Source organism: Drosophila erecta, unplaced genomic scaffold, assembly GCF_003286155.1.
Source record: "Drosophila erecta strain 14021-0224.00,06,07 unplaced genomic scaffold, DereRS2 tig00000092-arrow-pilon, whole genome shotgun sequence".
NCBI lineage: Eukaryota > Metazoa > Arthropoda > Insecta > Diptera > Drosophilidae > Drosophila > Drosophila erecta.
Window position 1 is genome coordinate 209,048 of NW_020825207.1, and position 225,461 is coordinate 434,508.

The 225,461-nt window shown below is 43.9% G+C and overlaps 24 protein-coding genes and 3 non-coding genes across 46 annotated transcripts; 16 read left to right on the forward strand and 11 right to left on the reverse strand.

Moving 5' to 3' along the window:
• The first annotated feature begins 7,771 nt into the window (after window positions 1–7,771).
• Window positions 7,772–18,853, forward strand: LOC6548415 (protein jim lovell). Its single transcript, XM_026980763.1, has 4 exons — window positions 7,772–8,069; window positions 9,579–11,790; window positions 14,435–14,566; window positions 16,996–18,853. The coding sequence occupies exons 2-4, from the start codon at window positions 9,615–9,617 to the stop codon at window positions 17,820–17,822; spliced, it is 3,135 nt and encodes a 1,044-aa protein (XP_026836564.1). The 5' UTR covers window positions 7,772–8,069; window positions 9,579–9,614; the 3' UTR covers window positions 17,823–18,853.
• Window positions 18,854–20,897: 2,044 nt separating this feature from the next.
• On the forward strand, window positions 20,898–34,921 carry LOC6548462 (protein goliath). 2 transcript variants are annotated; one of them, XM_026980671.1, is made up of 9 exons: window positions 20,898–21,459; window positions 29,547–29,661; window positions 29,746–30,382; window positions 30,445–30,577; window positions 31,742–31,859; window positions 31,917–32,068; window positions 32,124–32,220; window positions 33,910–34,266; window positions 34,331–34,921. In XM_026980671.1, exons 3-9 carry the CDS (start codon window positions 29,821–29,823, stop codon window positions 34,760–34,762), a joined length of 1,851 nt encoding a protein of 616 aa, XP_026836472.1. In that variant the 5' UTR covers window positions 20,898–21,459; window positions 29,547–29,661; window positions 29,746–29,820; the 3' UTR covers window positions 34,763–34,921. The 2 variants fall into 2 exon arrangements, with proteins under 2 accessions (XP_026836472.1, XP_026836473.1); XM_026980672.1 differs by lacking the exon at window positions 29,547–29,661.
• Window positions 30,639–30,710, reverse strand: Trnaa-cgc. The gene has a single exon. It is a non-coding gene; the product is annotated as a tRNA-Ala (tRNA).
• On the reverse strand, window positions 30,907–30,978 carry Trnaa-cgc. The gene has a single exon. It is a non-coding gene; the product is annotated as a tRNA-Ala (tRNA).
• On the reverse strand, window positions 31,448–31,519 carry Trnaa-cgc. The gene has a single exon. It is a non-coding gene; the product is annotated as a tRNA-Ala (tRNA).
• Window positions 34,922–71,309: 36,388 nt separating the features above from the next.
• LOC6548461 (protein gooseberry) lies at window positions 71,310–74,036 on the reverse strand. Its single transcript, XM_001976684.3, has 2 exons — window positions 73,779–74,036; window positions 71,310–72,719 (listed from the first exon to the last, which is right to left on the reverse strand). The coding sequence occupies exons 1-2, from the start codon at window positions 73,831–73,833 to the stop codon at window positions 71,491–71,493; spliced, it is 1,284 nt and encodes a 427-aa protein (XP_001976720.1). The 5' UTR covers window positions 73,834–74,036; the 3' UTR covers window positions 71,310–71,490.
• A 9,859-nt stretch (window positions 74,037–83,895) lies between these two features.
• Window positions 83,896–96,018, forward strand: LOC6548459 (protein gooseberry-neuro). Of its 2 annotated transcripts, XR_003407907.1 has the most exons (6): window positions 83,896–84,532; window positions 84,707–85,020; window positions 88,180–88,291; window positions 94,533–95,138; window positions 95,214–95,606; window positions 95,685–95,887. XR_003407907.1 is itself a non-coding variant. In XM_001976682.3 (5 exons), the coding sequence occupies exons 1-5, from the start codon at window positions 84,475–84,477 to the stop codon at window positions 95,483–95,485; spliced, it is 1,362 nt and encodes a 453-aa protein (XP_001976718.1). In that variant the 5' UTR covers window positions 83,896–84,474; the 3' UTR covers window positions 95,486–96,018. The 2 variants fall into 2 exon arrangements, 1 of the variants encoding a protein (XP_001976718.1); XM_001976682.3 differs by having other exon boundaries at window positions 95,214–96,018.
• A 7-nt stretch (window positions 96,019–96,025) lies between these two features.
• Window positions 96,026–104,186, reverse strand: LOC6548457 (neuropeptide-like 1). 2 transcript variants are annotated; one of them, XM_015157226.2, is made up of 5 exons: window positions 103,882–104,186; window positions 99,732–99,851; window positions 98,913–99,594; window positions 98,475–98,740; window positions 96,026–97,397 (listed from the first exon to the last, which is right to left on the reverse strand). In XM_015157226.2, the coding sequence occupies exons 1-5, from the start codon at window positions 103,951–103,953 to the stop codon at window positions 97,071–97,073; spliced, it is 1,467 nt and encodes a 488-aa protein (XP_015012712.1). In that variant the 5' UTR covers window positions 103,954–104,186; the 3' UTR covers window positions 96,026–97,070. The 2 variants fall into 2 exon arrangements, with proteins under 2 accessions (XP_015012712.1, XP_001976716.1); XM_001976680.3 differs by lacking the exon at window positions 98,475–98,740.
• Window positions 104,187–106,924: 2,738 nt separating this feature from the next.
• LOC6548456 (protein unzipped) lies at window positions 106,925–128,578 on the reverse strand. Of its 2 annotated transcripts, none has more exons than XM_001976679.3 (5): window positions 128,430–128,578; window positions 127,885–127,974; window positions 108,065–108,846; window positions 107,659–108,008; window positions 106,925–107,604 (listed from the first exon to the last, which is right to left on the reverse strand). In XM_001976679.3, exons 3-5 carry the CDS (start codon window positions 108,816–108,818, stop codon window positions 107,197–107,199), a joined length of 1,512 nt encoding a protein of 503 aa, XP_001976715.2. In that variant the 5' UTR covers window positions 108,819–108,846; window positions 127,885–127,974; window positions 128,430–128,578; the 3' UTR covers window positions 106,925–107,196. The 2 variants fall into 2 exon arrangements, with proteins under 2 accessions (XP_001976715.2, XP_026836505.1); XM_026980704.1 differs by lacking the exon at window positions 128,430–128,578 and adding an exon at window positions 128,294–128,392.
• A 548-nt stretch (window positions 128,579–129,126) lies between these two features.
• LOC6548454 (myosin heavy chain, non-muscle) lies at window positions 129,127–150,434 on the forward strand. Of its 3 annotated transcripts, none has more exons than XM_026980438.1 (14): window positions 129,127–129,253; window positions 130,042–130,300; window positions 134,794–135,009; window positions 138,690–138,846; window positions 141,052–141,173; window positions 142,861–142,884; window positions 143,246–143,269; window positions 143,895–143,987; window positions 144,048–146,787; window positions 146,875–147,179; window positions 147,276–147,806; window positions 147,869–149,164; window positions 149,221–149,384; window positions 149,923–150,434. In XM_026980438.1, the coding sequence occupies exons 2-14, from the start codon at window positions 130,169–130,171 to the stop codon at window positions 150,059–150,061; spliced, it is 5,943 nt and encodes a 1,980-aa protein (XP_026836239.1). In that variant the 5' UTR covers window positions 129,127–129,253; window positions 130,042–130,168; the 3' UTR covers window positions 150,062–150,434. The 3 variants fall into 3 exon arrangements, with proteins under 3 accessions (XP_026836239.1, XP_026836240.1, XP_015011499.1); XM_026980439.1 differs by lacking the exon at window positions 149,923–150,434 and adding an exon at window positions 149,497–149,885; XM_015156013.2 differs by lacking the exon at window positions 143,246–143,269.
• A 279-nt stretch (window positions 150,435–150,713) lies between these two features.
• Window positions 150,714–157,050, reverse strand: LOC6548453 (scavenger receptor class B member 1). 2 transcript variants are annotated; one of them, XM_001976676.3, is made up of 7 exons: window positions 155,601–157,050; window positions 154,294–154,575; window positions 154,142–154,233; window positions 153,858–154,085; window positions 153,510–153,782; window positions 151,319–151,907; window positions 150,714–151,254 (listed from the first exon to the last, which is right to left on the reverse strand). In XM_001976676.3, the coding sequence occupies exons 2-7, from the start codon at window positions 154,547–154,549 to the stop codon at window positions 150,902–150,904; spliced, it is 1,791 nt and encodes a 596-aa protein (XP_001976712.1). In that variant the 5' UTR covers window positions 154,550–154,575; window positions 155,601–157,050; the 3' UTR covers window positions 150,714–150,901. The 2 variants fall into 2 exon arrangements, with proteins under 2 accessions (XP_001976712.1, XP_026836241.1); XM_026980440.1 differs by lacking the exon at window positions 155,601–157,050 and adding an exon at window positions 154,904–155,081.
• Window positions 157,051–157,102: 52 nt separating this feature from the next.
• Window positions 157,103–166,305, forward strand: LOC6548452 (lysosome membrane protein 2). 4 transcript variants are annotated; one of them, XM_026980442.1, is made up of 7 exons: window positions 157,103–157,144; window positions 163,063–163,191; window positions 163,925–164,177; window positions 164,239–164,412; window positions 164,472–165,043; window positions 165,102–165,223; window positions 165,280–166,305. In XM_026980442.1, exons 2-7 carry the CDS (start codon window positions 163,131–163,133, stop codon window positions 165,658–165,660), a joined length of 1,563 nt encoding a protein of 520 aa, XP_026836243.1. In that variant the 5' UTR covers window positions 157,103–157,144; window positions 163,063–163,130; the 3' UTR covers window positions 165,661–166,305. The 4 variants fall into 4 exon arrangements, with proteins under 4 accessions (XP_026836243.1, XP_001976711.1, XP_015011502.1 ...); XM_001976675.3 differs by lacking the exon at window positions 157,103–157,144 and adding an exon at window positions 158,016–158,152; XM_015156016.2 differs by lacking the exon at window positions 157,103–157,144 and adding an exon at window positions 159,541–159,744.
• Window positions 166,306–166,346: 41 nt separating this feature from the next.
• Window positions 166,347–169,568, forward strand: LOC6548451 (scavenger receptor class B member 1). Its single transcript, XM_001976674.3, has 4 exons — window positions 166,347–168,350; window positions 168,412–168,814; window positions 168,877–169,127; window positions 169,194–169,568. The coding sequence occupies exons 1-4, from the start codon at window positions 167,739–167,741 to the stop codon at window positions 169,443–169,445; spliced, it is 1,518 nt and encodes a 505-aa protein (XP_001976710.1). The 5' UTR covers window positions 166,347–167,738; the 3' UTR covers window positions 169,446–169,568.
• Window positions 169,569–171,141: 1,573 nt separating this feature from the next.
• Window positions 171,142–172,180, forward strand: LOC6548450 (ejaculatory bulb-specific protein 3). Its single transcript, XM_001976673.3, has 2 exons — window positions 171,142–171,236; window positions 171,700–172,180. Exon 2 carries the CDS (start codon window positions 171,713–171,715, stop codon window positions 172,076–172,078), a length of 366 nt encoding a protein of 121 aa, XP_001976709.1. The 5' UTR covers window positions 171,142–171,236; window positions 171,700–171,712; the 3' UTR covers window positions 172,079–172,180.
• Window positions 172,160–173,464, reverse strand: LOC6548449 (m-AAA protease-interacting protein 1, mitochondrial). Its single transcript, XM_001976672.3, has 3 exons — window positions 172,830–173,464; window positions 172,482–172,777; window positions 172,160–172,422 (listed from the first exon to the last, which is right to left on the reverse strand). Exons 1-3 carry the CDS (start codon window positions 173,193–173,195, stop codon window positions 172,281–172,283), a joined length of 804 nt encoding a protein of 267 aa, XP_001976708.1. The 5' UTR covers window positions 173,196–173,464; the 3' UTR covers window positions 172,160–172,280.
• A 6-nt stretch (window positions 173,465–173,470) lies between these two features.
• LOC6548621 (60S ribosomal protein L19) lies at window positions 173,471–174,585 on the forward strand. The gene is made up of 3 exons (XM_001976671.3): window positions 173,471–173,576; window positions 173,812–173,918; window positions 173,982–174,585. Exons 1-3 carry the CDS (start codon window positions 173,572–173,574, stop codon window positions 174,479–174,481), a joined length of 612 nt encoding a protein of 203 aa, XP_001976707.1. The 5' UTR covers window positions 173,471–173,571; the 3' UTR covers window positions 174,482–174,585.
• A 1,221-nt stretch (window positions 174,586–175,806) lies between these two features.
• On the forward strand, window positions 175,807–178,325 carry LOC6548620 (cyclic GMP-AMP synthase; the record flags this gene model as incomplete). The annotated part of the gene is made up of 3 exons (XM_026980113.1): window positions 175,807–176,694; window positions 176,760–176,958; window positions 177,020–178,325. Coding segments are annotated over 3 exons (1,197 nt in total), but the record flags the coding sequence as incomplete, so codon positions are not given.
• On the forward strand, window positions 178,301–183,192 carry LOC6548619 (dentin sialophosphoprotein). The gene is made up of 3 exons (XM_001976669.3): window positions 178,301–178,379; window positions 181,303–181,444; window positions 181,546–183,192. The coding sequence occupies exons 1-3, from the start codon at window positions 178,339–178,341 to the stop codon at window positions 182,206–182,208; spliced, it is 846 nt and encodes a 281-aa protein (XP_001976705.1). The 5' UTR covers window positions 178,301–178,338; the 3' UTR covers window positions 182,209–183,192.
• A 4,788-nt stretch (window positions 183,193–187,980) lies between these two features.
• LOC6548617 lies at window positions 187,981–194,723 on the reverse strand. 2 transcript variants are annotated; one of them, XM_026979961.1, is made up of 9 exons: window positions 194,660–194,723; window positions 193,771–194,592; window positions 193,301–193,576; window positions 192,312–193,242; window positions 191,641–192,196; window positions 191,157–191,579; window positions 190,906–191,100; window positions 190,162–190,847; window positions 187,981–190,109 (listed from the first exon to the last, which is right to left on the reverse strand). In XM_026979961.1, the coding sequence occupies exons 3-9, from the start codon at window positions 193,532–193,534 to the stop codon at window positions 189,889–189,891; spliced, it is 3,246 nt and encodes a 1,081-aa protein (XP_026835762.1). In that variant the 5' UTR covers window positions 193,535–193,576; window positions 193,771–194,592; window positions 194,660–194,723; the 3' UTR covers window positions 187,981–189,888. The 2 variants fall into 2 exon arrangements, with proteins under 2 accessions (XP_026835762.1, XP_001976703.2); XM_001976667.3 differs by having other exon boundaries at window positions 193,771–194,722.
• Window positions 194,724–194,761: 38 nt separating this feature from the next.
• LOC6548616 (dnaJ homolog subfamily C member 21) lies at window positions 194,762–196,606 on the forward strand. Its single transcript, XM_001976666.3, has 2 exons — window positions 194,762–195,421; window positions 195,483–196,606. Exons 1-2 carry the CDS (start codon window positions 194,816–194,818, stop codon window positions 196,494–196,496), a joined length of 1,620 nt encoding a protein of 539 aa, XP_001976702.1. The 5' UTR covers window positions 194,762–194,815; the 3' UTR covers window positions 196,497–196,606.
• Window positions 196,529–198,018, reverse strand: LOC6548615 (LHFPL tetraspan subfamily member 2 protein). The gene is made up of 3 exons (XM_001976665.3): window positions 197,001–198,018; window positions 196,833–196,946; window positions 196,529–196,782 (listed from the first exon to the last, which is right to left on the reverse strand). Exons 1-3 carry the CDS (start codon window positions 197,401–197,403, stop codon window positions 196,640–196,642), a joined length of 660 nt encoding a protein of 219 aa, XP_001976701.1. The 5' UTR covers window positions 197,404–198,018; the 3' UTR covers window positions 196,529–196,639.
• Window positions 198,004–199,713, forward strand: LOC6548614 (wnt inhibitory factor 1). Of its 2 annotated transcripts, XM_026979962.1 has the most exons (6): window positions 198,004–198,084; window positions 198,164–198,250; window positions 198,346–198,522; window positions 198,774–199,182; window positions 199,264–199,374; window positions 199,432–199,541. In XM_026979962.1, coding segments are annotated over exons 2-6 (801 nt in total). In that variant the 5' UTR covers window positions 198,004–198,084; window positions 198,164–198,249; the 3' UTR covers window positions 199,535–199,541. The 2 variants fall into 2 exon arrangements, with proteins under 2 accessions (XP_026835763.1, XP_026835764.1); XM_026979963.1 differs by having other exon boundaries at window positions 198,010–198,250; window positions 198,346–199,182; window positions 199,432–199,713.
• Window positions 199,714–200,918: 1,205 nt separating this feature from the next.
• On the forward strand, window positions 200,919–202,739 carry LOC6548613 (troponin C-akin-1 protein). Its single transcript, XM_001976663.3, has 3 exons — window positions 200,919–201,124; window positions 201,928–202,247; window positions 202,315–202,739. Exons 1-3 carry the CDS (start codon window positions 201,110–201,112, stop codon window positions 202,481–202,483), a joined length of 504 nt encoding a protein of 167 aa, XP_001976699.1. The 5' UTR covers window positions 200,919–201,109; the 3' UTR covers window positions 202,484–202,739.
• A 94-nt stretch (window positions 202,740–202,833) lies between these two features.
• Window positions 202,834–203,668, forward strand: LOC6548584 (putative gamma-glutamylcyclotransferase CG2811). 2 transcript variants are annotated; one of them, XM_001976662.3, is made up of 3 exons: window positions 202,834–203,295; window positions 203,355–203,462; window positions 203,514–203,668. In XM_001976662.3, exons 1-3 carry the CDS (start codon window positions 202,973–202,975, stop codon window positions 203,554–203,556), a joined length of 474 nt encoding a protein of 157 aa, XP_001976698.1. In that variant the 5' UTR covers window positions 202,834–202,972; the 3' UTR covers window positions 203,557–203,668. The 2 variants fall into 2 exon arrangements, with proteins under 2 accessions (XP_001976698.1, XP_026836062.1); XM_026980261.1 differs by having other exon boundaries at window positions 203,396–203,462.
• A 6-nt stretch (window positions 203,669–203,674) lies between these two features.
• On the reverse strand, window positions 203,675–205,019 carry LOC6548583 (protein CDV3 homolog). Of its 4 annotated transcripts, none has more exons than XM_015157223.2 (4): window positions 204,697–205,019; window positions 204,528–204,610; window positions 204,154–204,397; window positions 203,675–204,098 (listed from the first exon to the last, which is right to left on the reverse strand). In XM_015157223.2, exons 1-4 carry the CDS (start codon window positions 204,907–204,909, stop codon window positions 203,841–203,843), a joined length of 798 nt encoding a protein of 265 aa, XP_015012709.1. In that variant the 5' UTR covers window positions 204,910–205,019; the 3' UTR covers window positions 203,675–203,840. The 4 variants fall into 4 exon arrangements, with proteins under 4 accessions (XP_015012709.1, XP_026836061.1, XP_001976697.1 ...); XM_026980260.1 differs by having other exon boundaries at window positions 203,686–204,095; XM_001976661.3 differs by having other exon boundaries at window positions 203,686–204,098; window positions 204,154–204,415.
• Window positions 205,020–205,877: 858 nt separating this feature from the next.
• Window positions 205,878–214,738, forward strand: LOC6548582 (putative fatty acyl-CoA reductase CG5065). Of its 4 annotated transcripts, XM_015156018.2 has the most exons (8): window positions 205,878–206,079; window positions 208,570–208,853; window positions 208,922–209,347; window positions 213,544–213,742; window positions 213,795–214,034; window positions 214,103–214,234; window positions 214,292–214,417; window positions 214,477–214,738. In XM_015156018.2, the coding sequence occupies exons 2-8, from the start codon at window positions 208,574–208,576 to the stop codon at window positions 214,592–214,594; spliced, it is 1,521 nt and encodes a 506-aa protein (XP_015011504.1). In that variant the 5' UTR covers window positions 205,878–206,079; window positions 208,570–208,573; the 3' UTR covers window positions 214,595–214,738. The 4 variants fall into 4 exon arrangements, with proteins under 4 accessions (XP_015011504.1, XP_015011505.1, XP_015011506.1 ...); XM_015156019.2 differs by lacking the exons at window positions 213,544–213,742; window positions 213,795–214,034; window positions 214,103–214,234; window positions 214,292–214,417; window positions 214,477–214,738 and adding exons at window positions 212,343–212,781; window positions 212,841–212,972; window positions 213,036–213,164; window positions 213,219–213,449; XM_015156020.2 differs by lacking the exons at window positions 213,544–213,742; window positions 213,795–214,034; window positions 214,103–214,234; window positions 214,292–214,417; window positions 214,477–214,738 and adding exons at window positions 210,824–211,262; window positions 211,317–211,448; window positions 211,516–211,644; window positions 211,717–212,285.
• Window positions 214,739–217,777: 3,039 nt separating this feature from the next.
• On the forward strand, window positions 217,778–224,574 carry LOC6548581 (transient receptor potential cation channel protein painless). The gene is made up of 4 exons (XM_001976659.3): window positions 217,778–217,834; window positions 221,427–221,654; window positions 221,715–223,721; window positions 223,781–224,574. The coding sequence occupies exons 2-4, from the start codon at window positions 221,436–221,438 to the stop codon at window positions 224,312–224,314; spliced, it is 2,760 nt and encodes a 919-aa protein (XP_001976695.1). The 5' UTR covers window positions 217,778–217,834; window positions 221,427–221,435; the 3' UTR covers window positions 224,315–224,574.
• The last annotated feature ends 887 nt before the right edge of the window (window positions 224,575–225,461 follow it).

Sequence of the window (225,461 nt, forward strand, 5' to 3'; positions counted from 1 at the left end):
CCAAGGGAAGGCCCGGAACACGGAACTATGTGCCCAACTTAATGAGGCAGTGCTCAAGTCACGGCCTGGTCAACTTTCTTAAAGAAAAGACTAAAATTTAAATTAGCCCAGGCAGCAGTTTTGTTGTCTTCAGCCCACATCCACCACGAAATATATGCTCATGTGTAAGCATATAGTAGGGTTGAATTGGGCGAGCTGGCCGAAATAAGAAACTAACTGGAATTATAATTTAAGCGTGAGAAAAACTCATTGAATTGTGTGAAAAAATCTAAAAATTTCCTTTTGTAATTCTTAAATGTGTTCACCTTTGAGTTCGCATCGAGTTGCACACTCAACTGGACTAGTAATCGGTGAATAATGTGGGACAATGGGAATGTGTAGTTGCTGTGTAAGTAATGAACGGGTCTAAACGCGTGAAAGCGTTTGGTCTAATGCTTGTGAGCGCATGAACTATTTCTGAGTTCTATCTATTTAAAGAAAAGTCTAAAGGAATTATTATTTTTCATATCTTAAGACATAATTCGTGGTTTCATTAATCATATGAATGTTTTGAACATAAATTTCCCCCAACCAAGCGTTCAAACACGGACAACACAAAAGAAAAACTTAAAAAATTCCCGCTAATAATTTGGTGTACTTCAGTATGGTGGTTATGTTGTGTTATACAGTCTTTGGTCAGACGACATTTCTTTAAATGCCAAATTATAATATTAAATACTCGCAACTTTAAAATTGAATATCAATACTCCCAATACAATAAGCACGGCCTATCGAACGAGCTGTAGGAAACTAGAACGAAGCCCTCGAGGCAAGTAGCCCAGATCCAAACCCCATTGGAGGAGCGGGCACATAATATGATGTATATATATACACAAACATTCGACATCTTAAGCTATTCTGATATATAAGTGGTGTCGCCATGTACCGATTGCGGAGAACCGTCAGCGAAAACGACAAACTTCCCGCGTGGGCGTTGAGCAAGAAAAAAAATACTGTCAGTGGAAAAACTTTGCCACATACGCGGGAAAGAGATAAATGACGTTGAGGACGGTGAGAAAATTTGCCGAGGCGGGAAACGCAAAAAGCCACGAGAAAGTGTATGCGTGTGGGCAGCGCCAGTCGCCAGTTAATGGATAAGAAACTGTGTTGAAGAACGATGGAGAGGGGAAGATGGGCTACCAACGCACTTACCCCCCAAGTCCCCTAGCCCACTATTAAGTTCGAGACCCCTTGCGGTGTCCTGTAAACACTGATATAAGTATGGTAGGAAAGGTCCTTAGTTTTCCTCCATAACGAGCGTTCATTTTCTTTTCTTCTTGGGCCCGACTTTCACTTTTCAGTTCTTTATCGCCTCATAATGAACTCTTTAAGGAGTATTTGGGAGGAAATTATCCAGAGAGTTCAACGACGGAGTTGGGTAGCATAAACAACTGTACAGGGTAGTTTATTAGCCCGATAATATTGGGCAAGAAAAATATAAAATAATAATGAAAAACTTTAACTTTATAATAACAAGTCAGCATGTCAAGTGTTAAAATTAAGAGACAGAGAACCAACTCACTACTGAAAGTGGTTAGAGATGATGTCGAGTGGAATACCCAGTGCTAGAGTCTCTTTTATTTTTATAATTTTTAGGACAAAGCAAAGACGAAGCCCCCTGACTTAACTTATAAAATGTCGCAGAATTCAAAATATTCTCAGTTGAAGAAATTAATGAAAGTATCTAGCAGTTTTGGAGCTGGAAAGCCACCACCAAGCCCAGAAGGTCCACATATCCATTGGCCCACCCCATAAAAAACTTTATTTGTTCCTATGCCCAGGAAGTTATTTAAAAAACTCGGCTATTGTCTTTGAGCTCAAATTTCAACTTACAAACAAGGAAGACGGTCATGACAGTTCCTGGTGGGGGTTTGGGGAACTGCCAGGCGATGGAAATGGGCAGCCCGATGGGCATGGTCATGGCAACGGTTTTCGTTTCTCAAGTACACTTTGTCCAGGGATAAAGCTAGGAGCAAGACAGCTGCTCCGGGGACGAAAAATGCTTTGGTAAACAATATTAATGAATAAACGTAAAGCAGCGCAGGAAATAACTCCAGATATGCCAACTGTCTAGCAACATTTCTCAGCGTACACGATAAAGAAGGCAGTGCAGAGATGTAAGAGTAATGATCAAAATTATGATTATCATAAAATGTTAAAGTAAAATTATCTGAGGTGCTTGAGCGATACTCTAAAGCAAAGTGTACTTTAAAAAAAGGACTTTTTTGTTATACGTACATTTTCTCTGTTTTGCCCGTTTTTAATTTCATCCTTTAGACTGTTTCGGTCGCGTTAAATGTATCCTAGACAGCCTTTCGGAGAGGCTGACATTGTCAACAGTTGCAAAATGAAAATGGCGTTGACGGCTGGCGCAGTGAGCGGCTTTTTAATTTGATTTTTTTTTGTTTCGCTCTCTTCCTAATGTTGTTGATGCTGGTTATGCATGTTCTTATTGCCTGCCTTTTGTGTGAGCCCTATAGATGGTAGTGGTGCGTCCACTTGGCCAGCGCCGGCAAGGAGTCGAGCCAACTTTTCTATCCTTGTTGAGCTGGACGTCAGCAGCTTCTTCCTGTGGGTCTAGCTATGTGTATGTCCCTGGGTTGCATCAGTTGCGGTGCAGTCACTGCCCCTCCGCCCCACCAGGAGGCCAACTCACTTCTTCGGCGAATCGGTCGCTTGTTGCTCTTGACTCCTCGGCGTATTTCTCGGAAAAACTTTTCTCGAATTCGCCATCCCTTTCCTTTGCTAAACGTGCCTCTGCCTGTGTCCCGTAAGCCCTCCTTTGCCGTCTTCTTTTTATTTTCCTTTAATCATATTTAATTTTTTTAGCTTTTTCATTCCCGGGCTCGAGTTTTTTCCTAAAGTTTGTCTTCTTTGCCTGCTGTTTCTGGCGACTTTTCTCGCTGCTGCAGAGCAACCTTCTGCCGATTTCTGGGCGCCTGTTCCGCCACTGGACTTGGCCGGCCAACCAGCTGTCTGTCTCTTGACTCTGTTCTTGGCCGCGTTGTTGCGCCTCGTGTAATGGTCAAGACGTATTTACACTTGCATTGATTTTTCGTTTTCTTCTTCCGATTTCTCCACCACTATCCGCTGAGATACTTTAGAGCTATGTTTTAATTTTAAGTAAGTTTCTTAAATTTTATTAAAAACGCATTAGTTTAGACGAATATATTATTGAATTCAAAAATGTATGAAATCAATGATGGTCCAACCTTATAGCGTTGGTGAGAACAAGAGAAAGAAAATGGATCATCCTTAAGATGGTATTAGAAAATCGCTTTAATAGAAAGGGGAAATCAACTGAAATATTAAGACGGTCCGTGGCCACCTGATATCTCGTTAGCATGCATCAATAATGATCCAATCCCAAGAGCATCCCTTCTTCCCGTTCGCGAAAGAGAAGTTACTTGTAGATAACTGCTATCAAAACACGCTCCACCGAGCCCCTGCCAACAGACAGTAGACGTCGGCCAACTTGTGAGCTCTTAATTAGTAAATGCTGGCCATTATGGCGGATCCTGCCCCTCATGCTCCTCCTGCCTCTACCCACTACAGAACATCTCGAGTAGCAAACAGACCGGAAAGCTCCAGCCCCGTCCCCACTCGTATATAACCCATACAAAGAGAATTCCATACATTTCATAATTATCAGGCGAGTCAAGAACCCCTTTATCACAAACAGGCGCACCTACAAGCGTTCTTCCACCCACAATACCCTTGACAACCCCTCTATGTGCTTGGGAAGCCAAAGGATAACGAAGGAGAGGAAAACAAGAGTGAGAAGGGGGACTTCTACGCTGCTCCCTCCGCTGCGTTCACCCAGGCGCTCTCATTTTCGCGAGCGTGAAAAATTGAGCAGCGAAGGAAAATACGGAAAAAAGGAAAATATAGCTGCGTCCTGGGCCGAAGACATGCGCACGTGTGCCGCGGAAACCGCGCGGAAGGGGTGGGAGAAAGGAAAACCAGATAGGGCAATGAAAATGTACACTTCCACTCGGCTTCTGCAGCAGCCCCACGCAGGCAGAGCGGCAGAAGCCTCTGCCGCGAGCAGACCGCGACAGACACGCGCTGCATATGCCGATTCGAGAAACGCTGCTCGCTCAAATCGCATATCGGAATAGCGGGGAACATAATTTGCATAATTTTCAAATAAATCCCTTCAATTCGCATCCGAGAGGTGCATCCGGCGGGGACTGAAACTATAACTATTGCCACCCTTGATCGGTCCTTTTTTCTCTTTTTGTTGTAAGGTGTAAAAAATGTGAAAACGTATCCTTTATTTGCCCTTTGTCTGAATTGGAATTTGCATATGAATTGGGAAACTTTCGTGCACTGAATTCCTCGCATTTGCATAATCGATGCGCGCATGCGTGCAGTTTTGGATTTAGGTTAGCTATTCGATATGATTTTCTACCCCTCGGGGTGACTTGCGATCAACTGGGTAGGTTAACGACATATTGTCGGTTCACTTTAACGTGATCCAATATCCATAAATGTGCTTGATGTATTTGCGTAGCACCACTCCGATAATGTGCCTTATACCCACAGCATGTAGATATGGAAATATGCCTTTCCGAAACAAAATATAAAAGTAAAATATTATAACATAATCAAGAAGAATAGAACAGGAGAAAAGCGGAACAGGAGAGACACAACCGAGGTGCATAGACTAAAGGTGGGCACCACAGCAACGGATCTCCCTGCTCCTCGGGCTCCACCAAGAACTTCAAGGGAAGAGAACGACAAAAAGTAAAAATCGAAGAAAGACAATTAAAATTTATGGCGAAAACAAAGCGCTGCGAACAAAGCGCAGGCAAACAAATCATAAAATGTAAATGAGCTACCAGAAGGAAAACAAAAGTCAAGGCAAACGAAGCGGTAGGAATAGGCTGGCTTTTTTAGGCAGTACACACTCGTATACTAGATCGACTTTATTTGGCTGGCAGACGTGTAGCAAGCCAACATTTTTAACAGTATTGCTATCGAAACAATTGGTGAGGTAGCGTTCATGAATGCCCCTGGTGTCGCCTAGCACGGTTGCCCCTCAATGTTTCTCATACGTCAGAGCCGCTCCTAGGTTCCCAGCCAATGCCTGACTTCGACTGCCAACACACGGCTGACCTCTCCTAATCCATTTGAGCACATATGTGGGCGTGTGTACATAGGCGTCTACTGTGTGCAGTAGCCTGACCCATGTTCTTTTGCATTGGGTGAGCGAGAGATTTGCGCTAACAAATCGAAATGTTGCAAAAACGTGCTCATATGGCCCACACACAATAGCAGAGGCACACATGCTGACATACACATCCACCCTCATCCTTCCGTTCGGAATTTCCCGCAACCGCTTTTCCGATTTCCACCAAAATCGCGCTCACCTAAGGGTTGGTTTTTCCGAACTTCGCGATGTACATACAAACATTTTTTGTTTTTTATTTCTCTTTCGCACACATGCCCGAGAGCGAGAGACATATGTACACACACACACACACACACACACACTGCGTGTGCTATGTGTGTAATGTGTTGTGTATATGATTTTTTTGTTGTGCCTCTGCGCCAACGCCGAGCTCCTGCGCTCCACCCCCCGAGCTCCTATGTAAAGGCAGCCTGCATGCATGGCATGGCACGGAATAGATAACATATTAAAAACTGAGCACATGCGACAAGGACAGCACCAGCAGTCCTGGCTGCGCTGCCTCGGAGTAGCAGGGCAGCGACGCAACGTCGCCGCTGGAAAAGCTTTCCCGGGGCAGATGAGCAGAAGAGTTGTACATGTGTGGGGTGCACACACAAACACACCCCCACGCTAGTCCTAGTCTCGCTTGTTGTCTCGTGCGCTCTCTGTCGGAACTGTCGTCCGTCTCGCTCGAAGCTCTCTCCCTCTTGCTCACTGGGCCACTTTCCCCATTCGTTCGACTTCGACAGCGGCAGCGGGAAAACTCAACTTGCAGCTTTTCAAATTTCCATAAGCTGGCAAAAAAGGGATATGTTGCCGTCGACGCCAGCGCCGGCTGCGACGTCAGCTTTTCGGGGGGCTGTTAAAAAATGTTACACTCCCGCGCAGTCGGCGGCTCCAATGTGTGACAACTGTGGGCCGTGAGTGAGTGAACTCCGGGTGGGGTGGGTGTCCTTCCAGCTCTTCTTGTTGCGATTCCCCTGTTGTCTGGTGGTGACTATTACTCTTTACGGGCATTCAGAGCCTCCACATGAACACGAGTGCGTCTATGTGTATGTGTGCACGAAGGGAACTCGGCGTGCGTGTGCTCTTTTTGCTCCCTTCGTGTCCTTTTGGATCGTCCAGTCTCATTCGGCTCATGCTCGGCTTCGGCTACGCATGAGTATGCAAATGTATTTCGTGTACACATATACATAATAAATTTTTTTCGGTGTACGTGACGTGCGAGGACATCCTCTAACGCCCCCATCGCCCCGCTTAGCTGCTGTTGTGATAAGGGAAAATATATATTTTATGTGATGAAGGAGTAAGTACGACGCTTCGCTGCCGACGCTGCTGCCTCTGCCGACCGAACATCGTCCTGCCGAACGGAGCGCCGCATCCTCATGTGATTCCTGTTTCGCAGAGTCCGACCGTTTGTGGCCCGCTGCTCATACGTGTGCGTGTACGTGGGCGGCCGTGGCCCACGCGAGCAGGGGGCGTGGCAAGTGGGTGGCTGTGGGGAGCAGCGCGTGTGTGCCGTCGCTGCCGCCGCCGCCGCCTCTGCTGGCGCTTCTGTTAGCTGCGACGTAGTTGCTGTGTTTTTTCAGGCCCGGCCGACATCATTTGAATTAGTCGCTTCGTGACGTTTGAACGGTTCGAAACATACACGCGACACCCACATACGCTCTTCCGTTAACCGCTACCCGTTAACCGTTACGATGTTCAGCGGCCTTCTACAACGCCGCCGCTAATAATTTACCATATCAGTTCGATCGAAAAGTATGTTTAGAAAGTACATGCTCTTACGTGAAATTAAATGTATCGATTATCGCGTGATTCAAGAATACTTTTAAAGTATATAGAATAGAATATTTTATACGTCTTTTTGTTATGATACTTTATTAATTTATTGATCTCATTTTTTTTTAATTTCCGTTACATTTTCAAATCTCTCCGAACTAGTTTCTTTAAAAAAAAAAATAATTTATTCCAAATGATCGCAATCAAACGGCAATTAGAAGGTCTTGTCAATCGTGTCCAAGCCTCTATCTTTTCTTGATTTTAAGTCTTGTGTGTCCATTTAACTACAAAAGTTTTAACTTAAAGGCCTTCTAAGACATTATTGTAACAAGTACGTTTCATGTGGAAACTTTCGATATTTTTATTGTATTACGGCCAATGCGACCATCAAAAAACATGGTATTTAAAACATTTCAAATGAAACCCAAAATCAGTTCTTTGAAATTGCCATTAAATTTAGAGGACGGCGGGTAAGGCAATATAAACATTGTAATAGGCCACAAATTGACCTGTCAGCAGCCATTTAGGGAACAAAGTACCTATCCATTCGTGATCTACCTGTTCGGCTGGTCTGCACTTATTTATTTGCTTTGTGTGTGTGTCAACATACACGATCACGCACCTGATTATCACCTGCTGTTGACCAAAGGGAAATCCTTCGTCCCGCAGAGTGAGAGCAATGCGAGAGCGAATCTTAGCCGATCCTGCCCACCCCAACTCACACATGCACGCATAGTGTGTTGTATGGTGTGTGGTGAACGTTGATTGAGGGTTGCATGTGTGCGGGGTGTGTGTTGCGGGTCCTTCGCTCATAGGTGAACACCGTTACCAACTTGCTGTGCATTTATTTGCATAGATATAGCTCAGTGTGTTGCAAACCCTCGACAGGAACGTGTAGCACTAAAGCCGCGCGAGTCAGGTCTTGTCAAAAAAAAAAGTGACAACGCAAATATCTTGCACAGAACTAAATTGTGAACAGTGTAAAAGGATTATAGTGGACCCTTTCAGCTCAGTTTTACTAAATAACAAAAGTGCAAGCCAATCAAAAAAATCGTAAGAGTCATTTGAAATGGTATGTTGGGTTAAAAAATTACATTTTGTAAAGATAATGGTTCCTAGTGCCATGTAACCTTTGTCAACTCACTATTGCCAATTATTCATGGCGTTATTATGGCAACTGGAAAAAGTATTTTCTTACTACAAAATCGTTTTTGTATAATTGTTTTTGGACATAGCGTACATTTGTAAAATCGCCATTTCCATTTTATTGAAAGTGAGGTGTGAAAATTTGTGATTGCCAGAAAATAAAGGAATCCCAATGAAATATAGAAGACAAATCAAAAATTACCTTTTTCAGGTTGGCAAAAAATTTAAGTTTTAAAAAAGGAAAGTGTTACATCAATGTGGGATCCTTAGTCACTTTTAACTGACTTACTTTACCATTAATTAAAAAACTTGATTTGTCTTCTCTGCGTTCCACTAACTTGCTTTTACCTGTCGCCACTCTAAAGCAAAATAAATAAATAAAAATGTTGTCTCAGCTGCCACAAACCGCAAATGAGTTACGAGCTGAAAAAAGGAGCAAACCAGAACCGAGAAAGGAACGAGGTAAACGCCTAGCAGCTCGCTGCTAATTGCACATTGTTGCATTCAAGCGTGGTTATCCTTTGGCTCTGGCTCGGTCCCAGCAGAACGATCTGGCGTGGAGAAGCATGTGTTAATATGCGGTTTCAAGCTCCATCCACCCACCTCTTCTACTCAGCCGACGCTTCCGAAAGGTAGACGGACGAGCCAAAGATGCAGCAACTACGGCAAATAAAAATGTTTATTTTGCTTGCGCTCCTACCAAAGTTTTTTAATTTTGTCTAAGGAAGTCAGTGTGAGGTGGACTCTGAAATTTTGAAGGCGGAGGTAGTCAGGCAGCTGGTGACTGTTTTAAAAATTCACACACGCAGCGTGCGATGCTTTTGGGTAGATGGGGTGCGAATCCAAGCCAGACAGTCGCTGAATTAATTAGATGCCTCGCACTGGATGTGGCAATAGTCCATGAATAAAACGGTGGCAGATCCACGCAAACAATCAGAGTTTTGCTGTGGTAAGTTGTACGGAACACTTTTTTATAGCCCAAAATATAAATCGAAACAGTTAACTTGGCTCAAAAAATGTGATCTTCTAAAAGAAAGTTTCTGAATAAGCTCCCATATTACCAGATCCATTCCACTGTGAGTTGCCGCGAGCACGGTTAAACATAGCAAAACAAAATTCGAGGCAGGGAGAAAGAGCCATTATCACACATCACACATCTGCATGTGATATCCTAGAGGATATGCGACACGACACGTAGCAACTGTGATTGCTACACCTTCATGCTCCTTTTTGCCATCCACTGTCTCCACAGCTGGAAAAATGATATATGCCGCGACTCATTAACATATTATCACATTGTACACACTTCAAATGTGCCTTACAGCATATGTCATGAATACGAATACATTACGCCTGGCATTATCCTTAAGCTTTGTTTATTCGTCCCTCGCCTAAAACGTTCTCTCTTTCCTCTTTCCGCATGTTCTTTTCCCAGAGAATTGAAGCACGCTGCACGTGACTGGAACGGGGCATGTTAAAGGACGCCAACCAGGAGTTGATTAAACATCGCCAATCGACGAAGCTCTCCATGACCGACTTCGCTCGTCAGGCGGCGCCTGTACAGCTGCCCCTGCCGCGCGAATTGCCGCTTCCTATGTCAGTGCCGCTACCGCTTTTAGCCAAGACTCCGACCAGCGATCACGCCCCCATGCACTCTACGCCCCCGACGACCCCGCTTACGCCACCACCTCTGCCCTTGAACATGAGTCAATCGGCATCGGCGGTAACAGAAGTGGCTACTCCATCAGAGCACAGTCTGCCTGCTACACCACCCTCAGCAGGCGCACCAGCTGCAGCGTCGGATCACTACAGTCTGCGCTGGAACAACCACCAGAACCACATCCTGCGGGCATTCGATGCACTGCTGCAGACCAAGACGCTGGTGGACGTGACCCTGGTCTGCGCGGAGACTTCGATCCGTGCTCACAAAATGGTGCTCTCCGCCTGTTCGCCCTTTTTCCAGCGCGTCTTTGCGGAGACTCCCTGCAAGCACCCCGTAATCGTGCTCAAGGATTTCCGGGGCTGGGTAGTGCAGGCCATTGTAGACTTTATGTACCGCGGAGAGATCAGCGTGCCCCAGCAGCGCCTCCAGACCCTCATCCAGGCCGGTGAATCGCTTCAGGTCCGAGGCTTGGTAGAGAGCTCTGTCCCAGAACACACACCCACGCCGGCCGCCTCCCCCGATGATTTCGGAATGTTGGACACATCCATAATGTCCTCTAGCTTTGAGGACGAGTGTCCGACGATGGTCCGACCCGCTGCGGGTGGAAAGCTTATGATGCCGTCCGCCCGACTGTTTGGCAACGCTTCAAACGCCATGGCTGCGCTAGCTCTGCGACGGAAACGAGAGCAGGATTGCGACCGCGACTTGGAGAGCGATCAGGAGCTGGGAGGCAGTTCACCTATGCCGCGACGTAAGCAAGCACGACCGCGGCGCCGCTCCGGCGATGTGCCGCACGACTTTACCCTAAACAAGACCGATGCAGAATCTCTGCAAACTGTGATCAAGCACGAGCTTCTGGAGCGAGCGGAAAGAGATCAGGACGAGACTCATGATCGAGATCTCGGTCAAAGTGAGGTTGAAAAAAATAGTTCGTCGGCAGAAGAATCGTTGGCCGAACAGGCTAAGGAGCAGCAGTCCATGAAACAAGAAGGACCCGATCAGCCACGCGGCCTCAACGAGAGCCACCATCAGCTGGAGCTTGACGACGATGATGACGACGATCAGGATCATGAAGAAGAAGAGGAGCAAGACATTGAAGAGCTTATTCACACGACCAACGAGCTGAGGCGTAAGGCTGCAGCAGCTGCTGCTAATGCGGCCGCCATGTCTCCCAACCCTTCCCCCTGCCTCAGTGACGGGCCCGAGGACCTCTGCACCACAAAGAAAGCCAAGGAGGGCATTTCTAGCGCCCCTAGTTCGTCAGACTGTGAGTCCAATAACAACAACAGCAGCAAGCTTCAGGACAACAACCAGCGCATAATGCTGTCTCTGAAGGACATCCGCCAACTAAACGCTAATCCGAACCCCACGGCCATCCACACGCCTACTAGCTGTTCGGGAGGCAACAACGGACTGCTGAGTTTTCCACCGCCGGGACTTCGACCACCTGGACTTCCAGACAGCCCGCCCTGCCACATGGAGGCGCTAGAGGCACAAATGCACGCAGCTGCGGCTGCTGCCGTGGCGGCTGCTGGATCTGGTGAGCACCCCTTCCATCATATGGAGCACCAGATGGAGATGTCTTTGGCGGCTGCAGCGGCAGCTGCTGCGATGCATCAGCGTGAGCCACGGGATCCCCGTGATGGGCGCGACCACAACGCATTTGCGAGCAATTTGCTGGGGCCGATGGGGATGCCCCCGTTCGGAGGACATAACGGAGGTCATCCGGGCAACAGTGGTCCAGGAAACGGATGTCCTGGACAGGCTGCGCACGAAAGACTCGAGGAGAGTATGAATCGACTGAGCAAGGAGCTTGGCAAGGAGTTTGGAAAGGACTTTGGGAAGGAGTTCGGAAAGGAGTTTGGCCCGGCATCGCCGATGAGTCTGCAGGGTCCCTTCAATGCACCGGATGGACCTCCGCATCCGCCATCACCACTGCCCTTTCCTGGCATGTCCTCTGCGATGACGCTGACTCCACCACACAGTGAGTAATTCGTTTGAATCTAATTTTGTTTAACTTTAGCCAATTGGGCCCGGAGGTCACTGGGTTATCTGCCTGAATAAATGTATATGCCCAGCGGAAGCTTTAATAACAGAAACCCATTTCAATCTGGTCACGTGCAAAAGGCTTCCCTCCCCAAAAAACTCTGACGGAGAGTCTCTTCGACATGTCTGCTCTTTTTGCCACTCTGAAATGCAACATGTGGTCTAAGCGCGACATCAAAGTGCCGTCAAGTGACGAGTATCCTTAGAGAAGTGCTCTTGCATTGCCACGCAAGACTGTTTCAAAAGCCCCTAAGCCCATTATGGCTCCTCAGGCTCCTCTTGCTGCTAATATGACCTGTTAAGAACTCCATACCGAGCATGACACCGCTGAAACGGTGCAATGCTTTAAGCGTTTCTGAAAGAAGCATACCTATCACTCCGCTGCTTCATTTTTTTAGTAATTAAGTCATAAAAAGTTTCCGCTGTTGACAGCTCGTAAGAAATATGGAAAGGCAATCGTATAAGCTCCCAATAATTTGACAGTACGGCGGCTCCCAGTCCGTTCTCTACTGACAACGTCTGGGGAGCTGGGGAAGGGGAAATGGCAATACCTTTGCGGTTAAGTCCCAGGAGGAACTGCAGTCGAAGTAAATTCAATTGCATTTTATATGATTTTTACATTCACGTCACTCGGAGTCAAGCGAAACAAACACAAGTTAAGGTGCAAAGGTTAAAAATAAGGACGGGGTTAAGGGTGGGGTTAGCTGCCGCCGTTGCGTGCAGAAAGCGCAAGAAATTTATGTTGTGTTTCTCCAACATGTGATTTTCGGAGCGGGTTGAGTTTAAACTGTCAGCAAACGTTTAGCCAAATGACTTTTAAGTTGCTTGGCTGCCGAGCAGAGGACAGCACTTCTCCACATCGGAATATTCGCTGTCTGCTTTATGCCCTTTCTGGTAATGTGTTGTGTTTAAAGTATGCCAAAGCGCGCCCAACTTAAACCTTTTGGCAAACAACTTTGGCAGCGTCGCCGGCATAAATAAAAATACGTGGCGACGTCTCGTGGTTGGGCTTTCCGTACCTTGGTCTAGTCCTTCCACACGACTTTTGCATATAAGTCGCGCGATATTCATATTAATAATATCCGTTTGGGGAGGCTCATGCCAAGCAGGAGCAGAACCCAAGGACCAGGACCAGGACCTTCACCTGGGGAGACAGGGGCGACTGAATGCAGGCGAGACGCGAGCACACAGGATATAAAATAAATTAAGGCACAAAAATATGAAAAATTGTACGAAAACGCCAAGTGGAAGTCAGGCAGGAAGCGCAATACCTTTTAATGCGACAAAAATTTCAGCCAACATATCAGAAAAACGAATAAAAGAAAGGGAACGGGTGAGTACAGCGCACCAAAGGCGCGTCGTATTCGAGCAAATCGCTAACTACTGCATAAACAGGCTGCAGGCAATGAGAAAGCCGGCGAAGGATAGCTAAGCCACAGAACTCCAATGTCTTCTTGCCAGACCAGTAGTCGCCTACACAACACCCTGTAGTGTGAATAGTCTAATTTGAGCGGTTATAATTTAAAGTTTCAGACATGAAAAAATATCGAATTGAGGGGCAAACATTTAATGGATATTCAATTGGTTTTTGCTAATTTGGTATCTGTTTTTTGGCACTGTTCCTTTGTTTTTTCGTACTTTTCCAAGTATCTTCACGAATTTTGTTCTACGCAACATGGCTAAAATGTATTTACGAGTATATATTAACATTACATATATCTCGTCCGCCAGACAGTCGTGCCAGAGATTTACCACCGTTTGCCTTTCGTATGAAGAATGTGATTTATTTTTTTAAGCTTGAACATATTTGGCGTGAAAATCATTGAACTAATAGCTTGTGACGTGTGGGATGGGCTGTGAAGTCTATCTGCTTGAGATCATTCCGGATTTCAAAAGGAAATCCACAAATTCTGCACGCCGTCAAAAAAGTTTGAAGTAAAAACCCACATTACGTATACGCCGCGTGTTGTAATGTCTACTTCAGAAAACAGAGTCAAACAATGTGCGCTCGTTATTTGTGTCATTATGCTGCAGATACAACACATCCTCAGAAACAGAAACGGATACGTCCCCTTATTCATATGCTTAAGCATTGTTTTCGCCCCCTTCTGTCTGTATGTTAGCTCGTCTGCTATGTGGCGCTTGTTTGCATCTTGAAATCCGCGGCGCGACTTATAAAATCAGTCAGCACAATGTCAATATTATGCGTTACCTCCCAGCTGGGTGAGGAGTCTTTTGCGGAATCATTCCTCAGGTATACTCATTCTTCTCCTTGGCTCATCAGCTTACCAATTGTTTCACTCATGTGGAGAAGTGCACTCCAAGCGTAAAATATTAATAGAATAACGATGTGCCATTGTTTACTATCCGTAGAATCCGTTTGTCGGAGTGTGCTTGCTTCTATTGTCTTGGCGGCTAATCAGCTTCAGTGAGCTGGATAATGTGTCGCTTATGCTTAAATTACCCAATGCAGTGACTGTTGTATAAAACGAGTGCACTTTGCCATACTCCTACATATATACAGTTACTATTTTTGCCACAGTGAAAAAATCAATATTTACTGATAATATTTTTGCCGGCAGTGTTTGGCCTCGACTCCCCACTCGGACTCTTTCCACCCGGAATCGATCCTGGCAAGCTGTATAACCCGCTAATGGAAATGAGCGACCCAAGGGACATGCCTGGCGGACCGCCTCCGTTTCTTAAAAAGAAAAGTAAGTAAAGTATCCCATAAAATAATTGAACAGAACAAACTTTCGCCAAGCCGAGCAAACAACTAATTAACCCGAAAGACAACGCGAGCCCCAGTCAACGGCCAACACCTCCCTACCGCTCGAAAAGTTTGAAATCATTTCGGCATGATTGGCGTCGATCACGTTGAGGCAGTCGAGCTTGTAGGCCGGGCCGATCTGTTCCGTGTCTGGCTGCAATACTTCACACCTGACTGATTGATCTCGCGCTGGGGTAGCAGAGTTCATGCCCAGTCTTCTACCTTTGTACCTCTTGCATTTGATCTGCTGCACTTTTGATCACGTAGTTGCGCTGTAGGTACACAGAAAACACTTCGGTTAGGTATCGATTGAGGGTAATTGAAGAGCAAATAGAAAGGGTCATAGGCAGTTTTGTGAACGCAAAGCCAAAGTCTGGCTGATTATATTCTCCCAATTTAGCTACGAAGGCAAATAGCTTTGGATTTCGTTATGAACACTTGCGCACTTCCTTTCGAAAAGTTACGCTTATAAGACGAGTGCACATTAAGCCGCATTCTATGCCTCCCATGCCTCGGACCGTTCCAGATGCGATCCGCTGATCACTCGTGCGATCATGTGAGGCGGCAAATTTGTTTCTGCGGTTTTCCTGTGCGCCGATGCAATCGTTGAATCGTTCGAGAAATGGATTGTTTGTTTCTCTTTCCTTTTCCTGAGTGGGGCAATATGTGCACCTATGCAAAACGTAAGCGTCGCTTTTTCTGATTGACAAATGGAAGAGGCGAGGAAGTAATTTCGATACACAGCCCCAAGTTTCTATCGCTTTTTACTCAGCTCACCTGCGAATGCTGCTACGAAACCTCAAACGAGGTAATACTTTTTTTCGTGCACAATAAATGTGTTTGTGAGGCAGGAAATCAATATATTTCTTTATTTCTATAAATGTAGTTCTCAAATCAATTATGGCCAAGCTGCCAACTGATTGACAAATAAGACGTGAAGGAATATGTAAGTTAGGTATGCAGATAGCTTATTTAAGCAACATATATGCTCTTTGCTTTGACAGTGAATTTGACAGCCAACCGCCGTGGATGGGTTAAGTGCATGGTTATGACCATATACAATTTTCAGGCCCCAGATTTGTGAGAGGAAAGTAAAATAACTATAAATCAGAAAATATCTGAGTCAACATTTAATTGCTTAATTTTCTGCTCTTCAAGAACCTATTAATTGAACCCATCAAGGAAGGAATAACAATGGCAGAGTCGTGATCATATGTTAGGCACGTCAGGTTGAAGAACATCCAGAGCAGATTTGTTAAGTGTTATCTAATCTAGATCTTCAGGCGTGCTGAATGACGTCGATTTACAAACTCAATTTCAACAATGTAAGCCGGCAAATAAAACGCAAATTTGGCGTATAGCACGATATTCTTTATTGCAAGTCTGCAAAACCTGTTTCTCGACTGATACCAATCGGGAGCCGCGGAGCTATACACTCACAATGCGATGCGATCCACTCGTGGTCTTTGGCCCGCAATCGTGTGGGTGTGATTTAATGATTTGTTCACATTCATTTGTTCATTCGTCGATTGTTTTGAGCCAGTCTGGGAAACGTGATTTCCGATTTGTACCAAATTTAAATTTCGTTTATGTGAAATCCCGGCTTGACTAACATTTCTGTCTAATGGAACTTCATTAGGTCGGCTTCATAAACTTGCTAGTTGCAGTTCGTTTTCGGTATTTTCGATTTCGCCGGAATCAAAGGGTCACCTTGCTCGAGACCCAGCAGCAGCAGACCAGCCAGGCAAATAGTCAGCCTCCCAAACACCGGAAAATGTATATGATCGAGCCGAAGCAACCAGTAAATTAGGGCTTGGAATGAATTCAATATTTACTTGCCCACATGGTCGTCCTAAAAATACCCTCACTACCGCTTTTTCAAGAAACTAAAGGACTTTGTGGAAAGATACCTGTGCATTTGTTGGACTTTTTGCCGGTGCGAGACGATATCTATGGATCTAAATTGAGTTTTAGCGGCGCATGTGACGCCACAGTCCCTGCTTACTTTTAATTTGCATATAGAGAAGAGACGACCAAAGCCGGCAGGTCAGAATGGGAACCTCCACAGCGATCTTATTTCTTTGGATGTGCCGAATGATAGCTCGCCTCAAGAATAGGTGCCACACAAAGACATGTATCAAGGTGTGTACGGGCTCAACGCAAGCTGCATTGCTCTGTAAATCCCAGACAATGGATAACTTTACAGAAAACTTGTCTAGGCAGTATATGAGGGCAAGAGATTGAAACATTAGCAGATATAAGCCAAGCGATAGGTTGGGCTTGTGGCGCCCATGTGTTGCCTTTTCTTATCCCCGTCCTATGACGCTATGCTATGAGAAGCATTTACTTTATCCACATGATTCTTTTTTGCAGTGCCCCGACCAAAGGGACAGCACTCAGCCCCACGCGGCGGTCCTCCGCGCTCGTGGACTAACACAGAGCTTACGGAGGCACTTCAGCACGTTTGGAACAAAAAGATGACCACGTCGCAGGCGTCACGGATTTTCGGTATCCCCTACAATTCACTACTTATGTATGTCCGGGGAAAATACGGAAAGAGCTTAAAGCTGGAGCAGCTGCGCAAGGACTGCATCAGCGGACCACCGATAGAAATGCTGCAAATGGGCATCGGCGGAGGCAGCGGTGGCTCCACTAAGAATGAGAAGAGCAAGGAGCGCAAGGAAAAGGACAAGGACAAGAACCCCATGAGCAACAACGGTTCGGGTGGGTCTGCCAATGCCCAGGGCGGAGGACCGACCTCCGGCAACGGGTCAATGCAGCATCCCGGTGAACTGGGCCCTATGGGACAGTTAGACCTGGATCTGGGACTTCCCCTGGGTCCCCCTGGAGGACCCCGTAGTAACAGTTCAGAGCCCGATCTACTGAGTGCCCCAAATGCCCTATTCAATCCCTTCAACCCACAGGGTTTCTACCCGGATTTTTCGGGCGGCTTCCCCGGCCTCCCTCTGAGCATGTTGAACCTTTTGCCACCGGCAGAGCGCCACCATGCAGCTGCCGCTATGCACCATCTTGGCGTGAGCATGGATGAGGACTGCAAGTCTGTGGGGTCCAAGCAGTCCTCCTCCGTGGATGAAGACTACTCGGGTCCTGGAATGCCGCTCTCTCTGGAGCACCGCCGGGAGATAAGCGCGACGGGCCCACCACTGACGCCATCAAACGGTGGGGCCGGGCAAGATTGAAACTTGTGGCGGGATTGGGCAGCCGGGGCTGCCAACGCCAATCCAATGTACTTCCCTGCTTTTGAGCTGGACCAGGAAAAAAAACCGACCCCGCCGTCCCTGCCTTCGCGACCCGCCCTTTACCAAATGGCCTGCCGTGAGCTCAGCTTCAAGCCAGACCGGTTCATGGCGAGAAGAAAGCTAAAACGCTTCCGGGCCAAGCGCCAGCTTCAAGCGCAGATTGACACTCCAACAGCAGCCGTTCCTGCGCCTTGTCCCGTCAGCAACGCGCTGCCCCCGCTAAGGACTTGAAAGTGAACATGAATGCAATACGTCTTCTATTAGTTGATGATTATTTTAGTTAAGTAGCCCCAAAGGAATATATTTAATGAGGATTACGTGTTTTTTTCTTTAAGCAAAGAAATTGTGTATAATTTGCTGGTGCTTTTAGTTCCTATTCCCAATCATTTATTTATATTTTGCACATAATTTTAATTAAGTAAATATGACAAAGCTTACAAAGCATTTGAGGCAATACGTGAAACAACATTTTCAACACCCTGTATTAATATATAATTTTAGTGTGGAATGAATTATAATCAAAATAAAAAAAAATTATAGGAGAAGAAGAAGTGTAAATAGGAGGAGATCCAAGCTAACAAAAACATTCTATCTGCCAGTTTGGAAGCAAGTTGCGGGCAACCCCAATACAATTAGAAGTATCGACAGATACATAGCCGATGACTGTACCAAATTTTTGATGTTATTTAACAAAACAAATTGGAAAAATTTGTAGTATAATTAAGTGTTCTCGTAGGCAATTCGTATTTGTATAGAAAACAATTCTACCAATATTCCTCACTCATAGTTGTGCACATTCCCCTTACCAAACATGCAAGTTCGTAGTTATTCGTAGAAGCCGCTTTGTAAATCTCAGCAAACCTAATAGAATCCTGCAGATTTATCCGTTTTGTAATCTCATTTGTATAGAAAGCAACAACCAACCTAGAAAGAGGCATAAAAGAGACACGTTCCCGCGCATAGTGTTAATACTTTTTAAGCTCAAAATATTTTAATATTAAATATTTCAACAGAAACGTATGTAAGTAAAATAAAATTAAAACATATACATTACAATAAATAGTACAAGTTATTAAACAAAATGTTTCTTTTAAAAGCAGTATTAAACGGAAAACCAACGCAATATTTTGAATTGGCCAAGAAGTGGTTTTTATTAGTATTACGCTTGCATATAAAAGGGTGCAGAGTTAGTTCTTGTTTCGCTTACGTTTTGTTATGGTGTGTCTGTATGATAACTCCGAAATCGTGAGAAATATTTTTTTCTTTCTGTTTGATGCATCATAAGCCAATTGATATAACATAATATTTTCTGTGATTTCTTTACACTCTCATATTTAATAAACAAAACTATTTACATAAGGCACTAAATTTACATGAGCTATTTTACATGTGTGTAAAATACATATCTTTCACCACTAGGTGGTGCAATGTGTTGTGCTTTTTATTGAGCGCAAGCAAAAGATGGAGCTCTACAATTTGGCTTGTGTCAATAGGTAATGCATTTAGAAGTAATCAATAAATACAGCTTACAATAGTTAGCCTGCTTGCCCATGTGGGCTGAATTAATAGCTGTTCCCCGTGTGTAATACTGCAGGACATTCAGCATTACCGCCTAACGTCTATCCCCTTAATATATTTTATTTTGTAATTTGTATTTATTCAGAATTCCTTACTAACTCGCATTGATATAAGTTGTCACGTGCTGAAATATTTTTTCTTTCAGCTGCTGAGTCAGATTGCTAGGCGGGCAATCTAAAACATATGGGTCAGAGTCTGCTCGGTGCAAACTTTATCTTTATCGCGCTGATTATTCGGCTAATGCATCACCAATCACGGTATAGATGCTGCTTCTCTATACTTTCGGTCATTGAACTTGCGCGGCAGTCAAAACAGATTATTCACTCTCGACCACTGGCGCTAAACCAAATGCTTATTCATAGTATATGCCTTAAGATGCCTTTTGGGCGTAGCTTTAGTGTATTTTATTAGGCCCAAATCACATATTTATTTTATGTAAGTGTCGCAAGACGGAGTTTCGAAATGGCTTGACAGTCTGTGCACATTTTAAAGATACCAAAAGCCTTATCGGCAATGAATACGGTCATGTACACGTGCAGGGAACGGTTTGTTTTGATTTCGACATGAAGTCACCGAAATTGAATTTCTGCCAAAAATTATGTTTTGTGTTTCACGGTAAGGGCCCAGGCAATTAGTAGCAATCAAATGGCACCAACTGCCAATAATCACCACAATAATTAACTAATCTAAAAGCCTTTGTCGTCGAGATAGTCACATTGACGAATCAGGCAAATAGCCATGTGACAAGCTCGTCGCCACAACACTAGACCGGGCCATCGAGCTCTAAAAATAACATTCTAAGCCTTTAGTTCCAAAGAAAAAAGCAGTAAAATACCTGGTGATTTCGAAAGTCTGGGCATGCAATATATCAGTGAACTGTTCTATAAGACTCACAAATCTCTATAAAAATGATTCACAAAGGATGTAAAGGGTGTAATCTTTTCGGTAACCCAGACTCGCTGACAACTCCCATTGTGTAATATTTTTATTTTTAACTTAAAAAGACAATATATAGCGATTAAAAGGCATTGAAAAAAAAAGTTGATGTTAAAAAACAATATATAAATGTATATTTGTGTAGAAATGGGTTTGGATTAGGATGTTCCATATTTTTTTTAATTTTCATTATAGTGCTTTTAAGTTATGATTTGCACGAAAAATTTAGGAATTTTTGCAGTTCGTACATTTCTTATTGAGCCATTTTCATTTTGCTTCTTTATTTACCTCTCTGGTGATAGCAGAGTCACAAACCATAACAAGTTTTTATCTATTCGTTTCAGTTTCGAACTCGAATTGAATTTCAGTTTCAATTTCGAATGATTTAAAATTCTCTTTCTCAGCGAAATTGTTCCGTTTCCACTGTGTTCCACTGAGGTGAAGGTGAAACGGCCGGAATCTGACGTCTTAACAGCAGGCAGCGCTCCAATTTTTATTCAGCGCTGAATCAGTCTTTTTCCGTGCTTGCATCGAATCGGATATCCGACTGCTATATTGGCGCTCCGAGTGGCGCGTATCTGCGGATCTGTTCTAATTGCATTTTCGGCTCGTTAGTCAGTTGTTTAGTGAATATATAATTGTGCAGGAACTAGCTGCAGTGAGCCTTACAAAGAGATATCTACAGAAAACTGCGCTTCAGCCAGTGTCTTGCAGATACAGGGACAGTCTAATAAAAGAATACACATACCTGAATACATATATTTCACTCGCGTTCGCGAAACAAAAGCAAAATATATAAAGTAGCTACAACAAAAATTATTACGAAAATGCGCCAAGAAAATTAAAAAGTGCAGATATATTTCAATCGTGCTATAGCGAAGAAGGTATCTGCTGTTTATTTATGTTTTTCGTGTGTGAGGGGCTAAAAACAGCTGTTGAGGAAACAAAAGCATCAACCAGTTCGGATACTTCGAGTGTTGAATACTTTTCGTAAGCAGAAGCAAGCGTCAACAATACTGAGCTCTTCTGTAAAAAGTTTTTTCCTTCCACAATTTATCTTAAGGTGAGTTTATTTATTTAATAACTCAGTTGTCAATCGACGATGACAAAAAAAGTTGTTTTTCCTTGTTTGTAAGACCATACTGCTTAAAAAGAGTTGTGCAATACACCTTCAAGATTTTCGAAAAGTCAATGTCTGCCAACTTGAACCAATGCTAATTATAATTTGTATTTATCTAAAATTGATCAAAGAGCAACTGATAATTTATGCAACAGGTTAGATTTCCTATTTCCTTAGGCTTAATTTCAATTTGACGCCAGATTAATCTTTTCTTTCGTGAAACCGCAGGTCTAGTTCTCAAAACTTTGTCCACTCATAACACGCAATGAAATGAATCGGAAACTGCATTTTAATACAGCATGGCATATGAGTGTATTTGCCAACGGAAACAAAGAACCTGGGAAAAATCAATAGAACGAACGCCCAGCGTTCTCAGAGCATGTTTTCCCTCTCCACAGGTACTAACTCGAATTACTCCTCTGCGATCCAGGATCCAAAACCGACTGCCTACTTTAAGAGGATGCTAATATGTTTGGGACTGAAATATTGCTGTTTACTACTCCTTTGTACTGCTTATGTTGTACTGCAAAAGTCATTGTCAGATGTTTTCAACCTTTAAATAGTAACGAAAACAAATCTTCGCGGTGGTTAGACAGAAGACCAGCGCATGCGCGTTCTCTTTTTATCCGCAGTTTCAACCAAAATTCAAGCTCCCATGTAGCCGATAATTGTTGTAGTTACTCATATTGTTTGTTTGTTTTTTTGTCTCCGGTCTATTGTTAATGTATTTCCAGCTACAAACTTTTCGCTTGTATGTATGTGGTATGGAGGGATACCACTGAGAGGCAATTGAAAAGCGAGTGGAAAACGAGTTTCTCATTTCAAAGAACTGCGATTGCAATAACTGAAGAAGATTGTCACAATAGCTGGGGCATATAGACACTTTCGTTTCAAATGCCAATTTAGGTTACTGGTCTACAACCGCTGAATGCATAAAGAGGATAGACTTGACGTCTTCAACAGCCTCTTTAATTGGGTCACTTCGAAATAATGCTATTGACCAACATCTGGAGTGGATGTTTTCATCATAGAGGAAACGAAACATACTCAAGGGTGGAAGACTTTGTTGAGCAAGGGATTTGCATTGCAAAAGTCGATACGTACATGAAGCGAGATAAAGTAAAGAGGCAGAGCTTCCTGGCTGCATTCCAGATACCACCTTATCAGTCTCCATCGCAGCATCTTCGATATGGACCAATACTAAAACAGTTGTTTTGTAGTTAAAGATGTCGTTCTTGTTTGGCTTGCAAGGCGATGCACTCTCATGGAAATTATATGAATATCTAAAGATATTTTATATTCACCAGACGAACCCCTCCCCTTGCCCTGTCCTTCCATATATTTTGTCGTCTTTGTATAAAAAAATTTATACTATTTTATTCGTTAATATATGTTCGTGCGCAAAACGTGGCGTTGTGCATTTTTTATTTAAAAGGACGAAGAACACCTTTATTTATATCCAAATACTCTGTAAAACTAGATGAATCAGCTATTTAACGTGGACTTTCGACGTTTCCCGATGTACTGCAGCGGTCAAGTGGACGACACATGTCCCGGTGCATGCTGATTGGATTTTTACATTGCTTTCTATTAACTCTAGCCAGATAAACATTCCTAACAAATTCAAAATAAATTCAGATTTAGAAACGAAACTCGGACAGAGCATTTTCATCTGATTCATCGAAAATTCGGAAAATACAGTCCATTTATTTGTAGGCACGCATTTATAGGAGTTAGGTTTGGATGCATAAAACCTCAAGTTGCCTATGAAAATTTCATGGTGGGTTATATTGTTGTCTTATAATCACTGCTTCAACTACGCATTTCAAAACATCAAAGATAGTGTCGTGCAAAGGCATTCAGGCACGCGCCAAACAGTGCGAAAATATACTCGAATGTTTACTAAATAAATATCAAACCGGCTGAGGACGGATTTGGCACCCGCTCTCTTAGGAAGCAGTAGTAGCCGGCGGCGAAATTAACTGCTGCAGACAACAACGTTGTCACGTTCTTGTTATTTATGGTCAAGAAATACAGCTTGGCCGAGCATGAGTGTTCTCAGAGCGATAAATAAGTTAAGCTGCGGCCGGTTCATTCCAGTTAACTTTAAACGAGCGCTAAGTGTTGATTGCATTAGCTAAATAACAAAATGCAGAAGGAATCGTCTTGAAACATGAGTTAATTGTGTTTTCCCATTGTGCGTTGAATGTTCCTTGGCTGCGAATATTCCTTTTCTTTAGCATTCATGCATTATATAGATTTATGGCCACTGTTAAATCGCTTTTATGAAAACACTAACATTGGTTAAAAAGCGAATATTTATTATGGCTTGCAAAACATATTTTAATATGGCGTTTAAATGAAATGAAAGCTCAAATCAGTAAAATCAGTAAGATCGCGAAGTCTCGTGGAGAGTACAAGAAAGATATAGGCCGGATATGGAGAGAAAGTCAGCATGGGAAAATGTATCTCACTTAGACGTAATTACCTTGCCCACTACATACGTAAGTATGTATGCAAATATCAGGTGATTTAATAATCTCTGCAGTCTTAAGTATTTTTATAAGGCGACTCCCCCATGAGCTTAAACACTTTCTCTATCATTAAGAGCAATGCGTCTTTGTTTGTATACACCCTTCTACACTTAGATATTAGATGCAATTAGAATCACGACAGCACATAGCCAGCCTGGGGATCAAAGCTAAGAGGGAAAGCGAGCTTGGACGGAGATCAACGAAATGAAAATGGGAACGCCAGTACGAATAAAAAGCGAGAAACGAAAGCGTCAAGCATTCAAGTGCTCCAAGCGACAAGTTATCTCTGCACAGTTATCTCACTCAACTCACTTAACAGCGTTAAAAACTCTCATCTGCTTACATCATTTCTATGACAACTGCAGGACAGTAAAAATTGCTACTAGTTCAGATCCAGATGTTCCAGATCTGTCAAGCTCTCGCCTGAAATAAGTCAATGCGAGTGAATGTGGCAAATGTTCGAATGACCAGTTTTACGTCACCTTACTTATCAGACAAATTGGAAACGCGTGCTAGAAAACTCTTAGCTGCGGGGAATTAATTAAATATCAAGTGCCGTTAGCGGGCGAGAGGCACTTCCTAACCGTGTGTGCCAAGACCTTTGTCTAGCGAAGTTGTTGTTGGCCAGTGACTCGATCTGAAGCCAGTTGTCCCCGCATTTACACAGCTGAGGCCAGTTCAGACTTGCTTCATTACGAGTGTGCTGAAATCTAACGTGTGGGGAATATAATCGTTTCATCGTCCCTCTGGGTTCTTATTTCAGTCAACGCTTTCGGAGATTCAGAAAGCAATAGCGAATCAAGTGTCCAATGATCATCAGTTTCGCTGGTCAACAGCGCTATAAGTCCTTAAGCTGTACCTCTAAGATCTGTAAATTATTAAAACGCACGGCTGTTTGACAACTGGAACAGAGTACGTTTAATCACATAGCAAACATGACCGAGATACTATTTTCTGCTTCGTAATTGCCAATCTATATCTTAATATCTTTATCAATCATATCTTTCAATTATATCTTTGAATCTTATAAATGATCATTCCGATCATTACACCCAGTCAATAAAATCTTCCACCGTGGACTGGGCCTGACTCCAAGCATGACTCACTCAACCCCAGCCCCGAACATAGACTCCAGGAGGGCGTTCTTTCGGAGCCCCATTCCCAATCACGGCGCTGCAGGAGATGCATTTGCATGCAAAGACGTACAATAATATCTCCTCGTGGGCCGTTCTCTGTGCTCGGCGCTGTCTGTGCCGGATCCTGACTTCCCAGGGCGACGTTAATTAGGGCGACAATGCCTGCGCGGGACCGGGATTGCAGTCCCGCCTTTATATGTACGTGGTAGTGGTCCGTGACAACTGCGTCTTTTGGTGGGAGCAAAGCAATTACCCTGTCATTCCCTGGCCCTAGTTCAGCACGTTGCTTTTCCCTGCAGAGGGCACTAGTACCCAAAATTAAAATTGTATTTTATTTTGAATATTTATACTTCGATCGATTGCAAGAGACTGCCCACAATTTCTACTGGGAACTAGTAGTGGCAATCGATTGGCGAGGGCAGAACCAGGAAGTTGAGGAGATCGATAGTTGGACCTACTCACCTTGCTTATTAATTGCGGGCAACACTTCTATTTGCATCCGAGAATGGGCATAGCAAAGCTGAATAAAAATATTATTCCGCTTTGTCTGACATAATGAAATGTGAATTGATTAAAAAGTTTCAAACACAAATCGCAAATCGCAGAATGGTGCGAGCCTAAAGGAAAAGGAAATAACTTTGCGAGGAGGAGACAGCGATAAGACGTGTGCGTGGAATTTGATATGGCTAAAAATGTGATCCAATAAAAACCAATTCTTCCCACTAATTGGATAAAACTGCGACTTGTTTGATGCCAGACGAGATGGTACAGTGACGGAATAGTGTCCAAATGGGGCTTCATACTGACGATGAATAAATACCTCCCCGTACTATACAAATCAATATTGTTTAGCAATCTCGGCACGCAAATCGCAAATCGCAAGCCGCCAGCACGTTGCCATGGCCAAAATGGGTGGGGTTGGAGGGGGTTTGCTCTGAAGGGGACCGCTCACTAATTACCAAGCGCTAAATGCTAAATATTCTGACGCGTGCTCCTGTCGTCTTATGACGGTGATAAGGGGAATACGGTGGATACCCAGTGGATTGTGGGGAAATCACGTGTTTGCAACAAGTGTTGAGATAATGAAATTTGTGGTAAGCCACTCATTGTGTTAAACTTGGAAACTGGAGTTAAATAGATATTAAATGGAAAAGCAAAATTCGAAAATCCCGTACAAGGGGAATAGGCGGTCGAAAAGTCAATAACTGTGCGATGCTTGAGCAAGAATGAGTCACTTACTAGCATTCCGTTGAAGACACTGAGGCCTAACAACCTCAACAACCAGTCTGATAACTCAACCTTGAATTTGATGCCACCATGGGTCTTGTTTATTTTCTCGCAGTGGACAATTTTGAAGATCAATACCTGTTTGAAAAAAGGTGTTTATGGCATGCGACAGAATGGCACGTGCCTCTTTCTCCATTCTAAATCAGGATTCTGTATTCAAGTCTACGCCTTTGCGATCTGCTACTTCGTGCTACCATCCTACTATAATGGAAAGGGGAAACGATATAATATTTATTTTCGATCGGAGCGCCAAACAACGAAAGTTGGCTGGCTAAACAATTACACTCAGTGCCAGCTGAGAAATAGCGGAAATCACGTTTTTACACTGCTGACGTTCGAGTGGCTAATGAATGGAATGAATGGGCGGGCACATGGAAAAGCCGATCCAAGCCTGCTTCCGACCGCCAGCGAAGGGGTTCATGGGGTGTGGCGGGCCGCTAGTGGGTGGACAGCACGTGGAAGGTGTGTAAAGATTTATGACGTCGTTGCCGGCGCTGGCTTACACATGTTCCTTCCCCCTCTCCGACTGGCCCAGTCGGGGATACGACAAACACTAGGCGAATAACAACTCGGCAGTGCACCGCAGCGGTATTTGTACCCTCCGCCAGCGACCCCGCGCCAAAAACGTGACTGGGGAACACGGTCCCAAGTACCGGGTGTTAATATTTTTATGGCCGTGTCTTGTGGTCTACCTGCACTCTGGATCTACTCTGGATCTTCCAGCGCTTCTAGCACTGCCAGAAGCATTTTACTGTGTGTCTCCTAGAGGTTTTTTCGGGCTCGACGGTTAAGTTCTTGATGCGGCATGACTGTTATTGGTTTTGTCGCCGAGTCAAAAATGTAAGTGCATTATAAATATTTACAAGGCTGCACCTCATTTTGGTGCCCGTTTCGACGAGTCCTTTTTGGCCGCAACTCAAGGTAACCAAGCGGCCGACAACGTAAAAAGCTGCAAGCGTTTCGAGTGCAAGAGGAGTACTTTAGCTGAAGTCCCCAACTAAAAATGGCGTTCATTCCCACATCATTGCTTTAATTAACCCAAGTAAATTTTAAAGCGCCCTTGTTCCAAATATCTGGCCCTGAAATGACTTTGCAGATAAGCTCCTATGCGAATCGCTTGGCCCAAAACAAATACTATTTGCGACCATTTAGGATTCTCCTCATACAATCGCATTGACAACGACAATAATGATGACTTGGAATTGGCACAAAGGTAGTAGAGCTCTGATGAATGGCTGCAAGGTAATTTGCGGCGAGAGTGACATTAAAATGCACTTGCCAAATCAAAACGAGCATTGAAAAATTGGGCACCCGGCCAATAGCTCCCCATGCGGCCCTTCCCAGGGCAGAACCAATTGAAAGCGAGAATGGGGGACTTTAATGGTTACAATTTTTGCAGCTGCCAAGTAATTATAAACTTTTCAGAGAAGTGTCCCATCCCTTAGAGATGGGCACAATATTAGGAAATTCGATCGGTTGTGTCGGCTTTGAACTTTTCTTAAAAACAAAAGGGGACCATTACAAATTCAGCGTCTGCAACCTTGCAAAAAAAGGGAGCATTACCAGATCCATTTAAAATCATGTAAAATGCATTTCTTAGCGGCTGGCCTTCAACATTCGAGTCAAAATAATATTTACAACTTGTGATACAATTTTTATACACATATATAAAAAATATTCAGTTTTGAGTTAAGCAATGTGCTGCGGCAATATTTTTAGAAGCGTATAAATAGGGCAGGGTGTTTTATAATAAACTATTGTTAGAAGACAGGATGTTGAAAAAAGTCAAATACTACACTATGTACACAATGTTAAACTCCTTCATAAGTGCAAAGACAGTAACATGACATTCGACTTTAACCTTCCTTCGAAGATTAAACGCCTGTAAACATGTGCCGCAGTATGTTTTAAATTGGTCTCTTGCTCAGATGTTGCAATATGCGATATCGAGTGCAAGGTGGGAGTTTGTCGTGGGGATTGTCGTTGAAAGTGAAACTAGTTACCTTTGAAACTGTATGAGAAACTATGTGATTATCCACCTCATGTGTATCTGCACGCATTTCATTCGTTCTTGTTCTGTACGCAACCATACATCCAAAAACAATATTGAGCTGGATCAATTAGGGACAAATCAATGGAGGACTGTGCGCAAGAGCAGTATCTCTGTCATCTAAATGCACCTATCAGTTTAAAGTATAAAATCATCCAAACATAAATTTGTGAGAGTTCATTTTTGAGACTTTTGCAGTTTCTGTCGTCGAGGAAGCAAGGCTTAAAGCACACATATTTAAATACATACCAATCAGATACTCTGCTGTATTTATACACGAGAAGCAAACAAGAAAATATAACTAAATTATTATTGTTCGAGGCACGTTTTTGCAAATCACGTTTTGCTAAGAGGTACCAAGCTAAATATAAAATATTCATATCGGCAGTTCTTATATTCGTTTATGGAAATAAACCAGTTTTACTATTTATATAAAGGTATTTTGTCGAAAGACAGCTTGAATAAATGTTTTACCCGTTGTCGTAAAAAAGCTTATGAATATAAATCTATAGGTTAAAGTCTGTCCAATCGGAGCTAAAATACTCTACCTAACAAGCAAAACCACCTGTGAATCATTCTCAATAGAGATAGTAGTCGATAATTGTACTTCAATGGCTTACATGTTCCATTTTGCGCTGGCAAATTGCCAAAACGAATATATGCGAGCTTATAAAAAATAGGCAAAACGGAAGTGCAATTGCCGCAACATGCTCTATTAATTTTTTTATTGTAAAATACGCATTGTAAAAATAATATTTGGTTGGTTATTCAGGGGTAACTCGGTCAAAACAGGCTGTACAGCCAATCTTTTGTTTTGCTGACTATCTTAACTAACGAACGCCCGGTGTTTTGATGATGTTATTTTTTAAGCCACTTTTCGGATTTTTCATTCAAATTTGTGAAAAAATATTTTTTCGAGTCCCAATCAATTAGGAACTTTATTTTAAGTTTAACAAGTTTTAACATTGCATATTTGGACCACTGTTTGATTTCATTTGACAATAAAACACTTTTTTTTTGCAGAACATAAGTCAAATAGACTTGACTTGACGTGACTTAGACAAATAACTAAAATGACTGTGCATACCTCATAATGAGCTTAGCTGTTAAAGTATTAAAAAAGGACCTCATATGTACGGTTAGTATAAATAGCGCCGCTTATTGCCGGGTTGCTTCAGATCTCCAATAATTAGCTAAACCTAATTCGCCTTTCTCGTTTCAGTTGCCGTACCACAACGCTAAGAGGCAAATGCGACATTTTGATTAAAATAGAAAACAGCTGATACACTCCTGCGTCATGTATTTACGGAAAACGCTCCTGCTCGCCTGCCTTGTTTTGCTGTTCGGAGGACTCCCGCCTTTCACTTCTCCCGCAACGACCACTACCTTAGTGGCGGCCATGTCCATCGCAAATCAGGACTTGGAGCGCTACTTTAGACCAGGCAACGGCACGCACAGCTTCACCGGCATCGAAGATCGCATTGCTGTGGACGTCTATAACTACGCCTTCCTTAACTGGTCGTATGTAGAGCACGGCAACATGCTGTGCAACATGGAATTCGCCCAGGAGCAGGCCCGTTACGGGGAGGGCAAGGTGTTGAACGTTACGGGACGTTTGGTCCACATCAGCGCTACGGACAACTTTAGTGACGATTACGCGTGCACACCATACATCCGTGGAACCCTGGGAGCTCCCACTCCAGATAAGGGGGAGACCTGGATCGCTTTGGTCCGACGGGGACGCTGCACCTTCGAGGAAAAAGTTAAACATGTATACCAGCAAAATGCTGCCGGTGTTATTATCTACAACGACAAGCAAGTAATGCAGTTGGAGAAGATGCAGATCAAGGGCAAAACAAGTGAGCTTCAGCCGTAGTATTCAAACAATCAGCCTGCTCATTAAAGTAAACTTTTTTCCCAGGAAACATAGCCGCAGTGATAACTTATCAGAACATTGGCCAAGACCTGGCTATGACTCTTGATAAGGGCTATAACGTAACTATTTCGATTATCGAGGGACGACGAGGTGTTCGCACCGTCAGCAGCTTAAATAGGTGAGCTCCATCCCTTCACCTTGAAAGTAAAAAAGGATTTAAAAAGAATTTTCCCTGATCATGGAGACGCCGGGGTTTGAACCCGGGACTTCTCACATGCGAAGCGAGCGCTCTACCACTGAGCTACGTCCCCATAGAACCGCAAGAATATCAGTTTAATCCTTCAAACAGGCTAGTAACTTAGTTTTTATTTAAAATGTCACAATTATTCAATGCAATACATTTGGATACAAATAGCAATACATTTGATTTGAAGAAATCATTTAAATCCAACCAACTTTTAAAACTTCCTGTTTCAAAAAAATTAAAATAGAAAATGACAGATGTGCTGGAGACGCCGGGGTTTGAACCCGGGACTTCTCACATGCGAAGCGAGCGCTCTACCACTGAGCTACGTCCCCTTGCGCACTTCTTGTGACCGATTCTCAACTAGAATCGGAACCTCTTTCATCTTTGAGCTAAAACTGCTTAATATAACGTCGGTAAGGCAGTGTTTTCAATTTGCTTTGTCAAATCATACAAACTGTTCTAAAATTTAACATAATGTTATTACAAAACTGTAATGTTACTATTATATTACGTGGTTTCTGACTTGATGTGAATTTTTCAAATGAAACTCACATTCAAGATCATTTTAAGATTTAAGTGTATTATGGTTGGCTGTTACTAAAATCCCAGTTCCTAACTAAATTCGCCTTTAATTTAACCGTATACCAACAAAGTTTAATTTGAAATATATAAAGCAATAAAGAACAAAACAAAATACATATTGCACAGAAAAAAAAATTTCGGTTGCCTTGAATACAAATTTTTAAAAATTATCCAAATTTTGCATTTAAAAAAAACTCTCGTTCAGCTTGCATGAACAGCTGGAGACGCCGGGGTTTGAACCCGGGACTTCTCACATGCGAAGCGAGCGCTCTACCACTGAGCTACGTCCCCTTGGTCAACATTAGAGCCGAATGCAGCACTAGTGACTGGCCAAGGAAAAACTGCTTTACCACACTTGCGTCGGTAAAGCAGATCCTTTTTCTGAATCCATGTTTCGGAAATTGGTAAAAATTTCTGTCTTAAGCTTCAGTCTTAGCTTGGGTATATTCGCGTCAACTTGAAGTTAATGAACTTAAGCTAAATAATTGACTGTTTTTTCTGTTTATATTTTAGAACATCAGTGCTGTTTGTGTCGATATCATTTATTGTTTTGATGATTATATCTCTGGTGTGGCTCATCTTCTACTATATCCAGAGGTTCCGTTATATGCAGGCAAAGGACCAACAATCGGTAAGACTTCTCTTGATAAACAAATGCATAAATACATCCATTCTTTGGCCGATGTAGCGCAATCTTTGTTCTGTTACCAAGAAGGCTATCATGAAGATTCCAACGAAAACCGGAAAAATCAGCGATGAAAAGGACTTGGATAGCGACTGCTGTGCTATATGCATCGAGGCCTATAAACCCACGGACACCATACGGATATTGCCGTGCAAGTAAGGATCCACTCCTTCAAGCTATCAAAAAAACATTTTTTCTTCTTAATTTTAGGCACGAGTTCCATAAAAACTGCATAGATCCGTGGCTCATAGAGCATCGAACCTGTCCCATGTGTAAGCTCGACGTCCTGAAGTTCTATGGATATGTGGTGGGTGACCAAATCTATCAAACCCCCAGTCCGCAGCATACAGCGCCAATCGCCTCCATAGAGGAGGTGCCCGTCATTGTGGTGGCCGTGCCGCAGGGGCCGCAGCCCCTGCAGCAGCTCCAGGCCAGCAACATGAGTAGTTTCGCTCCTAGTCACTATCTCCCGCGTAGTCGTAGTCCTAGCAGTAGTGTCCAGCAGCAGCTACCGCCACTTGCGTATCAACCCCACCCGCAGCAGGCGGCAGCGGAGCGCGGCAGACGCAACTCCGCTCCCGCCACAATGCCGCACGCTATCACTGCCAGTCACCAGGTGACCGACGTCTAAAATATCGCCAACTACCCACGAATAAGGCTTAGGTACAAAGTTCAGCTTACTCTGTACATAAAAACGCGTGTATTCAATAGTCAGCTTTAGATATACCACCAGACCAATTTTCATATTCCTTTAGTGAGGCCCTTGCATCGGAATTTGTATAGTGAAATTGACGCAAACCCGCCCGTGGAGTCCAGGGTTCTTTTCAGCCCTATTCAAATTTTTTATTATTTTAAAATGTAAGACTCTATACGTAGTCAATGTGAATTTTGGTACAGACTAGTTTTATAAGTTTTGCAATGTGCAGCCTATGTTTTATAATCCCAATAATCGCAGATCAAGCGATTGACTGGTTTTAACATGATTACTGAGATAAACGAATTCCTCGTTTTATTTAATTAAAAGTGCTGATACCGATTAAGGGTAACAAAAAAGTATATGGATATAGTCACTCATGTGTAAATGAACTCATTTAAGAGCAGTGTACTTAAAAAAGCTGATACGAAGACTTCCATTTTAGTTTTTTACAAAACCCCACGCACATTTATATATATTTAAGCAACAATATAAAATACCGCTAGAAGTTCAACTTGAAAACGGAATCATGAATACTCTTAAATCGCATAGGGTTTAAGCATATGTTCTAAGCATAAGTTCTATATAAGACTTACAATTGTCGATAAGAGTAGGCATTGAAAATTACTTGCGAGTATGTACTACAATAACTATGCCTACTTCAAATTCAATACCAATACAATTATAAACAATGACTATATCTTATAGCTGTAGAAAAAGTAATGGTAAATGCAATAAATATAGCAAGATGAGCGACTGTGTTGCTAGCTACACAAATCGCACTCAGCGCACATTATGAACTAATGACTACTGTAATATTAAAGGTGCCAAAGTATTTGCTTTTAGTTATTCAAATTAAATAAAGAATGAAACAACTTTATTTACCTAAATTACTATTGCTTACTTCGTTTCCTCTCATTTATTGTTCAATAATTTGTATAGCTTATAAATAAATTATTAATAATTGTTTTAAAACCTTTTTTAGATGTGCCATTATACCTTTTGAGTTTTGAATGGAATCCCCGAGTAGTTTTGTTTTTAGATTCATGTTTCTTGAATTTGTTATTTGCTTTACCATCAACTTCGAAACAAGACCATGCTGATCGGCAAAGGTATCCGAAAGGTAATCATACATTATCTGTGCTAGACACCTTCAACATATTATGGACTCAAACATTTTAAAGAACAACCCGAATAAACATATTGAATTTTGAGAATTTACCTAATGAGCCGCGTTTTTAATATAAAACGCTCCTTACTTCTTAGAGCCGAACCAAAACAAGATGGTTTTTTATCTTACAGTTTTTAGGCAGCGAGGAAAGTATTCTGGAATATCAGCCTGATCCCCCGCAGGGTCTGGCAGTTGTGGAGGCACGGGACGAGTCTGCGGAACCTGTGGCTGGATCGGCGCAAACCAGGCCAAGTGCTTTGGCGGATCTTATTCGAAGCCGCGACTTTGTAGTAGACTTTCCGCGAGTATTTGTCCTCGACAGCGGCAGTGTTGTTGGAGCTCGCGAAATGCTGTTCCCGACTCGGTTACCGGAACGTTCTCAGAGTTCCCTATCGCTTAGACAAGCCCGTGATTGGATGAGCCTGATGAGCAACAAGCTCGAGGAGCAGCAGGGACTGCGCCGCATGCGCAAGGATGAAATGCAGCAGGTAATCAAGTGAAAAATGATTTAATTCCCCCCGAGGGCCGTACTCAAATACTATTTCCATAAAGCAACTTCTTAGTGCGCGGGAGTCGGCACGCCACCGGCGATCGCGATCAGCGGATGGTCGCTACTCAACTGGATGCTTTGGGGGTCGCCAGCGCCAGCCCTCTGTACCGGTATCTAGCCAAGTTCAGCCGCAGCTCCATAGCGAAGTCGTCCAGCTGCAGCGCTCCAATTCCTCGCAGGCCTTGCAGCAGTTGACAGACGCCGCCCACGCCCAGTCACGGCAGCGACAGCGTGAAAGCTTCGACTTCGCCAGGACTCGGCGACGATTCATGAGGCGCGAGAGCGATGAAATATCCTTGCGATCACTTCCTAGGCGAGGAGGAGCCCCGGCGCCACGTCGGCAGTTGCATCGGGAGAGAGAGTCAGATGACAGTAGACACACTGACCAAATAACCATTCAGGTAAATGGAAAAGGTGTGGATCTTAACGAGTGATTAAACTGCAAACGCTTATTTGATGAACAAATTGTATTAAATGTAATGTATCTATTTTAGTAACTGTAAAAAATTGTTTATTTGATATATAAATATATAAAATATATATGGAAAGTTGCCACCTCGTTGCACTTCTAATAAAAGGCAGAATTAAAAGAATTCAAGCTTTGTTCTTTTCGATTGTTATCCATTTTGAAAAAATAAAAAAAGCTTTCGGCTGCACATTTTACACTACACTTGGCTTAAAGCAAGTGACCAAAAATGTTTGTCAAATTTTCGCATAAAAAAATATATCGTCACAAAATTTATATATTTTTTTAAATAAAGCCGGTTCTCTAAAGTTCTTTTAGTCCTCGATTGGCGAGCTCTGAACAAATTCCATTAAGCATTTGCGCGTGTGCCTTAGGTGTAGTTTAGAAATGCAAAAAATGGTCTGATCCCAGCCAACTGATATGTTGTTGAAGCTCGAGGTGACCAGGGCAGACATCCAGGCAGCAAACTGAGAATGGATCCAAAATTTGATCCCACCGAAGGCGAGGAGCAAAAGCAAGAGAAATAGAGTACAAGTTATGAGGAAGCCGATCGGTTGAAGTTGCCGCGGCCAGAGACAGCTAATAAGAATTCATCATGTGCCGCACCAGTAAGCAGCAGGGGCAGCATTCTGCCAAGGGAGGCAGGTCCAGGCGTTGGCTGCACGCGCCGTAATTGCAACGCAACAGGAGGGCCGCTAAAGCCTGGACCAGGAGCAGATGCAGGGCGACCCAGGCTTAGAGCCACTCGATGTTTATAAACTCAAAGTCTGTAATCACGTTTGGGCTTGCATCAGTGGCTTGCCTGGCTTTCCTGCCCAACTGTTGCAGCTTTATCACCTGACGGGGCTTCGCTTTTTGGACTTCGCTCATCTCCATAGTCATACTCGGCTGGTTTTAAGATCGCGATCGATGACAGCACGTACGGCCTGGCTCACTCTTCCGAGATTGGAGGCACGGCCGCGTTGTGTTTTTTCTGAGCTTTGGGCAAGAGAGGCGTTCTCGTGGTGGGCGTTACACTAAGCATTCATGATAAAATTATTATATTGTTGTAGGGCGGGTAAAAGAAAAAAATATAGCGGACAGCGAGTTTTTTCCCAGACAGAGTATGTCCAAAAAGAAATAAAAAAAACTTAACATTTAAATAACGTTAAAAAAAACAGAGGTCGTTAGCAATAAATGCTGCCCATTATTAGTTCTATTGTTGCATAAATGCTACGTAGAGCTAAAAGTGTCACGGTGAGCAGTCATACTGCACATAGCCTTTATTCTTATATTCAAGTTCAAATCAACATCATAAATTAAACCTGGTCGCCAAATGCTTTTCTGATGTATGATGTAGAAATTCAAAAAAATTAAGAAATGTCCCAAGACTGAAGTTCAAAACTTCATAACTCAACTTATCTTGATCGGATTTTGAAGTGGCATACCTCTAAATGTTTCTGGCGCAATTCTCTAAAAATCTGCATTCAAATTTAGAAATATATTTTTTTTCAATTTTTTTGTCATTTTTCTGATGTATTGTTGTCGTAATTAAGAAATGTCCCAAGACTGAAGTTCAAAACTTCATAACTCAACTTATCTTGATCGGATTTTGAAGTGGCATACCTCTAAATGTTTCTGGCGCAATTCTCTAAAAATATGCATTCAAATTTAGAAATATATTTTTTTTCAATTTTCTTGTCAATTTTCTGATGTGATACAGGTATAGGAATTCACTAAAATTAAAAAAATGCCCTAAGGCTGAAGTTCTAAACTCCATAGCTCAACTTATTTTGATCGGATTTTGAAGTGGCATACCTCTAAATGTTTCTGGCGCAATTCTCTAAAAATCTGCATTCAAATTTAGAAATATATTTTTTTTCAATTTTCTTGTCAATTTTCTGATGTGATACAGGTATAGGAATTCACTAAAATTAAAAAAATGCCCTAAGGCTGAAGTTCTAAACTCCATAGCTCAACTTATTTTGATCGGATTTTGAAGTGGCATACCTCTAAATGTTTCTGGCGCAATTCTCTAAAAATCTGCATTCAAATTTAGAAATATATTTTTTTTCAATTTTTTTGTCATTTTTCTGATGTATTATGTTGTCGTAATTCAGAAATGTCCCAAGACTTAAGTTCAAAACGTCATAACTCAACTTATCATGATCGGATTTTGAAGTGGCATACCTCTAAATGTTTCTGGCGCAATTCTCTAAAAATCTGCATTCAAATTTAGAAATATATTTTTTTTCAATTTTTTTGTCATTTTTCTGATGTATTATGTTGTCGTAATTCAGAAATGTCCCAGGACTTAAGTTCAAAACTCCATAACTCAACTTATCTTGATCGGATTTTGAAGTGGCATACCTCTAAATGTTTCTGGCGCAATTCTCTAAAAATCTGCATTCAAATTTAGAAATATATTTTTTTTCAATTTTTTTGTCATTTTTCTGATGTATTATGTTGTCGTAATTCAGAAATGTCCCAAGACTGAAGTTCAAAACTTCATAACTCAACTTATCTTGATCGGATTTTGAAGTGGCATACCTCTAAATGTTTCTGGCGCAATTCTCTAAAAATCTGCATTCAAATTTAGAAATATATTTTTTTTCAATTTTTTTGTCATTTTTCTGATGTATTATGTTGTCGTAATTCAGAAATGTCCCAAGACTGAAGTTCAAAACTTCATAACTCAACTTATCTTGATCGGATTTTGAAGTGGCATACCTCTAAATGTTTCTGGCGCAATTCTCTAAAATTCTGCATTCAAATTTAGAAATATATTTTTTTTCAATTTTCTTGTCAATTTTCTGATGTGATACAGGTATAGGAATTCACTAAAATTAAAAAAATGCCCTAAGGCTGAAGTTCTAAACTCCATAGCTCAACTTATTTTGATCGGATTTTGAAGTGGCATACCTCTAAATTTTTCTGGCGCAATTCTCTAAAAATCTGCATTCAAATTTAGAAATATATTTTTTTTCAATTTTTTTGTCATTTTTCTGATGTATTATGTTGTCGTAATTCAGAAATGTGCCAAGACTGAAGTTCAAAACTTCATAACTCAACTTATCTTGATCGGATTTTGAAGTGGCATACCTCTAAATTTTTCTGGCGCAATTCTCTAAAAATCTGCATTCAAATTTAGAAATATATTTTTTTTCAATTTTTTTGTCATTTTTCTGATGTATTATGTTGTCGTAATTAAGAAATGTCCCAAGACTGAAGTTCAAAACTTCATAACTCAACTTATCTTGATCGGATTTTGAAGTGGCATACCTCTAAATATTTCTGGCGCAATTCTCTAAAAATCTGCATTCAAATTTAGAAATATATTTTTTTTCAATTTTTTTGTCATTTTTCTGATGTATTATGTTGTCGTAATTCAGAAATGTGCCAAGACTGAAGTTCAAAACTTCATAACTCAACTTATCTTGATCGGATTTTGAAGTGGCATACCTCTAAATGTTTCTGGCGCAATTCTCTAAAAATCTGCATTCAAATTTAGAAATATATTTTTTTTCAATTTTCTTGTCAATTTTCTGATGTGATACAGGTATAGGAATTCACTAAAATTAAAAAAGTGCCCTAAGGCTGAAGTTCTAAACTCCATAGCTCAACTTATTTTGATCGGATTTTGAAGTGGCATACCTCTAAATTTTTCTGGCGCAATTCTCTAAAAATCTGCATTCAAATTTAGAAATATATTTTTTTTCAATTTTTTTTGTTATTTTTCTGATGTATTATGTTGTCGTAATTCAGAAATGTGCCAAGACTGAAGTTCAAAACTTCATAACTCAACTTATCTTGATCGGATTTTGAAGTGGCATACCTCTAAATGTTTCTGGCGCAATTCTCTAAAAATCTGCATTCAAATTTAGAAATATATTTTTTTTTCAATTTTTTTGTCATTGTTCTGATGTATTATGTTGTCGTAATTCAGAAATGTCCCAGGACTTAAGTTCAAAACTCCATAACTCAACTTATCTTGATCGGATTTTGAAGTGGCATACCTCTAAATGTTTCTGGCGCAATTCTCTAAAAATCTGCATTCAAATTTAGAAATATATTTTTGTTCAATTTTTTTGTTATTTTTCTGATGTGATACAGGTATAGGAATTCACTAAAATTAAAAAAATGCCCTAAGGCTGAAGTTCTAAACTCCATAGCTCAACTTATTTTGATCGGATTTTGAAGTGGCATACCTCTAAATGTTTCTGGCGCAATTCTCTAAAAATCTGCATTCAAATTTAGAAATATATTTTTTTTCAATTTTTTTGTCATTTTTCTGATGTATTATGTTGTCGTAATTCAGAAATGTGCCAAGACTGAAGTTCAAAACTTCATAACTCAACTTATCTTGATCGGATTTTGAAGTGGCATACCTCTAAATGTTTCTGGCGCAATTCTCTAAAAATCTGCATTCAAATTTAGAAATATATTTTTTTTCAATTTTTTTGTTATTTTTCTGATGTATTATGTTGTCGTAATTCAGAAATGTGCCAAGACTGAAGTTCAAAACTTCATAACTCAACTTATCTTGATCGGATTTTGAAGTGGCATACCTCTAAATGTTTCTGGCGCAATTCTCTAAAAATCTGCATTCAAATTTAGAAATATATTTTTTTTCAATTTTTTTGTCATTTTTCTGATGTATTATGTTGTCGTAATTAAGAAATGTCCCAAGACTGAAGTTCAAAACTTCATAACTCAACTTATCTTGATCGGATTTTGAAGTGGCATACCTCTAAATGTTTCTGGCGCAATTCTCTAAAAATCTGCATTCAAATTTAGAAATATATTTTTTTTCAATTTTTTTGTCATTTTTCTGATGTATTATGTTGTCGTAATTCAGAAATGTCCCTAGACTGAAGTTCAAAACTTCATAACTCAACTTATCTTGATCGGATTTTGAAGTGGCATACCTCTAAATGTTTCTGGCGCAATTCTCTAAAATTCTGCATTCAAATTTAGAAATATATTTTTTTTCAATTTTCTTGTCAATTTTCTGATGTGATACAGGTATAGGAATTCACTAAAATTAAAAAAATGCCCTAAGGCTGAAGTTCTAAACTCCATAGCTCAACTTATTTTGATCGGATTTTGAAGTGGCATACCTCTAAATTTTTCTGGCGCAATTCTCTAAAAATCTGCATTCAAATTTAGAAATATATTTTTTTTCAATTTTTTTGTCATTTTTCTGATGTATTATGTTGTCGTAATTCAGAAATGTGCCAAGACTGAAGTTCAAAACTTCATAACTCAACTTATCTTGATCGGATTTTGAAGTGGCATACCTCTAAATGTTTCTGGCGCAATTCTCTAAAAAACTGCATTCAAATTTAGAAATATATTTTTTTTCAATTTTCTTGTCAATTTTCTGATGTGATACAGGTATAGGAATTCACTAAAATTAAAAAAGTGCCCTAAGGCTGAAGTTCTAAACTCCATAGCTCAACTTATTTTGATCGGATTTTGAAGTGGCATACCTCTAAATGTTTCTGGCGCAATTCTCTAAAAATCTGCATTCAAATTTAGAAATATATTTTTTTTCAATTTTTTTGTCATTTTTCTGATGTATTATGTTGTCGTAATTCAGAAATGTGCCAAGACTGAAGTTCAAAACTTCATAACTCAACTTATCTTGATCGGATTTTGAAGTGGCATACCTCTAAATGTTTCTGGCGCAATTCTCTAAAAATCTGCATTCAAATTTAGAAATATATTTTTTTTCAATTTTTTTGTTATTTTTCTGATGTATTATGTTGTCGTAATTCAGAAATGTGCCAAGACTGAAGTTCAAAACTTCATAACTCAACTTATCTTGATCGGATTTTGAAGTGGCATACCTCTAAATGTTTCTGGCGCAATTCTCTAAAAATCTGCATTCAAATTTAGAAATATATTTTTTTTCAATTTTTTTGTCATTTTTCTTATGTATTATGTTGTCGTAATTAAGAAATGTCCCAAGACTGAAGTTCAAAACTTCATAACTCAACTTATCTTGATCGGATTTTGAAGTGGCATACCTCTAAATGTTTCTGGCGCAATTCTCTAAAAATCTGCATTCAAATTTAGAAATATATTTTTTTTCAATTTTTTTGTCATTTTTCTGATGTATTATGTTGTCGTAATTCAGAAATGTCCCTAGACTGAAGTTCAAAACTTCATAACTCAACTTATCTTGATCGGATTTTGAAGTGGCATACCTCTAAATGTTTCTGGCGCAATTCTCTAAAATTCTGCATTCAAATTTAGAAATATATTTTTTTTCAATTTTCTTGTCAATTTTCTGATGTGATACAGGTATAGGAATTCACTAAAATTAAAAAAATGCCCTAAGGCTGAAGTTCTAAACTCCATAGCTCAACTTATTTTGATCGGATTTTGAAGTGGCATACCTCTAAATTTTTCTGGCGCAATTCTCTAAAAATCTGCATTCAAATTTAGAAATATATTTTTTTTCAATTTTTTTGTCATTTTTCTGATGTATTATGTTGTCGTAATTCAGAAATGTGCCAAGACTGAAGTTCAAAACTTCATAACTCAACTTATCTTGATCGGATTTTGAAGTGGCATACCTCTAAATGTTTCTGGCGCAATTCTCTAAAAAACTGCATTCAAATTTAGAAATATATTTTTTTTCAATTTTCTTGTCAATTTTCTGATGTGATACAGGTATAGGAATTCACTAAAATTAAAAAAGTGCCCTAAGGCTGAAGTTCTAAACTCCATAGCTCAACTTATTTTGATCGGATTTTGAAGTGGCATACCTCTAAATGTTTCTGGCGCAATTCTCTAAAAATCTGCATTCAAATTTAGAAATATATTTTTTTTCAATTTTTTTGTCATTTTTCTGATGTATTATGTTGTCGTAATTCAGAAATGTGCCAAGACTGAAGTTCAAAACTTCATAACTCAACTTATCTTGATCGGATTTTGAAGTGGCATACCTCTAAATGTTTCTGGCGCAATTCTCTAAAAATCTGCATTCAAATTTAGAAATATATTTTTTTTCAATTTTTTTGTTATTTTTCTGATGTATTATGTTGTCGTAATTCAGAAATGTGCCAAGACTGAAGTTCAAAACTTCATAACTCAACTTATCTTGATCGGATTTTGAAGTGGCATACCTCTAAATGTTTCTGGCGCAATTCTCTAAAAATCTGCATTCAAATTTAGAAATATATTTTTTTTCAATTTTTTTGTCATTTTTCTTATGTATTATGTTGTCGTAATTAAGAAATGTCCCAAGACTGAAGTTCAAAACTTCATAACTCAACTTATCTTGATCGGATTTTGAAGTGGCATACCTCTAAATGTTTCTGGCGCAATTCTCTAAAAATCTGCATTCAAATTTAGAAATATATTTTTTTTCAATTTTTTTGTCATTTTTCTGATGTATTATGTTGTCGTAATTCAGAAATGTGCCAAGACTGAAGTTCAAAACTTCATAACTCAACTTATCTTGATCGGATTTTGAAGTGGCATACCTCTAAATGTTTCTGGCGCAATTCTCTAAAAATCTGCATTCAAATTTGGAAATATATTTTTTTTCAATTTTTTTGTTATTTTTCTGATGTATTATGTTGTCGTAATTAAGAAATGTCCCAAGACTGAAGTTCAAAACTTCATAACTCAACTTATCTTGATCGGATTTTGAAGTGGCATACCTCTAAATGTTTCTGGCGCAATTCTCTAAAAATCTGCATTAAAATTTAGAAATATATTTTTTTTCAATTTTCTTGTCAATTTTCTGATGTGATACAGGTATAGGAATTCACTAAAATTAAAAAAATGCCCTAAGGCTGAAGTTCTAAACTCCATAGCTCAACTTATTTTGATCGGATTTTGAAGTGGCATACCTCTAAATTTTTCTGGCGCAATTCTCTAAAAATCTGTATTCAAATTTAGAAATATATTTTTTTTCAATTTTTTTGTCATTTTTCTGATGTATTATGTTGTCGTAATTAAGAAATGTCCCAAGACTGAAGTTCAAAACTTCATAACTCAACTTATCTTGATCGGATTTTGAAGTGGCATACCTCTAAATGTTTCTGGCGCAATTCTCTAAAAATCTGCATTCAAATTTAGAAATATATTTTTTTTCAATTTTTTTGTCATTTTTCTGATGTATTATGTTGTCGTAATTAAGAAATGTCCCAAGACTGAAGTTCAAAACTTCATAACTCAACTTATCTTGATCGGATTTTGAAGTGGCATACCTCTAAATATTTCTGGCGCAATTCTCTAAAAATCTGCATTCAAATTTAGAAATATATTTTTTTTCAATTTTTTTGTCATTTTTCTGATGTATTATGTTGTCGTAATTCAGAAATGTGCCAAGACTGAAGTTCAAAACTTCATAACTCAACTTATCTTGATCGGATTTTGAAGTGGCATACCTCTAAATGTTTCTGGCGCAATTCTCTAAAAAACTGCATTCAAATTTAGAAATATATTTTTTTTCAATTTTCTTGTCAATTTTCTGATGTGATACAGGTATAGGAATTCACTAAAATTAAAAAAGTGCCCTAAGGCTGAAGTTCTAAACTCCATAGCTCAACTTATTTTGATCGGATTTTGAAGTGGCATACCTCTAAATTTTTCTGGCGCAATTCTCTAAAAATCTGCATTCAAATTTAGAAATATATTTTTTTTCAATTTTTTTGTCATTTTTCTGATGTATTATGTTGTCGTAATTCAGAAATGTGCCAAGACTGAAGTTCAAAACTTCATAACTCAACTTATCTTGATCGGATTTTGAAGTGGCATACCTCTAAATGTTTCTGGCGCAATTCTCTAAAAATCTGCATTCAAATTTAGAAATATATTTTTTTTCAATTTTTTTGTCATTTTTCTGATGTATTATGTTGTCGTAATTCAGAAATGTGCCAAGACTGAAGTTCAAAACTTCATAACTCAACTTATCTTGATCGGATTTTGAAGTGGCATACCTCTAAATGTTTCTGGCGCAATTCTCTAAAAATCTGCATTCAAATTTAGAAATATATTTTTTTTCAATTTTTTTGTCATTTTTCTTATGTATTATGTTGTCGTAATTAAGAAATGTCCCAAGACTGAAGTTCAAAACTTCCTAACTCAACTTATCTTGATCGGATTTTGAAGTGGCATACCTCTAAATGTTTCTGGCGCAATTCTCTAAAAATCTGCATTCAAATTTAGAAATATATTTTTTTTCAATTTTTTTGTCATTTTTCTGATGTATTATGTTGTCGTAATTCAGAAATGTGCCAAGACTGAAGTTCAAAACTTCATAACTCAACTTATCTTGATCGGATTTTGAAGTGGCATACCTCTAAATGTTTCTGGCGCAATTCTCTAAAAATCTGCATTCAAATTTGGAAATATATTTTTTTTCAATTTTTTTGTTATTTTTCTGATGTATTATGTTGTCGTAATTAAGAAATGTCCCAAGACTGAAGTTCAAAACTTCATAACTCAACTTATCTTGATCGGATTTTGAAGTGGCATACCTCTAAATGTTTCTGGCGCAATTCTCTAAAAATCTGCATTAAAATTTAGAAATATATTTTTTTTCAATTTTCTTGTCAATTTTCTGATGTGATACAGGTATAGGAATTCACTAAAATTAAAAAAATGCCCTAAGGCTGAAGTTCTAAACTCCATAGCTCAACTTATTTTGATCGGATTTTGAAGTGGCATACCTCTAAATTTTTCTGGCGCAATTCTCTAAAAATCTGCATTCAAATTTAGAAATATATTTTTTTTCAATTTTTTTGTCATTTTTCTGATGTATTATGTTGTCGTAATTAAGAAATGTCCCAAGACTGAAGTTCAAAACTTCATAACTCAACTTATCTTGATCGGATTTTGAAGTGGCATACCTCTAAATGTTTCTGGCGCAATTCTCTAAAAATCTGCATTCAAATTTAGAAATATATTTTTTTTCAATTTTTTTGTCATTTTTCTGATGTATTATGTTGTCGTAATTAAGAAATGTCCCAAGACTGAAGTTCAAAACTTCATAACTCAACTTATCTTGATCGGATTTTGAAGTGGCATACCTCTAAATATTTCTGGCGCAATTCTCTAAAAATCTGCATTCAAATTTAGAAATATATTTTTTTTCAATTTTTTTGTCATTTTTCTGATGTATTATGTTGTCGTAATTCAGAAATGTGCCAAGACTGAAGTTCAAAACTTCATAACTCAACTTATCTTGATCGGATTTTGAAGTGGCATACCTCTAAATGTTTCTGGCGCAATTCTCTAAAAAACTGCATTCAAATTTAGAAATATATTTTTTTTCAATTTTCTTGTCAATTTTCTGATGTGATACAGGTATAGGAATTCACTAAAATTAAAAAAGTGCCCTAAGGCTGAAGTTCTAAACTCCATAGCTCAACTTATTTTGATCGGATTTTGAAGTGGCATACCTCTAAATTTTTCTGGCGCAATTCTCTAAAAATCTGCATTCAAATTTAGAAATATATTTTTTTTCAATTTTTTTGTCATTTTTCTGATGTATTATGTTGTCGTAATTCAGAAATGTGCCAAGACTGAAGTTCAAAACTTCATAACTCAACTTATCTTGATCGGATTTTGAAGTGGCATACCTCTAAATGTTTCTGGCGCAATTCTCTAAAAATCTGCATTCAAATTTAGAAATATATTTTTTTTCAATTTTTTTGTCATTTTTCTGATGTATTATGTTGTCGTAATTAAGAAATGTCCCAAGACTGAAGTTCAAAACTTCATAACTCAACTTATCTTGATCGGATTTTGAAGTGGCATACCTCTAAATATTTCTGGCGCAATTCTCTAAAAATCTGCATTCAAATTTAGAAATATATTTTTTTTCAATTTTTTTGTCATTTTTCTGATGTATTATGTTGTCGTAATTCAGAAATGTGCCAAGACTGAAGTTCAAAACTTCATAACTCAACTTATCTTGATCGGATTTTGAAGTGGCATACCTCTAAATGTTTCTGGCGCAATTCTCTAAAAAACTGCATTCAAATTTAGAAATATATTTTTTTTCAATTTTCTTGTCAATTTTCTGATGTGATACAGGTATAGGAATTCACTAAAATTAAAAAAGTGCCCTAAGGCTGAAGTTCTAAACTCCATAGCTCAACTTATTTTGATCGGATTTTGAAGTGGCATACCTCTAAATTTTTCTGGCGCAATTCTCTAAAAATCTGCATTCAAATTTAGAAATATATTTTTTTTCAATTTTTTTGTCATTTTTCTGATGTATTATGTTGTCGTAATTCAGAAATGTGCCAAGACTGAAGTTCAAAACTTCATAACTCAACTTATCTTGATCGGATTTTGAAGTGGCATACCTCTAAATGTTTCTGGCGCAATTCTCTAAAAATCTGCATTCAAATTTAGAAATATATTTTTTTTCAATTTTTTTGTCATTTTTCTGATGTATTATGTTGTCGTAATTCAGAAATGTGCCAAGACTGAAGTTCAAAACTTCATAACTCAACTTATCTTGATCGGATTTTGAAGTGGCATACCTCTAAATGTTTCTGGCGCAATTCTCTAAAAATCTGCATTCAAATTTAGAAATATATTTTTTTTCAATTTTCTTGTCAATTTTCTGATGTATTATGTTGTCGTAATTCAGAAATGTGCCAAGACTGAAGTTCAAAACTTCATAACTCAACTTATCTTGATCGGATTTTGAAGTGGCATACCTCTAAATGTTTCTGGCGCAATTCTCTAAAAATCTGCATTCAAATTTAGAAATATATTTTTTTTCAATTTTCTTGTCAATTTTCTGATGTGATACAGGTATAGGAATTCACTAAAATTAAAAAAGTGCCCTAAGGCTGAAGTTCTAAACTCCATAGCTCAACTTATTTTGATCGGATTTTGAAGTGGCATACCTCTAAATTTTTCTGGCGCAATTCTCTAAAAATCTGCATTCAAATTTAGAAATATATTTTTTTTCAATTTTTTTTGTTATTTTTCTGATGTATTATGTTGTCGTAATTCAGAAATGTGCCAAGACTGAAGTTCAAAACTTCATAACTCAACTTATCTTGATCGGATTTTGAAGTGGCATACCTCTAAATGTTTCTGGCGCAATTCTCTAAAAATCTGCATTCAAATTTAGAAATATATTTTTTTTTCAATTTTTTTGTCATTGTTCTGATGTATTATGTTGTCGTAATTCAGAAATGTCCCAGGACTTAAGTTCAAAACTCCATAACTCAACTTATCTTGATCGGATTTTGAAGTGGCATACCTCTAAATGTTTCTGGCGCAATTCTCTAAAAATCTGCATTCAAATTTAGAAATATATTTTTGTTCAATTTTTTTGTTATTTTTCTGATGTGATACAGGTATAGGAATTCACTAAAATTAAAAAAATGCCCTAAGGCTGAAGTTCTAAACTCCATAGCTCAACTTATTTTGATCGGATTTTGAAGTGGCATACCTCTAAATGTTTCTGGCGCAATTCTCTAAAAATCTGCATTCAAATTTAGAAATATATTTTTTTTCAATTTTTTTGTCATTTTTCTGATGTATTATGTTGTCGTAATTCAGAAATGTGCCAAGACTGAAGTTCAAAACTTCATAACTCAACTTATCTTGATCGGATTTTGAAGTGGCATACCTCTAAATGTTTCTGGCGCAATTCTCTAAAAATCTGCATTCAAATTTAGAAATATATTTTTTTTCAATTTTTTTGTCATTTTTCTGATGTATTATGTTGTCGTAATTCAGAAATGTGCCAAGACTGAAGTTCAAAACTTCATAACTCAACTTATCTTGATCGGATTTTGAAGTGGCATACCTCTAAATGTTTCTGGCGCAATTCTCTAAAAATCTGCATTCAAATTTAGAAATATATTTTTTTTCAATTTTCTTGTCAATTTTCTGATGTATTATGTTGTCGTAATTCAGAAATGTGCCAAGACTGAAGTTCAAAACTTCATAACTCAACTTATCTTGATCGGATTTTGAAGTGGCATACCTCTAAATGTTTCTGGCGCAATTCTCTAAAAATCTGCATTCAAATTTAGAAATATATTTTTTTTCAATTTTCTTGTCAATTTTCTGATGTGATACAGGTATAGGAATTCACTAAAATTAAAAAAGTGCCCTAAGGCTGAAGTTCTAAACTCCATAGCTCAACTTATTTTGATCGGATTTTGAAGTGGCATACCTCTAAATTTTTCTGGCGCAATTCTCTAAAAATCTGCATTCAAATTTAGAAATATATTTTTTTTCAATTTTTTTTGTTATTTTTCTGATGTATTATGTTGTCGTAATTCAGAAATGTGCCAAGACTGAAGTTCAAAACTTCATAACTCAACTTATCTTGATCGGATTTTGAAGTGGCATACCTCTAAATGTTTCTGGCGCAATTCTCTAAAAATCTGCATTCAAATTTAGAAATATATTTTTTTTTCAATTTTTTTGTCATTGTTCTGATGTATTATGTTGTCGTAATTCAGAAATGTCCCAGGACTTAAGTTCAAAACTCCATAACTCAACTTATCTTGATCGGATTTTGAAGTGGCATACCTCTAAATGTTTCTGGCGCAATTCTCTAAAAATCTGCATTCAAATTTAGAAATATATTTTTGTTCAATTTTTTTGTTATTTTTCTGATGTGATACAGGTATAGGAATTCACTAAAATTAAAAAAATGCCCTAAGGCTGAAGTTCTAAACTCCATAGCTCAACTTATTTTGATCGGATTTTGAAGTGGCATACCTCTAAATGTTTCTGGCGCAATTCTCTAAAAATCTGCATTCAAATTTAGAAATATATTTTTTTTCAATTTTTTTGTCATTTTTCTGATGTATTATGTTGTCGTAATTCAGAAATGTGCCAAGACTGAAGTTCAAAACTTCATAACTCAACTTATCTTGATCGGATTTTGAAGTGGCATACCTCTAAATGTTTCTGGCGCAATTCTCTAAAAATCTGCATTCAAATTTAGAAATATATTTTTTTTCAATTTTTTTGTTATTTTTCTGATGTATTATGTTGTCGTAATTCAGAAATGTGCCAAGACTGAAGTTCAAAACTTCATAACTCAACTTATCTTGATCGGATTTTGAAGTGGCATACCTCTAAATGTTTCTGGCGCAATTCTCTAAAAATCTGCATTCAAATTTAGAAATATATTTTTTTTCAATTTTTTTGTCATTTTTCTGATGTATTATGTTGTCGTAATTAAGAAATGTCCCAAGACTGAAGTTCAAAACTTCATAACTCAACTTATCTTGATCGGATTTTGAAGTGGCATACCTCTAAATGTTTCTGGCGCAATTCTCTAAAAATCTGCATTCAAATTTAGAAATATATTTTTTTTCAATTTTTTTGTCATTTTTCTGATGTATTATGTTGTCGTAATTCAGAAATGTCCCTAGACTGAAGTTCAAAACTTCATAACTCAACTTATCTTGATCGGATTTTGAAGTGGCATACCTCTAAATGTTTCTGGCGCAATTCTCTAAAATTCTGCATTCAAATTTAGAAATATATTTTTTTTCAATTTTCTTGTCAATTTTCTGATGTGATACAGGTATAGGAATTCACTAAAATTAAAAAAATGCCCTAAGGCTGAAGTTCTAAACTCCATAGCTCAACTTATTTTGATCGGATTTTGAAGTGGCATACCTCTAAATTTTTCTGGCGCAATTCTCTAAAAATCTGCATTCAAATTTAGAAATATATTTTTTTTCAATTTTTTTGTCATTTTTCTGATGTATTATGTTGTCGTAATTCAGAAATGTGCCAAGACTGAAGTTCAAAACTTCATAACTCAACTTATCTTGATCGGATTTTGAAGTGGCATACCTCTAAATGTTTCTGGCGCAATTCTCTAAAAAACTGCATTCAAATTTAGAAATATATTTTTTTTCAATTTTCTTGTCAATTTTCTGATGTGATACAGGTATAGGAATTCACTAAAATTAAAAAAGTGCCCTAAGGCTGAAGTTCTAAACTCCATAGCTCAACTTATTTTGATCGGATTTTGAAGTGGCATACCTCTAAATGTTTCTGGCGCAATTCTCTAAAAATCTGCATTCAAATTTAGAAATATATTTTTTTTCAATTTTTTTGTCATTTTTCTGATGTATTATGTTGTCGTAATTCAGAAATGTGCCAAGACTGAAGTTCAAAACTTCATAACTCAACTTATCTTGATCGGATTTTGAAGTGGCATACCTCTAAATGTTTCTGGCGCAATTCTCTAAAAATCTGCATTCAAATTTAGAAATATATTTTTTTTCAATTTTTTTGTTATTTTTCTGATGTATTATGTTGTCGTAATTCAGAAATGTGCCAAGACTGAAGTTCAAAACTTCATAACTCAACTTATCTTGATCGGATTTTGAAGTGGCATACCTCTAAATGTTTCTGGCGCAATTCTCTAAAAATCTGCATTCAAATTTAGAAATATATTTTTTTTCAATTTTTTTGTCATTTTTCTTATGTATTATGTTGTCGTAATTAAGAAATGTCCCAAGACTGAAGTTCAAAACTTCATAACTCAACTTATCTTGATCGGATTTTGAAGTGGCATACCTCTAAATGTTTCTGGCGCAATTCTCTAAAAATCTGCATTCAAATTTAGAAATATATTTTTTTTCAATTTTTTTGTCATTTTTCTGATGTATTATGTTGTCGTAATTCAGAAATGTGCCAAGACTGAAGTTCAAAACTTCATAACTCAACTTATCTTGATCGGATTTTGAAGTGGCATACCTCTAAATGTTTCTGGCGCAATTCTCTAAAAATCTGCATTCAAATTTGGAAATATATTTTTTTTCAATTTTTTTGTTATTTTTCTGATGTATTATGTTGTCGTAATTAAGAAATGTCCCAAGACTGAAGTTCAAAACTTCATAACTCAACTTATCTTGATCGGATTTTGAAGTGGCATACCTCTAAATGTTTCTGGCGCAATTCTCTAAAAATCTGCATTAAAATTTAGAAATATATTTTTTTTCAATTTTCTTGTCAATTTTCTGATGTGATACAGGTATAGGAATTCACTAAAATTAAAAAAATGCCCTAAGGCTGAAGTTCTAAACTCCATAGCTCAACTTATTTTGATCGGATTTTGAAGTGGCATACCTCTAAATTTTTCTGGCGCAATTCTCTAAAAATCTGCATTCAAATTTAGAAATATATTTTTTTTCAATTTTTTTGTCATTTTTCTGATGTATTATGTTGTCGTAATTAAGAAATGTCCCAAGACTGAAGTTCAAAACTTCATAACTCAACTTATCTTGATCGGATTTTGAAGTGGCATACCTCTAAATGTTTCTGGCGCAATTCTCTAAAAATCTGCATTCAAATTTAGAAATATATTTTTTTTCAATTTTTTTGTCATTTTTCTGATGTATTATGTTGTCGTAATTAAGAAATGTCCCAAGACTGAAGTTCAAAACTTCATAACTCAACTTATCTTGATCGGATTTTGAAGTGGCATACCTCTAAATATTTCTGGCGCAATTCTCTAAAAATCTGCATTCAAATTTAGAAATATATTTTTTTTCAATTTTTTTGTCATTTTTCTGATGTATTATGTTGTCGTAATTCAGAAATGTGCCAAGACTGAAGTTCAAAACTTCATAACTCAACTTATCTTGATCGGATTTTGAAGTGGCATACCTCTAAATGTTTCTGGCGCAATTCTCTAAAAAACTGCATTCAAATTTAGAAATATATTTTTTTTCAATTTTCTTGTCAATTTTCTGATGTGATACAGGTATAGGAATTCACTAAAATTAAAAAAGTGCCCTAAGGCTGAAGTTCTAAACTCCATAGCTCAACTTATTTTGATCGGATTTTGAAGTGGCATACCTCTAAATTTTTCTGGCGCAATTCTCTAAAAATCTGCATTCAAATTTAGAAATATATTTTTTTTCAATTTTTTTGTCATTTTTCTGATGTATTATGTTGTCGTAATTCAGAAATGTGCCAAGACTGAAGTTCAAAACTTCATAACTCAACTTATCTTGATCGGATTTTGAAGTGGCATACCTCTAAATGTTTCTGGCGCAATTCTCTAAAAATCTGCATTCAAATTTAGAAATATATTTTTTTTCAATTTTTTTGTCATTTTTCTGATGTATTATGTTGTCGTAATTCAGAAATGTGCCAAGACTGAAGTTCAAAACTTCATAACTCAACTTATCTTGATCGGATTTTGAAGTGGCATACCTCTAAATGTTTCTGGCGCAATTCTCTAAAAATCTGCATTCAAATTTAGAAATATATTTTTTTTCAATTTTTTTGTCATTTTTCTTATGTATTATGTTGTCGTAATTAAGAAATGTCCCAAGACTGAAGTTCAAAACTTCCTAACTCAACTTATCTTGATCGGATTTTGAAGTGGCATACCTCTAAATGTTTCTGGCGCAATTCTCTAAAAATCTGCATTCAAATTTAGAAATATATTTTTTTTCAATTTTTTTGTCATTTTTCTGATGTATTATGTTGTCGTAATTCAGAAATGTGCCAAGACTGAAGTTCAAAACTTCATAACTCAACTTATCTTGATCGGATTTTGAAGTGGCATACCTCTAAATGTTTCTGGCGCAATTCTCTAAAAATCTGCATTCAAATTTGGAAATATATTTTTTTTCAATTTTTTTGTTATTTTTCTGATGTATTATGTTGTCGTAATTAAGAAATGTCCCAAGACTGAAGTTCAAAACTTCATAACTCAACTTATCTTGATCGGATTTTGAAGTGGCATACCTCTAAATGTTTCTGGCGCAATTCTCTAAAAATCTGCATTAAAATTTAGAAATATATTTTTTTTCAATTTTCTTGTCAATTTTCTGATGTGATACAGGTATAGGAATTCACTAAAATTAAAAAAATGCCCTAAGGCTGAAGTTCTAAACTCCATAGCTCAACTTATTTTGATCGGATTTTGAAGTGGCATACCTCTAAATTTTTCTGGCGCAATTCTCTAAAAATCTGCATTCAAATTTAGAAATATATTTTTTTTCAATTTTTTTGTCATTTTTCTGATGTATTATGTTGTCGTAATTAAGAAATGTCCCAAGACTGAAGTTCAAAACTTCATAACTCAACTTATCTTGATCGGATTTTGAAGTGGCATACCTCTAAATGTTTCTGGCGCAATTCTCTAAAAATCTGCATTCAAATTTAGAAATATATTTTTTTTCAATTTTTTTGTCATTTTTCTGATGTATTATGTTGTCGTAATTAAGAAATGTCCCAAGACTGAAGTTCAAAACTTCATAACTCAACTTATCTTGATCGGATTTTGAAGTGGCATACCTCTAAATATTTCTGGCGCAATTCTCTAAAAATCTGCATTCAAATTTAGAAATATATTTTTTTTCAATTTTTTTGTCATTTTTCTGATGTATTATGTTGTCGTAATTCAGAAATGTGCCAAGACTGAAGTTCAAAACTTCATAACTCAACTTATCTTGATCGGATTTTGAAGTGGCATACCTCTAAATGTTTCTGGCGCAATTCTCTAAAAAACTGCATTCAAATTTAGAAATATATTTTTTTTCAATTTTCTTGTCAATTTTCTGATGTGATACAGGTATAGGAATTCACTAAAATTAAAAAAGTGCCCTAAGGCTGAAGTTCTAAACTCCATAGCTCAACTTATTTTGATCGGATTTTGAAGTGGCATACCTCTAAATTTTTCTGGCGCAATTCTCTAAAAATCTGCATTCAAATTTAGAAATATATTTTTTTTCAATTTTTTTGTCATTTTTCTGATGTATTATGTTGTCGTAATTCAGAAATGTGCCAAGACTGAAGTTCAAAACTTCATAACTCAACTTATCTTGATCGGATTTTGAAGTGGCATACCTCTAAATGTTTCTGGCGCAATTCTCTAAAAATCTGCATTCAAATTTAGAAATATATTTTTTTTCAATTTTTTTGTCATTTTTCTGATGTATTATGTTGTCGTAATTCAGAAATGTGCCAAGACTGAAGTTCAAAACTTCATAACTCAACTTATCTTGATCGGATTTTGAAGTGGCATACCTCTAAATGTTTCTGGCGCAATTCTCTAAAAATCTGCATTCAAATTTAGAAATATATTTTTTTTCAATTTTCTTGTCAATTTTCTGATGTATTATGTTGTCGTAATTCAGAAATGTGCCAAGACTGAAGTTCAAAACTTCATAACTCAACTTATCTTGATCGGATTTTGAAGTGGCATACCTCTAAATGTTTCTGGCGCAATTCTCTAAAAATCTGCATTCAAATTTAGAAATATATTTTTTTTCAATTTTCTTGTCAATTTTCTGATGTGATACAGGTATAGGAATTCACTAAAATTAAAAAAGTGCCCTAAGGCTGAAGTTCTAAACTCCATAGCTCAACTTATTTTGATCGGATTTTGAAGTGGCATACCTCTAAATTTTTCTGGCGCAATTCTCTAAAAATCTGCATTCAAATTTAGAAATATATTTTTTTTCAATTTTTTTGTCATTTTTCTGATGTATTATGTTGTCGTAATTCAGAAATGTGCCAAGACTGAAGTTCAAAACTTCATAACTCAACTTATCTTGATCGGATTTTGAAGTGGCATACCTCTAAATGTTTCTGGCGCAATTCTCTAAAAATCTGCATTCAAATTTAGAAATATATTTTTTTTCAATTTTTTTGTTATTTTTCTGATGTATTATGTTGTCGTAATTAAGAAATGTCCCAAGACTGAAGTTCAAAACTTCATAACTCAACTTATCTTGATCGGATTTTGAAGTGGCATACCTCTAAATGTTTCTGGCGCAATTCTCTAAAAATCTGCATTCAAATTTAGAAATATATTTTTGTTCAATTTTTTTGTTATTTTTCTGATGTGATACAGGTATAGGAATTCACTAAAATTAAAAAAATGCCCTAAGGCTGAAGTTCAAAACTTCATAACTCAACTTATCTTGATCGGATTTTGAAGTGGCATACCTCTAAATGTTTCTGGCGCAATTCTCTAAAAAACTGCATTCAAATTTAGAAATATATTTTTTTTTCAATTTTCTTGTCATTTTTCTGATGTATTATGTTGTCGTAATTCAGATATGTCCCAAGACTGAAGTTCAAAACTTCATAACTCAACTTATCTTGATCGGATTTTGAAGTGGCATACCTCTAAATGTTTCTGGCGCAATTCTCTAAAAATCTGCATTCAAATTTAGAAATATATTTTTTTTTCAATTTTCTTGTCAATTTTCTGATGTGATACAGGTATAGGAATTCACTAAAATTAAAAAAGTGCCCTAAGGCTGAAGTTCTAAACTCCATAGCTCAACTTATTTTGATCGGATTTTGAAGTGGCATACCTCTAAATTTTTCTGGCGCAATTCTCTAAAAATCTGCATTCAAATTTAGAAATATATTTTTTTTCAATTTTTTTGTCATTTTTCTGATGTATTATGTTGTCGTAATTCAGAAATGTGCCAAGACTGAAGTTCAAAACTTCATAACTCAACTTATCTTGATCGGATTTTGAAGTGGCATACCTCTAAATGTTTCTGGCGCAATTCTCTAAAAATCTGCATTCAAATTTAGAAATATATTTTTTTTCAATTTTTTTGTTATTTTTCTGATGTATTATGTTGTCGTAATTAAGAAATGTCCCAAGACTGAAGTTCAAAACTTCATAACTCAACTTATCTTGATCGGATTTTGAAGTGGCATACCTCTAAATGTTTCTGGCGCAATTCTCTAAAAAACTGCATTCAAATTTAGAAATATATTTTTTTTCAATTTTCTTGTCATTTTTCTGATGTATTATGTTGTCGTAATTCAGATATGTCCCAAGACTGAAGTTCAAAACTTCATAACTCAACTTATCTTGATCGGATTTTGAAGTGGCATACCTCTAAATGTTTCTGGCGCAATTCTCTAAAAATCTGCATTCAAATTTAGAAATATATTTTTTTTTCAATTTTCTTGTCAATTTTCTGATGTGATACAGGTATAGGAATTCACTAAAATTAAAAAAGTGCCCTAAGGCTGAAGTTCTAAACTCCATAGCTCAACTTATTTTGATCGGATTTTGAAGTGGCATACCTCTAAATTTTTCTGGCGCAATTCTCTAAAAATCTGCATTCAAATTTAGAAATATATTTTTTTTCAATTTTTTTGTCATTTTTCTGATGTATTATGTTGTCGTAATTCAGAAATGTGCCAAGACTGAAGTTCAAAACTTCATAACTCAACTTATCTTGATCGGATTTTGAAGTGGCATACCTCTAAATGTTTCTGGCGCAATTCTCTAAAAATCTGCATTCAAATTTAGAAATATATTTTTTTTCAATTTTTTTGTTATTTTTCTGATGTATTATGTTGTCGTAATTAAGAAATGTCCCAAGACTGAAGTTCAAAACTTCATAACTCAACTTATCTTGATCGGATTTTGAAGTGGCATACCTCTAAATGTTTCTGGCGCAATTCTCTAAAAATCTGCATTCAAATTTAGAAATATATTTTTTTTCAATTTTCTTGTCAATTTTCTGATGTGATACAGGTATAGGAATTCACTAAAATTAAAAAAATGCCCTAAGGCTGAAGTTCAAAACTTCATAACTCAACTTATCTTGATCGGATTTTGAAGTGGCATACCTCTAAATGTTTCTGGCGCAATTCTCTAAAAAACTGCATTCAAATTTAGAAATATATTTTTTTTCAATTTTCTTGTCATTTTTCTGATGTATTATGTTGTCGTAATTCAGATATGTCCCAAGACTGAAGTTCAAAACTTCATAACTCAACTTATCTTGATCGGATTTTGAAGTGGCATACCTCTAAATGTTTCTGGCGCAATTCTCTAAAAATCTGCATTCAAATTTAGAAATATATTTTTTTTTCAATTTTCTTGTCAATTTTCTGATGTGATACAGGTATAGGAATTCACTAAAATTAAAAAAGTGCCCTAAGGCTGAAGTTCTAAACTCCATAGCTCAACTTATTTTGATCGGATTTTGAAGTGGCATACCTCTAAATTTTTCTGGCGCAATTCTCTAAAAATCTGCATTCAAATTTAGAAATATATTTTTTTTCAATTTTTTTGTCATTTTTCTGATGTATTATGTTGTCGTAATTCAGAAATGTGCCAAGACTGAAGTTCAAAACTTCATAACTCAACTTATCTTGATCGGATTTTGAAGTGGCATACCTCTAAATGTTTCTGGCGCAATTCTCTAAAAATCTGCATTCAAATTTAGAAATATATTTTTTTTCAATTTTTTTGTTATTTTTCTGATGTATTATGTTGTCGTAATTAAGAAATGTCCCAAGACTGAAGTTCAAAACTTCATAACTCAACTTATCTTGATCGGATTTTGAAGTGGCATACCTCTAAATGTTTCTGGCGCAATTCTCTAAAAATCTGCATTCAAATTTAGAAATATATTTTTTTTCAATTTTCTTGTCAATTTTCTGATGTGATACAGGTATAGGAATTCACTAAAATTAAAAAAATGCCCTAAGGCTGAAGTTCTAAACTCCATAGCTCAACTTATTTTGATCGGATTTTGAAGTGGCATACCTCTAAATTTTTCTGGCGCAATTCTCTAAAAATCTGCATTCAAATTTAGAAATATATTTTTTTTCAATTTTTTTGTCATTTTTCTGATGTATTATGTTGTCGTAATTAAGAAATGTCCCAGGACTTAAGTTCAAAACTCCATAACTCAACTTATCTTGATCGGAATTTGAAGTGGCATACCTCTAAATGTTTCTGGCGCAATTCTCTAAAAATCTGCATTCAAATTTAGAAATATATTTTTGTTCAATTTTTTTGTTATTTTTCTGATGTGATACAGGTATAGGAATTCACTAAAATTAAAAAAATGCCCTAAGGCTGAAGTTCTAAACTCCATAGCTCAACTTATTTTGATCGGATTTTGAAGTGGCATACCTCTAAATTTTTCTGGCGCAATTCTCTAAAAATCTGCATTCAAATTTAGAAATATATTTTTTTTCAATTTTTTTGTCATTTTTCTGATGTATTATGTTGTCGTAATTCAGAAATGTCCCAAGACTGAAGTTCAAAACTTCATAACTCAACTTATCTTGATCGGATTTTGAAGTGGCATACCTCTAAATGTTTCTGGCGCAATTCTCTAAAATTCTGCATTCAAATTTAGAAATATATTTTTTTTCAATTTTTTTGTCATTTTTCTGATGTGATACAGGTATAGGAATTCACTAAAATTAAAAAAATGACCCAAGGCTGAAGTTCTAAACTCCATAGCTCAACTTATTTTGATCGGATTTTGAAGTGGCATACCTATAAATTTTTCTGGCGCAATTCTCTAAAAATCTGCATTCAAATTTAGAAATATATTTTTTTTTCAATTTTTTTGTCATTTTTCTGATGTATTATGTTGTCGTAATTCAGAAATGTCTTAAGACTGAAGTTCAAAACTTCATAACTCAACTTATCTTGATCGGATTTTGAAGTGGCATACCTCTAAATGTTTCTGGCGCAATTCTCTAAAAATCTGCATTCAAATTTAGAAATATATTTTTTTTCAATTTTTTTGTCATTTTTCTGATGTATTATGTTGTCGTAATTCAGAAATGTCCCAAGACTGAAGTTCAAAACTTCATAACTCAACTTATCTTGATCGGATTTTGAAGTGGCATACCTCTAAATGTTTCTGGCGCAATTCTCTAAAAATCTGCATTCAAATTTAGAAATATATTTTTTTTCAATTTTTTTGTTATTTTTCTGATGTATTATGTTGTCGTAATTAAGAAATGTCCCAAGACTGAAGTTCAAAACTTCATAACTCAACTTATCTTGATCGGATTTTGAAGTGGCATACCTCTAAATGTTTCTGGCGCAATTCTCTAAAAATCTGCATTCAAATTTAGAAATATATTTTTTTTCAATTTTCTTGTCAATTTTCTGATGTGATACAGGTATAGGAATTCACTAAAATTAAAAAAATGCCCTAAGGCTGAAGTTCTAAACTCCATAGCTCAACTTATTTTGATCGGATTTTGAAGTGGCATACCTCTAAATTTTTCTGGCGCAATTCTCTAAAAATCTGCATTCAAATTTAGAAATATATTTTTTTTCAATTTTTTTGTCATTTTTCTGATGTATTATGTTGTCGTAATTCAGAAATGTCCCAGGACTTAAGTTCAAAACTCCATAACTCAACTTATCTTGATCGGAATTTGAAGTGGCATACCTCTAAATGTTTCTGGCGCAATTCTCTAAAAATCTGCATTCAAATTTAGAAATATATTTTTGTTCAATTTTTTTGTTATTTTTCTGATGTGATACAGGTATAGGAATTCACTAAAATTAAAAAAATGCCCTAAGGCTGAAGTTCTAAACTCCATAGCTCAACTTATTTTGATCGGATTTTGAAGTGGCATACCTCTAAATTTTTCTGGCGCAATTCTCTAAAAATCTGCATTCAAATTTAGAAATATATTTTTTTTTCAATTTTTTTGTCATTTTTCTGATGTATTATGTTGTCGTAATTCAGAAATGTCCCAAGACTGAAGTTCAAAACTTCATAACTCAACTTATCTTGATCGGATTTTGAAGTGGCATACCTCTAAATGTTTCTGGCGCAATTCTCTAAAATTCTGCATTCAAATTTAGAAATATATTTTTTTTCAATTTTTTTGTCATTTTTCTGATGTATTATGTTGTCGTAATTCAGAAATGTCCCAAGACTGAAGTTCAAAACTTCATAACTCAACTTATCTTGATCGGATTTTGAAGTGGCATACCTCTAAATGTTTCTGGCGCAATTCTCTAAAATTCTGCATTCAAATTTAGAAATATATTTTTTTTCAATTTTCTTGTCAATTTTCTGATGTGATACAGGTATAGGAATTCACTAAAATTAAAAAAATGTCCCAAGACTGAAGTTCAAAACTTCATAACTCAACTTATCTTGATCGGATTTTGAAGTGGCATACCTCTAAATGCAATTCTCTAAAAATCTGCATTCAAATTTAGAAATATATTTTTTTTCAATTTTCTTGTCAATTTTCTGATGTGATACAGGTATAGGAATTCACTAAAATTAAAAAAGTGCCCTAAGGCTGAAGTTCTAAACTCCATAGCTCAACTTATCTTGATCGGATTTTGAAGTGGCATACCTCTAAATGTTTCTGGCGCAATTCTCTAAAAATCTGCATTCAAATTTAGAAATATATTTTTTTTCAATTTTTTTGTCATTTTTCTGATGTATTATGTTGTCGTAATTCAGAAATGTCCCAGGATTTAAGTTCAAAACTCCATAACTCAACTTATCTTGATCGGATTTTGAAGTGGAATACCTCTAAATGTTTCTGGCGCAATTCTCTAAAAAACTGCATTCAAATTTAGAAATATATTTTTTTTCAATTTTTTTGTCATTTTTCTGATGTATTATGTTGTCGTAATTCAGAAATGTCCCAAGACTGAAGTTCAAAACTTCATAACTCAACTTATCATGATCGGATTTTGAAGTGGCATACCTCTAAGTGTTTCTGGCGCAATTCTCTAAAAATCTGCATTCAAATTTAGAAATATATTTTTTTTCAATTTTTTTGTCATTTTTCTGATGTATTATGTTGTCGTAATTAAGAAATGTCCCAAGACTGAAGTTCAAAACTTCATAACTCAACTTATCTTGATCGGATTTTGAAGTGGCATACCTCTAAATGTTTCTGGCGCAATTCTCTAAAAATCTGCATTCAAATTTAGAAATATATTTTTTTTCAATTTTTTTGTCATTTTTCTGATGTATTATGTTGTCGTAATTAAGAAATGTCCCAAGACTGAAGTTCAAAACTTCATAACTCAACTTATCTTGATCGGATTTTGAAGTGGCATACCTCTAAATGTTTCTGGCGCAATTCTCTAAAAATCTGCATTCAAATTTAGAAATATATTTTTTTTCAATTTTCTTGTCAATTTTCTGATGTGATACAGGTATAGGAATTCACTAAAATTAAAAAAATGCCCTAAGGCTGAAGTTCTAAACTCCATAGCTCAACTTATTTTGATCGGATTTTGAAGTGGCATACCTCTAAATGTTTCTGGCGCAATTCTCTAAAAATCTGCATTCAAATTTAGAAATATATTTTTTTTCAATTTTTTTGTTATTTTTCTGATGTATTATGTTGTCGTAATTCAGAAATGTGCCAAGACTGAAGTTCAAAACTTCATAACTCAACTTATCTTGATCGGATTTTGAAGTGGCATACCTCTAAATGTTTCTGGCGCAATTCTCTAAAAATCTGCATTCAAATTTAGAAATATATTTTTTTTCAATTTTTTTGTTATTTTTCTGATGTATTATGTTGTCGTAATTCAGAAATGTGCCAAGACTGAAGTTCAAAACTTCATAACTCAACTTATCTTGATCGGATTTTGAAGTGGCATACCTCTAAATGTTTCTGGCGCAATTCTCTAAAAATCTGCATTCAAATTTAGAAATATATTTTTTTTCAATTTTTTTGTCATTTTTCTGATGTATTATGTTGTCGTAATTAAGAAATGTCCCAGGACTTAAGTTCAAAACTCCATAACTCAACTTATCTTGATCGGATTTTGAAGTGGCATACCTCTAAATGTTTCTGGCGCAATTCTCTAAAAATCTGCATTCAAATTTAGAAATATATTTTTTTTCAATTTTTTTGTTATTTTTCTGATGTATTATGTTGTCGTAATTCAGAAATGTCCCAGGACTTAAGTTCAAAACTCCATAACTCAACTTATCTTGATCGGATTTTGAAGTGGCATACCTCTAAATGTTTCTGGCGCAATTCTCTAAAAAACTGCATTCAAATTTAGAAATATATTTTTTTTCAATTTTTCTGTCATTTTTCTGATGTATTATGTTGTCGTAATTCAGAAATGTGCCAAGACTGAAGTTCAAAACTTCATAACTCAACTTATCTTGATCGGATTTTGAAGTGGCATACCTCTAAATGTTTCTGTCGCAATTCTCTAAAATTCTGCATTCAAATTTAGAAATATATTTTTTTTCAATTTTTTTGTTATTTTTCTGATGTATTATGTTGTCGTAATTCAGAAATGTCCCAAGACTGAAGTTCAAAACTTCATAACTCAACTTATCTTGATCGGATTTTGAAGTGGCATACCTCTAAATGTTTCTGGCGCAATTCTCTAAAATTCTGCATTCAAATTTAGAAATATATTTTTTTTCAATTTTTTTGTTATTTTTCTGATGTATTATGTTGTCGTAATTCAGAAATGTCCCAAGACTGAAGTTCAAAACTTCATAACTCAACTTATCTTGATCGGATTTTGAAGTGGCATACCTCTAAATGTTTCTGGCGCAATTCTCTAAAATTCTGCATTTAAATTTAGAAATTTATTTTTTTTTCAATTTTCTTGTCAATTTTCTGATGTGATACAGGTATAGGAATTCACTAAAATTAAAAAAATGCCCTAAGGCTGAAGTTCTAAACTCCATAGCTCAACTTATTTTGATCGGATTTTGAAGTGGCATACCTCTAAATGTTTCTGTCGCAATTCTCTAAAATTCTGCATTCAAATTTAGAAATATATTTTTTTTCAATTTTTTTGTTATTTTTCTGATGTATTATGTTGTCGTAATTCAGAAATGTCCCAAGACTGAAGTTCAAAACTTCATAACTCAACTTATCTTGATCGGATTTTGAAGTGGCATACCTCTAAATGTTTCTGGCGCAATTCTCTAAAAATCTGCATTCAAATTTAGAAATATATTTTTTTTCAATTTTTTTGTCATTTTTCTGATGTATTATGTTGTCGTAATTAAGAAATGTCCCAGGACTTAAGTTCAAAACTCCATAACTCAACTTATCTTGATCGGATTTTGAAGTGGCATACCTCTAAATGTTTCTGGCGCAATTCTCTAAAAATCTGCATTCAAATTTAGAAATATATATTTTTTCAATTTTTTTGTTATTTTTCTGATGTATTATGTTGTCGTAATTCAGAAATGTCCCAGGACTTAAGTTCAAAACTCCATAACTCAACTTATCTTGATCGGATTTTGAAGTGGCATACCTCTAAATGTTTCTGGCGCAATTCTCTAAAAAACTGCATTCAAATTTAGAAATATATTTTTTTTTCAATTTTTCTGTCATTTTTCTGATGTATTATGTTGTCGTAATTCAGAAATGTGCCAAGACTGAAGTTCAAAACTTCATAACTCAACTTATCTTGATCGGATTTTGAAGTGGCATACCTCTAAATGTTTCTGTCGCAATTCTCTAAAATTCTGCATTCAAATTTAGAAATATATTTTTTTTCAATTTTTTTGTTATTTTTCTGATGTATTATGTTGTCGTAATTCAGAAATGTCCCAAGACTGAAGTTCAAAACTTCATAACTCAACTTATCTTGATCGGATTTTGAAGTGGCATACCTCTAAATGTTTCTGGCGCAATTCTCTAAAATTCTGCATTTAAATTTAGAAATTTATTTTTTTTTCAATTTTCTTGTCAATTTTCTGATGTGATACAGGTATAGGAATTCACTAAAATTAAAAAAATGCCCTAAGGCTGAAGTTCTAAACTCCATAGCTCAACTTATTTTGATCGGATTTTGAAGTGGCATACCTCTAAATGTTTCTGGCGCAATTCTCTAAAAATCTGCATTCAAATTTAGAAATATATTTTTTTTCAATTTTTTTGTTATTTTTCTGATGTATTATGTTGTCGTAATTCAGAAATGTCCCAAGACTGAAGTTCAAAACTTCATAACTCAACTTATCTTGATCGGATTTTGAAGTGGCATACCTCTAAATGTTTCTGGCGCAATTCTCTAAAAATCTGCATTCAGATTTAGAAAATTTGTTGAATTAAATTTATTGTTATTATACCCGCCACTCGTAGAGTAAAAGGGTATACTAGATTCGTTGAAATTTACATACTAACAGGCAGAAGGAAACTATTCTGCAGCTGAAATGTTGCCCGGCCACTCCTACGCGCTCAAACCGACCAAAACTATCACGCCTACACCTTAAAAACATTTGTTTTTTTTTCATTTTATTATTTCTTCCCCAATTTCTACCGATATTCCAGAAAATGTTGAAATTTCTCGTTTGCACTTCCACTAGCTGAGTAGCGGGTAGTCGGGGATCTCGACTATAGCATTCTATCTTGTTTTTAGAATGGGAGTAACACTGTAAAAGAAATTAATTCTATTTTGAAAAATACGAATTCAAGGAAGCTTGTGACTATCAGTTACCGATCAAAATCTCTTATATCTTCCAGTATCATTTTTTCTGGTCTGGCTGCAGGTCATTAATAAATGGGCGCACGACAAAAACAATGCACCGCGCTCATGTGGCAAGTAGGTGGTAATGCCATTGAGGCGAAACCAATCGCCCAGGCGGCAGATGTGGCTACGCTATCCTCCTTCATCTCGTTTATGGCTTAAACTTAGGCCAGTCCACAATGCGATCACCAGGACCGTCGCTGATCAGCTGTAAATGAGTAACACAATAAATGGAAATCATCATAGCAGCTACAGCTATCGATCCTCCTTATGGTCCGGGAATCCTGCCATATTTCGCTCGCCCAATCGGAACTAATTGGGGAAACAATAAAATCGTTCTTATGTACCCGTACCCTCCTACGATGTGTGAAGTTAAATCCAATCACAGAACCAACGCCGTTTAAGGATTAAGTAAGTCCCCTGGCGGCGAAAATGAGAGTTGTTTTGCACAGTGTTGATGCGCATATTTTAATTTTTGTAATTTTTCCATCACGTGACAAAAAGATCACGTGACAAAAAGTTCACCACTAGGATGTTTCGAAAAAATGGAGAGTTTTTCTGACTGCCATTCCATGCTTGCCCATCATCCCTGACTTCCCCTGTGGCTCACGGCACCCGATTCAAAAATGGCAGAAAGAGTAGGGTCCCCGTTTTCAAATTGTTCCTTAACCTATTGCTGTTATACATACCATCACGGTTTGTTATTCCAAAACCAATGTCTATCAATTACTATCGCTTCGTTTTTTTGTCAGATATGTATTCTATTGAAGGCGAACGATTGTGAGGCGGAAGGAGTCGGAACTTGACCAAATAGCTTTTTTCGTTGTTTCTTTATAGAAGTTTTTCATTGGAACACCCAATCTCGAATCTGTATTGCCGTGGACTTTGCTTGAGGCCCCTAGATTCCTACCGCTACAACTACTTCCTTTTGCGGGGGATCAGCCAAGACCCACGGACCAGCCAACTTGGAAGGCCGCCTGTGCTAGCCTAAGGAAGTCTTCAAGCCGGTCCTGGGCTCATGAATATGTTATTTTGTGAGACTTGTTGATGCGAGTGATTCATAGGACGGAGATCACTGGCGGCGGTCTTTTTTAGAGCCGTTTTGTGTGCGTTGGGCCTGTTGATGGAGATTGCGATCATGTCGATTGGTCGCTGATATAAATACAAATTGGCAAGCATTGCGCTGATTTGTCGGCTTAACTACAAAGACGGGACTAACGGCAATTCAGCTAAGCCTTTTCGATTCTTCACAGACTTCTTTACGATCTTTGCGATCTTGATCGTGCACATCAGGTCGCTAAGCGATCAAGCCTAACCGTTGTTTTGTGTTCTTGGATTGCCTTCAATAAAATGGTCACTGTACAGGTCTCGTACTTTCTGTGCGTCTCCGACAGCTAACCAGTTCATTCACAAGTACACAAATGGCTCAAGCTGATCACAAAGTTAATCCATAAATTGTCGCAAAATCAAAATCTACCAAAATATTTTCAAGACCTTCCTAGGCCCATCCTGCCGAGCACTCTAAAATTCTTCCGAAGTCAGGGCAAGTATATCCGAATATCCGAATATCCGATTATATAGATCAGCGCGATCAGCGGACAAAAACATGCTGGCGAAAAACGGCAAGAAGACGGCAAGAAAACGGCATGTTGTCAAACGTTGAGTTGGCTCATCGAGACCAAGATTATGTCGGAACTTTTGCATTTTGCACCTGAATCCGATGAGACCGCAGAGATGAAGAAGAAAAGAATGCGGAGCGAGTCAAGGAAGCAAGACCTGTGCCGAGGGCATCGTGGGCGTGGCTGCATTTTGATTGAAATCAAACACAAAAGCAGATTACAATTTATTTATTTGGCCAAGCGTGTGGGAAAAGAAGAGGGTAAGGAGCGACCGAAAGCCTTAGGAAATGTTGAGTTCGTGAGTTGCGCGTGTGCAGCGGATTATCCTTGTACACTTGTTACACATCCTTGTAGGAGACCGCAGATTGGGCAAAGTCGGCGACAAAAGCAACAGAATTTAAAGGGGACCAAGTTCAAGAACCGGAGGCGGGTTCTTCGATGAACTCATCACAGAAATTCAGACGACCAAAAGGCCGACGGAGACCGGCACTGATCCCGTTCGTCTGCCTTGAACCCAAATGAATGCGGATTAGTTGCCCGAGAGGGTGCTAAGACGGGTAAACGCCTACATGGCCAGAAGTCATCTTGGCCCAGAAAGGATTTGCTTTTCCACTGACAATTTCTTGCGCCTGCGGAGTCAGAAAACCTGCTAAGATCAAGATCTCCCTTTTATCCTTGCACCCAAAAGGCACTTGGCACGGTTTGAAAATATTTATTAGTTTTTATTGGATTTTCAGCTTAGGCTTATTTCCATGCGCAATCTTGGATGCGAATCTGCCAAAGAAAAAACGGAAAAAAGGATGGCCACCCCAACGACTTCTTCATGTCACCTACTTGGGCGAAACAAATTCTACTTGGTCATGGGGAATTAGTTAGTACTGTTTCATTATAAGTTTTCTTTGGGTCAAATGATCAATGATGAGCCACCTAATCCGGAAGGGATTGCGTATCCCATTAACGGCTCGGCCGTTAATGCTAAAACTTATTTTTTAAAACGTCCATTTTAATTATGTCATGATTATGTGCCTTTTAGAAAGAATTTTTCCTCACCAAAAAGAAAATTGCATTGGCCTAAAAGCAATAACTCCTGTATTTGCGTATTGCACTTACTCAATTATCTGCCCCACAGATAAACTGCAATACTTTTTGCAAGGATAGTTGCAATTCATAATGACTGCCGCAAAGGAGAACATTTGTATGGAATGTTCAACCCTCAACATTCAGCTTAAACGTGAGCTCGGACACACCAAGCGTTCATAACCGCCAAAAGCAAACATCCACCGAGCATTTCGAAATAAGCGTGAAAATAATCCATACTTTCGCTAAGCAAGCTGCAGCCCGCTCCCATCACCTCGTCCTGTTCTGACACTTGGACGCACGGCCTGTGTGGAACTTCCCTTGGCAGTGCCGCTTTTCATGGCCAGGATCAGCGCTTGGCAGCTGCTAGGGTGAGAATGGCAGCAAAAAAAGTGTCAAAAAATGTTTCATTTTAGATTTGTTGAAAAATAATGCTCCCGTCTTTGTCCTTTTCCCGTGATTTCTGCACGCTTCACGCCAATTTGCGCGCCTATCAGCTAGCAGTTGGCAGCGATGGTGGTGCTGCTGTGCCACACATCCTGGCACATCCCCTGCCCGCTCGCAGTTTTCAGATAGCGTTTTCTACATCCTTTCACATACTGACTTCATTCGCCCCTCCTGCCAAGGGAATCATTTCAATGGCGCGAAGTATAATTCATTTAAATGATTGGGTTGTTTGTATAGACTGCATTGCCGCTCCGCCATCCGTGGAAATTTCTTTTTTCAGACATTCACAGAGTTTTCTATTTTCCGCTGCCGCTGGGATTCTGGGGGTATTTCTTGCATTCCTTCCTAAATCAGTTAGTAAGTCGCTTCCTGTTAAACACAATAAATTGCCTGTTGCTAGAGCTCAACCTTCGCCTAAGTTACAAGCACCTTCCCAAATAGTGGAAACTACCAACAATTGAAATAATAAAAAACGCTTGCCTCGCTTTTCTACCAATTGAAAAGCAGGCGAAGAAAACTCCAAGCGAACGAACTCGAAAGTGTTTGTCGGAAAGTCGGACTCTTCGGACCACAATATGGCTACAATTACAATTACAAATCCCAGTTGTGCGGTCGGCAAAAGATCAAAGCAAGCACAGAGCTGTGCAAGTCAGAAAATAACAGAAAATAGCTTGGCCAGCGTTCACATTAACAATGGCAATAAAGATAAAAATAATAAAATATAAGCCAAGGAAAACTGTGCACAGAAATGGCACTTACACACACCAGCCACAAGAGGTATCGCACAACATTTCCATCTCCCCATTTACTCCCCAGCTCTAAGCCAATCCGAACTCATCGCCAACTTTCCCAAGCTATGCCAGTATGCAAATATATCACAGGCGGCTAGCTAGTTACCAGATGAATGCTGCAGCCGAAAGTTCCGTGAGTCATCCGCCCTGGTGGCCGCTTCCTCGAGCAGGTACGACACCAAAGTTACGGTTTGATCACAAGTTGAGCGTAAAATATGCTAAAGATCATCGGGTGTCAGTGACTGTGTGTGCCGGCAAATCAGCGTAAAATGATCAAAGAATCTTCGCGCGCTATGCCAAGTTTGCCGTGTGGCCGCTCTACCCTACTCCACCCGATTCCCCTTCTCCTGGGTCAGGACTTGGTCGTCTTCTGCAATTGAACACGGCACGTCTACTAACTACGTGCGCGCATTTTGTAAAATAACATTCAATTTGTGCAACCTGATCAAGCCAATGCAGCAGGACCAGATTGCTGATCGCCCTTCGACAATCATCCAAAAGCCTTCCCTAATAAATAATCAATATACCCATTGTAATCACATTTCTGCGATCCACATTTTCAAGCCCGTCGACTGACGTTTGAGCATATTTTTACGCTTGCTTAAACGGCCAACGGCCGACTGGCGACCTCAAAGAAGATAGCCGACGGCTCCACCGTTCCCATCCCGCTGCGACCTTTGTTCAAACTGCCACCATCGGAGATGGAAATTACACGTTGCAAGCCCCTCTGATGATTTCTGCAATTGCTGGCCAACATCAGCGGCAATAACAACAATTTGCTCACAAGCCGCTGCAGACAGCCTGGCTGCTGCTGCTCCATCGCTGGTGCAATTGGCCCGGTATCGAAATCGACTCGCAGCTGCATTGCCATTACTCAGGCGATCTTCGAGGCTCCTCCCGGTCTGGGGGGTTCCTTATTGAATTATAATGTTATTTAGCTGCGGCTGCCGCTGCCGCTGCGGCTTCTCCATCGACGTCATCGATGGTCGATTGCAGACTTAATGGAAGCGACCGTCGCCCCGGGCTCACAAAGTGCGATGCGGTTGCTTTTAGTGGCATATGAAGACATTGAAGAGTCATATAATTAGAAAGCTAATACGAACTCTCTAAAGGAGGTAACAAGGTTCTCGATTCCGATGCTGGCCAGGCTAACCTGTCATCCATGGACTTCTTCATAAAGTCAAAGTCGCACCTACAGCTGAGTCAAGTGTGCTGCGGGTTGATTAAAAGCTCGCATGCGCAACTTAAACACGGCTTATCAAATTTTCAACGCGAATCGATCAAAAATTCATGCGTAATTGCCGGCTGCATGGGGAACCCTTCAAGGGTTAACCTAACCGCATCCAAATGTTGTTCGAGGCCCTTTATACCACAGGGCGCGCAGAATCCACACAGACACGCTCTAAATTTGCGTTACGTAACGGAATTTAAAGCGTTTCTTATCAGATTGGTTTTAATGTTTTATCAACGCTTGCTGCTCACCGCGCCCATGAACATGAGCATGAATGGATGATGTTGCTCCTCACCTGGGCCATTTAATACGTTAATAATTTTTAATGAATATACGATAAATAATTTTTGGCGTGTGGTTGGATCAAGCGAATGAGTGTGTGAAAAATTGGCGGAAAATTTCCAAACGTCATCACTTGGAAATGTATATTAAATCGTCAAGAGACGCTTGTGTTGCTGCACACGGACTCATTTAACAGTTGCGTTTTCAATAATGATTTAGTGATGAGATATCTTCCAGCCCATAGTGATGGCAACCCGAATGGTTTGATTTGGTACAATATCATTTGCGAAGCAGAAACATGACCATCAATCATTGGAGCAGATTCAGCTACCGGAGGTACGCCTTCAGTCAAGTTGGCCACACAGGAAGGCTGAAAGTAACTGCTCTTGTATATCGAAAAGGCATAAATCATAGGTCTTTTTTGTGTCGGGAGCACCTTTCAACAGACTTGTCAATTGTTCCGCAACGGAACTTGTATCTCAGCTCTCGGCTGGCCACACAAATTAAATTTGTATAAAAATAGCCAAGTTGGTGGGCCCAGAATCCTGCCCAGGATAAGAGACGGCAGGACAAACGAAGACGCAGGCTACTGTGTGGAGTGGGATCGACAAAGTGGAACCGGGAGAAAAGAGGTCCAGAGGAAGAGATGTGCGATCAATTATGATTGTCACAGTTGACACACATTATCGCCCTTGTAAAGGTCGGAACCTGTTGTCCTCGTAGGACCCTCCGGCTCCTCGAACTGGCGATGTCCGACTATAGGAGCTAATTGATGTTTTCATTTGGGCACTCTGACGGCCAGGGAACGTTTTCATTCTAGGTGGTAAGTGCGACGCCCGCTGAGCACACATAATTGGGAGCAGCGGGAAGGTCCTGAAGAAAGACACCGACCGCCGAGTCCGTCCCAACTACTACCTACCACCAGCACCACCAGCACCACCCAAGAACCCGATCGGCCGTAACTAGTGCATGGGGAGAAGCCTGATACAAGTATGAGTCCTGCCCTCCCTCGCTGTCATATTGTCAATGGCTTTGTTCACTTCTGTGTGCACTTGGCCTTTTCGGGTCCTGTCATCTTCGGGCGGGCCCACATTTGGCGGCATCTTGAAAGTCCGGGTCAGTGACGTTGGTGGTCGCCCGATTCCACTGCTCATACTTTGCGCATCTACCTCGTCAATTGCTCTATTTTGCTGCGATGTGTGTGGTTTTCCCAAGCCATTCACCGAGCCTTAATTATTTTTGTATTATCAAATCCGCAGTACGTGTTTGTCGTTTTTGTCTCTAATTGTTTAATTGTCAGATCATGAGTCTATTTTTGTCTGAATATGACAGAGAGGACAGAGAGCGCCCTCATCCAGATCCCGGCCTCCATCCAAGCGACAGGGGATTTCAAGGCGATCGGCATGTTAGTACATTGTCACTTTGTCATTTTAGAGACACGTTTCTGACCTATTTCGAAGGATAAGTCGGATGGGCTTGTGAACCTGTTAGGCTGCCAGAGAAACATGGCAAAAACTAGTAATGTGTGTGGTCCAGGAATGTCATTAGTTTAATGGATTGTAAGCGGTTTGAGTCCATTGTGTGAATTTAGATGATTGGATATAACTCCAATGTCAACGAGAAATTCCATTCGGAATTAGTTTGCTCCACCGAGCACAACTTTTGAAGAAAAAGCACCGTGTTCAAATTATTTAAATAATATACAAATGTACAAATGCTTACACGTGCAATAATAAGATATAAAGCTTTCGAACTTGTAATTATTCATATCGTACAGAATGCAATGCGCCCATATTTCTAGATTAATTATAAAGGTTCATTTTAGTGCTCAGAAATAAAACTAATCGTTGGTTTTTATTTAAGTATTTGCTTTTATTATTTTGATCATCGCTCCTTAACCTAAAACTACCAAGAAAATATGTCCTTAAATACTAATTTAAATATTTTTAAACAGTCTTAGGGGGATTAAATGTAGGCCTATAGCAACATCAAAGTACGGTTTCAGTTTTCAAACGATCAAAAAGAAAACATCTTGTCCTAAAATCCAAAGTATGGATAGCTTGGTGCAGTGCCCATCATCGAGCTCTTCTGGTCGACCTGATGATGGTAGCCGCTAATGTGGTTGCTCGCAGCAGGAGCTGGGGGGAAGAAGGAGCCCGCAAAGTTGTAGCTGTCCCACGAGGAGGGGTGGTGCGAGCCCGAAGCGGCGGCAGATGCAAACTGGGATCTCAGCTGCTCCGCGGATGTTGTAGGAGTCGGCGGCATGGAATAGGCGGTCGATGGGTAAGTAGCATTGCTCGATCCCACGCCGTACGTGGAGGGCATGAACTCGCTTCCAGTTCCTGGCTGCTGCGCTTGCGTCTGCACGGGACTGTGGGCGGCAGAGCTGGTGCCCGAGGTGCTGCTGGCGGGGGACATGGAAGCCACCGATCCGCCAAAGGCAGCATGATTTTCATAGGCTCCAGACGATGGCCAGTTCTGTGAACCGTACAGGCTCATGCCCATGCTGGAAGCAGGGGCGGCACTGGTGGTGGGAGTTGCGCCATAGGTAGTGGATGTGGGGGCAAAGCTGGGCACCTGCTGGGTGTTCAGCTGCTTGCGCAGACGAGCACGGCGATTGGAGAACCACACTTGGACACGGGCCTCGGTCAATCCCGTGCTCTGGGCCAACTCCTCTCGGGTGTAGACATCGGGATACTGGGTTCGGGCGAAGATGCGCTCCAGGGCGTCGATCTGGTCGTTGGAGAATGTGGTCCGGGAACGCCTTTGCTTCCTCTTCAACTGCACACTGGGCTCGGCATCGTCCTCGCTTTCATCCTCGCTTCCCGCAGAACCCGCGCCTCCGCCGAGGATGCCGTCGATGCTGTGGGAGGTCCCCGATCCGGAGGATCCTCGCAGAAGCCGCGAAATGGAGCTCACCGAAGGAGCATTTTGCTTGTCACAGACTCCTGCTTCAATCAACTTGGCGCGGATCTCCCAGCTAAAAATACCGGGCTGCGTCTGCTTAAGTTCCTCGATCCTGGACTCGATGTCTGGCGTGGCTACACGGGGCTTGCTGCCACCGATCACTCCGGGCCGAATGGAGCCAGTCTCCTGGAAGCGGTTTAGGATCTTTGAGACGCAGCCGTGGGAGACGCGCAGCTGGCGGGAGATGACACAGGGACGAACCCCGGCGGCTGCCATCTCCACGATTTGGCGACGGATGTGGTTGGGTAACGGACGGCCGTTGATGAAGACGCCACCTAGTTGGTTGACGCGACCTTGTCCTGGAAGAAATAGAGAAACGGGAATGAGTACACTTGCAAGTCAGCATTTGTTCGTTAGTCGGTCCATGGAGGTCTGATCCCATTACAATATCTGAAGTACGTTAGTTGTGTGGTCTTGTTTTCGGGACGATCTTTCAATTAACTTTTCTCCCTGCTCCATTGAGCGGAAGCAAGTAATCTAGTTAGACGGCATTGACCACTTCAGTGGATTGCCTACGAACTGAACTGCACTAAGCAGGATGAGCCGGAGGATCAATTCGCACGATCTTTTGTTTCGATGGCACAAACGATTCGATAGCCATTTGTAGACACAACAAAACGCAAATTGGCCATTTGCGCAGGCCTTTTTGGGAGAATGGTAAGCCTCTTGCAGACGAATGGTCGTCGGTGGCGGGGGAAAATACCAATCTCGCCAGGGAACGGGGCTGCGCACATAGCTGCATCCCAGGCCGGCTCTTGCAATCAAATCAAACTAATAATCCATAAGCGCAGCAGATGCCCAGCTGTGCCGGCTAATACAAGTGTGTGTATCTGAAAAGGCGGCCCCAAAACAGCCGCAAAGAGAAATGAAATCCCGGTCCGTGTGCAGGGCCTGTTGTTTGGGGCGCTGACGTTGCTCAGCTACGTGATACACAAGACCCCGAGCTCCAACACAGACACCCAGTCGATTCGAGATCAAAGCCCAGCGACACGAAGCCGCCGTGGAATGAGTCGAGGCATGAGCTGGCAAGACGGTCGCGCCAAAAAGTCTGCAAAGTCCGCTCCTTAAGCTGGGGTCGGATGCGGCTGGCTTTGCTCTGGGTCTGGGCTTGGGTCTGGGTATGGGTATGGGTCTGGGTCTGGGTATGGTCCGGGCTAGTTGCCGATCACAATCAATAAGTCAAAAAGCTGATCATGCTGCCGAACGGGTAATGATCCCTCGTTTGAAAACAGCGGGCGAAAGCGCTGCCCCAAATGATGAGCCAGCACTTTTGAGAGTCCGAATCTGGCGTTTTGTACCAGTAATTGTGGTAATTGGTAATGGTCGTTGTGATCTGCTATCTATCTGTAGGTGCTTACCTTGGAAGGGATATCCAGCAAAGTAGGGTGTCATGTTGAGAGCCGAAACAGCCATTTCCTTGCGGTAATCCGTTGGAGAGTTTTTGTTTCTTCGGAGTTGTGTCAACACTTTTACTTCTACGTTTCAGATTAATCTTCACGAGACGCGACAGTTAGGAAGCTAGGTGTGTATCTGCTGTTGCGAGTGCGCAGAGAATGATGATGCTGCTCGGTTGCTTGACAGCTCGAAACTGATTTTGGAACGGTCAGCCGCAAGACTAAAACGAATCCGTGAGATTCTCAGAGCCAAGAAAACAAGTTTTGGTCGGCGAAGAAGCAGTGCGGCGAGGGTGGAATTTCAGGCCGGCAGCCGGAGGCCAGAGCGAGAGGCAGCGATCGTTGCCGTGGGTTAGAGCGGATCAGCCGCTCAGGCCGGCCGTGTGAGCGAGAGCAGTCAGAGTGCCGTCAAACCAGAAACGAGAGAGAGACGCTATAGCATGGCTGCAATTTCTTTAGCTCCGCCCCCAGAAAACAGAACTGAATTCGGCTTAGTATCCCTCTGACGGATCTGACGGATCTGAGTTTTGGAAAATTCCGAGTGGGCTCAGTCGGAACTCCATTACGATTGTTTATTTTATATGCGCTTGATTTGGAGTTATGCCTCGGGACGAGAATCTAGGGCTTGGATGGGCTGCCCACTTGGGTAGCTGATTGCGCATATCGTAATCGTAATCAAATTGTAAACACGATTTCCGACGCCGCCGCAAACAAACTGTTTTCCTGAAACCGTATATTTGTGCGACGCAAAAATAGATTTCCATTATGAGACCCGTTGAAAAGCCTTGAATGAATGTGCAAAGTAATGAAGAATGCAAAAGGTTTCCAAGCCCCCTCTTCCTCCTCTTCCTCCTCTTCACCCCTCAAAACAGACGGTCCATGAAGCGCATTTAACTTGCATTTCCCGCTGGCTGGAAGACGCCCTCGCCACACCAATGGCCTTGGCTAAATGGGGAAAGGCGTGGGGCTGAGGCACGCGTGTCTGCAAAGTCTGGTGCAGGATTTTACTTTTCAAACAAGTGAGAGCAATTGATAGTTGCCTTCAATTGGAACTACAATTTAAAGGCAGTCGTATTGGGACTGTAATGGTTTAACTCGGCGACACGCTTCATTAAAAGTTCATTCCGAAGCTGTGATTCAATTACTGCCTCTACTTAACAGGCACTGTTTACCAAAGCTAATTGGAAGAGCCGCATCTGCAAAGCAACTCTCAAAATTAATTCATGAGAAAAGAGAATGGGAACGGACTTTAAAATGTGTGGCCGAGTGGGAAGCTGGGAAGCTGGATAAAACATTTTCGCACAGGTAAAAGGAAGAGGAAATGTAAACTCCATTTCCGAGTGCATGACTTTTGGTTAATTTTCGAGACTGCTTAGCTATGAGCTGGCGGTCGAAATCAAAGGCGTTTTGGCCATGTTGCGTATACGCCGCGTGTGCGAGCATTGAAATTATGCGGCATCATATCCAAGGTAAGGCTGTGGACGCGAACAATGCGGACAAAGTTGTGGCCACTGTTGTTGGGGCAGGCAACTGTCGAGATACTCGTCCAGCGGGCAATTATGTATCCGTATATGTATCTGTAAGATACTTTCGGCGTGGGTGCGACGGTGAATATGTGCCATTTGGCAATAATTGTGGCTCCATTGTCTGGCTGGCCGCTACGCTCTGTGTGGCTTCGCCGCAAGGCAATCGCTCAAATCATTTGACAACTGAAACTGCTACTGTGCGATTGGCAAAGTCTTCGATGCCGCCTCTGTCTCAGATGCAGATTCCGATGTGGATTGTGTGTCAGAGGGAATGATGAATCTGAATCTATTGACCATTCAAATGGCAAGTGTTCGGCCTCTGTTTTATCTCCATAGACTGCGAGTCTGTACCTCACGACCAGCTCTCCCTTATCCAAATTCGGTCCAATTTGACCTGGACCAACTTTTTTATAAGAACATTTCTTTCCACTCCTCGACTGCGGCATTTTTGTGGGAATTTTTTAATACTTATTCTAAGCCAGTCGTAGACGGAAGGCTCCAAGGCCATGTATTTGCCTGGCTGTCGAAATGTACATTGCGGGTATTGGCAAAAGTTGGAAAATTCATTTGTGAGCCGACAGGCGAACTGGTGACTGCAGCCGAAAGAATTGACTTGAGTGATGGCTTTAAAATGCTGCGGAATTCAATTTCATTTCTCTAAAGGAGGTCCGTGACAGGCAATTCAAATGGGGCTTTCCCGCATTGATACAAGTAACTAAAAAAAGAGGTTTTTGGGCGAACAATTTTTCATAAACCTCTTTTATTAGTGCATAATGAAGAGCTCTTCAAAATACTTGGCTAATGATTTTCCGAGCGCTCCCAATGAATACGACTGAAAAATAACCACTAACGCCCATATGTCAGATTAACTGAAAGCCGCCTTAGGCAACAACAACAGCTGGGCAGCAACAAAAAGCGCGAAGCGGTGGAACAAATAAACTAAATTAAAACTCAGCCGCATCTGTTTACACAGCAAATGTTACCGCAAAGGGGCGGCTTGGCGCACAAAGCCTCCAACTGCCTCCAAGCTGAAATCCCGAAACGGCCAGGGCCGGGAGATGATTAATTGAGGGGGCTACTTGGAATAGGAGGATCGGAGGAACAGCTCGGACAGTTGGCCGGCGAGGTGAGAAGAGTAATATGTACAAATATATCACTCCTTCGCAGCGGTTAAAAACGAATTAATAATGAGTGATCGGAGACCTCCCGAAAACACGCGGAGTGCCAGTTGGCGGACTCGAGAAGGTAATCGACTGACTGCAGTTTGCCAGAAGGATGCGGCAGCCAATCAGAAGAGTTGTGCGGGCGGACACACGCACCTCCGGGATGACACGGCAAGGATGTCTCGGAGCCAGGATCCAAGGACCGCTTGACTTCGGTTGGCTGCACAAAGAATGCCATTGTGTGCATGATCTGTGGTTTCCCTTTCAGTCCGCGCAGCTCCGCGCAGCTCCGCTTGCGGCGCTTTGTCGGCGAAAGTGTGAACTGAATAGGGGAGTGGAATGAGCTGAGTTAGGGGAGGACACCCAGACCGCTGGCCTGGACCACCACCATCAATGTGTGAATTCTAACAGCCCGCGTCGGCGTTTCATCGTAAATAATGCGTTTGAGATTTGGTCACAGTCGCTGAAATGTACGGATTCTTTGAAACCCAAGAGCGAATGCACACTACGTCGGAAATGATGATAGAGATGAAGATTGAATCCACCTTAATTGCCACGGCCAAGCGCCTACGGTTATCGCATTCCTGTTAATTTCGGTCCGATCCTTGATTATCACTCCCTTCGTCCTCTAATAAGGATTCCTTGGCGCAACTTCCCTACGTCGATTTGATCTTGTATGGCGTTAAGCCATAAAATTCGTTTAACACCTGCACAGCCGCGAGAGGTGTGTTGTCAATGATTACACTTATAACGCGCAACTTTACTACCCCGTAAGAGGGATTCGACGATTCCGTGATACAAATAAAAATTGGTCGGAGAGGGAGGACGACTTGACCTATTAGCTTTTCGGAACAAATGCGTTTTAGATGCACTTCAATTCCATTTCCTCTCAGCCGTAGCTTCGTGTCCGCGTGGAAAATAATTCATTTTTTATCACTCCACGATTATAACTAATTCGACATTGAAATATTAGCATGCCTCTAGCCAGATACCAGCAGAAAGAAACCCCGAAGATTGTACACCAAATAATCACCAAACGCAATCAATCCTTTGACGATGACGCAGATGACGAGCTGAGCTATACTTATGAGCTGCATCCACAAAACATAAATAATCAAGAAAGGCAGGAATTTCTCTTTTCCATGCACACTGCTTTCCCGCCTTGATTTATTTACCATAGAAAATACAAATGCATTCGAAATGCATTTTAGTTATGCACTGAGCCAGCCACCAATTTTCGATTTTAACGTCTTCAGTTCTATGTGAGAATTATATATAAATAATTCTTCAGAGGTTTACAGGGCCACTGAAATCGAGGATTCGTGCTTGTTGTTCTACCTTTAATTAAAAACGCATTTCTGGATTTCGTTTGGAGTCTTCAGTTCCAGTTGCATCTCAAAATCGGTTTGATACAATTTCAATTTTTGTTGATTTTCCCCAAAGTGACAATTGGCCTGCGTGATTTTCAATTATTTGCAGCTGAATCGATTCGACAGTCGGCACATGTCAAAGGGGAATGTTGCTACCAAATCTACGCGACCATAATTGTGGCATCAAGTTCAGTTCCCGTTAAGACGAGTGTAATGCCCCGTGCCGAGCTTTCCAGCTCCAATTGCAGCGGCTTTGTGCGGAAGTTTTCTTTTCGGCGAGTGTGGAGAATTGAGCTGCATGTTATCTTCCGTTGATTTAATTAGATTTCGATTTGTTGCGCCATTTTCGCATTTAATTGGTGTTAGGTTCCTGGAATCCAAGGTTTTATTGGACAGGTTTTGAAGATGCCGCCGATCAGATAAGCCAACGGCTATTTTGTTCGGAATAACTTTTTAAATCGTGATAACTGTTCTATTTTTTATCTTGGAAAAGCATTTCTGAGAGAGCCCCTTTTCTTTCAAGGCGAATTCGGCATAAGACAAATGTATTTATTTTTAAAATCTGGAAATAATTTACTGCCTTTAGTGGGCGCCCAAATCAATTTGCAATAAGCGTCATTAGGTCGATTAACACATTGGGTATCTACATCTTCATTATCATTATCATCGCTTTATGGTAATTTTCTTGCTGATATAAAACCCACAAAATCGTCGTGCCTCAACGTAACATTTAAAAACTAATTTTATTAGCATAATTTGGCAACACCTTTTCTGGCTGTTACGGCGACGCCTAAGCACCTATGGACAGATGCGTATCTTCCGGATTGCCGGTAGACACTCGCATCGCTGTTTGTGCGTTTAGGCCAGAAAGCGCTGCTAAAGCGATTGGCGACGCCAGGGCAGGATATAGACAGCCAGAAGTCGACTAAGTTGGCGTGTCAAATCGATCATCGGCACAGTTTGACAAGTCCATTTGGCTGGACAAGTCCGTGAGCCAGGAAGCAAAACTAGGTCCGGACAAAGCCGAGTCGCAGCGACCACCGGCAGTTTCGGTGTTTCGGTCTGGCCAAGTCCAGACGCAGAGTCGCCCGGTGGACAGGGACGGAGCGTAACACTTACGATTTGTAATGGCCCCTAATCATGCGACAAAAAGTGAAAGATCGCCGAGTACGGCAGGACCTACCGCCGTTAACAGGTAGTCGCGTTAGCTGGTGCAGCATAACCGGTGGACATGCCAGTGGACAGTTGGCAGTTGGCAGTTGGCAGTTTGCGGTTCGGGTGTTAATGGTTTGTTAGTAGGCACAGGTGTCCTTGCCCGCTCTCGTCCTTGAGTGTCGTAGTCACAGGCTCGCCCACGCAGCTCCCCGCCAGACACACCGCAATTATAACGCCTGTGGTCGTTGGGTTTGTGGTAATTTAGTTATCTTCCAGGACTTCATGCGATTTTCGCCGGAAATTGACAGTCGGCGGTCGAAGCCACAGATCTTTGATTTAGCATGCACTGTTTAAAAACACATTCGGCAGCCTATAAGTCAGCTTTAGTGCCAATGCCAAGCGATAAACACCCAGACAATACTATACTCTCGGCCCATAAATTTTCCAAAACCTGCCCAGTCCTGCTCCATCGATTGGCAGTTGCATGTTTAGCAAATTACTCAACAGCTGGTGCGGGGACTCCGTCGGGGTCAGCGAGCCATTAAATAAATTATAGCGAACTGCTCGCGGAAGAACGCCCTCTGCCTTTGGACGCTAAGCGGAATGGACATTGCCGCAAACAAATTGCTCCCTGCCAAGAGCTCGCCCGCCATGTGCATGTGGGAGACGACACGCAGTCTGCAGTTTCCGCGACGCGGTGGGACTGGGATTGGGATTGGGATTGGGATTGGGATTGGGGCAGTGCCAGAAGGTGCCAGTCGTGGAGGATTGTGGAGAGGAGGATTCATGTGTCAGCAGTTTGCTCAAAGCGAATGCCGCTGGTGGTTTTCTTCTGGGGCGAGATTTTAATTTATGTATTTGATGCAAAAAAGGGGCAGAAATGCAGAATGCACCGCAAGAAATTAGGGCAGGGGCAATCGAAAGTACATTACCAATAGATTGGGTATTCTAGCTGTAGTGTGGGAAAATGCTTGCATATGCAAATGCTGAATTGGCGAGGGCTGCACTTTGAATTTTGCGTGAGCAGTTAACGAACATGCACAAAGAGGCGAAATAAGTTACGGATTTGCAATCGCTTAAGTTGAGTGCCAATCTGAGCCGGCCCCAAAGCTCAGTCATATAAACAAATGAACATATGTAAAATCCATGCTCGACGGCGACCACGACAACTTGGGCTGACGCTGACGCTGATGCTGATGTTTTTTACGACTTGACACAGAGTTTCCGAGGACAGACGAGGATGGGTTTGCCAAGTCAGTCAAGTCCCCGGTGACTGGACAAAGTGGCCGACAAAAGTCGGTCTGTGGCCCGAGATCCGTGCGCTTCAAGCTTCGAGTTCGGCGGGCTGCTGACTAAAATGGCTTTGAAGCGCACATTTGCCAAAGTGATCGTAAAAATGCCAGGCCAAATACCTTGAGCACGTCAAGCGCGGCAATTAAAATTGAACTTTTATGTTACAATGACATATAGCCCAGTCGCAGTCCCGAGTTGGCCCACGTCGGAGCGCCCTAGCGCTCAATGTGATGCTGATGGGCGGCGGCGAGGAGTGGGCGCGGCATGGGGAGTGGAAAGAGTGGAAAGAGTGGAAAGAGTGGAAAGGCCATGCGTGTGAACGGGGCAAGATCAAAGCTCGTGCCGCTGCCACGCACTTGCAACTGGGAAAAGGACGCAGCTAGAGTGCGAGCGAGTGGAATATCTTTTTGGCTTTCAGCTTTCAGCTGTTGCTGGACAATGCAAATGCCAAGGCTGGGTCCATTGGGTCCATTGGGTCCATTGGGTCCATGCAGTTTGGTTTCACAATTTAATTGCAAATAAATTGAGTTTTTGGTACTTCATTTAAGCGAAACACGCTAAACCTTCCTTGACCGTCGGATCCATCAAAGTCGGCTGGGGATGTCTTTCTTGCACTGCTTAAAGTTGGCTTTACGAGGCTTCCTGCGACCACAAGGCTTTTGAAACGAATTGTTTGCATGAAATTAAAATGGTTTCCTATCCAACTCGACGAAAGTGTGTTTTCGGCACTCCTCGCAATCTTTACCCATCGTTCCTGGAACTTTAGTGCTCAAACTCGCCCACAATGAGGTTCCGCTAACTGATCCATCAAAACTCCGTTAGAAAACTGTCAACAGATGCACAGGAACTCTGAAATCAGGCACACAGTTAAAAAACATCAGTAGCCGGTGGCCAAACGGAAGGCACAACAAACAGACTGACGGTCCCACAAATATTGAACAATCGCATATGACCGACCGATCGCTCATCCATCTGGACCAGGTCAGGAGGAGGACAAGTGAAAATTAGGCACAAGCACGCATGCACAAACAAATTTAACTCCTGCATGCCAAATTTGCAAGCAAACAAACCTCGTCCTGGGTCCCGCCGGACTCCGCCTAGGACTCGGCAGACGCAGCGGCAGTTCAAGGACGACGAAGGTGTCACAACAACGGGGTGCCGCAGCGGACGGTAGCACAGCAAGTGGCGAGCAGTGGGCTGGGACACTTAGTGTCCCGATTGGGACTTGGTAGTCCTTGGCCCCAGCCATCGCCAGATGCTACTGGACCGTTCTGGGAAGTCGCCACCTATTCTGACGAGAGCATACTGATTTGAAGAACTCAAGAACTCGTAAGCGTCCCCTGTTTTCTTACGAGATTCGAAAGAGGTTTACAATCTCGTGATCTCGTGATCTCGTGAGTTTGAATGAATTTGACTGTACTCACACCAGCCTTTACAGCCTCCTATAATAGATCTGTAGGACAAGTTTTATGCGTGCTCTGCTGGCGACAAAATTTACAGCCTTCAGTAAATCACGGTTGTGAAGTGTGGCCAACATGTGCTCTGATTCAGGGAAACGAACCTTAGAATTTGGCTCTCGGTTTACGGCATTCATAAAAGCCCGTCAATAGTGTGGCTGGGAGGGGTCGTTTTCGGGGATGTGATACATTTTACGGCTATGGTCATTTTTGTAAAACTATAACGTTTATGGAGCGTTAATTGAAGGCTTTGTTGACGAAATATTAACTTGAAAGTGTCCCAAAAAGTGCGAAATGTAGTCATCCTTCAGCACTTGTATTCAGTCCCAAAAAGTCCCTTTATGAGCACATTCTTTGGAAACTGGTGCACATATTATTCCCGCAGCATTTTAATTGTGGATTCGATTCAGCACTTTTCAGTTCCTGAATTGGAATATAGTATAAAACTCAAGCTGTAAATTAGAAAAACCCATGGCAGGATCACATTTATCGGCAGAACCACATGTCTAGCGCTTGCCTCGTACGAGTATCAAAAGTTTTAATGCCGTTGCCACGCCTGAGGAACTCCGATAATTAAAAACTGTCAATACGGATATTAGGTAATTTGTTATGTTCATCATGGCCAAGTACTTGTGGTTTCGCTCTGAGCACGGAAACGGGCGGAGACGCAATCAAATTATGTCCTGGCCGAGGACGTCCTGTTTGGCTCATTTGCATTGCCAGTTCTATTGCCGATGCTGATGAGGCATACCAGTGCACTCAAGTGGATGGCAGTACGGGCTCCTGGCACAACGCTTCATTAGCATCGATTTTTATGCTCATTATGGCAGGGACTGCAGGTCGGCTTAGCAGAGTGATCCTGCTTTGGAGAGCCCTTGCATATTTCTTCAGCCTGCCAGCTCATTCTGCTCAATTCGGCTTTGAGCCGCAGCATCTTGTAATATTTTTGTAGATCAGAAATTTGCATGCCGCCTGGCACAATTGTACTCCAATTCGAACACAACCGAACACAGGACGAGGAGCGGCCATTTTAAGGCTGGGTCCCTGCCCTGTCCCTCCCCTGTCCCTTTTGCGCCCCGAAGCCAGATGCAGGCGGCATGTGCGTATCCTTAATATGCGTAAACTTCACGCTTAATTCTTTATATTATGATGATGTCCTTTCGCTGTTTTCGCTTTTGTTCGTTGGTTTTTCAATTTTTCAAAACTGCAGACCGTCCAGACTGTACCAGGTGTGAATTTCTCTGCTGTTAATGGCTGTTGATTGATTTTTGTGTTTGTATATTGGTAATTGACTTTTGTGATTCGGGGTGGAACAATCGGGATGTTAGCGCTTCCTTCTATCCTTCTAGGCTGTCGCTCGTGCACCGTATCTAAGCTTTGTTATCCTTTTTCATGAATGCATCATAGCCAGTAATAACCTTAAAGCTAATCCGCAAGGGGTCATAATTGCATTACATTCCATTCCATTAATCAAATGCAGAATCCTATGCAGCCCTGGAGAAATAAGCCAAACCCCTCAAGCCTCGGCTCGATTCCTCGTGAATGTCACCAGGAGAGGATAAGCCAGGGAGCTAGAGGAAACATGGCCCGGACCCATAAACATGGCTGTCAGAAAACTAGCCTAACTAGACAGAAGCTGAAGGAGGGCAGGCTGCAAAATGGGATAAACATATATTGGAAGCACACGACATGCCACTGTGGGTGCTGGAAGTGACAAAACCGGAACAATTGATGCTGGGATGTGGTGCTGGACTTGAGTTAGCGCTTGGGCTTGGTCGGCATGTGTCCTGTGCTGCCTGCAGCCTTCACGGTTTAATTGGCTGCCAGCGATGAAATAAAAGTCACACAATTCCCACAAATGCCCGGGGACAGCTGCACTCGCATTCACACAGTGATCAGGCGAGGGTCGTCAGGGGGGTTGATGTGCGGACGGATTATGGATGCGTTGCGATATCAAACGTCGGCCGAGCTGAGCCAGATCCGCCCTGAACCAGCTCAGCCAATCACGGGCTCCGAGGCGTGGCATTGCTCGATTAAAGCGCGGTCCGCTCACTGCCTCTCACTGCTCTCTCTCGCTCTCCGTCCGGCTGCGGGCTTTGATCGGTGCCATATTGTGCCTGGTGGCTGGTGGCTGGTGGCCTGGTGCCTGGTCGTGGCGCTCGGACGGGCATCAACCACCGAAAGGGCGGGCGCGAAAGCTGCTCTCGCTCTCCCTCCTGCCAGCATCTCCATCCGCGTCTCCAGCGGGCGGGCGGTGGTTGCTCGCCGCGAAACCCGTTTGTGGAGCGATCTCATTGTGCGCCCGTCTGCGGAGTAGTCGTCGTCATAGCCCGGACCGGCCGGCCCTCGGTAATTTATGCTCGCGCTTCTCTTTAGTCGCTTTGCAAGTCTCGTGCCGTTTGATCGCCGAGGCGCGCGTAGTTCCAAGAAAAATCCCGCTTCTCCCACCGGGCTGAGAGTTGCAAAGTACCGTCGGAATCGGGAGTCGCCCGGCGTAGTGATGAAGTGGATCCTCTGGGCCACCTTTCAAGTGATTTCCCGCAAGGAACGACAGCCACTGATTCCAGCCCATTTCAATTATAGCTGTGCAATGGTATCGCCGCTGGTGCACTAACCTACCGAAAATTTAAAGCCAGTTTTCTGCGGTGCAGCGCCGTGTAGATTCTAAGTTACCAAAAGCTCTGTGCATTCGGACCATGGATATGTCCAGCGCCAACTCGTTGCGGCCCCTTTTCGCGGGGTATCCCTTCCAAGGTAAGTAAATTGAACAATATTGCTATCGCACACTTGTGTACTGTGTATTTCGACGAATTACCCTTGGAATCACGCAAGACCTAGAACTATTTACCTTTGAAGGGCTATAATTGAGCTCTGCATACCAAGATCGTTTCACCATTGCTCATGCCAATTGCTCTAACTTGTCCACAGGACAGGGCCGGGTAAATCAGCTTGGGGGCGTCTTCATCAATGGACGTCCGCTGCCCAATCACATTCGACTGAAGATCGTGGAAATGGCGGCCAGTGGAGTGCGGCCCTGTGTCATATCGCGCCAGCTCCGCGTCTCCCACGGCTGCGTATCGAAGATCCTGAACCGATACCAGGAGACGGGCTCCATTAGGCCCGGAGTGATAGGCGGATCTAAGCCCAAGGTGACCTCGCCCGAGATCGAAACGCGGATCGACGAGCTGCGAAAGGAAAACCCCAGCATTTTCAGCTGGGAAATACGCGAGAAGCTGATAAAGGTGAGTACCGAGCTGCACCTGCAAGGCTGCAGGAAGCAATAAAATGTGCAAAACAAAGGATGCGAGGATTTGCTGGACCTACCGGTAGTCCTAACCGCATGCCATTATGTGCAGACAGAAGAGGGCCCAAATACGCACCGAATGCGAATCAGTTTACTTCCGTTTTCCGAAAAGTCACGTGGCAGATTCGTACCGCCCGCTGGCTTTGTTATGGCACGTTGCCTATGACACCTACTGGCCTTTTGCATATGCCGGCTGGCTAGCTGCACAGATGGCCCGAACTGCCCAAGGACCCAGTTTGAACTTGGCCGCTCATTGACAATTTTGTTGTACAACGGCGACGACAAATCTTCCATTTTTCGCTTGCCACCCAAACCGTTAAGAAATCAATTAAACCATACAGACACGGCTGCTGTCGTTCTCCTGGTCGGCATCCTTTGTGTTCTATCCTTGAGGCGGCTAGGTGCTGTAGGAGGACATACATATTTATATGTTTTCGCCGTCGGGACTGCGCATCGAACTTCCTGTTTTGAGGCGTGGCTGAATCGGTCCTACCCCACAACAATGAAATGGCTCTCGTATAAGTTTGTGCGCTGCACTAACTAACACGTTTTAAGCTAACGACATCTTGCCGCCATCTGTCCTCTGTTTTTATATGCCGCCTCACAAACCTTGTCACCTTTGCCAAAACGCGATATTATTTAGCCCCAGATTTGCGTTAAGCCTAAAAGATGAGCACACATCTCCACACCTTTTGCATCGGAGGCAAAAGCGAAGTCCAAAGGGGAAATTGTGTTTCAGCCTATTACCGAACCTACGCCAATATGGCTCATTCACCGCGACCAACAGTCTGGCCAAGGCTTTCGGCACACTGCCTACTAGCCGGACCAGCTCCTCCGATTCACGCCTGCATGGATGGATCTGACGGATGGATGGTCCTCTGACGGCTGTCTTGAAGTCGATTTTCCCTTTCGGCAAAACTTCTCAGCGGTGGAGGGCGTGCGGGGGCCTTGGATTAATACAAGCACCAAGCACTAGTGTATTCATGCGCCAGCCTCTTTTGGCGGCATCGTCCCGCTCTTTATTTGAAACCGCAATTAGCCACACTTTTGTGGCGATAGGACTCGGGCGAGTATCGATACGATCGGACTGTGGATCAGAGTCGGCATCACTTCATGCCCAATCCAGGAGATGCACAGGAAAAAATGTAGACTTCGATTCGTCAAAATAGATTGAATTACAAAGACTTTTAGGCTTTGGATAGGAAGAGGTTGCACTAAACCCTATTTAACAAAAAGAACTGCATTCAGCATTTTACTAACGACATATGCCATCTCATTGCTGCTTTTGTAAGATCCCAAGATAATAACATCCGCTAGATCGCAAGTCTGATGCCCTGTGTTCTGCGCTCGCTTTGCGGGGCAGTAGGCGTAAAACTGCCTCCAGGTGAGCTTCACGCTTAATTAGAATACGCTTGAGGCATCTCTTGTGCGTGCCTCGATTTCATACCTGACCGCGATTGCCCCTCCCAAACGACTCGCTTAGCGGCGACTTATCCATCGACATATTGCACTTAGCCCTGTTGCCCAAGGCGCTCTGGGCTTCAACTTCGTGCCCTGTTTTTATTGCTAGGGTTTCGTTCGTCGATGAAAAGTTCAGTCACCAAATATATTTAAATGTCCCGCTGACAAAGTGCCTGGTTCCAGGAATTTTAATTATTTAAAAAACAGCGCGCACCAGTCGCTCAAACTAAAAATCTAGAAGGAACCCAAACAAAATTTAGGCAAAGAGCGCAACACGGATCGGTCAAGTATAAAGCGCAGTCAAGTGTCAATCCAACTGTCATCTAATTAATTAAATTTCAATTGAAATTGTAAGCCACAACCCGGGCGGATGCAAAAAATGTGTCTCACAGTCGGGGGCTCGACCGAGATCGAGATCGAGATCGAGATCGGGGTTGGGATCGGGATTGGGATTGGGATCCAGTTGTCAGTTGCGTCGAGATAAGCCGTCACACATTCCAGCCGAACAACCGAACAACCGAACGAGTTTAAGACCCAACGCGAGTAACGCAACAAAGTCCAGTTGAAAATCAAAACACATTTCTCTTGTTGTTTTCATGACACATTCAATAGAAATAGGAGCCAGTAGCCAGAAGACCAAAGACCAAGACCAGTTAGCCAGTAGCCAGACGGACGGCGGCAGCACTCCCAGCATACACTCCAGACTGGACAAAATGTCAGTTTCGGTTTCCGAGCCCGGCGTCATATCTTGTCTGGTCTTGTCTATGAGGTGCCAGTTGTGCCACCTTTGTTAGCCTGAGAATTAACCGCAGCTTAGAGCGACGGACATAGGTCTGCGCTCCGCGATAATTTCGTTACTGGAAAAATAATATTATTAATCATGAAAATGTTTGCGGCACATGCCACTCCACTTGAGCCATGGCTGACACTTGGGCACCAGACGGACGAGCTCGAGTCCTCCGCCGCTGGGTCACTGAACGTGCACCTATAGCTGCGTCTGCATCTGCATCATGGCAGCGAACCTAGGTTAATGTTAAAGCAACATATCGCTTTTAATGAAAACTGACAGTTTTGGGTTCATTACTATGGGCATCAACTGGTTTTTGGACTTGAATGTCTGCTTTCCTTAAAAATAGTTGCTACGATGTACCCGAATTTTAAGGCTTTATATTGCTTAGACTAGATTAACGCTTCGCCTCGCAAATATCTCGCCAGTCTCGATTCTTTATAATCCCTGCACTTGTCTCGCCTCCCAAGAAAGCACGCGACGCAACAGTAAGGCGAGCACACAGTCAAAGGTCAATTCTTATGCATGGCCCAACTCCCGGCTTGACATTCCCTAATTGGATTACCATCCAAACATCGTGGAGAAGGAGTGACAGCTACATGAAAATGGTCTAAACACAGGGCAGCCCGTCGTCAGAGCTTTGAAGTGTCTGGTCCCCAAATGGATCGAACATGGGAGGTGGAAATTCTTTAGGTGGCCAACAGTAGCGCGCCCAGCTTTTTTGATCAGTCCTTATCCTAATTGGAATTGGATAATTTATATTGCCGAATCCGTTGTCCAATGGGCATTAGACCTAACACAAGGAACATCCAAATAATCAAATAATTTTCTATTTTTTCGATAATGCAGGAGGGCTTTGCGGATCCACCATCAACATCGTCGATCAGTCGCTTATTACGGGGAAACGATCGCGGCAGCGAAGATGGTCGGAAGGACTACACTATTAATGGAATTCTTGGAGGTAAGGAAAGCCAGATTAGTACGATAGATGATTAAGGCGATAGACAATGCGATGGACTACGAATTTGGGAACGGGGACAGGCATCTTGCTGTGAAAATCACCGATCATTTATTTGATAATTTCGGAAAATCATCATCAAATCATTTGTAGCTCAAATCAAGAAACTGGTGTCGGCACTTCGGCTTTGATCGTCTTAGAACTAGCGACTTAAACTTAAATAAAAGCCGCTCGGAGTGGGAAAGAAAAGACTACAATGGATCTGGCTGGCCATACGATAACGATCTCGATCACTTTTTGGCCATCCACAACAGAAATAGGTGTAGATGATGACACCTTAGAATCAGAAGTACACAAGTTCCAAGATTCGATCGCCGCAACCCGGTCCCAGCTAATAACCCTGGTTTTCACTGCCCTGAGAGAGATCTCGCAGTTCCCCTTGCCTCTGTCCCGCGATCGGAGCTAATAATCGGGCTATAAGTGCATAGTCATTCGATAAACGACCGGCCCGGTCAAAGAGGTGGTCGCTCAGCCAGGGAGCTTGGTAGCCGAATTGCTGATGCGGTGGGGAAATTGGGCAAAACACTGTTGATGCCTCGTGGAATCATTTGATGCACTCAGCGCCGGAATTCCCATTTTAAGTACTCCCCATTTCTCATTTGTTGATCCTAGTTCTTACCTCGTACTGCCACAATAGCCTAGAGGGGAACCTAGTACCTCGTCCTTCTGAATGGCTGCAAGTTGACAATGACTCTGCTTTGCATTCCATCAAAAAATATTGCAGAGGTGTTTAGGTAAAGTGGCCTTGAAAAAAGGTCGTGTTTGTTTTCTATTTGCGGGAGAGTTTGTGAACATGACCCACAGGAGAAATGTCAAAGAGAAAAAATGAAAGAGAAAATGAATACCGAATATGATAAATGCTAAATTGTGCCCCCAATTTAATGGTAACGGAGAAGCACCTGTGTGCCAGTGCTATTTAAATGTGGCCGGAATCATCCAACATAGGAAATTACTAAGCATAATCTACACAACCCTGCCACAAGGGTTATCATTATATTGTCGAAGCGTATAATAAGCACACGCCCTCCCATCATCATTGATTCCTCGACCCCATCCGATCCCCGGCCCCAAGTCCATCTCCGTCACAGTGCGGCGGACCTTTATTAACGGCGGGCAGGGGGAAGAGCCTGCTCACAATCACATCCCCAATCGAAAGGACTGGGCAAAGACACATCCAAAGTGCAACTGGCCAGATCTTTGGGATCTGGGATCTGGGTTCTGGGACCTGGGACCTGGGATAACGAAGTCGGTGCCGTTGCCTGTAATCAACGCCTTCTTCGCCGGCGACTGAATGTTTCCTGGCCCTCACCTGCAGACTCAAAAATAAAATTATGCATTATTAAATATGTTTCTTCGTCTTTTGTTTCGCGTATAATTTCCTTTGATTTGGTTTTTGAACAATTTACACAAGTGACTCCGGCCCACGTCCGCGTCACCCTTTCCCTAGTCGCAGTCTCGTTCCCAGACCCATCCGGAGTCTCGAGCTGTGAGTCTCCCGGCCACAAAGCCGTAGTGTCGCTGACAGTGTTCGCCGGCGGCCGCTTTGATCTCGCAAATACCGAAAAATCGATGGAAATATATAAAATACCCAATAATAGCTGAATTAAGCAAAAAAAGAGAAATTGTGTAGGGCTGCTGAAATAAGTTGGGTGACAATGTGCTGCTTTAATTTTTAATGAAATACGAGTATGTGTGTACATATGCGCGCAAAGTAATGAGTCGACTACCATCGTTATTAAGGCCATTGATAGTAGTCGAGAGATGTCGAGGGAATTCTCAGCCAAAAACCAATTTTAATCGCATTATTTCGAAAGAAAAAGTGATGAGACGGGGCACTCCACCCAGTTGAAGTAATTTAAATGCGCTTTCCTAAGCAAAATCAGAAGCGGCCAATGGCGATTACTTGGAATCCGTTCCTCTGCCGCTCGATAAACACACTTCTCCACGCCCCCCTGAAAACACAACAAACACGCCGCCAAACGCTCGAAACGCCTCCGCTTATCAGCGTGACAATAGCCAGGCTGATTCGGAGCCCAAACCCTGACTGATAAATACGCGTGCGATTTGTTTTATTTAGTGCGATCAGAGGGCGACCGGCCCACTCAAGGAAAGAAAGTGAGGCAAAACAATGAGCCCGAATGGCAAAACACCGACGAGGAGTCAACGGCGAAAGAAGAAAAGCCGGCAGAACACTTGTGGCAATTAGTGGCCAGACAATAGCATCAAGAGACACCGTCGTGGGAATGAACAGCGATATTTACCAAATATTCCCCCAGCCCAAGGATCCGGGCCAGACAATGAGGCTACCACGCAAGGGCTGATCCTGGACGAGTCCAAACACAAACAGGTTCAGTTATTTGCAAAAAACAAAACTAACACAAAATGGCAACGGCCTAAGGACGAAGGATCCTGTGATGGGAGTTCACACCTCCTCTAATGATTCGCAACGGGATGTCAGTGGGAGCAGGCACAGAGGAGGAGCATCCTGCAGTGTCACATGACAAATGACCGCTCGGCGAGGGAGGCGAGGGAGGCGACTCCGCTCAGCAACCCGGCCGTGATTGCGCAAAAATGCCCTATCCTTGCATGTGCATGTGCGGTCCCTAACCCGCAGCACCGACGTCGTGCTCGGAGCTGACCCTATCTCACACATATGGCCCGAAGATGCAGTGGTTGGCTCATTTGTTCAACTCGAAAACCCATTAAAATCGTTCATGCCCGAAAAAAGTGTCAACGTAACAAAAGCATCGCTTTGACTTCAAATGCACCGACCTCGAGCGGCTTCTTTAATGCCCACCAGGGTGTCCTGGAGCGTTCTGTTTGATCTCATTGTGGCCCGGATCCTCCCGGTCCGACTCCGGCTCCGATGCACTGTTGCGCCCCCGAGCCCGTCGATCGTGTTGATGAGTTACAAAATATTTTATTAACGTATTATCACACTTTAGCCGCCTTCTCTGTCCCGCTCCCTGCTTCCTTCGCTCCCTCTCTTTCGCTCTGCCCAGTGGGATCTTGTTTTGATCAACTGTTTGTATGCATTGTTATTTAAATTAGCTTCGTTTAATTCTGGTCCGATGTTGAACTTCTTCGATTTCCACGATTTCGTTTCCCCTGCCATCGGATTATGCTTATAACGAAGTTTGGGATAAGTCCCATGTGGCAGCCCCCGACTTTGTAAATTAGTTTAAATGGACCTCGGTGGGTAGTCATTTGAATTCAAACATAGTATTTAATAGATTGTAAGGCGATCGCTCGGTTGGCTGTGGGGGCGCTACTTGAATACATTTCTTTTTCGGCTAAAAGAAGTATTTAGCAGCGCTGCCAGTGAAACGAGTGTAATATGGAAATATGTCGTTCACCATTTTAATCCAGTTATCACTGCATCGGCTAGTACGATACATTTCGGTAAATGTGTTCTTTTGAACTCTTTAGATCCATTTGCTTAGTTCTCAAAAACAATTTGCTCTCAACACCTTTATAACTATAAAAGACATCGTACGTGTGAATTTGCTTAACACATTTTGAGTTAATAACTTGAAAAGAAACGTTATAAAATAAAAAAATATTTCTTGGGAAAACACAACATAATAAACACATAATAACAACATAATAAACACAAATTACGAAATATGTTATTTGCATCTTCTGGCATTTAAGCCAGTTTCGAGTCATAGACGTTTGGACTGCCTTCCTATTTTTATTTTAAATGAGTTATTGTACTTTAATCTATGTACATATATATTTTCAATAAAGTGTTGCGCCACATTCCATCCTTTGTGCGCGACTCAGCGCCTGTTAAACTCAGCACACATAAGCCTCCTTGCGTTTAAAGCTCCTGTAATCCTTTTGCTGACATGAATCTTAAGACACAAATCTTGGGACTTAAGAAATAACATTCGCCGGAATCGGGCCCAGCAGAAATGAGCTGAGCTGAGCCGGGTGGGTTACCCCTTCGGCCGAGGCCAAGTCAATGTCGCGTGGTCCGAGGCCTTTAAGCCAAGATTCCGTGGCTCGGCGACAGAGAACGCTCGTCTGACTCCAGCTGACATCTGACAGCCGGCGTGGGGCACCGGGGAGGAGGGCACCTCTCCCACCGGGCTTTTCAATTGCAGGTCGGTCATACAAACAACATAACGCTTTGCCATGCATTAGATGCACCAATTTAAGTCAGGGGTCAGTGTCAGGCTGCTTGATTGATGACGGTGCAGGGGTTTCACTCTCCTCCGCATATCTATCCAGAAAGAGAAAGAACTGATTGAAAGAGCAGATTGATCTGTGCCTAGCTGCTAACTGCGATAAAGGCTGGCAGCAGTTCCTCATGAAAGGTGAGGTGAGGTGATTGGGCTCCAAAAACAAGTAAGCACGGAAAAGAGCAGGGAAAATGACCGCTAGCCATTTGAACTATTCCACAGAAGGCCTGGTTCCTGCAGTGCGTGTACTACCTGCTGTTTGAAAACCTAACGTCCAACCTAACGTCGTCAAAAATGATGGAATACCTGCTCGGCTTACGAAACCACAGCAATTTATCAAAGCCCAACGGTTTTCCGCGGCGACCAGTCACCGAAAAGAAAGCCCAAGAGTCAAAGAGCTCCAGCTCCACAGTAGCCAAGTGGTGTCCAGCCTTTGTCGGTGTTGGTGCCAAAAAAAGGCTTTGTCTTCAACGGTGCTGGATTGTTTTCCCCGGATCTTTTGCATACGGGCGCTTTTGATGGGCAAGTAGCAACAAATTAATAAAATGTTTAACATTTAAAAACTAATTGATTTTTCTGCCTTCCACCTTTCTCGGTGTTCTTTCCCTCAGCCCTCAGCCGCTTTGCTTTGTCTTCTTGCCCTGGTGTCCATAAACGGCTTCTGCTCTCCAGAAGCCCGACCCCTTATTTCGTATAATTAAGTTTTATTGTTTCGTGTGTTGAAAGATTAATAGTCCGACTTCTGTATTTTATCATTCATATCCATTCGTTTAAATTTAATACGCATGTGAACTTTTCGATTTCTTTATTGGACCTCGGGCCGAACTAAACAGTGGGCGTTCCGCGCGCCAACACTTTTCGGAGGCTGTGTCCAAGAGGATTTTGGGTGTGGCCAGTTCGTCGGCAAAGCTTGAGAGCGTGCCGAAAGATTGTTTCACAGCATGGGCTTCGCCCGTAAGATCTTGACTACTGGCATATAAGACTCGGACAGCTAAGAAATAGCCGATCTATTTAACCGACATAACTCTGGAAACTAAAGAGAGAATATGTACAGAACAGGTGAATAGAACAGGAAGCCGTTTAATTGGCGGATAATTTTATAATTTCACTTGGCAGACCGGAAGGATTAGCGTTCCAGCCCTGAACGCATCAACCAAATAGCGTCCACAAGGAACTGTTGAATGCATTCAGGACAATGAGCGCTTCCGCTTTCCCGCCGGGAAACAAACAGAATAGAAGTCACGGCGAAGTCGGTTTTGTGGTTCCCTTTTTTGAAAAACGAGCTTGTGATCTTGTTGAATAATTCCAGCAAAGGAGGCCTCCTTTCCGCTTTGATCCTAGGCCGGCAGGGCTGCGACTGAGCCCCGCCCCGAAAACGCAGTTTATTGTGTAATGAGCTCTCAAAATAGTTTGGCACGGCCGTGAGACCGCTCTGCCACACGCCGCGCTTCAAGCCCGATTGCCGATGACGGCGGCTTTCCCCATTTCCCTTTCGTAAACAGATGCCGAACTTAATTGGCGCACTCCCCATGGCCGCTGATAACTGCCGATCATCTTCTTGTGTAATGTGATATATTGTGTCACTTGTCAGTGCTGTGACTTTTACGAGCTGCTTGCGGCAACGCCCCACCCTGCGATCCCAGCCCGTGGATCCAAAGAGCCCGCCTTGCCGCACTGCTGCCTTCTGTGGGATCGTCGGTGGCTTTGACAGATTTGTTGCGCTCCCTGACGTCTCAATTAATATGCAATGGCGCGCAGTGAGCGTCGACTCCCAGGCACATGGGGATGGACCACGGGTCGACTGGGGGTTACACGATCGCCAGCGATCCACGATCCACGTCGGTGGCCCTATTCATTGAATCCGGAGATCAAACCGCCGAATTTGATTTAGTTTCGAGGGAACCAATGCGCGTGGAGAATTGAATGGCTTCCTACGAGGCGTTAATAATTTTAGCTGCCTTCTTGTAAATACCCAAATCCCTTTCCCACCGTTTCAGGCCGCGACTCAGACATAAGTGACACGGAATCGGAGCCTGGGATTCCGCTGAAGCGCAAGCAGCGACGCTCCCGCACCACCTTCACCGCCGAGCAACTAGAGGCCCTTGAGCGCGCCTTCTCCCGCACCCAATACCCGGACGTCTACACCCGGGAGGAGCTGGCCCAGACCACTGCCCTCACCGAGGCCCGCATCCAAGTGTGGTTCTCCAACCGCAGGGCACGCCTGCGCAAGCACTCTGGCGGCTCGAGCTCCGGGCTTTCGCCCATGAACAGTGGGAGCTCCAATGTGGGCGTGGGCGTGGGCGTGGGCGTCGGGCTCAGTGGTGCGACGGCGCCGCTTGGCTACGGCCCACTGGGAGTAGGCTCGATGGCGGGCTACAGCCCTGCGCCAGGAACCACGGCCACTGGAGCCGGGATGAACGACGGAGTCCACCACGCCGCACACGCACCAAGCTCCCACCACAGCGCAGCAACGGCTGCTGCAGCGGCGCACCATCACACGCAGATGGGTGGCTACGAATTGGTGCAAAGTGCGGCCCAGCACGGATTTCCCGGCGGCTTTGCTCAGCCGGGACACTTTGGCAGCCAGAACTATTACCATCAAGGTAAGTTGACTTGAGAACATCTACCACATTTCACATTTCAACCTTTGAACCCCTACTTCCTGTCTCTCCTTGCAGACTACTCCAAGCTGACCATCGACGACTTCTCCAAGCTCACCGCCGACAGCGTCTCAAAGATCTCGCCCTCACTGCACCTCAGCGACAACTACTCGAAGCTGGAGGCGCCCTCAAACTGGTCCCAGGCCGCCTACCACGCCGCCGCCAACTACAATGCCCACGTAGCCCAGCACCAGCTCAATGACTATGCCGCTGCAGCGGCTCACGGGAACCCGGGCTCTGCCTACAGCCACCCATTGCCGGCGCAGGGTCAGGCCAAGTACTGGTCATGATCCAATGAATCGGCGACGTCGCTGTACGGACGAGAACCAATCGATTTCGCGTTAGTTTTATGCATTTCAATTATCAGCAGAGGCACATGTAGATGTTAGGCAACTATTTATACCCCCAAACGTGAGTATGGGAAACATCGGCTTGGCTATAATCTAGGATTACTTCGCTTACTGCATGTGCATTACATGGCTTTTACAGGCGCATTAAGGCTGGCAACGTTTCCATACAAGCATCATGAACATGTAACGAAACTAACCATGTACATTTATTTATTTAAGTATTGAGATATTGTTAAATCTAGTACTGCGGTGCATCCGTAATTTTGACCAAGAAAGCGGTACTTTTAGGCGTTGTAAAGGCGTTGTAAATTTTAGTAACTAGTAAAATAAAAATATATGACTTCAATTCCCAAAATATACTCAAAGTTCCACATTACTAAACTTTGGATCAAGACATGCTTATGTACGAGTATGTATCTTGTTTTAGAAAACGCTTGGAAGGATCCTGAAAACAGATAAAGGTATTAAAACACAGGTATGTATTGTATTACGGGAACAAACAGGTAATAGTTGTGTATATATTTCCATTAATTTAATATGATATATTTAATTTGTATACAGACACTTTTCATCGCCAGTTAGTGGCCACAAGTTGTCAGCTAAATTTGGTTTCGTATATAATCGAAGTAAATACTTGGTAATAATTAAATTGATTAACCTTTTACTTTTGAGATATTTTGGTTCGAAATTCATAATAGTTTAAATTAATTATTGACAACATCAGACTTTTTATTACACACAGAGATTTAGATATCTTGCTTTATTCCTTTTTTCAATGTATTTTACCAATGATTTGAAAAAGTTAAAATCAATCCAAATGACTCGTAAAGAAGTACTTAATACCCCGCAATATTTTATTGTCAATAGTTTTTTATTGTCTGGAATACATTGAAGTATATATATATTTATTTTTTATATATTATTATGTATATATAAATCGATATTTTCTTTAGTTCTCATCAAGTTTTATTGTCTTTGACGCAGTTTTTTAACGCTTTCATATATCAGTGATCGTTGGTGGCAATTCTCAGCTCTTGACTAGCGGAAACATTATTGTCATTTACACATAAAAGACGTCAGGGAAAACAATCTAAAATGGTACAGTATGTTAGCAATATAGGATAAAGTTCTTTGAGCGAGCTCTAGTTCTTGCAAGGTACAACACTAGCACTAATTTAATACTTCCTTTAAGAATTTAAATTATAGACGATATGATTTGCTTTGATATTTATCGTGTTTTCGCTTTGCACTGATATCAGTTACTTCAGTTTCGTAAATATACTTTATAAATTGAGAGTTAGAGCAACAGCAATACAGATCCTACAATTCGGAGCACCCCCAACTACAGCTCTCGGTTTCAATCGCTAGCCTCAGTAGTCGCAAGTTTCGCAGGTGTTGTGTGTGACATTGCCAATAGATTTGGGGGATTTACACTAGATACATTCACTGTATAGTTAAATATTTCGACTACTGCACTAAGGAAATCTGTATCGCGTCGATTGCATAAAGAGTATATTGTCGATATTTAGTATTCGTAATTTTCCGAGTTGCGTCGAAATTCTCGTCGATGCAGTGCTGTGATACGCGGCGGAGTGCCCCAGGTGTGGAAGGGCGGATAGACTGGAGCCCCTGAGCGCAGGAGCGGACGCGGAGGACGTCCCGATGGCAGCGAGTTACTGGACAGGCTGGGCAAGCGCGCTGAGGAGGCCTCGGGATCCACGTAGTACTTGGACAGACGGCCGCGTACGCCAGCACTGCTCCAATTGATCATCGGTTGGTTTGGAATGAAACACTGCTTACAAACGGCTGCGGTGGGTTGACGCAGTCGCTCGTGTTGGGGGAAGTACCCGGCCTGTGTGGGCAGAGAAACCGCTCGAATTACTACTTCTATGGATGCAGCTCTCTAAGATAGGTCTACGATAATGAAGGATAACAAACAGTCTTGCACTCAATGCACTAGGTCCACGATGCAGTCCACTTATTAAATTCCCGCGCAGCTACGCTACAGAATAGGTTGTAAGTAAACGAACTTAGAAAGACAAACCAAAGATACAAAAGTCCATCATGCCAATGAGCTTAAACATGCCAATGCAAACTGATTGTTATCAATAATCGCCACTAAATCAATACAAATTTGATAATTTATTCCAAATGAATTTGTTTAAAAGTGTCTGCTGCAGCTAGCTTCACGATTACACCAAAAAATTGCGGCTTTGTAGTATTTATCTACATAAACGTTTGAAACATCCGTGAGTGCGTAAAAAACAGCCTGCGTATGTTGCATACTTTTCGACTGAAACGCAGATACGACTCGACATGAGTTTACATGCGTTGTGTTGGACGTACTAGCCCTGGTTCAAGTGCATGACCCTTAATTTAACTTCCTAACACTACTTCAGTTTTTTCAGTGTAACCTGTGAAAAATCTGCCTGCTTGGAAGGCCAACAGAACGCAAACAAAGTGCCGGAAATTGGCCGCTTGTTGTGAAATCCGGTGCAAAACGGATTGCGAAATGTATTCGGAAATCGAATTTCCGAACCCCCTTCAAACGGGTAGTATGTCGACGGAAATACGCTTTATTGTTGCAAGGGTTTTTGGTGGGCTTAAGGAAAAGTGCGAAGTGACACAAGAAAATCTAAGAGGTTTTCTGGCTGGAATAACACAAAGCATTCAACAAATCACGACAGTAAGTGTGGCATCAACGACGTCTAACATGCTACTTGCGAAACGTGACAACCAAATTTCTACCGCCTTAAAGGGCGCAGGCACAGCAAAGGATGGAGAAGGGTCTCCGAAGGCAATTATTATTTTAACTCGAGCAATGCCAAATAATCACAATAATCACAATTTCCACAACAGAAAAGAAAATAGGAAAACAAATCAAGTAAAATTAAGCAGCACACATCGAACCATCGCCATTTACTCATACAAATTGCCTGGCGTCACGTCCCGAGCGACTGAAACGCCCCCCGGCCCCGCCAAAACCGCCACCGCCCCCGCCCCCAGGGCTGCGCAGGTAGCGGTAGCTGGGCAGGAATCCGGAGCGGTAAACGGCGCCTATGTGACGCTTCTGCGGCGATGGCAACTCCTCCGCATTCGACTCCATATCCGCCTCGTCCGCAGATGCCGCAGATGCCGCAGCAGTGGCATCGTAGCCATGCTCGATGCCGAACAATTCGGGATCCTTGGATGTGTCTTTTTGGAATAGTAATATAAACATATGTACAAAAAAGTGCTAGAAGGCGGTGCCGCAAGGCTGCTAGCTAAAGTGCAGGTGCTCGTAAGTGTTAGGTATGCAAAAGGAATCCAGTTCCGAGAGGATTACCTGCAGACTTTACGCGTTCCCGGGAATCGGTTGAGTACTCACCTAGGAAGCGCTTCTCTGCCCGGCGATAGTCGTTCCAGTCGAGGTCGGCGTAGCCGGCGTAGCTGGGATACCACCAGTAGCTCTGCATGGGATCGGCGTAGTCGGGGGCGGCCGCGGGCAGCAGCATCTCCTCGTCCTCGCGCTTCTGCTGCACTCCGTGGACCGGCGAGGACTTCAGGGCTCCCAGGTTGCGTTTCTCGGCACCAGCGCGCTGGATGTTACCGTGCTGCGAGTTGTAGCGAGCGACGGCGGCCACATTGCGCTTGGGATCTCGGTGGGTGGAGGGAGCACTCTGCAGACGGGCCATAGTTGCGATGTTTCGCTTGCCGTTGGGAATGGGCAGCTGGAAGTCGCGGGCCAGGGTGCCCACGTTGCGCTTTCCATAGGTCATCAAGCCGCCGGCCCTAGCCAGGGAGCCGATGTAGCGCTTCTGCTCACTCGGCTCTCCGGAGTCCGCGTCGGCGTAATCCTCGCCAGGCTCCGCCGTGGGCAGTTGCCCGTTCTTAGCCAGGGTGGCCAAGCTTCTCTTCGGAGCGTTAAGGAGGCCTTGGGCAGCCAGGGCAGCCACCGAGCGCTTGTCCTCTTCCATATAATCGCTGTACTCACCCAAAGGCTGTTCCTCGCCCACGGCTAGCTGTCTTTCCCGAAGTAAGTTCTTCAGTTGATTGCGCAATGCGGAGGCCTGGGCGAAAGGAAATGGAATGCGGAATGGAATAGCGAATCCAATTTAAATTCAAAGCCTGGCCAGATGTTGCCTCCGACGGCTCAAAGGAATCCTTTAACGTCGGGGATAAGTACGGGATGCAGCAGGTGACTTACGTGAAGCTGGTACTCGGGACTGGGGTTCATCAGTTGATTTATAATGGACTCCATTTCGCAAGGCGACACATTGGCGACATCATCAGTGGCACTCACAATAATCGAGTGTGGCTGAATGGCCTGAAAAGCAGGGGAAATAAAGAGCCAGATCGTCTTAGTTTAAATGGGGAATCGGTTTCATTGCCGCAATTAATCAAACTAAACCGACTTTAAAATGCGTTGACACTTGCCACCTTCCAAGCAAAGAACTCAGTTTGTTTTTGGGCATATATTTTCGAGTAGCTCGTAATGAACGCGGTCGGCTTATTTCATTTATCGTTGCCTACTTATAAGAGTCCATACTAGAAGAAGGGAATCGAACAGCATTGTCCAAGGGTCACCTTTTACATTAAGTGAGAAAACCAGCAGAACGCGGAATACCAGTTGGGCTCGTACTTGTCTGTGTAGCCAACCAACAGGAGCGTCTGAGCTGGGTTCATAATATTTTCCTAAGCGTACACAAAGTGAGGACAGGACGGAGCAGTTTGTTCGCCAAATGGCTGCTCGACTGAAAGAATAATTCTGAGCTGGCTGGTCGTTATCTCGGAGGGATGAGTATGTGAGCTCCTTGCGATGTCATCCTCAACGTGTGAGGATGTCTTCCGTCCCGACCGGGTGGCACAGGGCTTCCGCTTTTAATAATGGCCTGCTGGAGTATGTGAGGCGGAGGGAAGGACGCACAGGATGCGCTGCAGGACGTGCTGGCTGGCGGCGCCTCTCTCCGTTAATCTCATGCAGGAATTGACAGCCTCTGACACTGGCAGGACCCAAGTGTTCCTTTCTGTCTTATTAGCACTTGAGATAATAACCTAGAGGTGTTTGCCAAGTCAACTGGTTTCGTTTGGATTCACTCCTACTCGCCTTCCTTGGTGGTTCTCAGGCTAATAGATTCGTTGGGCCATAAATCTGCAATACTGTATTCATTTGAAACAATGCGGAAAATGGTCCAACGCGTATGAAACATAATGGAAACCACGTGTTCACGCTTTCACATTTTTCCGAAATATTCTTAAAAAAAACTAACAACACGAAACTGTGCAATAGCGACTTTAGGATTTCTTGCGCGTGAAAAAGCTTTTGTCACCAGAATTTCCTAAACAAACAAGTAAAAACACTAATGTCGGCGGTTGCGCTGCTGTTATACATATACGAGGAATCCATTTATGGCGGGCCTCCGTTGCGTAACAATTTAGGGGCTATTTGCTTAGTTCGCAAACTTTTGCACGAAGAGATGTAGAATATTTAAGCCTGTATATCAGTCCTCCGCTCAAGCAGGCGGGTAATAGCAATTCGCTTGCCATTGTGTTTTAAATTAGTTCGTATCTCATTTCTGAGTTTGACAACAATACTTCTTTCATTTGTAAAAAGCCGTAAATTGCCGAGCCGCAATTAATGGAAATCCAATTAAAGTTGAAGTTCAACGGGACGGCAGAAATCGAAAAGCACCAAAAGCGAACCTAATTAAAACAATCGCAAAGCCAATCAAGTGGACAGGCAACAGGACATGTCCAATAAAAGAGGACGATGCCAATCGATTCACTCGGATTGCTTGCCTAATTGGGCGTGAGATTATGCACAACTGCAATGGCCAGGAGCGCCATAAGGAGTGGGTGCCAGCAATCCGGGCAATGTTTTCCCTTGCCTCCAGCTCCACAACAACCTCTGATTTCCTTTTTTCTCCACAACATCCTCTGATTTCATTTTTGTCCTGCGATGCCTGTTGAGGCGCTTATGTCGCCTAAGCCCGCCGCAAGCAAATTTTATTATCGCAGACGTCCTCCCTGGTTTCCATACATTTCAGTGGCGTAATTTGTTGCCGTTCTTTTACCTAAATAAATACTGCGCGCAATATTAAAACTTAAGTGCTGTGACCTTGCCTGGAATTCAGAGTGTCGGGAACCCTGGAACGAGGAGTCAGCCACGTGCGGGCGGAATTTGTGAGGGTACTGCTCGCTACTCCCAACAGGTACTGCATTCCACATTTTACATGCTAAAATTGTTGTAAGGGTTCTATTAAAGAAATATGTAATGTATATGCTGATCAAAAATTGCCCTTTTTCCACAAGACAGAAGTTTGATTGGCCGTGTAGGAGGACCATGACGTCCATTCAGTTCCATGTGTGTCCATTGCGTTGAAATGCCTCAATTAACAATAATGGTCCTTGCCATGAAGCCCACATGTAACATTTCCAAATCACTTGGTAGGCAAGCTCTGGGGAAGAGCTTGAGTGCTCATATCATGGGGAATGGTTACGATGGCATGTGGTAATTACTGGCCACGAACCAAATAGACAAAGGCAAATACGAAATAAATAAAGGTTTTTGGTAACCAGAAGTCTACTTTTTCAAGTGTTAGAACATCCAACAGAAGTTAATACAAGTTGCTTTTGCCCTAAATAAAATCAACATTTCTTTGTGGAATTTCAATAAAAAGGAAACCCAAATCAGGCATTTTAATGTAAACAAGAAATTTAATCTGTGCATTATAAATATTTGGCAGGACACATTGAAATTGACATGCTCATGATGTGGGAATTTAATTGAATGCAAATAAGATTTAAATATTTAGTAACGGTCAAAGGCTAGCAAAAAGGCTAATCGGAAAACTTTTCAGACAAAATTCTATCCTTCTTGCCAACTTCCCAACTTCACTTGCCAAGTGAGCCCGAGTGAATATTTTTGTAAATATTCATCTGAAGCAAAGTACAAAGTACCAAAAAGTTGCATATTTACTCGCTTGTTCGGTGCGTATACGCGATATCCTAAAGCCCGTAAGCCATGAAAAAGATGAATGTTTATTTTTATTGAGCCGCCCAACGGAGTCGTTATTGATTTTTTTGTTTGTTAATTTGCGGCCGCAAATGACAGTGACGAGTCATATCACAAGTCACACATATCTAGTCTGATGCCAGATAAAGGCACACTCACACGTTTCTGTCATTTCAATATTGGCGTCACATATTTCACGTCAATTGTTTGCATCATCCTGCATTAAAAAACTGATAAGGCAGCGATGCAGCTCCGAGATCATAAGCAAGCTTATATATGGTTCAATATGTTGTACAATAGTTGCCATTGACGTTGCAGTTTCCTCTGACGATGCTGGTTTCCCTGACGTCCAGGATATATCCTTGCATACTTGTAGATGACAGGGATATTACAGTATCTGTGGAACATGTTGACTTTAGCTTCTGAGCGGCAAAGCCTTAAAGGACATGTTTCGATATTATCGAAGCAAACATTTTCCGTGCTAAAATTGTCAGCAAGAAAATTTTATTTAAGTTTATTCATGTTTGCTAAAAGTTAGCAGAGAGAAAGTTCTTTCTTATACCTGGGACAACAATTTGATAAAGTAGTTAAAGCTTGCTTCGCTGCAGTCAGTTATTAGGAAAGCTCTCATGGGAATGCCAAGTTCCGCGGAAATGAAAAATGAAAAATGTCACCATACATATGTCAGTGAGGGACAATAGGAATGCCAGCCATTCCGCAAGAGATGGTTGAATGCAGCAAACGGAAAAGTGGAAATGCAAAATGAATAACTGCACTGTGAACGTGTTGTGCTGGTTCTGACCAGAAGGATGCAGTTGCCACCGCACAGGCAACTGTTGCAGAAGTAAAACAGTCCGCGAAAAGTAATGCCTAAATGGGGCGTGGCTGTACCAAAATAAATTACTGCAAAGTGGACGGGGTCCTTGAAAAATGTAGATAATTTGGTCGTTTTTCAGCCACTGGACCTCAGAAGCTGTAGACAAGTTTGCGTCTTCTGACAGCATAACTAATGGAAAGCGGATACTTCGTTCTGTCATGGTTAGATGTAATCATGTTACACTATGGGCTAGAAACGCAAGAGGCAGAAGTATGTCAGCACTTTAATTGGGTTTTATAAATACGGAAGTTTTCTAAGGATTATATCGCGTTTTCAATTTTCGTTCGTTAAGAAAGGACGCAGTGCTCAAACGAATTTCGCCAAAATTCACACCCCACCGCACACGTCAACACATAAAAGATAAATTTCGTCGAAGGCAGCGGCGCGGTCCATGAAACAGAAAGACCGAAAGATGTTGATAGCGCCACATTCCTTAAAATTGAAAATATAATCCCCAGGACTTACGGCATTGAGCAGCATGGAGAGCAACAGCATTAGCCGCCTGCTGCTGTGCGCAGATTGGAGCACCGCCTGCATCGTGGATGTCGTCCTGGGGGCGGCACAACTGCAAAGTCCCTGTTAAGTGAGTTTCGTTCGCTTGCAACGCGACAAAAGGATCGACCGCACTCGCACTGCCTCACAAAGGGAACTGCCTCCTGCAGCACTCACTTTCAAACCGATTCAAACCGTAACGGAAACACGGACGCGAGGCTTTGTTCGCCAGCTGCCGTACCAGTACCGTTAGCCACGAAGTCGTCTGCTCGACTGCTTTTCCTTGGCCAGGACCCTCGACTTTTTATATCCGAGCGGCACCCCGGATAAGCTCTCTCGCGGGAGCGAAACCGGAGCGCGGAGCGCCGTCAACTGTTGCTCTTCCATAGCCTCTCTGTTGCGTGTGCAGTGTCCTGTTTCGGTCCTGTGGGCCGCTTATGTAGGTAATGACGTCATGGCGGCTGCAGGACACGAGCTCTGTTACTTTTTGGCCAGCTCTGTGTATTCAGGCCAACCAGCAGCACAGTGGCTGCGATGAAGCTTTTCGAATATGAATATTTATGAATAATTATTCAAATTATTTCAATAAGTTGTCCAAGTAAAGGAAATCGATTTACATAGTTATTGAAAAATAATATAAATATTAAGTATCCTAACAATATTAATTTCGGGTATTTCGCATTTTGATATAAAATGAATTACTCGAAATAGTCCTCTAATAATGTTTCCTTCCATTTGCAGTTTATCCACTGTGCCCTTGTCGCTTAGGGACCAATCTAAGAGTTTTGTGTTTCTCTTAATTTGAACTTGAGCTGTAGGCCATATGTCGGCGCTCTCAGCGGAGCCGTTGTCCATCGCAGAACTTAACACTTCCATATAAAAATATTAAAACAAGCATATGCTTCAAATATTCTTTATTGGGATACTTAAAACCACAATTGAAGTCAATGATATTAATTAAAATACACTTAGGCTTCGTTGAAATATTTTTCTAACTTTTGTATTTGCAATTACTGAGTATGTATGTATATATTAAATCTGATTATCGCATAGCAATAGGCTGGAAATACATTATGAATCACATTTACTGTTTGGTTATTCAGAGTAATGCAATTAAATTATATTCAACATTGGTTATATTCTCAGACCTAGACATCGTTTGGATGAAGCAAATTAAAAATATTACAATTAAATAAAGGACAAAAGTGGTGACCTGCATGAATTGTCCCGAAAATATAAAGTAAGCAAGTAGCTGGAATGTAATGCCAACAGACAGATTGCCTCACCTCGCCCGCTGAAGTTAAATTTATGCAATTTGCGAATGCAATATTATGAAGCGTAGAACGCTGAAGCATAACCACCACGCACACGGCACAGCCAGATCCGCGGTTATGCCCAGATCCCAAGTGCAGCAAGTGCAGTGCACAAAATGCAGGGGCGGTCACATGCATATGCCTACGTCAGTAGAGTCAAACGCTGTGGGGGTTTCGCCGCGTCACGCCCAAAAGCAGGATATACAGCGGATGGCGGATGGAGCGGCGGATGTAGCAGATTGCACGTCGATGCAGACGACAGAAAAACCTGTCAGCGCAGGTTGGAGCCTGCGGTACTGACGGCGTTTGTTTCCACCAATCCATGCATATCAAATTTGGTCAGCAGACCAGAGCAACTGTCGAGGATGAGTTGGTTAACATTTCTGTTCGTAAGTCATTAAATAATCGCACAGTGATTTTGGCTACACTGGAAAAAGCCCAAATAGGTAGAATGATAGACTACTGAGTTGCACCCTTCAGTGGTACCGACGCCCCTAAGCAATAATGATACAGTTCGATTGCCCTGCCATCCGGATCCAAACCCGTTTGATAGCCATCAAGTGGTGGTCACGCTTTAAAAATATCGCTCGCATAACAATACATGGGATTCTAATGCGAAACCACTTTTTGCCAGGTTGCTCTCAAACTGCTTTCGGGAACTAGTCTCCAGCAGCGCAGAACGAGCGCAGGAACCTGGGCATAATAATACTATCAGAGCAGTTTAGCATAACGTGCCTTGCATTGTAGGCGAAAGCCCAGCAGACTGCATGGCATTACAATATGCGAAAAGGTTATTTACACCTATTGGAACCAGACCGAAGAGCATGGATAGAGTATCTCCAAAACGTAATAGAGGCCACTGGTTTATTTTAGTTAATTAATTCAGGTGCCAACTATTATTTCAATGCCAGTAAAACTACGCTGAAAAGGTAGGCGCAGGTGTGTTCAGAGAGCGAATTCGGATGTATGGATGATGATAGAAGTATTGTGCGCAGAATATTTCATGAGCTTAATGAGACTTTAATAAAGTATTGTCTCGAAACCCGATTGAGCTACTCGTTTGATTGTAAAGATATATAAATTGGTCGTTAGAAAGTTTAGGACTAAAATGTAACAAAGCTATCCTTAACTGTATTGAATTGACAGCATTCAATCAGCGTAGTACAATTTTTTTTGTGAACAATAGATTTGAGAAGCAAAAACTTAAAATTTAAATTTTGTGTATAAGGAAACCAATTTTGTTTCGATTTTCATTTACAAGCCTTTTATTTAGTTTATACGAAATTAGAGATTCAATGTTTCTTTAATGAAGTTTTAATTGAAATCAAATCGATTCTGATAGAGAGTAGCCTTAAATAAACGCAAATCATATTTAAAATAAAAGTGCTCAAATAAAAAGTTTCTATTTTACATATTTGGAGTGGTTGACTTAAGAAATAGCATACATACTCGTACTTATGTTATACATAGGTTTACATATTAGACATACATCATTTTAGAGAGCGCGATTTATAATATCATCCCTAAACAAATGTCAATTCAAGTTTAGTATTTCTTCTACTTGCTATTAATGCTGCTTACTAACTACAAAAATGAGAAGCGATTTAAATCATTGCAAATAAAAGAACTTGTAAAATATTTCTACATAAAAATATGAATATATTTATTTTTATTTATACTTTTGATTCATTTCCGCTTGTAAGGGGTTCTGTTTAGGAATGTATTACGTTTATTTTCATGATCATTTAAATTCTTTTCGCTTGCATGCGTGTTATAGAAGAAGCCTTGGGACAAGTATAAAAAATATCGACTCTTGCTTTCCGTTTTCACACCAAATTTTTTCCCGGTTCTTGGGGTTTATATATGCCTACAATGTCTATCTGCTTATTTCATCTCTCTGACGCTCTCAAAGACGGGTACAACAGGTACAACAACAACAATTAAACGCTATACTAAGTCCAGAGCTCAATTTCATCTACAGACTCAAAGAAAGTGTTAGAAGTAGCGTCAATACAGTCGACCCCGCAATAAATGTTGACCCCGCTGCGTTGACTCCGAACCCTGCCAGCGCCACATCCTTGCCCGGGTTGGAGGACATGTTCTCTGGAGCGTCGTGCGAATTTATTTCGTTGCTGGACGGTGAGTCGTGCAAGGTCTTCTCCAGCGTATCGGGACCTGAATGCTGCACCCCATTGTCCTTCATATGGACCAGAGGGGGCTCGTTTATGGGCGTCGGCTCCTTGGTGCTGGTTGTGGTGGCATGTGTCGTGGTCGATGTGGATGTGGTCGTTGTGGTGGTCGTTGTGGGCACCAGAGTACCGTTCTCAATCCAGTAGACGGGACTGAACTCCAGCTTTACTTCCTTCAAGTAGCTCTTTCGCACCTGCAGGTTGAAATACATTAGAACTTGGCTTTACAGAACGCTCAAAGCACTTGCCTCTGCGCTGATCTTCCGGGAAACGCTTTCGTCGCTACCGTAATAGAAAGCAAAGAGCTTGCCGCTGTACGGCGCCTCCAGGGTCACATAGTTACCACGTAGCGTAACATTAATTGCTGTGCCGGGCCAGAGTTTCGTGTGGACTGCCTTGTTTTCCGATCGTTTTTCGGTGTGTTTCAAGGCCCAATTAATTTCAGCCGGGACGGCTTCATCTTTTTCGAATATTTTTGTGGGCAGACCCCGAGCAACACCCTCATGGGATCCCCAATATTGATTATAGTTGAAGGTATAGCTTAGAATGGTCTCCACAGTGCTGTATTTATCTTCCAGATTTTCAAGCTTCCTAGTAACTAAGAAAACAGTTGATGTTATTAAAAGCTAACAAATTGTATTTGATTAGACTTACCCAGTTCAGTCATGTTCTCTTGAATATCAGTGCGCAAGCGATCCAATTTGATGTCCCTGAGCTCATACCGGAAAGGCTCTGTCTCGACTAAAACCTCGCCATCGTCGTAGTACTTCTCACGTTCGGCTTCAATGACCCTAATTTTTCCCAGACCCACAGGCTCCAAGTGGCCCAGATTGAAGTCTGCTCCCCAGTGGGTGACAACGCCGTCCTTATTCGGTTGACTTGGGGCCCGATGGCGACCAATGTAAGAGTCATCTCCAATGCGTATGGCACCCACGGGAACTCCAGCATCGAACTTACGCCAATGACGCCAGCCAACCTTCCCCAGGTGCCCCTTGTTCATCAGGACATCGAAGCTGTCGTACTTTCCGTGCTTATAGTGGGCCGCAAGGCAGACGTGTCTCTGAAGGATTTTCTCGGTGTGGCCGGACACTTGGATGCCATCGATTGGCACACGACATACGTACATGGGGTAATGCTCATCCTCAGTAACGTACTTTCCGCCTTCAACGGCGAACTGCAGCTGTGTGGCATCCTTGGGGTCGTAGCTCTCCCATACTAGGGTGCTCGAGGTAACCAATTGACCCAAGACCGATGATGCGTTTTTGTGGGTGAACACAGAGTGCTCCGCAGCCTTTGCTGGAGCTAGGGTTTGAAGAAGGACCAGGAAGCAGCCTAGACCGATTAAACAACTAGTTGGTGCCATTCTGCCAATTGTACTTCGTTGTGACTGGACTCTGACTTTTGTCATTCCAGTTTGTGCCCAAAAGAGGTGGGATCTAAATATAAAAGCAGAGAAAAATAATTAATAATTGATTAGGCAATCTTCAAAAAGTAAATTCGATTTTCTCAAAACTTCAAGCAACCTGCCTAAATGGTTTTTGGCAGCCAAACATGACGGAAGTTCACGTGGTCGCCTTTCGGAACATCTTTACTCCCTTTGGTCCGAAAAACAAACACTTGATGCGAGTATTCCAATGAAAGTTGAAAGCGGAAGAAGCAAACTGTTATTTGTCTGCGCCAAACAACTCCTCCGCCTCCTTTCGCTACTCCCATTAGCGGCATCAATGTCGCCGAGCCCAGCACCGAGCTGTCAATTTGGGCACAAGAAGGGGTAACATGCTATACGTCTGCATGTTGTCCCTATGGAGAGGATTCCCAATAAATTTGTCGCTTGTTTACCAAACTTTCGTGCGGACACACGGCGTATACGTAACTTTATAATTTAATTTATGGGCGAAGCGGAGCGAAGGAAGAGACGTTTGCTGCAGCGGAAGTGACTGCTCGCCATGTTTGTTCATTAGCAAGCATTGTGATCAGGACACGGACACACTGGTCACGTGGGTACGAGTGCAATGCACATTTACGGCAGCACACAGCTTGTCTTCGTCCTTGTTTCCAACCGAGGTGGCTCTTATAAACGAACCCAGAGCACTTGCCTCTAGGTGTCCGGGTTTCAGCTGCTCACCCATACTGACCCGTCCCTGGCGAACCGTAACGTAACCGTCTGCAGCGGATATGAGATGATAAGGTTACATGCAACATCATTTGTTGCCTTGACAAATGATGTGTTATTGTGATATGTTTCAAAAGCCAAACTCGAGGGGATGACTTTACGCTCGCCGGGGCCAAGTAACTGTCGAGTGCCGGGAGTTTAAGTGGGCTGGGTCAAAATTTAAATAATACATGAGCACCCACAGATAGCAATATCTTGGTCTCGGCTTTGTGTTCATTGCTCAGAGAACTTGTGAGAGCACAGAGAACACAGCACCATCCTGACAGGAGGCAATGCTCAGCTTCTGTTCCTTCCGGCTGCACCTACGCGAGCTCCCAGTGAGTAACCAGTTTAAGCAGTGAAGCTATTCCGCTGTGACGCACCACTTGCCACTTGAGGCACTTGCGGAATACTGGCATTCCTTCGGCCATCACCGGAAGCAACTGTCATAAAAACGTCGCGGGTTGCGACCGGAGGCAGCAACTTATGGATATTCACATTTCGAGGCATATTGACCGACCTCTGGTCACCGACCGCATTGTTGGCCCGTTTTTGCCCATGCAATTAAAATGCTAAAAATAGCCGAAGCGAAGACCGGGCAAATTGGCGAAGGCATCGCAGAAAATTATTTATTAAGGTCCAGCATAGTTGCACAACACCGAAGCCTCCCCGCCAGCCGACACCCTGCATTAATTCAATTGAGCGCTCTGGCAGTGCGGAAATCGGTCGGCGGAATCTGATCTGCCCGTGGAGGAGATCTGCCCATGGAGGAGTCGGGAGTCCGGAACACACAAGCCGAGAAAGTTCACGTGGCCTTGTATTAAATCACATGGCCTGCAACATTCTCTTCGGCTTGCGAGTTCCCAGTTTTCTCTGCAGGTTAGCTTATTAAGATTTACGAGCAGCAGGGCCCGGTGAAAGGTCTGCGGGTTCTGCAACAGCGTAGGGGAAGGGGAAGGGGCAGGGGCAGGGTCGGGGCAGCCTGCGGTAGTTTAATTGGATTTTATTGAACTTTGACTCTGACCCTCGTGGTTGAGAAAGTTGCAACAAGTTGGTGCGGCTGCTCGTGCCTGTGCAACACGACATTGGGTTGCACCCAATTGATTCAGCTAGTTGTTTTGAATTATAGTCGCTGTTCTTGCCGCAGCCGCACTAACCACTCCCGTCCTCATTCGCATTCTGATTCCCATTACTATATGAGGGCCCGACCCGCGCTTCAATCAACTCAATTGGGCATTGTGCATTATGACTTTGACATTACAATGATCCGGCGTCCGGGCGTTTCAACACTTGATTTCTCACTTCGCCGTTGGTTAGTGCCTAAAGAGCAAGGGTTCAATGCTCTAGGCATCGCCTTGAAATATATGTAAGCAAAAAAAATTAATTAGAAAACCATTAAAGCCAGTAACGGCCGGCAAACACTTCCCGGCACCATCCGAACGTGATGTTGCCTCCAAACTAGCATGGGAATGTAGCTATAAATAAGTGGACCAAAAGCGAAGCAGATTTTCAGATTTGGAAGTATTCGCTATGAATGCTCAGGGTTTGGGGCTGGAAAATGAGTACGCAATAAATCACAGCTTTCAAAGGGGTACCTTAATTAATAGAGTTAGCGAGCAATTGTTTTCAGTTCATCGGTCAACTTCTTCGAGGATTGAGAAAAATGTTAAATAAAATGGCTTGACCGGACAATACGTATAGTGGAATTTAGTTAACAATTGCGGTAATTGCTCACAAAATCAATTAAAACCATTTCCTTCATATTGATTAAGCAATTACTTATAAGTCGGTGATAGTTAGCAATGCCTATAACACTTACGGCGTATACAGCTATCCAATGCCCTCACTTTTTACTTTTCAGTTAAAAGCAGATTGAATAACTGTCTTACTCCGGTTTGAAAGTACTCAACGATTGCATGAAATAGTTATCCGCAATCCCAGCTGAAGCTATTTCTCAGTAACTGGTGTTCAATTTTTCCATGTGACTTAATTGATGGTTCAGCTTGCGTGCCGTTTGCGAGGCTTTCCTCAAACGCCGATTGAATCTTTTAAAAACTCATACGCGATTGAGCGATCGGGTCAGGTATCAGCACAAGTATTATCTGAATTATATAATTGCCTGTTCGTTATTGTAATTTGCTCGCTATCTGGCAACAGGTGGCACTATACCTTCAGCCTCCCACGCTTTCGAGAGTCCCGGCCTACACCGCTTCCCCTCCCGCTGTTCGTGGCTTCCAAGCCACTTCAACGCAGCGAAGCAAAGCAGTTAACCAGCGAAGCACGACCAAAACGGCTGGTTTTGCCGGTCGGTCTTTTTCATGTCCGACAAGAAACCAACGAGAAAAGCAGAGGGAAATTACTATTCTGCTGTTTCTAGCTGCAAGCGCAGCATTACAAAAACAGTTGTTAACTTAATTAAAGTGCCCAGCTCAAAAGCAATACGAGGTAAACGGAAAACCACGTGCTTTAAAAGCCTGATCACAATCGAACAACGCGTTTGCTGGTTGCCGACTACAATAGCGGATTACGAGGACCTGATTTAAAATCGTAATTGTATTTATTTTAAATGCCTAAGTGCCATTAGTCCTGCATTTATGACCCATGCTGAGCCCAAATCTCCTTGTTACTCGTCAAATATAAAGATATATATATCTGTATGTATACATACGAATAAATTTTAAAGCTCCGACATCACAGATCCATTCCACTGACCCCAAACCTCCCAGCTGCGTCAGAGCTCTCGAAGAGCCCCAAAGTTTTCACACCCCGGCCCCACCACTTCCAACCTGGCAGGCCCATTTGCATGTTGCATCAATTAGGGCGTCTAGAGCGGTCCGCTCAGGTTGGGCCGGCTACTGGCGGCTGTTGGTGAGCCCATTAAATTGAATGCAGTCTGCACGAGGCACGTGACAATGGGCAGCATGTGTGCCCCATCTCATCGGGTGCCCTGCGTCGCTTAAATGTACATTGTTTGCAAAGCGATTCCACTACACTCAATTAATTTAATGGATCAATCGATCGCCGTGTTTGATTGGGGAGCCCGAGTAGTTAAGTTAACAGTTTTAGCAGTCGAAGGGGGGAATTCCACAATTTGCCACCTGGCTAGCCGCCGTTCAGGGAGACTTTTTGTGTTGCCCCTTGGTTGCCTCACTGTTCTTGCTACCTTTGAAGTGATGGAAAACTTGATTAAGCCCGAAATTGAAAGCTAGTTCGTTACTTAATTATACCCGTTACTACCCGTAGAGTAAAAGGGTATGCTATATTCATTGAAAAGTATGTAACAGGCAGAAGGAAGCGTTTCGGACTATATAAAGTATATATATTCTTGATCAGGATAAATAGCCGAGTCGAACTGGCCATGTCCGTCTGTCCGTATGAACGCCACGATCTCAGAAACTACAAACGCTAGAATGTTGAGATCAAGCATACAGCTTCCAGAGACAGTAAAAAACTGCTACGGTCACATTTTTCGTAAATGTAATATTTTTTTACTTTTTTATTAGTCTTGTAAATTTCTATAGACTTGCAGAAAAACATTTTGCCACGCCCTCAAAACTCCATATCTCAAGATATCTTGATCGGATTTTAAAGTGGCATACCTCTAAACGTTTCTGCCGAAATTCTCTACAAATGTGCATTCAAATTTAGAAATATATTTTTTTTAAATTTTTTTGTCAATTTTCTGATGTATGATGTTGTCGTAATTCAGAAATGTCCAAAGACTGAAGTTCAAAACTCCATATCTCAAGATATCTTGATCGGATTTTGAAGTGGCATACCTCTAAACGTTTCTGGCGCAATTCTCTACAAATGTGCATTCAAATTTAGAAATATATTTTTTTTCAATTTTTTTGTCATTTTTCTGATGTATTATGTTGTCGTAATTCAGAAATGTCCCAAGACTGAAGTTCAAAACTTCATAACTCAACTTGTCTTGATCGGATTTTGAAGTGGCATACCTCTAAATGTTTCTGCCGCAATTCTCTAAAAATCTGCATTCAAATTTAAAAATATATTTTTTTTTTTAATTTTTTCGTCAATTTTCTGATGTATGATGTTGTAGTAATTCAGAAATGTCCAAAGACTGAAGTTCAAAACTCCATATCTCAAGATATCTTGATCGGATTTTGAAGTGGCATACCTCTAAACGTTTCTGGCGCAATTCTCTAAAAATCTGCATTCAAATTTAGAAATATATTTTTTTTCAATTTTTTTGTCATTTTTCTGATGTATGATGTTGTAGTAATTCAAAAAAATTAAGAAATGTCCAAAGACTGAAGTTCAAAACTCCATAACTCAACTTATCTTGATCGGATTTTAAAGTGGCATACCTCTAAATGTTGCTGGCGCAATTCTCTAAAAATCTGCATTCAAATTTATAAGCATATTTTTTTTCAATTTTTTTGTAATTTTTCTGATGTATGATGTTGTAGTAATTCAAAAAAATTAAGAAATGTCCAAAGACTGAAGTTCAAAACTCCATAACTCAACTTTTCTTGATCGGATTTTAAAGTGGCATACCTCTAAACGTTTCTGCCGAAATTTTCTAAAAATGTGCATTCAAATTTAGAAATATATTTTTTTTCAATTTTTTTGTCATTTTTCTGATGTATTATGTTGTCGTAATTCAGAAATGTCCCAAGACTGAAGTTCAAAACTTCATAACTCAAGATATCTTGATCGGATTTTAAAGTGGCATACCCCTAAACGTTTCTGCCGAAATTCTCTACAAATGTGCATTCAAATTTAGAAATATATTTTTTTTCAATTTTTTTGTCAATTTTCTGATGTATGATGTTGTAGTAATTCAGAAATGTCCAAAGACTGAAGTTCAAAACTCCATATCTCAATATATCTTGATCGGATTTTGAAGTGGCATACCTCTAAACGTTTCTGGCGCAATTCTCTAAAAATCTGCATTCAAATTTAGAAATATATTTTTTTTCAATTTTTTTGTCATTTTTCTGATGTATTATGTTGTCGTAACTCAGAAATGTCCCAGGACTTAAGTTCAAAACTCCATAACTCAACTTATCTTGATCGGATTTTGAAGTGGCATACCTCTAAATGTTTCTGGCGCAATTCTCTAAAAATCTGCATTCAAATTTAGAAATATATTTTTTTTCAATTTTTTTGTCATTTTTCTGATGTATTATGTTGTAGTAATTCAAAAAAAATTAAGAAATGTCCCATGACTGAAGTTCAAAACTCCATAACTCAAGATATCTTGATCGGATTTTAAAGTGGCATACCTCAAAACGTTTCTGCCGAAATTCTCTAAAAATGTGCATTCAAATTTAGAAATATATTTTTTTTCAATTTTTTTGTCATTTTTCTGATGTATGATGTTGTAGTAATTCAAATAAATTAAGAAATGTCCCATGACTGAAGTTCAAAACTCCGTAACTCAAGATATCTTGATCGGATTTTAAAGTGGCATACCTCTAAACGTTTCTGCCGAAATTCTCTAAAAATGTGCATTCAAATTTAGAAATATATTTTTTTTCAATTTTTTTGTCATTTTTCTGATGTATGATGTTGTAGTAATTCAAAAAAATGAAGAAATGTCCAAAGACTGAAGTTCAAAACTCCATAACTCAACTTATCTTGATCGGATTTTAAAGTGGCATACCTCTAAATGTTGCTGGCGCAATTCTCTAAAAATCTGCATTCAAATTTAGAAATATATTTTTTTTCAATTTTTTTGTCATTTTTCTGATGTATGATGTTGTAGTAATTCAAAAAAATTAAGAAATGTCCAAAGACTGAAGTTCAAAACTCCATAACTCAACTTATCTTGATCGGATTTTAAAGTGGCATACCTCTAAACGTTTCTGCCGAAATTTTCTAAAAATGTGCATTCAAATTTAGAAATATATTTTTTTTCAATTTTTTTGTCATTTTTCTGATGTATTATGTTGTCGTAATTCAGAAATGTCCCAGGACCTAAGTTCAAAACTCCATAACTCAACTTATCTTGATCGGATTTTGAAGTGGCATACCTCTAAATGTTTCTGCCGAAATTCTCTAAAAATTTGCATTCAAATTTATAAATATATTTTTTTTCAATTTTTTTGTCATTTTTCTGATGTATGATGTTGTAGTAATTCAAAAAATTAAGAAATGTCCAAAGACTGAAGTTCAAAACTCCATAACTCAACTTATCTTGATCGGATTTTAAAGTGGCATACCTCTAAATGTTTCTGCCGAAATTCTCTAAAAATCTGCATTCAAATTTATAAATATATTTTTTATTAATTTAAAATAACTCAACTAGGAAACGTTTCCGACCATATAAAGTATATATATTCTTGATCAGGATCAATAGCCGAAGCGAACTGGCCACGTCCGTATGTCCGTCCGTCTGTCCGTCCGTCTGTCCGTTTGTCCTTCTGTTCGTCCGTCACAAAACTGTTACGCCCACACTTTTGAAAACCGTTTAATTTTTTTTTTTCATTTTATTACTTTTCCCCAATTTCTACCGATATTCCAGAAAAGGTTGAAATTTCTCGTTTTGCACTTCCATCTAGTTTTAAACTAGTTTATGCTTGCCTCGTTACGAATTATCAACATTATTTAGTATTCAATGCAAATATTGAGCTCATAAATTTCCATTTAAAATTAAACCCGTTTTCATACAAAAATATATACAAATATACACGCATATTAACTAGATTTAATTAAACAAACATTTCGAAATGTTGGAGTGAAGTGGAAAATCTTTAATTAAAGCCCTATTAAGCAAACAAACGAGCTGCTAATTAATTAATTTGGAATGCCTTATAAAATTGTCATTAATTTCAATTTCAGAGCCACTCAAGGAAATTAGGCGTACAACATGTTGTGCATCAAAATATAATGGCAACAAAATAGAAAAACCAACCGTTTTTGACATATCGAATCATTGAAGGTTTTCTTTAAATTTAGTTGAAAAACTTGTCCACCAACAATTCCCAGCGATACGTGAAAGACCGTGGCTGAACATCTGAAAATACTTCGTTATAATTGCTTTTTAATTATGCACGAAAAGTAAGGGCATTAGACAAAAAGCACTCAAAGCTCTTGAAGACACTAATTGAATTCAATAATGTAAAACGCCATTTTTCCTTGCAGGCTTCCGACAAAAGACATTTCGCCACGCTGATGGTGTACTTTTGATTGTGTAGTTGGTTTTTTCCAACATTTTCCCCCTCGATGGGAATCCCATTGACCTCTCGCAGATTGCGTTGTTCCGAAATTGGTCATGGGCCGTTGGAGAGTGAGCCATATGTGCTTCGAGCGCTCTAGGACTACGTCATCATCGGAGCACTGCACAGGCAAAAACAAAGCAAAACCGGTACCAGTGTAGCGTTCTTGAAGCCAGCGAGCCACGTGCTGCTCCCAAATTGATACCGCCAAAAACGTAAGAAAAAAGAAAAAGTAGCTTGAACTGGTTTTTCAGCTGGAATCAATCTAAAGCTATGCCTATTCTTGAGCAATTCGTTCTGAAATAAATCAAACTCTGGAATCCAGCATATCAAAAGTTTGATTCAACGCCAAGGCCATATCGGGTGAAAGCTTTTATCCAAGTATAATCTGTCAGCATTAATTCAAAAGCTTAGAATTGAACCTAAAGAACCTAATTGCCGCAAACAATGTATATTCTACTGGTATATGTACCATAGCATTGTTTTTTGGCATCTAAATTCCACCATATGAATTGCGGAGCGGCGTTGATCTGTTGTTAAATTTTAGATGGAAAACTCGTCATGCGAGCTTTTGCTCAGACCTTGGGATTGCCGGCACTTTTGTTGGGTTCATCTATTAACAGTCATATAATAGCCGTTTAATTTGCACTTTAGATATGTAATTTATTATTAAAATGGGGCTATATTGGGAATAAATAATGTACGTGATGTAGATCTAGCACAGAAAGATAACTTTCTGATCCCATGAGGTTCTCTTTGCCTTTCAATATGCCTTTAGGACTAATACCAAACAAAAACACTCCATGGTGGTCGAGGGAAGTTCCAGTGGTTAAAGAAGTTCCAGGTGGGGAACTCCAACCGCCGCCGTCCAACCTCTTTTATTAGACATGGTAAGTCATGTAAGTCCTAACTGCGGTTGTGGCAAACACACCATCTAACTGTACTTCCACACCATGGTCGAAGGTATGCTCAGTGGAGCAGAGAAACGCAGCATGCCGCGTCGGCACGCCGCGATTCATTGCCAGGGCTCCATTAGCACCTCATTGACAGAGAGTCGGAGAGGCGGAGAGGCTCGGGTTACGCACATCCCAGACGACAGGGAAACTGAACTGCACTTGGATGCCATGCATAAGTGAATGCCAGGCCGGCCTAGATGCATTGATGCCTATCTAGGCATCTGCCTAGATGCGTCGCGTGCTGCACTCATTACATATCTCCGCGCTAGAACTTGGCCATCGATCCCAAGCCGGCCTTCGTGGCTTGTAAGCTCCATCCTCAAGTGTTTATTGAGCGCTTGGCAGTAAGTTTTGACAGCCCATCAATTATAGTCGAGCATTGCTCATACGCCCAGTGATGACGTGATGCCTTCAATTTGATGGACACAAGTGCTATTAACAAAAAAGCTAGGCTTCCCAATGTTCCTCGTCTTTTGAGCCGCGTTTCCCAGACTTTTAAGAATTTGTAGTGAATTTAGTTGGAAGTTTCCATATTTGTCACTTTCAAGTGTCCCCGTCCCCACAAACTCATTTTGACCCAAACGCTCATTTGTTATTTGATCCTTTTGCCCCAACTGGCTTCCCAGTTTCAGTCGGTAATTAACTGGCAATTTGAATTTTGGCTCTTTCACTGTAGAAAATGTGTCCTTCTTCCCTTTTTAGTACCAGGGTTCTTTTGCTTCAGTTATGTGTTTCTCAATATCTTACCCGACCGCTTAATGTATTCAATTTGTACGCTACTCTGTTCGCCTAATTTGAAAGGGGGGATCTGCCCCAAATACCCCGCAATTTGTTATGATAGAAGAACATTTCCATTTGCAGCAAATTTAAGCTCGTGCGATACTCAGTGTCACTTTCAATTTCTAGCAATTTAGTTCGCGTTCGCAGTTAGTCTAATGTGTGTCTCTGTTTTCTCTTCTGGATAACTGCGTTTCCGTCGATGAGGTCAGCAGCTAGTAATCCATGTTATGCATAAAGTTGGCTTAATAAAAGTGCACAGCCTTCAACTATTGCAAGAACTCACTCCAAAACGGGTTTTCGGAAAATTGCTCACATTGGAAAATGCAATGTACGTATGCTGATGCTATTATCTGCTCAGCTGATAAAAAATTCACTGGATGTTAGCCGCAGCTGCAAACGAATGCAAATGCAATTTGTAATACCATTTTGTTCAACAATGAACGCACAATAATGTAGAGCACGAGTAGCACAAACATGAAAGCAATGAAGGTGGCAGTATCATGCCGACTTCGACCATGAAGGGACTGCAGGTGATGCACCTACTGTGGTGGACGTCTTCGACCGCTCCTGTTCTAATTGGCGCATTCCAATTATCATTCCACTCCCAGTTCCTTCCTGCAGCGGCGGTATTTCAGCGCGGGTAATTATATAATTCAGTCCGGGTGAAGTCACTGCATTTCTAATTAAGGTTTTCCAGCCATCATCGCCGATGATCTGCGAGATACGAGAGCCCGGGTAGCGGGGTAGCGGGAGCAAAAAAAGTGTGTCAGACACTTGACATTAAACATTAAATGAAATGAAATTGCCGACGCTCCATGTTTGGCATCTATTGCTGATGACATCGTTTGACAACGTTCCATGGATGCGAGCGAGCACCTAATGACCTGTAACTGCTCCTCCACTGGAAAGCTGTGCTGCTGCACTGCGTGGGTGAGGTGAAGTGGGTCGTTGTTGTTCTTGCGGTCGAAGTCGTGCGTCGGAGGGTGTACTGTACGGTGATACGGGGCGTTAAACGCGATAAGCGGTGTTCTCCATGCTCGCACGACAACCTTCTCCACAAAGTGAAGAATCCACGCACTCTGGTTGCCTTCCAGTAGGTCATAGCCGAGAAAAATGGAGAACACTTAGCCCATTGTCTTTATTGAGACGTAGAGCCGCACTCAAGTCATCAAATGCAAGGCAAAATATGGTGCAACTCGATCAAGTCACTAGAGGTGCACATTTTTCGGATTCTCCCTCTTAGAGAACCAGCACAAAATGTATTCACTAATTCGCATTATTTTCGCACGAAAAATAAATAAATGCAAACAGCAATAAATGAAAGCAATAAAAGTTGATGCGACGGAGGAGCTCAAACAAGCACACGAATAACAAACCCCGAAAGGCAGACGCACTAAAAATACAAATTTTACCCAACAATATACTGAAAAAAATAAATAAAAACTGGAACTAAGTGGTGAGCCGAAAGAAGTGAGAGGCAGGGCTCGCCAATTCTCAGACAAGGTAAATAAAGCAAACGACCCCCGGAGCCACGAAAACCCAGGCTGATCTCACAGCTCGGATAAGTGTCCCACAGAAAGAGGAAAGCGTTTGTCTATGTTGTAAAGCTCGAAGTCGTCATCCAACACTTACAGAAAAGTATTGCAAAGAGGTAGTAATATGTTCACTTTTAGGTGTGATATTTATATTTTAAAAGCTAGTTAGTTAGTCGCTGCTAGTCCGGACTTAATCTGTGTTTTGTATACCGTGGTCATTTTGACACCATTTTTTTCTCTGCATGTTCCGGCAGTAGTAACCGTCGAAGGAGACGTCGCCACTGCTTGTAGTTCAAGGTGCGCTGGTGAGTTGTTGAGAGGCCGACCGGCATGCGGGTGCAGTGGAGACTGGCTGGCACGGACGACGGTCAGGGGCAAGCAGCAGGGCTTATGCTCCGGGGGCGCACTGCTTGCCGATGTCTGCCGTCCGCCAAGTACAGGCACCAACCAAGTCATTCTGTATGTGCACTGTAAATTGACAATGATTGCCCACAATTTGCTCAACACAAAACGCCACAGAAACGAGCAAGAAAGGCTGGGAAAGCCAGTTGAACGGAGATGCAAATACAGAACGCGCTGCGAGCTGCAGATACAGATATGCCGCTGCAGATAGAGATGCAAGTGCTGGAATCGCAGCTACTTTATGGGTATGTCTCTATGTGCGACTTGTTTCCAGTTCGCCGGGAAGCCGTCTCATAACTCTGGCCACTTAAGTTGTGGCGCAGCCTCGGCCGGTGGGGGATCGCAAATCATCGCGGGCACCGCGGAGGGGTTCTGGACCGGCTGTAGGGCATCTTCACACAAATTTGTAAGCAGCTCCAATGATTTCTAATTAAGATTGACGGTAATGAAGTCGTTTTAAGCCTGTCGTTGTCCTGTCTAATTGACCGCTCATGTTATGTAAGCAGCAGACCGGCAACGCACATTTCACTTGGGCCTATCATTCCTATATGGAGCCGCAGATATAGATCCTTAGATGGATTGAACAACCCATGAATAGTGCGAGTAATTGGCTCGACTGAAGCCTAGCTGAAATTACACGTTTCATTGGAAGTAACAATTCGAATTTTTGTTTTTTTGCAGCAACAACAGATTTTTAATCATAATTTGTTTAAAAAATTCGTCATACGACAAAAATATTGCCTGAGTTGTGCAGCTTTTTAATCATAACTATGTTAAAAGCATTCGCTCAACAAAAATACGCTTAATGTTTTCTGTATCCAATGATCTAAGCTTACAATCCGTATCACTTTCCTGCTGGCTTTGAGAAAAAGATATTTTAACAAATTTTCACTCTGAGGAGGTCAAAGCTGCTTGCACATGGTAATCTATCACTTGAGCCGACACTATCGACGCTAAATCTCACGAGCCTGATGCGATTAAATATCTTGGCACAACAAACTGATAGTTATGAACTCCGAGTGCCTGGCGGGACGGGGAAAATGGGGTACCGTTAGCCACGACTCGAGCCAGGCTAATTGCAACGTCTTTCAGTGTGGAATATGGAATATGTGTGGTAAAAGTAAACCAGTTTGCCGCGTTCAGCTACCCGCTCAAAGTCAATAAGCGTAATCTTCACTGCACGTGGGGCAGCGGCCACTGAGGAGGCCAAATTCCGAAAATCCGCTAGAACAAAGAGGCCGCCAGAGGAAATGGAGGCTTAAGCAACGATGCAACGGGAAATGAACGATGCTCGTCAGTTAGCAGGATGTGGTCATGGATTAGAAGCCCTAAGCTTACAGTGAACTCGGCTACATTTTACCTGGCCCTACCTCTCCGTTCGCTAATCGATATTGGAACGTGCTGTTTTACATCAGCTAATTTGCGTCCCGTCTCATACACTAATGAATGAATATAGCCAACAAACTGCAGGATCATAAAATAAACTTGCTAATTAATTATGAAACCGCGGGCGTTTTTATGGCCAGCCCATTAAATTCCGTGGTTTTGCAGGCTAGCGTGGAGAGCCACGAGTCCGCTGACCGTCAACTGTGTGCCATCCAGCAGGCCATTCCAGGTGCGAAAAATTCATAATTTTTGAGGTCAGCCCGTTCCCGCGTCCCACTGATCTCAACCACAGGCGGACGCACCTCATCAATGTCCACAGAGACCCCTCAATAAAGGTTTTCGAATTAGGCGGCCCAACCTCAAGTGCCGCTAATTTGCCTTAGACCTCTTGCTGTGTCTGCAATTACAGATGTGAGATTCGCCCGCGCAGAGATGCAGATTCTTATCTCGATTGGTTGGCGCCATACTTTTTGCTTGAACTGTTTGGGGGAGGCCAGAGGAAGTCCAATATTACGGCGCACTCGACGTTTAGAGCGGGCAAACAAACAAACGGCATTTTAATTGGAGCTGACATCTGTGTGTGTGGATATCAAGCTTCTGTTGAAATTTTGAACAACCCATGCAAATGCCAACAGCAGACGCTTAGAAATGTGGCACACCACACACAATACAAATCCCCCTCTCTGAAGTGGATGACCATTCAGGCTGAGCTGTGCAGAATTCGGGGGCGACATAGAGTCCAGTTGAGGACTCGAGAATCCCATGGTGGGTGCCTGAAATTCTACCACAAATTCTGAGTCCAGCCACAACCCAACCACGAACTCAATCAGCTCGTATAAAGTGGCTTCCATAAATCAATAACACACAATTTCAGTGATCCAGTCCATTATCCAGAGTCAAACAGCCCACTACAATGGAGCCAACGTGCAACCCGGACAATTACCAGGAAAGAAACTTGGCAGGACTCTTCTGAAGCTGGCTAGTTTTCGGTGGCCAGCCACATGGAAAATTCGTATGGTCAGGGCAACTCCATTCCGGGGAAGGGAAGGGAGCCAGCAGCGCACTTTTGCAGTAGCAATTTTACATGAAGTATATAACCTGTCTTTAATTTGCAGCGAAAGCGTGGTCGGCAGCAAGTACATCATGTCAAGTGCCAGGACAGGAGCCCAAACATGAGACATTTGCTGACATGACATGGCGCCAACACCAGCCAGCCAGCAGCGTGGTATTCCGCCGGGGACACTCCACTCAAACTGCGTAGTGCCAGGCATTGGAGCCCGTCTATTGATTTTCCATTGTTACATGGACATTTTCGTCCTTGTTGTGCCGTCACTCTGGCATTTGTTGTCAAGCACTTATCGCTAATACCCTGCAAAGGTTTTTTGCAATGCTTCCTTGGCTGTGAGGGGATCCGTGAAGCGTGCACTCAGGACATTCTGGAGAAGCTTCCCGTTGACCTCGTCTCAGCAGTTACCGCAGCTGGAATCGAAACCTTGGTCGAGGCTCCACCTCTACTGTCGTTGGGCGGAATTGCAATTCAGCCTGGATGGCGGGGAGGCTCACGATATCGAATACGGGAGCAAGGGCATATTAAAATCTCTGCCTCAGGCGCGCAATGTGGGATTTGACTGCAAACAGCTGTGCCCGCAGTTCTTCGGGAGTGGGAGTGGGGGTCTGCTGCTGGCTTTTGTGTATCTTAAATTTAGCGTTAACTTGCAGGTTCTCGGCTGCTTTTTACTTTGTGCTTCCTGGCAGGATTCACCCTCGAAGGAAAGTGAAAAGTTCCGCATCCGAAACACGCCTTTTCACAGCGCCCCACACAAAGCGGTTTTCGTCGCCGATGCTGGAAGTAATAGCGCCGGCGGGAGACGAGTTGAATGGGCCATAAAGTGGTGGGCACAAGAACTTCACTGCTGTGGCCTTAAATTTCCAACAAAGGTTCGTCAAAGCTTGATTGGAAACTTAAGGAATAGGGCATAGCCATGCCGTTCCAGAGAGTTAGATTATTCGAAAGCACATTATTTGCGCTTTAAACCAACCCGTTGGCCCTCCAGAGTAACAACAAACAAACGGTTTCAAAGGCACGCAATCCACTTTAGAGGAGGACTTGGGTCTAGAAGGTGTGAGAGTGTCGAGTATGTAAACGGCCAGAATGCAAGTCATGTGACTTTTCCCCGGGCAATGCGAGTCTGAGGGGTGACAAGTATGTGGGCAGGAAGCCAAGGAGCGGGTCAGGAACCAAGCCGCCCTCGAAACGCGGCCAATAAGTCCAACGACAATGTGGGCAATTTTGAAATTTATCACAACAAAGAGCCAAAGGGTCCTGGCGAAGGGCATGCACTGCCAAAGAGTCCTTCGCGGGGTGGTTTTCACATTATCAACGCCGCAGGATGCACGCAGGATACGCGTGGAGAATGCCCCGGATCGGTGTTGAGAAATACCGGCCCAAATAACCATTTGTGTGTGGAAATTAATTTTTACTTTATGTATCTCGCTTTGTTTGTTTTCTTTGTTTACAGAAAAGTGAATTAATTGGCGGTGGGCGCCGCTCGACGGCCGTTTTAGGACCATATCCAGGATCTGGAACGGTGCACGTGCTGTTTACGAAGTTCGCAGTAAATGGTGCTTGCGGCATTTTATTGTTACCGCATTTGCAAAGAACAACCGGAAAATGTAAAGAATTCAAATGCCAATTTTGGCGCTTGTTTCCCAGCCGGAAAATCTCGCTTTGTAGCCCAATGCCGGAAATGCAGATGAAATTCCTATGGAGCACCCGAATAACATAAAGGAAATAAGCCTCGAGTTTCGCACTGGGAAGTTACGTACTCAATATTTCAGCCACCACTGTGGCCCAAAGAACTCTACTCAATCCGAGGGTATATCTCACTCAAAGTTTGACTCACGAAGGACAGCGGCACAACAACAGCGGAATAGAGATAGAAATAGCAAAATAATAAAATAACAAAATAAGCGAATGCCACTTCCAACCCCCCGGCTGCCAGTCTGCAGGATGTACTGCCCGAAAAATAGAAGGCACGATTTGCGAGTGGCAACAAGAGCAGGGGCTCAGGGCTCAGGGCTCTGGGCTCTGGGAACGTGTAATGCTGTAAGCAGGGCCAGACGTCGACCAGAACTGAGCCAAACCACCCCTCGGCGGCACCGGCAAGGATGGGTTCGGCGGCAGAGGACAATGCCACAAGAAGAAGCAGCTGCTGTTAGTTGCTCACAGGCTTCTATCGCCTTTTCCATTTTCCTTTTTGCGTGAGTGTCTCTGCGCGTCATCGTCGTCCTCGTGCCCATTCTTCCATTCTTGGACAGAATCCTGAATCTCCTTCACAGCGCCGCGCTCACGCTCATCTGGTTCCCGTGCACTCGACAGGCTGTAAGGAAAGCTTGAGTCAGAATACGAAGTCCCACAGAACGTGATTCATTCACGGAATTCTCCCAGCGGCTCAGAAGTCAAGTCCTGGAGACTGCGACCCGCTCTAGTTTGTCTGGCATTCAGGTGATTCACCCAGACACCAAATCATCGTGAGTAGTGAACCCAACAAATGAAACTTGGTAAGGGAGTTCAAAATTGAAATCTAGAATAGAGGATGCTGCAGATGCAGTGCCAAGATATTCGGATATTATTTAGCAATAATTTCGCTACCTTCAACAAATTCAATCATAATCCAATACTCATCAATTTAATCCAATCAAGAGGGCACATTTCAAGATCACGTTGGAGAACAAGCGCCATACAAGGAGGCGATTGAATCACTTTGCATAGCTAAAGTTCAGCATAGAAAATAATCATAGAGAAACTGAGTCATGATCGATGTATGAGAACAGAATTCGATTCAAGGTTCCCTAATAAATCTTCGATATGATGACATCACACCCCACTACAGAGTCAAAAATTTGTGTGCAAATATCTCAATTAAGTTTAATGTATTGTGAGCTCAGCCTGTCAAAATAACTTGAAAATGGGCCAATTTTTTCTGCAGGAGTAACAATTAAATAGAATCCAATATGCTAAGCCCTCATTTCTTTGTACACCCTTGCCAAGACAACCCCAACAAGCTAGAAACTCATCAGCACCACTAATATTGCCTTCTGTCGACGGAGTGCACGACCTCTCATGCCTGACGTCCATGAAAGGAAATTGATTTTTATTTTTGGGAGTGCTTGGAGGTCTTCCCACCATCAGCCGGATCCAGGCCCAAATGCACCATTCCGTCAAACAAGCAAAGAGAATAGAAGTCAACCTACCGCAATCCGAAACCCAACTGAGCAACATCGGTCTTTATGCATATATCTCTATGCGAACTTGCGAGCCTATATGGGCCATCGCGTGCTCGACGCGAGTTAATTGGGCGGAGAATAAAATTTCATAATCAACAACTGCTAGCAATGGGAAATTTACGACGTTCCCCGAGTTGCTGCTCTCCTTTTGGGCCATTAACTGAAGAACGAATGACTCATCGCGCCTCCCACGAATCCTGCGACCTTCAACAGGATCCGAGGGAGACCTCAATGCGGCCAACGGCTTCGGAGCGAATTAACTGCCAACTTTTGTTCATATCCTGAATCCTGATAGCAAGCCAAGGTTTCGTTATCCCCTTCGCTGCCTTCGCAGACAATTGCCGTCGCCCCGCGTCCTTCCCCCTTTCAGTGCTCCTTGAGCATTTATTTGTTTTCGTGCCGGTGTCCTTTGCCTCCAGCTCAGCTGTGTGCGTGCGGCGTCAAATAAGTTTGCCACCCAGGGGCAGGGGGTCGGAGAGGAGGCGTCAAGCGAGCGAGCGACAACTTGGCGCCATTTCAATGCCGCCAAGCTTCAGTGGGGCCCCACTTGGGGATATGAAATGTCAGATATTCAGGGGACCCACACAGAGTATTTAATATCCAATCATGTTACCAGGCAATATGTATGTATGTAAATATTTTCAGCTGTTGAAAGTGTTCATGAATGAGTTGCACATGTCCCCAAATATACATTAAATTTTGCCACTAAGAACGCAGTAACGAGGTGTGATTAAAGCAAGAAGTAAATACACAAGACATATATTAGCACAAATGTGTTGATTGGAAGATGATATCACAGCAAGAACGGCAACAATTGAGTGCCGCCAAAAATCATTCTAAAAATATGTAAATTTGCGAAAATAAGTAACTGACGAGAGAGGGAACAGCCATCTCCAGACAAATCGAAACCAAACCAAACCATCAAAATATATAAATAAAACAAGTTTTGATGGTGGGCCGCGGAGTCGAGGGCTTAGCGAGTGGACCCAGCGAATGAGCAAATCGCATAAGATTAAAGAACGGATATATTCGCTGGGGAGCTTATCGGATATCTGATTTTCGATCCTGGCCAGCCGAATTGGGCACTGACTTTAAGGGCCTTTAAGTCTGGGCTTAATGGAACTGCCTTTCGAACAGGACACAAACACAGTCGAGTTTGCGGGGTTTTCAACTCGATTAACATCGAAAATCGATTCTTGCCCTCGGGGGGAGCCCGGAAGCACTTACAGCCCAGCCGAGTCGTAAATGCGATGTTCCACGGCCCCCATTTACTCAACGACCCCTTACGTATGCTTATTAGGTCGAACGTGCTCTACCACGGGACTCCGGGCCAGGAAAGCTGTCTGCGGCAGGGTTTCCGGACGGACCCCATCCGATTCCAACCCAGTCATCCAGCCATCCGCCACTTGAGCAGTAAAGGCCTTTGGCTATGTTGTACCGGGATCCTTTGGGAACGAGCATACCTTGTTGTCTGCCGCTTGTCTGGTCTTTCATTATTTACAGCCTCCCAAAAAAGGCGAATAGCAGAACCGGCGCGGCCCACTGTCCTTTGAAGATTTGGCCAGTTTAATTTATGTGGGCTTGTTTTCTTTTTCACTAGCAGTCTCAGCTCAGCGCACATTAAAAATTCATTATCAGCATAAAGCTGGAGAGTCTCGGGTTGGCTAGCATGATTTAGGAAAGATAGGTGGCTCACCTTACCACAAAAATTCCATGGAAAACCAGAAACTACACGTGCAATTATCATCGCTGTCTGACCCAGTTGCTTCAAGGAGAAACGATGGCTTACCTGAATCAATAATTCCTGGCTGCACGTTAGTTTGCCATCCAATGAATCCTATTCGCAGGTTCGGAGGTTCGGAGGCACTCACTTAGGATCCTGGAAACGAGAAACCATAGACAAAACGTGAGAGTCTGGCGGAACTAGTCGGGACTTCTTATCCATAACAAAGCACCAAGGCACTCGCGACAACAACAATCGATTCTGTTCGTTTGCAGTTAATTCTTCGGCGATGCAAATTGAATTCGCTATTGCGCTCTAATTTCGACACATACACGCGCACACGCACGCCACACACACTCGAACACAGGGAAACTGGTCAGCAGGCGAATGACGTCATTGCCAAGGATGCTGCGCGCATCTCAGGAACGCTGCCAGCAGTCGCACTTCGTTTTAAGAACTTAGATCTTCCTCGTACTTGCATTCACTGTATAGTCCGTTTCTCCAGAATTGAAAGTTCGCCAGAAGCCCGCCAGATATTTTATGAAAGTCAATTAAATTGCGACTGGCGCCAAGCACTCACTTTTGCCTGGGATACCCGGAATTGGACTTACTGATTCAAGCGCGGACCTTCACCGTTCCTCGAAAAATTCGAAAATAACTGTAAGTATCCGCACATCCGCGCATTAGCCCAACGGTTTATCGAAGTTTGGTTTACCACGAACTGAATCGAAGAGAGGACAGTAGGCGAGACCCGGAAAAAAACCACAAAACGAAAAGGCGCTATGGTATTTCGTTGACGCCGTGCGGTCCAACTGAAGGAGGAATTGTATCAGATGGCAACGCTTGCAAGCATCTACATCTACTGATGTCAAAAGTAGACAGACTAAGCTTGCAACAATTTTACCCATATTATAATTCAGAAAGTGAGTTGTTTCCGTTGCCACAGCGAGTATGGGAACTTTTGATGCAATCAGCAAAATATTTTAAAGCTTCTACCCCAATTTCTACACCATTACGAAGCAGCCATTGTATTTTCATACCGGCTACACTCGATTCCACTCGATAACTTATGGTTCGAAACCGCGATGAATCCGTTCTTAACTGAAATGATGCGATACATCGCCCAAAAGAGGAATTCTTCTGAAAGGGGGATCTAGGAAAATGTTTCAGTGACGAGACTTCGCCAATATCGGGATGCCAATATCTGTAGAATCTCTATCTTTGGTAAAATATGTATGGATGTGTCGATAAGCACAAAGCGCTGCTGCGGCCGCGTGACGAACTAAATCGTATCGATGCATCGATATGTGGAAGAAATCGGAAGGCATCGATTACCATCGAACTCGAAAAGTACTCGGTCGGCAAGCGGCGAAAACAGTGAAAAAAAAAAGGGGAAAGCGAAAAGACGTGCTCAGGAACTGCGGTCGAAGTCTTTGTGAGTGTGAGTGGGTGCAGCTGTCGCCAAACAAATAAAAAGCGCCTGGCTTGCGCAGAAAACGGTTCCCGAAAATCCAAAATGTGCAAAGGCATCCAGCGGATGCAACGACCTCCTCGCCGGCGTCGGGACGCCGCCTGGTGAAACTGCAGGGCTGAATACGGCCGAATTTGCACAAACGCTGTGCTGACGCGGGGAAATGGGAGCATAAAAACCGAAACTTGTGTGCGAAATATGCGAATTCGCGAAAACTTGGCTCCCAGTCCGATCTCTGTGTGTGTGTGTGTAAGCCGTGCAGTGTGTCGGTGTTGCAGAACGAACAAAGTGGGAAGCAAGGCGAGCGAAGACGAAGAGGAAGAAAAAGAGCCGCTTGTACCTGCTCCGAAAACTGAAACAACCGAAATTGGAGGAGTCTCCGGCGAAAAGGGGCTCTGAAAGTGTTTGGCTGCAGTTTTCGGAGATGCAAACTGGTTAATTGCTACGTAACGCTATTTTTCCGCTAAATCACCTTTACCACCCCTCCCTTTTCTACGTTCAACGTTCAACGGCGACGTTGGCTTAAGAAAATGAAAATGTGTGGCCATATTTTTTCCTCTCCGTCTGCCTCCGTCTTTCTTTCGCCTTCGCGCTCTCCCTTTTGAAACTCTCGCCGCGCGCTGTTCTCGCCGCCTCCGTTTTGTGCCGCACTTCCGAGATAAAGAACGCAAACGCGAGATAAATGCGAAATATTGTATCTGAGGAGCGAGGCAACATACTCATTGTTCTCATCGATTTGTTTTGTCCGACAGAAAAGTGCGTTGCATCCGAAAAGCGAATATCCAGTGTCCAATATACATTATCCGAAAGCCGCTGATTAACCACCGACAAGGAATTATTTAGAGACTTAACCAGGGAGACCGCCAGATCGCCGCCAAAATGTCGGAGGAAGTAGATCGCAACGATCCGGAGCTCAAGTACCTCTCGGTGGAGCGCAACCAATTCAACGATCCGGCCACGCAGGCCGAGTGGACACAGAAGCGTCTGGTGTGGGTGCCACACGAGAACCAGGTGAGTCTGCTGAGCTGTAGTGCCTACCTGTAGAGCCTGTTCCTGCACGGGAACCTGAACCTACCTCTGACACGGGATTTCTACCCCGGCTGACTCAGTTTGGGAGCCACGCCCGAGTCTCCGAACTACCTGAGTAAACCCTATTGATTGCCTAAAAGCAACAGAAACTGCGACAGCTGTGATAAAAATATAGTCGATACATGAGAATACTGTTTATTTCGTGAAGTCACACTTGAGTCAGGTATAATCATCCAAAAAAGTATTGAGTCTACTATGTTTCTTTGTAATGTTTCCAAATGTTGTGGGGAAAATTTAAATTCCTGGTTACTCCAATTTATTACGAGCTCAAAATTAATTCCTTTTGTGTAAAACATTGTCAATATATTGATAGCATCGCGGAGAATGGTTATAGTAAACCATGCTCTGCTCGACACATCGTGATATTATTTTAGCCACAGCTGTACGTGCTGTAATCAATTTGCGCAGTGTTTGTCCCGGCTTTGGGCTCCTTATCAACCAACACCTTCCGTGCCATCCGACTCACTCATCGATTGGCCATGAATCACGCTCCGCCGATCCGTTTATTTATAATTTTTAACAGGGCCAACTTCTTTGAATTTTCATTACATTCGCACAGCGGTGATAAACTTGGGTAAACATCCGTCGGCGTCGATGCTGAATCACTCATTTCTCCTGCGCCGATGCTGAATTAATCTCACCGCAGTAGTGTGCCAGATTTAACGGTTTACTTGGCCAAATCCGCGACCATTTGCTACCAATTTGCATGCAGACGCTCTCCTCCGACTCAGTGACTCACCTTCGAGGGAGAGTGGAAGCAGCAGGAATGGCCCCAGCTCGCAGTTCCCACTAAGAGCGGGCCAAAAACAAGTTTTCAACGTGGCTAGGTAGTCGTGGTGTCGATTTGCTTGTGTGGGGCTCCCGACCCTCAACCGCATATTTAGCCAGGCCAGCGAAGAAACGAGCTGAGATTGTGCCAAAGAATCGCTGCCCTCGGAGTTTGTGCGCCCACTCTTGGCCTATAAACTCGAGCTGAAAACTTTGGCCGTCCGCGATCCAGTCTTATGATAACAAGCTGATTGTTTTGCTAATTTCGGTGTTGCTTGTTCTTCTCTTCCTCTGTTGGAAGCAATTTCTTTCAGGTGTCATTCAACTGCATTCCAAAGACTTAATTTCAAGACCATAAAAAACGTAAACAGATAAAATTAGCGCTCTTTTCTCCGCCGGCTGCCCGTAACTGCTGTATTTGCTAGAGATAATTCCGGACGTAGAATGGTAGCACTTTTGGGTGACTTCGTATAATAAAAGCAGCACCGAAAACAAAAGCCAACAACTTCACATTTTTGTGTAATTACGCGATCACTTAAGCAGACATTTACTTTACAATGGCATCTCAAAAAGACAACGGCGGAGATAAAACCCAGAAATAAAACGAAAATAACGAAACGCTCGATTGTCATGAGTGGTCCGCCCGTCGGACGGCGGGACAGACTGTCTAAAGGCTAAAAAGTCTGCGAATGACGAACGGCACATGAGACGGGCGGGAATAGTTAGGAAATTTGCATATAGCGCAACTGTTGCTCCGCTGGAATGCCCGCAAATACAGATACAGATACAGCAACGTCTTAACGGGAACGGAGTCGGCCAAAAGGGTATTCGCCAATTGTGTCAACACTCCGTTCGTTTCGTATCCAGCAACTGTTCCAGCTTTGCGAAATGTAAGGGAATTCGCTGAATAATGGCGGCGTCAGTCCACGTACGTGATATCCAAATTCAGTAATTCACTGGTGGATACACAAGGAGCCCTTTTGTTCGTGGTTAGATTTCGTTTCATGTTGTTGTGTGGTGGCTTGTGTTTCGGCACTAAGTGATTCATCGTAGCAATTGCACAGATAGGAGCTGTTTTTCGGGAAACGAAAATTAATTATTGTAATATTGGCGATCTTGAAACTATGGAGCTTAGTGAGCTACAATGCTTACAAACGATCCTGACAATTTGTAAATTTGTTTTCCATTATCCAACGATGAAATTGAAAAGTCAATAATTCGGAACCGAATGAGTATTCGTAAACATGGTGGCAAAGTGTTTACACTTCCTCCCCTATGTCCCTCTTCTTCAGCGCTAATGCTCTTCTTATCCGCTGACGCTGTTCTGGCATTCCTCCATGCCCCACTCCGCCGACCAATCTGGAAAGTTTTTATATTGTTAGCCAAATTGAAGTCGGCTTAACCTTCGTCATGCCCAGAGAATCGATTCGATTGTAACGAACGGCGATCATTAGGGGGTCTCTGCTCACCCACACATGCTGCGTTTGATACTTCCAAGCGTGTCTGTGTGCTGCTCGTATTTATAACCAACGAAACCACTTTGGACTTTGTTTGCGACCACTCCCACTCCGCTTCCCCGCCCCCGCTCCCGCCCCCGCCCTGGGCCTCGCCGCGATGGGTTCTGGCGGAGATGCCCGCGCCGCTCCGCTCGAGTGTGTGTTTTCTTTTCGGTTACGGCAATGACAAACGTAGCCAGCTTTCGACTCTCGTCCGTCCGGTTTACGGTCAACGAACCTGCGCCTCGTATCTCGTATCACGTATGTGTAATATACGCTTCTTACCCGCTCCATCTCCATCTCCACATCCACATCCATCGCCACACATGCATATGCGTTGATCGATTAAGCGAAGGAATAAAATAAAAGAGTAACAAATTGTAATGAGCCATCCATCTGTCGTTCTGTTAGCTCTCATTTGGATCGTGCTGGAAAGAAAAGGGCACGGGGGACACCTATTTATTATTCTGTTCATATTTACATTTTCGGAATAGTATAAACAAAAGAACAATCATACGCTGCCAGAGAGTAAATAATGGCCACAGATATACATGTCTTGCAAAATCCCCAATATTCTCGTGCCGAACAGCACGGCGGATACCTTGGCAAGTTCAAGGTTGTGGTTGGGCACCCAAAAGCAGTCAAACCGAATCGGGAGCTGCCCTCTGGACTGCCCTCCGTTGCGGACGCAACTTCCTTTTTTGATTCCCGCCTTCCTGCTCATCACCACCATCAGCGCTCGCTTTGATTCTAGGTGTTGTTTATGTATGTATTTTCTTTGGTTTCGCTTCACCGATCGCCCGGAATGCCCGAGATGCCGTTGAGCGAGAATCCGAGACTGATGACCTCATATGCCCCAGCCTCTCGCTGCCGCCTCGCTGAGCAACTTTGGTAAAATTCCCTGTCCCGATAACTCCAATTCATCTCTTGCGGGGCATTCCAATACCGTGATTCACGCACCAACTGTCGCAGCAGCTATAGCGTTTTCCGATTCGGCGAACTTTTGGCTTCTTCTGCCACTGCCGCAATGGTTTGGTGTATGGTTTGTCCAAACTGTCAAACGTTTTATGCACAAATGTTCTGCAGGCTGACAGCGGCTGCCCACAAAACAGACAGCCGCCTGGGAAGTGAATTTAGATACAGCGAAAGTACTCAAAATGTAGGCCTATACGCAGACGACTTTACCTAATGACTAATCTGTAAACATTTCGCTGCGCGAAAATGATTCGCCTAAGGGAAGGGGCCAGTTGAGTATTCGAACGAACATATCCGCCGTATCCGCGCTGAAATAACGACTTTCTTATGGCTGTTTATCAACAGTACCGGAAAAGCGCAAAGATAACAAGGGCGAGGCAAGAAGCACCACGATTCCGTTTTTTCCGACACTGATCGCTGGGGCGTGTGCGTATTTAACTTAATGGACCCAGACCGGGCTGGGATGCGTTACAGATGCTCCTGCGCTGCATCGGCAGGGCGTTGTTGGTATTAATGCATTTCTGGTTTGCAGCGGCGGCACTCCACTCCACCCTTTAATGACTGAGTTACGGGTTGCCCCTGATTTGATTAAGGCCACTGCGCCGCGTGCAACATGCTCCCCTTTGTTGTTGTTTCACTTGACTACTAATTGAAGCTGTTATGCTGTTGGTGCAGCTTTGCCAAGATGTTTTTCTTCGATTCAATTTCATATTCGTAGAAGCAGACGATTGAAGATTCGGAGAAGACTCGGAAGTAAAACCCCTGACTTAGCTATGGGTACTGCGCTCCGAACGGTTCAACATCAAAACTGTGATGCTGTCCCGAAATCCGCGCCTTGAACTTGCTAAGCGGCCGGGTCGGCGAGAGGGGGGTCCAGGGACCAAGGACAGGCGGACGGACAGACAGTTGCATCTGCCTCCCGTTGTTCTGGGTCGGGTCTTGTGCCGTCTGCCTGGGCCACTTGATTGGGTGCAGTTCTTCCCCATGCATTTCACTTGGCAGCGAGAGCGCGGAGGCTGAGTGGTTTTTCTTCTGGCGCTTGACTCATGCGGCGTCATTGCACTTGTTGTGTTTTTCGCCTTCCCGCTGAGTTGAAGAACAGAAACAAACGCGCCCTGTATTCGCATAACACACCCGTGCCACACCGTGAATAACTCTTTCTATTTTCTTTTACAGGGCTTCGTGGCCGCCAGTATTAAGCGGGAGCATGGCGACGAGGTCGAAGTGGAGTTGGCCGAAACCGGCAAGCGGGTGATGATCCTACGCGACGACATACAGAAGATGAATCCGCCAAAGTTCGACAAAGTCGAGGACATGGCCGAGCTGACGTGCCTGAACGAAGCCTCCGTTTTGCACAACATCAAGGACAGATACTACTCTGGCCTAATCTATGTGAGTACCCCGAGTTATAGTACATATTCCCTATCTTATATGTTTGTGTTGGCTGCCCCAAGTTTCTGCCGCACCAGCTGCCGGCAATGTGACGATGACGATGATGATGACACTAAGTAAACAGCCCTCCCTTTCATACAATCGATTTCGCTAAACTGGAAATTTTAAAAGCCAAAACTTTGTGCAGGCGTCTTGCCTCATCGCATTTCTATTTATTTAAAAGCATCTCAAATATTTGACACTCCAAAGCTCAATCACTCAATCCTTCGCTGCATTCGTCACATGCCAATGATTTATAAACAATAACTCACTCTTTCGTCCTCTGTTCTCCCAATACCCCGCAAAGCAGCATATTCGCTGTTAATTGGCATGCCAAAAGCGCTTCGGTCTGAGTAGAAAGCCAGCATAAAGTTAATTTTCGATTCGATGAGAAACGAATTTCAAGTGGCGCATTTAAAATTCGACTCCATAAATTCCAGCTGCTTTGCTTTGCGACTGTTCCTCTTATTTTTACCCTTATAAAAATCATTTAATTAGGTTCTGCAATTGGCGGACAGCAATTGATATAGATTTATCTGTTGCTCACATTCCTTAAATAAAAAATCCATAATTTGCTCGTTAAATATATAAAGCATGTTTCTGGTTTGCACTCTGTGGCAAATGAAGCCCATAAATGATTCTCTTATGCTATCATTGGTTCAACTAAGTTACCTTTCGTCACCAAGCAAAGTCTAGCAACATGTTGCAAGGGAATGTTGCCAAACTGCTTGGCTTCAGTTCTGTATGTCTGTCTAGCCTTGATTCTCTGTTTTTTCGACGAATATTCGCCGCCATGAAGCAGGTTCGTTGCGGCTTCTCATTTCATTGTTATAACAAATTATGTGCCGCTTTTTGAATATTTTGTGTACTGTCTTAAAGTACGCAGTCTTTCTCCCTCTCGCCTTGCAAGTTGTAATTTAATGGCCAAATGGTTGTTGCTGCCTGTTTTTGATGTGGGCGCGAACTACTTTAAATTTGTTTATATTGTTGTTGGCCAGCCATGCTTCAGCGCACTTGCCATTGTCGTTTTTGTTGCTAAATTCGAGCGCCGCTTTACGGTTTACACAACCACGCCACGCACTCATCGTGCATCCCTTTCTCGCTCTTACCACGGCCTGTCCCACTTAATTCGCTTGCCAATTGTTGCTAACTTGTTGCACGAGCAATGGGGGAGTTGGAGGGCGAGGGAGTGGCGGGCGGGGCTGCACTTAACGACATAATTATTATAATTTGTTGACATTTAATTCGATTTTTAAATTTCATTTAAATTAATTCGCCTGGCAGCTGCCGCCTGACGGTAGCTTGTAGTCTAATTAATATGCGTCGGCGAGAAGAATGTATCTTGCACGGCCACACACACGCACACCCATGGCGGTTGGTCGCATATGCTAATCAAATTGTCAACACTTCAGCAACACCTCAGAAAATCGAAAAATCGGCAACAGAAACGGCACAAGTGTAGACATTTCCATATGGCCGGAAAATGTAATCTAGTTTTTTCTTTTATTCCTTTTTGTAATATAAGTTATATTATTTTGTTCCAATAAAATAGAAAGATATGAATTTGTTGATGCATAGTACATAAAACGAAAAGATCTTGTTTTTGAAAAATGACTAGTCTTGCAATTTTGTCAAACATCTCCATCTGCTGCGCCTGATTTCACATGAAATTGGGTTTGAAATATTCCACAAAACATTTGCTGCTGCCTCTGTTGTTGTTGTAATTAAGTGATTTACGTCCACCGGGTGACTGGGTGCAATTGCTCAAAGGCACTTTTAATATTACCTAATGTATTCCGTTTGCTTCTGGCTCGGCTGCGTTGGCAGCCGAAAGAATCGCACTTGACAACGCAGCGGCGTCAAGGAGATGATGACGCTGGCATCTTGGCTGTTATTTCTGTCTCAATTCCCAGTCGGTCCTGACTATTTGTGAGAGGCGCTAATTCAAATGGCCAGCAGAATTAGACAGAATGGCTTATTAATGTAGGGTTGTTGTGACACTTGTCTCCCTTGGCCAGATTTAAATAACGAACGCAAATGAGCCACCACATGAGGCGTGCTCTTTGCGGCAAATAAAATATGATTCCCGCATATCAACTAAGCAATTTGTTCGCAGATATTGGCACAAATTGCAGACCCCCAGGAGCGGGTGGATTGGCAAGCAGGGGGGCAGACTGACACCTCTGTCTGTCGAGCACATAATTAACAAAAAAGGCGCTGTCGTTCGTTGGCTCATGCCCCGGTTTGCTTTGCTTTGCTCTGCTTGCAACACGTCTTTTGGCCACAGACGGCCTTAGAGCTGTTACCAAAAGCGGCTTCACTAAACGACTAACATATTTGGAGGCTAACTTGAGTGGGCTCCGATGCCCATTAATGCTTAACTTCAATCAGTAGCTCTTCAGGCTCTCGTTCTTTGTAAGTCATCTTTAAAATTCTTTCACGTTAGTGAATCACTCGCATATGCAAATAAATTTCGCTGTAATTTAAATGCCTTGCTGCCGTTTGCTGAATGTGCAAAATTGCATGTTTCTTGACCATATAAGGCTTTATATCAGGGCAGGTTTAGTGATTGATGACATTTGAGGGGACGGTAGAAGTATGAACCAGGACAATGACTCAAACCAACATAGCCGATGTGATTCAAAGACGAGTGGAGCAAAAATCGTCACGAGTCACTGCCACTTCTAAGCGATTGCCAAAAACAGAAACAACAGAAACTGAGAAAACAATTTCTTATGCCATTTTTGGATGCCTGACACACGCACACGCACACACACACGCGAGGAAGGTAGCTGATTGGCAAGACGTGATTTTGATTGTTAATTGCGGGCTCTAAAAGTGATTCACTTTCCCACCGCCCCGCCCCCCTCATCTCCCTCAGCCGTGCAAAGTGTTGAAGGCATTTTCTCTACTATGATTTCTGCCAGCAGTACTTTCCATTTCGATCTGTGTAGGCTGGCCCACACTTCTGCACCTCCTTCGATACCCTCTTGGGCGCTGCCATGAAGCTCGCGGCACTCGCATCTAATGTTTGGCGAGATATGTATTTAAATGGTACAACAAATAGCAACGCCGCATACTTAGTGCCCACGCCGCAGTCTCGGTCCCAATCGCAGTCGCAGTTATGTAGGCTGCCGCTCGATAGATACCACCAACGGATACGGATTCGGATTCGCATTTGGATTCGGATACAGATAGAGCGGCAGATACAGATACATGCGTTCGCTGCTTATGGTGCTGGCCAACTTTAAAGCACATGTCTTGTTGTCTTGGACAGTCATGCGAGCGTGTTAGAGTTTGGGCAACAATAACTAGGCCACTGAAAATCAGTTGCCGGTTACCAAAGCTGCCGTTAGCCTAAGCATCACTTTGATTACCTACAGCACAATGGACAGCATTTGCAGCTGGAAAATAATCAACCTTAAGAACGGGAATGCGTGGACGTAAGATTTTATCTGACGTGTCAAACATTAATCTCACTACTTCAAGTCAGGAATCATAGTCCCAAAATCCTAATCATAGTCATAATTAAGCAAACAGTCTAAAGTGTTAGTTTACCTCAAGCCAACATGAACTACAAATGACTCAATTGATGAATTGCATAAGACCAATAGTAAAACATCTCCTCACATCCATTTCAGACATATTCCGGTCTCTTCTGCGTTGTGGTCAACCCGTACAAGAAACTGCCGATCTACACCGAAAAGATAATGGAACGGTATAAGGGCATAAAACGACACGAAGTGCCTCCGCATGTATTTGCAATCACGGATAGTGCCTATAGAAACATGTTGGGTGGTAAGTATCTCGATCCAGCACCTACTTTCCCTTTTCGATTCGGCGGCACATACATATATGTATATGTATATGGGAGGTGGAATGCCAGCATTATCAACAGACCTTGTTTTCCGCTGGTGCGCGCGCGATTCCTGGTCGCTATCGAAATTCCGTTCTCCGAATAAGCAAGAGAAAATGTTATTCAGACCGATTAGATAAGACGTGGAAAGCAAACACGGTGAGGGGATTTCCAGGAATCAGGTTGAAGAGGGGTCCATACATGACGCACTTTGCAGAAATAGGTCCAAAAAGGTGCATTAGCATTCGAGTTCATACAAATATTGTGAATCATCTGCAACTCAAACTGGTTTCCTTTTTCGGCTTGCATTTTCAAATGGGATTTTTTTCACGTTTCCTTTTCACTTCTCTGCTGTTTAGTTCGGGCTTCACTGGGTTTCGATGGTTTGCATGTCCGTTCCAAGCGTAACGCCGCGCCGGGAGATGACTCATGGCGCTGGCTCCAGCGCAGCAGAGACTCCAGCTCGAGGCCAGCGTATCTTACTTCGGCCGTATCTATAGGTTCCTACGTGTGTGTGCTCCCCTGCTTGAGATTGGTTAATATTGCGTATACGTGTCATTACCATATTTGGATCTAAAGCTGAGCCCGGCTCCGCTTGGACAGCAGGCAACTCTGTTTGCCCCATCAGCTGCTATGTTTTTGTTGCTGCCGTGAAAATGTTTAAACAAATCGACACCTCACTCTGGCTCACCATATTTCACGCTTATTAATTTTCGGCTTATGCACATTTGCCTGATTGTATATTCGCGGTATACGTTTTTTGAGAAGTTCGCTCCTTGCCGTTGGGGAGTGGCATTTTCTTTGATTTATTTCGCTGGCCTTTAATAAACTGAGCCCAACCCCATCGCCTCCGGCTCCATTGCCCTGAAACACGCACCGCATTGCTGCATTCAACTCCAAGCTGCTTCGGCACTGTGGAGCTGGACAAACGTCACCAACCTTTATCTTTTTGTAGTTCCTCAGCTGCTCCCCCGACGCGGCAATCGCAATTCTTGCAGCTCCGAAAGTCTCAACTTTCATGGCATTCCAATCCATATTTTAGAGCAGTCTCGTCATGATAAAATGAACACGCCATGACTTTGACTATATAACTATATATCAGTATATAGCAGTTAAAACCATTGCGAAAGGTCCGTTACTGGGCAGATGTTTTAGCTGTCCGTATTTTTCAGTTGTTTAAATAAGGAATTTATTTTGGGAGTGAAGTGCCTGCGATGCAAAATAAAATGTTTCTACAGCTTTGGATAGGTGGAAAAGAAAATGTATGATCGATAAAATGCATTGCTATCAATGACACATATTTCGCGAGCCCCTTAATTGCCGCGTTCCCAGTGTTTTTAAACCACTTTTTCGTCTCTGAGTATTACATTTATTAATGACATAAAAACTATTGAAAAATAGCCATAAGATGAAGTGTGGAGATATAAAATTAGGCCCATTTATGGCCAGATATAGAATGTAGTATGTGTGTACGTATAAGTATGCGACTGGCTCTACCCATAATAATAAATAAGTACGGGGTCGTGATATGGAAGCTGTTTGGTTGTTTGGAGCTCCGTGCCTCAAAATCTATGGCACCACAGCAGATACATCTGACTCGCAGTCGCTCCGCCTGAATTTGTGGTTAGCTCAATGCTGGATCGAATGACGAGGCTGCCATGTGGCGGGGTGATCCCGGGGTGCAGTGCGAATCTAGTTCGCTGTATTCTATATTCTAGATGGGATCATTGGCGCCATATCAATAGCTACAAGCAAAAGCAATTTACTGCTCATGTCTGTAGTTTTTTGTATCTTTTTGATATGCAGGCTGAAATGTTTTCATCAACTGTTTTTGTTCTTAATTTTAAATTGATCGTGCATATATCAGTTGAGCGTTGGGTCTGGAGCGAAAATCGGTGGCAGTTATATGCATGATATATGCTAAGATTTCATTTGACGTGTATCTCATTTTTCACCCATCGACCATTATGAGTTTTACTTTCCGTGCTTTCGACTTGTTTTTTGCCCGCTGAATTTGGGTCAACAAAAATTCGAGCTGAGCGTGGCTTTTAACATTTTAATTACATTTTTGGCTGGTCAGCCGCATAATTCCGCATATGAAGTATGTCACTTGCTCACCTACTACACTTTCCCCCTTTTTTCCGCAGATCGCGAAGACCAATCGATTTTGTGTACTGGCGAGTCGGGTGCTGGCAAAACGGAGAACACCAAGAAGGTCATCCAATTTCTTGCCTATGTGGCAGCTTCGAAGCCCAAGGGCTCGGGTGCGGTAAGTACAGAAGGGCAGAAAAAGAAGTGAGTTTCGAGAACGGAAGCAAATGCAAAGTTGTATGCACCAGTGGGGTGGTGAAATACAGTCCCAATGGGTTTTTTGACTGCAAATGCTTATTAAACTCACATTAATGGCACGCAAGCCCGACAATCGTTATTGTTTGGTATTGTAATTAATGAGACAAACAACGTTACATCATTTGTCGTCGGCAAAGTAGCTTTAATACGCCTTCGAAACTATGACTTATTCGTGGGTGTATGCATTTTATAGTTAGTACAGCTCTTTTAAATTACCATTATCAGTCAGCTCTTGAATTTGTTAAGCTTGCGACAGTAATTAGATCCGCTGACATTTCTATTTACATATATATAGGTTGCAAGAGCAGCAATCGATCACGAAGTTATTCCCCAATAACAGCCCTCAAGAACTAGAAAAAACTTGAGTCGAATTCTGAGTTTCGGACTCCTCAACTGATGCTCCCCATATGGTGGCTGGTCGAGGGTAACGCTTTAATATGCGGATGGCTGATGAGTTGGCAGCTGGCTTATGTGCTTTTATGGGGTCCCGCGGAGCCGGAGCGCACTTTATTAATCAAGAGGCATAGTTGCTGACAAATTTTGTCGTTTACAGCAATAAAATAAACACCATAAAAAATATGTGAGAATTGAAATTGAAAGGCAATTGATAAAAAAATTAAAATTAAATCGCGAAAATTGCGACACTCGATATATTTCAGGGGCAGCAATTGCTGCTCCGTACAATTTTGCTACTGTTGGGATTGCCATATCCATAACTGTGGGGAAAAGCAAAAAGTTTTTCGTGTTTTTCGGACTTGCACAATCCTTTCGAGTGCAAACAAGCTGTTCTTGAGCTCCAAACACACTTTTTATTATGTTTTATGTGTTTACCGCCTTATATGAGCCTCATACTGGGGCTGCTGCTGTGAACGTGATAAGCTGCAAATATAGTTAAGATGCTTCTCAAGACATTAAACCAATTTACAAGTCTTTTACTCTTACCATTTGGAGCTCAGTCATGCCTCATATTGAGAAACATTTTTCTAAATGGTGTTATCTCTGATTCCAACTTCCATAAATAGAAGCTGACGATAAATAACATATATCATTGACTGCAGTGAATCATCGCAAGTTACTGTAGAACTGAATTGAACCGAAGGAAATTTTCGTTAGTTTGATTAGTGAATTGTGTGTTTTAGTGGTGCTCTTTATCAGGTCAAGATAAGAGGCGTGATAAGAAAAACCGAAAACAAACATTGATACGACTTTGCATTTGTTTAAGAAATTATATCGTTTTTGTCTTTCATGAAGTCTAGTTCTTATCAAATACTTTTGCTTGATGCGAGGATAAGGCGAAATTAAAATTGATTTACTCTGATATAATTATTATTTATAATTGATCTTATTTATTTTCATGTCCTACACACAAACACACCACTATGCCACACAACACACCTATAAATACACGCACACTCACCCTGTACATTGGACTTTGGTTGTTGTCTTCACTCTGAACTCTGCTCAATATGCTATAAATATGTTAATAAAACTTGTAAATATAATTTGTATAAAATGCTGCCAAATGTCACAATCGATCCAAATATCCAACAACCAAATCGAACCTCAACACCTCCAATTGACCAACCAATTGACACCAACTCCGACAGGTGCCGCATCCCGCCGTGCTCATTGTAAGTATTCGAGGACTGACAATCCTGAAACGTTATCCCACTTTGTGTTTCGAAATTAACTCGAATTATTTAACTCCATTGATTGTTTAAGTTAACTTATTTTTCACCTGTGTCTATTTCTGATCCCAACAACATCATCCCTAGTTTCCAAACGTTATTTTGCTTTCCTAATCCTTAAAATGTGGCCGAAATATTATTATTAACCCTCTCCGAATGAACTCTCCCAACTCTGTTTTGGTTCCCTTGTTGCCGTCCCATCCAAGCCAACACTCATCTACTCAATCTCATCTCTCTGCTCTGCTCTGATCTGATCTGCTCTGCTCTGCTCCCTCATTGTACTACATTGCCAACGAAATTTTAGAGTAGTCATCAAGAGACATTTGCGGTAAAGTATGCTTGACGTCCAACATGCTATTTAATTATAATTTTGTAGTGAGTTTACGTTCCGTGCGCTATATATACTTATATATATCGATTTATTGTACCTGTTCATTTCGAAAATGTGATTTCAAGACTGGATAGACCCAAGCGCGTAAACGATGCGAGTCGTCAGAAAGTCCCTGAGTATCCACCCCGTACCCCATAATCCCATTCCTACCTAATTGCAGAACTTTTCGGTCAACACAAACAAGTACATAAGGGTCAAGATAATGGCCCAAAGTCAGAATCAGTCGATCGAGGTAGTCAATGGATTGAAGATGGTGGAAGTTAATTCCAACTGTCAAGAGGTAAACCGGGTGATGCCATGGCGCCGGCCTTGATCGTGAGAAGCTGTAGGAGATCGTCCAGTGTTTATTGTCCTCGTTAAGCTTGGCTTTGCCTCCTTCCTGCATGTTTTAAGAGACTAACCAAGTCTAGTTTTGTAGATACTTTATGTTGCTTGTGATGTTACTGTACTTGTGTTAAGACTGCTTTTGTACATATGTATATGTATGTGGCTAACCTCTAACCCTGAATCCCGCCAAACCTATAAACCTAATATAACTATAATCTTGTTTATCTCGAAACAGGGCGAGCTGGAGCAACAGCTGCTGCAGGCAAATCCCATTCTGGAGGCCTTTGGCAACGCCAAGACCGTGAAAAACGACAACTCTTCGCGTTTTGTAAGTAGTGTCGTCATTTGCTAACCAACAGAATGTCAATTTGCGTTTGCCCCATTGCAGGGTAAATTCATTCGGATCAATTTCGATGCCTCGGGATTTATCTCGGGAGCCAACATCGAAACATATCTGCTGGAGAAGTCGCGTGCCATTCGTCAAGCAAAGGACGAACGAACATTCCACATATTCTACCAGTTGCTGGCGGGGGCCACGCCGGAGCAGCGCGAGAAGTTCATACTGGATGACGTTAAGTCGTATGCATTCCTTTCCAATGGCAGCCTGCCTGTGCCCGGCGTGGACGACTACGCCGAGTTTCAGGCAACGGTCAAGTCCATGAACATCATGGGCATGACATCAGAGGATTTCAACTCGATATTTCGCATCGTGAGCGCCGTCCTACTGTTCGGTAGCATGAAATTCCGCCAGGAGCGCAACAACGACCAGGCCACTCTACCGGACAACACGGTGGCCCAGAAGATTGCCCATCTGCTCGGACTAAGTGTGACGGACATGACCCGGGCTTTCCTGACGCCACGCATTAAAGTGGGTCGTGATTTTGTTACGAAGGCCCAGACAAAGGAGCAGGTAGAGTTCGCCGTGGAAGCCATCGCTAAGGCGTGTTACGAGCGCATGTTCAAGTGGCTTGTGAACCGCATCAACCGTTCTCTGGACCGCACCAAGCGCCAAGGAGCCTCCTTCATTGGCATTCTCGACATGGCGGGCTTCGAAATATTTGAGCTCAACTCTTTTGAGCAGCTGTGTATTAACTACACCAATGAGAAGCTGCAGCAGCTCTTCAACCACACCATGTTCATCCTGGAGCAGGAGGAGTACCAGCGCGAGGGTATTGAGTGGAAGTTCATCGACTTTGGGTTGGACCTGCAGCCTACCATCGACCTGATCGATAAGCCCGGCGGCATCATGGCCCTGCTGGATGAGGAGTGCTGGTTCCCCAAAGCCACTGACAAGACGTTTGTCGATAAGCTCGTATCGGCCCACTCTATGCATCCGAAGTTCATGAAGACCGACTTTCGAGGGGTCGCAGACTTCGCAATAGTGCATTACGCCGGGCGTGTTGACTACTCGGCGGCCAAGTGGCTGATGAAGAACATGGACCCATTGAACGAGAACATCGTGTCGCTGCTGCAGGGCTCCCAGGATCCGTTTGTGGTGAACATCTGGAAGGATGCTGAGATCGTTGGCATGGCACAGCAGGCCCTGACTGATACTCAGTTTGGGGCCCGCACCCGCAAGGGCATGTTCCGCACCGTGTCCCATCTGTACAAGGAGCAGCTGGCTAAGTTGATGGACACTCTGCGCAACACGAACCCAAACTTTGTGCGCTGTATCATACCGAACCACGAGAAGCGCGCCGGCAAGATCGATGCTCCCTTGGTGCTTGACCAGTTGCGCTGCAACGGTGTGCTCGAGGGCATTCGTATCTGCCGCCAGGGCTTCCCAAATCGCATTCCCTTCCAGGAGTTCCGCCAACGCTACGAACTCCTTACGCCCAACGTGATTCCCAAAGGATTCATGGACGGCAAGAAGGCCTGCGAGAAGATGATTCAGGCGCTGGAGCTCGACTCGAACTTGTATCGAGTGGGCCAGTCGAAGATCTTCTTCCGCGCTGGTGTCCTCGCTCACCTGGAGGAGGAGCGTGATTTCAAGATCTCCGACCTAATCGTTAACTTCCAGGCCTTCTGTCGTGGCTTCCTTGCGCGTCGCAACTACCAGAAGCGCTTGCAGCAATTAAATGCTATTCGAATCATCCAGCGGAATTGTGCCGCCTACCTTAAGCTTCGGAACTGGCAGTGGTGGCGTCTCTATACAAAGGTCAAGCCCCTGTTGGAAGTTACCAAGCAGGAGGAGAAGCTTGTCCAGAAGGAGGATGAGCTGAAGCAGGTACGCGAAAAGCTTGACACACTGGCCAAGAACACGCAGGAGTACGAGCGCAAGTACCAGCAGGCTTTGGTGGAGAAGACCACTCTAGCTGAGCAGCTTCAAGCCGAGATCGAACTTTGTGCCGAGGCCGAGGAGTCGCGCTCTCGACTAATGGCGCGCAAGCAAGAACTGGAGGACATGATGCAAGAGCTTGAGACGCGCATCGAAGAAGAGGAGGAACGAGTCCTAGCGCTGGGGGGCGAAAAAAAGAAACTTGAGCTTAATATACAAGATCTGGAAGAGCAACTCGAAGAAGAAGAGGCCGCCCGCCAAAAACTGCAATTGGAGAAGGTACAGCTCGATGCTAAAATTAAAAAGTACGAAGAAGATCTTGCCTTGACTGACGACCAGAACCAGAAGCTGCTAAAGGAGAAGAAGCTATTGGAAGAGCGTGCTAACGATCTGTCCCAGACACTAGCTGAGGAGGAGGAAAAGGCTAAACACCTGGCCAAGCTGAAAGCCAAGCACGAAGCCACAATCACTGAGCTCGAGGAACGCTTGCACAAGGATCAGCAGCAGCGACAGGAGTCTGATCGATCTAAGCGGAAGATCGAGACCGAAGTTGCTGATCTTAAGGAACAGCTGAACGAACGGCGCGTCCAAGTGGAGGAAATGCAGGCTCAACTGGCCAAACGCGAGGAAGAACTTACCCAGACTTTGTTGCGCATCGACGAGGAATCGGCAACGAAGGCCACCGCACAGAAGGCTCAGCGCGAGCTGGAGTCGCAGCTGGCCGAGATCCAAGAGGATCTAGAGGCCGAAAAGGCGGCCCGTGCAAAGGCGGAGAAGGTTAGACGTGACCTTAGCGAGGAGCTAGAGGCTCTCAAGAATGAGTTGCTGGACTCGCTGGACACCACAGCCGGTAAGGCTAAGCATTTTAATTTTAAAACCGTTTTCCCATAATACTGATTAAAATAACATAAATGTATATATTTTTTTTAACAAACAGCTCAGCAAGAGTTGCGTTCTAAGCGCGAGCAGGAGTTGGCTACGCTGAAAAAGTCGCTCGAAGAGGAGACTGTTAACCACGAGGGCGTTTTGGCCGACATGCGACACAAACACTCGCAGGAGCTCAACAGCATCAACGACCAGCTTGAGAACCTGCGCAAAGCCAAAACTGTCCTTGAAAAGTCCAAGGGCACCTTGGAGGCGGAGAACGCCGACCTGGCCACTGAACTGCGCAGCGTCAACAGCTCCCGGCAAGAGAACGACCGCCGACGCAAGCAGGCAGAGTCGCAAATTGCTGAGTTGCAGGTCAGTTGCTGAGTAATCACGAAAAAATAATCACGGCTGATCGCACATGATATTTTTATAACAAACAACTAATATCTTTTCCTATATTTTGCGCAGGTAAAACTGGCTGAGATTGAACGCGCCCGCTCTGAACTGCAGGAGAAGTGCACAAAACTGCAGCAGGAAGCAGAGAACATAACAAACCAGCTGGAGGAAGCCGAACTAAAGGCCTCGGCTGCCGTCAAGTCTGCGAGCAACATGGAATCACAGCTTACTGAAGCTCAGCAGCTCTTGGAAGAGGAAACGCGCCAAAAGCTGGGTCTCAGCTCGAAGCTGCGTCAGATCGAGTCAGAGAAGGAGGCTCTCCAAGAACAGCTTGAGGAGGATGATGAAGCCAAGCGTAATTACGAACGTAAACTGGCTGAAGTCACCGCCCAAATGCAAGAAATTAAAAAGAAGGCTGAGGAAGATGCGGATCTGGCCAAGGAACTGGAAGAGGGAAAGAAGCGGCTCAATAAGGATATCGAGGCATTGGAACGGCAGGTCAAGGAACTAATTGCCCAGAACGACCGCCTCGACAAGAGCAAAAAAAAGATTCAGTCGGAGCTTGAAGATGCCACCATTGAGCTGGAAGCGCAACGTACGAAGGTGAGTTTTTGTATGCTTTAAATAAAATAATTGCAATACAAAATATCGTTGTCCTTGGTCAGGTGCTCGAGTTGGAGAAGAAGCAAAAGAACTTCGACAAGATTCTTGCCGAGGAGAAAGCCATATCAGAACAGATCGCCCAGGAGCGAGATACTGCAGAACGAGAGGCCCGCGAAAAGGAGACCAAGGTGCTGTCGGTTTCCCGCGAGCTAGACGAAGCTTTTGACAAAATCGAAGACCTTGAGAACAAGAGAAAGACACTCCAAAATGAACTCGATGACTTGGCCAACACACAGGGCACTGCCGATAAAAACGTCCACGAACTGGAGAAGGCGAAGCGGGCGCTAGAGTCTCAGCTGGCTGAACTGAAAGCACAAAATGAGGAACTTGAGGACGACCTACAGCTGACCGAGGACGCAAAATTGCGCCTAGAGGTGAATATGCAGGCCTTACGTTCCCAGTTCGAACGCGACCTGCTGGCTAAGGAGGAAGGCGCCGAGGAGAAGAGACGCGGACTTGTGAAGCAACTGCGGGATCTTGAGACCGAACTGGACGAGGAACGTAAACAGCGCACAGCTGCTGTGGCGTCCAAGAAGAAACTGGAGGGCGACCTCAAAGAAATCGAAACCACCATGGAGATGCATAACAAGGTGAAGGAGGATGCGTTGAAGCACGCGAAGAAGCTGCAAGCACAAGTCAAGGACGCGCTGCGCGACGCCGAGGAGGCAAAGGCCGCCAAGGAGGAGCTGCAGGCTCTGAGCAAGGAGGCCGAGCGCAAGGTCAAGGCCCTGGAGGCAGAAGTATTACAGCTGACTGAGGATCTGGGCAGCTCAGAGCGGGCGCGACGTGCTGCCGAAACGGAGCGCGACGAATTGACCGAAGAAATTGCCAATAATGCCAACAAGGTCTCCTTAGTGATCGACGAGAAACGCCGATTGGAGGCCCGCATAGCCACTCTTGAGGAGGAGTTGGAGGAGGAACAGTCCAACTCAGAGGTGCTGCTGGATCGCAGCCGCAAGGCGCAGCTGCAGATTGAGCAGTTGACAACTGAGTTGGCGAACGAAAAATCCAATTCTCAGAAGAACGAAAACGGGCGCGCTCTGCTCGAACGCCAGAACAAGGAGCTGAAGGCTAAGCTTGCCGAAATCGAGACAGCACAGCGCACTAAGGTAAAGGCGACAATCGCCACGCTAGAGGCCAAGATCGCCAACCTCGAAGAGCAGCTGGAGAACGAGGGCAAGGAGAGGCTGTTGCAGCAGAAGGCCAACCGCAAGATGGACAAGAAGATTAAGGAGCTTACGATGAACATCGAGGATGAACGGAGACATGTCGACCAGCACAAGGAGCAAATGGATAAGGTGAATACAAGGTTTTATTTACAAGGATTCTTACTAAAGAGTACTTACTTTTGTAGCTGAATAGCCGCATTAAACTGCTCAAGCGCAATTTGGACGAGACCGAAGAGGAATTGCAGAAGGAGAAGACGCAGAAGCGCAAGTACCAGCGTGAGTGCGAGGACATGATTGAATCGCAGGAAGCCATGAATCGTGAGATTAACTCACTCAAAACGAAACTACGGTGAGTCCTGCACTGTGCCGACTTATTTCTTCTATGACCAAGACGGGGGTTCCTTAGGTGTCTCCTGGAGATGCATTTTTGATTATTGTTTGAAATTTATCTTTGGTTCAAGCTCCATACAAGTGGCCGAGACTGAAAAGGCCAAGGCATATTCGCCGAAAAAGGATGCCGCACTCATTATGAATTGTGAGGGTCTGCATTAGGTTTCATTTCGCTTCGATTCGCTTCGTTTCCTTCTCGTAGGCTGTAAGTGCTGCTGTTCGCCCTGATCCTTAGAACCAGTGAATGTCAACCGAACCCAGCAACCAAACATCGTCTTCTCTTTGCATGTTAGGAACAGAACCCACGATAAGACCAAACGTGCAAATTTATGCAGTACTCCAAACTTCCTCAAAAAGAGTTCTTAGTCGTGAACCCTCCAACGTACCTCTGTTTTGAATTGTATATCTGTTGCCCCTGCACTGCACGTTCACACAAAAACGCACAAATCATCCTGAACAGAAGTACTAATTATATGTCGTGGTCTATCCCTTCCTAGACGCACCGGCGGCATTGGTCTCAGCTCCAGCCGGCTCACGGGTACACCTTCATCGAAGCGCGCAGGAGGAGGCGGCGGCGGCGGCGACGACTCATCGGTGCAGGATGAATCATTAGATGGAGAGGATTCTGGCAATTGACGCGTTAATTATTAGATGAAGAAAAAGTTGAAGCGCAGGCAGAAGGCGATGATGGAGAGCAAAATAAACGATTATATTTAATGTTTCTTTTATATAATTTCTCTGTTATTTTTTATATAAACTATTATACATACTTAAATTAAAACGTAAACAAAGAAAACCAACATTTTTATAACGACAAAACTTAAACAAGAAGAAAATGTTGTAAAACACAAACACTCAAGAATTTTCGCATCCCTCGAATGGCTGCGTCTTTAAGCAGCCAACGAAATCAAATAAAATAATACAACACAAAACTCAACCAAGAAACGTATTAACTCTCAGCTCCAGAAACCCGCAAACACCAATAAAGAGAGACTAAATCAACAGAAACTGATTTCTACATTTTTTCTACCGTAATATAAAACCCATAGAATTACTCAATGCAATGTAATTTATGCATTTAACAACTAAAACGGTTTTCAAACAGAACAACAGACCATAACAGAAAATCAAATGTTGAACACGCAACTAATATACGAATTTCGTTTTTGTTTAGAACTTAACAATAAAATATTTGCTACATGAACACGTTCTTTCCTTGGGCAAATAAATGTTGCAATGTGCCAACTTAATTTATTCTTCGGCACGCGTACAAATATAAAAGGTTATAGGTAATGAACAGTTTATTGAACGATTCTACATATATATACATCAGATGACTAAAGACTAAAGGTAACTGGCGACTCTATGTTTACAAAGTATCTAGTAATTCTATAATTAGTGCAGACAAATTCGAAAAACTCATTTAAGTTCGAAAACTTTCCCCATACCCGCCCCTAACTAAACAACTAATGGCACTTACGTTCCTCGATGATTGATTCCCTCTTGAACGGGCAGTGGAACGGGCATGTCCATGTGGTGCACAACGATGATGTTCTCACCGCCGTTGAGCGCCTCCAGCTCAGCGGATGTCTTGCTCTCCTGGAGCTGCTCCTCCCGCCTGCTGTTCAGGTAATATACGCCGGCTACGATCAGGCTGAACGATGTCACCGATATGAGCAGGGTGCCGTACTTGAGAGTTTGCTGAATGGCATTCAGACCAAAGGTACTTAGGTACAGCGTGTGGAGCACCTCCTCGGAAAAGTCTCCCGACGTGATCTCGATCCAAATAAGAGGAAGGATGGTAGTGTTCTTCAGTCGATCGGCCTGATCTAAAACAAACCGGTACGTACAGGACTTGACCAAACAAAAGATTATCTGGTATTCGGCACTTACTTCTTAGTATCGGCGTCTTGTCCAGCATAATGTTTATCTGGACGCGGGAAGCGCCGCTAATGGGGAAACCGAATCGAGGATGGATGTCGGCATAGGTTTGATGCACTGCTGCGTCTGGTTCGATACCTTCAAAGTCTTGGTACAGCACCGGATCGCCAGTGAAGAAGTGAGGGAACGAGGGAAAAATGGGCGCATCGTAGCACTTGGTGGCGTTGATTACACCGCTGGGCAAGCACAATTCTGTGTTCTGACAATAGCACTGGTTCGCTGGATTTTTGGAGGGATGACTGAATACGTCCATTGGCGTCCGGTAGCGAAGAGCATCAATGTCGTTGTAGATTGTCACCTCCTTCTCGAAGTGAAGCGGCACCTTGCGGCACAGGACCTGGAGGAATACATTGACGGTGCTGCGATCCTGCAGCAAATGCGGCGAGAACATCGAGGGCTCGGAGCCGTCGATGCGATTGCACTCATCGCCCTCCCAATAGTTCAACTGGGGCATGCCGTTAAACTGGGTAATGACGCTGAACTTGGTGATGTCGTCCTCGCCTGTGTTGAGCTGGACCGAATCCACGCTGGTCCCATTGCGCTAATGGATAACATATTTTGATAAGCTGACCGACCACTAACCAATTTCTTATTATACCCGCTACTCGTTGAGTAAAAGTGTGCACTATATTCGTTGACAAGTATGTAACAGACAGAAGGAAGCGTTTCCGAGCATATAAAGTATATATTCTTGTTCAGGATTAATTGCCGAGTCGAACTGGCCATGTCCGTCTGTCCGTATGAACGACACGATCTCAGGAACTACAAACGCTAGAATGTTGAGATCAAGCATGCAGCTTCCAGAGACATAGTACAAAACTGCCACGGTCATATTTTTTGTAAATGTTGTAAAATTTGTTTACTTTATTATTAGTCTTGTAAATTTCTATAGATTTGCAGAAAAACATTTTGCCACGCCCACTATACCGCCCAAAACTGCTAAAAAAAATTAAAAAATGTCCCAAGGCTGAAGTTCAAAACTCCATAACTCAACTTATCTTGATCGGATTTTAAAGTGGCATACCTCTAAACGTTTCTGCCGAAATTCTCTAAAAATCTGCATTCAAATTTATAAATATATTTTTTTTCAATTTTTTTGTCATTTTTCTGATGTGTGATGTTGCAGTAATTCAAAAAAATTAATTAATGTCCAAAGACTGAAGTTCAAAACTCCATAACTCAACTTATCTTGATCGGATTTTAAAGTGGCATACCTCTAAATGTTTCTGGCGCAATTCTCTAAAAATCTGCATTCAAATTTAGAAATATATTTTTTTTCAATTTTTTTGTCATTTTTCTGATGTATTATGTTGTCGTAATTCAGAAATGTCCCAAGACTGAAGTTCAAAACTTCATAACTCAACTTATCTTGATCGGATTTTAAAGTGGCATACCTCTAAATGTTTCTGGCGCAATTCTCTAAAAATCTGCATTCAAATTTAGAAATATATTTTTTTTCAATTTTTTGGTCATTTTTCTGATGTATTATGTTGTCGTAATTCAGAAATGTCCCAAGACTGAAGTTCAAAACATCATAACTCAACTTATCTTGATCGGATTTTAAAGTGGCATACCTCTAAATGTTTCTGGCGCAATTCTCTAAAAATCTGCATTCAAATTTAGAAATATATTTTTTTTCAATTTTTTTGTCATTTTTCTGATGTATGATGTTGTCGTAATTCAAAAAAATTAAGAAAGGTCCTAAGGCTGAAGTTCAAAACTCCATTACTGAAGTTATCTTGATCGGATTTTAAAGTGGCATACCTCTAAATGTTTCTGCCGAAATTCTCTAAAAATCTGCATTCAAATTTAGAAATACAATTTTTTTTAATTTTTTTGTAATTTTTCTGATGTTATGATGTTGCAGAAATTCAAAAAAATTAAAACATGTCCCAAGGCTGAAGTTCTAACCTCCGTAACTCAACTTATCTTATTCGGATTTTAAAGTGGCATACCTCTAAATTTTTCTGGCGCAATTCTTTAAAAATCTGCATTCAAATTTAAAAATTTTTTTGTATTACTTTTTTCCCACTTTCTACCGATATTCCAGAAAATGGTGAAATTTCTCGTTGCACTTCCACTAGCTGAGTAACGGGTATCTGATAGTCGGGGAACTCGACTATAGCAATCTTGTTTTACTTACGCTCATCAGAAGTCCAAATCGTCGCCGACCTCTGCCCAGGGACTTTAACTTGATGATGTTGTCCTCATAACCCCAGAGATATTCGAAGACCGTGAGATTCTTGAAGAGAGGCTCATTGAACTGTTTGATAAGAAAGGAGACAGGTATTCGCTCTAAAGCTATCATGCGCTTAACTGGTCCAGCGGCAGAGATAAGCGGCACGTTGGGCACCCTGACGACGTCGTGTTCCCCAATAGACGACTTTTCCGGGAGGAACTTATAAGACTTACGGTCCTGGAAAACATATTGGTAAGCCATTTAGTTTGCATCATTCGGAATTGTCGTTTGTTTATACTAATTGGAACTTACCCTGAAGCTGACAGTGAAGTTTTTGTTAAAGGACACTTCATCTTTAACAGTGTGTTCCTGGTAGGTGAGAGGTCCCAAATCCACGACCTTTATTTTATCGGCCCGCCCTGCTAAGTAGTCGTCGATGTTGGGGTAGTGAAAAATGTGAGCCTTTAGCAAAGTGTCGTACTTAGGATCGGGGTTCAGCCAGCTTTTAGCGGTATCCGAGTTCTCGGCGAGGATCAGATTCTGTAAATTATTTGAAATTAGGAACAGCACCATACAAGGATGCACTACAGACTCACCTCCAGCATGGTGTTGTTGTAGTATTCGGTGAACCACATTACGAAGAATCCGGTCACGCTGATTACAAAGAGCAAAAACATAACGCCCAGCACTGGAAGAAGGCAACCGGATTAATCAAGCAAGTCGGACTTGTCGGCAGTGCTCTACTCACTTATCAGCGTTCCAATATCCTTGGATGTTGGCTCGCGGTTTTGGGCCTGATTGCGCAGACCCAAGGCTTCCATTATCATGTGCAGCACGGAAGGTTTCTCGGCCCCGTTCGTCATGCCGTAGCCTCCTAAGTTTCCCGTGCCCACTCTGCTCCGCGTGGAGTTCAGAGTGAGGGATTTTGTAATGGCTGGGGCCGCTGTACGATCAGATTCCTGCCGAGAGGGCATGGACATCTCTGGTTCTTTGGCGTGCGACATGTTCTGTGATATTTTTTCGGTGTAAGCTGAAATGGTAGTAATAGTAAATGTCGTTATGTTTTGTCCCAGTTCAGGAAGTAAAAAAACACAACACTAGGCTTATATAAGACAACCAGTAACTTGTAACTTAGTTGGAATTCAAAATCTTGTTCATTCATATTAATTGTATATAGAGTGTTATCTTTATAAGTGCGGAACACGTGGCTCAGCCAAGGGATCTGTTTGGCATAACTATTAGCTTATCAGGCTGGGCTATATACCTGGGAACTCGGGGTTCATTGAACACATAAGAGCACTGGCGACTCCGGAGCACCTCTTTTTTAATTGCTATAATCAACACCAAGTGGTAAATACCTTGTAAAGTCTAACTATATTTCGTAGCTTGTTGTAAAAATTTTAAACCATTTTTACGAGCCGGACAGGATTTTAACCATGCGCTTACAGATGTTTCCATGAACTAATCGGGGTTTCAATTCCGAGAGCCTTGGCTGCTCCGGAGATTGTGGAACTGGCCGTGCTGAAACCAAAGTTCAACCGTACGAGTATGTGTTCTAGTCTTATCAGCAGCTCCTGCGCACATAAGCTTGGCACATACCTACTAGGCATTAATTCATTATTAAATGGAAACAACACGTATCAGTATGTGCACTATATGTATAGAGTTGAGATTTAGTTCGATTCGCCAACTCTGGAATCGGGTCAACGGCATCCGATAAGGCGAGCCATGGGCGTTGAAATTTCCAATATACGCTCGATCTTGAACTCAATTGTGAACGGCGTTAGAATATTTGGTCGACCGCTTGGGTGTGAAGCGATTAAATTCAAAGTGGCATTAGCTGTTTTCAAATGTGATTGGACCAATCGGGATCTAGAAATAGTGCTACGTTCCGATTTCCGGAGACGTCGAGATAAACCGAGGGCTGCCGTAATGCTGTGCTTAAGGAAATCTGTCTATCCTGACAATGTTGAGTCCAGGTGTTGACTGCTTGTAGTTACTATGATATCTGATCTAGGGATGGTAAGGATGTGCAGTTCTCTCTAACTTACTTACCTCAAAATCGCAAATGGTCCGCACTTTCCTCTGCGCCCCTCCTCTGCGTCCCCTCTGCGCTTCAGTTGCAGAGAAGAGGCAATGGCTGATAACGAGCTGCGTGGCCGAAGAAAGGGGCTGAGTGGGTGGCACTGAGCGGGAGAGCGCCTGCAGAGAGCGCGGTCTCGATCGGCGTGCACTTGGAATGAGCTTTGGGGCACCAGCTGATTTTCGGTGGGCAACACAAACGCGCGCGCTCCGTTGGAAGCGGATCCACTCTCCCGGAGACGAACTGCACCCACACGCTTATCTTTATCTGCCGTGCTCGCAGTCTCTCTGCGCCGTTCTCTATTTCTCGTCGCTTACTCGCTGTTCAGGGCTCTGCACTTTCGAAGTCTGCCAAACATTTGGCGTCTTAATTAACCATTTCGTCGGGTTTACGCTGGCTGAGCACAGGCGTGTTTATTTGGTTTTTTCGGGTCTCGTACCGCTCCCCTACTGATAGATGCTCCTGCTGGATGCACCACCTATGGGATGTATCTATGCGACAGACTTGTTTTGTATCTGGTATCTGGCATCTGTATCTGTATCTGTATCTGTATCTGTGCTGGTGTATCTGTGCATCTCTGTTCCTTCGTTCTTTTGTGCCGCGCGTTCTTTGTTCGCCCGCTTCTTTGTTTTGTCGCTGTCTCTTTTGTGGGCTCGATCGCACTGGCTGGTCTGTTGTTGTGTGTTGTTTGAGATACAGCTGCAGCTGCAGCCGGAGCCTAGAGTTGGAGCTAGAGCAATATCAGGTTCTCCAACCGATCTGCAGTCTTCCTGCCCAGCTGAATGTGTACGAATCTAGCACGAACTGATTTCCGCCGCCACTTCCAGCCGAAAGCAGCAATTAAAGACGGACTGTCTTGCGGAATTTGATTATCGGCGCACGGAGTTTGAGTTTGGCCCACTGCCACCAGTTGATCCACTTGCCAATTGTTGGTTTCTAGCGATTAGCTACATACTCGGGCCGGCCCACGCACTATCTGGCCGAGAGCCTTATGGAACCGATTAGATTTGGCCCCTTTCGCGGCGATCCGATCTGCGCTGGGATTAGAGAGCGGGCCTGGAACTGGGACTGGTTCTCCGCTGGACTGGACTGTGCGTACTGCCGACCAAACAAGTTATTACTACGACGTCGGAATCGGACGGAATCAGTTCGAGCTGGGCAACTGAACTGAGCAATGTCAGCGGCGCAGTCGCTCCTCTTTCCTCATTCTTTGCGTCGCAGTTGCCGTCGCTGCCTAGGTCGACGTCGCTGCCGCTGCCGCTGCCGCCGCCGCCGCACTGATAAGCGGCCAGGCGGTCGGTCAGCTATGATTGCAGATTACCGACTGCGCCGTCGAGAAATCAAGAAATCGGGATCCCTTGTTTACTACGTAGCAGCTTTGTGCGTACCCGCGAGACAAAGTGCACAGCGAATCGTCAAAACAAAGAAGCCACTCGGGGCAATATAGGAGATGTAGCAACTCTCCAGCTGCTCGTTCCGCTCCAGCTTCGTCTGCGATCATTATGACGGAGTTAGTGTAAGTAAACAAGCCCATGTTTTGTTTTCGTTTTGCATTTTTTTGAGTGCCTGCAGATGCAAATATGTACAAGGTTCCATATCTACGCCTATTTTTAGGTCTGCGCTGTCGCCCAACAATTTAATTATCACTTAAGTACCATGGTTCCCTGCACCCATGGGCCTGCATTTGGTGTACCCAAGTAATTAGCAATGAGCGGCGGGGAAATGCACTGAGAATTCCGATGAATACACAGATGTTAATATGCTTTGATATCATGTTTTCGTTCGCGCTTTGCAATGAGGACGTATTTAAGCCTGCTTATCACGCCCCTTCATGGATTATTGAGCAGGCAGAAAGGCCGGAAGATCGCAAATACCCCCGCCGGAGCCGTGTTATTGAACCCCGAGTGTATATAAGCTTAGCATTATCAGCTCAAGTAATCCGCCGTTTCAAAACGTCCCTTTCCAGAAAGGCCTGCCATTTGCCCACACCATCGGGTTTCGCATCAGCACAGTTGATAGCCCCCTGAACTTTTTGTTTTCCTCGGATCGGTTGACGCGCACGGGTCTTCAATCTCTCAGTCTGCCGTGCTAGCTAATGGCCCCTCAATTCCGCAGACATGCCTGAAATTTTTACTTGAGCACTCTCCACAGAGCAGTTTATTGCGCGGTGTTCAGGTTCGGCTTATAGCTCGATGATTCGAGGGGCTAACTGAGTCACTTAAACTTGCTTAGGGCCTCGCTCAAGCCGCCCTCAACGAGCAAATAGCTCGTGCCGGCTATTATCGGCTAGTGCCCACTTCCTTGCGAGCGCTTACAGGAATCTTATCAGCCGAGGGGAGCTGGCTTATCAACCCGGTTGCCAGGCAGTAAAGTGCCAAACAGTTCCCGAACACAATCGAATATCAGTACATCAGCACACTAAATAGTGAATCAAAACAGTTGAGTTGAAAGTGCTCCAAACCTTGTCCGTGCCCCTTGATGGAACTCTGATCGTTGGCCATGCAATTGGCCGACATTCTGCATAGTAAGTCGGAAATGGAAGCATTACAGCCGATAGACTTTGACACTACTTTCGGAGCTGGGTAGGGCCAATTGATAACACGCCACCGGAGCTAAATTAACATATGCGTGCTTTTGTTATTATTTATTGCATCATCTACAGCCACAAATGCGCCACTTTGTACGACAGTTCACATAAACAGAAAGGTCGCATGCAACCCGGTTAGCCTTATTGGCATGCAAAGTCACTGCGGAGTCAAGCTTCGGATACGGGCCTCCATTAAGGTGATTATGTGTGGTTGGACTTGGCGGGGAATGTCACAAGCATTGGGGCGATATCGTCTTGGCCTAACTCCCATGTACGCAGTACTGAGAAACGATTGCCCAAGAGCTTAGACTCATATTGGACAACTGAAGGTACACTACTTTTCAGCGGGTTTTAGATTTTTCTATTTGTGCGTTGCAGTTCAAGAATACTTATAGCACTTTATATTCAGTGTTTACAAAGCAAGTCCCAGTTAAAGGCTGATTGTTTTCAATTTGCTAAGTGTAGAAGAAACGATTCGTAAGTAAATCGAAGTTTGCCCCTGATTCACCAGCCGGAATTTCTCCAGCTGTTTACGAAGAACTCCGTCTCTGAAAGAAAACCCGGGCCACTTAGCTTCATAGATTTCCCCTTATTCATTGGTTATGTAAATGCAGCAAGTTTCTGCCGCCAGTTTTTCAGCTGCGGGAATTGCACACTGAATCCTACACTTCTTAGTGCTTATGCTGAGCACGGGTCTTTGCGAGATTTGATTCTGGGCAGGCAGCAAAGAAACCTTTCGCAATGGAGGCAAAAAGCTCCATCGGCAATAACCATAATTTGCGATCGCTGGAGCTGTCAACTTTGCATACATTCTTTGGCTGCAACCTGTCGTCGCTCGTGGATGTGGATGTGGTTGTTGTGGTGAGTTTGGCAACCACCCCGTGAGTCACTTGCTACAACAACCGCAGCCGCGAGAGGAGAGGAACACGAACGACAGATATCATAATCCCGCGAGTGGACGAGTGTTGGTGTGGCAATCAGTGATATTTTTGGAGCTAGCAGCATAAAACGAAACGCGCAACGCAACAAAACGAAAGACTTCAATGCAAGGCAAGGCAACAAACTCGTTTTATCAGCCTGGTCCAAACATTGGCAACCACATGGACCGCCTCGCCCGATGCCGATGCCGATGCCGATCCGCTCAAGCTTTGATCGCATGCGTTGCACTAGCAAACCCCAAAAGCTCCCGCTCGCTCACTCTCGCTTTTGATTTGCTACCTGCCTGCCGGTGGGCTGGGGGTTTCGCCTACCTGTTTATCAGGTTTTCCAGTTGTGCTTTGTCGCAACGCGAAGCCGAGCTTTCGCCGCCTGAACATCTTACGATCTTACGTTGGGGGGCCACTTGAAGACGGCGACTTCAGTTACTCGACGGCACTGCGAGCGTTCGAGTCGTTAACGATTTACCGGCGGTTGGTGCTTAACGTTCCCTGCTCACCGATCAGCGATTACCTTCCACGTTATAGCCCGGGCCCAAGAATCTTGGCTTGCACATCGGACCGCCGCAAGTCCGTGTTACCGTCAAAGACAGTGTGAGTGAGTGAGTTGGCATGGCCATTGGGAAATGCCTGTGGTTTCCAGGCCGTCCAGCCCGAATCAAACCTGCCGCACCAGATACGAGACGCCAGTGGCAGCAGAAGAGTGTTGGGGCAGCAGTGCGAGTCGCATTCCTAGGAATTGCCTGGCTGCACCTAGAGTTCGATTGTTGTTTCCGCCCCGATCGGTAGCAGACCCTTGGTCCCCATTCCCCATTCCCCATTCCGCGGTCCGGGTCCGAGTCCGAGTCCGAGTCCGAGCCGAGTCCCAGTCACCAGCTTCGACTCCAATCAGAGCGCTGGTTAAGCAAGACCTTGCCCAGTCAGCCAAAATGAAACCACTTCGACAGCGAGTTCGCTTAGCAGCGCTACAAAAGCGGAAAATCATTGAATTATGCTTGGGGGCTATGATTTTTCAGAGTTTCTGTTTTTATTTCTGCTTCGGTTTCTGTGCTGCCTCCGCGGCTAAACGCTGTCTGCGGCCCTGCCAAAAGCGCATTTGATGTACGTGCATAGTTTTATGATTACTTGTGTGGAAAAAGTGAAATTTCGCTCTGCACTTCACTCGAGCTGCCACGAAGCAGCGACTCACAGCGAAATCAAATAAAAAGCAAACCAAACACACATTTACCAGACGCGAGATCCGAAATTAAGCGTGCGCAGGCAAGAAAACCTAAGATAAATACTTGTAAATAAATAAACGGGGGCCAGCCAGCTTTTGACCACATAACGAAGACGATTATGTGAAGGTTGCAGCAGCCAAGCGCTTTGGGCCATCGCCATCCTCGCCATCAGGTCGGTTTGCCCTGTCGCTCATGTGCCCCGTTGATCGTCTAATTGAGGTGACAATTGGCTGGCTTTGTCTTAGCCTGCTGTTGACACATTTCACTGAGAAAGCCACCGCACGCTTGCACTTCGAAGGCACCTTCCTCTCCGCAGCGGAACTGACCTACTGACAGTCCCAGATGAGGCACTCCAGTCCGCACATGTCTGTCACGCCATTGACGACGACATCAACATGGTTTAGGCCCAAATGTAAGCCCATTTCGTTGCGTATTATCAACTGCAGCACGGCACGACAAGACGGCAAGCTGGCTTACTTTTTTGGCCGGTCAGTGTCACAGTGTCCATAACCAGCGGGAGCATAGAAAGGGGGGTCCGAAATTGCGAATACTCTATAAACTGTGTTGGGCACTTTTCTGGGGAAAATCTAGTTGGGCAGCTGAACCCATTTCAAATGAACCCGAAATCTCAATAAGCTATTTTCCCTGACCCGTGATAGAGGCTGGAAATAGTAGAGCAAATCCAATTCAGCTTCACTAAATAAAGGCAACCATGTAATTTATTTACATCTGCGTTGACAGTGACTTGTGGAAGTGCGACTCCTAATGTAATACCCTCTGCAGGGTAGCGTCTCGCAAATGGGGTCAGGGTAATTGCCTCCACTAAACAGCTACTACCGCTTGTATCTCTTTGTGCAACACTTAAACGCAGTGAAATTATGAGACGATTCAGCTCGATCTCTGCGCCACCAAGCTGATCAGAGCCGAGGAGCGGATGGCTTTCGGCTCGGCTCATACAAAACGTGTGTTTAGAAAGTAAGTTTCTATTGAAGTTGGATTCTGGCCAGGCAGCCAGCAGCTGCTAATTGAACAGCCACAGCCACAGCCAGTGCCACAGCCAGTGAAATCAAAAATAAAACAAGCTATTACATCAGAAATCGCATTTGGATGGAATGCCGAAGAGCGCGATTGTTTTGGAAAGGTGTTGTTGCGTCTCCGGTTTCCCGTTCCCCAGATTTGCATACTTCGCGGCGAGCTTGGGGCTGATAAGAGTTGCTCAAGTTCTGGGTAAACACTGGCGCCGCTGACTCACACGTCTGTGTAAACATTTGGGACCGACTGGAACTGCAGGGTTGCAGCCACTTTTCGGAGCAAAGCAGCCCAGTGGGGCATGAACGCAGAACCCAATTAGCAGGCAAAGAGCCAAACAGCTGAATCCGAATTTGAAATCACTGATTAATGGCCTGGCTGACCAGTGTCGCCGAAAATTCATTTGAGGTGAAATAATTATTGGTTAATTAGTATTCAATGGGCATCGGCGATGCCAACAATGGTGGCTCCAATAGCCAGCCGAATACAACAGCACACATATTTAAGCCCAGCTCGGGCAGGGCCAGTAGCGGAGCAGTGCGACCTTGTGGTGCTCGGAAAGCGCAGTAAACTCGGCAAATAAACTTCGTGGCTGTGTGCGTTGATGGGCTAGAGCGAACTCAAAGTGCAAAGTTTAGCGCTGTTAGCTAAAACAGCGGAGAAATCGTAGAATCACTAGCCATTCTCGCCTCGCGCCACACAACTCCATCTGGACGCCGTGTATCCCATACCGCAGAGATAAGCGGCCGTTTGTATGCACTCCGGAGGAACTGAATCGAACGTCAAGGGACCACTCGATCAGGACGCAATTAAAGTGTTTCTATTGTTTATGGCCGTGCGACGCCTGCAAATGGCCCGCTGGCTATTAGCTGAAATCCATTTGGCTTCATGTCGCTTCATTTGCATTGTTTTTTCCATTTTTTTGGCTTCACGTATGAATATGAATAATGGCGCACAGCGCTGTGGCTGGAATCGTCAATAATAAAAATGTCTCGGCTTGCGAACGCAGACACAAGTATCTCATAGGTTGCGCGCTTGCGCAGCTCTGGCCTCGGTCAAGGTAACTCGCAGGTTAACCTCAGCGGAGACTGAGCCTGTTGGCCCATTAAAAGCGCTTAATGGCGCAAGGTCCGTGGCTGTCAGGAAGGGCGCACTCGACTGCTGGAACAAAGTTTGCTGACTCGAAGGTTCTGGAGCCAGTGCGCCGTTGGGTTGGACCGTCGGATTGGTTTCTGGCTTTGTGCTGCGATAAATACGATTTCGGGCTAAAGCCCGCATATTGACAAAGCGATGTCACGGCAGCACAAGGCTAACACGCCCCAAAACGTGTCTGGGGTCTTTGGGCCTTCTCCCCTCTGCTCTTCGCTTCTCTTCTCTTTAAAATACGAGCGGTGGAAATGGAAAGATTGGGCAAAACTAAAAGAATGATCGCAATCCGAGAGTCATTGGGCCTAGGCCCAATGTCATTCAGATCAGAACGCAGTGATCAAGATGCGGTATTGAATGATTACTTTCCTGTTTGGCTGGCTGCCACTGGCAATTATAGATTAAAACGAGCTGAGACTGCAATTTAACCGGTATTACGGCTAGTGTGTCCGTGTATCTCTAGGTCTCCGTAAAACAGCGCGATATGCTTCATGTATAATTTTATTTTGCATTTTAGTTAACAACTGCAAGGCGGTTCGCTCTTCACTCTCCAGCACCCCAGACCCTGAAACCGACCTGGTCAACATGAACGGCCCGAAACACAAGTTTTGCACAAAACTCTCCAGCACCTATCTGCGAAAATGGTGTAAGTATTCCATAGCGAGGCTTAGATAAGAGCTGTGGGTTAATTCCAAAACGCCACATCATTCCCATGCAAGAAATTACCATATAAATTTCCAGATTGTTATCGTAACAAACCAATCAAACAACTTAGCCACAACGCATTTGGAGTGGATTCCCAGGTACTCAGAGCTATCGCATAGGTAACACATGGATAACTCCACGTGCCACGTTCTTGTTTTGAACCGAAAGTAGAGTTCCTACTAACTCGACTGGTTGGACTGGTATCCGAGCGGAAGTACTATTAGTTATTACAGAGTTCAAATGTATGAGATGAGCTGGATGCCAGATGAGTTCCTATTTACCCGAGCATTCCCTCTTCCACAATTGTCTTATTTCCGAAGTTCTTCTGGCAGGCATACTCGGAATCCGGTTATAGTTTCAACTAGACTTTCCAGTTCTGGGGTATAGTTATTCAATCAATACTAATTGGCCGTATTTATCGATAATGGGAGATTGTGGAGCTGGGAGTTAAAGGTCAAAGGGTCAGTGATTCATTCGCAGCTCGATCGGCGATCTATAAATATTTATGTGCCATCCCAAACATTGTAATCGAGAGTTTTCTCTCGTGTGCCAACTCAAATATGAGTTCCGATCAAAGGCAGTTTCCCTCCCCAATATCAAATGACTCACCCCACTTATCCAGTAATTTATGCAATCGGTGAACAATTGCTGAACAATTCGCATTGGTTTTTCAGGGATTACGATTGTCGTCGCGGCGGCGCTGATAATTGGCGGCATTGTGGTGGCCTGTGAATTCACCGTGCTGATCGATGCGGTCGTGGACCGAATGGTGGCGCTGCGTCCCGGCGCCAAGACCTTCGGATGGTGGGCCAAGCCCCCAGTGGAGCCCAGAATCAGTCTGTACATCTACAACGTCACCAATGCGGACGACTTCCTCAGCAACGGCTCCAAGGCCATTGTCGATGAGGTGGGACCCTACGTTTACAGGTAAGAGATCATAATTTGATGCATAAAAGGCATCTGGCTCAATCCATTACCTCATCTGCAGCGAGACCTGGGAGAAGGTGAACATCGTAGAGAATGACAATGGCACGCTGAGCTACAATCTCCGCAAGATCTACTCGTTCCGCGAAGATCTGTCGGTGGGGCCCGAAGACGACGTGGTTATTGTACCCAACATTCCCATGCTGAGTGCCACATCGCAGAGTAAGCACGCGGCCCGGTAAGTACTGCTCCGCTGAAAAGTGTGTGCCCATTTTGACCGTGCACTTCTTGGTTCAGATTCCTGCGCCTGGCCATGGCCAGCATCATGGACATTCTGAAGATCAAGCCATTCGTTCAGGTGTCCGTGGGTCAGCTGCTTTGGGGCTACGAGGATCCGCTGCTCAAGCTGGCGAAGGATGTCGTGCCCAAGGAGCAAAAGCTGCCCTACGAGGAGTTCGGCCTGCTGTACGGCAAGAACGGCACCTCATCCGACCGGGTCACTGTGAACACTGGTGTCGACGACATTAGGACATACGGCGTCATTGACAACTTCAACGGTCGCACCCATCTGCCCCACTGGACCACCGACGCATGCAACACTTTGGCCGGAACCGATGGCTCCATCTTCCCCCCACACATTGACCACGATCGCATCCTGCACGTTTATGACAAGGATCTGTGCCGCCTCCTGCCCTTGGTGTTTGAGAAAGAGGTAATGACTTCAAACGAGGTGCCCGGCTACCGGTTCACCCCACCAGAGTGGGTCTTCGCCGACGTGGACAGCCACCCCGACAACATGTGCTTCTGCCCCGCAGGCAAGCCCTCCTGCTCCCCCAACGGACTCTTTAACGTCTCGCTGTGTCAGTACGGTGAGAATGAACGCGGAACTCCATTACCGACCAGATTCAAACGTAAAGCTCTCTGCAGATTCTCCCATCATGCTAAGTTTCCCGCATTTCTACTTGGCCGATGAAAGCCTGAGGACGCAAGTAGAAGGTATTTCGCCACCTATGAAAGAAAAGCATCAGTTCTTCTTCGACGTTCAGCCTGTGAGACCCAAAGAAAATCTATCTGCCAACCGTATACTTACTCAATTTTCTCGCAGAAAATGGGAACTACGCTGAGAGTTCGCGCCCGTATCCAGATCAATCTGGCCGTTAGCCAGGTGTTTGACATCAAGCAGGTAGCCAACTTCCCGGACATCATCTTTCCCATCCTTTGGTTCGAGGAGGGCATCGACAACCTGCCCGACGAGGTCACCGACCTGATGCGCTTCGCGGAGCAGGTGCCACCGAAGATCCGCGTGGCTCTAATCGTCGGTCTATGCACGCTAGGAGTGATTCTACTACTGCTGTCGACCTTCTGCCTGATCCGCAACTCGCACCGGCAGAGCACCCTGCATCTGGAGGGGTCCAACTACCTGGCCACCGCCCAGGTGGACATGAACAAGAAGCAGAACAAGGATAACCAACCCGCCAGATACTAGGCGCTCTAGTCGGTGTCTGGTCGCAGTACGAGGGTCTTTGGGTGACTTCGTGTAGTATAAGCCGTAGCTAGTAACAGGGACCTGCCCGTCCTCTTCCGCTTCCACTTCCACGTCCACTCCCACTCCCAATCCCCATAACGATTCCCATTCCGAACTCCCTATGTCAACCCCAATCCCATCCCGCAGAGGAAGGTGCGTCTATGTAGTTAAAAAGAAATGGAGCTGGGAAGACTTGTATGTATTTGTATGTGTATCTGTATCTGTATCTATTGTATTGTATGTAGGTTATCTTCGTAAGTAAGCGTTATGAAAATTTTGATGTGTAGTCTAACGATACAGTCGTGATCGCTTAAGGGCTCAAAGCTTCGACTTAGGCAATATTTGTTATACCAAAACAGAAACCGATCCCGTACTTGCTTTCTTTAACCCTGTTGAAATGAAATTTAATGTCCAATCAAGTCACAGAACTCGAAACGTTTCTCAAATAAAACAAAGTTCCGTCCTCGAATACAAATGTGCTTTATTAGACCAAATGCTGGACACGCTCCGCATTTGAAATTTATATTCTATAAATACATAACTTTATCGATCTAATGTACGATTTATATTCATTAATGTGTACAATAAATTACGATATTATTTTAATTAAAGATCTTCAATCCATGTATGTATGAATGCTGCGCAAGCTGTGCCTTTTATAATGAGCATTGCTATCCAGATTTCAAAATTACCAATGAATGCAAAACTTAATTCCCAACTGCGCGCAAAAATATTTAGTGTAATGGTATTGGGAAATACATTTTTGAAAATAATCTAACTGCCTATTATAAATGGGTGTTATAAATATAACTCAGTTGTATTTTAAATCAGGTAAGGAACCATTTCCCATATGCATTGTTTGTAGGAGTCTAGGAATTTATCCGATAAATTCCAACATGAAATTTAATGTTTATTATTAGTCTAAAACTAAAATTGTTTATGGCTTAACTCTCGCCAGTTATTTCAATCCCAAATTCAGCAATTGGACGTTTCCCGCTCAATCCCAAAAGTATGCAATCCCAAGAAATGTCAAACCTGGGAAAGTTAAAACTGCTCATTCTAATATAGACTTTTCAAAATTGTTTATCTACATTTTAGAGACTGTTAAAATGCAAAACTAATGTATAACCGAGCAACCTCATTAAAATGTTAGTGTAATGAAAGTCTCCTATCCTTTCTTAAATATACGGTTCGTAATGATTGATACATCCTTCATTAATTATTACCCTAAGGCTAATTTATACGTATCACATTAAAAATAATTTTAGCGCCATGAAATTAGTTCGCTTATTGACCGTTATATATTATATTATTAAGTGAATGGTTCTTTTACTCTTGATTTTCACGTCGAACTCTGTAGACGGACATATGAACTAGACCGGATTCTGAGCATCGCCACTACGTTGTCTATAAATACGAAATACGAGATTCCGAGCCCGGGTAGATCACACAGACCAGCCAAAGCCAGACGTTAATGGCCAGTCATTTGTTCCGTTGCACGTTTGGCTGCCCGCGGCACCGATAAGAGTCGATTGATCTGTCTGTGGCTGATAAGCTAGATCGGCTTTGCCAAACCCCAGGGCAGAGTCGCCTGTTCAATGGTAGGTCAGCCACACCTGCTCCCGATCAAGGTCAGCGCTATCCCGGTGGGGTCTTGCCGGCGAGAGGGGCATCTGTGGAGGCAGTGAAGCAGTCCCCATCCCTCGGGGCAATCTGCGTTATGACCATTTTATATGCCAGGATCAGAGGTCCGCCGTTATCACTGCTATTCCCAGTGTTGGTAGCATCTGCTCCCGCTGCTTTGGTGATAACCTTTCTGCTATTTCATTTTATAAACTTTGTTTTCATTCCATTTTGATTCAAATGAAACAAGAGAAGCAAATGGGAGGCGGAGGCGGAGGCGGAGGCTGGTGATAAGTGATTGCACGGCCATTGCCGAAAGCGTTTAGAATTGGACTCAAACGGATCGCGTGTTTTCCCCCGATCGGACGCGAATCACTCCCGTTTTTGGTTTCAGTCAAAACCGTCCCTAGTAAATAATGAAGCCAGTTCAGTGGGTGAAAATCTTGCTCTGCCTGATCCTCGCAGGCCTCAGTGTATTCCTCTTCGTGGTGTCTTGTGGGGTGGACTATCGCATCTTGGTTGCTAGGGAGCATATACGCTTCCGCCAGGAGATGCCCACCATGGACAGCTGGATAAACTCGCCGTTCGGGAAGCTGAAGAGCTATGTCTTCAACGTGACCAATGCCGAGGAGTTCCGCAGCGGTCGTGATAATAGGCTTAAGGTAAAGGAGATCGGCCCCATCGTGTACAGGATCGTCGGGTTCAACGACATCCTAGATCGCAACGAGACGAACGTTAAGTATCGCAAGCACCGCTACCGCGTAGTGGAGTTCCTCCCGGAGGAGAGTGTGGCTCCCGACGTCCTTAACTGGACCATTACGTCCACAAACAATGTTATCCTGGGCGCAGCGACGAAGGTCAAGCATACGGCGCCACTGGCAGCCTTCGGGTTTGATGCCGCGCTCATGATGGAGGATATATTTGTTACAGACAGCATTTACTACTTCCTGTGGGAGTTCACGCGTCCCCTGCTGCAAACGCTCTCCCGAATCTCCAACATAAGACCCAACGTTGCTGTTCTCTTTAACGTAAGTGCCACGCCTATCCGGCAGCCTGCCCTGTTTGTGTCCCGCTAAGACTTTCCCGCAGGCTCTCAAGGAGAAGGAAGAGGTTTACACGGTCAACATCGGCCCTGAGCGCGGCATTGAGAACTTCTTTCGCATCGAGACGCTTAACGACGAGGTGATCATCCGGGAACAGCTTCCGCACACCCGTCGGTACGACTCCAACTCCTGCCCCTTTAACGTGTCCGGAGCGCTGGACAACTCTCTCTTTCCGCCCTTTGTCCAGCCGGATACGCCGCTAGACATCGTGGCTATCGAGTCCTGCCGGGTCCTTCCGCTGACGTACCAGCGCCAGGAGCGCTACAGTGGCCTCGACACCTTCCGCTACACGCTGCTTCAACCTTACCAGAAGCCCCCCGGTTGCCTGGACACGAGCTACGGGGTCAAGCTACCTGACGGAATGTTTGACGTATCCCAGTGTGTGATAAGTACGGTTCTGCGGCCATTAAGTAACGGGAGACCTAAATCCAACACTATCTATCCCCAAAAGATGACGCCCCCTCTGCGTTTTCGATGCCACACTTCTACGGAAGCAGCTACAACTGGAGCCAGCACTACGAAGGATACACACCCAATGCCGAGGATCACGAGGCATACATTTTGCTGGAGCCGGTCACCGGCATTCCGGTTACGGAGAAATACCGATTCCAGTCTAACATTCCCATTCCGGATCTCAGGCGGTTTAGCTCACGCCTAACACGGTTTAGCAACATGATGATTCCTAGCTTTTGGTATGAGTTCGTAAGTACTTTCCCGCTGCTGCTGCTGCTAGGTGTGATAGATATGATCCCTGTATATCCCTCTCAGGAAATGGGACAGCTGCCCGGATTCGTGATCGCCCTGATGTGGATCAACGTCAACATTGTGCCACACATGCAGCCGTACTGCATGGTGCTTTTCCTGGTGCTGGCCTTGTGGAGTGCCCTAAAGGCGATTCGAGTGGCCTGCGGCGACCTCGGCTATGCGGGTCTCTGCCGGAAGTTCTGTGGCGACGTGGTCACCGCGCTAGAGACCAAGTTTCAGGCCACTAACGACTCCCTTGACGTGGCTGTCAAGTAGGGATCTACTTCCTAGACTGGACCCGTGTATATATGTGTGCAATATTTAGATTTAGGGTAGAGGTGTCGCTGCTGATGAACTATCAGTAGTCCGCCGTTACGTAATATACGATTTAGTGGAAAATTGAATGTGCCTCATTTCACCTTATCTGTCAGCCGGCCAGACGGCCGGACGGCCAGGTCCAAGCGCTCCACTGCCGCCTCCGCCTCCGTCACCAAACAGGCAGTTTGAGGTCGCGGCTCTGTTTGATTCGCCCCGCCTCTTGTGCCGTGCGGCATGACACTGAAAACTTGGGCACGTAGCGAAGATTTATTTTGCGTTTTATACAATCTGTGCATTTACTTTTTATTGTTAGTATTTCTTCAGCCTCTGAGCCGCCGTTGTTGTGGATTTTGCGGTTTGTTTACTTTTGTTTGCCTCGCTTACTTCTCCTTCTCCTTCCTGAACCTGAACTTTTGCACATGTCTCATGATCTTCCCTGGCTGCGGTGCTGATGCCCTGTCCGACTTCAAGGTAAGATAGCCTTGGCCCCTTTGCCCCTTGGACCTGTCGGACCCGTTAACCCCGCCGCCAAGCACCGCGTCCGGGAGTTTTTTCCTTTGCGATCGAGCACTCGCGATTTGCATAAATCGATGCGAACCCCCAGCGCTCGGGGCTAAGGATGCCCCAATTTAAATGTTAATCACCGCGGACGCGGACAAGCTGAAAGTTGTTTGTATAATTGGCACGAGAGTTATGTCACAGGTGAAGAGTCAACGCTGGTGATTTATTGACCGCCAAGCCTAGACGGAGCGGAGCTGATCCACCGAGCCAGCCAATCAGTAGAATCGCCTGCGTCAGAGTCGTAAAATGCTCATAATTATACGAGGGTATGAAGTGAATTTTGGCTTTATGGCCAATTATTGTTTGCCCCACCATACTACTAATTTCAAGTTGAACCGCGCTCCATTAGCGATATCAGTTCCAAGTGCGGACCACCGCCTGAAAACCCCCAGCGAGATGTCCGATTTGTCCGAATTGTTCGAATTGTCCACCTGGACAGGGGTAAATCCCGATTTCTGAGCAGACCAGTTGGAATCGGTCGGGTGCGCCAAAACAAAACCCAATAACACTCGCCCCGACCGATGAGCTTTCGAAATCTGGTTCAGTCTAGACTGGTGTGTGCGATTCATGACGCCAAAGATAACTAAAAGGGAAATGGAAATGCATAAAAGTGATTACAACACAGCGCCAACAACTCTAGCACTACCGAATGCGCTCGTTAAGTCGGGAAAGAGTTGGAAAACCAACTCCAAGCTGATCCGAGCCGATTTAACAGCTGCGAGTCTCGGAGCAACTAAAACCAACTGGCAAAATCAACATGTAAATTTCAATTTTCACGTACGTCGATGCTTTTCCTACGAATTTCGTACGTGAATGGGTAAACAAACGACCGGTGTAGAGATAAATCTGTGATAAAACTCCCATTCCACTCCACCCTTTGAACCGCTGGCCTGAGCCTCGGACCACTTGCCGAAATTCGTCTGAAAAAACCTTAAGTCAGTCATCGAAAATCCGGTTCAGCTCGCCTGCTTTGGGTCTACACTGTGCCGCGACTTTGGCCAAAGCCGCCGCCTGCTCCCCGCCTGCTAAAGCTCCGACCGCCAGAGAGCTGACCGTTGCGCTCAGTGTACGAGCCGTCAAAGCTCCTGATATAAAAGCGAGGCCAGCGGGCAAACTGCTCGCAATCCAAGTTGCGCCTTTAAACGCACCACAGCTGCACAGGAGTCACCAAAAGCCACCGGAAGAAAGGTGAGTAAGCCATTGTCTAAGCCGTGCTTGGTTGTACCGGGCTAGTCCGAGCACCCGAGGATATGAGGAGAACTGCGCCACCACCAGCGATTGCGTAAACCGAGCAGCTGGCCACGGGTCAGCAAGGACTGGAGTATGGGGCGCAATGAAGTCGAAAGCAGCTAAGTCGACGTGGTGTTGGTGAAATTGTGAAATCTTTTTAACAAGTATTAAAACCAATCGACCGCCAATTAGTATGCATATGCGATATATATGCCAAGGGTCATAAATAATGCATGAGCTGGTGGGCAGACCACTGAGAGCTTTGGATGATTCTGTCGACATGCGTGAAAAACACATTAAAGCCGAGACTGACTGACGCCATCTAATTATCTGCTTACCAGGCAAACAAAAGACTGCCATTTTAGGAATTGCTTTTCATAGATTACCTTTGTTTATTTGAATTTCTCATCCGCCGTTCCAGACAATCCTTCAAGATGAAAGCCTCGCTAGCTCTCGTGTTTTGTGTGGTTGCCGGTCTTGCGGCCGCCGCTTCTCAGCAGCAGTACACTAACAAGTTTGATAACGTCAACGTGGATGAAGTCCTAAGCAACAACCGAGTATTGAATAATTACCTCAAGTGCCTGATGGAAAAGGGCCCATGCACAGCGGAGGGCCGTGAGTTAAAGCGCCTGCTTCCCGACGCTCTGCAATCCGACTGCTCGAAGTGCACCGATGTCCAGCGAAAAAACTCCGAGAAGGTAATCACCTTCCTTCGCGTCAACAAACCCGGCGAGTGGAAGCTGCTCCTGAACAAGTACGATCCCAAGGGCATCTACAGAGCAAGGCATGAGGGACACTAAGCGCTTTGCTTGTCCAGCATCTGTTGCTAAATGCACTCATTTTACATGAACCTTATTTAAATCACAGATCCAAAGTAAAGATTTTAGTTTTTTATACCTAAATGCGGCAAACGAAACTTTTATTCCAACGAAGGCGGTGCCTAATGCCAATATCAGCTATGAGTCGGCGAACAGTGCGGATAATGGTAGTCATGAGCATATGTTATTTGGTCTCGTTGATGAGGTCGATGGCCCTAAACTGGTTGGCCACATTTACGGTCCAGTCCGATTGCTGCCCGGCGGTGAACTCTTTCACAAAGCGGTAGTTGCAGATGAACACCTTGTCCTGGTACTCGGGAAGGGTTCTGCAAAAAATGCGAGTCAGAAGGGACATAGCTTTCGGCCAGTGGCAGTCCAAACTTACCCCATGTTCCAGGGTATCTCCTCGCCGCGTTCCCGCATCTCGGATAGACCACGCATTACGTGAAACACCATGGTGATCTCTACGAAACGCTTCTGCAGCTTGTCGTTGGCATCGTCGAACATAATGCCGACTTGGTAGGGGAAGCTAAGGTATATGTCGCTCTCCTTAATTTCCAGCTGCCTCCGCTGCGTCATTGACAGTTTCTGGATTACCGGCCTAAGCTCCGCGATAGCCTCGGGCGAGACAAGATTGTCCAGCGAGTCTAGGTCGCCGCCCATCAGTTTTGAGGAGACTACCTAACAGGGATAAAAAGTCAGTGCGGATTATGCTAGACGGAGCGTGACGAACCTGCAGGGCTTGCTTGGCGCCGTATATGAACTCCTTGAGTTGAAAGTCGCTGTCGAAGTAGGGACGAATTATGAACTGGATGGTGATCCAATTCTTCAACGTGTTCAGCGCAGAGGGCCACACGATTTCTGGGAAGTCCATTAGGCGAGGCAGGCGGTTGAGGCTCTCCCTGGCCTTCTGCTCCTTCTTGTCTTGCTCCTGCGGCAGCGAGGCGAAGGACCGACTGGCCGGTTGGGTTGGCATCGATATGGAGGCGGTGATGGGGCCGGCCTCCTGGCCCCTGGAGGCTGCCACTGTGGGTCTGGGCTGCAAGCGCGTCAGGGATAGTCGGGCCATGCCCAGGCAGCGTCTAAGCGTGTGCTGCATTGTAAAAATTGCACTTTAAGCAGATGCAACTGGGCCTAAAAGTTGTTTTTGTTTTGTTTTCGCCAGCTTAGTGTGACCGGAGATGGATCATTAAAATATACCAAACCTTGTTACTTAATTGCTATAACAAAATTTGATAATAAACATATGCCATAATTTTTCACATGCAAAGTGCTGGAAACCGCACAAAATAGTTATTTGTTATTCAATCATTTTTGAAAGAAGCCTTGCCACCCCGTCAGAACTAGTTGATTTTCGAGGAGCTGCCAGACCCACGATTTTGCTATCGATGTATCGATAGCACCCTCCAGAAAATGGTGCTGACTTCCGGCTGTCAAATTTTTCTTTCTTTCCCAGCCACGACGAGGTCGACAGCATGAGGTAGATTTGTGTTCGTAAATATGAGCGAAAAGTTGCGCTCGCAATGCCAAATGTTTGCAAACTGTGCCGGGCGAATGCGTGCCGTCCACTGCGGCTGCCGGCGGACAAGTGCAATTCTGTTTTCGGGCAGTTGTGAAATAACCAAAAAATGCGCCGCTCACACACACTAGCAAACAGGCGCATCTCAGCACGCTACTTTCGAAATGATGGACTAACAAGTACCCCTCCTTTGCAGTTCTCTAAAGCTCCAGAAGAGGCTCGCAGCCTCCGTGCTGCGATGCGGCAAGAAGAAGGTCTGGTTGGATCCCAATGAAATCAACGAGATCGCCAACACAAATTCGCGTGAGTAGAAATGGTCCAACACGAAGTGTAAACCCAGCTAACTGTGTGTTTATCCCATTCCAGGTCAGAACATCCGCAAGCTCATCAAGGATGGTCTGATCATCAAGAAGCCCGTCGTGGTCCACTCCCGCTACCGTGTGCGCAAGAACACCGAGGCCCGTCGCAAGGGCCGTCACTGCGGATTCGGAAAGCGCAAGGGTACTGCGAATGCCCGCATGCCCACCAAGCTGCTGTGGATGCAGCGCCAGCGCGTTCTGCGCCGCCTGTTGAAGAAGTACCGCGACAGCAAGAAGATTGACAGGCACCTGTACCACGACCTGTACATGAAGTGCAAGGGTAATGTGTTCAAGAACAAGCGCGTCCTGATGGAGTACATCCACAAGAAGAAGGCTGAGAAGCAGCGCAGCAAGATGCTGGCTGACCAGGCCGAGGCTCGCCGACAGAAGGTGCGCGAGGCCCGCAAGCGCCGCGAGGAGCGTATCGCCACCAAGAAGCAAGAGCTCATCGCCCTGCACGCCAAGGAGGACGAGATCGCTGCCAAGGCCGCCACCGCGGGTCACTAAGCAGTCCGGCCTCGCTAGTCGAGGTACTCCATATTAATAGTACTGTTTATCGTCTGAATAAAACACCTTTGGTTTGGCCGAAATGATTTTGTACAAACGTGAAACACGCATGCTTCTTAATGGTTGTCATCTGTGACCAGTCGTAACGTAAGGGAATTTGCTTTTCTGTGTCTTGTTGGTACTTGCATTTTATCACTGCCTGCATAATTATTGAAGCTGGGTTCGGTAAGATCGAATTTTTGAAATTTGATAGCTGGAATCATTTGGCCACGTCCAGTTTTAAAATTATGAAATTTAAAAGATTTTCGAAAGTAAAAGAGTTAATTTTTTTTTAATCGCAATAAAACTGTTTGCTTAATCTTTGTTTAGTTTAGAAAATATAGCCCACTAAAGAACTAAGCGTTGCTCATATCTCAAAATTAAATATTTTCAAACAATCGTTTGCAAACGATTCAAAAATTCAATTTTACCGAACCCAAATTCGTTGAGCTTTTGCATTTCTTCGTGAATTCAGATTAAAGACAGTGATAAATCAAATGAAAAATATCCACTTCTCTCGTTTTAATAACCGCCATATCCCAGCCCTTTGGTTTCAGGTTTATGGTGGACTATTTACGCATGATATATGGATAATATATATCGACCGACCAATGCTGCCAAATCGCAAAATCTTTATTAACTACGAGTATAATGGTGTGTTGCACGTTTTAAATGTCCAGATCCGCAGTTTAATCTTCAAGCCACCACAAAATTCAATTAAATCGGATACTCGATTAATTGTTCGTTGATAACTTGCGAAAAAAAAAATTAAAATGAATAATTTTTTAGTATTAATCGATTCTAAAAAAAAGCTACCAGTTTCGTTCCAGCGGATCCGGGTAGTCAACCATTGCTCTTGCAATTCATTCGGTTAGTCTTTGGACATCAGGCTAAATATAATAAATATATCATATTTACACTACATACAACTAAAAATGTTTCAAGAGGATGTGGGCCAAATCCTATTTAAATGCAAAAGTAAGTACATTGACATCAGGAAGCACGAGAAGGAAAGATATGGTAAGCACTTTGAAGCACTGCAGTCAATAATTTTCGGAATACTGAAATCGGAGAGTTCACAGCTGGACATCCTCATCGCTGAGTATTGTTTGGAAGGTAGGTTTGGGTAGCCGTTCCTGGTGGATCCTCAGGAGGCAAGTGCACGGGACATTGGGCCTTTAACTTGAACCGAAAATAATCCACATCTATCCATCCAATCCCTTATCGCCCTGACTCATCATCATAAACAGAGTATTGTGGTAGCGCGTTATCAGTAAAAGTAAAACTTTAAAGCAAAACTGTTACAGTCCGGTCGTAATAGTGAACCGCGCCGCGTATTCGTTTTCCTCTCGTTCCCGTTCGTCCTTTCTCGGAGCTCGTTTTTTCGCTACTTATATTGCCGTGGTTTATATTCCCCAGGAAGCGTAGGAGATAATATAAAGATCGCGAAACCCAACGAATTTGATTTGGTATTTAAGTTACAATTTCCGTACTACGAAAGCATCGCCGTGACGCGTGATCCGAAAATTCCGGGCAACGTACTACTGGATATGACGCGCGTGTTGGAGCTCCTCGAGAACGATCCCCGCGAGGACTATCAGGGCATTCGGAAACTGCTTCAGATTCAACTCGTGGACGCGCAAAACTTTCTCGTCGTGGACAAGCTCCGTTCGTGGCTCCAGAGCTTGTTCAGCCAAGCACTCAACCGGATAGCATATCGCGTGGAGCTGGCTGACGGCGTCGTGTCCCAGCTGAAATATAGGACTTGTGGGCCGGCCCACACCATCGTCGTGTATGGTGACTATGAGTACTCTGTCGACTTCGTACCCGCCATCCGTTTGGCGGCCAAACAGAACGTGTTGCTCACGGAGCAGCTGATGTACTACAACCGCGCCGATTTACTTTACTGGGAGGCGGTTCCCAAGCCTCTGAAAATCCAAACTGAGACCAGCAGCATATCCTTTCGCTCCTCCTTTTACTCCGCGGAGAAATTAATGCTGCTAACTAAGCACAAGAATTGCCGGAATGCAATCAGGGTTATGAAAAAATTTCGCGATGTAAAAACTAACTTGGGCCATCTTAAGAGCTATTATATTAAAACTTTATTTCTTTGGAAAATTAAGCAGGAACCAGAGTCGTACTGGAAGAAGGCGCTCTTAGTCATTTTGGACGATGTAAGCATGAAGTGCCTTCGGTAAAGCGACAAAGGTCATAATAAAATCCAAATAAAATCCTACAGATGTTCGAAGATCTGGCGGAGCACTTGAAGCGGGGAGTTCTTCCCTTCTTTTGGGATCCCGAGCTGAACATGCTCCACGATTTGACCAAGGTCCAGGTTAGCGAAATGTACAGGTGCGTCCAACGGTTTCTAGGTGCGCTTAGGGGCGCCGGCATCCGCCAGAAGCATACTTTGACGCGTCTCGTTCTTCGGGGATTTAGTAAGCCTTCTAGTAGTTGAAGCTCGAACCTGTCTTTATTTATAGCCTGTTCGTTTCTTAGGTCACAAAAACGAAAGAAATGTGGGACGAAATGGGATGAAGGGACAAAATACACGAAGGAAGACCCCTTATATTTCCGTTCGCGGGGAACGCTCCTGTCAACGCTATTAGAACAAGTTCAAAATCCGTCTTGGAATCCAGAATCTTTAATATCTTTCAGTTAAGTATTACTATTTGTGACGCTCAACATTTTGCTTGGTTAAAATTGATTGATTGAGAAATGGAAGTTTAAGAACCAAACTGTGCAACTCCTTACACGGGCATTTGAAATGTAGTCCCAAATTGTGCCTAAATTTAAGTTGACTGTAATTTTGTTATTTATTAATCAATATTTTAATTAATATTTAGTAATCTAAATGAATCTAATAATAAATTATCATCAACTGATTCGTGGCGAAGTTGATAGTCCCGAATTGGTTCTCTGTTCCAAGCAGATTCACTAGAAACTACTTACCCCTAAGTTTAAATTATTGACATGCATGACCCCTACAGGGTATTACGTTCTGGCTATAATAGACTTTATCCTATTATCTATTTTGTAATCAAAATCTTGAAATAAACTTATTTTTGTTCGACGTCAATTCTGTTGAATTTCTGTACTAAAAATCAGTTATATCAATAAAGAACCAAGTAATGATAAAAAGTACTGTGCAACGTTCGTTATTTTTCCGCAAAACAACCAAAGTAAATTTAAACATTTTCGAATCACTGCTTAACATCGTTAACCTGTGCTGCCACACTTAACATGACAGCTGATGGCACATCGATTGCCACGAACTGAGTATCGATAGTCCTACCGGAGCCTCTGCAGCCCTGGCTCGGCCTGTACTATAAAAGCAACTGGCAACGCTCCCCTCTCCGTAATTTTTTTCAAAATTCTTCTCGTTGGCTGCTCGTGTCGAAACTGAAACTGAAATTAAATTAAACTCAGTGCGCGTGCAGACTACTTAGAATTCCCATATTTAATTGGTTCGGATGAGATCGGCGGCCACAGCCAAACCAAAGTCGGGGTCTAATCGAGCTCGGTGCGTGCATGCAAATTTTTGGCATAAAACAGCCGCGACTTCTTGGAGGCAGCGCACTAGACACAGCAGTTCCGCCGGGGCAGCAGCTACTCCTATTCCGAATCCAACCCAATCCAAGCAAGCGAGCTGAAGCCGTCGCAGTCACCTGTGCCGATTTCGTAATCCCAGTCAGGAATACTCCGATTCCAAACGCGAGTGAAAGTGCGCGAGTGTTGGTGCGGCCAAAGAAAATTTCTCGAACTACATATTTGCACCAACAGTAGTACGTAGTCATCCGGAACACACAGAAGTCATCATGAGTGGATACACAGACCTCACCAAGCTGGAGACAAGTCGGTAAGTCGGAATCCGAGTCCGCTAGTTAAAGCGTTTAAGTTCAATTTGCCCAAGTGATGCTAAATTGATCCCCCCTCCCGTTCCAATTCCCGATCCGCCCAAGCCCCGCACCGCCCTCTCCACCATCTCATACGAATCCGAATACGAATCGCTCTCTTCCGTTGATTTACTCGCCTCTCAAATTGAATCCAAACCGCACCCCGCGTGCGTTTTCTCTTTCGTTTGCACTGCCACCGCCACCGCCGAACGAAAAACGAGATACAAGAAATTTATCGTACGATTTTTCGTTGGACAGAGGGACGGGCGGCCATTCAAACACGAAAGAAAAATACAACACAAATAAAACCAAGCCAGCGCTAATATGACACAATCGGCTATATATTGTACACCTATACAGAAGTATGTTGGTGCTTTTAGCCGTTTGTTTGCCCAAATGTTTCGAGTGAGCCAGCGGAGGGAAATCACAGCTTTCGGATAAGCGATAAGATGCCTTATCTGTAGCGCTCCTCCGGCCCACTGACACCAGTCCGCCAGCTATCGGCTATGCCCATTACTCATCGCATCTAGTGCTGTCTGCCTCCTTGGGCCGCTTAAATCGCAGAAAATTCTCTGATTCACCTCGTTCCGCTGGCAGTGTGTCACTTTTTGAGGCAGGTGTCGCCTTGAGCGCCAACTTACGGCCGCCAATGCGCGTTGCCCGATGGTCGAGCCAATCCGGCCAAAACAGCCAACCCGGCCACCGAGTAGGTAGAATATCTAATTTGCGGGCGTATCAAAAATCGATTATGCTGGAGGTCGCGCGCAGCCCAAGCCAAAGTAAACCAAATATTGGTCAACTCGGTTCAAAGACTGCGTATGTATATACATATGTATATGTATGCTTATGTATGTGCCGTTGCTCAACATTGCAAATACGAGAAATACCACTAAACACGGTCGCGGAGGGGAGGGGCGTGCAGGGGAGGGCAGAGCATCGCCAGCGATTCATTCATCTTGCTCAGCTGATGGAGGCGACTCTGGCCACTGTACAGTTTCTGGGCAACATCACGCCACTCGGCAGCAAAGAGAAAACAGCGCGCTCCGAAGAGAGAGCGCGAAGAGAAGCGTTTGATTCGCTTGCCACATCAAGCCAGCTCGGCATCGGCATCAGCCACCCACCAATCCATTAACCACCACCCCTTCACCGCCCTCAGCGGCCGCTGAGCGAAAAAGTCGCCTGATTTCGACGTTGTATGCGGTACCCACCCCACCGCTTACTCCGCCCTCCTTGGCGCGCATGTCGCGTGACGCTGGTTGGGCTTAGCCAAATTCCCACACAAGGCAAGGAGTAACAGTAACACACCCGCAGGTGTGCCCATGCCTACTGGCTGGCAGCATGTGGCGTGTTGCCCAAGCCGGCGTTTTTGGGCTCTCGGGATCTGTCAAAGGAATCCCCAGAAAAGGAAAGGTCAATAGCGCCCTCCAAAGATGCAGTAATAAGTGCAACCAGCGTGTGGCCAGCTTTGAGCGGGTTCTGATTGTTGTAAATCCGAATATCTATGCAAAGCTAGGGTCGTGGTCAGGGAGAGTTAATAACTATAATGGCAAATAAATGGAGGCGATTACTCAGGTTTCCACGAGATTGCAATCAATTACGGTCGTGTGTCCAAGCGAAAAGCGTTGATAAGATGGTAATTGTTTTCGCATTCCTACGCGGATTCCATGATTGGAGTCCGCTGCAATTAGCTTAATTAGTCACTTGGTTGAGTGGCTGGGAATCTTCCGTCGACGTCCACGACATCTGGCCGTGCCAGTGGAAAGAACCTTGACACCCGCCGCCAGCTTCTTCTAGGTCTAGACCTTATTCTGGTTCTAGACCACAGTCAGACAATCTCGGTCAGCAGAGCTCGGAGCACGCAGTACCCGCGTGGCCACCCCCACCTCGGCCAGCCGCGCGTTACACTTCATTCATCGATATCTAGATTTTCTAAGTTTGCTAGCCATGGCACCGGGGGCGAGCGCGGCCAGGGATAGTACTGTAGGGTAGAGGTCTTTAAATGGCGCAGTCACTGAAACTAAATTTATCAGTGCGCTCGGCGCTCGCTCTGTCAACTAGCTGCGATCACGCGGCCCCGCACTGGCTGCCCACATGCCGTTCCGCTCCGCCCCGGGCAATCTGGCCGCATTAAATGAGAGGTGCGGGAGATACGCAACTACAGCTCCGTCTGGGAACCGTCTGGCGACGATAAGCCAAGCCGCCTCTAGACTTTGGCCGCTCCAGCTCCAGATATCAACGACTAACTTCCATTCCCGGCGGGTTAATGGAGGGGGCTCAGCAAGTTTATGGGGCTTGACCTGGCGATGTTACGCGATCTTTTCGTGAAATTAAAGTTAATGAGACTAGCTAGGATTGTATAACCATTATTTTGAAGCTAGTGAGCAAAGTCGGGCTTCGCCCTCCGCACCCCACCACCATCTGGCCCCCGACAGCACGTGGACGCGTTAAATTGGCTTCGGAAACCAAAATAGAAATCTTTCTGTCCGTCCGTCTGGGCTTTGTTTTAAGAGCCACACGAGCACTGTCAGGTATAAAGCACCAACTGGTTTTCTATTTTATACAAATTGAATTTGCGACAACGGCAGCGAATCGCTGATTTGCATAGAAACCAATTCATATATATCATACGCCACGTTGGCCAGCGGGGAGGCGCACCCTTCTCCAGCCGAAAGCTTCAAAGAAAGATGGTTTCGAGTGGCGGAAGTCTGATCGCGGCAGACTTAACGACGCTGTAGAACGATCCGCGCTTGGTCCAGTCTGGCGTGAGGTAGCATGGTCACCAATCACGCAGACTATTGTCCAATCCAAACTGGTTCCCCTGCACACGCTCTACTGGTTTACTGTGCGCTGGCCCAAGCTCATCTTTCGATTGTTCTGTTTTTTCAGAAACTGCCTGCGCCGCATTGCCCGTCACGATGAGCAGCAGTTCTCCAAAGACAGCATTGTCAATGTGATGGAGAAGTTTGTGAAAACTGTCAACATTATGGACGACACCATACTGGTGCCATGCAGGCTCATGGATCGACAGGTTGGTACCGCATAACCAAAAAACCATAGCCCCCCGTTTGACCAGCCATCTGGATCGCAACCAACAACTGATGGCTCCCACTTTGCATAATTTATCCCCAGATCGGCGACAGCACTGACATCATCCCAGCCACCGGCAAGGACTCGACCGCCAACCAGCTGACACAGAGCTCCAGTGCCCACGGCAAGCGGGGAGCGTCGCAATCGAAAAATGTCCAGGACTTTCTCAGCGCCTCCGAGTTGTTCAATCTGTACAACATGCTCAACTCGCTGAAAAAAGATCTGCTTTGGACCGCCAACCAGGAGGACGACGAGCAGTTGCACCCCCAACAGCAGCAGCAGCCCAACGCCAGCTCCAGTTCCACTTCGAGCTGCAATCCTAGCGAGAGCAAGACTGAGTCCAACAGCGGCACTCCAAGCACAGCCGCTTCCGGCAGTGTCAAGGGCCATGTGCGCCGTACCTCTACCGCCTCGATGATGTCCACCAACTCGGTGAGCAACATGAGTGACTCTGACTCGGACATATCGCAGGAAAACGACTCTGGGCTAGAGTCCGACGGCAACAAAAGCGACAACGCCCAAAGCAGCGACGGCAGCGACATCGTGGACGTCGCCAAATCGAAGCAGGGCTCCGGGGACAAGGCCACGGAGCTGGCCAAGCGCTGCCGGAGGCATCTAAACGGTCTGTACCAGTGCCTAGAACAAATGACAGAGGCGGCCAACTACCTGACCGCCAGATACCAAAGTGATATTGGGCCCGTCTAGGACCGCCAACTCAACGCCTTCTCGACCCTCTTTTACCTACTCCTACACCTACACTATCACTTCCTTTCGAGCTGGTCGGGGTAACTTCATACCATAGTCGCGGGCGGGTCTTTACACTCATTAGTATCAAGTGTGAGGTCTTTTTGTAACTTTAACTATAACTGTATCAAAATATCTATATCTATGTATATGATTATGTATATGTATATGTATCTTGAGGGGGTGCTAAGCAAGACATATGAGAATCGTATGTGTGCATGAGGATTGTATAAATGTATAACTGAGGATGATAAATAACTGGTAGATATAGTAGTGGATAAAGCAGCGCCTAAAGCAACAAATCAACAAGCGTTCTATTGTAAAAATTGTAACCTCTTCGTTGTATCTCTCTTATGGGTTTTAAGGGGAACCAAAGTCAAAAATCACAGTACCCGTCGGGGCTCCACTGCGCCCAAGTCAAAAAGTTCTCCACGGCGCAGCGGCGTCACCGACCCAAATATCCCTCTTCTTTACAATTGATTTTCGTATATATATATTGGATAGATCGCTATGGGAACTGCAACACAACACTAAAGCAAACAATGTTCAACAAGTACAAGAAATCTAATTTCTAACTAAATTACGAATACGAACGTAAGTGAAGTGGGAGCTATGCTAGTGGAGATGGGACCACTTCACTTTTAGCCTGTATGCAAATTTATATATTCCACAATTGTTATTGTAATTGTTTAAGCCAACTATTTGTGCCGTTATGTTTCGTTTGCTTTACTCCGCCCAGCCAACCAGTGACATCCAGTGGTTACAGTGGGAGTGCGGGGGATCATCCCAGATCCCACCAAAAGTCGCCTGGAGATCCGACTGCATGTCCCTGGTTCGGCGACGAGGACCGCAGAGCAAACTGTAAATTACTAACGTTAATAGCGCTTGTGCGAGAGCTAAAAGAGAATTATTTATACACAATAAATAAATTTTACTTAGAAAATATATTCCGCTTGCTCTTTTACTGTGTTCGTTCTGGTCAGCCCCCCTGTGTCCCGCTTTGGGCTTGGGACTTGGGGCTTGGGGCTTGGCAACGATAAAGAAAGTGCCAACGGTGCTGAATTTCAGTTCTGGCTCGTGCGATCGGTACAAAGGCCGCTTGGATCAGCGGAGTCGAGCGGTTGAAAGGTGGCATTGGCTATTGTAAATGCGCTATCTAGATTACAGTGGTTACTCCGTAGGCGAACCCAGTTTTGAAGCCAAGTGCATGCTAGGGCATTGTAATCAAAGTAACAATGGAGATATTTCATAGCTTCTAAAAGTTATCTTATAAGATTCTAAGCTGGAAATTCTAAAATTTTGTTATAAATTTGATCGAAATGGTTCTTAAAGTACGTCAGTCGTAGTGATATCGCCCTTTTAAACGGAAATACCTCTCTATCTTATCCTAATGAAGCCAAAGAGTCGATATTATTTGTATTTATAGCAACAACTAACCAACGTGACCACTGGTCGTCCACGTTTCCTTATAAGCCTATGTGCCTCTGCAAATCTTAACTTTCACTCCGCATCGGAAACTTCCAATCTAATCACACCTCCAGGTTGTTTAATGAAAGCAAACGCGTGCCACATCTTGAGAGTCTCTGGTATTATTCCTCTGGTGACTTTGATTAGGCGCAACTCGGGGAGAGGGAAAACCTTTCCTCGAACCACTTTTAGGTGAAGCCTATGAGGCAACCTTATCGCCGCATAGATAAAGTGCTTAAGGCGAAGCATTCGGTCAATAACAAAGTACCTCCCCGGCCGTGAAAACCTTCGATCATGCGACTGACTCATGGGTATATCTACCCATATCGCTCAAGTTCAGGGCGGGGAAGGACCAGGGAACTGGAGGCTCTCGAGTTCCTGGATTAAGAGCAACGAAAGCAGTTCCAAGTCGAAAAAGGTGCGGCGCAAGAAGTGGTGGGCGGAATCCATCTCAATCTGAGTTCGGTTACCATTCTGATAAGTATGTATCTGGGCCAAGTTAATTGTGCTTTTGCCGCGGCCACTTGATGGCTAGTTAGTGTTTATTTCTGTTTTCATTTTGGCTGTGCTCTTGGACGTGGCCTTATCATGGTGGTGTCTAGAAGTGCTACCAGTCTAACGAAGAAGCCATGAACTTATTTCGTGCTTATCGGCAGACTCCACTTGAGCGGTTTCCAGGGTCTTCCTCCTAGCCCACTGCATTGGGTGGGAACGAACCCGGCTGTGAGTCCGGGGGTTTCTTCTTCTGAGAGGTTCTACGTCTCCGCTCAGGCAATCAATTAGCGCCCTGCTAAGGCTTCCGCATCGCCGGATGGTCCGGCAGGGGGAGTGGGGTGGCCAACCATTTGCCAACTGCGCCAGTCTCAGCTCGGGTTTCTTTTGAAACTTTGTTTTGGCCTGGTGGATTGCCTTAGATTTCGGCGGCTGTGAGCCAAACTTGTTTACGGTTCTAGTTGCCATCGGCTTCCGCTTGTTGTTGGCCATTCGCTCGCCTTAACCCCGGACGACGGCGGAGATAGACGGAAGTATCCAAGATCGACGAAGATCGATACTGTGGCTATGCTGCCTTGTTGCCTCTCCGTTTATTGACCCCATCCGGGCCGAAAGCATCTGAACCTTGAGCCGAGCAAGGGAACCGCCTTCGGCCCCTCGCTCCAAGGAATTAGCATATCTCGGCGGCGACAAAAGAAAGTCGGAGTCGGCGTGAGTCAGCAGCTTGGAGCGTTTGTAATGGCTAAGCATTTTGGTACTGCCCAAGGTCGGAGTCCAAGTGTCCAAGGCTGGAGCTGGTGTTCTTCAGCATTGAGCTGCAGCCATCGCCGCAGCTGAGAAACGAAGTCGGAACCAAATATTATCACGTGCCGTGGCTGAGATCCGAAAATAACTCGGCATGCAAATCGAAACGAGAAATTAATTAATAACGGCACTCCGACCAGCTTCATCGCGGATTAGCATGAAAGGTCCCAGCGCATCGAGAAACACTTCCGTTTGACCCCAGATCGACGTACGCATGCGGAAGCTGAGGGATCTTGGCTCGCGCCTTAACAAGTGTGTCTATCTTTGCTGGATTAGCGAATCGCCGCTAGGGCCGCCTTCCCAGTAACCGATTGCTTCCTGCTTCCATTCGCGGATGCTGGTCTCGTTATGGCCGCGGATCGATGGATATGGTTAGGCTTCTGCCGCCGGATCGGGCCCCGAGCACAGAATTCCGCATTATGCTGTCAGCAGTACGTCACATTTCTGAATAGTCCGGCCCCTCCTGTCCGCACGCCCAACCCCTGCCCATCTGCGAGCCGCAACAGATGAATAGCCAAGCGCAAACAACGCTTACGATCTTGCGGGGATTGGCGGGTTGGCGGGTTGGCGGGGCCCGGGCCGTGTTGGCAGCCAGCACTGCGAAGTCGGTTCATGGCTGTAGTCTCTGGTACAAAGTCCAAAAACTCGAAATTCGACTCACACACACACGTCCAGAGCCGAGCTGGTCGACATGGTCACACGGCAGACATTACAGAGCGCGCTAAATCGCGCTAAAGATATTCATTCACGAACATTCTGCGGATCTGTGGAGCTGGTTTCCCAATCAGCGTTACCCTCCTCCTATACCTATACCTATCCCTATCCCCAACCCAATTCCCGCCCCCAGGTGGGATGCACCGACCCTCTCAAAGTCCAGCGACCAACGTGATCTCCGGCGGAATGGGAGCGAGCGCTAATTGAGCACCCTCGAAATTAATTAGCTTGACCCACTCCACACATTAAAGGGGAACTCACATTCGCATAAAGGTGGGCCAAGTTCGGAAATCCAAAGAGCCGTCGTGACGTCAGTGGCTTTCCGAGACGCAGGCACTTGTAGCCAAGAAGCCAGGAACAGGTTCCACGGATGGATGGAAGGATGTGGCTATGATGATCATTTTGCAATTCTCTTAAAACCTAAGACCAGTAAGGGAAAACGTACAGTTCAGCTAGCTTACAAGGGAGAGGAGTAATATGGAAACATGATCAGTTGCAATACGATGCCGCTGAGGTGGGTGCCATTTTTGGCAGGCAACTGTGACCTGTTTGTGTGGACGCAATCAGTCAGAGATCAGATCGAGTTGAAAGCCCCCGTTTCCTTGATGTCCACAATCAGAACCGGACTATCCGCTACGCAGCGGGCTGATCCGATTTTTGCATAGTGGCGCATGACTGTGCTATTTTTCTTTGTCATCTGTGTTTTGGGTACCTCTCATACCCCCTGCCTGCCCTACACAACCCCCTTCTCACGTCGAGGTGCAATTGGCTTAGTATTGCGCACATTAGTCTCAAATTGCGAAACTCCGAAGATGTCGCTGACGCAACATTGAGAACTGGACAACAACACCAGGGGAATATCACTCATACGCCCTATGCAGCCGTGTGGGTAATTACACGCTTACAAGAGGGGCACGGGCAAAAGCTCGGACTTGAGTCACACGCACACCAACACGGGCGAGTCATTGGACTAGTTTCATAACTGCCAAAACAACAACGTGCCCCTCTGCCCACCTGCCCGCCCCACCTTTTTGGAGCTGCAGTTCGGCTTGGCCCGACTCGGATTCGGATTCGGTTTCAGTTTCTGTATCGGACTTAGTATCGGGCCCGGCCCGGGCTCAGGTGAATCTGAATGCCACACACCTGGGCATGACCTTCATGGCTAAAAACAGCGGTTGCGGCGACGCCACTTCGCTGTCCCCCGGACTCGGCAACTGCGACCGCGGCAGCGGCAGCAACAGCGGCAGAGCCCGCGACTGCGCCGGCGCACCGAGCCGACGCTAAAGTAACATTTTACGGCCAAAACCCAAAGCGTCGACAACAACAAGAATCTCAATAACAATAATAATAATCGACAAAGACGTTAAAAAGCAGCAACAACGCACAACAGTCAACACGTCGGCAAACAGAAACCACAACAACATAGCCCCCTCCTTGGAGCTCAAAGCTTTCGGCGCGCTCGAGATCGAAAGCTACACTGCAGACACAGATCTCATCTTGCTTGGAGTCGGCCATGGCTATACCCTAACCGGAAATCGTCGAGCTGCGGTACTTAATAAATGGGATTTTAGCTGTGGGATTTACGTCAATTGTACTGCTATTTGTTTCACTTTTAAACCAAATAATTGAATACATCTAGGCATTTGCGAACTAATCATTTTGCTCGACTTTGCACCATTTGCAGCCTTCTCTGGTCAGGCACCTTCCATACCCTTAGTAAAACATAGCGAATCCGCTCGTAGACCGGCCCCTGCCTTTCAGATTGCATTCCTCCTCCTGGTTAGCGTACAGATTGTGGAAGGCGAACCAGTTTGGCCATTTAGGGCGCATCTCCAACGCAGCATCATCCAGAGCTGGTCGCGCCTCCTTCCTCACTGGGCCACCACGCCCTGTGGTTAATGGCAACTCTTCCGAGCCATGTTTTGCCCACTTAATGCTGAGTTGATGCTTCAAGCGTGGCCTGGTCAATTGGTATTCCAACGGGCAGGCCAGTGCTCCTCGCCCAGCCCGCTCCCTGTGCTCCCTGTCTCCGCTTTGCATTTGCATAATTAGCAGCGGCCAGTCCATGATCTGTCTGCTAATTTTCCATTGCCGATGCTCTTGTGGGGATTTTTAGAACAGTGCGAGTTTATTTTTATCGCCAGACACAATAATGAACGAGATGACAAGAAACGGGGATCGGATCGACGTCTCTGGAAATTCCACGATGACTGGCATCTTGTTCGAACGTGGAAGAGCAATTAAGATATGAGGCAGTTCAAAATATTGGTCCTTTATTGACGTTCAAAGTACATGGGTTCAATAATTACATGTGCCGACTGATAGGATAATGGGTATTCAGCAGAAACGAATATCACTCATACCACACGTGGTACTGGGTCTCTAGCGGATGTGAGTCCGCGTCTTCGAAGCGAATCTGCTGCAGTCTTTCCTAAGTTGCGGTTTGTAAATCGTCTTATCAAAAGCTCGTTGGATTGTCTTAAGGTCGCTTTAATCGGAAAACCAATTGAATATTTGGAATCTAGGGTGCATAAATTACCATGACAGCTGCAGGTCCAAGCCGTCACTGTGGGCAGAGTGGAACTACGCATTAGCTGCCCATTTAAAGTTCACAATAGCGAGTTCGATGTCTTGATATCGCGGGGTGCGTCTTTCGTTGTGTAGCCTACAAAACCTACGTTCCAAGTACAAGTGTCGCGTCGAGGGTGAAACTAATTAAGTAAATTTAACACAGCATACCGAACCACTACCCCTCCTGCCAACGGGCACTGTGAATACTAGACGCAGGCACTAGACGTAAGCAAAAACGATAATTACAATTTTAATTTGGATGAGCAACCAAAAAGCAAAGCTACATAGATACGTACTACTAAAAAGTACAAACAGAACAGTAGAGATTTATGTAATTAAACTATACTTACGATTCGATTTGAATTTGTATCTGGTTTGATTTCGGTCTAAGGGTTTTCATTAAGTTTATTATCACGTTACAGTATGACTTAGATTATGTATTCCTCGTGTAGGTTCTACAGCGTCTATATGCATATTAATTGGGTACACAACACCAATCAATATAATTACATGAGTCGATTAATCCAAATTACAACCAAATTTTCCCAATTGGAAAACATCATAATTTTAGCCAATACAAAAAAATTTAACTCATGGTAAAACCAGCTGGAATATAATTCGAATTCCGTTATTTTATCCAATGTCTGGCATAAAAACACAATCGTTCTTATCTACTTAACTAAGGAAACAAAACAGTAAAGCAATGCCTTTTCTTTTCATTATTCTACAAACAATTTGGCTAAACAATTTTCATTGGATGGATCATAATATGGTTTACTTAAGGGTCTACTTCCGAATACTTTTGTTATAACGTTAATTAGGTGAAATGTTCTGACAAGTCTAGCAATAATGAGCTCTATAAGTGTACGCGGGGTTCATGTGGGACTTGCATTGCAAGGTAAGGATATTTTCCACATTAACGCACATACACATACGCTCCATAAAGAACTAAGGAATATTACCAGTTATTAACTTATGTAGGTTAGTATAGTTACTAATATCAACGTATTCAAGCTATGATTGGATAGTATGAGTTGGTAGGATAGTATAATGGGACATGCCTCGGAAATAGTGTTCTGAACACACTTTCAGCTTGGGCACGTACACCGTTTAAAAAGGAAAACTTTATATTAAAACAAAGTACTTCAAAAACAAAATTGATGTAGGTACACAAACGATTAATTTCAACAGAATATTACTTAGTATAAAAATCGTTTGATATGCTTTAACTAAAATCTATGGTGTATAGGGTACATTTTAAAACTGAAAATATTACTTAGAAAACTTCTGTGTTATGATTACTGTTATAATGTAAAAACTCTATCAAAAACAATTTGCTACGTGCTAAAGACTTTTTGCAATAAGATTCTGCACCAGTTCATATGTTCCATTACGGCCCTTGAGTATTATAGTATTTTTGTAAATAATCGTCTTCTCTTATAAGTTAAAGTTATTGCGCTTAGTTTCAGTGTCTAGTCTGAGGGACTCGTTTGGACTGTTAGCCTATATCTTAGCCAACTAGTTACTGTCTATATAATGTATTATGAATAAGTATGATGATGATATTAGTCATATTAGTTAGTTCACTCAGTTCTATTCCCCATTAAGACCACTCAGTTGATGGCTTTGATGCTCCAAGCTGCGCTTTAAATCGACAATGGTATTCAGTATGAGCTGCTGCTTGCGGTTACTACCGCCTATTGCATGGCCCTTGGCCTCGTCAACGGTCACGTCTTGCATAGAGCTCTTGGCCGACACGGAGGCCAAAAGTTTAATTTGCGAACGCTCATTCGACTTGCACCGTCCGTTTGAATCTGTGTATCATTTGATTAAGTATCTCACTAACAAACAAGCCGTATCACTTACCCAATTGCAAGTCGAAGTTCTTCTTAATGCGCTCGAACGATGAGCTTCCCTTGTATACCTTGCGCTTTAAGGGCTCGCTGTGTGGGCAATAAAAGTTGTTATTAATATTTAATTCGGCATGCATTGGGTTTTCCATCTTCGTATTCGATTCATCTTTTCTATCCATCGTATTCGATTGTGGCTGAGGCAAGTAGTTGTGATTGCCAATATCCTCTACAGCTATGCACTCCATCTCAGAATCACTGCCGTGGAAGCTGATCACCGTTGTCGTGGTCGTGGAAGTCACCATCATCGTGCGTCGCTTGCTCTTAGGACTCTCCTGAAGAGTCCTTCCATTTAGCTGAAGTTGCGGCGAGAGTGGAGCAGAGGGAGGGTTGCCCTTTATCTTACGTGGCGGCAACTCTGGTGGAGCATTTTGATTCATAAAGTTGGTCAAATGCGTTTTGCGAGGACTGCAACGAGCAAGCTTGGGACTGTTTGGTGGCGAAGAAGCAGACGATGTCTCAAACTTGAGCATTTCTATGCGCTTATTAATGGCTGCTGCTAACTCATGCTCAAGCGGAGGAGAGTTCGGAACCGGAGCCTGTTTTTTTGAGTCCACTTCACTGTTTTTAAGCATTTCCACGCGCTTGTTGGCCAAGGGATTCAAGCGCCTCGGACTGGCGACAGGTGTGTCTCTGGGAATGCTAATTGTGATGTATAATAAACTAATAAACCAAATACTTTAACATTAACGTTATTTACCTCTGTAAGCTGTTCTTCATGGATTCCAGCAAAGACTCCGCTTCCATAATAAGTTGTTTATACTTCATATCAGCCTCCAAGTCCGCCTTTAGAAGGGCTTTTTCGCTTTCTGCGATGGTGAGTGTGGACTTTTTGTTGATGCTGCCAAAGATCAGCGAGTTGGAGCGGTTTGACAGGGGTGACGTCTTGTATATTCTGTAGACAACATTCTTAAAAATACTATGTAAAATAACTAAAATGTTGTCCTTTACCTCTCCCTTGGACCCAGTAGATTGCGGCGCAAGCAGACGGGCGTGCCACCCACACTTCGGGTCCCTCGTGGCTCGCGAAGAGGCGACGAAGGGACCTTTTCGCGATTTTCACAACTCTTCTTACGTGTTTTAAGGAACCGCTTGCGTCGTCGCTGCTGGGAGCTTTCCCCCGTCTCCTGGCCGCTCTTGCGTCGGGAGCGGACTGATGCCTTTCGATTCATCAACGGACTGATAGGGTGATTAGAATAGTATTGACAGTTGCCCAAATTTCGTGACAAATCCTTGCGGTCGAGTTCCACCTCTTGCATGGATGAAGTGTCTATAAAGTCGATTTCCAACAACTCGTCAGTATCACACTCATCCCCCGCATCCTGTCCAGTGTCTAGCTCCGAGGCACAGCAGTCAGTAAGGTCTGAATCACTGCTAAAAGTCGAATTGAAGGCAATTTAAGTTACTTGGCGAGCCATGAACGACTGCAACTCACCTTAATATATCAGTTTCCTTTTCGTAAATGTAACTCTCGTCAAACTTCCCAATCATTTCGTTAAGGGTGGCCTCGTCATCACTAAGAACGAAGGATGTAGTGGTAGCTCCAGTTCCGCCACCAGCTGCCACGGGTGCTGAAGTTGTTGTAGTCTCGGCGTGCTCCATGTGACGCCGCTTTATGGTATGTGGGGCATGCATATTTTCCACTTCAGTCGAAGTAGAAGAGCCCTCGGACTCGTAAGCGACTGCGGCTCCAGGTGCAACACCAGGCCCGCCCCCAACAATGTCCACACCAGCCTGTTTGGCTGCCTGGCTAGGAGTAGCTCTGCACTTGGGGGTTGCTGTATAAGGGACTGGCTTTCCTGCTTTGTTTGCAATTGTTTTGGCTGCCGGAACTTCCAGTTCATTGCTTGACTTAATGCCCGACGAGGTCGTGGAGGTAGTACTGGTGGCATCCAGATCCAAGCGTGTGGGGCCTGTGGAGGTTGGCAAGTGCTCTCCCGTGTTGTACCAGGGATTTGTTCTTATGCGACAGCGCTGTCTGGGAGAGGGAGCTGCAAAAAATGGGAAAAAGAAGCAGATGAGAGATGGTACTTCAGGCAAGTAGGGACTTTAAATGGGTTAATTGCTCAGTTTGCCGGCAGGCGGACTAACAACACTGACACTCACACTCAAAGAGCTTTGACTGCTGCCGCACAGCTAGCGGACTGGGCGACGACTCCAGGCCATGATTGGCACTTGCGAAGTTGCTCTTGGGCAACGGATCCATAGGCGACATCTCCTCAATGCGGTTTAGGCCGAACTTGTAACGCTGGGCCTCGACGGCCAGCGAGTTGACGCTCTTGGGGAAATAGTGGGTTCCCGAGCGCATGTTAATGTAGTACTCAGGTGGATTATAGTTGCTGGCGGCGCATGGCGATGTGCCATCTGTGGAGTAGCCCGTGGAATAAGCGCTTTCTGGCGAGGGCAAGCTGTGGGGCCGTGGTCCCGACATGAAATTACTGCGCTGAATTCCTCGTGGAGTTCGCATACGCGAGCCGCTAAGAGGAGCGGGTGGAATTGGCGGTGTAGCTGTCAAATTATCCAGGGACTCGCCAAGCTGCGCGGGTGCTAGCTTGGAGGGAAGCAGGCGACCGTAACGAACATGGTTGTTGCTTTGCCTTGGCTCTTCTTCGTACATTAGACGTATGGCGCTTAAGTTTTCTGACTGCGGGCGCTGTTGTTCCGCAATGGGAGCTGGAGGCCGAAGCAGCAAAGCGCCAACTTCCTCGTACTCCACCTCCTCCTCAGGTGGAATGTGGTATTCCCCATTTAAGGACTGCTCTTTAAAAGTGGCATGTTTGCCAGAAGAGGGCTCCTTGGATCCCGTTGACCAGGATAACGACGATATAGAGGACGAAGAGCAGTTTACCCTTGTGGGCGATTTCTCCGCACAGGAGGTTTCCTTGCTATTGGGCACACTTAAGTGGTGCGGCGCCTGCTGAAGCGGTAGATGCGGCTGATAGCAGTTCGGGGCGTAAAGCAGATTGTCCGACTTGGGCGAGGCTATGACATAAGAATCTTCGTCTGGGGATTGCCAGCCATATCGACGACTGGGTGGCTACGGAAATATGATCGATGTAAGCGTTTTTCATACTCCTAAGAGGGAAGCTACTTACGTGACACTGGATGGGAGAGACCTCGCGCCTCCGCACCGGACTGGCGATGCTGTGGCTGCCGCTACTGGTCAGGACCGGGCTAGTTAGGTTGCTGCCCTGTGGCGGTAGGGTGCCCGCCTTCTTCCCCAAGCAGGAACTGCCTGCTTCCACGGTCCCTTGTTTGTGTTTACTGCCCTTCTTGCGGGGACGCACAATATGCGTCTCCATCCAGGAGCGCAGCTTGGATCCAAACATAGTGGTATTCTAGTCTTAGCCGATGTGGACGGACGGTAATTTCTGAAAGTGGAGGTCATTAAGCTAGCTGGCTGCAATTCAGCTGCAACAATGAAGAGGAGTGGACTCCTGGGACCACTTTGCGCTGATAAGGAAATCCATTTACAGCGGCACAAAAGCCAAACAGCTTTTCAGTAGGGACACATTTTCTATAGTTTAGGTGGGGGAGGCTGTGCTGGAATTTTATGCGAAATTACCTTACTTGCAAATGCGGCAGACAACGTTGGCCTCATATCCTTTGCGCCTCCTTTTATTGTGGCGCCCACACACACACTCGCACAAGAGATGAAAGGGCAACGGTAAATCTACACCAGAAAACACACGGACTTCGTCGGCTTCCTGTACTTGTGTTTGTTTGTTTTTTGTTGACGGTTATTTTTTGCCGTTATCCGTTACGTCGGGGACGACTACCGACGCACCCAATGTTGTTGGGGGTTGTTCGTAAGCCGAGAAGCTTCAAGGACTCCACTCCCGCACTCACCCGATGTATGTATGTATGTGTGGGCCTGTCTGTGTGTTACAGCTCTCGGTTGTAAATCCCACGTAACTGTAAATTTTATGTCAAGCTATTTTCCTTTTCGTCTGCAGACTCAAATGCTTAACGACATTTTGGCACTTTGCTTGTATCGTTATGGTTGATTGGCAATAGTCGATCTTTGATACCAGTCAGTTTTGTATGTATTTCACGCAAATTATGAAAAATGTTTAGGAAACTAAGGGGAAAAAAGCACAGTTGCTTCCTGGAAAGAACTACAACTCCTGATGTGTTAAAGTGCCGCTTTTCACAGGAACCTCCTCTGACTTTAACTTTTTTCCGTGGCTGTGTATGGGTATGCGATGTGTGAGCTTCGGTGGTAGTGAGAGAAGCATGCCGCAGAATTTAGTGAACTAAGGATGCGCGGACACGAATGAAAAGAAACATCCGTCGCCGTTGAAAGTAAAAAAGCTAATGGCGGAATGCGCAGTTACGTATGATTGCTTGGAGGTGCCACTTGCAGTTACGCCAGTTGGCTGGATAACTGAAATTACAAGACATAGTAAGATTGGACTTCTATTGTTTTCCTAACGTTTTTTTCCAAGTATTACAATAGATTCAACGATTTCAGCCCAAAAGTAAGCTATTTTGCTAGAAATTTACGTTTTGCCTTGGCGCTTTGCAGCACTGACAACGCATCTGTGAGCACCAGCTGTCTTTCCGCCCATCTGGCAACTCCGTCAAAATTATTTGTTGTCCTGAGAAACATGCGTTGCTATTACGAGGAGCTCGAGCTCCAAAGAGACGCCAGCGATGGGGACATCAAGAGTGCGTACCGTAAGATGGCCCTGCGCTGGCACCCGGACAAGAACCCCGATCGACTGGCGGAGGCCAAGGAGCGCTTCCAGCTGATCCAGCAGGCGTATGAAGTTCTTTCTGATCCTCAGGAACGGTCCTGGTATGACAACCATCGCGAGCAGATATTGCGCGGCAAGAACTCTGATTACGCGGAGAACTCCCTGGACCTGTTCCAGTTCTTCACCACCTCCTGTTACAAGGGCTACGGCGACGATGAGCACGGCTTTTACCGCGTGTACACTGCGGTCTTCGTCCAAATCGCCTCAGAGGACTTAGAGTTCATGGACAAGGACGACCGCCTGGGGATGGCGCCTGACTTTGGTCACTCGAACAGCAGTTACGAAGATGTTGTGGGCCCGTTCTACGCCTTTTGGCAGGCATACAGCACCCGGAAAACCTACGAATGGCTATGTCCATACGACGTACGCGAAATAAAAGAGCGCTTCATTCTCCGCAAGGTGGAGAAGGAGATGAAAAAGATCGTCCAGGCTGCCCGCAAGGAACGCAATGAAGAGGTGGGCAATTCTTTAGCCTTTTTCTGGGATCGAGAACAATTTTATAACCTCATTTACTTAGGTTCGCAACTTAGTCAACTTCGTGCGTAAAAGGGATCGCAGAGTGCAGGCCTACAGACGCATGCTTGAGGAACGCGCCGAGGCCAATCGACTTAAGCAGGAGGAGAAGCGCAAAGAGCAGTTAAGAAAGCGCCAAGAAGAACTGGCGGCCGCCAGGAAAAATAATGTCTTCAACGAGGGCTACGAGGAGCAACTTAAGCAGCTGGAGCAGCAGTACGATAGCGAGTCGGACGATTACACGGGTGAAGACGAGGACGACGAGGATGGCAAGGACTCTGACCATGAAGGCCCGGAAGCCGAGGAGTACGAGGTGGAGTATGTAGACGATCTTTACTGCGTGGCGTGCAACAAGACATTTAAAAACGCCAAGGCGCGTGCCAATCACGAGGAAAGCAAGAAGCATAACGAAAATGTGGAAAGGCTGTGCCAGGAAATGGAGGAAGAAGAGGACGCTTTCAAGGATGCATCCCATGAAGACAGTTTAAAAGACGTACAGGAATCGCTGGAGGAATTGCAACTCTCTGAGGATCAGATATCTTTCGACGGAGCGCTAAGCGAAGAAGAATCTTCACTAGCCAAACGGACCAAAAAGAACAAAAAAGCAAGAAAGTCAGCTGTCAAGCAAGCGCAAGAGGAAGCCAGTGACGGACCAGATGAGCCAATAGAAAAGAATGCAATCAAAAGCGAGTCAGAGGATGAAGACTGGAGTAAAGGAAAGAAGGCGAGCAAAAAGAGTAAAAGCAAAAAGCCGACGACAAGGAAGGTTAAACTATTAGAGCAAACGGTTCCGGAACCAAATACAAAGGAGGCCAAAATAGCTCCAAAGGGCGAAGACGAGGAGCTCGACCCGACCAAGCCGCAACATACTTGCGTCACCTGTAGGCTCGTCTTTGACTCGAAAAATAAACTGTTTGCCCACCTAAAGAAGACGAACCATGGCGTCTACATACCTAAGGCAAAGCCTGATGTTGAGGGCAAGCCTCCTGGCAAGGCTAAGGGCAAGCGCAACAAGTAGGTCGTATGGATATACAACCACACCTTGTATCTATACTTTAGAATGTTAAAAGTTTATTTATGCTAATGATAAATTTAATTCGAGAATGAAGTTAAGTATGCTCGCTCTAAGTCAGATATTGTTCTTATTGTATCCAAAGGCAGCTACGGAATGCAGACCAATTTGCTGCCCGCCTCCACGCGTCTGCGAACACGGGACCGCATATTGGAAGACTCTGCCTTTAGGCTTATTCCGGCGGCAGTAAATGTAAGGAGTACCCCAATGATTCCGCAGTAAAAGGAAACTCCTGTAAGGGTTTAGTTTAGTAAGTTTCAACGAACAGTTTCACTGAATTACCTATGCTACAGTCGGCGGGGTAAAAGGGTTCGGCATCCATGCCGCACAGACGTTGAATCCGACTAGCTCGCCATCCCATCGGATGCAGAAATAGAGCCAGCATCATACATATTCCTGGAAAGAATGCATACTTAACTGCTGCGGGAATACTGCACATTGGGTGCTTACCTGCTACCACCTGGGCGCAGGCCGTCATGTTGTGTATACTCTTGCCACAGGCCGACTGGCGGCAGCTGGTGATCAGGGTCAGGAGCACCGTTACGGACAGTAGACTAAATCCCAGCGTGACGAAGAACATAGCCGCTTTCCATTCGCCGGGGTAAACGCTACTGTCCGTGGCCAGTCCGTCTATGTCGAAGCGGCCGCAGTGGAATCCGCCCTCGTGCATCACCTTGCAGCGCGTGTAGATGCCCACCGAGGATTGACGGTGAAGGCTGGCGTTGGAGTCCATTCCTTGGGCGGGGCCCACCAGCCACCTGGGCGTGACCAGGGCCACAGCGAAGAGCATGTCCGCCACCAGGGAACAGAGGAACCACACCAGACTGGCGCTGGTGATAATAACGTAGCACATTTCGATGCACCAGACTTTCCAGAGTACACAGATTCAGCGATCGACGACGGACGCCACAACGCGTCAGCACTTGCCGGATAGATAATAGACTCTAAGCGCTTTGGCTTTGTCTGGGCACGCACATCCCACACCCACTTGGCCGTCACCCACCACCACCGTCGCACCACTCGCCACCACCAGCAGCGCGGGCCAGACCAGAACTTCCTCCCAGCTGACCAGCCCGAAATGGAATTGTTTATTTTATGCCTTCGCCGCTCGCTGTTATGCGCTGCCTTCTGCGTCTGTTTTATGTTATTCACCCCACTCACACGCGCACGGAGGGTGACTGGGGGACAGGGGGAGAACGAGGGCGAGGGCGAGGCGGTAGACCGCCCAGTCCGCGGCTCTGTCAAGAACTCAATGCGGAGCTGACGTCGAAGCGAGGGAAACAGAGTCGTGCGCGGAAATAACTCTGCCTCGATGGCGTTTTCGCTAATCCCCCAAGCGGCTGCAGCTATTTGGCAACTTTATTCCACACTCTGGATCTTTGGATCTGAACTTCCGTTCGCGCAGGCGTGTCTGCTGCCGTTTCTCACCAGCGTCATCTCTCGCCGACTCCGACCGACCGAATGAATGGGGCCCATTAGAGCCAGCTGCAGTCCCAGACGGAGCCAGGCCCCAATCGCAGCACTGGAAGAAAAGGTTTGGTGCATCTTCACATTTTAACAATAAGTCGTGGTAGTAGTGTTCTAATTTGTTTCACGCGTTATATATTTTTTAGGTTTATATCAGCAAGAATAACTTAGGCACCTTAACCATTATAAACCTTATCGTTTTGTTAAGAATGTAAACTTTACGGAAATAAAGAGTAATTTCATTAATTAAATGTGGAAATTTCTTTTTCTGAGAAACGAAATGCATGTATTATAATTTTTATTTAAATTTGCATACCTATGTTTTCAGTGCCTTATGCAGATGTGGGCGCCGATTTCTCAGTGAGAGCGTGGAAATCCAGACATTCCAAATTCAGAATCAGTCCCCGAATGGCTCTCCCTGGCTCTCTGCACACACGTTCGAGTTGGATCCGATCTGACAACTCCACCACCACCAGCCCCACCATTGCCTCCATCCCCCCTTCTGGTGAGTAATGCGCGCCGCCGCTCCGATTCGAGCTGATCATGTGCAATTCCGATCAAGACGATCTCCGGTCGAGCGGTTATCAGTTGGCCGAGTCTGTTGGGGGCCATTGCGTCATCCGCACTGTGTTTGTACACAGTGATCGTGACCGAGGCCGTAATGGGATCCGCACACAAATTGCGCCGCCTGCGGAAAGCACTTTCACTCTCCCTTTCATTGCCGGGACAAATCCGCGGCTTATCACTTGTCTTTAGCCAAGATGTCGCGTCGGATGGTCTTCCTTCAGTTGCTGCTGTGGACAGTTGCACAGGCTCACTACTACTACGACTACGGCTACTGGGAGATCAACGAGCCTACGCCGCTATGTTCCGACTACGAAATGCTGGTGGTCAACACCCACCAGTGCGTGAGGCGCTGCAACATCGTCTGCCGGAATGGAGTGTGCTTCGAGGACGGACCCTGCCCCTGTGCCGACCAGTACCTGGCGGGTAATCCGGATGGGCTGGTGTGTGCTGCTGAGTGCCTGCCCGGGTGCAGGGCGGCAGGTGGCTACTGTGCCGCACCGGACCTATGTGTGTGCCGTAGGGACAGGCACTACTACTTCGATCCCCTCTCCCAAAAGTGCCGCCACAGGGCTGCCCGACTGCTGGACCCCTGCCTTGGGTGAGTATGATTCTTGCTCCTCACCTTATCGCTTCTGAAATGTACATACATATGTATGTATGTGCCCTTTGACACTTGCAGCCGCTGCACCCATGGTACCTGCTCCTCCGACGGACGTTGCATCTGTGCCCAGGGATACGAGCTAAGGGCCAGCCTGCTGCACGGACAGCAATGCATGCCGGTCTGTGATCAGTAAGTTTGATTGTCGCTTTATCTTTTCGGCGTACTGACCCTGAACTATACCCCCAGCAACTGCGGACCACGTGCCTACTGCTTCGCTCCCAACTTGTGTGCCTGCCGGCACAAAAAGCACCATTATGCCCACAACGGTATCTGCTCCAGGGACTATTGACTTAGGGGGGCTTTTGGAAAAGTGGGGCTGTTTTAGGTCCCGCTGATGCAGCCTGGAATTTAATTTATTTATTGTGTAGGTTCATGAATATTTAAGAATTGAATGACAAAACTATGTTACGCTTTTAATTAAATTATTTACTATGGAATGACGAACGGTAAGGAATAACACATATACTACGTACGTACTAAATTCAAAATCGCCAATATACAATGTTGATATTAATCGTTAACAAGATACCTCCTTGCATTTACTATATATGGCATTCACTTGTTCTTAGTTCCTCTTGAGTCCGCAAACTGATGTGCCTTACCTTTTGCAGGGCACCATTAAGAGAGCGCTGTGATTTGGTTTTTGAAAGAGAAACTGGTTTGGTTTTGGTTTTGTTGTTCTTGTTACCGCACCCACCCCGCCGAATTACAATGCGACTTTGTTATTGTATATAACAGATCGGACACATGGAAATGCAGAATATTACAGCACAATATACAATTTCCAATCGCCACTTGTTCATAGTTCCTATTGAGTCCGCAAACTGATGTGCCTTACCTTTTGCAGAGCACCATTAAGAGAGCGCTGTGAGATTTGGTTTTTGAAAGAGAAACTGGTTTGGTTTTGGTTTTGTTGTTCCTGTTCTTGTTACCGCACCCACCCCGCCGAATTACAAAGCGACTTTGTTATTGTTTATAACAGATCGGTCACATGGAAATGCAGAATATTACAGCACAATATACAATTTCCGATCGCCACCGATCAGCTGAGAAACCGGAGCAGACATGCGTACGTGTTCTGCAGAGGCGTCGCCTGTTAACTAAAATGTTACGAGGGGTCTTGAGAGGGGGCGTGGACTCAAAGAGGCGCTTCTGTACTCAGCAGTCATTAGGCCTCTGACAAGACCCGAATTTTAAACTGTTTGTGTTTGCGGAGCCCATCATATTTGGGGTATTTCAACTAACCCACACCCCCACCCTCCGAGACTATTTCTTAGATAAAGCACAGCGAAGAAAAGCAGCGCCTTTCGACGTCGACGTCGGCAGAGGCGTCATTTTTAGCTTTGCGCGTGTGGCGTGTTATTGTTTTACTTGTTGTTGTTTCCGTACAGGCGGGCCTCTTGGTCTCGACGACAGGCACAGTGGGCAGCGTCACATGACAGACTAGATTTTTATTTCTTGTTTTTCTCCATTCTGATACATGAGAAATGTTATGTTATATAATTATTATTAAGAGTTATTTTTCATTTTAAAGTGACGAGTTACGAAACGCTATTTAATACGTACGTTTGCAATAGATTCATATAAAATGAACCAGGAACACGTTATGATGAGTTCCACTGTGCCAGCAGCAACAACAGCAAAACGGCGGCAGGCGGCAGCACTCGTGTCCGCCGCCGATGTTCTCCATCGCGATTCAGTTGGAGTTTTGCTGGCCATCAGCGCGGTTGTATCTTTGCTGGAGCTCCTGCGCACCATCCCATCCGATCCAATCCCGAAGAGCTCTCTCGCTTTTGCTAGTGCAGCAATTTGCAATTTTAATTATCTGCAGGCGGTTCGACCAGAAACTGAAAGACACAGCAAAATGGGCCAAGCAAAGGTAAGCTGAGTAAGAGTGCAGCACACTGGGAAGCACATGCACACAGGCACACCACTCACTTACGTATGTACATATGCGCATCCCTTATCCTGCGTCCATGGCAAGTGGGCAGCCCCGAAGTGAAAGCGTGAAAAAGGCTGAGAACTTGGGCACCAAGCTGAAGACATTTTAAAGTTATTCGATCCATCGGAAAGTTGGCAGATATGTAGTTTATTGAAATTTTTAAGATATCTATGTGTGTGAGCTGTCGCCTGTTCTGGGTTATGTAAGCGGATTTGCCAAGATGCTTTGATGCAACCGCTTGCCTAGTAATGACATTGATTTACCGCCGCTTGCGTGTGGTATTCATTTACAGCAATGATTAGACCGATTTAAGCAATTATTAATGCTCCTAATTACATGTGTACAGATACCGTGTATATACATATGTACCTGAGGAGGCGTAGCTGCTGCGCAGTTTGTAGAGCACGCACTCAGTCCCAAAAATACGAAGAAACTACATATTTTAGCAACAATAACCGACTTTAAGAATAAACATGTGTGAATGCACGAAACCGGTTGAACCATCCCATCCTCGCCCGAAAAGCGGGTCATCTGAACATCTCGCTAAACACCCAGACGTTCACACCTTATCAATACATTGCGGGAGCTAGCCAGTGGAAAGTATTCGGATCCCTGATAAGCCAGGGCGATCGATTGATACTAGTAGAGCTAACTCTTACAAGATACCACCTGTTTATCAGATCTCTAACCTAACCCTACTTCTTTGTCTTCGCCACACCCACCTCCCACGTACTCCACAGAAAGTCTCCTCCGCACTGAGCAAGCTCTTCGTGTACGGCGCCCTCAAGTACGGACAGCCCAGCAACTCAATCCTGGCCAGCTCCGGCAACGGCTTCGCTAAGTTCTGGTGCAAGGCCACCACCACTCAGAAGCTGCCCCTAGTGATCGCCACCCGCTACAACATTCCCTTCCTGCTGAACAAGCCCGGAGTGGGCTATTACGTAACCGGGGAGATCTACGAGGTGGACAACCGGATGCTCAATTCCCTGGACAACCTGGAGGATTGCGAGGAAATATACACTCGCGAGATGCACGACATGAACATTGGCGTGGGAGAAGGGTGAGCATTAGTCGGAGCTGACGTCATTCCAGCAATGTGGTGTGATCGGTCACCCTTTCCTTTCCAGAACCGTTCCCTGCTGGGTGTACCTGCTGCAGAAGTACCCGGAGAACCTGCTTAGTTTGCGCTACTTGTCCAGCTACGAAAACTCAACCACCCATCCATACATTATGCGCCATCGCCGCACCCACAAGCATCCGGCCCAGGACGACCTCACCTACGAGGCCCAGAACTAAAAGCCTAGATTGTGGTGTCGCCCGTTTCCTTGGATGTGCTCTGGATGGCCTGGCCACTAATCTTATGTTACCGTAGTTGCATTTTAAGGCCGTACATGCAGACACGATGTACTGATCGATATATACGCGTCTATATTGGCAATGATATACACTGATACATATGTACCATACGCATTATTTAGGTTTTAGCGAACGTAGTCTGTAATTTGATAGTTTTCGACAAACAAAGCAAATAAACTGAAGCAATTCGAAGTAAGCCGTGTCTCTCATCTCTTACAAAAGTAAGGTGCTGGGCAAAAGTAAGGCGCCTCTGGTAATTTTCCACCGAGTGCCGAGTGCTTCAGTTTCTCGCGGTGTACGGAGGCAAGATTCGGTGTGAATGGCAGCAAGAAGAAGAGCGGCCGGGTTATGCCGACTGTGGAATCTACAGGTCGGATTTGATAGTACGATACCCCTTCGAAACTGATAAGCCCGGCGGCAGGAAGCGCAATGGGTGAAAAGCTGAGAATGGCGGCAAGGGTCTTTGTGTATGGCACGTTGAAGCGCGGGGAGCCCAATCACCACTGGCTGACGAAAAAGGAGAACGGCCAGGCCCGATTTCTTGGCAGGGGAAAAACGGACACGAAGTTTCCCCTGGTTGTGGGCACCCGCTACAACATTCCTTTTCTGCTTGCCCGCCCAGGTGAGGGGAACCACATAGAAGGCGAAGTCTACGAGGTGGACCAGACCATGCTCTCCAAACTGGACATACTGGAAGACTACCCGGATTACTACGATCGCGAGCAACAAACCATATTGATGGAGCAGAATGAGTATGAAGGTGTGGGGCGTTTGCCAGTTGTGAGAACTCACTTTTGCCCCCTATGTGCAGAACCATTCAGTGCTGGCTGTACCTGATTCGCAACTTTCCAGAGAAGATGCTGGCCAAGGAGCTGCTGATCTCCTACCACAACACTCCGGAAAGGCCGTACAACGAAAAGTCAGTACGCACTGTTTCAGCCAGAGATGATCTTTCTTACTGATTTTGCAGCTACTTGGAGAGCTGCCCGGAAGACCTGGCCATGGATGAGTGAGACACGAAAACTTATAAAAAAGTAACGTTTATAAACGGATTTCAACGCATGGCTATTATTCGTATTGTAATACATTAATCCATTCTTCAAAAATGCAAAACGAAATGAACAATAGTAGTTTGTGGTTTAGGGTAAGAGTAGCAGTGGTGGTTTATATGAATCAAAAAGCCTAGAAAATCTGCATGTGCTGGCGCAGAACCCTTGGATGACTTGAGCTCGGCAGCGGACACTGTGTTTGATAGCGGTTCCCGTGGCCAGCAGCAGCACCGTTGGCGTGGGCTGACCTAGCTTGCTTCGTCGTCGAGCGACTGGAATCGGTTGGAGGCCGCCACCGGGGCAGCCGTGGACTCCTGAACGCGCTGGAAACGGCTTCCGTGCCGGACTTCTTCGAAGGCGGGTTCGTTTTTCTTCTTGCGCTGTTCCTCCGGACGCGCCGCACTGAGTGTTGGGAAAAACTCGGTATTGGTGATGTCGGGGGCGGCGCGTCGTGGACGCGATGCCCCCCCAATAGTGCTGCCTCCCAGTCCGCTTCCGGCCTGCTGCTGCAGAGGGTTCGATTAAACTGGAGATCTGGATCGGCTAGCTCTCCCTACTTACGCTGTATCGTAGCGCGGGTGAAACGTAGGTCTTGGACGAGGGCTTTTCCACCTCCACGGGCACCGGGATCTGCATTACCTCCTCGGCTGGCACCACTTTCTTCCAGGGTCCGTGGCCGACGCGCTCCTTGTTTACGTCCGCGTTGTCATACCCATTGCTGTCCTCATCGTCCTCGTCGTAGTTACCGCCGTCCGGGGCAGAGGGCACTCGGTCAGCTCGCGACTCGGTACTTTCCTGGGCAGTTCTGGAACGGGCCGAAGAGCTATAGAGAGCGGATTTTCGCAAAATGCGGGGTGATATGGAAAGTTATTCACTAGAAGTGGCCTTTTCTCGTGCCATCGAATGGGCGGTCGGCGTAATGGTCAAAAACTCACATGGTGCTCAGCTGGCCGATCTTTAGGCCGCTGTAGTCCTTGCGCTGCTCCTCCTCGAACTCCTTCCATTCCTCCTCGACGGGCTACGGAGCGACAAAACAATGAACTTGTTAGCATGCCTTATGTGGCCAACGGTCGCCGATTTCACCAGCCTTAGATTCGGACTCACCGGGGCGGACTCTGGCACCTTGGTGCCGCTATTCTCGTTTTCGCCTACTACTGCCACGCCGCCAGCGACTGCCTCTGCTTTTTTAGGCTTGACCACCTCGCGCTTGCTGCCGTCCTCCAGGTTCTTCACCATCTCGTCGGCGGTAACGAACTTGGTCTTGTTCTTGGACTTCTTCTTGTCCTTTTTCGCGAAGAAATCGTCCAGTTCGGCCATGGCTTGCAATTAATTATAAATGAATAAAATTCGCGACAGGAAATTTGGAGAACAACTCTGCACGCCTTTTGTGCCAGATGTATCGATAGGCGGGCCAGGGCTGAAGATTCCATGACATTCGCAGCGAAATTAAGAATTATCAATATACTTTTAATTAATTTAATTTACATAATGAAAACATTTTGTTTAGCTTTATTTAATTGATGGTTAATTGTGACTAATCAGTTTAAGCATCACTGTCAGAACTTAGCCCGCAGCCGAGCATCGATATCCAGTCTGCATGATATCGATATTTCCAGCTTTGGCGGTCTTTTTGAAAGCCACTGTCGGGGCGCGACGATACAAACACATTCGGTTTTTGCAACAAAATTTGTAACATGCATAATTAGGCGTGCGCAAAAATCATTGGAAAGACTGCATTAATTACCTATATTCGCGATATTGGGCAACAGTATATTTGCATAGGAGATTGATAACCACCTAATTATGCCAAACAAAGTGGAAACCACCGCCGCGGTGGCTGCGAATGCAAAGCTGGACCATTGTGTAATGGAAACCAAATCGATCCGTTGCTAATTTTGCATCCATAATGATGCCAATATATCAAATTCGCGACAAAGCAGCAAAACCAATAAAACTCGTTCAAATGGCAAAGCCAATGTTGCCCAAAATATGCCAAAGTGTTCCTCGGCCTGGGACTCGCATCTTGATGGACCCAGCAGCCCCACCCAAGTACTCAAAAGTCAACTACTTGGCCCATCACTCGGACCCAGCCTCAACCTCTTAGGCCAGGCGGCCAGGCGGCCAGTTCCGCCTAGATTAGCCCAGCCAATAGATATTTATGTCTGTACCAACACCTGCCGAATACCGACCACAGTACGGCGTGCAGCTGGGCCAGTGGTTTTGCTTCGTTTCGGCTTGTTTTGCCACATCCCAGAGCACTGCCAGCCCACTCCACAACGTATTCATATTGACAACCACCGGGCTGGTCGCGTTCAGTCTTCTTTCGAGCTTCGCAGCGTGCACACCGCTCCACACACCCTCCACTATTTCGATTCGATCCGAACTAGTACGATCCGAACCGATATAGTCTCGCATTAATTCGCGTGCGCGAGAGTTTGATACAAATATTGCAAGTGTTTTAATTGAGGAGAATCCCAAGCACTCAAGGTAATTCAAACACTTAGTAGCGCCAAAAAATCATTTCCAGCTGCGATTCCTCCTTTTGATTACCGCATTGTATAGACAATGATGCTCATTTTTCGGGGCTATTAGGCTGCAATTCGAGGCATTTGCTAGTCCAGCGAAGCATTTAATTGGGTATTACAAAGGTAGGCCCCTCTAGATTCGTATCGCGCCGTGTCAAGTGGCTGCCCTACTGAGTTTGATTTCGAGATACGCTCGTGAATCCCCGTCTGTGTCAGGGTCGTGTCATGACCTGTCGGAGAGTCCGATATTTTGATATTCCACATGTTCCGCCTTGAGTTCCGTGGTTTGGTTTCCGTGGCCCTTTGCATATACGCGTGTATGAACCTCGGCTTGCTGCTAGTTTTATGTGTCGGGGTTTCATCTTATTTGTATCAATGCTGATCCAATACAAAAGCTATTTACATACTGAGGGGGTTTTTTATTTAAATTTTCGTATTTCGTGAGACTACCTGAGCAAAGGCCAAATGGAAAATGGAATGGAAGAATTGCCAAACATTTAAAATTTGTTCGATTTCATGGTTTAATGTCTCAGCCTCAAGTGGCTTTCTTAATGATCCTCCACACAGCCACATCTGCAGCTCTTCCTCGTCTTCTTCTCCGAGCTTACGTTGCCTTAGAAAAGGGGTCATTGGTGCGCCGCAGTCAGTCAATCAGTCATTGCGCTGCATTGGGTTTATTAACTGCAGACAGATTGCAGGCTGCACTTTGCATTGGAAAATTTTAATGGCCCCATCATCGTTAGCTAGTTCTGAGGTCGCGTTCGAGTTGCGGCTACAAAATGTTACTTAGGCTGAAAAGCAGCAATATGCAAACAAGAGGAACACACTATCGATAAGCAAAGCCACATACCAGCTAATTAAAGATTCCAAAATGTTTCTACTTACAACGGATATACCGGTTTTGGCTCTAATAAATATGTGACAAACGATGGAGGGGAACAAATATCATAAGATAAAGAGTCTTGTCGTTTTGAATAGGGTCATTTTGCGTTTGCGTAATATCAAAGAGCTTGAAAAACACTCTTGCCAATTGCGGGAAGGTTAAAATAAAATGGCACGAAAACATTACGTATTGCCATTTTTCGATTACTACGTCATTTTGGCAAACCGATCGGTCACATCAATTTAACTATGAACTGATGTAGATAGTAACAGTTCACGCGAACTTCTCGAATTCAATAATCTTTTTGATGCTCGTATTAAGTTCTATGCACAATTGAAATAACTAATGCTTTTTGCCTATATAAATAATGCTAGTTGCCTATTAGTATTTAGCATTAGTTACAGCTTACTGACTCGTCTCTTTCTCGCTCGTCCGCCCTAATTGGGATCAAGTTTGTGGCCTAAGTCTTTCGTTTACAAAATGAAGCTCCGTTGTTTTAGGTTCAGATTTAATATGTACGTTTGTGTGTAATGCTCATAACTTCGTGTTTGACAACTTGGCCGACCCGACTCTCAAAATTTGGCTCAATGTGTGTATTTCGAGGCTTGCATAAGTGCAAGCAATCTGAGTTTGTTTCTCGGGCTGTGGTGCTGCTCTCGCGGTTTCACACATTCGGCGGACGCGTTTTAATTGACCATAAAGCCGAAACTGGGGCTCAGTAACAAGCCCCTAAAGGCTGGTGCCGCGAGATGAAGGAGAACCGCAGTTATCCAAATGAAGTGATCCCAGAGACGCTCCAGTCACATAGATTAGAGCTTGTAGTTCAAGGTGCAGTGGGGTTGCTGCGTCATGCTTCCTTGCGATTTCCATCTTCGCCAGCTATGCTCGGCTGGAGGAGGTAAACATTCGTGGACGGAGATACAGTATTGGATATGCATACGCAGGGCAGGGTGTGACCACAATCGAGCTGCAATAAATAGGTAAACAAGTACGTCCGCTCGGTCTTGCGTGAAATGTCATGACATGCCCAAAGTGCAAGGCACAGGCACAGGCACAGGCACAGGCACAATCCGCAATTAGAGATTGCCGAGCAGATGTGGCCAACTGTAACGCCGCTGCAATCTAACCCAGCCGCATGCAGATTGAGAAACAAATACTTGCAACAATCCCCGTTGGAGGGGGAGGGGGGATATAAAGGCAACCTGGCACGCTAGACGGGTTCGATGCCAGCTACCCCTGGCATTGCATAAGCCAGCAAAGAAATGCGAATCCACAGGCGCAATCGAAAATCCAAATAGAAACCGAAAGTCCACTGGAAACCAGTTTGCGGCAGGTTCAGCTCACTGGTTGCCGCTGTCTTGTGGCTGCTTCCAAGTCGGACACCAGATGTGGCAAGAGGGGCACGCGTGGCCAGAATAAGCCCCAGTTTTCCAGCCCCACTTGCGCCATTCGCTTGGCAATCACTAGTTTTTCCTTTGACTGGTTTTCGCTTTCCCGGAATGCTTCTTGCGTCACTCCGTTCCCAATGCCACTCCCAGAAAAGCCACTAATACAACCCCTCTCTTGCAGAAAGATGACGGTGGATCTATCGCCCGTGCAGGAATACTACAAGGATAAGACGATCTTCATCACTGGAGCGTCTGGGTTCATGGGCAAGGTGCTGCTGGAGAAGTTGCTCTACTCCTGCCACTCCCTCAAGGAGGTGATAATCATCTGCCGCCCGAAGCGCGGCAAGGCACCCGAGACGCGTCTCGAGGAGATGTTCAAGCTGCCCATCTTCCAGCGCATCAAGGACGAGCGCCCGGAGATGCTCAAGAAGGTTACCATCTACCAGGGCGACGTTACGTTCGACCGTAAGTGCAGCTCTCATGTTCAGAACTTTAAACTGAAAGCTAATGCTTCTTCTGCCCTTCATTTCCAGAGCTGGGACTCAGCGGGGAGAGCCTGAAGCACGTGACCGAGAACACTAACATTGTTTTCCACATGGCGGCCACCCTTAAGCTGGAGGGCAACCTTCGCGACGCCATCGACATGAACTTGCTGGGCACCCGGCGAGCGCTGAACGTGGCCAAGGACATGAAGCAGCTGGAGGCCTTTATCCACTTGTCCACGGCTTTCTGCAACTGCGACCAGGAGGTGATGTATGAGAAGGTGTACGAGTTTCCACACAAGCCGGAGGATCTCATGCGCCTGGCCGAGTGGATGGACGTGAAGACCCTGGACGCCATTACGCCCGATCTGCTGAAGCCACACCCCAACACCTACACCTACTCGAAGCGCCTGGCGGAGCTTCTGGTGCGCGACCACTACGAGTCCATGCCCGTCATCATCGCCCGTCCCAGCATCGGTAAGTGACCTTTTGAGCACGGATGCCATCCCGCTGTTGCCTATCCGCGTCGCTTGGCCTGCGGCGAATCGATTTATTTGAGTCATTAATTCCCCACGTCTCTGGACGCGGATTGCTTGCTTGCTTGGTAGTCAGCTGCGCTGGGAGCGCAATGGTGACTGCAATTGCCAGCCGCCAGTTCCCCTCTGCTAACTAATAATGCGCCTATGCTTATGCCGTCTATGTCTATGTCTGTGTCTGTATCTGTATCTATGTCTATGTTGCCCTGGGCCGCTGGCTTGCTTATTATTTATATCTTTTTTTGACCACCTGGCGTCTTTTTTGGACGTCTCTGCCTGAATGTACGGGTTGTCTGCGCTGGCAGTCAATTAAACTTTTCTATTAGCAGTTTTGGGCAACCTGAGAGGTCGTTATTCATAGGAGGTAGAGAAACTATCGGGCAGAAACCAGTCCGAGCAGATTGATGCAAATGTGCAAATCCAAACACTTTTTAATTTGAAGGCGAGTGGTAATTTGATATGAAAGTATACTGTTTTCGGTAATTACCCAGCAGTAGTACTTTATCTGAGGAAAAAGCAACATAACATTTATTTAATCGAATCTGGGATTTTATATAACAAATGTTTAAAGATTAAGGATTTATGAGTGATTATGTAGGTAGGAAAACTCCAGACTTGATTAGGTTGCGAAAGGCATTGTGAATAGGCATTTCCGATGACAGCTCTCCTCAAACTTACTTAATGATAGGCTAGCGGAATGCTGAAATCGGTGATTTGTAACCGGGCGGGTTCAAGGCAAGGTGACCTGCTTAGCTGGGCAAACAGCCCGTGGATACAGTCAATATGAACGGGTCACGTCCTAGTTTGCTAACTAGCGAGCAAAGTTCCGCAGAGTTCGTGGATTTTAGCAGATCTTCAGAGATATTAGCAGATGATAATGAATGCACTCATTGGGGAGTGCGCTGCTTTGGTGCTAGTCCTAAGCCGCTTCATGCCACCTACCGCTAATTCGTCAAGTGTTTACGCTTTCCGTGTGTTTTATGACATCGCCACCGGTTGATCTCGCGTCCTCCTCTCCGGCTTGCCTCCTCCGCTGCCGCGCTTCTTAATACGAACACCACACATGAACCACAGCAGCAGCAATACAAACCGCCAACCAACACCAGCACCACCACAACCACAGCGCTTGAAAGAATAGCCCGATTACATGGCACGGCGTACAACATTGCTTAAAACAACAAACTACATCAACCAACCACTGCACACAAACGCCGTCGTCATTGACCAAAAAGTTCAATGAGCATGCAATGAAAACAGAGAAGACAGAAACGCCAACCAGCCCCCGCTTTACCCTTCCTCCGCCTCCGCCTTCGCCACCGCCACCGCCACCGCCCTCGCATCCGCATCCGCATCAGCCTGATCCCAGGAAAGTCTGGGGGGAGGAGTCCCATTCTGAACTCATCTCCCGCACGCCCAGTGTCGCCGTCGGCGTACGAGCCCGTCCCGGGATGGGTGGACAACCTCAACGGACCCACCGGGCTGATGGTGGGCGCCGGCAAGGGCGTCATCCGCTCGATGCTGATTGACACGCGCCACCTGTCCGAGGTGATTCCGGTGGACTACGCCATCAACGGGCTGTGCGTGATCCCCTACCAGTTCGCCAAGATGACGGAGCGGCCGAAGGAGGTGCCCGTATACAATATCACGTGCGCTGACCACCGGAAGATGCAGTGGGGCGAAGTAATCGAAATGAGTAAGGAAATAGGGTACCGATACCCGATGGAAGCGGGTCTCTGGTATCCAGACGGATGCATCACCACCAACAAACTGCACCACAGCATCAACGTGCTGCTGTTCCACTGGCTGCCCGCCTACTTGATCGACTTCATCCTGCTGCTGCTGGGCCAGAAGCGATTGTAAGTTGCGGATGCTGAGGATCGTGGACACAGATCTTGATCGTCTCTCCCTAGCATGATCCGCGTCCAGAACCGCATCTCTGTGGGCCTCGAGGTGCTGCAGTTCTTCACGATGCGCGCCTGGTTCTTCAAGTCGGACGCCTACTCCTCGCTGTGGGCCATGCTAAACGAGGCGGACAGGAAAAAGTAGGTAGCGCGAGAGCAGAGGGGTACTGAGCTTACTTAATCCGAAACAACTGATCCCACCCAAAAGCTTCAATATGGACATGGACCCCGAGGAGACCGTTCCGATGTACATTGAGTCATGTGTCCAGGGCGGGCGACAGTACCTGATGAAGGAGTCGCCCGATAGTTTGCCCCGCGCCCGGCTCCAGCTGAAGCTGTAAGCGAGACTCGCCCCAGGTTTCTGATCCTCGCGCCCGATCTCTAAGCTCGGTCTCCCTTTCATTTATAGCATGTACATCTTGGACCGCGCCTGCAAGACGCTCATCGTGGGCACCCTGTGCTACTGGACCTACGGTTTGGTGGCACGTCTGCTGGGCGTCTAGGTCGCCGGCAGCCCGGAACACCTAACATTCATTTGCGCGCTTTTGTCAATCAATCTCTGCTTAGGTTCGCTTGGGGCATAACTGCGAGCCTCTCGACGAGAGGCCTCGGGTCTGGTTTTCAATTCTACTTTAAGTGATTATCTATGTTTCGTGTCAAAATAAAAATTCTGTGTACTGAGCTTATGTGTCTGTGCTTCAAGTGTACAAGTGTTGATCCAGAGGACTCGCGCGACAACACGAACAACACAAACAAAACACACAGAACACACAGAACACGCAGCAGAAATAGCACAATGACTGCACACTGTTTCCTAATTTCTAAATTCACACACTCATCCTTGGCGAAAACGTAATCCCACCCATACAACTACACCACTTACACCCACGCACACACTCACACCCACACCCACACACACTCACACTTAATACGGCTTCGGTGACCATCATCTCGGGCTCGTGGTATGTAGACTGGTTTCAAGAGAAGTACCGATCAGGCAGCTCCTAGTAAACCCCTCTTCCTTCCGCCCTGCAGTGTCTCCGGCTGCCTACGAGCCGTTGCCCGGATGGGTGGACAACCTGAACGGACCCACTGGCCTGATGATCGGATGCGGCAAGGGCGTGATCCGGTCCGTTCTGGTGAATCAGGAGAACAAGGCCGAGGTGATTCCCGTCGACTACGCGATCAACGGACTGATCGTCATTCCCTACGAGTTCAACAAGCAGGCCAAGCGGCCTGCCGATGTGCCCGTCTACAATATAACCAATGCGGACCACAGGAAAATGACGATGGGCACCGTGGTGGAGATGAGCAAGCGCATCAACAAGCAGATCCCATTTAACGCGGGCCTATGGTACCCGGACCCCTGCGTCACCACCAACACACTGTACCATAACTTCAACGTGGCCATGTTCCACTGGCTGCCCGCCTACCTCCTGGACTTCCTGATGCTGATCCTAGGGCAGAAGAGATTGTAAGTGGCGCCGCACTGAATCACCCCCAATGGAGCTAATGTGCCGTTTCCCTCCTCAGCATGCTGAGAGTTCAGGAGAAGATATCCACGGGTCTGGGCGTCCTGCAGTTCTTCACCCTCAATGCCTGGAGCTTCCGTTCTGAGAACTACGCGTCCCTATGGAACAAACTCAACGAGGAAGACAAGGCGATGTAAGTGCTGTTGGCCCTGTCGAGTAATAATAACCACATGTCAACCTTTTACCACCCGTTAAGCTTTAACATGAACATGAACACGGAGAACACCGAGGAGGAGTACATGATCGAGTGTGCGAAGGGCGCTCGAAAGTTTATTCTCAAGGAAAAGGAGGAGGATCTGCCCAGGGCGCGCGTGCACATGAAGATGTAAGTTGGACCAGAGCCGTGCTAGCAATGTGACTCACCTATCTCTACTTCCAGCCAATGGGTCGTGGACGTTGTGTGCAAGACTGTGATCGTGGGACTGTTCTTCTACTACCTCCTCAAGTGGACGGGGGTGCTGGCTGTATTCTGATTCTAGTTCTCCGTGGACTTGCATTGGTTTGGTGGTCACAGGCATTTAATTAGTCACCTAGCTTAGCTGTAGTTACGCATATTCGAGGTTTTGAATCCAAATAAATATGATTGTAGGTTGTTGAATATACTCGCACACATTTGGCCAACTGCGCCGTGTTTCTCTTTCCCAATCCGGCCACCAAAAGCGGACTTTCTGTCCGAGCATACTGACATGTACTTTGTTCTCCAGTAACTCCAGCTATCGCTGAACCCCTGCCAGGGTGGGTGGACAATATGAACGGACCCACGGGTGTCCTTATTGGCGCCGGCAAAGGAGTTATCCGGTCCATGATCTGCAACGGAGAACTGAAATCCGAAGTAATACCTGTGGACATCGCCATTAACGGCCTAATCCTGTTACCATACCATAACAGCCTTGCCGAAAATAGGTAAATTATTCAGATGCCACCCAGTCACTGCGATGTATAACTTTTGCCAAAGACCTCTGCAGGTTCCAGTCTACAACTTGACCGTGGACGATGCCAAAAAGCGCACTTGGAAATGGATAATGGATGTGGGTCGCGACCTGGGCATAAAGTACCCCTTCGAGGTGGGACTTTGGTATCCCGACGGCAACATGACGTCCAGCAAATTCTACCACACCATCTGCACCATTCTGTTTATGTGGCTGCCAGCCTACCTAATCGACTTCCTACTTCTGATCTTTGGACAACGTCGCTTGTAAACCCTCAACGGAATTTGGCAGTACCGAACAAGTTATCTAACCTGCAACTTTTCTGTTTGTCTAGCATGATTCGTGTTCAAACCAAGATCGCTGTGGGTCTGGAAGTTTTGCAGTTCTTTACCACGCGAAGCTGGGACTTCAAATCCACACACTTTGAGCAGATCTACAAAGCATTAGGATCTACCGATCGCAGGATGTAAGCATTATTTTTTGTTTGTATTATTTGTTTGTAACGCAGTTTTATTGGCTACAGATTCAAGATTAATACCGACGACGTCGACGATTATGAGTACATGAAAGTCAGTATTTTGGGTGGGCGGCAGTATGTGATGAAGGAACCTTTAACTTCGTTGCCAAAATCACGCATACAATTGAGATTGTGAGTAATTTCTTACTTCCATCTATTTAACCAGTTTAACCAGTTTCCTTGTTTTTCAGCTTGTATGTCCTGGACCGCATTTGCAAAACGCTCATTATTTCAGGCCTTTTATATTGGGTTTCCCAAAAATTGCAAATACTCGATTTGCTTAGAAACGAATTACCTTCTAGTAACTAGGCATACGCTGTTCTTCAGTTGCTTTCTTAAAAATTGTACCTTTTATTTCATGTGCCTTTGAAAAGGTTTATAGTAAATCAGGTAATAATATTCAGGTGTTTTGTATACGTTTACTTGTTATTGTAAATAAATAAAAAATGTAAAATCAATAGGCTACTTGAATTAGAATTACGAGTTACTGTTTTGGGCAAAGGCTTGGATATATAAATGTATATTCTGGCAAGAGCATGACATTCTTCAGATTTATACGACTGGCAGTCTAAGTTAACAAACACTAAATTGTCAAGCAGCGTGTTTTTAGTTTTTAACTAATTTGTTTATTATTCTTATTGGCGATTTGGATCTACCAGAACTACGCAGGCAATGTTATTTTGTAAAATTCCCAGTTAATTTAAGTTTTTCAGCATACTGAGTGCTGAAGCTTTAAGCTCCATAACTCAATTTATCTGAATCGGGTTTTGAAGTGGCATACCCCTAAATGATTCTTGCGCAATTCTCTAAAAAACTGCATTCAAATTCAGACATTTATTTTTTGTTAATATTTTTGTAATTTTTCTGATGTTGCAGAAATTCAAAAAAATGACAAAATGTCCTAAAGCTGAAGATCTAAACTTTATAACTCAACTTATCTTAATCGGATTTTGAAGTGGCATACCTCTAAATGTTTGTGGTGCAATTATCTAAAAAACTGCATTCAAATTTAAAAATTTATTTTTTTTACATTTTTTTGTAATTTTTTTGATCTCATGATGATGTAGAAATTCAAAAACATTAAGAAATGTCCCAAGGCTGAAGTTCTAAGCTCCATAACTCAACTTATCTTAATCGGATTTTGAAGTGGCATACCTCTAAATGTTTGTGGTACAATTATCTAAAAAACTGCATTAAAATTTAAAAATTTATTTTTTTTACATTTTTTTGTAATTTTTTGATGTGATGATGTAGAAATTCAAAAAAATTAGGTAATGTCCTAAGGCTGAAGTTCTAAACTCCATAACTCAACTTATCTTAGTCGGATTTTGAAGTGGCATACCTCTAAATATTTCTGGCGCAATTCTCTAAAAATCTGCATTCAAATTTAAAAATTAATTTTTTTTGTAATTTTTTTTAAATTTTTTTGATGTATGATGTTGTAGAAATTCAAGATTATCAATAAATGCCCCAAGGCTGAATTTCTAAACTCCATAACTCAACTTATCTGAATCGGATTTTGAAGTGGCATACCTCTAAATGTTTCTGGCGCAATTCTCTAAAAATCTGCATTCAAATTTAGAAATATATTTTTTTTCAATTTTTTTGTCATTTTTCTGATGTATTATGTTGTCGTAATTCAGAAATTTCCCAAGACTGAAGTTCAAAACTTCATAACTCAACTTATCTTGATCGGATTTTGAAGTGGCATACCTCTAAATGTTTCTGGCGCAATTCTCTAAAAAACTGCATTCAAATTTAGAAATTAATTTTTTTTGAAATTTTTTTGTAATTTTTCTGATGTATGATGTAGAAATTCAAGATTATTAATAAATGCCCTAAGGCTGAATTTCTAAACTCCATAACTCAACTTATCTGAATCGGATTTTGAAGTGGCATACCTCAAAATGATTCTGACGCAATTCTCTAAAAAACTGCATTCAAATTTAGAAATTTATTTTTTGTTAATTTTTTTGTAATTTTTCTGAGTTGATTATGTTGTAGAAATTAAAAAAAATGAAAAAATGTCCTAAAGCTGAAGTTCTATACTCCATAACTCAACTTATCTTAGTCGGATTTTGAAGTGGCATACCTCAAAATGATTCTGACGCAATTCTCTAAAAAACTGCATTCAAATTTAGAAATTTATTTTTTGTTAATTTTTTTGTAATTTTTCTGAGTTGATTATGTTGTAGAAATTAAAAAAAATGAAAAAATGTCCTAAAGCTGAAGTTCTATACTCCATAACTCAACTTATCTTAGTCGGATTTTGAAGTGGCATACCTCTAAATATTTCTTGCGCAATTCTCTAAAAGTCTGCATTTAAATTTAGAAATTCATTTTTTTATAATTTTTTTTTGTAATTTTTCTGATTTATGATTTTGTAGAAATTAAAAAAAAATGAAAAAATGACCCAAGGCTGAAGTTCTATATTCCATAACTCAACTTATCTTAGTCGGATTTTGAAGTGGCATACCTCTAAATATTTCTTGCGCAATTCTCTAAAAGTCTGCATTTAAATTTAGAAATTCATTTTTTTATAATTTTTTTGTAATTTTTCTGATGTATGATGTTGTAGAAATTCAAGTTTATCAATAAATGCCCCAAGGCTGAATTTCTAAACTCCATAACTCAATTTATCTGAATCAGATTTTGAAGTGGCATACCTCTAAATATTTCTGGCGCAATTCTCTAAAAATCTGCATTCAAATTTAGAAAATTATTTTTTTTTAATTTTTTTGTAATTTTTCTGATCCATGATATTGTAGAAAGTCAAAAAATTAAAAAATGTCCCAAGGCCGAAGTTCTATACTCCATAACTCAACTTATCTTAGTCGGATTTTGAAGTGGCATACCTCTAAATGTTTCTGGCGCAATTCTCTAAAAGTCTGCATTCAAATTTGGAAAATTAATTTTTTTTTGAAATTTTTTTGTAATTTTTCTGAGTTGATTATGTTGTAGAAATTAAAAAAAATGAAAAAATGTCCTAAAGCTGAAGTTCTAAACTCCATAACTCAACTTATCTTAGTCGGATTTTGAAGTGGCATACCTCTAAATATTTCTGGCGCAATTCTCTAAAAATCTGCATTCAAATTTAGAAATTATTTTTTTTGTGTAATTTTTCTGATGTATGATGCAAGGAAGTATGATGAAGATTCGTTGAGAACTATCTTTTTTTTCCAAATGTTGCCCACAAACCGCCCAAAACTGTCACGCCCACACTTTTGGAAAATGTGATATTGTTTTATTTTTTATATACCATTAAAATTTCTATAAATTTGCCAAAATCTTTTTTTAGTTGACAGTTCGGCATGCAATTGAGAAAACTATGGTTTCAAAATAATCATGACTTTTAATGCGCCCGAAAAGTCTCCAAAAGTGTGCCCATACATCTCCGGTTCAGAAAATCTAAGCTCGCGCGACAAAAGACTTATCGATAGGCAGGCCGTGTGTGCCACCAGCTGTTAAATTTAAATTCCTGTAAAGAGCCCGCCACTTCGATCGCTTTCACGGATCAGATTAGTCGTTGTCTGGATATTAGCAAGCAAGGTAATGGTCGCGCAGCAGTGTCGTGTGTTTTTTGCTCGGGCGCTGAGAAGTGTTTTGAAAAAGTTTTTGAAAGCCAGAGGAAGATCTGCAATGGGTCAATGAGTCATCCCATTGATTATGCAAATCTGTCCGGTGTTGCGGCAAATCTTTACTTAAGGAAGATGACTCGCGGGGAAATTAAGATGTTTTATTAGTTACTGCGAATGAATCATGTGTAATGCAGATCTGAAACCGCAGTTGCAAAGTGATCTGTGCTCGACTTCAACCCACACAACAAAAACATAAGCAGTGGAAAACAAGTTTTAAAACATTTAACGAACCAAGGTTAAGAAACTGCAGAAAACGGCGCCCACGGCGCAATCGAAAAAAATTAAAAAAAAAGCTTTGTTTTAATGACGCCAGAACAGCTAATAAATTGATTGAATTGCATTTGACAAATGATTAATTGGGAATGTACATATACGCGACCTGTGACGTCATCTAAATTTTTAAAAATGATTTCTAAATGCCTGGTGGGCAACTAACAAACGTGCCCTAAAAGGCAACGCCCGCGGTGTCCACTTTTCTGTGAAGTGCTCGGATTGTGATAACATTTCCAAAAACGAAGTAAACGAAATATATACACCGCTATTGTTCTTGCTGACCAGGCGAGTTCAGCAAATGTCGTGTAAGCCGAGCCGATGGAGGCCCTTGTTTACCCAACTCGGAACTGGGTTGGGGACAGTTTCCTCCAAGCACTGGCATTTGCATCGAAATTAGGCGCACAGAGCTTCCGTTCCCCTCCAGAAGCGTTTAATATGCGTTTTTTATTGCCAATTACAATTAAGTTATCCATCGATTAGGCGTTATGCGGCATGTTAGGACCCTCCTCCTCCAAAACCCGCGCTCCAGCCTATTCACGAATGCATGAACCGCGCGACTGGATCATTCGCTCGCTGATTTGGCTCCGCCCATCTAATCTTTGTATTCGCTTTTTGCTGTTCGTGGGGCACAAGGGCGTAGATGCAGAGGGGCCAAAACGCTTGAACCGATTGGTAAATGGTGATTCCTTCAGTTCAGGAGCCCATCCATCTAGCATACGAATTAGTTTTCGTTTGCTTTCCTGAGTTGATCTCACACATGTACTATGTACCATGTACGTCCGAGTGTGTTTAATTAAATTATTTGAAATTACTGAATCGTGCGGAGCCGAGACTCCGGGCCTCCCCACTCCGGACACCCCTCCCAAATCTTTTGTTGTGCAAACGATGTGGGCCAGTCAATTGTTTATGAAGTGCACAGTGGGTATATAGAGCACCGATCTCTCTATGTGGCAGGGGTATCCACTTTCGTGTGGATATTGCCCATGTGTCTGTGGGCTGTTCGCTTAAACATTTTTTTCGAATACAACTAAATTCTGCCGCTGTTGTTTTTTCGCGGATGCTTCACAAACTCACTTCACCATGAAGTCAGCTCCCGTCTCCCGTTCCCCTCCGTCTGTCTCCAAATCTTTGGACCCATCTCCGCACGCATCCATCTTAATTATGACTTTTTTACGATGACAATTTCGGGCTGAGCTTTGCAAAGTTGATTACACAAAAAACTTCAGCTGTGGACTGCTGTCCCCAATCACGATCGCTGTTTTTCTGCCCCTCCCGAGTATTTTCAAGGAATTTCAGTTTCTGGCTATTTCCCTTGTTTTTCCAGCCTCCAATTCAAGTGTAAACACAGCGGAATGATCGTCTGTTGTTCATTAAGTGCAGAAAGAGCATTAAATTAAGCAAACAAAATCTTCCGTTGCCAATAAACGGACTTTATGGACAAGTAAATTAGTTTATAGTATACCCAAATCGCCCACTCCACGAAATTCTATAAGGTCACGATATGGCCGAAATTTTGCCACTCCATTCGTCTTGGCACGTATACTACATGATAAACAAGAGAAAAATAATATTAATATTCCTCGACATTTGCTTGGCTCCAGAACAACTATAATTATCTGCACTGTTTCGTATCCAGCAGTCGGTGTCGCAAATCCCCCTTCCTTCCAACATTTTTCCAGACTATCACTCCACCACCCCCCCTCCCCTCTCTTCCGGCGAGATGCCGGATGGGGCGCTGTTGGGTCTGACTTGGATGTAGCGAGGGGGAGAAGAGAAAGCGAGGCAGAAGTTTAATGTACCCTTTTATGGACGGACACAAGGAATTATTTCTGCACATTATTTGAGGCATGTCGATTGCGGCTGAAGCTGTGAAACTTCTCAATTGGATATATTTGCTTGGTTTGAGTAATTCCGATTTTCCACATTTCTGCCAAGAGTTGTGCAATTCTTCCGTTAAATGTTATTTGCTTGCTTGTTGTTTTTCCGAGCAAACCTGATCAACAGGTTTTCTTTTGGCAGTCTCCAAGTGCATTCCAGATCCCGAAGGCTGCGAAGAATCGCTTCCCGGCTAACTCGGCTCACTCTAAAGTTTCATTACGCCACTCTGTCAACTGTCGCCTAAGACTTTGGGCCTGAGCTGGGCAAACAATAAAGTTGTTTGTCAATTGGTTTTACAAATAGCCTAGTGGCCAAATACACAGCACAAACAGAGGGCCAACAGTGGGCCAATTAGAGAAGATGATTGTGCGATTCGTTTATCTTTTTATCTTATCAGGCTGAACTTGCCACCTGGGGGGGTCATTTACAAAGCCCAATTTGTATGCCAGGCAAAAAGATTTCGACGAGAAGCCGCTTTCAACGGATGGGTCGGGTACGGGTTTCCTGATTGCCCATTCTTCGGCTGTTGATAAATAATCAGAAGTGGCGTATTCAAATTGGCCAGGTCTCGAGTGTGATTAGCAGATTTCTCACACATTTCAAGTATCAAAGCGGTCAGCACAGAAAAGTGGAAGCGAGAATACCCCAGAAGAAGCCGCCTTGAAATTTACGAACAAAGCCGCCTATAAATCTCGCGATTTCAGCGCTCCCATTGCCTGAGCCGCCCCCAGGCTCCATTGGAGCTCCATCAAGGGCTATCAAAGCGTGGAGCGCAGCAAATTGATTGCTAATTGATACTGATGTGCCGATTATTTTATGATTATTCTTTATGATCGTTAGACGTTGATCCCCGCACCAAACCTGATTCAGATTCAGATTTAGTGGATTACTCCGGCCGCGGCCACTGCTGGTACTTTGGGGTCTTGTCTTCGCTTGGAATGTTATAATTTAATAACTACATGGGGGAGCAAATTAAGACCAAGTTCGGTACCAGAGAAACCACTTAAGACGCTTTCTTTAAGTGCCCCAAAACGGAGATTTGGCAGTGAAGAAACCTGTAGGGCAGCTTTTTGCTCCCGCTCCATTCCAGCCTCATGTCCACTCCATGTGAAAACCATCGTAGCATGAAGCGATGTCAAATGCCGTTTTTTGAGAGCGTCCAATCCCAACCCATTGTTTTTGACTTCCAAGGCCTTTAGGTCTAGTGGGGTCACAAAGTTGGCTGAGTGAGCAATGCGGGTTCTTGCTTCATTTCGAGCTTACGTTACTCATTCGACGCGTGGGGGTAATTATCTGAAGTCCAGCCCACATAGACATTGCTCATCCGCTCCGTGGCTGCTCTCTCTTCGCAGACCACAGCGATGGACTTTAACAACTGCGGCTTCATTGATCCGCAGGCCCAGTTGGCTGGAGCTTTGGACAAGCAGGACATTCGAGAGTTCGTTGCTGCCCTAGACAACGGTGCCCTGGCCGATCTGCAGGACAACCGCCATACCAGCATCTACGAGAAGGCACTTTCCACAGCAGGTTGTCGGGAATTCATAGAGGCCTGCATTGACCACGGCAGCCAGGTGAACCACGTGAGTAAAGCATCGAGGAGCAGAGGTCGGAAGCCAGCTAACCACAGTTTGTCTCCACAGATCAACCAGAAGCTGGACAAGGCTGCAGTCAGCTATGCGGCCGACTCGAGGGATCCAGGGAACCTGGCGGCGCTCCTTAAGTACCGCCCCGGAAAACAAGTCCAGGTTGACAGAAAATATGGGCAACTCACTCCACTCAACTCACTGGCCAAAAATCTCACGGAGGAAAACGCCTCAGAGGTGTACGCCTGCATGCAACTCCTGCTGGACTACGGCGCCTCGCCGAACATCGTGGACCAGGGCGAGTTCACACCCTTGCACCATGTGCTGAGGAAGAGCAAGGTGAAGGCTGGGAAGCAGCAACTAATTCAGCTCTTTCTGGACCAGCCGGAGTTGGACATCGATAGTTACCGAAACGGAGAGGTGCGCCGATTGCTGCAGGCGCAATTTCCGGAGCTTAAGCTCCCGGAGGAGCGTCAAACCGGACCGGAGATTGCCATTCAGACCCTCCAAAGGACTCTACGCGACGGAGACGAATCACTGTTTGAGCAGCAGTTCGCTGAGTACCTGCAGAATCTCAAAGGTGGGGCGGATAACCAACTTAACGCCCACCAGGAGGAATACTTTGGTCTGCTGCAGGAGAGCATCAAGAGGGGCAGGCAGCGAGCCTTCGAAGTCATTTTGTCCACTGGCATGGACATCAACTCGAGACCAGGCAGAGCCAACGAGGCCAATCTCGTAGAGACGGCCGTGATATACGGTAACTGGCAGGCCTTGGAGCGACTGCTGAAGGAGCCAAGCCTGCGCCTTACTGCAGAGTCCAAGCTACTAAATGCAGTGATGGGTCGTTTGGTTGAGCCGCCATTCGATGGCTTCAACCACCAGCGCTGCTTTGAGTTGCTCATTAAGAGCGATCGCGTAGACATCAACGAAGCCGATGCCGGCGGCCTGGTGCCCCTGTTCTTTGCAGTGAGGTACCGAAACACGAGTGCCATGCTGGAGCTCCTGAAGCACGGTGCCTACATTGGTTCGAAGAGCGCATTTGGGACACTTCCCATCAAGGACATGCCACCCGAGGTTCTCGAAGAGCACTTTGACTCTTGCATCACAACGAACGGAGAGAGGCCTGGTGAGCAGAACTATGAGATCATCATCGATTATAAGAACTTAATGCGCCAGGAGAGAAACTCGGGAGTGGAAAAGCTTGGCGCTACTTTCGTCAAGCTGCACGACGAAATGGCCCCAATCGCGTTCATCGCCGAGTCGAAGGAGATGCGCCACCTGCTCCAGCACCCGCTGATCTCGAGCTTCCTATTCCTCAAGTGGCACCGACTTTCCGTGATCTTCTACTTGAACTTCCTGATATACTCGCTTTTTACCGCCTCCATAATTACTTACACGCTCCTCAAGTTCCACGAAAGCGATCAGAGGGCTCTTACTGCATTTTTCGGATTGCTCTCCTGGCTGGGAATCAGCTACCTCATAATACGGGAGAGCATCCAGTGGATAATTTCTCCAGTTCGTTACTTTTGGTCCATAACAAATATCATGGAGTTAGCCCTCATCACACTATCTATCTTTACCTGCATGGAATCCAACTTTGACAAGGAGACGCAGCGCGTCTTGGCCGTATCCAGCATCCTACTAGTCTCCATGGAGTTTTGCCTACTAGTGGGCTCCCTGCCAGTGCTCTCGATTTCGACGCACATGCTGATGCTGCGAGAAGTCTCCAACAGCTTCCTAAAGAGCTTCACCCTCTACTCGATCTTCGTGCTCACCTTCAGTCTGTGCTTCTATATCCTCTTCGGGAAGTCAGTGGAGAAAGACCAGTTAAACAGCGCCACGCCGGCTCCCGATCTGGAGGAGAAAGAAAACGACGACTTCAACACATTCACCAAGCCTATCGAGGCCTTGATCAAGACCATTGTGATGCTGACAGGCGAGTTTGACGCCGGAAGCATCAAGTTCACCAGTATCTACACCTACCTGATTTTCCTGCTCTTCGTGTTCTTTATGACGATAGTGCTGTTCAACCTTTTGAACGGTCTTGCCGTGAACGACACCCAAGTAAGTCCGTCGCCAGTCGTTTTATTTCCCTTGCTAATCCCATTTGCGCCGTTTTTTAGGTAATTAAGGCTCAGGCGGAACTGAACGGATCCATTTGCAGAACCAATGTCCTTAGTCGATATGAGCAGGTCCTCACTGGCCACGGACGCGCTGGGTTTCTGTTGGGCAACCATTTCTTCCGCAGCATCAGCCAACGTTTGATGAACATCTACCCGAACTACTTAAGTCTGCGTCAGATTTCCGTGATGCCGAACGATGGGAACAAGGTGCTTATTCCTATGAGCGATCCCTTCGAAATGAGGACCCTTAAGGGCAAGGAGCAGGCTAGCTTTCAGCCACTGCCCCTGAGTGCGGCAGCGCCCCAGAAGAAGCTGCTGGATCCACCGCTTAGACTCCTGCCCTGCTGCTGCTCCATGCTCACCGGAAAGTGCTCCCAGATGAGCGGCCGGGTGGTCAAACGGGCGCTCGAGGTAATCGATCAGAAGAACACAGCGGAGCAGAAGCGGAAACAGGAACAGGTCAACGACAGTCGACTGAGGCTGATCGAGTCCAAACTGGAGCAATTATTACAGCTGGTCCAGGAACGGAAGTGATGGAGCATGTATTTTGATAGCCTTAGTGTTCTTGAGACTAATAGACCTCTTAGACCGATTTGCATTTAAACTGCAGTTTAAAGAGCCAAGTTAGTCGGAAATTGTTTTTATTAACATACGAGTAATGAAATTGAACAAAACCCTTAATAATTGTCAGTAAGTAAGTAGTATATAATGGTTATATAGACAGTAAATATTGTATAAACGAATATCATTACTGTACCATTTGTACCCGAGTAAATATTTAATTTCAAATGTTAGATGTACGCTTTTTAGAGTTTTCATTTAGTTATTCGCTTTACTTAATCTTCTTTTATTTTGATTTGATATGATTCGGTTCAAAATGTGTGTTAGTCACATATTATGGTTAATGGGCTCTTAATCTTTACCTTTTTGTCTTCCTTGTCTATCATAATTCATAATTCTTTTATTTAAGTCAGAGCTGAACTGAGCGTAGCGGACCAAATCGAATTACACGGGTGTAAAGAGCTAACGAGGCAATCAATGGCAATGGAAAACCGACTGGAAATTTATGCAAACGGCCATGTGCGGTCATAATTTGTTAACAATTTTCAGCCTAATTATTTTTCCTTTATGATTCCGACACCAACGGATAAGAAGCTTAAGGCCGTTCTAATGGGCTGAGTGAAGCGCAGGCATTGATTAAGCTAAGCTAGAATACAAATTACTACTAGGGTTTAGTTTGGTTACTCGACTTACTTCGATTACGCTGTTGATTAGCTGCTGCTGTTACTGTTAGAGGACTAGGACTAGGACTAGGACTAGGACTAGGACCTTTAAAGCGGCAAATCAAAATAATTGACTTAGTTCTCGGAGCGTTTTGGACAATCGTACGACTTGTTATTCGGTTTAAGTGGTATCTTTCGTCTTACTTTGCTGCTGGTAGCGTGGCCGATGAAACATTAACTGCTATCGCTCGTATATACTCGTACTTTAATCTCAACAATATATATAATATATATATAAATAAAATCGTGTATTCTGTAAGGCATGCCTAATTAAACCAGCCGTATTGCTAACTATAGGTATATACTTGTGTACTTCGTGTGACTTTGCATCCTGCATCCACCCATCCCTCCCAAGTCCGGGAGTTCGTCCTAATGTCCTGTCTGTGTTGCGTGAGCTC

Coding starts and splice junctions, on each gene's coding strand:
- LOC6548619 (XM_001976669.3), top strand. CDS start 178,339: ATGAGTGGATACACAGACCTCACCAAGCTGGAGACAAGTCG. Junction 178,380..181,302: donor ACCAAGCTGGAGACAAGTCG/GTAAGTCGGAAT, acceptor CTGTTTTTTCAG/AAACTGCCTGCGCCGCATTG. Junction 181,445..181,545: donor GCAGGCTCATGGATCGACAG/GTTGGTACCGCA, acceptor ATTTATCCCCAG/ATCGGCGACAGCACTGACAT.
- LOC6548584 (XM_001976662.3), top strand. CDS start 202,973: ATGGGTGAAAAGCTGAGAATGGCGGCAAGGGTCTTTGTGTATGGCACG. Junction 203,296..203,354: donor ATATTGATGGAGCAGAATGA/GTATGAAGGTGT, acceptor CCCTATGTGCAG/AACCATTCAGTGCTGGCTGT. Junction 203,463..203,513: donor GAAAGGCCGTACAACGAAAA/GTCAGTACGCAC, acceptor CTGATTTTGCAG/CTACTTGGAGAGCTGCCCGG.
- LOC6548456 (XM_001976679.3), bottom strand. CDS start 108,818: ATGACAAAAGTCAGAGTCCAGTCACAACGAAGTACAATTGGCAGAATG. Junction 108,009..108,064: donor AGAGAACATGACTGAACTGG/GTAAGTCTAATC, acceptor CTGTTTTCTTAG/TTACTAGGAAGCTTGAAAAT. Junction 107,605..107,658: donor CCCGGAAGATCAGCGCAGAG/GCAAGTGCTTTG, acceptor TTCAACCTGCAG/GTGCGAAAGAGCTACTTGAA.
- LOC6548583 (XM_001976661.3), bottom strand. CDS start 204,909: ATGGCCGAACTGGACGATTTCTTCGCGAAAAAGGACAAGAAGAAGTCC. Junction 204,611..204,696: donor AGGTGCCAGAGTCCGCCCCG/GTGAGTCCGAAT, acceptor GTCGCTCCGTAG/CCCGTCGAGGAGGAATGGAA. Junction 204,416..204,527: donor ATCGGCCAGCTGAGCACCAT/GTGAGTTTTTGA, acceptor CGCTCTCTATAG/CTCTTCGGCCCGTTCCAGAA.
- LOC6548462 (XM_026980671.1), top strand. CDS start 29,821: ATGTATTTACGGAAAACGCTCCTGCTCGCCTGCCTTGTTTTGCTGTTC. Junction 32,221..33,909: donor TGAAGTTCTATGGATATGTG/GTGGGTGACCAA, acceptor TTTATCTTACAG/TTTTTAGGCAGCGAGGAAAG. Junction 34,267..34,330: donor GCAAGGATGAAATGCAGCAG/GTAATCAAGTGA, acceptor ATTTCCATAAAG/CAACTTCTTAGTGCGCGGGA.
- LOC6548582 (XM_015156018.2), top strand. CDS start 208,574: ATGACGGTGGATCTATCGCCCGTGCAGGAATACTACAAGGATAAGACG. Junction 209,348..213,543: donor CATCGCCCGTCCCAGCATCG/GTAAGTGACCTT, acceptor TTTGTTCTCCAG/TAACTCCAGCTATCGCTGAA. Junction 213,743..213,794: donor AACAGCCTTGCCGAAAATAG/GTAAATTATTCA, acceptor CTTTTGCCAAAG/ACCTCTGCAGGTTCCAGTCT.
- LOC6548616 (XM_001976666.3), top strand. CDS start 194,816: ATGCGTTGCTATTACGAGGAGCTCGAGCTCCAAAGAGACGCCAGCGAT. Junction 195,422..195,482: donor GCAAGGAACGCAATGAAGAG/GTGGGCAATTCT, acceptor TCATTTACTTAG/GTTCGCAACTTAGTCAACTT.
- LOC6548459 (XM_001976682.3), top strand. CDS start 84,475: ATGGATATGTCCAGCGCCAACTCGTTGCGGCCCCTTTTCGCGGGGTAT. Junction 84,533..84,706: donor CGCGGGGTATCCCTTCCAAG/GTAAGTAAATTG, acceptor ACTTGTCCACAG/GACAGGGCCGGGTAAATCAG. Junction 95,139..95,213: donor CCAGAACTATTACCATCAAG/GTAAGTTGACTT, acceptor CTCTCCTTGCAG/ACTACTCCAAGCTGACCATC.
- LOC6548415 (XM_026980763.1), top strand. CDS start 9,615: ATGTTAAAGGACGCCAACCAGGAGTTGATTAAACATCGCCAATCGACG. Junction 11,791..14,434: donor GACGCTGACTCCACCACACA/GTGAGTAATTCG, acceptor TTTTGCCGGCAG/TGTTTGGCCTCGACTCCCCA. Junction 14,567..16,995: donor TCCGTTTCTTAAAAAGAAAA/GTAAGTAAAGTA, acceptor TCTTTTTTGCAG/TGCCCCGACCAAAGGGACAG.
- LOC6548454 (XM_026980438.1), top strand. CDS start 130,169: ATGTCGGAGGAAGTAGATCGCAACGATCCGGAGCTCAAGTACCTCTCG. Junction 135,010..138,689: donor ACTACTCTGGCCTAATCTAT/GTGAGTACCCCG, acceptor CATCCATTTCAG/ACATATTCCGGTCTCTTCTG. Junction 143,270..143,894: donor GTCATCAAGAGACATTTGCG/GTAAAGTATGCT, acceptor ATCTCGAAACAG/GGCGAGCTGGAGCAACAGCT.
- LOC6548451 (XM_001976674.3), top strand. CDS start 167,739: ATGAAGCCAGTTCAGTGGGTGAAAATCTTGCTCTGCCTGATCCTCGCA. Junction 168,351..168,411: donor ACGTTGCTGTTCTCTTTAAC/GTAAGTGCCACG, acceptor ACTTTCCCGCAG/GCTCTCAAGGAGAAGGAAGA. Junction 168,815..168,876: donor CGTATCCCAGTGTGTGATAA/GTACGGTTCTGC, acceptor TATCCCCAAAAG/ATGACGCCCCCTCTGCGTTT.
- LOC6548614 (XM_026979962.1), top strand. Junction 198,523..198,773: donor TGCCTCCATCCCCCCTTCTG/GTGAGTAATGCG, acceptor ACTTGTCTTTAG/CCAAGATGTCGCGTCGGATG. Junction 199,375..199,431: donor TGCATGCCGGTCTGTGATCA/GTAAGTTTGATT, acceptor CTATACCCCCAG/CAACTGCGGACCACGTGCCT.
- LOC6548452 (XM_001976675.3), top strand. CDS start 158,128: ATGCAATTGGCCGACATTCTGCATA. Junction 158,153..163,062: donor ATTGGCCGACATTCTGCATA/GTAAGTCGGAAA, acceptor TTTGCATTTTAG/TTAACAACTGCAAGGCGGTT. Junction 165,044..165,101: donor CGTCTCGCTGTGTCAGTACG/GTGAGAATGAAC, acceptor AGCTCTCTGCAG/ATTCTCCCATCATGCTAAGT.
- LOC6548621 (XM_001976671.3), top strand. Junction 173,919..173,981: donor GATCGCCAACACAAATTCGC/GTGAGTAGAAAT, acceptor ATCCCATTCCAG/GTCAGAACATCCGCAAGCTC.
- LOC6548613 (XM_001976663.3), top strand. Junction 202,248..202,314: donor AACATTGGCGTGGGAGAAGG/GTGAGCATTAGT, acceptor TTTCCTTTCCAG/AACCGTTCCCTGCTGGGTGT.
- LOC6548450 (XM_001976673.3), top strand. CDS start 171,713: ATGAAAGCCTCGCTAGCTCTCGTGTTTTGTGTGGTTGCCGGTCTTGCG.
- LOC6548581 (XM_001976659.3), top strand. CDS start 221,436: ATGGACTTTAACAACTGCGGCTTCATTGATCCGCAGGCCCAGTTGGCT. Junction 221,655..221,714: donor ACGGCAGCCAGGTGAACCAC/GTGAGTAAAGCA, acceptor TTGTCTCCACAG/ATCAACCAGAAGCTGGACAA. Junction 223,722..223,780: donor TTGCCGTGAACGACACCCAA/GTAAGTCCGTCG, acceptor GCCGTTTTTTAG/GTAATTAAGGCTCAGGCGGA.
- LOC6548461 (XM_001976684.3), bottom strand. CDS start 73,833: ATGGCTGTTTCGGCTCTCAACATGACACCCTACTTTGCTGGATATCCC. Junction 72,720..73,778: donor TGCTGGATATCCCTTCCAAG/GTAAGCACCTAC, acceptor TATTTCTTCCAG/GACAAGGTCGCGTCAACCAA.
- LOC6548449 (XM_001976672.3), bottom strand. CDS start 173,195: ATGCAGCACACGCTTAGACGCTGCCTGGGCATGGCCCGACTATCCCTG. Junction 172,778..172,829: donor GCGCCAAGCAAGCCCTGCAG/GTTCGTCACGCT, acceptor TATCCCTGTTAG/GTAGTCTCCTCAAAACTGAT. Junction 172,423..172,481: donor GAGATACCCTGGAACATGGG/GTAAGTTTGGAC, acceptor CATTTTTTGCAG/AACCCTTCCCGAGTACCAGG.
- LOC6548453 (XM_001976676.3), bottom strand. CDS start 154,549: ATGTCGCACGCCAAAGAACCAGAGATGTCCATGCCCTCTCGGCAGGAA. Junction 154,234..154,293: donor GGATATTGGAACGCTGATAA/GTGAGTAGAGCA, acceptor GCCTTCTTCCAG/TGCTGGGCGTTATGTTTTTG. Junction 151,908..153,509: donor GATTTGGACTTCTGATGAGC/GTAAGTAAAACA, acceptor GTTATCCATTAG/CGCAATGGGACCAGCGTGGA.
- LOC6548615 (XM_001976665.3), bottom strand. CDS start 197,403: ATGTGCTACGTTATTATCACCAGCGCCAGTCTGGTGTGGTTCCTCTGT. Junction 196,947..197,000: donor CTGCGCCCAGGTGGTAGCAG/GTAAGCACCCAA, acceptor CATTCTTTCCAG/GAATATGTATGATGCTGGCT. Junction 196,783..196,832: donor CCCCGCCGACTGTAGCATAG/GTAATTCAGTGA, acceptor AAACCCTTACAG/GAGTTTCCTTTTACTGCGGA.
- LOC6548617 (XM_026979961.1), bottom strand. CDS start 193,534: ATGTTTGGATCCAAGCTGCGCTCCTGGATGGAGACGCATATTGTGCGT. Junction 193,243..193,300: donor TCTCTCCCATCCAGTGTCAC/GTAAGTAGCTTC, acceptor ATATTTCCGTAG/CCACCCAGTCGTCGATATGG. Junction 191,101..191,156: donor CTACTGGGTCCAAGGGAGAG/GTAAAGGACAAC, acceptor TGTTGTCTACAG/AATATACAAGACGTCACCCC.
- LOC6548457 (XM_015157226.2), bottom strand. CDS start 103,953: ATGCAGGCGGTGCTCCAATCTGCGCACAGCAGCAGGCGGCTAATGCTG. Junction 99,595..99,731: donor GTCCCGAGTACCAGCTTCAC/GTAAGTCACCTG, acceptor CCTTTCGCCCAG/GCCTCCGCATTGCGCAATCA. Junction 97,398..98,474: donor GACGTGACGCCAGGCAATTT/GTATGAGTAAAT, acceptor CTGCCCACACAG/GCCGGGTACTTCCCCCAACA.